Source organism: Pseudoliparis swirei, chromosome 2, assembly GCF_029220125.1.
Source record: "Pseudoliparis swirei isolate HS2019 ecotype Mariana Trench chromosome 2, NWPU_hadal_v1, whole genome shotgun sequence".
Classification (NCBI taxonomy): domain Eukaryota; kingdom Metazoa; phylum Chordata; class Actinopteri; order Perciformes; family Liparidae; genus Pseudoliparis; species Pseudoliparis swirei.
The window spans coordinates 18,030,196-18,318,553 of record NC_079389.1 but is presented as its reverse complement, the minus strand read 5'-3'; the positions used below and the strand labels follow the sequence as shown (position 1 = coordinate 18,318,553).

General features: G+C 45.1%; 10 protein-coding genes and 1 long non-coding RNA gene across 22 annotated transcripts in view; 5 read left to right on the top strand and 6 right to left on the bottom strand.

The window, feature by feature from the left end:
• The window catches only part of idh1 (isocitrate dehydrogenase (NADP(+)) 1), a 10,082-nt gene extending 4,368 nt beyond the window's left edge, over window positions 1–5,714 (top strand). The window contains exons 3-9 of the mRNA XM_056436372.1: window positions 888–1,179; window positions 2,177–2,279; window positions 2,798–2,975; window positions 3,071–3,222; window positions 3,904–4,044; window positions 4,162–4,324; window positions 5,136–5,714. Of these exons, the coding sequence (XP_056292347.1) occupies window positions 888–1,179; window positions 2,177–2,279; window positions 2,798–2,975; window positions 3,071–3,222; window positions 3,904–4,044; window positions 4,162–4,324; window positions 5,136–5,229 (1,123 nt within the window). The 3' untranslated portion in view covers window positions 5,230–5,714. The remainder of the gene's footprint in view (window positions 1–887; window positions 1,180–2,176; window positions 2,280–2,797; window positions 2,976–3,070; window positions 3,223–3,903; window positions 4,045–4,161; window positions 4,325–5,135) is intronic.
• Window positions 5,715–6,319: 605 nt separating this feature from the next.
• epsti1 (epithelial stromal interaction 1) lies at window positions 6,320–22,842 on the top strand. Its single transcript, XM_056431752.1, has 10 exons — window positions 6,320–6,531; window positions 8,864–8,922; window positions 9,021–9,104; window positions 9,223–9,296; window positions 9,709–9,792; window positions 12,897–12,970; window positions 15,155–15,239; window positions 19,357–19,424; window positions 19,604–19,776; window positions 21,832–22,842. Exons 1-10 carry the CDS (start codon window positions 6,374–6,376, stop codon window positions 21,963–21,965), a joined length of 993 nt encoding a protein of 330 aa, XP_056287727.1. The 5' UTR covers window positions 6,320–6,373; the 3' UTR covers window positions 21,966–22,842.
• Window positions 22,843–61,259: 38,417 nt separating this feature from the next.
• Window positions 61,260–74,707, bottom strand: tnfsf11 (TNF superfamily member 11). Its single transcript, XM_056436354.1, has 4 exons — window positions 74,416–74,707; window positions 72,635–72,670; window positions 64,001–64,127; window positions 61,260–62,940 (listed from the first exon to the last, which is right to left on the bottom strand). Exons 1-4 carry the CDS (start codon window positions 74,614–74,616, stop codon window positions 62,507–62,509), a joined length of 798 nt encoding a protein of 265 aa, XP_056292329.1. The 5' UTR covers window positions 74,617–74,707; the 3' UTR covers window positions 61,260–62,506.
• Window positions 74,708–89,100: 14,393 nt separating this feature from the next.
• On the bottom strand, window positions 89,101–110,457 carry akap11 (A kinase (PRKA) anchor protein 11). Of its 3 annotated transcripts, none has more exons than XM_056426649.1 (12): window positions 110,375–110,457; window positions 106,721–106,826; window positions 105,634–105,744; window positions 105,508–105,561; window positions 105,245–105,376; window positions 103,720–103,984; window positions 99,022–103,384; window positions 98,639–98,779; window positions 94,876–94,962; window positions 92,533–92,579; window positions 91,873–92,072; window positions 89,101–91,368 (listed from the first exon to the last, which is right to left on the bottom strand). In XM_056426649.1, the coding sequence occupies exons 2-12, from the start codon at window positions 106,781–106,783 to the stop codon at window positions 91,183–91,185; spliced, it is 5,649 nt and encodes a 1,882-aa protein (XP_056282624.1). In that variant the 5' UTR covers window positions 106,784–106,826; window positions 110,375–110,457; the 3' UTR covers window positions 89,101–91,182. The 3 variants fall into 3 exon arrangements, with proteins under 3 accessions (XP_056282624.1, XP_056282638.1, XP_056282631.1); XM_056426663.1 differs by having other exon boundaries at window positions 94,876–94,959; XM_056426656.1 differs by lacking the exon at window positions 110,375–110,457 and adding an exon at window positions 107,519–108,844.
• Window positions 110,458–112,494: 2,037 nt separating this feature from the next.
• dgkh (diacylglycerol kinase, eta) lies at window positions 112,495–170,877 on the bottom strand. Of its 7 annotated transcripts, XM_056426218.1 has the most exons (30): window positions 170,694–170,877; window positions 169,324–169,488; window positions 156,239–156,349; window positions 152,639–152,719; window positions 145,556–145,660; window positions 143,670–143,802; window positions 138,380–138,486; window positions 137,941–138,066; window positions 136,916–137,018; window positions 134,503–134,665; window positions 134,277–134,385; window positions 133,410–133,631; window positions 133,141–133,232; window positions 132,254–132,353; window positions 131,849–132,137; window positions 131,517–131,648; window positions 128,575–128,709; window positions 128,246–128,363; window positions 127,798–127,908; window positions 127,368–127,464; window positions 126,302–126,409; window positions 124,090–124,203; window positions 123,842–123,976; window positions 123,538–123,698; window positions 123,352–123,457; window positions 122,403–122,495; window positions 122,182–122,301; window positions 121,875–121,980; window positions 119,985–120,115; window positions 112,495–116,415 (listed from the first exon to the last, which is right to left on the bottom strand). In XM_056426218.1, exons 1-30 carry the CDS (start codon window positions 170,739–170,741, stop codon window positions 116,329–116,331), a joined length of 3,708 nt encoding a protein of 1,235 aa, XP_056282193.1. In that variant the 5' UTR covers window positions 170,742–170,877; the 3' UTR covers window positions 112,495–116,328. The 7 variants fall into 7 exon arrangements, with proteins under 7 accessions (XP_056282193.1, XP_056282183.1, XP_056282173.1 ...); XM_056426208.1 differs by lacking the exon at window positions 170,694–170,877 and having other exon boundaries at window positions 121,875–122,002; window positions 169,324–169,720; XM_056426198.1 differs by lacking the exon at window positions 170,694–170,877 and having other exon boundaries at window positions 169,324–169,720.
• On the top strand, window positions 151,857–156,050 carry LOC130201322 (uncharacterized). Its single transcript, XR_008833165.1, has 3 exons — window positions 151,857–152,036; window positions 154,292–154,507; window positions 154,590–156,050. It is a non-coding gene; the product is annotated as an uncharacterized LOC130201322 (long non-coding RNA).
• Window positions 170,878–171,782: 905 nt separating the features above from the next.
• Window positions 171,783–221,937, top strand: vwa8 (von Willebrand factor A domain containing 8). The gene is made up of 45 exons (XM_056425409.1): window positions 171,783–171,997; window positions 174,690–174,767; window positions 174,893–175,023; window positions 175,638–175,748; window positions 181,082–181,249; window positions 181,577–181,741; window positions 182,084–182,133; window positions 182,244–182,352; window positions 182,456–182,560; window positions 182,647–182,775; window positions 183,335–183,469; window positions 183,933–184,010; window positions 185,249–185,409; window positions 185,682–185,795; window positions 187,088–187,268; window positions 188,342–188,419; window positions 188,522–188,637; window positions 188,782–188,882; window positions 189,347–189,453; window positions 190,627–190,698; window positions 192,241–192,317; window positions 193,722–193,797; window positions 194,625–194,760; window positions 195,209–195,328; window positions 196,101–196,306; window positions 197,956–198,107; window positions 199,729–199,837; window positions 200,463–200,601; window positions 201,301–201,488; window positions 204,060–204,179; window positions 204,301–204,365; window positions 205,090–205,215; window positions 205,309–205,418; window positions 205,675–205,826; window positions 206,715–206,919; window positions 207,002–207,083; window positions 207,857–208,061; window positions 212,124–212,232; window positions 212,435–212,591; window positions 215,196–215,304; window positions 218,540–218,665; window positions 219,153–219,311; window positions 220,215–220,313; window positions 220,503–220,741; window positions 221,673–221,937. Exons 1-45 carry the CDS (start codon window positions 171,859–171,861, stop codon window positions 221,779–221,781), a joined length of 5,703 nt encoding a protein of 1,900 aa, XP_056281384.1. The 5' UTR covers window positions 171,783–171,858; the 3' UTR covers window positions 221,782–221,937.
• A 17,740-nt stretch (window positions 221,938–239,677) lies between these two features.
• rgcc (regulator of cell cycle) lies at window positions 239,678–243,959 on the bottom strand. The gene is made up of 5 exons (XM_056430671.1): window positions 243,821–243,959; window positions 243,341–243,514; window positions 241,051–241,143; window positions 240,834–240,896; window positions 239,678–239,967 (listed from the first exon to the last, which is right to left on the bottom strand). The coding sequence occupies exons 1-5, from the start codon at window positions 243,846–243,848 to the stop codon at window positions 239,960–239,962; spliced, it is 366 nt and encodes a 121-aa protein (XP_056286646.1). The 5' UTR covers window positions 243,849–243,959; the 3' UTR covers window positions 239,678–239,959.
• Window positions 243,960–246,416: 2,457 nt separating this feature from the next.
• On the bottom strand, window positions 246,417–266,578 carry f5 (coagulation factor V). Of its 2 annotated transcripts, XM_056439167.1 has the most exons (25): window positions 265,722–266,006; window positions 265,263–265,345; window positions 264,011–264,133; window positions 263,260–263,472; window positions 263,009–263,164; window positions 261,847–262,068; window positions 261,583–261,748; window positions 258,520–258,700; window positions 257,437–257,533; window positions 257,136–257,341; window positions 256,834–256,981; window positions 256,499–256,711; window positions 253,127–256,163; window positions 252,882–253,050; window positions 252,298–252,534; window positions 251,627–251,843; window positions 251,312–251,491; window positions 249,926–250,042; window positions 249,773–249,844; window positions 249,567–249,652; window positions 249,315–249,470; window positions 249,053–249,197; window positions 247,736–247,887; window positions 247,368–247,550; window positions 246,417–246,997 (listed from the first exon to the last, which is right to left on the bottom strand). In XM_056439167.1, the coding sequence occupies exons 1-25, from the start codon at window positions 265,880–265,882 to the stop codon at window positions 246,851–246,853; spliced, it is 6,867 nt and encodes a 2,288-aa protein (XP_056295142.1). In that variant the 5' UTR covers window positions 265,883–266,006; the 3' UTR covers window positions 246,417–246,850. The 2 variants fall into 2 exon arrangements, with proteins under 2 accessions (XP_056295142.1, XP_056295150.1); XM_056439175.1 differs by lacking the exons at window positions 246,417–246,997; window positions 247,368–247,550; window positions 247,736–247,887 and having other exon boundaries at window positions 249,109–249,197; window positions 249,614–249,652; window positions 265,722–266,578.
• Window positions 266,579–267,403: 825 nt separating this feature from the next.
• Window positions 267,404–274,519, top strand: slc35a5 (solute carrier family 35 member A5). The gene is made up of 10 exons (XM_056439213.1): window positions 267,404–267,591; window positions 268,973–269,144; window positions 269,794–269,892; window positions 270,017–270,150; window positions 270,427–270,494; window positions 270,931–271,119; window positions 271,257–271,457; window positions 271,548–271,675; window positions 272,881–273,149; window positions 273,632–274,519. The coding sequence occupies exons 2-10, from the start codon at window positions 269,003–269,005 to the stop codon at window positions 273,698–273,700; spliced, it is 1,299 nt and encodes a 432-aa protein (XP_056295188.1). The 5' UTR covers window positions 267,404–267,591; window positions 268,973–269,002; the 3' UTR covers window positions 273,701–274,519.
• A 192-nt stretch (window positions 274,520–274,711) lies between these two features.
• On the bottom strand, window positions 274,712–288,116 carry ccdc80 (coiled-coil domain containing 80). Of its 3 annotated transcripts, none has more exons than XM_056439191.1 (10): window positions 286,782–288,116; window positions 286,478–286,675; window positions 285,696–286,108; window positions 284,595–284,945; window positions 283,456–283,612; window positions 280,475–280,611; window positions 279,281–279,432; window positions 278,422–278,525; window positions 276,817–276,900; window positions 274,712–275,655 (listed from the first exon to the last, which is right to left on the bottom strand). In XM_056439191.1, the coding sequence occupies exons 1-10, from the start codon at window positions 287,473–287,475 to the stop codon at window positions 275,345–275,347; spliced, it is 2,601 nt and encodes an 866-aa protein (XP_056295166.1). In that variant the 5' UTR covers window positions 287,476–288,116; the 3' UTR covers window positions 274,712–275,344. The 3 variants fall into 3 exon arrangements, with proteins under 3 accessions (XP_056295166.1, XP_056295175.1, XP_056295158.1); XM_056439200.1 differs by having other exon boundaries at window positions 285,696–286,105; XM_056439183.1 differs by having other exon boundaries at window positions 285,696–286,117; window positions 286,782–288,114.
• Window positions 288,117–288,358: the final 242 nt, after the last annotated feature.

Here is a 288,358-nt window from a genome sequence, read left to right as displayed (position 1 = left end):
CACAGACTGAGCACAGTAGTGAGAGAAGCGGGGCAGCAGGCCAGTGGCTATTCCCGATGCTAACACTCTGTCAGGTCTTCCAAGAAATTATAATTCGCCGTGATGTGGAGTGAATAAAGCCGCTGGCGGCGAGTTGTTCCTCACGCTCACACTCTATCGCTACTTATTAATGCCGTTCATGTCCTCTGACACCGTGATTATGTGGCACATTGCAGCCGGTGAACTGGAACATTCCAAGATTAGCTTCTAGCCAAGTAAAACAGTGGCGTGTGTTCAGTTTTATCTTCAGGATAATTGTGCAACTGAAGCGGAGATAGTTACTGTGCTTCTTGAAACGGAGCGCTTTGGTTTATGGCATCTCATGCCTCTGCGGTCGATCATAAATATCTGGTCCATATCTTCTCTTACATCTCTGCATATTCTAATACTTAAAGGCACACATATAAATATTGTTGACAACTGAATTGCATACATGTCTGTAGCATTTACTATTACTAAAGTGTAATAAAGATCTTATTACATTTTAGTAAATAGTAAGTGCTACAGACATATGCCAGTGACTTTTTGGCAGATTGTTAAGCTTTTTGATATTTACAGCTTTTAATAAGGAAACTTTTCTTACTTGACAATTTAAAAATATTTTTTACTAACTGGAGGTTAGAATTTATTTATTAACAATGGTACGTCCTGTAGTTTGGTGCGTTGGTGGGATCGAGAGCATTAAAACATGTTTGTTTGGCTGAAATTAAGTAGTGCAAAAAAGTTATTGTTATGCAATCTAAGGAATATTGGTGGCTCAGCTCTAGAGCCTTTCAGGGCATCGCGGCTGCTTTCTCTCCGGTACTGTTAGTTCAAACTCTTATCCTCTCCGTCTCTTCCTGTAAAAGCTACGACCTCGGCATAGAGAACCGAGACGCGACGGACGACCGGGTGACGGTCGAGGCGGCGGAGGCGGTGCGTCGTTACAACGTGGGCATCAAGTGCGCCACCATCACGCCGGACGAGAACCGCGTGGAGGAGTTCAAGCTGAAGCAGATGTGGCGGTCGCCCAACGGCACAATCCGCAACATCCTGGGAGGCACGGTGTTCAGGGAGGCCATCCTCTGCAAGAACATCCCCCGCCTGGTGCCCGGCTGGATCAAGCCCATCATCATTGGCAGACACGCCCACGGAGATCAGGTATTTCTACGCTTGCACACTTGTTTCTGCGATGCAAAACATTAAAAAAGCTAGAACGGGCACTCGGTAGAGCGCATACCTTCGCATATCACAAGATTGGGCATTGCATTATGAACATGTTGGCATTAGTTGCATGCCAATTGGATAGAAATTGACCACGCTATGGTAAAAAGAAGATTTTGACCTTTTCATGACTTTGACCCGATCGATCCCAAAATCTAATCAAATGGTCCCCGGATAATAACCAATCATCCCACCAAATGTCATGCGATTCGGTTTAATACTTTTTGAGTTATGCGAGTAACACGCATACAAATAAATAAATACACAGCGATCAAAACATAACCTAGAATGCGAAGGTAATTAATGTTGGGGTGAGATCAAACCTCCGAACATAGAGCTGGACTACAGCTGAAAAGAGTAACTCCCTGTGAGAGCCTTTATCTTTGTGCAGAAAGCAACTCCCTTTATTATCTGACATACTGAACGACGACGACTGAAGCATCATTTGCCGCAAAACCTCTGGCTGCTGGGCGACTCTTGTGTGAGCTCGGTGGCTTCAGGTTCTATCAAATATTGTTGGGTTGTCAGGAGAGACTTGGTCAATAATTACATGTCATCACTTTGGACAGTAACGTACACCGTTGAAAGATTGATCGAGGTGAAACGGCGCCACAGATTTCCACTGTGCCAGAGCGTTGAGTCCTCCTCTTTGCAGAGAGTTGTGCAGGTGAAAGGCCAAATGGCTGCTTGTTGCGCAATATCCCACGGATGTCAGAGGTATTCATGTGATGTACTCTGCTGGTGAAGACAGCCCCCTCCTGCCGAGGTGTTTAGAACTTGGGCATTGTCGTTTGAACTTTGATTCTGCACCCTCCTAAAGCTGTCTTTAACGGCTTTGCAGTTAAGTGTGTGTGTGTGAGGAATGAAACGCCAATGCTGCAGTCGTATTAACCGCTTGTGTTTCTCTTTTTCTCATCTTCCCCCCCCCCCACAGTACAAAGCCACAGACTTTGTGGTGCCTGGGCCTGGAAAAGTGGAGATGACCTACACGCCCACAAACGGAGAGCCAGTCAAATATGTCATCCATGAGTTTGAGGGTAAGAACACCGCCGGCCCGCTGCGCCACCTCCACCACACTCCCGACCCCTCGCCACATGAGAACGGTCTGATGATACAAGGCCTGTGGGGGGGTGGAGGGGGAAGTTGCTCAGGCAACAAATGGGACAGTTTACTTTTAGAGTCGCAGAGCGCACGGCTACACACTCATAAGTCTAAAATGGAAAATATCGTCGAGCAAAGAATGTCAGCTATAATGTGGACGTGTAAGTGAGACGAAGCTTTGTGTTCACGTCGTAAACGGGGGGGAAATAAAAGCTACAGTTTATCTATTTGGGTCAATTCTGCTCCTATTCACACAGAAAATAGATTGTAAACGTTGAGGAGTGGAGCCGAGCAGCAGGGAACGTGTTTTCCCTTTTTTATGTTTGTTCAGTCAGTTACTGCACATTAACATAACGAATACACCTGCACAAATACAGGTTTGCATGCACCATGGCGTGCATCCGAAAAAAGTGACTCGGTACGACACTCAATGTTTCCATTTGTGTCCATCCAGGCACAGGTGGCGTTGCCATGGGGATGTACAACACGGACAGCTCCATCAAGGACTTCGCCCACTGCTCCTTCCAGATGGCTTTGACCAAAGAGTGGGTTCTCTACCTCAGCACCAAGAACACCATCCTGAAGAAGTACGACGGTCGCTTCAAAGACATCTTCCAGGAGATCTACGAGAAGTAAGGACTTCGAAATCACACGTTCTCTCACATACACACTTGTATACCAGAGGTCGCAGCTTATGCGCGCCGTCCACCTTCTCGCGTGTGTCCAGGGAATACCGGGCCAAGTTCGAGGCCAAGGGCATCTGGTACGAGCACCGTCTGATCGACGACATGGTGGCCCAGGTCATGAAATCCGAGGGAGGCTTCATTTGGGCCTGCAAGAACTACGACGGGGACGTTCAGTCGGACTCTGTGGCACAAGGTCGGTCCGAGCGACCCGCTCGCAAGAAGTTCTGTGAATAAATAACGTAGAAACTTTCTTAGAACTGTGGCAAAACTGCATCGGAATGAACGACGACAAATAATTGAGAATGCAGATGTTGTCCTTTTTCCATTTCATGTTCTGGTCAGGGTTCGTACGGTCATCGAAAACCTGGAAAAGTCATGGAATTTTAAAATGGTAATTTCCAGGCCTGGAAAAGTCATGGAAAAATACTTAAATCACGAAAGTTTTGGAAAAGTCATGGAAATTTGTTATATTCACATGTTCATTTACGTCGAGTTTAAAACAATTCATATGTTTTTGAAAGGAAGACGCTCAAATTATAAGTCGGCATACGCCAAGTCCAAACAGATGTATTTGCACATAAAGGATAATAGTTTGATTCAAAGAATAAACATTTATATAAGTGTTTCTAAGAATAAACATATATAGTAATGTTTATTCTTTTAATCAAACTATTGTCTCATTCAATTGTTTCATTTAAGGTATATTGTATGCTTTGTAATTCTCATTGTTTGAATACTGCATTTTCAAAAAGTCTTCATGTACACACCGAGATTTCAGTTTGGTCATGGAAATTTGGTTTAAAGTCCTGGAAAAGTCCGGGAATTCCATCGGTCAACATGCGTACGAACCCTGTCCGGTGGTTTTGTGTTTCAGGCTACGGCTCCCTGGGCATGATGAGCAGCGTGCTGATCTGTCCTGACGGACGCACGGTGGAGTCTGAGGCCGCCCACGGCACGGTGACTCGCCACTACAGACAGCACCAGCAAGGGAAGGAGACCTCCACCAATCCCATCGGTAAAAAGAGCGTTTACCCAGACGTCGTCTCCAAAAAAAACAAAAAACGGTTCCCTAAATGTAATCTCTTAATTCTACCGCATGCATTGTATGCAATATGCGTCTTCCCCTTCACAGCCTCCATCTTTGCGTGGACACAGGGCCTGCTCCACCGGGCCAAGCTGGACAACAACACCGAGCTGCGCGTGTTCTCTGAGGCGCTGGAGGCCGTTTGCATCGAGACCATCGAGGCCGGTTCCATGACCAAGGATTTGGCCATCTGCATCAAAGGCCTGCTGCAGTGAGTCGCTCCGTCCTGCGTCAGCTGGAGACGCGTTTGTCTAACCAACAGTTTGTCATCCATCATTCAACATCAGGCTCTTACATGTGGCTTTTGTTGTTTGAAGTAGTTTGATTTGACCCGTTTCCATTAAAACCGTCTTTAGTTTGCTCGTGTACGACTGATGTGCTCCTGGTTTTAATTCCCTCTCCTGAAGGGGGTGCACTTCTCTAAAATCTGAAATTAGAACGTGCCCCTGGCCAAACTATTTCCTCTCAATCCGATCGCTGTCTAAACTCTCTGGAGCGGCTTCGGTCATCTACCGAAATATCCCACGCGATATTATTGCACGTTTTACATCCACTAAGGCGGTGTCGGCTACAAGCGAAGATGCTATTGAACAAATAAAAGACGGAGACTTAACTTTCACAACGAACTCCTCAGGGCCAGACATATATTTGAATATTCACAAATGCATTATTTCTCAAGAACATAGAAGAGTAAATATGCATGGAGCAGCTTTTCAGGTCACGTTAAACAAATGATGAAGTTTATGAGTAATATGGAGTATTTTTACATTTAAAGGGGAGGAGAACATTGACCCAACAAAAAGTGACACTTCCTGTGATGTTAAAGCCAGTCAGGTCGTCTCACTGAAAGTCTGCGTCAGGTGTTGAGTTTGTAATAACTCTGTAATAACCACCTTCTCGTTCCTTGTTCACACTGAGCTTTCAAGTTTTTACAACTTTTTGTTTGAAGGTTCACGGACAAATTAAACTCTGTTCCTCCCAAAGTAAACGTGATCTTTTCTCCCCGTTGTCTCCGCTTGCAGAGTGAAGCGCTCCGACTACCTGAACACCTTCGAGTTCCTGGACAAGCTGGCGGAGAACCTGAAGGTGAAGCTGGCTAACCCGCCCAAACTGTGATCTCACCTCCCAGCCCGTTGAACACACACACACACACACGCACACACACACAGACATCTCCACAGCTGCAGGAGTTGACGCTGGAGCAGGAAGGGAGGGAGGGAGGGAGGAGTGTGTACCCGGGTACTCCAGGAGATCTACAGTAGACATGACATTCCCTCATCCGGGGCTGTGATGGAGCAGGGTGCCTCGTCTAGGAGGAAGGGGGGCGGAGGTCTCTGATCAGTGTCGGCCATCATCATCATCATCCCCCTCATCAGTCGTAGGCAGCCATATTCGTGACGGTGAAAACACACGACATGGACACTCTACTGACCTTGTTTACCCCAATTGCCCCCGGTCCAGTGGAGTGAGTGAGTGTGTGTGTGTGCGCCGCCATCGAGTATGTTCTGCCAAGAAGGTCTTCATCAAGTCTGTTGGTTTGTAATCAATATAATGCCTGTTGAGTCCTAATATAACTCACAATAAATGAGTTTTTTAAGAAACATTTGTCATTCTTTTTCTTTTTGCTGATGTCGTTTAAGGCTGGAAACAACCAAATATGTCCCGTTTCCACGAATCAAATCAAATTAGGCATAACAATGTAAAATGAAACAGGAAGCTGCTATAATTAATACTTTAATTAATAATCATATTCTCTAATTCAAGCTTGTTTAAATCAGCCATATTTGAGGGTGGGATGTGTTCATAGGTGCGTAATCATTCATGTAGATGGATACTTGGTAATGATGCAATGTTGCAGTCATAAACTACAAAACAATTTGATAAAATATGAATTAATTTGACTATTACACTGTACAAGCTCCACAGTAATACACTATGCAAGCAGGTAACACCTCGAGTGTAACAACAACAAAAAGATTTGAATAGATCACAGAATGAACTTCTCTGTGCAGCAATACAGGAATATGAGCAATACAAGAAACACAAGATCAGCTGAAAAACATGTCATGTGCTATTGAGATTTATTTATGTATTATTATTTTAGCGCCACACCTATCTTCACCAGCAGATGGCGCTGTTGCACTAGGTCCTCCCACCTCCAGCTGTCATATATCCGCTGACAGCGACAGGACCGCAGCACAACTTACTATCTGCGTGGGTCTCTCCGGGTGTCTCTGAACCGGGCGGTGACGGTGTGACAATGGAGCACAACCAAAGAGACGCAAACAAACAGCCCAACCGAGTCCCCTCCAGCGGCGGCCCGTCAGGAGAACCCCGATGTGAGCGGACACCTGAGGATCCGAACCGGGACTCACCTGACAGCGGGAACCCACAGCCGACCGGCAGAGAGCCGCAGTAGTGAGTTTAACACGACGTGACACTGACGTGTTGCTGGGTTTTTAATACCGACACACACAATAGACGAGGTCAGTAAACGCTTCAAAGCGAGCGCGAGGCGGAACTCAGTTAGTGTAACATGTCACGAGTTAATGAAGCTTTTATTACGGAATAGTGCATGTTTCATGTTGTATGGACTCTATAATAAAATAAATAATAATGCTCCTGACTTTCACTTTCGTTTCACATGACGAGTGGGAAATGGTGCCTTCACTGTTTACCGGAAATCCCAATTGTCTTAAAGAACCACAAACGTGAGCTCTGACTTAAGGGACATTTTTAGTGTCTTCGTTTTTTAACATTAAATTGAATCGTTGGCTGGAAAAATAAAAGATTATAGAAACATTACTTATAACTTCAACGCAACAGTAATGTTATGTTTATTTGATAAACAACAGCTGCTTGGAGCTTTTTACTTTCAGTTTCCTTATCTCAGTTGAAGGCAGAAAACTATATTAGGATGTTTTAGTTTCTCATGAAAGCAGCTTTTTAATATATCACGTTTTATAAACTGAATGATGGTGTATACTTTTATATATAATACCATCATGTTGTGGAATGTGTAACACACTTTTACTCAAATACTCAAGTAAAGCAATGTTATCGTGATTTTGTTACATCTTAGTGTGTAAAAGACCTTGAGTGCCTTGAAAGGTGCCTTATAAAAAAAAATTTATTAAAAATTAAATGTTGCTGAGTTCATCAGAATACTTTGTATAAAATAGTTTGAAAAACTCGGATTTATCTCTCGGGTCATAATAACCCTCACCTGAGCAGATACAAAAGTAATGTCACCACTAAGGCCACTAGAGGGCGCTGTACGTCAGAGAAAGCCAGCAAGACGTAAAGAGCGAAGCAGGAAGTAAAAGCCTTGTGACGCACTGGCTGCTCGTGGGGGTTGATGTTTAGGTTCAGGTTCAGGCTGTTTCATTTGTACCCGTTGGTCGACTTGGTTCGCAGTGGACAGTGAGGCTTTCATCTCCACAAACATTACAAATCAACACAAAAAAAAGAAGACAGACATGATGAGAGTACACAAAGCCACAAATCAGTGTTATAATTTGTTCACCTGAAAGATAGTGGCTGGAACGAAACTTTTGAAACCGCTGTGTTCTGCACCGTAGTACTAAATACCTCCGTGTAGAGGGAAGAAGCTGAAATCATGTGTATTCTTTAACCTTTTACAGGCCTTCAAACCATGACACCAAATAAAAAGATCAAATTGATTCAATAAAAGTTTGATAAAATAAGTCCATCATGGTTTTGTCAATGTGGAAACAAAAAATATGAAAGTTTCCTCAAACAAAAGAAACATCGGTGCCCCTTTTTTCACATGGCTTCACAGTTTGCATCAAAATTCAGTTTTAGGTCAATAATTGTCTAAGATATTTGTAGGATTCAACACATTCCCCTTCTGACCCTGAATGGATACGACCTCGTGTGTGTGGGCATGTTTCCTCAAATCAATTATCATGTCTTTAGTTTTGGATTTGTTTAATTGAAGATAGGACTCCTCACACACTTCAGAGTCGTGGTTGACCAGACTGGATGGTCTCATCACCCTGGAGCCGACTAACAATAACCAGAATCCAGATGTTTTCTGGATTTCTTCCACAATCACTGAATATATCCCATAATTCTAATTGATACATTTGCATATTACACAGTGTCATTCATTGGATATCATATAATCCATACAGATAACACATAACCCAGCATATGCTGCCAATTGAACAGCAAAGGGTTTGTAATAACAAGGGACATTTATCCCTAAATGAGGATGTTTTCATCTTGTTTTACATCAAGAAAATAGTTTAATGTCTTTGTTTTTCTGTACAAACAACGGCGACAAGTTTATAGCCCACAAATACGGTTTGAAATGAACCAACATATGATTATAGCAAGAAATATCGAATCAGAGAATAGGTAAACAAGACGAAACATATTATTTACCAGGCGTTAGATTAGATATAACTTTATCAGTCCCACAGTGGGGAAATTGCAGGATCACAGCAGCGGGTGCACATTAGAGCATTAATAAAAGATAAAGATAAAACACAAAAAACAATAACAATACTAAACACCAATACTAAAATAATAAATATACAGAGGAAACAAAATACATACGCAAGGCAGTGACCGAAGTGAAATTTCAGCCGGTTAAAGTGTCCAGGATAAAGTGCGGAGTTTGCCAAGATCTCCAGCGACCTACTGCAGTTAAGTCTACATTTTCTTTTTTTTACAGCCTGCTTGACCCCTAACGAGCTGTTTTATGTCTCTGTCCCTGTCTCAGCTCAGCCGGATACACCATGATCCCTCCAAATGAGTCCAAGAGAGACAAGCTCCTCAGAGGTAGGCTGACGCTCTCCTCCGCCTGCCCGTATCACCTTGATCTTCGTACAACATTTGAAGTTCCTTTCCCCAAGTACTGACGCTCTGCGTTGCTCTAGATGTTCAGAAAGAAGAGGAGACTTGCAAGCGATGGAAAGAGGCAAACCGAGTTCACACTGTGCACATGACTCCAGAGACGCTGGGTAAACCAGAAGCACACCCAACGCAAAAACCATCATCAAGCGTTTAGAAAACGTTGTTCTCGGTTATTGCTCATTGCACATTACTGATACCAGGTAATGCGCCGTTTACTTTATCCAGGTGGCAGCGCAACATTGTCTGAAGCCAGAGAGAGGCAGCAGACAGACTTACGCTACTCCAAACAGCAGAAGATGGTATTTCATGACTTTTGCCGTATGACCACACGTCCTGTTGGCCAGGTCAACCGGTTCACAGACACCTCAGCAATATTAGACTTAGCAGGGCCGGGCGATAATTCGATTATGATCATTTTCAATGTAAGAACATCGTGATTAAGTCCATTGAGATGTCGTAATATACAGTGTATAATATTTATTGAATAACCAGAAATAAATGGAATCTCACGATGTGTGTTGTTATCGAGATATGAAATTACTGATATTGTGAACATAATGGAGGATTTTGGCCTTATCGCCCAGTCCTAATTTGAACACAGCATTTTAGGGATGCAGTAAATATGTTTCAGAGGGGATAACGGATCCTTTTTCTTTTCTGTATTGGCAGACTTGCAAATAAATATTGAATATGTTTTGTTGTCGTTTCAAGCTGAAAAAGATAGATTCGGACAGGAAGAAGAGACAAGAGGAGGAGGAGGAGTACCAGAAGATGAAAGATATACAGAGGGAGAAGGTGAGACCCAGATTGAAATAACAAGAATGATGCGTGCTTTGGCCTTTAAACTAAACCATTGTTCAATTTATCGTACTTTAAAAAAAAAAAATTTAAATCAATTGCCACCTCTTCTGTTTAGATTTCAGTTACATCACTTATCATCACGATATGAGGAAACACATTTTATATATTTAACACCCTTTGGGGAGTTATTGGCGATGGAAGCCTCGACCCTTCCGATCTGTCCGTATTTCAGTCGGCGCGGGGGTTTCCTGTAGTTCCCAGAATTCTTTTTGACAAACCCCAGAGTTCCATGTCAGGAATGCGCTGCTCTCAGCCACGGGCTGTGAGAGTCGGTGGGAAGAGCCAGAGCAATAGTGGGAGTTTCTCCAGCGAAGAGTTGCACCACTTACTCAGAATGTGGCATGACTTATGGCTGCATGTATGCATCATGGTCCAGGAGTTCAGCAGAAAACGTCACACCGAGACCTCTTCTGTGAGGGAAATTCCTACTTGTAATTGTTGACTTGTGCAAAAATAAATATACTCTTTTAAAATAATTATTCAATTATTTTTTTTAAAGACAGCTTCAATAAGAAAAGTCTTCAGCCTTTCTGTAAAAGAACTGGCCTGCTAATTAATGTAAGTCAACGTTTTGATTGTCATGCATGAGACTGTACAGGTGTACCGAATAAAGTGGACACTGAGTGTACAACAGGCAGGAAGGCGTGGGGAACCCTCGACAGTGGGCCCCTCGTGCTAAACACACCACAACCGAACAAAATACATACATTTCAGTCATTTTGGTCGTGGTGTTTTTGAGTAGTGGGAGGAAGATGTTTCACCCTCCCACTGCACAGCACCAGTTTGTCTTCCATCAGTGAGAGACAATATCCTTTCTAGCCTCTAGATGTCAGTAGAGTCAGGCATCCGCCTGAGACACCCCACCGGCATCAGGGCCACCCTGACTCTCGACGGCTCCCCACTCGGCTCTCAGACACATTCCACTCCGCCGCCTGGCCCCCGCGTACGGTCTAATCGTGGTTAATTGAGTGATCCAGTACCGTACAGTACCATGACCTCTATGAATGTCCCGGGTAATCCAGCTAATAAGACCGGGGCGCATGTGAAACAGCCACTTCTTTACTAGTCTGACAAGAGGCTGGCAGAAACACGCCTCTGGGTCATGCATCCATCCCGATACACTTTGGTTTGGGGTGGAAATTATGAAGCGTTCAAAACCACAAACATTGAGAATGCTCCAGCTCATCCCTGCTCCCGGCACGCCTCTCTGATTTGATTTGCCGTAAATGCACACGGTAACGGCTCACGGCGCTGAACACAACATGAAAATATAATTCAGAGACGAATGCTTTAGTCTCCATCCAGAAATTCAGTGCAATTAAAGAGGACTGGAAGGGAATCCCATCTCCTTGTATGACAACGGGACTGAGACAATTGGATGCGTCATCTTACAACATATCACATGAGGTATAATTGAGGGATGTTTCCGAAGAAGCTTGATCTTGTAGATTTTGTTTACGTCAATATTTTTTAAATACCACATCTTTAGACATGTGCCTCGTGGACTTTTTATTCATTTTGTGAACATGATTGAACCGTATCTTGGAATTAATTGATTATTTCGTTTATCCACAGGCTTTTTTTTAGGTTAAACATATATTTTTTAAAGTTATTCTTATGCAAATATGATCATCGTGAATTGGAAAGATGCGTTTTTCATGTCAGACAGCCACAATGACTTTTGAAGAAGTATGTCAACGTCATCTGTAAATAGTGTGCAAGAGAACACTTTGTTACTCTAGCAGTAATTGCAGCCCGTATAACATATATAATATAACACACATGTACTATATATATATATTAATGATCTATTAGTGCTGTGAAAGATAACGCGTTATGATTAAATTACAGGATTAATTAGTTAATTTTTTTTCACGCATGCGCAGAATGAGCTTCCAATACGTCTGTTGCTTGTCGTCTCTACAGCAGCATGTCATTTTGTCTCTATTATATATATATATATTAGGGCTGTGAAACGATTACAAATTTTAATCAAATTAATCACAGGTTTCTGTGGATTAATCATGATTAATCACATATTACCGATATTCTCGGTATATTTTTGTGAGAACATAAAGATTTATGACAAAAGACGGATATATACATGTATACATTCTTCTACACAATGGTGCTGCAACTCAGCAGTTCTCTTCCATATGGAACATTAATATATCTTCATCCTAAACAGAACGTTTAAACAAAAAATGTTTCTCTTTTTTGTCAACCATTAACTCCACCATGATACAATCTAAAGGCCTCTAGTCTTCCTTTATCAGCTGCTGAGGCAAACTAACGTGGGTTTTCTTCATGAACTGGGGCCATGATGAAAGGGACAGCGGGGACACCGCTGCAAAGCTGAAACTTAAAGGAATTGACGGAAGGGCACCACCAGGAGTGGAGCCTGCGGCTTCATGTGACTCAACACGGGAAACCTCACCGGCCCGGACAGGTGGACAGATTGACAAGTGACTTTTTTTTTGCTCGGTCCCGATGCGCGCGCACACACAGCTCTGCGGCGTGCGAGACGGAGAGCCGAGAAATGTTAACACGACACGTAGAGACAGAAATGACATGCTGCTGTGGAGATACGATCAACAACAGACGTTTAGTTTAATAAAAGAACAAAGACGTGCTATAGAGAACATGTCAGGGGTCGGGCCAATCTTTTTAATGTCATGCGATCTACCGACACTACGCCGCGATCGACTGGCAGGTCGCGATCGACGTGTTGAGACCCTGATCTACAGGAAGTAAAAGTCGTAACAAGGTTTCCGTAGGTGAACCTGCGGAAGGATCATTACCGATGAACAGACCGTCTGCATGAGAGCGGACAGAGTTCAGATTGAAGTGGTGTATTGGAAGCTCATTCTGCGCATGCGTTAAATGCGTAAACAAAAATTAACTAATTAATCCCGTAATTTAATCGTAACGCGTTAACGCGTTAATTTTCACAGCACTAATATATATACATGCACATCGTTGCATGGTGGCATCCGGGCGTGTGCTGTGGTGTGACTGCTGTCTGTGATGCATCGCAGGCTGAGCGCCTGGAGGAGAGGAAGCAGCAGGATGAGCAGAGGAGGAGGGAGCAGCTCAGCCAGGATCACTCCAGGTCAGCCCCGGATCAGGTTCCCTCGGCTCTCGTCACTGTGCTGTATTCTGTTGTTGTGTGTTGTGTTCTTTCTTGCTCTGCAGCATCGGGTGTCACAATACCCAGATCTCTCCAGAGGAAGCGCCCGATGTCTGACCTATAATTATCTCTGGATTTCTTTTTTGTTGGCAGTGAAAGCCAAATCAGCATATCAGGGGAATCGTGAAGAAAGGCTTCACCTCTGATTACCTTTTCAATCTTGGAAGTAGTCTTAGTAGACTAGTTTTTCTGGTCGTGTAAAATAAGAAATGATTTTCTGGCGAGTCCTCATTGAAGGTGCACCTCCATCAAGTTGTCTACAACCCTGCTAGTGACTCTGAGGCTGCACAGCAGTGCTAACGTGCTGACTAACCTGATAAAGGGCCCGTGTGTCACATTCAAAGGGAATGTATTAGCAGAAATGTAATATAATATTCACAACTACACTACCGTTCAAAAGTTTGGGATCACCCAGACAATTTCGTGTCTTCCATGAAAAATCACACTTTTATTCATCAAATGAATATAAAATATAGTCAAGACATTGACAAGGTTAGAAATAATGATTAATATTTGAAGTATTAATTTTGTTCTTCAAACTTCAAGCTCAAAGGAAGGCCAGTTGTATAGCTTATATCACCAGCATAACTGTTTTCAGCTGTGCTAACATAATTGCACAAGGGTTTTCTAATCAGATATTAGTCTTCTAAGGCGATTAGCAAACACAATGTACCATTAGAACACTGGAGTGATAGTTGATGGAAATGGGCCTCTATACACCAATGGAGATATTTCATTAGAAACCAGACGTTTCCACCTAGAATAGTCATTTACCACATTAACAATGTATAGAGTGTATTTCTGATTAATTTAATGTTATCTTTATTGAAAAAACAGTGCTTTTCTTTGAAAAATAAAGTCATTTCTAAGTGATCCCAAACTTTTGAACGGTAGTGTATATTTTCATTAGTTTATAAACATCGGAGATTAAGAATTGTTGTGTTTTCCTTGGACTGAGTCCTTCATAGCGACATAAGGAGCAGCTTCTCTTCACGGAGTCCCCCGTGTTGCACCGCCATGTTTCTCCACGCTTGTGGCACTGCGGTCACGTGACGACCACGGACTTGGAAAGGGAGGATGAGCCGTGGGAAATTCAGTTGGTTGCAATCTGCCACTACATCCTACTGCTGATGTTATTTGTAACTTTACCCAAACTCAAAGCCACCTTTAAACCTGCTGGTAGCGCTAGAGGAAAGGTCAGTAGGATGTCCATGTCTGGGTCCGAAAGTAATCACTTCTTCATTTCTCATAGGAAGATTGTCTAGAATATTGTGAATGAGTTTTTTCTTTTTTTTTGCAATTAAAAAACAAAAATGTCATGCATTCTGGAAATAAAAGCAATATTTTCAGTTGATTTTGTAATGAATCCAGAATGCATGATTTTTTGTTTTTAATTGCATTACAGAAAATATAGATTAGATTATAATTGACATTATCTTTTTAAATAACATTAATACCGAATACCTGGGTGATCTCGATTAGAGTACTTCAGGTCCTTTGCAGCCACAGAGGACATTACAACTGTTTTCACACTGAGTAGCACTCTCCGTGACGAGTGAACTGACTTTGACATGTAAAAACAGTGTAGTGCCCCTCTGAAATGACGTGGGATTTTGGATAATATATTGAAAGTACACATAATGATGATTTAGAGTTTCCTCCGTCTGCACAAGGTTTCCATGCTGTATTCTCCAACAGTGCAGCAGACCACTCTGAATCCATTACGCCGACAGTCGAGATGTTTTTGGAATATTAAATGGCCTGTCGAGTAGCATCTCTGGCTTCCTTACAAAAGAAACAAAGACAAGAGACAGCAGACCGATGTGTGAACCTGAAGAAACAATGAAGGGATTTAAGGAACGGGGCTGAGGAGCCGGAGCGGGACAGCGCCGCTCTTCACACGGGGAGCGCGGCGTCAACCTTGGTCAACTTTGTGGGAATCCAGTACTGTCAGTATCCGAGGCCTGCGGAGCATCTGTGGAGTAAACAAAGACTCCTCCATACCTTATGTATCTGTGTGTGTGTGTGTGTGTGTGTGTTTCCACGTTTGTCTTTTAGAAATGTGTAACTGCAAGACGGGCAATGTAACGTGTGTATTCGTTGTAGGAAGACCGAGCTCTTTCTGCAGAGGTTTGAGAGGACAGCCTCAGGTCCACCGGCACCCAGCTGTGCAGCGCACACGTCATCCAGGGTAAGCATGCAACCACCACCTACTGTGTGTGTGTGTGTGTGTGAGTGTGTGTGCGCACTTGTATGTGCTTTCACATGTTTTGTTTACACATACGGCATCAACCCGTGTGCATGTAGACCCTAGGAATAAAAACAGGCGTAGGACGGACATTCCCATTTATTTATCAATATATTGCGGTTAGTTTGGAGCAGAAACGATGTCCATTCTGCTCCTGTTCTGTTTCTATGATGTAGGCACGCACACACACACATACACACACACACTCACACACTCAAGTCAGTGCGTTTACATGATGGTATAATTCGAATCTTGCTTTAGTCGGACTCTGCTCTCTTTTGGGGGATCTGCTGTTATCCCAATATACATGGCAGTGAGTAATTCAAATCATTGGCCTTTGAAAGCATGTCATATCCGATACGATAGGCGGCGCTGTTTTCATTACAACTCGTGGTGATACAGCCATTTCCGCTTGACCTCTTCACCACGACCAACAACAACAACATCAACATTTCAAGAAAGATGGCGAACAGAGAGCAAGGCGAAGCTACATCCCTCTACTATTCTTGCATGATGTTAATAGTGACATTATCGTCTCTTTTCAACTTCCGGGTCACGACATGGGAGGGAGGGGGGAGGAGGGCGGCGGGATCTCAAGCATGCGCAAAGACGCAAAGTCCAGTTCCTAATCCAATTCACCGTTACATGCCGCGATAGTCGAATTATCAACCGGATCGGATCGAGTTATCCAGGGGTGTTAATCGGATCGTAGTCGGACCGCACATAGTCGAACAAAGGTGTTTACATGAAACGGATAATTCGATTTCAGTCCGACTAAGACAGATATTCGAATGCATGTAAACACGGTCAGTCACATGCTTGCTCTCCGAGTTCCAGGGTTCAGTGTTGAGTCTCGCATCTGTGGCTTTAGGGGTCAGGGTCTGAAGCCCTGTGGTAGTTCGCACCAATACAATCTGCCTTTGTAAGCCTTTGTTTCCTGAATAAATACTGTCGGGGTGCGGAGGTTTCATCGTGCGGGGGCCGCGCCGGGTATTGAGCGGTATCCCCAGTAGGCCGGGCGGGGTGAGGAGCAAGATCCCCCTGTAATTATCTCCTGGTCAGAGCCGGGGCACACAGCAGCACAGCAGGCTCATGGTCGTGGAAAAAGGAAGTGTAAATACACCGAAGAAGAGGCCACTGGTCTTCCTCTCCCTTGCCTCTGGATGCCGTCGGTCTGTCATCTCCTTTCCCTCTCTTTTTGTTTTCACCGCTTCCTCTTCTCAGCCTCTCTTCCTCTCTGCATGTTTGTTTTCCTGGGAGGGAACGAGTGGACGGCGGAGTTCAAGGGACTTCCCAGAGTTCACGCTGAGCAGAGACGGAGACAAAACACGACAGAGGACAGAACACAGAACAAGAACCTGGGGGAAACCCAAGCTCCCCGACAGCCAATCACACGGCACGTCAGTGCAAAAGAGGGCAACCCTCGTTTCGAATATCTTTCCTCTTAGTGCCAATCTTTTTTTGTGTGTGCGTGGGGGGGGGGGGGGGGTAGCTGCGGCTATAATGAATGTTCGACTCAATAGCTGCTGTAAATCCTAAATACGAAGAGGTCGCAGGTATTTTTAGCTCGGAAAATGGATTCATCGGAGACTGTTGACAGCTTCTGTCTGACGCGGTGCTAATAGTTCATCCACCCGGCTTCGTGTCTGACAGTGATGTTTCACCAGAGGAGAAGAAGAGTGTGCAGGAAACCGCCCCGAGAGCACACACACACACACACACACACACACACTGTCCACTCCACACTATCCGGCTGCGAGCGGATTCTGTGGTGACGGACAGCGCTGTTAAAACTGCACACGCAGCTCCCTCGGTGGACGGAGGAAATGTTTTCTTTCTGGGCTTTTTCTCATCATTGTGCTCTTGGTCTCTCTTCGTTTTCACCAGACATAAGTGTGTGTGTGTGTGTGTATTTGAGAGAGAGAGAGAGACCTTGGGTCAAACTGGTGAAGAAAGAAACAGAAAGCAGTCAGTTACAGGAAGAAAGAAGTCTCTTGTTTTATGGTGTGACCCACACCCCCACACGCACACACACACACACACACTGATGAGTTAAATGGATTACACAGTTCACTGGGTGATTCCAGGGTAACAGACAGCAACAGAGACTTTCGCCTCCACATCTCACTTTGTCTCAACTCGCTTTGTCTCCTCGCCGATGACGTCTTCTCGTCGCCCGTCTTCTCGTCTCCACTCATCTCATCTCCTGCCTCCTCCTCTCCCTTCTTCTTTTCTCGTCTTTCCTTCATTGTTTCCTTTTCCTTTCTCGCCTTATTGTCTTCTTGCCTGAACTTGCCTGTTTTGTCTCCTCTCATCCTGTCCTATCTTCTTTAATCTTCTCTCCTTTCACATCCTTTCCATGCCTCTATTCCTTTTCTTACCCTTTTACCTTAGAATGTATTTCCTTCCGTTATTCATTTCCGGCCATCCACTTCCTGCTGCTTCCGTCTCCTCTTTTCCCATTTACATCCCTCTCCTTTCCTCTAATTGTCTTTCCTTCCCTCTTCTCTCATTTCCTTGCCTCTCCCTCTCCTCTCCTCTCTCAGACTCTCCCAGGCTGCAGCTCTCCCAGAGAGACGTCACCGATTAGAAGTTGAAAGCTTGCGGCTGTCAAACATCTTGATGTGTTTTTTACTGGGACCCTGGGATCTGTTGTTCCTTCTGCAATCACTCCATACGACAGATTGATCTCCCCTTCATATCCTCTATTTGTGGGAGGGTGTGTGTGGGTGTGTGTGTGTGTGTCTGAGCGGGAGATTTTATGCTCAGCTTTGATGGGAGCACAGAGCGCTCACACAGGTGGGCTCTGTGCTCCTTCTTTCTCTTGTGCCATCCTAAATAATCACCTCCTTGACCCCCCCCCCCCCCCCCCCCCGAGACACAACAGCAGAGAGAGAGAGACCGTGGGTCAAACTATGGTGGAGAAAGAAATAGAAAGCAGTCAGTTACAGTAATAAATAGGTGTGAGGGTTACAGGTACTCGTACCCAAAAGCACGACTCGGAAACAGGTATACGGGAGGAAGATCTTTACTTGTCAATTCAGGCAGAGTCAAAACCAGGTGGTCTGTCCAATAGGGCAACAAATCCAAAAAGGGGGCAGGCAAAAATTTTAAGTCGGGTAAACAGGCAAACAGGGTCGGAACAGGCAGATCAGAATTAGTATTTCCAATTTACTGGAGAGCTTGGCAAGGACACACAAGACAATCTGGCAGAGGACAAGTGGAAGTGAGGGGCTAATGAGGGGATGGGCTGCAGGTGAGAAGGGCATGAGGACCAGGTGAAGGGAATGAGAGACAATCAGGTGAGGATGACAGGAGAGTTCATTAAGCAGACAGGATAAATACAACTATTAAGGTGGAGAAGTCGTGACAAGAAGTCTCTTGTTTCCCGGTGGAACACACACAGTAACACATTGAGACAGAAAATAAAGAGATTCATACTTTTAAATAAAATAAACATAATTCAGTTTATATTTGAGTTATTTAAATGTTCTTTGAGAAATTGGCTATTCAACATGTTACCAAGTTCTCGACCCGGACACGCTGCGTTATAACTGATTCAACAGAACTGGTTATTGCACAAGCCAAGAAACAAACTTTTTGAACCTCCACCTCCTGTGTTTCATTTGGCCATCTATCTCTTTATTTAGGGTGTCACCGTTTGTTTTCACATTTCAGTATTATTCTGCATATGCTGCTGATATTATGCTCACACTCTTACTGCAATCCTCCTCTTTGCTCTGCTCAGCATTTTCAGATTGTGCTTTGTTCATACGTATTTCATGCGTTTGCTTTGCCATATATGACTATTTTGCTTTGGGTGTCACTCGTTCCCACGCCCTGATCCTTACAGAGCGATCTTATCTGCTTCGATGTAGCATCTCCAAATACCTGACATTCAGCAGAGCCGCCAAAGGCACCCGTGGAGTTTTTTCATGTTAAATATAGACCTCTGATGGTTACGCTGCTCAATCACAATGCATGTATTTCACAGTTTCCAAAAGGCAAAAAAACCCGAAGCTATCTTTCATATTTTGAATCAACTTTTTTTGGGGGGCAGAGCGAGGCCGTGGAGGGTAACCAGAGAGAGGAGTCGAAAGGTAGAGACGTACAGCAGGATCACAGGAGGTATGTGCAACATGTATAGTATACACACTGGTATATGTTATATTCAATTATGGTTCTGTCTCTAAGCCAGACAGAACCCCCCCCCCCCCCCCCCCCGCTGCCGCTCACTGCCATTTAGAGCCTGCCGGCGTGCAACATTATAAAGTTCATCGTGAGCTTGATTCATTCTATCTTAACAGGGTGAACCAAGCCTTTCTGGACAATCTCGAGGGTCAGCCCGGGGGGAGCGAGAAGGAGACAAAGGAGGGTTTTGGACACCAGCCGTCGAACCCCCCTGGACAACAACGGCCCCCCGCTCAGCTGAACCAACACCCAGATCAGAGCTCCTCCGACTGCTGGACAGATGATGCCGGTGAGCGGAGAGTCCGTCAGCTGTTTCTCGCGCCTTTATATTGATTTGTTCTTCGTCCGGCTCAACGCTGGTTAACTGAACCTAAATCTCACATGTGGCAAGAGTTGCCCACCTCATCCCTTCTCAGAAGGAAGACGGTTGAATCAAAGGATTCACACGCCTCGTGGAGGCAGGAAGTTATGCGCGGTACGCAGTGATACTGTCGCTCCCAGCATTCAAATCCTGCTGATACTTGTAGGTTGTTGGGAAACCTCTGTTTGTGTCTACGAGTGTGTAAGAAAGTATCTCTCCTCCTCCTGGACATAAACCTGTACGTGCTAGGGATCAACCCAAAAGAAGAAAACGCATGTTAACTGTAGTTTGTAGACGGGAAACGGAGAACACGGGCATACAATAAAAGCCTGACACACACACACACACACACACACACAAACACACACAAACACACACGCTCACACACATAACACACTGAATGTAATTTGGCTCCTGTCCATAGAGGACAATTCTCTGGAATCGTGGCCATATTGACAGACTCTCGGCCTGCAGCCAAACGAGAACATTCCCGTCCGTCGACACTTGGCCCGGCTTCACATACCGAGTGTGATAGCTGATTGGCTGCCACAACAGAGGCAAGAACTCAACCTGAACACCATTACCTGCTGCTCTTAACAGTTTACTGCTGCTGCACGTCTGCATGCGTCACTCCTTCTTTCTATAATTTATTCTTCCCCTTGTTTCACTTTTTAATGCTCGTTATAATCAAAATATTGAAAACTGGACTCTTATGGCACTTAAATGGGACACATTGTGCTCCTTTTCAGGTTCATGCTTGGGTTTGGGTTCACCACGAGGACATCTGTACATGCTTTAATGTCAAACAATCTAAAATAACTATTATTTTACTCATACTGTCAATCTGAATATGCCTGTGTTCACCCCTCTGTCTGTAACGCTCCGTTTTAGCGCCCGTCTCTTTAAGTCCCCTTCCCAAAAAGAAGCCCAGTCGTCTCTTGAGTGGAGATACTCAGATGAGGATTGGTATTTTCTTGTGAGCATGTACAGTATGTGACAAAGGAAGTGGAGCCAAATCTGATTGGCTTGTTGAATCACCTGTTTTCTGAGCTAGGCAGCCATGTTCTCAGTTTGCGGCTTTTTTTTATTTTTTAGGCACTCCAGGTGTATAGATGCATGTGCACAAGTACAGCTGTTAATGATACGTGCCCTTAAAGTGACATCTAAGTGACAAGTTAGAGTCCAATTAAATTCATGCCTTTTTCTTGTCTGTCGAAATGAACTTTCAAAAGAGGTCGGTCAAAAAATCACGTATTTTGCAGTGCATGACCCGTCCTGTGTCTGGTAGCACGGCTCTTATCTGTCCATCCGACCAGAAGCCACAGCGGGGCCATTACACAAGTGCGAGCGTCAAGATAAATTACCCAAGAGCATCTCAAACCCTCCATCCTGGCACTGCCGGTGCTGCGGGTACAATCCTGCATGTCGGAATCCCACAATATCTTCGATCCCCGTCGGGCTGCGTCCGCCACCTCCGGTCTGTGTTCCGCCAGCAGGCTGATGGGATCTTTCCGTGCCGTCCGTCACGACTCCCGGAGCCAATCTCCTGCACGATCTCGTCCGTCCCTCGCTGTTGCTTAGGCCTGCATTTGAACCGGAGCAGCCTGCGGCCGGGAGAAGACACCGGGCGTCTGATTCCAGACGATGTGGCTCGCTGAATGGAAGAGATGCCAAAGTGGTCAGAAAGAAGAGCTTCCAAGCCGCCTGAAAGATGTGACTGCAGTATTTTTTTTCCTTCTCATTGAAGTGGATTTTTTTAATGAAACAAAATGCATTTTGGGGATTGCCTCACAGATCATGTGTGTGCAAATATTCAACCAAATAAGATAGCTCAACCCCAACAAGAAAAGATTAAAACATGTGTCCCACTGCTGGGCATGAGCATGACAATCACAGAGACGTCTTTTCAACAAGGGCCTCACGGGAACAATGATTAATAAAGTGGGATCCATGAGGATGATTTCTTTCCTGTGTGCTTTCCAGATCCAGATTATGATTGGGCCTTGGAGGAATTGATGACCAGCTTTCCAGACTACAACAGGGCCTTCCTGGAGGACATCCTGGACCAATGCAACAGCGATTACGAGGAGGCCTTCACACTGCTGAATATACGTTGAATTAAATGTTATGCGTGCTTAAATGGGAGGACCGTCTCTCTCTTAATATTGAGTTTGACACTTGGGGGGGGGTTGAGCCAAGTGAAAATTATAACCAGCGTTCACGAGGATAAAGACTATGGCGGTGGATGTAAACGCTGAAAGCTGCATCAAACATATACCTACAGAGCAGCGAGTGCTGCTTTTAATCTGTGTTTGATTAAGCCATTAATCATTGCGCGCTTGCTGTCTTGTATCTGTCTGCATGCACTCGTGAGTCACGTCGGGCCTTCGCCCTGACGAAGAGTTGAATTGATGTTCGTTTTCGCCAGTTTAGCTGAAGGTCATCGTCGTGACTCACAATCGTCAGATCATATGCGGGACGCTTAATCAAAACCGTGTGCGCAGATGGAAGAGAGCTCTCCCCACATACGTGATGCTTTTTGTTTGTCTTATAATCAAAGTCACATGGGACGTATCTATTGCAGGATTCTTCGGGACAACAAAAGATTTTTTAAATATCCAAATGGGATTTTCTGCACGAAAAAGGTTTTGAGCACGAAAGCTTTGGAGGACTTCAATAAAACAGCTTCTTGTGAACGCTGTCATGACCCGGAGTTTCTGTCTTGTTTTGTGTCTTATTTTGAAGTCCTTGTGTCATCTGTCTCCCTGTGATTGTCTGCCCTGGTCCTGATTGTTTCCACCTGTGTGATTACTGGCCCCGCCCTCATTGTGTCCACCTGTGTCTCGTTCCCCGATGTCCAATCACCTCCGCCTGCCCGTGTATTTAAACCCTGTTCCTCTCATTCCCCAGGGTGGCTTCGTAATGTTTAGTTTGTCATACTGTTGATGTGTGTAACCTCTAAGTGGAGAATTAAATATTTCTTTGGAAGAAGTTGTCGGCTTTTGGGTCCTCTCTCGCTCTCGCTACGACATCCCGTGACAAACGCTCCGGGTTTGTGTGTCCAAGCTTTCTCTTTCATAAGCGGGAGGGGAACAGGGTGGCGTTTCCAGGTGGGCAGTTGGCACAGAGCTTCTGAAGCTGTAGATGTCGGCCTCCTAGCAACACTGATGCCGGGCAGCAGAGGTGCTCATCACCTGACCGAGGCCACAGAGAACAAAGGGGCCTCTCAGCGCAGGGGACCAGAAAGCCCCTCCTACTTCGGTATTAAGTCATGCAGGAGCCGTTTTACTTCTGATGTCATCGAGCAAATGTCTTTGCGCGTGAGCCTCAATTCTTTAAAAACAAATCGGGGCTTAGAAAATGAAGTAATCAGTTGTTTTTTTTAGAATCCGGTCTAATGTGAAGTTTGTTTTCACACGCGAAGAATTTGCCTTTCAGTGTTTTGGTGCACAACAAAAGGCTTAGTAGGAGAGAATACAAAATAAAAGCAAGCAAAAGTCAAGACACAAAAGTATACAGTTGGTACGGAAAGTATTCAGACCTCTTTAAAATGTTCACTCTTTGTTTCATTGCAGCCATTTGCTAAAATCAAAAAAAGTAATTATTTCTCAATAATGTACACTCAGCACCACATCTTCACAGAAAAAAATATATATAGAAATGTTTGCAAGTTTATTAAAAAAGAAAAACAAATAGAATAGAACAATGTACAGTGAAATATTTTGAATATACTAAAAAAATATGTATAATATGACTTTCAACATTGAAGATCAGCGATTTCCGTGTGCAAAAGTTCCCAGTATGAAGTCTCAAAGAACATGTGCTATGTATCCAGAGATGACAGTGGGAAGGGGGTCCTGGGCCTTGTTGATGAGGCCCGCTGCAGAGAAGAAACGCTTCTGTGTCACGGCAATGTCGTATTTAATGGGTTAAAAGAACCGTGACATTGTGGAGAATACCACTGCCATGTCTGCATGGTATGGCGCTGTAACCAGAAGGTAATTAGCATAGCTTAGCGTAGCATTGCGTAGCATGAGGCCTGGATACAAGGGGAGAAAACCACATTGTATATGTACAGAATAGTTGTGTTGAAGAAGATTTGAAACTAGAGATCGAGACCATGAACTCATGTTTACAATGTTTACTGAGGGAATAAATCAAGAGAGAAGTAGAGTAATTTTCTATAGAACCAGAGGAGTCGCCCCCTGGTGGCCTGAAGAAGAAATGCGAGTTCAAGGCACTTCACTGGCTTCACTTCACTTTTCAAACCCGGAGGTTTGTCGACTGGAGAAAACAAACAATTAAAAAATATATCTAAAGTAATAAATCCTAAACAACTAATACATTATATATTGTTAATGAAACACGATAACAGTCGCATTCTTCTGGGGAACCAATGTTACCACTCAATGGTATTTATATTATTAGCTGTTTCATATCATTCCGCAGTTTGTATTATGACATTTTTAGGAGAGCAGATTTATTTGGGTGACTAAAGTAAGAATAATTTAAAAAAACATGTAGTTATTGTAGAGTAGAGTTCAGTGTGGGTGGGGAATCATTCGATTCAGATGTGCACCGCTATCGAGTACAGAGGGAAACCCCTTGAAGTGAACTGGCTGGGTGACGGTGTGTGGGTGGAGGAGGGGAAACACCACTTCTCCGTCGCCTAATCAATACAGTGCAGCTCTGGTCGGTGAGCCGATGAGACACGCGGGCGTGGGAAGGTATCGCATGATGTCTCCTCGGGCCGCGTGGATCTCTTACAGCTCAATCAGCTACAATGGAAACAGCTCTGGCATCCAGGACAGCAGATCCGTGGCTGGCTCCAGGGAGCAGGTTCACCGAGTTATTTTGGAAAGAAATCCCCTTTTTTCGATTTTTTTTACACGGACGCACGTGGAGGAGAAGCGTAGGAAGGCACAAGTGCAACACTTCAACGACACGTCGTGTTTGTTCACACGTATAACAGGATTCACCTCATCAGACCACAGGGTTAATAAGGGGGAACAGTTTTGCTGTGAAAAATAACACGTTAACTCAGTTAATTCAATTACAGGTTTAACTAGTTTTTTTTTAAAACGCATTTAACGCATGCGCAGAATGAGCTTCCAATCCGTCTGTTGTTGGTCGTCGGGACGAAAAAAAAGTCACTTGCAAAATGAGCTTCCAATAGGCTACACCACTTCAATCTGAACTCTGTCCGCTCTCATGCAGGTCTTCATGTTCATCGGTGATCCTTCTTCCGCAGGTTCACCTCGAAACTTTGTTACGACTTCTACTTCTAGATAGGGGTCTCAACAACACGTCGTCGACGACTGCCAGCGTCGCGCGGCGTGTTGGTAGATCGCGCATGACAAAAAAAATGGCCCCGCCCCTGACATGTTCTCTATAGCACGTCTTTGTTCTTTTATTAAATTAAACGTCTGTTGTTGATTGTATCCACAGCAGCATGTCATTTCTGTCTCGCGTTAACACTTATATCGATCCGCCAGAGCTCGGTGCGCGCGCCGCGCGCGGCAGAAAAAAAAAAAAAAAAGTCTTGTCAATCTGTCCCCTTTTTAGATTGTATTGTTCATGGTGGAGTTGTGACAAAACAAAGAAAAATGCTCTGTTTAACCCTCCTGTTACCTTTACATTTACTAACATATTTTACCCTTTGGTCAATTTGACCCAGCAATTAAAACCTCCAGAAAATTATTAGAATTAATCTTGCTTCCCAAGTTTAAGTGTGTACTTTATGTTTGTTTGTTGACTACCTAAATAGCCCTTTAAATCAATAAAAAGTTGATATTTCTGATATGTTTGACAAACAAAAAAAGCCTGGGGGTCAATTGAATTTAAAGAAAACCGACATTAAACATTTGATGGGTCAAATTTTTGAAAGGTAACACAGGAGTTAAACATTCTGTTTAGGATGAAGATGTATTTATGTTCCATATGGAAGAAAACTGCTAAATAACTGCTGAGTTGCAGCACCATTGTATAGAAGAATGTATAAATGTATATATCCGTCTTTTGTCATAAATCTCTATGTTCTCACAAAATATACGAGAATATCGGTAATATGTGATTAATCATGATTAATCCACAAAAACCTGTGATTAATCCGATTAAAAATGTTAATCGTTTCACAGCCCTAATATAGATATATAGATATAGCGCAATTCCACACACTAGTGTTATCGTGGTAGTTTTGTATGTCAGATGGAATCAAGCAGAAGCAAAGAACCACAACAGCCTATTTGTGTCATTGTATGTGTGTGTGTGTGTGTGTGTGTTGCTCTGGTGTTTTCTTTGTACACACTCTGTAATTGTCATCTACCTTGTGCTCATACACAGCAGGTATACGGCCACACTGGTGCATTCACACTCGTGTGTGCACTTCCTATTCGTCCTGCAGGGATTCCTTCCCGGTAATGTTGTTGCTCGGTGTTCGGTTCAGTTCCCCCTGAAGATCATCTGTAGAGGGAAATAAAACACTCAAGTGTCAGACTTCATGTTTATTGTCATAGTAATAAATATGAATCATCAGCTTGATTACTAATTGCCCTCTGGAGAGCTGATCAGCTCAGAAAGCAGCTGACACATTCATAAGCAGGACTGCTAACAGATTTCCAACCCTCAGGCTGGTTGTTTCTGCCTGACCATAAAACCAAAGACATTAAAATCCTACAAGCTGTTGTGCAACATTAGCATGTTAAAGTGAGATGCTTATCTTATCTTATAGTACACTGGGGGGCTTATAGAGAAATATCAATGAGCAGCTCCCCTCAGCGTTACAGAGCTTTATAGTGAGTTTCAGCTCATTGTTTAGCCGTTTTCAGAATAAAAGCTGCAAAGAAAACCGCAAAAAGTGCACCAAAGAACTTCAAAAAGTGCACGATCTGCTTGGCAGATGAATAGACGAACATTTCCCTCAGAAGACGGTGGAGAACAATAAACAGAGTTCAAAGAGAGTGAATATTAAACTTATATTTGCCAGGTGACCAAAGACATGACTCCAAATGAATCATCGTGCTGCCCTCTAATGCTGGATGCGTAAATAAACAAAAGTTATATGCTAACAAGTTCGTCATATTTACTCAAAAGGTGACTGTGTGTCACAACTTGGGGGGAAAAACAAAATAAAAAAGTACTTTGTGTAACTTCGAGCTTTAGTGCAACCAAACCTTAACCACAGCCATGGCAGAAGAGAAAGAGATGCTCATCATAGCCATGAGTCATGTCGGCGGGCGCTGGCAGTTGACCTACTTTGACCCGTCGGTACGAGTCCATGTCTGTGATCCCCACGTGGAATACAATGCAGGTGCAGGAGGAGACGGATTGTTTCCCAGCGCTTCAAAGTGGGGAGACCTCCGCCAACCCAACACAGCTACGACACCGACACGCGTGGAGGCGAAGGCACGGAAACATCCCACAGAGGAATACCGACCCCTTCCTGTCCGCCATGCTGCACAGGAAGAGCCGGCCTCTTCACTCCGTCCGTTTCCCCCCCTGACGGCCACTGGGTGCGTCTCCGGGTGATGAAGAGACTCCGGTGAGATCAAACGGAAGTCACATTTATTTGAATGAACTTAAAAGCTTGGGTTTTTGGGTTTGCATACATTTCTGCCTCACAGCTGCAATAAACATGACAGCTGAGCTTCCACCAGTGGGCTGAGACAAACATTTAGCCTGTTTAAGGAATTTGAGGTTTGATGTTTTACAATGTCGCAGCTGCAGCGCCGAGGCAACTTCAAACTGTGTTTCATCCCACTCGTTCGACCTTTTTCTTCGAGCAGTTGTCGCTGTTTAAACCGCTGGACCACCCAGTGGTTGTCTCTGAGGATGAGCTGTCCATTACCTCAGCATATGGCAGAGCAACACAGAGACACACACACACACACATATGAATGCAGAGGCCGACAAACGGTTGTGAGTTGGGGATTCCCAGAGAGCAGTTCATAGTTAGAATGAGGTCACCTCATACTGTAGTGTCACACACACACACACACACACACACGCACATACACCACAACTTGGGGGTAATAAACATACATTCAAATATATACATTTCAGAAATAGTCGCACAGAGCCATGAATCTGGAGAACATTGAATATTAGTTAGAAAAGCATAAAGCATTTTGATATGTCTGAAAATCATCGCCATTAGTTTTTTTAGCTTCGGGGATCGGTTCCTTGGCATCAAGTCACAATGTGAGCTCATGTGTGACCAGCAATGTGAGACTATTAAGTCACACATCGCTGTGTTCCTCCGCCAGACGGACGGCGTGCTCTGAGGCCGGCCAAAGGAGGAGCTCTGGCCTTTTTGCATATTTCCATCATTGCATTTTTTTGCAAAGCTCTGATGACGATAACGTCGAAGTTGAGTTGATCTGAGATTAGAAGGAGAGAGAGAGAGACAGACGTCACACATTAGTCACAAAACAAACGGCTTAATTACTTTGACAAGCAAATAGAATAACATAAATAAGCTATATGTAGTTTAAGCCTAAAGTTACAACAAAGAACTTTTAACTGGTAGTGAAACACACATCCTAATTTGATACTAATGCTTCTATGTGACCTTCAAAAGTAAATGAGACCAGTGAGATGACGGACACGTCCATATTAACTGTCATCTGTGAGGAAAAGTGAAGTAGGAAAGTCAGAGGATCAGCAAAGTCGGTGTCGGACGTGAACCTCATGTCATGGCAATCCATCCAATAGTTGTTTAGATATGTCACCAAATGCCTAAATCTTTAACCGGCTGGTCAGATGATTGTCAAAGTCAGTGGGATTCATCCTCAGGGGACCATGAACGTCTTTATGAACTTTGGTTTGAGAAATTCTTGTATCGATGGACCAATATTCTTCATCGGAATTGTACAGATGAATATTGGGAATAACACATAATCCGATGTGTTTCTACACTTGTTATGGACAGCTATGTAAAATACACTCGTGTTTTGTTTTTTTACTCGGGTGTAAACTCGAATACGACAAAGGTAAATAAAAAGATATTGGACTATAATAAAAAAATCAAGAAAAGCATTATTGTTTTAATTACCTTCGCATTGAAAATGCGGAAGGTTATGTTTTGATCGCCGTGTATTTATTTATATATTTATTTATTTATTTGTATGTGTGTTATTCGCATAACAAAAAAAGTTTTTAACCGAATCGCATGACATTTGGTGGGATGATTGGTTATTATCCGGGGACCATTTGATTAGATTTTGGGATCGATCGGGTCAAAGGTCAAGGTCATGAAAAGGTCAACATCTTCTTGAAACGCATGACATTTGGTGGGATGATTGGTTATTATCCGGGGACCATTTGATTAGATTTTGGGATCGATCGGGTCAAAGGTCAAGGTCATGGTCATGGATAGGTCAAAAATCTTCTTTTTACCATAGCGCGGTCAATTTATATCCAATTGGCATGCAACTAATGCCAAAATGTTCATAATTCAATGCCCAATCTTGTGATATGCAAAGGTATGCGCTCTACCGAGTGCCCATTCTAGTTTCAAAATGCAAGCAGAGAGTAGATGTCCGCTGAACAGATGAACAGGATGAACAGAGACCGCTACGCCCCGATGAAGGGTCATGTATGTTGACGGCTACATGATGCTTCCCCTCCCTCCACACAGGATGCTCATTGTGCGAAGTCAGCTGCCAGGATCGACTTCCTGTAGCGTTTAGTGATGTCTAGCCATGCAGATCCTTTAGATATCAGCCTCTTGACATCTGCGCACAACCACAATACAACTGTTTCATTTGTGGTGCTCACAGAACTGACCAAATAACTTTGGGGGGGGGGGGGGGGGTCTTGTCCTGGTCTCACTGGGTAATCCACAGCCCTTACTGGACGGCTTGCACTGGGACCATTTCTTCAGGAGAGAGTAGAGTTCCCATAAAAAAAACTCTTCACGATGAGGTCTGTTCATCGTGAAGAGCAACCAGGACATTCTTTCTAGAAATAGATTTTCAATTGTAATTTATTTCGACACGTTGAGCAATGCAAACATAATTCTGGTTACCTCCATTGTATCAGAGGAGGGGGGGGGGTATTTAAAAACGTCAGCACATAAAACCAAAACTATCTGCATGGTTAGCTACCACGAGCGGTAAATGAGTGTGTTGTGTGTGTTTTTCAAAGTATACAGACCCTTCAGATTATTTGCAACCTTCGAGTTGTCGTCGGCTGACTTTGGCCCGTCGTGCTCGCAACGTAGTGCTGCGATGTCTGTGCCGACTGTCATAAAACATTCCCCACTGAGGGGAAGGACTAAGGAGAGGTACATTTTTAGGATACCGGTAAACCTCCATGACCTGTGAAAAGCACGCCGGTCCTGAGACGCAAATCAGTCAGACACCTAAAAATACTTCTATATATACACACACACACGCACAATGAAACGTGGGAGCATGCAATGTTCATACACAAACACTCTTGATCTTACTTTGTATCCCGCTTTCTCAAACACACACACACACACACACACACACACACACACACACACACACACACACTGGATATGCACTCACAAACAATGTCAAACCACGACTGAGTCACTCTGCTTCCTGAGGGAAAAGTGGCTCCACAAGGAGGGCAGTGAAGGCGCTCCTTCGACTGTCGGCCGTGAGCGCTGACCATGGTTGCCAGGTCTGTGTGACAAAACCAGCCCACTGGCCAATCAAAACCAGCCCAAAAACCAGCCCAATATCAGAACTCAAAATATGCCCGTGCCAAACCATATACACTGCTTTTAAAGTCCATGTCCATGTGTGTACGTGCTGATCTGGAGTCAGTTTGGTAGGATTTGGGTAGAAATAAATTATTTCATTTAAAATATGGATTTTTATTTAAAGATATTCATGTAATTTGCATGCAAAATAGGTCTACCCGAAGCAGCGGACAACAAATTCAACCCGCGGCAACACTTCAAAAGTAGCCCAATTCCGCGGGAAAACCGCGGACCTGGCAACACTGGCGCTGACAGCCGTACTTTACGCTCGCGTGTCCTCTGCGCTCCCCACACACACTCTGCTCACACTCATCCGATCGCCAAAGAAGTCGCGTTTGGAGTGGGGAGGAATACGAGGGATCCTGACCCAAATGTATGCAGAGTTGTTGGCTCCTCGTCCTCCGTAGTTTCCTGTGTGGTCCACATTTGGCGTCCTGTGTTGCACATGCCTTGTTTCATCCAGCGTCTATTACACAGACGAACCCGGGCCCAGAGCACCAGATATTACCCTGTAATGAGGATTTATGGCATTGGTGACTTCCTAGAAAATGCAGAGCAGTGAGATTAATACACACTCGTGTGTTTCAGCTTCTCGCGCTCGCTCGATCCAAGTCCGTGACACGGTTTTCCAGCTGGACTGCGTTTTTTTCCTACTGCGCCCCCACAAATCCATAGGAAATATAATGTTACCGAAAAGGGACTAAACCGAGGAAACGTGGCTCTAATTGCAATGCCACAGAGCTATCGGTCGGAGCCACCAGAGGGGGCCGCACACAGTAGATGACGGATGTGCGTGGATCAGGAACAACACCGCCGGTGACCTCCGTGCGTCCATTTCGCTCTAATGGACGTGGCTCACCGTGTTTATAATGGCAGACTCCGGTCTAATCTCCAGCGTTACGGCTGGTTATAAATCCGGCTGCTGAAGAGGATACCGGGGTGACGGTGAGGTGCAAGGCTGCCGGATTCGGAGCGGCATCTACGCAAACCCGCACACGGGTCAAATCTTTTATTGGAGCGACGCGTGTTCTGGTGATGTGCCCCCTTGTGTAAAAAAAGAAGAAGAAAGAAGCCAAAATATAACCGTTCAAGCTTAGCAACCGTCAACAGGGCGGCCAGAGGCGACGTCATCATCGAATTGGTTGTGAGTTTCCTCCACCCACAGACCGGTGTACCCGGTGCCCCGTTTCTATTCTACTGCTTATACTGTGGCACAAACAAACACACACACACACACACATGCTTTGCAGTGGGATGAAAATGACTGAAACCACTAATCATTTCAGGGCCACCGGGTCGATTCCCACTCGTCTTTCGACCCCAGAAAGGCCGAGCGAAGACAGAGAGTTGTCTCGTTCTGCAGGTCTCAGCAGCCACGACCCCAATCACAGAAAAACGGGGGTCGTGCTTGTCTTCTTTTTTTGCGTGTCACTTCCACAGCGACGTCATCAGCTCGTGTGTATATATGCTATTCTGTCTGGAGGTTTGGGAAGAGAGAGAGAGAGAGAGAGAGAGAGATGACAATGCTTACAAACGGCCTTGATGCAGACCTACAGTGCAGTGCGGCCGGTTAGCGCAGCGTACAGTATGTGGTCCAGTGGGAGTCAACTGGGAGTGTAATTAGAGGCTTGTTTCAAGTGGAACAGACCTTACAGTAACAACGCTGTGACGGTGACAGATTGATGGCGCGTAATGGGAGGTTAGGACAACACTGGAGGTCCTCCTCATGAATAGATGGGCATTTTACCTTCGGCGCTGCAGCATGTTATGTACATGAGCCCCCACCCCCACCCACCCTCACACCGAGTCTGGGAAAGAACTCGGGGAAAATCCCACGAGGCTGTGAATGTGCACACGAAGCACACGGCTGGTCGTCGCTCTGACACATCGTATATTTATAGAGATAACACACAACCAAAATGATGTCACAAAGGCAAATGACGAGTAGCCCCCCCCCCCCCCACACACACACACACACACACCGTCGTCGTTGTTAATAAAGGTCCTGTCTGACTGCGGCACGTCGCAAAGTATTCACGGAATACGGATAACCTCCGTGGGAAAACAATTTTCCCAGTCAGTGTGGTCGTACAGGGATGACTCAGAAAGATTTAGCACTGTGCAAATACTCTCGTACAAGAAGCCTGACAATGTTTCCAAAACACCCAAAATTGCTCAGGTTGAAATCGGAATGATTTGCGAGATCGCAGCCGGGCCAGAAACGTCTGGATTCAGGAGCAACGGAAAGAATAACACAAACAACTCACAGTCCAGTGAACCCAAAAACAAAAACCCGGGTCAGCTCCTTTCGCTAAAAACATTCCCTGAAACAAACTCAGTGACTTAATATAGCCGCTCCCCTCGGACCGGGCCCTGACCCGAGCTTGACCGTGTCCCGACCGAACCTGCGGTCGCTCGCTGTCTCGCTCGGGTCCTCGCTGAGGACTCTGAACTCTCAGCAACTCTTTGGCTCTGCGGACCCACACCATGAAGTCAGAACCCAACGCGCGCACACACACACTCACGCACTGTAGTCCTTTGTTAGCACACTGCAGCAGGCTGCATTTGCCCAAGGGCCAGAGCAATTATGGTCTTCCTACCAAAACAGGCCTCCAAAGACTCCGTCTGTCCGACAGCGCTGCACAAAGAGCTTCAATTCACCGGATCCATCTCGTACGATAAATCATGGATGCTTACAGCGTAATTGCGATGTATATTTTCTCGTGGTCACGTCTTAACCAGACTAGCCCGGACACGTTATGCTCAATGCTTTCCGTCAGGAATGTTGATGAGCTTTGAGATGCTCCGTCGGCGCTGCCCTGCTTCTCTTTGGCGTGTTCACGCCGGGACTATTGTCTTTCTCAATCGGATGCTCGTGGTGACAGATGTATTTCTGACGTTTTGGGGTTTTCTAGATAGATATATACTTTATTAATCCCCAAGGGGAAATTTGTCGTCACAGTAGCAGCACCAATAAACTAAACACATGAGAATAAAATATAAATATAAAATATAAAAAACAGGGATGAAAGATATAGAAGTATATAAAGTAAAATATAAAATAAAATATATATGTATGTATATATACAACATATATGCATACACAATACACAATACTAATGACAAATTAAAATAAATATTAAATAGTCGCCTGAACAATCCCAATAGGTTACGAGAATGTTCCTTTGACATGTTCTGACAGTATTTGCGTGAGGAAGTATTGAAGTATTTTAGTGTTCTTTCTCCGGGTTTGAAAAACATTATTGGGGATTATCGGCGAAAACGACGGATACAAATAGGTTCCATGAGGCAGAGCGGGTCGGAAACCCCGAGGGGGTTGCTAGATTATTTGTCGCCTGATGGATTTGAAGAACTAAATAAAGTTTGTTTATGTTACACCACCTTAATTAATTACCAATATTAATCTTATTGAGTGTGTGATGTGTGGAAAAGGTTGCCTGCACATTTCAGGCGGTGAGAAAAAGTCTCGCTTTAATAATCCCCGGTGACGGACACCAACCTGATCGTCCTGAGATCTCTCTCTTTCTATATGCCGCTCTATCTTGTCCATTGTGTGTTTATGTGTGTGTGTGTGCACCAAAAACACACATATATAATATACACCTGTAACAGAAACACAGCGGAAGAAATACGTTACCCTGAAAGGTGATTAGTGCCCGTAATGTTCTGATTGGTGAGATCTGCACCACAACCACACTGCCAAACCCCTTTCACACAAACACACACACACACACACACACATGCATGCACATGACGAGTGCATAAGTGAGTGTTTCCTGGCTTCTCTGTTAAGGAGTCTTATCAAAAACGTGTCCGAGATCCACCAAATCCGTCTGAGGTCAGAGGTCATTTCCGACAGCGAGGGGCTCGTCCTCTCTGCAGCTCCATGACCACAGTGGGTGGACAGGCTTAACTGATGCCGTGTAATTGTTGCAATTATTGGGAAGACTTAGCTTGTTTTCGAAATAAAAAGCCAGATATTTTGGGTACCAGTCTGCTGCCTGTTGACATGTAGAGATGTGACAGCCACTTACGCAACGCTCGTCACGGCCTCAGTTGAGAAATAGCTTTTGAGTCAGCGGACTGATTTGCAATTGGGGTTTTGGGGTCGTTATCCGGTTGCTTGTGCCGAGTTTGCGTGAGCAGAAGAAATTAAGAATTACCCTTGGACCAGGAATCAATGGAAAGGCAGATTTCAAAAGCCCTTTTTATTTGAAAAGCTTCTCCAACACTTTCTCCTCATTGTCACTTTTATCTCGATGGGGAAATCGACCCTTTGTCTGCCCTTTGAAATGTGAACACAATCCACTTGTGATGCTTTTGCAATCCAGGATACATTATGTTGCCGAGTCTCTTTGCTTCTCACTTTCAGTGTGACCATTTTCAACTCCCCACATCTTAAGTTAATGATTCCTCCTGTTTCTGAGAGGGACGTTCAACAAGTTCAAGACAACAGATGGAAACTTGTACCGTGCAGAAAGTGCATTAGCGCAGCTGGCGGTGACGCGAGGGGGTCGGCCTCTTGACTTCAGATGTTTTGTGGGTGCGTTGCATTCTGGCCCGCTGAGGCAACTGTCAGCAAGAGATTAGCCTCTACGCCTTTTTAAAATCTATTGGTGGCAGCGGACAGCAAAGCGCCACATGTGCTATTTTACTATTGTTTCCTGCTTGTTTTCTCCATGAACATGACATCACTCGTGTGTACGTCGAGCCAAGTATCTCAGACGCGGAGATGAAAAAGCCAGTTTTCACTTCATCGCATGGAACGTCTTACGCTAAAGACCGAGCTTGTAGATAAGAGAAGAGGAACGATCAGTTCCTCGAAGATGCGGCATTCATTTATAATGTGCGCCAGGGATGCTAACGACACCTCTTGCCACACGTTTGCTCATCGTGCCCGATTTCCGTGACTCGAATTCACAGTAATTTGAAGTTCTTGAAAAACCTCTGTGACTCGCGTCTCGTTGTCACTCTGCGTGACAGCCACATCTGACACAGGAAGCAGAAGAGGAAACGCAAGGACACTACGCTGGTTGCCTGAGGGCGGTTTCAGCTTCACAACCTTTCTAAATAGAAACCGCAGATGTGCCGCTTCACTTTCAAACAGTGTCGTTCGGTTATGTCTAACGCAGAGATTTAACAGAGTTGTTTAACAAAAGGCTTGCAGCCCCGAGGAGCGCTTCATCTCGTATAGGCAGGGCCTGCTCTGCACCGACACGCTGCCTCCACCGCAAAGACATTTAGGGCAATCAATCTAAAAGGCCCGTAGAGCCGGCCCTGCATGCACCTTTTCTTAGTTCCTGAGCGTGTAGTGAAGTCACGCTGGACAGCAGTGACCTCTGCAGCTGCATTCCAGCTCAAGTGGCGCTCTCGTACGAGCGGGGCGACCGAAGAGCCTCACAGCATTTTTTATTTGTTTGATTGAACGAAGGCTTTTTTTCCCGCTTGACTGTGAATAATAAAAGTAATTTACCCGGCTCTGTGGGAAACCTCAAACCCGCAAACGATGTTCAATACACATCCAGACAATCTGAATCGAAGTCTGGCCAGCGTCAGCGGGCCGACACGACGAGGCTTAGCGATGGCAGCGAAAGCACGGTATGGCATCTGAACTTTTCAGCCCTCTCTCACTTTTAATCTGCACGTTGTTTAAACTCATTTAGATCGTGATAAATCTGTCAGTTCGTCGCCTGCTCAGTGAAGTGGCTGTTAATGTCGCTGGAACACGCCGCCTGAGGATTCCTTGGAATTCACAGTTTACTGTGTGTGTGTGTGTATAGGTGTATAGGTGTGTGTGTGTGTCTGTGTGTGTGTGTGTATGTGTGTGTGTGTGTGTGTGTGTGTCTGCTTGAGGGACTATACAGTGACTCTGAAAACCAAAAAAAGCCCAGCCCACTCCCACAGTGGAAAGAATGAAGTGTTATTCTGCAAATGACACGATGGACCAAAAAGATGCCTGAGGTGAGACACTAAGCAGTGTGTGTGTGTGTGTGTGTGAGAGCGAGTGTGTGTGTGTCTGGAGGGACAAAGCAATCGTATGCAAGTGTTAACACATTTTTGTTGTGTGTGTGCATGTGTATGTGTGTTTATGAATTAGTGCTCCTGCACATAATTCTGGACACCATCAGTGCGGATTGTTTGGTCTGTACATCCTCCATCGTCTTGTGTGTGTGTGTGTGTGTGTGTGTGTGTGTGTGTGTGTGTGTGTGTGTGTGTGTGTGTGTGTGTGTGTGTGTGTGTGTGTGTGTGTGTGTGTGTGTGTGTGTGTGTGTGTGTGTGTGTGTGTGTGTGTGTGTGTGTGTGTGTGCAGCGAGGGGCCCGGGCCTCACCTTGTGGTACTCTCAGTTCTAATCACACCGGCCACAGAGGAAGTTGTTTACGGTGTGTAGGTGTGCGTCCCTGTGAGCCGGTGGGCCCGTGTATCATGAGACTGCAGGTGCGGGTGCATGTTTGGGTTTATGAGTGTGTAAGTGAGTAAGTATAGTGTGCCAGAGTGCCCGAGCGAGTGTTTTGCGTGAGAGCCTATCCCCCTTCATGTGGTCTCTGGATCTTGCCACGGTGAGCATAATTGTGTTTACAGTAAAGCTACTGCCTACCTCTGACTGGCCGTGGAACAAACACTTACTGGATCAGAATCCAACCGGGGGCCAAGTTCTGGAGAGTGGGATTCAAACGTATTGTGTGCACAAAAGACGACCGGCAACTTTGTCTGTTTGTCAAGATGAAATCGTAAAGAGTATCACAACTTTAACCCTGACATGTGTGAACAATGTTTTTTCCACAGTATCGAGGCCCAATCGGCCTCACGACAGGCCAGCTTATGCATGCAGAAAGGACTATTTCTCCATTTGGGCCTCCCGTCTACACACAAGAAACCACGTGGATGTTTTAAAAAACACTCCCCAAAGTTATATTTGAGCATGATTGATATGTGGACACAAGCACTTTTGCAGTCAAGTGGTCACAGCACATTTAAAAGTACCTGTCAAGTGTCCTCGAGTGAGACACTGAACCTCCCAGAACTCTTTACAGCAGCTCTCTGCTCCTCAAATTCGATTCCTTTGTATGTCTTAACATGTGAAGAAATTGACAATAAAGCTACTACTACTACTACGACTACTGAATCTTTGAATGGTTTCAATCCAATGGGTCAGATTTCGTGTTTGTACCTGCAAGGAGAGAAATGCAGCGTAGTTCGTATACAACCCACCTCATCGTGAACCAGCATGTGCCGGGCGGCCTCCGGAGGATCCAGAACTACAAAGTCCATGCGGCGAGGCGGTCGTGATTGATGGACGAGTCAAACAAACAACAGGATGTTCACTCAGGAGACAACTGTTCGTGTCACGCGTGAAAACAAAACAATGACGACTCATTTTAATCTCACTTTGGTTCCGTGACTTATTCCGTCCTTATTTTAACCCAGAGCGAGAGCTTTTTCCTAAACCGTAGTCATTTTGTTGTGTTAGTGTCGCTTGATATTAGTCGGAGCAAAGACAAATGTGTGTGTTGTATGGAAAAACATCCTCACCGATGTTTAAAAAGTCTTGACTTATATCTTATATCCCAAACTCTTAAAATAACATCCAACAGCATTCTGGTTGAAGATCAACTCAGTTCACGACAGTTTATTTCCAAAGCAATCAGGTTCTGCTCTTGGTCAAGGTTCTTGATCAATACCCTTTTTTAAATGATTCAATCATTGCAAATGCCACTTGTTCTGTCCGCTCTTGTTCATGTTAATCCTCCCAATCTAATGTTTCACATGACCATAACTTACTGGCTTGGCCATGAGGCTTCGCTGCCAGATGTGCATGTCTTTCTGAAGTATCCCTGAAGTTGTTCCATCATCCGACCCAAAGAAATGTGACCAATGCTGTCACGCCATCCAAAACGGAGAGCGGCGATCAGCGGGAAGTGTTGACTTTGAGCACCATGTTTACATCCAGCGTCGTGGCCGCTGGTGGTGGATGGAACACTGATTGAGATTGATTGATACCTCAAACCAAGTCCCCCCGCTGAGACTTTATTTTTCCCCCTTGTCAGCTGCGCTTATGTTGTTGATTTTGCAACTTGAAGAACTCCACTGGCAGCGTCGTAGAAACAGATACCCGTTTGTTAGATTATGATCTTAAAATGTGCGCCGGCAGTCGACACTCTGCATGCAGACACCAAAAAGAGATTACAAGTCAATCTAAGATATATAGTGTGAGTTTTCCCACGTCCTCATCTGTCTTTGAATGTTGCATGAGTCGCAGTGCTGTCAGTGAGTTCATCACCCTGGCTATGTAATTCCAAACAGCTGTTTATATGTGTGTGTGTGTGTGTGTGTGTCTATTCGCTTGTCTGCAGTGGCGTGCCGTGGGCCTGGGGCCTGGGCCTTCAGTGAGGTCCTACACAGTCCCACCCGAATTAATCCACCTCTTATTACTATCATTATGATGCCATGGCTCTTGACACTATACAGTTAGACAGAGACGCAGGATAACCAGGCGTTGCGTCACCTTGAAATTGACATTTTTATTCAGATAATTGCAGGGGAAGAGTACAATACAGTACAGTTCAACTAATAGGCAAGAACATAGTGGAGTGCAACAGAGTTATATTAATATTCTTCTTCTATCCATTTCTGGTCCACAAACTTTGAGCTTTAAGTCCAATTTTTTTTACAGTGTGTTCACTAAACAGCGCATTGTCACCAGAGCAGTTTCACCGTGATGATGAAGATGAAAGTTCCTGTTTACCCAAACACATGACACAATTGTGAGTCTTTTCAATATTTCCCTATTTTTCTTCACCTGTTCATTGTGCAGCTCCGTTGCCCTGCGCGCTTGTTCGTTGATCTGTAGATCCGCTCGGGTGTCCACAAAAGTTTTCAAAGCACCATTGCTTGTAGGTGCCGAGCCGTACTTTGGTGTCTCGTTGCTGCCTTGGTTAGACAACTCAAGTTTGCAAAGCCAGTGTGGCTCCAAACACCAAATCGATCACTTGCAAATAATAGGCATTCCCAGCAGTCCAGTGTGCAGAGCTTCTCGGAGCCTGAGCCGTTGGTAGCGCTCGGAGTTGGAACTTTGAATGTGGCGAACGAACCCCTTCCCCGCCTGTGACGGGCTTTGTAGCGTCGGCGTCGGTCTTAAAGTTCGTTTTGAGAATGCCGTTATAATTATATCCTCGACCAAATCGATATCTTCTCCTCCTTCCGCCATTGTGGGTTGAAAAAACAGCTTAGTCGTACGAGAATTAATTCGTTTATCAAATTCAGTTTCCAAGTTCTGAGGTTCTGCATATACCTGCCCATAGGCCCCGCCTCTCAATATTGGTAATCCAATCAAAAGACGTGCAGCACTACGCCTGCTAGCTGGCTCCTGTGCCGGTTCCGGGGCCTTCTCGAAGGCCTACAGGAGCCAACTCTAAAGCTGATTGGTTGACACAACATTGTCATTCCCATTCACTTTAAACTACCAGCGCCCGCAATGTTGATTCTGAAGGCCTAAGGGCAGATTTTAGCCCCCTGGCAACACACGATGGCTGAATATGATTGGATAAAAGATCTAACGTAAAGACCAGCCCTCCAAATCTCAACCTGGGTCTGGAAGCAGTGCAACCAAGAGGAACGCTATGAAATGAAGAGTATAACTCTTATTCTGGGGAATAATTGAATACATATTTGTGGGAACATTTATTTTAAAAAAAAGAAATATTCTGATGTTTAGGCCAGCAGAGAAGGCCTTGCTGGCCCTGACGGCCCACCACTGCTTGTATGTAATCCTGTGTATATGTGTGCGCGCGTGTGATCCTCTCCCAGACTGACGTTAACCCCAACACACCGCACAGACAGACGGTTGTTGATTCCTGGATTCCTCTCTCTAATCTGCTGCCGCTGCTGCGGTTTACAGCAGACAATCTGACGAATGGCTGCAGAGAGACGGCTCTACGTGACATGTTTGTTTCCAATCAGTGCAGGGATTAAGCAAGAATAAATAGGTTCTTCCATCTCAGGTGATACATCTCCTGCAACACACGCACACACACACACAGCCTCAGACTCTGAAGTGCGGTCATGCTGCCGGTTAATCCAGCTATGACTACGGTATTTGAGTTTGATCCCATCCCAAGGTCGACTGGATTCTGGTAAACGGATGTTTGGCAGAGCTGTACGAACCCATGTCCATAACCCTGTGGGTGGAGGTTTTTACTAGCTCTCTGTGTGTGTCCTCTTGTGTGTGTGTGTGTGTGTGTGTGTGTGTGTGTGTGCGCGTCCGTGTGCTCGCGTTGCCCTTCTTTTGAACACCTCGCTCTTTTGAACAAATGTCAAGGCTGCTTCCGCTGGCGAGGCTCGGGCCCATTTGTTTGTCCACGCGGTTTCGCAATCACGTAAATCATGGCATGTGATGAAATGCACTTTGGGAAGAGAAACTCAGGGAGAGGATGAAAGTAATACTTTAAGTGAGAAGAGAAACAGAATCATGAGAGATTGCGTTTGGATTGAGAGAAAATCATGCCGCTGGGATCAAAGCGACGAGCCACAAATGTCTATTTGACCATTTTGGACTCATCTTAACTGCTGCACCTCAACACCTGCAATCAACGACAGACTTGCTGAGAAGTGTTGAAGACATGCCATGTGTGACCGTGAATGTAATCAGATTACCATGATTCAAGGCGAACATACAGCAATTCAAAACAGTCTCCATTTTGTCTTTGAAGACAGTAGTACACAAAAGTGTTTCACAGAGGGCAGAGCGGTCTTTGTGCGGCAACTCTTCGCGACACATTGGAATAATCTGCCACTCAGGGACAAGTGTGGGTTGAAAGGCTGGCTCCCGCGACAGGATGTTTCTTTTGTCACAGGAAGTGAACTCGGTCGTCTGAGCTAATGAGGTTTCACCAACAAAAAACAACATCTGTCGGCCACAGCTTTGTCAGAATCGTCTCAGTAGCTTCTGAAAAGATGAAGAAAATTACAGGAAAAGCATATGAGGACTATTTTAAACACTATATTACCAGATTATTGTTGGTCACTGATTCGTACTTCCAGAGAGCAGGTGATCTTGTCCTGGAAGCCAACAGCGTTGAGGCTGATGCTAGCAGCTCGATGCTGCTCTTTGGACTTCGGCTAAATGTAGTTTCCACTCCAACAAACACAATTAAAGCCCTTTTTCTTGAAAAGTTCAAAGTGGAAGATAGTGTTGTGTTTGCCAAATAGAAAATCTGCTCATGCGTAAACGGGTATTGTTAGCATGTCTGGCTCACTAGCTTTTATACCCGCGGTAGTAACCGACTGTTATTACACCATATCTATTGTCTGATATTGTTGCACCTCCAATAAATACAACCTCAAGGTAATCTTGTTTACACACAGACTCGGAAACTTTCGTCTGTCATTAGAGTTTTCCGAACAGGTTAGATTTTTATTTTTTTCTATTGCGGAAATCAGTGTGCTTTTTTTTAAATGTGTCGTTACAACATTTTGCGCCCAATAGATTTATAAAACGCATCTGACTCGAGGTGTTTAAGGTGACTATACCGAGGGGAAAGGAGATTAAAAAATATGCATCCGTAAAATACCGACTTGACACTTACAATATGGCAAACATTAGTTTGTGCGGTCTTATGTTAACATTAAAGCAACCCTGCTAGTACATTCACCGTGCAGTATTTCCCAACTGTGTGGAAGATGATCCTGGATCGACTTTGAGGCTCAAGGTTAGCGGCTCTGTGCCGCTCTGTTATTGGTTTGGTCACGTTGACGCTTCAGAAACCCAAATTTTACCTGAGATTACGTTACATTTGGAAAACATATTGTTTAATCCTCATCCTAAAAGCCTAATGTTAAATTTCAAAAATATAATTTGTAAAATAACCTAGACAAGTTAGAACGAAAATCCGATCCTCATCATAATTAGGCCTATATACGACTAACATGATTACACCGCCAAACAACGGTGATGCCATTTCTTTGTTTCCTGTCTTTTGAGTGGCTCATGGTGGGGGAGACTTTGCAGCTTCAGCCTCATATTAGATCCTTTGGCCACTCAAAAAACTGCACTACAACATGTATAAGTTGTCCTTTACTCAAATGGCGTCAACATGACATAAAATAATCTCAAATCTAGTGTATGCTCATATTTGATGGAAAAAACAAGCATGTTACCAGACCTCTAAGCATTTGTTTTCAACATAATTTGTATGGCTTTTTAAAAAAATTAGGCAACACGCCCACAACGTTTTATTAACAAGCAGCCCAGAAGTTGACCTTTCAGAGGATCAAAGCATTGAATTGTTTTCCACATATCTGTGGAGACAAAAAAGCTAAGAAAGCAACACACATGGGCTTGTGTGCCAATAAAGATGCAGGATCTGACATTTCCATTGTGATTGTACAGATTTATCGTGGAGCTGTCACAGTTTCAGCTCCACACCCTCCTCACTCCCCATCGTCAGTCTAACTCTCTTCACCTGTTCACACACCTGTAGTCACAGTTCAGCTCCTCACTCTGTGGTTCAGTCACTCCCACCTCGTCAGTCTGACTTCCTTCACCTGTTCACACACCTGTCTTTGATCACTAATCAAATCCCTATATAGTCTCCTGCCTCACACACACACACACACACCTTGCCAGATTGTTCTTCCTTTTCTATGCCAGACTCTCCAGCACTTGTTTCTAGATGGATTTCCTGTTGCGGACCCTGCCTGTCCCTGGTTAACCCGCTAGTCCGACTCCCCGTGAACCTACCAGCTCTTCGTCCTGTTGATACTCTGTCCTGTCGCCGACCCTGCCTGTCCCTGGTTAACCCGCTAGTCCAGTGGTCCCCAAACTACGGCCCGCGGGCCGAATCCGGCCCGCCTCCCCATTTGAACCGGCCCCCTGAACAATACCAGAGACGCGTTCCGATTTATTATTTTTTTCACCTGGCCCGCTGCCGTTGAGATTGCAGTGAGACGCGGAGAAAATGTGGAGTGGTGCTCTTCGCAATAGAACATCTTTGATGGGACGTGTCGCGTCTCGGCCAATCAGCGTTCAGATGTCCACAGCGTTTGGGATGTTAGGTTAGCTTGAATGTTAGTCCGCTACATCTGCTGCTGTCACGCTGCACGGTGTAGCGATACTAACAAAGTACCCGTACGTTAAAAACGATGTGATTTAGCATATTTTTAGTATCGATACTTCATTAATTCAATTCAATTCAGTTTATTTGTATAGCCCAATTTCACAAATTACAAATTTGTCTCGGAGTGCTTTACAATCTGTACACATAGACATCCCTGCCCCAAAACCTCACATCGGACCAGGAAAAACTCCCAAATAACCCTTCAGGGGGAAAAAAAGGGAAGAAACCTGGAGGAGAGCAACAGAGGAGGATCCCTCTCCTAGGATGGACAGATGCAATAGATGTAATGTGTACAGAAGGACAGATTTAGAGTTAAAATACATTCAATGAATATGACAGAGTGTATGAATAGTTCATAGTAGGCATATTCCACGATGGAGACCTCCACGATCCATCAGGCAGATGGCGGTGGGGAGGAGGAGTGGGCGGAGTCTCAACAGGACAGTGGCGTAGTCATGAGCAGGAATTCCACGACCCAGACGATCCATCAGGCAGATAGGATCTATGCCGTCTCATAGGGTCCGATGACCCCATGAGACGTAAAGTCAAAAGGACTTCCGGGGAGAAAGCAGAGTTAGTAGCGTGTGATTGAGAGATGAAAATTCATCCTTAAGGAGAGAAAAAAGAGGAGATAGGTACTCAGTGCATCCTAAACGTCCCTCGGCAGCTATAAGCCTATAGCAGCATATCAAGGGGCTGGACCAGGGCAAACCTGATTCAGCCCTAACTATAAGCTCTGTCAAAGAGGAAGGTCTTAAGTCTACTCTTAAGCGAGGTGACTGTGTCTGCCTCCCGGACAGAAATTGGAAGCTGGTTCCATAAAGAGGAGCTTGATAACTAAAGGCTCTGGCTCCCATTCTACTTTTAAGACTCTAGGAACTACAAGTAGTCCCGCATTTAGTGAGCGTAGCTCTCTAGTGGGGCAATATGGTGCGACAAGCTCCTTAAGATATGATGGAGCATCACCAATCAAGGCTTTGTAGGTTAAGAGAAGAATTTTAAAGTGATTCTTGATTTTACTGGGAGCCAGTGCAGAGCAGCTAGTGCAGGAGTGATGTGATCTCTTTTCTTAGTTTTAGTGAGAACACGAGCTGCAGCATTCTGGATCAACTGGAGGGACCTAAGAGATTTATTAGAGCAGCCTGCTAATAAGGAGTTGCAGTAATCCAGTCTCAAGTAACGAACGCGTGAACCAATTTTTCTGCATCTATTTGAGACAAGATGTGCCTGATTTTTGAAATATTACGTAGATGAAAGAATGCAGTCCTTGAGATTTGCTTTACGTGGGAGTTAAAGGACAAGTCGATCAAAGATAACGCCAAGATTCTTTACAGTGGTGTTGGATGCCAGGGCAATGTCGTCTACAGAATCCACATCACCAGATAATTGATCTCTGAGGTGCTCAGGGCCGATTAAAATTACTTCGGTTTTGTCTGAGTTTAACATCAAGAAGTTGCAGGTCATCCATGTTTTTATGTCTTTAAGACATGCTTGAATTTTACAGAGTTGGTTGCTCTCCTCTGGTTTTATCGATAAATATAGTTGAGTGTCATCTGCATAACAATGAAAGTTTATGGAGTGTTTCCTGATAATATTGCCCAAAGGAAGCATGTATAAGGTAAATAAAATTGGTCCAAGCACAGAACCTTGTGGAACTCCGTGATTAACGTTGGTGGTTATCGAGGCGTCATCGTTTACAAATACAAACTGAGATCGATCTGATAAATAGGATTTAAACCAAAGTAGTGCCGTGCCTGAAATGCCAATCGACTGCTCCAGTCTCTGTAACAGGATGTCATGGTCAATGGTGTCGAATGCAGCACTAAGGTCTAACAAGACCAGGACAGAGAGGAGTCCTTTATCTGCTGCCATTAAGAGGTCATTTGTAATTTTCACCAGTGCCGTCTCGGTGCTGTGGTGTTTTCTAAATCCTGATTGAAATTTCTCAAATAAACTATTATGATGTAGAAAGTCGCACAACTGATTTGCGACCACTTTCTCAAGGATCTTGGAGAGGAAGGGGAGGTTAGAGATCGGTCTGTAGTTAGCCAATACCTCTGGATCCAGAGTGGGCTTCTTCAGGAGAGGTTTAATAACAGCCACCTTGAAGGAGTGTGGTACGTGGCCTGTTAGCAGAGACACATTGATAATATCTAATAGAGAGCCGCCAATTAAAGGCAACACGTCTTTAAGCAGCCTCGTCGGGATGGGGTCCAAGAGACAGGTAGACGTGTTAGAAGTAGAAACCGTTGAAGATAATTGGTCACGGTTGATGGGAGAAAAGCCCTCAAATATACACCAGGGCATACAGCGGTTTCCAAGGCCATTCCACTTGAGGACAGATTGGCACTGGTTATGGGCAAGAGATTATTAATCTTGTCCTAATAGTTAAAATCTTTTCATTAAAGAAGTTCATAAAGTCATTACCACTAAGGTTTATAGGAATGCTCGGCTCCACAGAGCTGTGACTCTCTGTCAGCCTGGCTACAGTGCTGAAGAGAAACCTGGGGTTGGTTTGTTTTTTCTATTATTGATGAGTAATAGGCTGCTCTGGCATTACGGATGGCCTTCTTATATGTTTTAAGACTATCTCGCCGAACTAAGCGGGATTCTTCGAGATTAGTTGAACGCCATATGCGTTCAAGCTTTCGTGACGTTTGCTTCAGTTTGCGGGTCTGAGGGTTATACCAGGGAGCAAACCTCCTCTTCCTCACTGTCTTCTTCTTCAGAGGGGCTATCGAGTCCAGTGTCATTCTCAGAGAGCCTATGGCACTGTCAACAAGATGATCAATCTGGGACGGACTAAAGTTAGACCAGGAGTCCTCTGTTATATTGAGACGTGGTATCGAATCAAATACAGAGCGATCAGAGCGCACGCGCTGCTCCGCTCCGTTAAATGCTGTCTGCACGCGCAGCACTCACAGCGAGTGGCGCGCGCATCGCTCAGCCGTGATGCGCGCACACAGGTGAGCACATTCTCACTAGCACCCCCCCCCCCCCCCCCCCCGGCTGGCCCTCCAGCAGACAAGGCAAACGTTATGTGGCCCTCTTAGGAAAAAGTTTGGGGACCCCTGCGCTAGTCCAACTCCCCGAGAACCTACCAGCTAGTGATGGTGAGATGAAGCCTCATGAGGCATCGAACCACTTCAGCCAATTGGTTCGAGAAAGGGTTCATTTCTCGAAGCTTCATGTGCTCACGAAACCACCTACTGGCCAAGTGCATAATCACAGGCAGCTGTATCTGAACCACATAATGTGATGCATTGAATTTTTTTGTCTGTTATGGCTGTTGGGAATGACTATGAATTACAAAAATGTATGACCAAATCATTTCTGTACATAAATTATCACATATGTGCATAATAAAATATTTATTGAATATATTCTGTGTGTGTAAATGTTCCCAAAATGGTAGTATCATATGATATGGCAGGTTGTGTAATGTTATTATGTCCCTTTAGGAAAATGGCATGGGCTTAAGCAGGCAGAGGACAGTGAATGTGTGTGTGTGTGTGTGTGTGTGTGTAACTAGGAAGAGGGGACTGAATATGCTTATGTAACTTGGACAGTGTTGTACAGGACAGGGGACATTTTATTCATTTGTATTCAGAAATAACAGTTTCTCAACAGTTCCATCTTATCACCTCTCCTTCTCTCCTAACTCTCCAAACTATCTCTCTCTCTAAACTCTCCAAATTCTCAACCAACAACCCACATTTTAAATGGAGCCTGAGGGGTTTATATTGCTGTCAAACCTCCCGGCAAAATCTGAACCACTTCCCGAAGCAGTCACGTGGTACAGCCGGGCAGCGAGACTTCGGACGTCATCATTTTTGGCTCCTCCCCTAAATGAAGCAAGCCTCGATACGCGCTTCGAGGAAACGCCCCCTCCATGACTCGACACACGCTTCGAAGCGTCGGCACATCTCGTAACAACACCACTACCAGCCCTTCGTCCTGTTGATACTCTGCCTCCCGTTTCCAGAGTGTGGAATATAAGTTCGAAGGATCCCTGGAGTCGAGGGTGCATTTTGGGTCTACATTACAATCTGGCCAGTCATGGACCCAGCACAGACTCCTGCACCGGCGAGCCGATTCGAGAGGATCGAGGGGGCTCTACAGCAGCACGAGGCGCAGATGGCCAGCTTCGCCGCTGAGGGGCGTCAGTCGGCAGCAGCCCAGGAGCGGGCTGTCGGCATTGACAGCTCAGGTGCAACAGCTCACTACTGTCCTGACCCAGCAGGTTGCCTCAGCTATGCCTCCTGTCTTTCCGCTGTCTGCTCCAGCACACGAGCCCCGTGTGGGAACCCCAGAGCGCTATGCTGGAGAACCTGAGGGCTGCAATCCGTTCATCACCAACTGCTCCATCTTGTTTTCCCTGCAGCCGTACACGTTTGCCTCGGAGGAGGCTAAGGTAGCCTTTACCATAAATCACCTGTCCGGCAGGGCACGTTTTCGGGGTACCGCTGAATGGGAGAGACGCACGCCAGCCTGTTCTTCGTTCCCGTGGTTTTCAGCGGAGCTACGCAAGGTGTTCGGGGCGGTCTCCAAGGGCCCGGATCCCACCGGGGGACTGGTGGAACTGCGTCAGGGAGACCGGACAGTGGCGGATTATGCTCTTGAGTTTCGCACAAGAGCACGTCTGAGCAACTGGAACTCGGCAGCACAGTGCGAGGTGTTCTAGGCTGGATTAGCTGAATACATTAAGGACAAACTGATTTCTTTCGACTTATCTGCCGACCTGGATGGCTTAGTGGAACTGACTTCTCGAGTGGACAGATGCATCCAGGCAAGGCGACAAGAGCGACGTAAGTGGGAGACAGATCGCCGCCCCTCCACCTGGCTTCAACGCCCGCCAGCAGCTACCAGCACCTCAGGGTCGGAGCTAGGGGAGGTACTGTTGAGCCGAACCACAAGACTCTCTTCCCATCAAAGACCCCTGTGCCATGTTCAGCTTCTGCTCGCAGACGGATCCCATACCCTGTCCATGCTCCTTGACTCCGGCGCTGACGACAACTTCCTTGACGAGAACCTAGCTCGCCAACTGGGTATCGAGCGGGTACTTCTGCCATGCCCTGTTCCTGCCAACGCCCTGGATGGCCACCTACTGGGGACAGTGACTCACCAGACCATGCCAGTCCGGATGCTCCTGTCTGGTAACCACCATGAGACCATCCGGTTTCTTATCCTGCGGTCACCACAGCATCCATTAATTCTGGGGTACCCCTGGCTCCGCCGCCATAACCCCCACATTGACTGGGCCACAGGAGCCATCCTGGGATGGAGTTCATCCTGTCACCTGATTTGCCTGAAACAGGGTGCTGCACCTCAGCAGTCAGCCGGCCCCAGCTCGGCTTTGGACCTGTCGGGGGTGCCTACTGAATACCATGACTATCGGGAGGTATTCAGTAAGGTCAAGGCCTCATCTCTGCCTCCACATCGACCCTACGACTGCGCCATTAACCTGCAACCGGGTACCACTCCACCCATGGGTGGCCTGTATTCCTTATCTGCTCCTGAGAGGGAGGCCATGGAGGCTTACATTAATTCCTCTCTGGCTACTGGGATCATCCGTCCCTCCTCTTCTCCTGCAGGTGCGGGGTTCTTCTTCGTAGGAAAGAAGGACAAGTCACTGAGGCCTTGCATTGACTACAGGGGCCTCAATGACATTACCATTAAAAACCGCTACCCACTTCCACTCATCTCTTCTGCCTTCGAGTTGCTGCGAGGGGCTACCATATTCACCAAGCTAGACCTGCGTAACGCCTATCACCTGGTCTGGATCCGAGAGGGTGATGAGTGGAAGACAGCTTTCAACACCCCCACCGGACATTACGAATAACGGGTTATGCCCTTTGGTCTCACCAATGCCCCGGCCGTTTTCCAGGCCCTAGTGAATGATGTGCTAAGAGACATGTTGAATAAGCAGGTGTTTGTCTACCTAGACGACATTCTTATTTTCTCTCAGTCCCGAGAGGAGCACGTTCACCATGTTCAAGCAGTCCTCCAACGCCTCCTGAAGAATGCCCTGTTCGTTAAGGCAGAGAAGTGCAAATTCCACGTCTCGTCAGTCTCCTTCCTGGGATACATCGTGGGACAGGGGATCGTGGAGATGGATCCTGCCAAGGTGTTAGCTGTTACGTCCTGGCCCATTCCTGACTCACGTAAACAGCTGCAACGATTCCTGGGATTCGCGAACTTCTACAGGAGGTTTATCCATGGCTATAGCACCATAGCAGCCCCACTCACAGCCCTGACCTCATCCAAGGTGCAGTTCCAGTGGTCATCCTTGGCTGAGGAGGCCTTCCAGAACCTTAAGGCCCGGTTTACTTCTGCCCCCATCCTCCAAGTCCCTGACCCAGAGAGACAGTTTGTTGTGGAGGTGGACGCCTCCGATGTGGGGGTGGGGGCCATCCTATCTCAGCGGGCTGCTAGTGACCAGAAGCTCCATCCCTGTGCCTTCTTTTCTAGGCAGCTCGCACCTACTGAAAGAAACTACGATGTGGGTAACCGGGAGCTGCTTGCTGTGAAGCTGGCCCTCGAGGAGTGGCGCCACTGGCTGGAGGGGACCAGTCTGCCCTTTTTGTGTTGGACTGACCACAAGAACCTGGAGTACATTCAGTCCGCCAAAAGACTGAACTCTCGGCAAGCCAGATGGTCTCTGTTTTTCACCCGATTCAACTTTTCTCTCTGTTACAGGCCCGGTACCCGCAACGTCAAGCCTGACGCCCTGTCCCGCCAGTTTGGGGACAAGGGGGATTCCACCCCTTGCATGGATACTATCCTTCCTGCCCCCGTCTTGGTTGCCTCGATCACCTGGGAGATAGAGGAGAGAGTCAAGGCCGCCCTGGAGGACCAGGCCGGTCCTAGCTCCTGTCCTCCTGATCGCCTGTTTGTCCCTCAGACCTTGAGGTCTGATGTCCTCCAGTGGGCCCATAACTCCAAACTCACCTGCCACCCCGGGAGCCAGCGTACGAGGGATGTCTTGCTGCAGAGATTCTGGTGGTCTACTCTGGAGAGAGACACCCGGGAGTTCGTCAACGCCTGCCCTGTCTGCAACCAGCACAAACCATCTCACCAGGCTCCTGCGGGTCTTCTGCAACCTCTGTCTGTGCCCCATCGGCCCTGGTCGCACATCTCCTTGGACTTTGTTACCGGTCTCCCGCTGTCCAATAAACATACCACCATCCTGACAGTGGTAGATCGCTTCAGTAAGATGGCCCACTTTGTGCCCTTGCCCAAGCTCCCCTCGGCCAAGGAGACTGCTGAGCTGGTCCTGCTGCATGTCTTCCGGCTTCATGGTTTGCCCACGGACGTGGTCTCTGACCGGGGACCTCAGTTTACGTCAGTCTTCTGGAGGGAGTTCTGCACGCTTATCGGGGCCACTGCAAGCCTGTCATCGGGATTCCACCCACAGTCTAACGGCCAGACGGAGCGCAAGAACCAGGAGATGGAGACGGCTCTAAAGTGCTTGGTCTCCGAGCATCCGGCGTCTTGGTCCCAGCAACTCTTGTGGGTGGAGTATGCCCACAACTCTCTGACCAGCTCTGCCACTGGGATGTCCCCGTTCCAGTGTGCCTATGGGTTCCAGCCTCCACTGTTTCCTGCCCTGGAGAAGGAGGTTTCCTGCCCCTCGGTCCAGGCTTTTGTCCGCCGCTGCCGCCGTACCTGGGCTGAGGGCAGAGCTGCGCTTCTTCGCTCGGTCAACCGTTATTCCGCGGCAGCCAACCGGCGCCGCTCTGAAGCCCCCAGTTACCAGGCGGGCCAGAGGGTATGGCTTTCGACCCGAGACCTTCCCTTGCGGGTAGAATGTAAGAAGTTGGGACCCAGGTTCATTGGACCGTTCGAGATCCTGAAGGTCATCAATGCTGCAGTGGTGAGGCTCAAACTGACCCGGGCCTTGCGGGTCCATCCATCATTCCACGTCTCCAGGGTGAAGCCGGTTCGGAAGTCCCCACTGGTTCCTGCTGTCCAGCGTCCTCCACCACCACGGTTCATCGATGGAGGTTTGACTTATACTGTTCGCCGCCTACTTCGTTCCCGCCGGCGTGGGAGAGGGCTACAATACCTGGTTGACTGGGAGGGTTATGGTCCAGAGGAGAGATCCTGGGTTCTGGCGCGACACATTCTGGATCCCCCTCTCATCAGGGAGTTTCACCGCAGCCACCCTGACCAGCCCGCCAAGGGTCCTGTGCCCACAGTGGCTACACAGCCAAACCCTGTTCCCTCTCGGTCATCGACGGAGTCAGATGTTGAAGAGGATGAGGAGGAGTCGTCTTCCGATCACGACAACTCACCCGTCGAGGAGAGGATGGGGAGATCGGATGAGTATTAACCCCTGGACTGTTCCTGTCGTGCCACAAATTCCCTCCTCCGGGCCCCCGCCACCCACCCTAGGAGGCTGAAGATTAACCACAAGGCATACTATCATCTGTATATAATGAATTGGTTTCAGGTTACAAAAAGCCTGAGTGTTTTTCCAGGAGCACAAACTTCAGTAACGGAGCAGCGATGTGAGCGTCCTGCCTCAGCCCCCTTTTAATTATAAGCTTTAAATGTATCTGATGAGGAAAGGTACCTCTGAATCTGTGTGAAATGGCCTTTTCTCTCCTGTTCTGTTTTACATTTGCATGGCATGTTTTATCTGCAGCAAGTCACATTTAAATATGCGTTTTATGTCTATCCCATTGTAAATGCATGATGTTTTTCACCCATTTTTGTTTCTGTGTCATCATGTATTCTAATCACCAGATTAGCTTTTGCTTCTTCATTGATTTAATCTTTTATTGTCATATTTCCGATGCTGTCCCTGGCTAATATGTCGTATTTAGTCACTTACACTGTGCTTTGCATTGCTCCTTTATTTCTAACTTGTAGAAATGAATAAAGATAGACAAATACAATAAACTTTTCTTCAGCAGGGCAAAATGCTTAAAAGGGAGTTGAACATGCGCCAAAACAAGCATTGCGTTCGTGAACACGTTGAACCTTAGCCTGCTCAGTTTGTGTAATGTGTAATGTTTCCTGGCGGCTCATCGTTCCTGATCTGTTTCCAGGTCCATTTCCAACCACAGCTTTCCCTTTACGAACCTGATTAACCTGTCCTGTCCTCGTTGCTGTCGAGCAACTCTAACTCCAATGCCAAAGGTGCCGACTCACATCAAAGATTAAAGTGTTGAACATTTACCCTGTATTTCTGGTCATTAAATCAAGATTAAAACTGCATAACATGCATGTTCTGTCAAGCTGCCACCATAAATATTCCTCCAACAACACATCTGTGAGGAGACGGATAGACCGTTGGCCCACTGTGCCTCCTTCACATTAGCCGCAATGTAATCGGAGAATTCATCTCCTGATGGGCCCGAACAGCCGTCAGTCTAAATATTGGCTGACAGGCAAGAATCAGCAGGAGCACTTTCAATAAAATGAGATTCTGGATTTATGAAGCCAAATGGACCTGACAGATAGGCTGAGGAGTTTCTGGGGTAGAGCAGCGTGTTGGCGGTGAGCATGTGCTGTGTGGTCGAATCAAAGCCCGGCCTGCTGGAAAATTGCTGCTTAAATCATATTTTTTGTGTCTGAGATAAAGATGAAGATCAAATCGGCTTTAGTTTGATGAAGAAAAGAGTCAGCGAGATTGCCAATAGAGATATTGATTTCCATGTGAGTGTAGAGGAGAAGTAAAAACCTGTTGGTAAGTTGCCCGTGGCCTGTGGTCACAATTTAATTGAATACGTTGTCATTTAACTACAGCGACTTGTTTTGCTTCTCCATGCAGACCTCCTCCTCTTCACTGTTTGGCCCCAGGCAACTGCTCATTCTTTCCAACACAATCCTAAAGAGAGCATGCAACTACTGCTAAATATTATTTATTTTGACCAACAGTTGCCTTGTCTCCATAATTTGTTACACAATGCAAGGATTGCTGAGATTATAATATTTAGAATCTGCACAAACAGCCAGCCGCCCGTGACCGTTTCGCCACAACCCACCAGCCAATCAAACAATCAGCCCCGCAGTAACACAAACAGGCAACCAAAGGGCCGGCCGGCGACACCACGGGTCAGTCGGTGACCGTGTTTACATGCATTCGAATAACTGGCTTAGTCGGACTGAAATCGAATTATCCGTTTCATGTAAACACCTTTGTTCGACTATGTGCGGTCCGACTTCAATCCGATTAACACCCCTGGATAACTCGATCCGATCCGGTTGATAATTCGACTATCGCGGCATGTAACGGTGAATTGGATTAGGAAATGGACTTTGCGTCTTTGCGCATGCTTGAGATCCCGCCGCCCTCCTCCCCCCTCCCTCCCATGTCGTGACCCGGAAGTCGAAAGAGACGATAATGTCACTATTAACATCATGCAAGAATAGTCGAGGGATGTAGCTTCGCCTTGCTCTCTGTTCGCCATCTTTCTCGAAATGTTGATGTTGTTGTTGTTGGTTGTTGTTGGTAGTGGTGAAGAGGTCAAGCGGAAATGGCTGTATCACCACGAGTTGTAATGAAAACAGCGCCACCTATCGTATCGGATATGACATGCTTTCAAAGGCCAATGATTCGAATTACTCACTGCCATGTATATTGGGATAATAGCAGATCCCCCAAAAGATAGCATAGTCCGACTAAAGCAAGATTCAAATTATACCATCATGTAAACGCACTGAGTGAGAGAACCGGTCCGCTTTCAAGAATCAATTACGAGCCACCCAGTAGAGCTTCAACAATTATTCACTAAGTTCTATTAGTCACAAATATTATTGATTCTCGTTTTTTGTCAGCGCGGAACTAAACAGCAGAAACAAAAATTGGCAATAAACAATATAATGAAACAAAGAAAAGACGACAATTCAAAAATCAAAACGTATAATACAAACCTAATAGGCCAATTTGGGTTTAGTTTGGAGCAGTTAAACACAAAACTGTAAACAATATTCAAAAGAGCATCTTCAGATTGAAGACTTAGTAGTAAATATGTAATTCCTGTGCACTTTTGCACAGTGTTTCTTTTGTACCCGACGTTTTCTCTTTGCTCTGACTGTTCTTTGTTGTTGATCATCACGTGTTACTGGAGGCACTTTCACCTGAGAGAAACGAGTTTACAGGTCTCACGTTATTTCAGTAATAGTACGCGTCGGTGCCGACACAAAGAGTCGACTCAGGAATGTTGCCATTGTGATCGTATATAGCCTATGATTAATAGGCGCTGCAACTCTAACCATGAGCCTCGTGACCATACTTGTCATTTTGCAGCATTCGGCTGCACGTTCCTCCGGGGCTTTCGCTTTTCCATAGTCTCTCTTTTTCTGTCTGTCTCCCATACGTCGGGAAGCATTGCTCAACGTCGACCAATCACGCGTGATGACGTGTAGAGATTAGCCTGTCAGTGTAACAGCAGGCGGCGTGTGTCAACACTGTCTTGGGCTTGAACAATTGTGAATGAATAGTATTATAAAGAAAATGATACTATGTTTTTGTAAGCAGGATATGCAAGAGACATCACAATTACTCTTACTTTAAAATAATATTTAGATAAACTATCACCGTCTTGCCAAAGGGTCAACCAGCATTGACCTTATCACAAGCAAACCCTCCCGACCAGCGACGTCAAACTCCTCGACGAACAAACAATAAAACTCGGAGCGTATGGGAGCGAGGGATGAAATCCGCACCGTATTAATGACATTCCAGCTCGTCTCAATTCTGGGTGTGTTGCTTGTTGTTGCTGGTGGTTTTGGGAAGTCTGGGAGCCTCTTCTGATTTAAATCTCATATTTTGACATTGTCCTGGCTCAACCCCTTTGTCTGAGTCATGCCACTGCGTCGCAGATCAGACCCGCTGACGGACAGACAAAGGACACATTAACACATTAACAAGACACTTAATTCATTTTAAGAATACCTTTAAGTCTCATTTAAACAGTCTGTTCACACGTTGGGGGCTTTGGCTTGATCATATGGAGGACTCTGAGTTGCAGGTGTCCTCGTGAGGACCGTTGTGTGACTCTGTCCAGGTGTCACCACATCCTCTGATCCATCTGAGACATTTTATCCGGGGATTACTCCAGGGAGTTATCGCTGCTGCATCACGCATGGGGATTCCCTCGGTGTGTGTCTCCGTGTGTGTGTGAGTACACATACTTGAGTGCGGTTGCATGGATGCATGCTCGCGTGTGTGTGTCTGCCTTCCTGTTTTTAACGTTATATTAACATTCCCTCTTCCTCTGGGAGTAATTTCAAATCCCTTGATTAAAAGCAGTAATCAAAACTCTAAATACTGAGGGATATTATTCAAGGCAAAAGGAATTTGTAGGCATGCGATCAAAATTGAGCGGAAAATATTGCATTTAATTAAACTGTAACGATCCCCATGTTGTCGTGTTTATAGATTTTGTTCGTATTTGTCATGTTACAGAATGTGCTTTGATGTGTGTTTTGCTGTATTATGTGTTGAGCTCCACTAGCCTGTGTTGCTATGTGTCTATTTATGTTGGTTCCTTAAAGTGTGAGTTAAGCTTCGATTGGGCAGGGGAGTACAAATGTTTCCGACGGCAGATTATAGACTGGATTTCAGTTATTTTCAGCAGAAGGTCAGTTTTTGATACAGCCCATAATTGCACATGGACATGTTTTTGTTTCATTTGTTGTACATGGAATGAAGTGCTTTACTTTCCACGAGCTCCGAGCCTCATCGTCGGGTATAGTTGACTCCGGAAAGTGTGCATGTTGGAGTTGGAACATGGTGGCCTGCATGAGTCTGAACCCTTTGCATCCTGTAAGAAGGGTTTTAATAAGCTGCCACTATGCATAGTAAATATTATGAATATATAGGTATTATATTGCCAGTGTGTACATGCATGACTCAAAATAAAGTGTTGGTATTTGTATAAAATACAACAAGAGTACACTTTATCAGGGATAGAGCAGGAAATCCCATCGTTGTCTTTAAAAGGCAGATTTTTTAAACTTGATTCCTATGAATCCTTGTTGGGAAGTACATTCAGTGTTATGCAGCCTTTTTTCATGAGAATGTTTGAAAATCAGCAGAAAACAACATTGTTTTAATATGTATAAAGTACCAGTAATAGAAAACAGAATCCTGGTTTAGTGTAGCTGGTGTGAGTACACAAGTATATGTTCATTTAATATAAGTAAATATATATGTAATTAAATATAATATTTAATTGATCTTGGGAATAAGTTCTGCGGTCAAAAGGAATGAAGTCATTAAGTTATTAAAATATTAACATTCAGGTTGCATTCTAGTTTTTATAAAGCTAGTAGTGCCATTGTGTAGAAATAGCTTAATGTTCTGACAATACAATCAAAATTAAATTAAATCTTTTGACATTAAAAACATTAATCCTTCCATTTAACATGAAAAAAAAATCACTATAATGCTGAGCTTTTTTGCTCATTGTTTGGGTTTTCCAGTCCATAAATGGGGCACTACAGTCGTCTCTAAATTGAGTCTTTTGGGGGGGAATATGACCGACAATGTTTTAGAACCACCAATTTGGACAATTGTGATGAGTTGTACCTGAAATCAGCAACATCTTATCATGTTGGTGTGTTTTAGTTTAAAGTGTTGTGATCATCCATAAGGGTAAGGTATTGTGAACAAGTATTTCCATTCAAATATTTCCAAATCTCAATGAAATCAGAGCTCAGGTTTCCTTTAGTTTCACCACTGATGCAGTCGTTGCCTCCGAGCTTGTGAGACTCTGCTGGCTTCTCTGATGCGCCACCAGCAGCGCTGACTTCTGGGTATTTCTTAAGATAAGACCCGCCCTCAAATGCAGACTGGCCAATCACAGCATGGCATCGGGGTCCGAAAAAACGTGTTAAGGTGCGTTCACACCAAAAGCGGAATTTTTTTTTCGCGCGACCAAATCCCATGAAAAGTCAACGTACAGACGCGTGTGGCTGCGATAGACGCGATATTTTTCCAGGCGACGCGTTTGGGGCGTTTGAGGCGAACAGCCGCGCATTTTCAGCGGCGCAATTTTCGCCCCGAGGCGGTCATCTCGCAACTCGGGCCAATCAGCTCTTGAGTTCCGCTCTCGTAGCGCTGGAAGCGGAAGTCTTTCAGACGTAACGGTAACTTCATCGGTGAAAGTGACCGAGCTGAGTGAGCCTACGGGTGATGTCATGAACCCAAACACGAGGGCGTTAGTGTGTGGGATGTCCTCAACAAGTATAAAGCAGAACTAGTGGTTAGTTATTCTGGTGGATGAAGGAGATGATTACGGTCTTTACGGAGACGAGACACAGAGATAAGCCCCGCCCCTCGCGGAGCATCTCAACGCTTATGGCGTGAACACGGCGAATGGTCGAGCGAGTAAAATAGTTTTGCTTTTGGTGTGAACGCACCTTAACTCACGGTATACTGAATGTAAACACATGCAGCTTTTACTTTTTAATGATCGGACCAGTGAGTAAAAACCTATTTTATGACTTTCCAGCTTCATGTGGATGCCGTGTGTTGAAAACCCCGTCAGCGCACAGACTCTTATTATAAGCTTTGAAGCTTTAATGTTGACCATACCTTCATTTAAATGTGTTGTTCCTGTTCTAATCACTGATTAGACCCCAGGTTTTGCTTTGTCAGCTGGCAAAGGTTACAACACCCTCAAGAACAGAAACAGACTGCAGTATTGTTCGCTGTGCCAAATTGCAGGCACGACCTTGAATGACCTTCCTCATCCGTACAAGGTTAGAACTTTTATGAAGGCCCGGTCAATCCTGGCTGATCCTAGCCGCTGTCCAAGGAGGTCACGCTGCTGCAGATACGATCTCCCATGATGCAGCACCAACAGGTATAATAACTAATCCATCTCTGCTGCCATTGGCCTTTTAAATAACTCAATGTGTTTATTGTTTGTTTGACTCTTGTTGTTACCTTCGCATTGAAAATGCGGAAGGTTATGTTTTGATCACCGTGTATTTATTTATTTATTTGTATGCGTGTTATTCGCAGAACTCAAAAAGTATTGAACCGAATCGCATGAAATTTGGTGGGATGATTGGTTATTATCCGGGGACCAGTTGATTAGATTTTGGGATCGATCGGGTCAAAGGTCAAGGTCAAGGTCATGGAAAGGTCAAACTCTTTTTTTTTACCATAGCGCGATACATTTTTGTCCAATTGGCATGCAACTAATGCCAACATGTTCATAATTCAATGCCCAATCTTGTGATATGCGAAGGTATGCGCTCTACCGAGTGCCCGTTCTAGTTCTTTAATGTCATTGGCTTCAGGTGTCGTGGTGGTTTACTTTCTACATAGCGATCTGTCGGCTTTAGCTTCCATCTTTGTCTTTGCTGCATCAGTTTGACATCCTGGAAATATCCTTCAAACGGATATTGAAGACCCGCTTTTCCCTTTACATTAATTCAGGGCGTGCAGTTAGTGACAGTTCGGGCTCCATGGTGACGAAGCTCTGACAGTTCGACGGAGTCCCTCGACTTCTCCTGTTCCGAGCCCTTTAAGTCGTGAAAGGTCATATTTTAGATGTGCTCTCCATGGTGCTGAAGCCAGGTCAAAAAAGACAAGTACAAGGTCAGAAGGGTCACAGATATCAAAAGTGGGAAAACCTCATAATCAAGATTTTAGATCGGGAAGATCTTCTTTTTTTTAAAGTAGAAGAGAGAGGGGAGGCGTTTGAACCCGTTGGGGTGACATTGTATGCGCCCGAACCAACTGACCCTTTATATTCGTTATGAAATTGTTCATCATGGGGTTGTCCTTTGATCGAGTAAACGTCTGGACGGCTGACGGCCTACACATTTTCACACAGACGTAGACAGTCTGGCACGCACTCTTTGCTGACAGCTCATGCAGGAGATGACAGGGCCCGGTTGAAGTAATAACTCTCCCGCTATCTCACGCCCATGCGTCTGCAGGATAGCCTGTAAATCTCACTCTGTTATTGTTTTAATAACACTCATGTTAGCATTCGCCAAGTGGTAAAAGCGTCAGACATCTGAAGCCAGAGACATCAGAGCGATATCGGGGTGAAGAGAAAGGGCGAGGGCCCAGCTTGTGAAAATAGCTGGCCGTGGTGACTCAGCAGAAGAGTGTGTGAGTGTGTGAGCAAGGTCGGTTGTATGTGTGATTTATTTTTCTTTTAAATGAATGCGGGCACACATTTCTACGCCGATATTTAGACGTGTGCGAGCGTGCGAAACACTAAGCACCCCGACTGCACATAACAGAGACCTCCAGCTGCTCCGTGAAACTGAGCTCCATTTCCTCCAAACCGCAAAGTCTCGTAAAGCTGAGCACCCATCGTTAGCCCGACTGCTATAGCGATGCCTCTGGTGCTGCTTATTTTGGGGAAAACACCCTGATATATTTCCCGACACACGACTTTGCTTTTCTGAATCAACAGCTCCAACTCTTGAAAAGACTTTGGATTCATGTCTGATGGAGATGCAGCGTTGAGAAACGACAGAAGGCCGGAGCTCGTCACGGACGATGTGAAGAGTGTGCGGGCGGCAGCGAAAATACAAGTCGGCGCTCCGTTTCATTCCCTGTAGTTCAAATCCATACATACTCTCACTGGACCACGGGGCCTTTGCTTTTCATAGCCCCCTGTGTTTTTACATATGCGAGTCATAAAAGAGGCCGGTGAGTTCTGCATGTGAAACTTCTCTGTCCGAGTGTGTGTGTGTGTGTGTGTGTGTGTCCAGTGGGCGCCGAGCTTTCCGTAATGTTTACTGACACAACACATTTTAATGGGTTTTTGTTCAGCGCCAAGAATTGAGAAATCAAGTCACTTCAAAAGGGCGGCGCAGCAGCTCGTCCTCTGTTTACGCTCAACGGCTTCAGCTCTTTAAACCTGAGCATCTCCACGGAGGCCGCAGCTGAATTGTTTGCGTCGTTGCAAAACTGCAAGTGCAAGTTGTATTGTTTGTCGTCGGCTATGCATAAGAACCGTTCTCTAAAACAACATTATTTTAGGGCACATGTGAACCATTTAGTATTCTTTTTTTGCAAAGACATGAAAAGTAATTCGCTCCTTGTGCACCTCAGGCCAAGTGTTTCTCCTGCAGGGTCCCGGGTTGCATTTCAGGCTCTCGGTTACATCAGAACAATGAGCTGAGAGCCGGGTGAGGCACCGACGTGTGAACCCCGGCTTCAGCCTGGCCGGATGCTGGTGAACGCCCAAGTGAGACAATAGAGCTTTGTTTGGCTTTCGAGTCCCGACTTTTTTAAAACAGTTTCTCGGCCTCGCACGCGCGCTCCGCGGGGCTTAACGGGAGGCCCATCGCCACAATGATCATATACCAGCTAACAAGCTGTGTGTGTGTAGGTGTGTGTGTGTGTGTGTGTGCTGCTTGGTTTTGTTGTTGTGACATAGCGGTGTTGGAAGTTTCCAAAGATTGTGGAGATTATCAAATTGCACATCGCATTACTATTGCAGTCAGGGTGGCCTTCATCGGGTTTCAGTGCAAGGTGTCTGTCATGTAATCCTCTTCATCCCAAACAATAGCGCCACAGTCGGATCATGTCAATACAAACGGAACACTGTTACAAAAGTAGGTTTTTTTATTATTATTAAAACATACACAGACATAAATAAAAAATAAAATACTGAATGGAAAAATTAATCTATCAGATGAAGATCTTACAGGTAAAGTACAATCTTGTAGAATAAACAATATATCCATATTGCTTTTGGCTAGGCAAGTGCACACAGAATTGTCAAAATCAAGATACATAAATATGGAATTTAAAATGAAGCCCCTGTGTTTTTATTACAAAAAAAGCGTGTCTACTATATCCTCTCTAAGTGCTGCAAAATGAATGTCACACAGAGATAAAATATGAATGATTGTTTCTACAGCCGAAAGGTCACTTCAACAATGACCCGTCGCTGTACTAATATAGCTAATAAATAAATATTTAGTGCATATTCCCATTTACCTCACTGAAGAGCCAAATGAAAAACAAAACATTTAAGTTAAAGACGAACCAAACTCAATTCGGTTCGTCTGGTTAAAGAAGACAAGAGTCTATTCGTGTCATTTATGATCAGACAGTCCAGCTATCTGCATCGTGTGTCCGTCGTCATCAACATAACAGACAGATGTCATTCCCTCTCGGTTTGAAATGATATTGTCGCGTCGTCGCCTTCTGTGAAGCCGGCCGCTCTGACAGAAAACTGGTATGCTTGTTGAGTGTTTGGAGCGCGCACACACACACACACACAACCACACATTCTTCTCAAGCTGCTTTTGTTGCTTAAAGAAACAACGTCGGAGTCAAAGTGAATCTTTAGGAGACGCTGAGGGTGATATAACTCACCGTCGAACTGCCGGTTTCCAATCATACCGTTGAGTTGCTTACCGGCCTCGTTCACGCCCATCGAACCTTTTCCGGAAAACACGTGTGGCCTTCACTGCCGTGGGTACAAGCGGATGCTGCGTCAGCTACAGCGCACTGTGGACTCCCCCCCCCCCCCTCCAAAAAACTAACTTGCTTCCGAAGTTGCTCCCTTGTGATTTGTTTAATTAGTGCAACACATGTCTGTGCTTAAGTCTAAATGCTGTGATATGAACTGAAATGTATCGACGCTTCTCAACACCAGACATCTCCCCCCCCCTCAAAAAAGACAAGAAGATATTTTTCTCAGATTTGACTCGGCGATTTGGTGAAGAGCGATGTAAAAAAAAAAGTGGTTGTCGACGAGTCAAGGCGGTAAATCGCTAACAGTGGTTCTTTGGCATATCGAATGTTCAGTAGCATGTCCGCTCCCCACGTGTTTTTTTAAATTTTCAGTTACCCAACTTTATGGCACCAAAATAAGTCCCTTCTCCCTCCGGGTCCAGCATCCAAGCATTGGACACGTTGACGTACAAGGCGTCCCCCTCGTCCAGCCGGACCCCTCGGCCCTGCTGGGCGCAGTACATGTTATAGGTCGTGATGTTCCAGCGCATGGTGCTGCCCGTCTTCATCAGCACCACGGACTTGCTGTTCTGTTTGATGCTCTCGTGGTAGATATACTGGATGAGCTGGGTGTTGCTCACATCCACCGGTGGCAGCCCGGCCGAACTGCTTTCCTCCGGTCTGTAGTAGCGGAAGCAGGTCTTGGCGTAAATATAGTAGAAACCCGACTCCATCACCAGCAGCTTGCCCCTCTGGTAGCCCATTCTGTTGCGGTATCCGTGCTCCTCGTCCCAGTCGATGGTGACGGCCTTCGTGAGACCCTCTACATGGCAACGAGAGCAGGATAAAAACAATTAAAAAACATAGTTTGGGTTGATCTCTCCATTATTTGTTGTGTGGCTTATCATACACGAAACAAAAGAACAAGCTCGAAGCAGCGAGCAGGTTATAACCAGTGTGATAAACGTTTGGAGCGCTGTCCGGTCGAGAGGCAAACAGGAAGTAGCTGTTGCGTCACACGCTGGAGAATAACCTCCTTAACCCTCCTGTTACCTTCGGGTCAATTTGACCCCATTCAATGTTTAACCCTCCTGTTACCTTTATATTTACTGACATATTTTACCCTCGGGGTCAATTTGACCCCAGCAATTAAAACCTCCAGAAAATTATTAGAATTAATATTGTTTCCCAAGTTTAAGTGTGAGGTACTTTATGTTTGTTTGTTGACTACCTAAATAGCCCTTTAAATATATAAAAAAGTTGATATTTCTTATATGTTTGACACAGTGAAAAACAGCCTGGGGTCAAATTGACCCGAAAGAACACCGACATTAAACATTGAATGGGGTCAAATTGACCCTAAGGTAACAGGAGGGTTAAGTATCAGTTAGAGGTGGTCCAATGTTGCATTCAACTTTATAAATATAAGTAATTTGCTTAAAAGTGAATTTATGGCTAGTTATCATTCATGCAGAATGTCATGTGAACCTGGCTGACATGAAATGTTCATTTAGTTACACTTCCTTGGCTCGTGTTTGTCACTTAAAATGATGTATTTGTTGTTCAATGTTTACACATTAAATAAACAGCATGTGATCACGTCCAGTCGTGTACGTCGACCGTAGTTTATATTAATACTTTGACTCTTAATGGTTCATTTGTTGACGAGGTAACATTTGCTCAGTTCAGCTTTTAAATGTTTGGAAATGAAGAAATAATCTGTGCAGAACAACGAGTAACAACTGCGTGATGCAACCGCTTTTATTTAGTGAATCTCAACTTCTGTCACAACGAAGTTCACGCTGAACTTAGGAGAGAAGTTACATCCCATACGACTTTGATTGTTTCTAGTGCATTATGGATGCTAATTCAACCGGACTCACTCTTTGAGTACTCCTTGGTCTCTCCGATTGGGAGATGAGCCGATGGCAGTCTCTCTTTGGAGGTTTTGCACCGCCCCTTTCTCCTTGTGTCTCTCAGTGCGTTCAGCACCGGCTCCGTCTGTACTTCCTGAAGAGAAACACCAAAAGAAAAAAAACACTTGAACAAACACTGAAGAACACCATTTAAAAAAAATTAAAAATCACAAGAATATAAATAAAACCCCTTTCTTTGTTGTATGTGTGTGCGGTATCCTCCTCTGAGAAGTTGCCCAAACTCAAACTTACACCCCACAATTGCGGTACCCACAAACAACCTTTTTTTTAAAGCAACAATACGGTTTTGACATGTTTTACCGCATCTTTCTTTCCCCCCCCAGCTGTCTCTTTGAATATCCGTCGGCCTGTGTGGAATGGTGTGCGTGTGAACGCGGTGACGGGATGGTCACACGCTGACCGCCTGTCTGTGTGTATCATCCATACTGCTGACTTCTCATTACAGCCGTGGTTGTGCTCAGGGACAAAGGCTGCGGCGGGGAGGCCTCCTGGTGAGTGTAACCTTTCGGATAGACTGCGCTTCTCTCGGTTTTGGCACAAATAGTATCCGAACTGCACTCAGCCACCCCGAGTGCCGATTCTATTCGAGGCCGATGACAGAGCGTATACACTCACGGAAAACATGGTTTTGTTAGGTTGTAGTGGATTTTATGTACACATGTAAATAAGGAAGTCTTATGTTATAAATAATGCATATAGAAAGATAATTTACAAAGTGAATATTAGGGAGGAATATTCCGATTAATGTATTAAGAAGCATAGACAGGTATGATCACTGTCTTATATGTGTAACTGTAATGTTGATTTTATGAGGTTTATTGTTATCACAACTGTAGGATGTGGACAGTATGAATGAGATTGGTTTTATTATGGTAGAGGTGCGTTTCCCTTGAGATCCTAGCTGGTTTCCTGTTTAGGTTCTTATTCTGAAGTCTAAACCCGGGGGTAGGGCTCTAAACCGGAAGCGGAAAGCAGCTGTTATCTCCCTTGGCGTGAAGCTCAGTCTCTTTTGAAATGCTGAGCAGGAGAGAGCACGCCATCGGGGTGGTGATTAAGTACAACACACAAACTGGGAGCTTTAAGCCCACTAAATGGAGACTGTAAATTCTAATCTTATTTGCGAGACATTAGATTGGCTGTCTGATTATTGGAGGTCGACAGAAACTTTAAAGCAACCAGAAATGACTGTCAAATAAATACTCTTAAATGCATCCCTGGTGTTGAGACTTCTTCCACAAAACACATCGCTCCATCCAGACTCTTTTGAACCCCTTTTACTCTTTTAGTTTCCAAGCAAGTAAACAGTTACTGCAGCGGGGGCTGCCAACTCGCATGAAATTCAAATATCAGGTCGTTTTGTTTCCTGCCTCCACCTATATAATCTTTCACTCACGTACGTTGTACAGCTATGTTAGTTACGTGGGGGCGAAAAGGACCTTGCAATGTTTCAAGTACCACACAATTTTGGATACAACTGGTACATCGTTAAATGAAGTGTGCATGCACACGTCCAGCAGATAGAAATACATAAGTGATGTAGATGTGTTTTATGGTTTTCATTCATTTCCTGTGATTCGATAATCTCAGGTATCCGGGCGATTTCCTCTCACCCCGACTCTCAAAAAGTCAGGAGAAATGGAAGGAGTTGGTTTGAACAGAATCATGACCAACTTCAACACACACCGTGCCCTTGAGCGCTATAACTGGGTTTTGCAACGCTGCACCTGCGCTGCGCTTCTAATATTACGGTGAAGTGTGTATTCACGAGCCAAATCCAGACAAATCCGCACGCCTCTCAGACTAAGATTAGCCCCGTCTATCCTCCAAAAACAATTTGTTGCACAAACGTGTTTATAGTGCTGCGTCTTGGAACGAGACGGGGATAAACATCGTCCTGCCAAGGCTGCAAAGTAATTGTGAACGCGCTCCCAAGCGGCCCCGGCACTGTGGGACATATCTTGATTTGTGGCGAGACCGCGCCGTACCTCCTTCGCCAGAGAGACGAGATTATTTAGACAAAGTCGCTGCCGCTTGGCAGCTTGATGATCGACAGCGTGATCTAGAATTAAATTGCGACGACCGCTCTGCGCCCGACGGAGTTGCTTTCGCGAAGGAGAACTGTGTATACTCGTATGACTCGACTCCACATGCCGGCTCCGTGAACACCGCGGTGCCCGGCGGCCTCGGTGCGGCCCTCGAACTTCCGTAGGCGCCGCATGCATCCTTCAACATCTCCGTGACGTCAACGAGTGGATTCTCAGACGAGAACAACAACAACAACAACAAAACGTCCTCTCACCGCTCGAGGCTTGGCCACCAGAGCAGATCGTCCCTTTGTGCTCCGCGCCGCATCGGTCGGACCTCCTTCGGAGAGGGGCCGGCAGAGCGGGCGGCCGCCCGCTGAGGCCCGAGGCCCTGCTATGGAGCAAAAGCCCCTGAAAAGCCGGCGGTCTCCGGGGCTGACCCTAACACAACACAGCGACGGGCCAAGTGGGCCTATCACCCGACACCTCATAAAAGATCTCAGCAAGTCTCCCTGCGCTTCATGGGAAATAGCCGGGGGGGGGGGGGGGAACAACAACACAATGAGCTCCTCAGTCCAAGACCGGCTGGGTGGTTTGTGGAAGTCCTCCACTAGGAATACCCAGGGCAAACACAAATACATAATATGAGAAGGAAATTAAAGCATTATGGGAAACCAACCCCCAGTGAAACACAGCAGTCCCTTTATTCTGTGTTGTTTTACTTCCTGGTTCCATGGTTTCCTTTTTTCTTTTCTTTGCTCGGCAAAACCTGTGCCAAAAAGAGGGCGGCAACTTCCGGAAAAAGTGGGTGAGAAAAAAATATATGACTCCAACGATAAGGCATTCGTATTTTATAACTCCCTCGCGCCACCGCTGATCATCGAAGGAATACTCGGCAACCGCGGTCGCCAACGGGTGCCTGACAGACAGCGGACGCAGGGAACCTCTCCCTGTGCACGGCGCCGGGAAGCGATGAGGCTCGTTTTGGGGGAAAGACGCCAATTGCCTCCATAACAAAAAGGCAGAAAGGTGTTTTTCCTGCTGTGATCGGACCTCTTCCCCAGCCTGTGTGCCCACCACCTGTGTGTCCACCACCTGTGTGCCCACCACCTGTGTGCCCACCACCTCTGTGTCCACCACCTGTGTGCCCACCAGGAGCTGAAACGCACTGAAAAATCAAGACTTCCGTCAGTGCAAACTTGCAGATTATTTTTCTTATGTCATGATGCTTTGACGTTTTGACTATTCTCTGAAAAAAACCAAAGTTGTTTCCCGTGCTGTACCTTCTCCTTGACAGCAGCAATACCTGGTACGCTTCAAAACATTCTTGAAGCAGGTTACTGTTGGCCTCTGAGCCGTTTTGTTTAGCTCTGCCACTCTGTTTCGTTTCATTGTTACGACGACTCGATCAATCAAAAGTCCGCTGGCATTGAGTTTATCCAAGTAGAACATGATAATTTATGGCGACAACGAGATGATTTACACAGCAGGAGTCCTGTTATTAATGTCAAAGACCTCAGGTGTGTGTGTGTGTGTGTGTGTGTGTGGTGTCATAGCAGGAAGAAAAACCTGTCTGAGTGGACTGTGCTCCAGTCAGAGGGCGCGTTGTGCAGCGCACGTGTTGCACGTGACGGAGCTGTTCTCCTGTGTTTGCCTGCATCACTGATTTCCCCAGCTGCTCCTGAACGCATCATCTCACTCTTCCGGTAAACTCCGGTTGCCAGCTCAGCAGCGAGCATGACTCTTGCTCAGTGTGTCTCATGTATAGTTATCCCTCTGCCTCCCTTAATGATAACGATACATGCAACAAGTGTAGTTTATTTGCTAGGTTGGAGGCAGGTCTAAGTGGGTTAGATGCACAGCTCCGCGCCATCGAAGCTCAGACAGCTATGCTAGTTAGCCCGCCCTCTCCCGTAGTCGGCGCGGAGCTACAGTCAGCTGATAGCTGTTCCCCGGCGGTAACCGTGCAGCCGGGTGGTTGGGTAACTGTTCGCAGGAGTAGTAAGTCTATACAGAAGCTCGCTGTGCACCAACCACTTCACGTTTCGAACCAGTTTCCCCTGCTCAGCGACACACCCGCTGAGGAACACACCCTGGTTATCGGGAGCTCTATAGTCAGGAACGTGAAAATAGCGAAGCCGCGGACCAGAGTCGTGTGCCTCCCGGGGGCCAGAGCGGGCGACGTGGAGTCTTGTTTGAAACTGCTGGCTAAGGATAAGCGGAGATACAGTCAGATTGTAATGACGCCCGAGCCCGCCGGTCGGCTGTCACTAAAATTAATGTGGAATCGGTGTGTGCTTATGCCAAGACGTTGTCGGACACCGTCGTTTTCTCTGGCCCTCTCCCAAATTTGCTAACTGACGAATTGTTTAGCCGAATGTCGTCTTTCAACCGCTGGCTGTCGAGGCGGTGCCCAGCGAATAATGTGGGCTACGTAGACAACTGGAAGACTTTCTGGGGAAAACCTGATCTGATGAGGAGAGACGGCATCCATCCCACGTTGGACGGAGCGCGTCGCATTTCTGCGAATATGACCAAGTTGATCACCGGACTTAATCCATGACAACCCAGGGTTCAGATCAGGAACCGGGAGCAGAGTTGTAGTTTAACACCCTTCTCTGCTCTTCCATTCGAGCAGTTACCCACCCATGACTCTAGAGTAGAGACTGTGTCTGTCCCACGGCCACTTCAATTAAATAAATTAAAAGTAAGCAGAAGAGGAGTCGTACACAATAACCTTATACAAGTTAACACCATTATTTCAGCAGTGCAACAAAACAGGACTATTAAATGTGGTCTCCTAAATATTAGATCTCTGTCATCTAAAGCTGTGTTACTAAATGATTTAATATCAGATAATCACATTGATTTATGTTGTCTAACTGAAACCTGGCTGAGCCATGAAGAATATGTCTGCCTGAATGAATCGACTCCTCCAAGTCATATTAATACTCACATTCCTCGAGGCACCGGTCGAGGAGGTGGAGTAGCAGCCATCTTTGACTCGAGCCTATTAATAAATCCTAAACCTAAATTACACTACACCTCATTTGAAAGCCTTGTTCTTTGTCTTTCACATCCAACCTGGAAAACACTACAGCCAATTCTATTTGTGATTCTGTACCGGCCACCAGGTCCATATTCAGAGTTTATATCTGAATTTTCAGAATTTATATCAAGTTTGGTTCTTAAAACTGATAAAGTTATTATTGTAGGAGATTTTAATATCCATGTGGATGTTAATAATGATTGCCTAGGTGCTGCATTCATCTCATTGTTGGACTCGATTGGCTTCTGTCAGAGAGTACAGAAACCCACTCACAGCTTTGGCCACACGCTTGATCTTGTTCTTACTTATGTTGTTGACATTGAGCATTTGAAGATCTTCCCACAGAATCCTCTTCTGTCAGACCACAACCTCATAACTTTTGAGTTTATACTATACTCCGTTAGTCAAAAGTTTCTACACCAGATGTCTAACTGACAGTGCTGTAGCTAAATTTAAAGAAGCGATTCCTTCTGCATTTGATTCAATACCAAGTCTCAATATAACAGAGGATTCCTGGTCTAACTTTAGTCCGTCCCAGATTGATCATCTTGTTGATAGTGCCACAGGCTCACTGAGAATGACACTGGACTCGATAGCCCCTCTGAAGAAGAAGACAGTGAGGAAGAGGAGATTTGCTCCCTGGTATAACCCTCAGACCCGCAAACTGAAGCAAACGTCACGAAAGCTTGAAAGCATATGGCGTTCAACTACTCTGGAAGAATCCCGCTTAGTTTGGCGAGATAGTCTTAAAACTTATAAGAAGGCCCTCCGTAATGCCAGAGCAGCCTATTACTCATCAGTAATAGAGAAAAATAAGAACAACCCCAGGTTTCTCTTGAGCACTGTAGCCAGGCTGACAGAGAGTCACAGCTCTGTGGAGCCGAGTATTCCTATAGACCTCAGTGGTAATGACTTCATGAACTTCTTTTATGAAAAGATTTTAACTATTAGGGACAAGATTAATAATCTCTTGCCCTTAACCAGTGCCAATCTGTCCTCAAGTGGAATGGCCTTGGAAACCGCTGTATGCCCTGGTGTATATTTGGAGGGCTTTTCTCCCATCAACCGTGACCAATTATCTTCAACGGTTTCTACTTCGAACACCTCTACCTGTCTCTTGGACCCCATCCCGACGAGGCTGCTTAAAGACGTTTTGCCTTTAATTGGCGGCTCTCTATTAGATATTATCAATGTGTCTCTGCTAACAGGCCACGTACCACACTCCTTCAAAGTGGCTGTTATTAAACCTCTCCTGAAGAAGCCCACTCTGGATCCAGAGGTGTTGGCTAACTACAGACCGATCTCTAACCTCCCCTTCCTCTCCAAGATCCTTGAGAAAGTGGTCGTAAATCAGTTGTGTGACTTTCTACATCATAATTGTTTATTTGAGGAGTTTCAATCAGGATATAGAAAACACCACAGCACCGAGACAGCACTGGTGAAAATTACAAATGACCTCTTAATGGCAGCAGATAAAGGACTCCTCTCTGTCCTGGTCTTGTTAGACCTTAGTGCTGCATTCGACACCATTGACCATGACATCCTGTTACAGAGACTGGAGCAGTCGATTGGCATTTCAGGCACGGCACTAATTTGGTTTAAATCCTATTTATCAGATCGATCTCAGTTTGTATTTGTAAACAATGACGCCTCGATAACCACCAACGTTAGTCACAGAGTTCCACAAGGTTCTGTGCTTGGACCAATTTTATTTACCTTATACATGCTTCCTTTGGGCAATATTATCAGGAAACACTCCATAAACTTTCATTGCTATGCAGATGATACTCAACTATATCTATCGATAAAACCAGAGGAAACCAACCAACTAAGTAAAATTCAAGCATGTCTTAAAGACATAAAAACATGGATGACCTGCAACTTCTTGATGTTAAACTCAGACAAAACCGAGGTAATTTTACTCGGCCCTGAGCACCTCAGAGATCAATTATCTGGTGATGTGGATTCTGTAGACGGCATTGCCCTAGCATCCAACACCACTGTAAAGAATCTTGGCGTTATCTTTGATCGGGACTTGTCCTTTAACTCCCACGTAAAGCAAATCTCAAGGACTGCATTCTTTCATCTACGTAATATTTAAAAAATCAGGCACATCTTGTCTCAAAAAGATGCAGAAAAATTGGTTCACGCGTTCGTTACTTCGAGACTGGATTACTGCAACTCCTTATTATCAGGCTGCTCTAATAAGTCTCTTAGGTCCCTCCAGTTGATCCAGAATGCTGCAGCTCGTGTTCTCACTAAAACTAAGAAAAGAGATCACATCACTCCTGCACTAGCTGCTCTGCACTGGCTCCCCGTAAAATCAAGAATCACTTTTAAAATTCTTCTCTTAACATACAAAGCCTTGATTGGTGATGCACCATCATATCTTAAGGAGCTTGTAGTACCATATTGCCCCACTAGAGAGCTACGCTCAATAAATGCGGGACTACTTGTAGTTCCTAGAGTCTTAAAAAGTAGAATGGGAGCCAGAGCCTTCAGTTATCAAGCTCCTCTTTTATAATAATAATAATAATGCATTTCATTTTTATCGCACTCTTCCTTCAAAGAATCTCAGAGTGCCACACATATAGTAAAAACAAATAAAACCGATTAAAACATAGTTAAAGCAACCCATAAAAAGAAAAAAATCAGAATGTAATAGCTGACAATAAATTAACTCAAGGTAAAAGAAATGCCTTCCTGAATAAAAAGGTTTTTAGGCCAGTTTTAAAAGAACCAGCTTCCAATTTCAGTCCGGGAGGCAGACACAGTCACCTCGTTTAAGAGTCGACTTAAGACTTTTCTCTTTGACAGAGCTTATAGTTAGGGCTGAATCAGGTTCACCTGGTCCAGCCCCTTGATATGCTGCTATAGGCTTATAGCTGCCGGGGGACGTTTAGGATGCACTGAGCACCTATCTCCTCTTTTTTCTCTCCTTAGGGATGAATTTTCATCTCTCAATCACACGTTACTAACTCTGCTTTCTCCCCGGAGTCCTTTTGACTTAACGTCTCATCGGACTCTATGAGACGGCATAGATCTTATCTGCCTGATCGAGGTCTGGGTCGTGGAATTCCTGCTACCGACCACGCCACTGCCCTGTTGAGACTCCGCCCACTCCTCCTCTCTACCGCCATCTGCCTGATGGATCGTGGAGGTCTCCATCGTGGAATATGCCTACTATGAACTATTCATCCACTCTGTCATATTCATTGAATGTATTTTAACTCTAAATCTGTCCTTCTGTACACATTACATCTATTGCATCTGTCCATCCTGGAGAGGGATCCTCCTCTGTTGCTCTCCTGAAGGTTTCTTCCCTTTTTTCCCCCTGAAGGGTTATTTGGGAGTTTTTCCTGATCCGATGTGAGGTTTTGGGGCAGGGATGTCGATGTGTACAGAGTGTAAAGCACTCCGAGACAAATTTGTAATTTGTGAAATTGGGCTATACAAATAAACTGAATTGAATTGAATTGTTTAAGGTTAACCAGAGGTCACACTCACCTCGATTGGCCGATGTGGGGCTGAGGACAAATCTACCTGGAGACAGAAACACAGGAGTGGAGGTTAGAGAGGTCCATGTGGAAAATAACACCAGACTCGAGTTAAGCCACCTCAAACCAGCACAGTGTGTGTGTGTGTTTGTGTGTGTGTGTGTGTATGTGAGAGGTTAAGTTATTTTCCACATGCATTCCACCACAGTGGATTTATAAACCCAGCACTGGGCTGTTGTCTCTGAATAATTTAAAAGCTGATACATTCGAAACAAAAGAAAAATGGCCATGGTGGCTTTTGGCCTGATGCACAAATCAGAGCGGCGCTATTTTTTAAACGCGTGAGGACGCGGCGCTGGGCAGATTCAAGCTCTCTTCTCCACCATGTCCAGGAAGTTATACAGGTGTTGAAAGGGCGAAGGGGAGGGATGGGGGGGGGGGGTCAGATGAGGGATCTGGTGCCAAACTCCAGTCCACACACACACACCGAAAGTGCTGCCAAATGCAGCTGACAAAAAAAAGAGGCTAATCTGCTGCACAGCTCAAACACCAGCCAATCAGGAGGCATCTCATGCATTACAGCAGCACTTTGATCACTACCTTTAAAAAAAGGGAGTCTGGCATCCCTCTCCTCACACGATCAGATAAAACCTGCATGTTATTACGCACATACAAACAGAGCCGTGAAGTGTCTCTCTTCATGCTTATGCTCTGGCTCACATCCAGAGCATAACTCGCCACTACACTGCAGCGTGTTTATGCCAGAGAGATTGAACACACACACACACACACACACACACACAGAAGCAACCAGACCGAGTGAGAGAGGAGCAGATTCTCATCAGGTGACCCTCCAGCATCCTGAAAGCAGGGATGCGATCTGCTTGTCGAAACACGACAATGATTCAACTCCCGGGCCGCCATTAAAGTAACAGAAACAGTGGTGACAGGATATATGTTGTATGTGTGCAACATCACAGGCCCCGCGACGAGGAGGAGGCGTCGGGCCAAGAGGAGGAAGGTTTGTATTCCTCCAGCCTCGCTTGAGCTTTGCCAGACCGCCTGTGGAACAGCGCTGCTTACGCTCGAACGTGTACAATTTATGATGACACGTATAAATTACAAATATACGACCCCGGTGGCATGTAAACAAAACAAAAAGTACAGCCCGGAAAACAGCTCAAGTGAAAACATCTGCATTTTTGCAAACATGACACCAGATGTTTATCGCTTTGCTTTTGAGAAGAAGAAACAAATATCTTGCCGAGATAACTAATCTTTGGAAAATGTCACGCGGGCTTTTAGAGATGTTATCTGTCGGTGTTTGTACAGCGAGGGAAGAAGTGTTTCAAGTGCCTGCAGCAGCGCGTCTTCAAAGAGACGCCCACGAGTGCGCGGAATGTTGGCGCACAAGAAGCGTCTCCATGGGTTCAAGAAAAGTCAAATATATTCGAGCTTTTTCCCCACTTTCCTTTTTCTTCTCCTTCACTTGTGCAGATTACACCGTAGGCCTATGCACTTCTAAGGGCGCACGCCGACAACTTTATAAAGAGATAGGAAACTAACTTATCTGCCACTTTATGGTGTTATAAAAAAAAATTGCGCAAAATTCGTTTCCCTGTCTTATAACTCGTTCGCAGCCCAGCAGAGAGCTGTTGACAGTGTTTCCTAGATCATTATTTACGCGCAGAACCAAAGCTTGGCTATAAACCCGGGGCCAAGTGTCTCAAAGCGCACGGGGGGAGAGAGCAGCACGCGAACCGGACCGCGCAGCGTCACATGGAAGCCTACCTCTTGCAGGTAACCCGTCAGGTGCAATAAGATGGCCACGCTGGAAGCCACCTGAAGCAATCCCATAACAGCGAGGGTCCCGATTAGGAGCGGCCGGTACGTGTGCTCCGAGCTCTGCACCGGGTGGAAGCGGTGCTGCCCTGCCTCGATGTCGACGCTGTTCCGCAGGTAGCCTCTGTACTCGCTGTGGGTAGCTGCCATGATGCACGCTCTCTGTGTGCGTGTGTGCGTGTGTGTGTGCCGTTCAGCCCCGGGGCCAGGTCCCAGAATCAATGCAAGGCAGGAAAGAGAGAAGTCTGCAAGAGTCCCTATAATCAGCGATGGGTGGGCTGAAGAGAGCTGGTTCTCTCCGCCGCAGCCAATCAGAAGGAAGAGAGAGAGAGAGAGAGAGACCAGGAAGACCAAACTGGCAACCCGGGCTGAGCTGAGCGGAGCGCACAACAGGTAAAGCCCTTTATGGCTCCTCGGGGCCCTTGACAGGCTCGCACTGACACGTGATCCACCCCCCCCCCCTCCCTGCAACACACTGAGAGTCGAGCAGCATAACTGGGATGCATTGTCTATTTAATACCTCTCATCAGTATTTAATGTGCAGCCAATTATAACGAGGTCCAACTTATTATGAAAAAAAAGAAAAATGACAAAAATGGTAGAAATGTTACAAACTGGATACACACACAGACACACACACACACACACACACACACACACACACAAGCCAACTAACTTCAACAAAAATGTATGATTATGCAGATATTGTTTACTACAACAGTAAAATAAGCTCCTGGTGTCAAACTATGAAGTGAGATGAAACAAAACACATTTTAGAGCTGAGGGAGACATTCAGAATAAGTTAGAAACATAAAGCTGTGAGATGTACACTACCGTTCAAAAGTTTGGGGTCACTTAGAAATGTCTTTATTTGTCAAAGAAAAGCACTGTTTCTTTAATAAAGATAACATTAATCAAAAATACACTCTCTACATTGTTAATGTGGTAAATGACTATTCTAGGTGGAAACGTCTGGTTTCTAATGAAATATCTCCAGAGGTGTATAGAGGCCCATTTCCATCAACTATCACTCCAGTGTTCTAATGGTACATTGTGTTTGCTAATCGCCTTAGAAGACTAATATCTGATTAGAAAACCCTTGTGCAATTATGTTAGCACAGCTGAAAACAGTTATGCTGGTGATATAAGCTATACAACTGGCCTTCCTTTGAGCTTGAAGTTTGAAGAACAAAATTAATACTTCAAATATTAATCATTATTTCTAACCTTGTCAATGTCTTGACTATATTTTCTATTCAATTTTCAATTCATTTGATAAATAAAAGTGAGTTTTCATGGAAGACACGAAATTGTCTGGATGAGCCCAAACTTTTGAACGGTAGTGTAAATGCATCTCAATAATCTATAATATGCCATCCTTCACACTGGCAGTTGGTTACATAATTATCCTTGTTTGCTCCTCCTTGCTATCGTTGTTTTTGGATCACTAACTCATTCCACGTGCTGGTGTGGCCGAGCTGCCGAGTCAATGCTCTCAGCTGTGAGTCATATCACACAAAACTGGAATTCTACTGAATATAAGTGCAAATTTCACAAATTATAAGTGTATTTCGTCCATTATCCTCTATTTGCTGCCATGTAATTGCATGGTGTTTTTTAATGGCTGCCTCAGTCCAGACCAGCATCAAAACACTACTATCTGCTAAGTAGGTGAAAAGAGGTAATCATGCACTTTTCACATCCTCTTGTAAAGTTTTATAAACTGGACTTGGCAGAAGAAAAGTCCCTGCAGGAAGCTTATCATTCCACTGCTCACACTCCTCCTATCACTTCTTGTAAATGCGGTGGATGGACTAAATTTTTTGGATAACATCTTTGTTAGAAAGGGGATTTTTTTTTTTACAGAATATTCATAGCCATGTTTTTATTTGTGCGTAATCACCTGAGACTAAGAATCGTTATGCTCTTGAGAGCTTCGGTCGCACCGTCTATCGCTCTTCGGGAGCGGGTCCTCTTGGCGGAGTCCGCCATGTTGCACTACCGTGTTTCTTCTGTCGCCCAGAATGGACAAAATAAAACACTCCAACATGCTTGTAAAGGGAGAGATGAGCTGTGGAGCATTCAGTTGTTGGAATCTGTAATCTCACAACTAGATGCCACTACATCTTACGCACTGTCCCTTTAAGGCTTATCTGGGTCTTGCTCCTGGAGAAGCATAAAAAGACCCTTTAAGTCCTGACAAGAACGTTCCCTATGCTATGCTAAGCTAACCGGGCGTCATACTAACATGATCTGTGTGATATTAATCGTCTCCTCTTACTCTCAGCAACGAAATGTCGTAACGAAACAATGTAACGAAACAATGTAACGAAACGTCGTAACGAAACGTCGTAACGAAACTTTGTGACGAAACGTCGTAACGAAACGTAACGAAACGTTGTAATGAAACGTTGTAATGAAACACCGTAACGAAACGTTGTAACGAAACAATGTAACGAAACGTCGTAACGAAACTTTGTGACAAAACTTTGTGACAAAACGTCATAACGAAACGTCATAACGAAACGTTGTAATGAAATATGTCATGAAATAATGTAATGAAACGTCGTAACGAAACGTCGTAACGAAACGTCGTAATGAAACACCGTAACGAAACGTTGTAATGAAACACCGTAACGAAACGTCGTAACGAAACGTTGTAATGAAACGTTGTAATGAAATAATGTAACGAAACGTTGTAATGAAACAACGTAATGAAACATCGTAACGAAACATCGTAACGAAACATTGTAATGAAATAATGTAACGAAACGTAATGAAACAATGTAACATAATAACGTAACAACGTAAAGAAACAATCTAACGAAAAAACGTAACATACCGACGTAATAAAAGAATGTAAGATAATGACATAAGATAATGACATAACATAACGACGTAACATACCGACGTAATGAAAGCATGTAAGATAATGACATAACATAACGACGTAACATACCGACGTAACATACCGACGTAATGAAAGCATGTAAGATAATGACGTAACATAACGACGTAACATAACGATGTAATGAACATTGTAATGAAATGACGTAATGAAATGACGTAACGAAATGACGTAACGAAACCACGTAACGAAACCACGTAACGAAACCACGTGACGTAACGATGTAACGTAACGGCGTAACGAAACGACTAGCGTGGTGTGTTCAGTCTGTCCAAGTCTCTGTGGCCCAGCCTGGGTGTGTACAGCCCTTTTGTCATTTCACTAGAGCCGCAGCCTTCTGCAGCCGGAAACACGACTGGTGAGAGCGACCCAGCACAGTGAAGCTGTTAAACCAAAACATTGAGTTGAAAGATGATACAGTGCTCCGTTGAGCTGAGCGAAAAAGAGCGATGCACGGTTTCATGTGATCAATTGGTAATATTGAAATACTTATATCTATATATTTGAATAAACTGTGCAAGAATTCCTGTGTGCGAGTAAAGTCAAACAAAGTCACATAAACGTGCGCTCTGTGTCACAGCTTCAGCTACGTGCATAAAAATAGTAAAAACAACAACATGATGTTGTTAATTCCTCCACATAGCCTGTTATAATCTGCTTACACTTGTGTTTTCCATAAACAAACGTGCACAATATGATATTGTCGCATGGAGTGTCCACAGACGGTCCAGCGGTCACACATCACGGCCGTTGCAGCATCTAAACATGGCAGTGGCTCCTGTGAGCCCAGAGAGTGACCTCCAACAGTGGAGTATTTTAAAACTCCAGCAGAAAAGCAGCCTTCTTTGGGAACGGGAGCTATTTTAGGCAGAAGCCGTGACAATGGAATGGAGCGGTGGCTGTAGTAGGCTAAGTGAGTTTGCGAAATGCAATCGAAATTGCTGGGTGCCAGAGGAGTTCATGGGAGAAAGCTGGCCCCTTATATATGTGCCCCTCCCCCCTCCCTAAAACCATCAAACCTCATGGCGCTACAATCATTTAATACTCCGTCATTATGGGCATTCTAGTTTCATAAAACCACACATATGATGTTGGTTACGTTGTACAACCACATTCCCCCTAACCCCTCTTACTATTAATCGTGTTTTTACCACGCTGGTATAGAACAACCTCTGTTGATGTTTTGCTTCTGAAACGTAGCCCCAAGAACTGGCGTCTGTGCTCGGCCTGAAGTTTCTCCCGACGAGGTTTCGGAGCGAATCTTTCCCCAGGAGACCTTCAGCATTCGTGTCCAGCGACCTCCTGCACTTCACTACGCTCAGTAGTGCTCTTCTCTCAGTCAGGGGTCCTTAATACACCATGAGAAACTGTGTTTGCCTGTGGGTTTTCTTTGCCCTTCAGGTATTTCCTCAAGGAGCGGAGATGGGAGGTCTGGTTTGGGCTGATATTCAGGTTAACGCGTGTTTATTTGAGTTGTATCACACACACACGGTGTGAGTGTGTGAGAGAGAAAAGGGTGCTTCGGACGGCCTCCATGTCCCTTTTGTTTTGCTTTGTTCGGCCTGCCAGGGAGTGGAACCCGATGCTGCCTCAGACAGCCAAAAGCCCCCCAGCTGTAGTGAGATGAAGAAGAGAAAAGAAATTGAGAAGAAGCGTGAATGAGAGAGAAAGGGTGAAGAGAGGTAAAGTGAGAGGGGGAGAGAAAGACAAAAGTGCCCGTATAGCGGCATTGCAAACACTTGAGACAACTCCTGCACTGTGAGGAGCATTATCTCTGGTTTTTCAGAGCATTCCTAGCTCACCATGCTCTCGCACTCACCCCGACGCTATAAACACAGCGACCTCGCGCTCATCCGGTGGACTCCGACATCGGCGGATTACGCCGCCTGAGGCATCGGGGGTTCCGGGGTGAAGGATCAGGGTTCAGAGACAGACTGAGGAGTCACGGTGAACAACGGGATCCGGTGAGTCTGGCTCTGCCCAGTGGCTATTTGGGCTTCAAAGCAACCAGAATGATTCCACTGGTTTTCCGCCCGTTATAAAAACAAGAAAGGGTCGAGATGCGTGAAGGTCGAGAAGCCAGATACGAGGCAACGGTCGAGCTGCACGCCGGCATGAATACTCGATGGCACGGATCCTGGGCACGGCTGTTGTATCTGCGATTTGATGTAACTGAGTGCTTTGAAGCGATAACGTGCCTCCTCGAGAGTCCTCGCACGTGAGGAGGACATCATACACCGAAGGTATAACAGGCCCGGATTTCTCCATTGTTTATTATTGCTTTCTTTTATCTGATTGAAAGGCTGCTTTTCAGACTGGTGGCGTGAGGAGCAGAGGATTGTCTCTCTCTCCTCACTCCCACATCCTCTGCGGTTAGAAGGTCACTCAAAGTCTGAAGAACACACACACACACAAACACACACACACAAACACACTGCCTTCTCTTGCCCCTTGCTCGAAACTTCTTTCATTGCCGCCTCCATAGCAACTCCAATGTTTACATCCGACCCCCTTCCTCCTACTCTCCTGTCACATCACACCGGCCCCGCGGTTTTATCAAGACTACACATCAGAAAAGAAAATTGGAAGCGTCGGGGGGGAACACTGAGCAGGCTGTCTGTCGCGGGGTGGAGGGGAAAGGCAGGAGGACGACGAGGGGCACCACTCGAGCGGAGCCGCTTTCATTGCACTTCTTGTTTCGTAATTAGCCGCCTGTTGGGGTGTCAATGACCACGCCTGTGCGGAGAGGAAGAGGAGACACTCAGAGACCACCTAACCAGAGTGTGTTGAGACCGAGACAAGACTTGGAGGGGGTTGAGGCGGAGTCAAGGCCAGACCAGGGTGAGTCCCACACTGCATGATACACCGAGGAGATGTGGAACATGCAAACTATGGTCACTCCTTAAAGTGATCTGAAAGATCCTCACTCCCACAAAAAAACAACACAGAGTGAAGGAAATAATTCTCTCCTCATTCACCTCTTTTATTTCTGCCTTTTGTACTATACGTGTGCATATGGCGGTGTACGAAGAGGAAAAGCCATCGCAAAGGGGACATTTGACGTCGGGGAATTGTTCTTTACTTGAGCGATCAAATTCATGATGTTCACACACGTGAGACGAGGCTCAGGCACTTAACCCTCCTGTCACCTTTACATTTACTAACATATTTTACCCTCGGGGTCAATTTGACCCCAGCAATTAAAACCTCCAGAAAATTATTAGAATTAATATTGTTTCCCAAGTTTAAGTGTGAGGTACTTTATGTGTGTTTGTTGACTACCTAAATAGCCCTTTAAATATATAAAAAAGTTGATATTTCTTATATGTTTGACACAGTGAAAAACAGCCTGGGGTCAAATTGACCCGAAAGAACATCGACATTAAACATTGAATGGGGTCAAATTGACCCTAAGGTAACAGGAGGGTTAAGTGATATCCCCGCTTCAGTTGTGATAAAATCCACAATCGTGGTCTGAGGCCGAGGGCTGAGTAAGAAAGCGGTGGATTACGAGACCGAGACCGTCAAAAAGTGCTCTCGAGACCAAAACCCATTACGACTATGACAACACTGGTGGAAAGAAAGTAAGTAATTAATGGAAAAGGGTGAATATAATAAGGCAGCATCAAGGAAATTATGTGAAGGGGACTAAAACAAATGCAAATAGATTCAAACCTTCAGTTTAAAATCAGTTTACACAGGAAAACAAAAGGTCTTGGACTAGTAGTCAATATTTTTAGATGAGGCTCAAGCTATTACAATTCATTCTGAATCGGGAACGTGAACATCTGGTTCACGTTGCATTCAAATGCTGTCGAGAAATTTCACTCAAAGTCCTGTGGCGGCGCCAGCAGGTGGAAAAAGTCAAAAGGGGGAAACACCAAAGTCTTTCGGCTTGGGAACCACGATGCGTTTACCAAGATGCGTTTACCCCAGAGCGGGACCGACCATGACATCAGCAGAGATATCTTTTACCCAGTTAGCCATGTCAGGATCTCCCAGGCTTGACCTCTGCTTCCTCTCTGCGGTCACATCAAAGCGAGCCCCGAAGACACGGGCCTGCGCCGTCATCGTCCGAGGTGGGCGTGAGCGCGGAGGAAGCGCCCCGAGGTCACCGAGAAACACGATTCGTCAAGATGTTTCCTCGTCCGCGGGCCGCCAACACGTACCCGCCGCACCTGAGTCAACAGAGCCGTGGGTGGGAGCTGACGACCGGCGGGCGGAGACACAACAGTGGATGAAGCGGAGCCTCTTGGATGAAGCGGTGAAAGTCCCTCCAGGGGTGCGAGGTGTGCGCCGGCTTGTTGTCTTTCGCGAGTCAGACGGGCTCGTGACTCATTTTCCGAGATAACACCTCGCGATGTTCGCCCGCGTCACGGAGCTCCATCTGCTGTGTTTAATCACCAAAGAGTCAAAACAGAGTCGTCACCAGCAGCCCCTCTTGACGGGGATGTTTCCCCTCCGCCCACGGCCTTCTCTCTCTTTCTGCTCCCTTAACCCTTGTGTTGCCTTCGGGTCAATATGACCCGATTCAATGTTTAACCCTCCTGTTAACCTTTATATTTACTAACATATTTTACCCTTGAGGTCAATATGACCCCAGCTATTAAAATCTCCAGAAATTTATTTGAATTAATATTGTTTTCCAAGTTTAAGTGTGAGGTACTTTATGTTTGTTTGTTGACTCCCGAAAGAACACCGACATTAAACATTGAATCGGGTCAAATTGACCCGAAGGCGACAGGAGGGTTAAATATTGAATCGGGTCAAAATGACCCGAAGGCAACACAAGGGTTAAAGCCTTTTCAGACAAACCCCCCTATAAACAAAAATAGAACAAAAGGTGAAACCAAATCGAGATTGATGTAAGTCTGCCGAGTGTCGATGGAGAAGAGTGAACTGCAGGGATGATGACCGATGCCGAGGAGTTAAATGTTCTTTAATATTTAGTGCTAATAGACTCAGTTCTTCTAGGCTTTAAAATAGATCATTTTTTTTTGTGTTGTTTCTTTCGTTGTCTACGCCACTGTCAGTGGGCTTGAACCGAGATCCACGCAGATCATCCGCCTCTCGCTGGGTCACATCGTGTTTTTAGGATTTTATTTTGACATACGCTCTTATCTCCATCTACTCTCACACACACACACACAAAGTTCACAGCGTCACGATGTGTTCACTCCTGGCAACAAGCAGACAATAGCAGGGAAATGTCACGGGTCACCTCACGTTCTGAAAGTGTTTCCAGCTCCCCGGCGCTGACTGCGTGGGATCTTTCATTAGTCGCGCCCTGACTCGTAAAATAAACAGGATTAGGGAAGTCCACCACAGTTTCTGTTATCATGACATTAGCCAAATCATCACAGCAGGCCATGTTTGGTTTGCATTGTGCAGGACCTTGTCATCTGCATTATTTATAATGTTAATTGTACAAATGTACATACACTGGGACCTGCTGCAGGAGTTAGAAATCTTCATTTAAAATGAACATTAACATTTGTCAGCCTGAAAACTCAACAGTGCTCATGTGGATCGCTTCATCGGCAATAACAACACATCGAAGCAGACCCCAGTGTTTTTGTTAAACGTGGGCAGCTAGCAGACAGCTGAGATGTTGCTTCATGTACAAAGTAAAATACAAACTGTATTTAAGCTTTATTTAGTATATAATGTGTTTATTCTAGATATTTATATATTTATGTGGCTTTGAAAACATCTCTGAAATGGTGAAAAATCTTACTGATCTGATATTTTTTAATTTATACATATACACTACCGTTCAAAAGTTTGGGGTCATCCAGACAATTTCGTGTCTTCCATGAAAACTCACTTTTATTTATCAAATGAATTGAAAATTGAATAGAAAATATAGTCAAGACATTGACAAGGTTAGAAATAATGATTAATATTTGAAGTATTAATTTTGTTCTTCAAACTTCAAGCTCAAAGGAAGGCCAGTTGTATAGCTTATATCACCAGCATAACTGTTTTCAACTGTGCTAACATAATTGCACAAGGGTTTTCTAATCAGACATTAGTCTTCTAAGGCGATTAGCAAACACAATGTACCATTAGAACACTGGAGTGATAGTTGATGGAAATGGGCCTCTATACACCTCTGGAGATATTTCATTAGAAACCAGACGTTTCCACCTAGAATAGTCATTTACCACATTAACAATGAATAGAGTGTATTTTTGATTAATGTTATCTTTATTGAAAAAACAGTGCTTTTCTTTGAAAAATAAAGACATTTCTAAGTGACCCCAAACTTTTGAACGGTAGTGTATATATATATATATATATATATGTAGCTCTTTATATACTGTATATCTCTAAGATTAGCTCATCAGATGAAGAAGTTTCCAATAAGTCACAAAACATTTTAAATCCCTTTCAAGAATGCCGGTGGTGGAATTGTAAAATGATTTAAACACTCCCGTCTTTACGAATTGACTCCATAAACATTTTCACAATTACAGTTTTTTGACTGCAACCGCCGCCTAAAAAAATGTTATCGCCACGAGTTCCAGGAGAAAATTAATTTCCGAATGAGCCTCTGGCAACAAAACCTCTGGAAGCGCCTCATTGCTCTGCATGCTGCAGCACAGTAGGTCAAACACGGTGACCTCAGACCCACCTCCGTGATTCAGTCCCTCGGCTCACACCTTTAACTTCATGGCGATGAAACAAAGAGCAGAAGAAGAAAAAAAAACCATAGAAAACAAAGGATATGTTCTTCAGGCCGAAGTAAACAAAAGCCTTTGCAGAGATGATGTAGCTGGTTTTCCCCTTTCCAACACAAAGCCCAGTACAGTAGATCATGGATTCCATGGGCTTGACTCAAGCACCCCCCACACCCTCACCCCCACCCCTCATCCAGTGGACTCTCCCAACAACCCGACCGTTTGTTACTGTTGGGAGGGAAGTGATGTCAGTGACTCACACATCGGCGGGGGATACACCAACAGAGCCAGGACCCAGCCTATCTGATGTCAGAGTGTGTGTCTGTGTGTGTGTGTGTGTGTGTGTGTGTATGACTGATGGTGGTATGCCATTGGGCTCCTGTCTGTCTCTCCATATCGCTGGATGATAATCTTTCCGCACAATAGCAGCTTCACATGGCTCGCCGTGCTCTCGGTCATCCGTCTGTGGGAGCGGATGACCGAGAGCACCCGACGCCCCTGCAGACTCGCTGGCGTTCCCGCGGCTTCGCTTCTGCGACGCCGTTTGCAATCTTCCAACCGGGCTTCCTGTGGTCATGTTTCTGTGTCTGTGTTACTCGAAACCGCCTCGTCCGAGGTGATGCTCTCTCGCAGCATCCAGGACTAACATTCCTTGTGCTGCCGCTGGCCAGAAGGGAAAGAAAGGCTTTTACATGTCATTGTAATCATAATAATCATAAATTAGCAATATGAAGACATTGTGAGTCGATTTAAAACCGGTGTTCAATAGCGAGGCCTGCATGACCTTCATAATGGAGTCAAAATCCATTATTACCATTACCATATTTCTATTTGAAATATAACGTCTAGCCCTAATTTATGTTTGAGTGACTCACTGGGCATCAACCTGCTTTCAGACTTGACGCTATATGGATCAGTACAATCGAGTAGTTTATTGTTCTGATCATTGTGATTTGGCTAAAAGCTCTGGAGAAAAACTTGTTTTGTTTTGTCAAAAATACTCCCACGGTCCAGAAGAAAACATTTAAGCCAATCCTAAAAATGGATGAAATCCTAATCGTATGTGAACAAATCCATCTCTTTGAAAACTGGGCAAACTGAATCGGTTCATGAAGAGAAGAAGAAGGAAAGCGAGGAAGTGGACCGTGAGTTAGGACTGTTTGTTCCTCTTCACAGCTTCTAAAACCTCTAAATCTGTCGAGCATGATGACTTCTGTAAAACGGCCTTATTATACTCCCACTCTGTAGACATATATCAAAACGAAAAAACAATCACACCCATCATTGTTTAATCTAATCATCATGTTTATTTTGTTCACTAAACTGGGAAATAGTATACACGCTGAGATGGTCAGCTAGTAACGGGACTTTCCCCAATTTATTTAATTTTTTTTTTGCTGGGCTCACTTTACCAGATAGAACCGATCCCGCCAATAAAACGATGCCTGATGCGCGTTGTGAACAATATGCTCACATTATTAACTAGAACGGGCACTCGGTAGAGCGCATACCTTCGCATATCACAAGATTGGGCATTGAATTATGAACATTTTGGCATTAGTTGCATGCCAATTGGATAAAAATTGACTGTGCTATGGTAAAAAGAAGATTGTGACCTTTTCATGACCTTGACCTTTGACCCGATTGATCCCAAAATCTAATCAAATGGTCCCCGGATAATAACCAATCATCCCACCAAATTTCATGCGATTCAATAAGATGTTGACCTGTTCATGACCTTGACCTTTGACCCGATCGATCCCAAAATCTAATTAAATGGTCCCCGGATAATAACCAATCATCCCACCAAATTTCATGCGATTCGGTTAAATACTTTTTGTGTTATGCGAGTAACACGCTTACAAATAAATAAATAAATAAATAAATACACGGCGATCAAAACATAACCTTCCGCATTTTCAATGCGAAGGTAAATATCACTAGAACTCATCACGCTATACCGATGTTTAAAAAAGAAAAAAAGGTGATATTATTCAGAGCTACCAACTCTCACGGTTTCGCCGTGTGACACACGCTTTTGCATGTTTTCACGCTCTCACGCCACACAACCAATATCTCACGGCAAAAGAAATTCTGATTTTGGGCCGAGGCGCGTTGGTTTCTTTTCAAACTCCGCGACGATAGATGGCGCTAAGGAGCGCATCTATAAACCTATTCGCTGCATAGACATCCTATTTACCCCAAAGAGTCCCGGAGTTAGCAACAGAAGAAGATTTTCAAACAGACACAACGAGCAGAGACTACGGTGTGTTAATGCAGGGCTCTCAAGTGTCACGCATTGAGCGTGACAGTCACGTATCGGTCTTACGTCACGCACTCCCGCCACACATCGTATTTCTCACGCTGAAAAACTCTCGGCTATTTAATGTTTTAATGTGCCGCAGCGCGCAAACATGAGCTGGCCGCGCTGCCCTCACCGTGGAGGAATCAAGCGCTCCCCTGGAGTTCTGCTGTGAGGTGCCACTTATCAGCCAATCAAAAAAAGAAATGGGCTACACAATAGCCAATCAGAAAAAAACGTATCTGTTGTATCTGTAAGATTTAATCCAGCAACCAATGAAAATAAAGCATCCTGGATAGATATGTCACTCTTGCCTGTCTTCAAAACTTAAGAGCCCTGTTAATGACATGTGGTTCAATTAAGTACTCACTCTCTTAAACTTTAAATCTTGAAATAATTCGTTGTGTTTGTGCGTGTGATTTTGTGTGTTGATGTAAACTCAGCTGTCATAACAAGCAGCAGGAGAGCACCTTGTTAACCTCTTGGTATACTGCATGCTCAACACATCAGAGCATTGTTTGTTAAGGCTGCCCACATAGCATTTATCACTTTATTTACAGGCCTAGGAAAAGGACCCTCAAAAAATTTCCAAACAGCACTTTGAACAAGTAAGATGTTTTATAAAGAAATTAACATAAAGACAGGACATTTGTGCAATAGAATTAGGCATGTTTTTGTAAATGAGAGTAGAGTTATTAAAAAACATTTTAATTCTTTAAGGTAGCAAAGATGTCTCGTAAAAGACCTTTGCCAGGCCAGAATGCAGGGTACAACATGGGGACAACATGGGTACAACATGGGGATAACATGGGTACAACATGGGTACAACATGGGGACAACATGGGTACAATGCCAAATTAAATCAAATGTCCTGATATTTGAGCCACCAACGTGTGTGGCTACGTGCGCGGCAACATTTTGGTCACCCCCGACAAAATCTCACTCCAAGGTTTTTTGAAAAGTTGGCAGCTCTGTATTATTATGTATTCCTGGGCTCTTCTGGCTGTGTGATCAAAAAAAGTGCGGCTGCTTTGAACTTTGCCACAAGAACAAATGTCAAGAATCTCATTGGAACAATTTGAACCTGTTGCTAAGGAATGCCCGCTCTTGTCTTGTCCGTTTTCTCAGTCGGTCCACTCTTTTCTTTTCTTTCCCTCACCGAGAGGGGACAGCAATTTTGCAGAGATTTACCCCCCCCCGCCTTAATTTGAAGCCTGCTGTCGGTGACCTCACTCGGCCAGGTCGCTCACACGCTGAGCCAAACCGTATCCTTGTATGACCTCTTGCTTCCCGCCACGCAAAAGATCAGAGGAGTGCTCCTCATGACACATTCCTCAACTCCCGTATCACTGCACAGCCTGCAATTAGGTACTCCCACCTCCCCTCCCCCTTTTCTCCCTTTCTTCCCCTCCCACAGACACCTCCATTCATCCTCTGCACCATCACTGACACTGACAGGTACTGTCCATTGTAGCGAACGTGACCTAATTATACATGCTGTGCGTGTGTGGCACAGTCTAATCACAGAGCAACAATGGCTGGTGTTGTGCAGCTGCATCCAGGCACACACACACACACACACACACACACACACACTGTTCTGTTTTTCTTGGCACCTGCAGCACGAGTTAACCGTAAGGAGGCGGAGCGGCCTCGGGCCCGTGTAATAAATAAAGGTGTGTGGAGGTTCTCCGTCAGCGGGTCACAGATGGTGTAAGTACCGGCTGTGTTGCTGAAACGCCACTTTACTGCTGCAGGGATGTATGTCACATGAATTATTACGAGTAGAAGTAGCTAAATGTACTTTGATTAGTATGATTATTATTGATGCATTACTGCAGCGTGAAAGCAGCATTTTGATGTTATATATAATACATATATATATATACATATATATGTATGTATATTTATATACATATGTATATATACATATATATATATACATATGTATGTATATATACATACATATATATAATATGTATATACATACATGTATATACATATATATGTATATATACACATATATATATAATATGTATGTATATACATACATATATGTATATATACATACATATACATATATGTATATATACATATATATATATACATATATGTATGTATATATATACACATATATATATATATATGTATATATACATATATAATATGTATATATATATGTATGTATATACATATATATTATATACATATGTATATATATATATATATATATATATATATACATACATATATATATATACATACATATGTATATATACATATATATATATATATACATATATGTATGTATATACATACATATATATATATACATATATATATATATATACATATATATAATATGTATATATATATATGTATATACATACATATATGTATATATACATACATATATATGTATATATATATGTATTGGAGCAAAATATTGTGACTTATTGGAAGGCTTGAGTATCATAAATGAGACTCCGGTCCAGTCTGGTACATTATACGACGGTATATTCCCTTTTGACAGGCAGTGGAGTTGAAGTATAGATTCAAGTTATTTATTAGTTAATTGATGTTTAAGTTTCTGTAAATCTAAACTAATTGTTAATGAACCAGTTCCCCCTTTAACACCAATTATTGGATTTTTTTTCATTGAGCAAAAGGCTTAAAAAATACATTTGTTTGGAACATGATAGACTTTAAACAACAATACCACAAACACACAAGATAATAAATAAGAGCACATGAAAAAAAGCTTTATTGTCACACCAAGCTTCAAACAAACACATTTAGAGTTGTTGACTTCATGTGTAAACTACTCAGCAATGCCAGGAGGAAGAACAATAAGTGAACTCTGATATATAACTTAGATAATTTATTAAATATCTTCATTTGGCAGGGTTTTACAAGGAAGCAGGAAAAATACAGAGGTGAGTGGAGGCGAGGTACATCTCTCTTTTTATGTGTTAGTTTTTTTTCTTCTTTTTTTCTGCCGGTGGTCAGAAAGTAACACTGGGAACGACGGCAGCTTCTCAATGGAGTCTTTTACACATCCAGCGTTCACAAACACAACAAGATAGAGCTACAGGTTACCGGGGGGATGCACAGGAATGTGAAATATATTTATTTTTTAAAGCAAAAAAAGAAGAAGAGGGGGCTGAACAACAAAAAGAAAAATCAAAAGAAGAAACATGGGAAAGTTCGACTTCAACAACGAAACATTCCCACTGGGGGAGAAGTTGTACACTGGGATGTGCTCTCTGTGTGTCAAGTGATGACACCTAATACATTCCTTTCACGTAAACCAAGATATATACGCACGCTCACTTCTCGGGATAATACTGGACCGTTCCACTATCAGTATTAGCAATAGTCGGCATCACTTTGGGTTTGAATCTTTTCAAAAGAGTGGGTTTTGTGATGTATAATAATTTCTTGCATGTAAACAAAAAGAGACGGGATATTACAGTGTTTCAAACTCCAGAGGGAAAGCCCCCCGATGAGCAACGTGAGGACGTCGTCATCGGGTCCTTCGTTAAAGAAAATATGAAATAAATAAACACCGTGAAGCTGTATCCCAACCATCTCTCCTTGGAGGAGGGAGTTCAGTGCATGTACGTTTTGGTACCCGACGTCCTCGCTCCTCGCTTCGCTCATACGCACACGCTGCTAGTTTGTGGTTTTCGGAGGTGCGGACCAGAAGAGCGTCTTTAATTACCAAGAGATCCATTGTGGATCCACCCTGGAGCCGGACCACAGATGACCGGGGGATCGTTCTCCTTCTCCTGCCCGGAGGGGAGGAGAGTCACTGCGTCCGCTGCGTTTGGCCAACAGCACGGCTTCGTCTTTCTCTCAGAGCTCTGAGCAGCATTTCGTGTTTGACTGGACAGACTCTTACCTTCATAAAAATACATACTTTTTGATTCCCACCGTCACACTAAACTTCATCCACTCCAAGTCTTGTTTGCTGAGTTTGACCAGCGAGGAGATTGAGGCTCGGCAAGCAGCGTTACAGTTATCAGATACGACGGGAACACCAATATTGGCAAGAGGCAACTTCATCAAGCGCTAATCATCGTTCAACCGCCAAATGTATGGCTGGTTTGATCATCAACGCATGATCACAGAGTACAATTTACTAAAGATGTGGGTTTTGCACATTGTCAACCTGTGTGTGTGGCAGCTTTATCTGTGTTTCCTTCATTGAAATCTAATTTCCCAAAGCAAACTGAATGACCGTCACGGAGTGGATCAACACAACAATGGAATACTACTTGGGCATGAGTGTTGTTGTATCAGAGGGAACCCGAGATACACCACGGGTGTGGTGTGTGTGTGTCTGTGTGTGTGTGTGTGTGAGCGCTCCGTGTTGCTCTCTTAACATGTGGAAACACCACAGAGGTGAGCTGTGGCTGTGATGATGACATCATCCGACCAGCAGCTATGGGGATTCCCTAACAAAAGAAAACCTCCCCGCACTTCTGTCTGGAACAGATGGGAAGTGTCTCGCTCTCTTTTGTGTCTCCTTTAAAAAATTAAAAAATATGGCAGCGAGGTGTGAGGGCTTCAATTGAGACGTGAAGGTGGGGCAGTAGAGGCGGCTCATCAAATCAACACGAGGGAACAAATTAATCTGCGGCGACGAAACCAGAGGGTGGCCAGGGGAGGGAAACACGACATGCAAATGCAAAACACACGCCGCCCACATCCACCAGAATACGATAGAGCGGTTGATTTGTATGGCGCCCTCTAGTGGAGTCTGCAAAGCCCCGTTTGGAACCGAGGAGCGAGGACGGAGGGGGAAAGGAGACGAGGACCTAGGCGTGCTCCAGGAGCCACTGGAAGAGGGGGACGCGGTGCGGCTCCCTGCCCGCCTGCGGAGCCTCGTCCCGGGCCGGCGCCTGGCCGTGCGCCTGGCCCTCCTCCCAGTAGCGCAGCAGCGTGTGCAGCAGCTCTCCCGCACGCCACCTCTTCTCCCGAAGCCTTTGGACCACCGCCGGCAGCTGAAAGGGCAAAAAGGCCGGTCACGGGGCACTTCAATGGGCAAAAGAGCCGCGTCGGCCTTATCAACAGTGATTTAGAATTATGAGCGTACGCCGTCAAAGGAAGGAGATCTGGCTGTGGAGTCGTAAAAGTCTCATAAAGCAGAGATGTGAAATACGAGTGGAGCCAACTGGTTATATATTTTCAGTCAAATATAAATGTGGTCAACCAAAGACATCTAAAGATTCATACGGATTGATGCGAGGAGGTCTGGAACAAGCCGGAAACAGAACTGTATGTGAGATGTAATGTCCAGAGAGGGCGGAGGCCCTGTGGGCTCAGCCAGGAACTGGCAGACTGGGATATAAAAGGTATTGCTAAAGAGCAGCTTTGATGTTTATTTACTGTTCTCAATCTGAAGAACACCGTCAGGGAAATTAAATGTTTTATCATTTCCTCTCTTTGCATTTGTGAAACTGTATATTATGATTGATGTCAGTAATCAGGGGGGGGGGGGCAATCACCTGCTGGAGCTCTCTGTCGGCACACAGCTGGATCTGGGGGATGTCGGCCATGGAGGCCGCCACCCACTGCAGCATGCTCCTGAGCTGGGGGTCAAGGGTCACGTGTGGGGGGCCGCGCCCGAACTCCCTGACATCAGAGTTCACCAGGACGAGCGCGGCCCTGGGAGCCGACGCCCGAGTCTTGTCCACGCAGAGAGTTCCTGCAGCGCGGGACACAGGCGGGGAATTCAAGACAAACCACCGCGGCATTTCTTTCTAGAGATTTATCTTTTTTAAATGGCTCAATGAGGCACTGATCAGTCACATTAGTCTACTGTACATTGTGCTCAACACACACACACACACACACACGACTGACTGGAGGGAGAGGAGTGGTTGAATGAGCATTAGTGTGTCTGAATACGGGGGCGGTAAAATCCCCGTCTACAACACACTCAGACAGGCTCACACACACACACACACACACACACACGGCCGGAACCAACGGCGACCGTTGAGAATCTCAAAGAGTGGAAAGAGCGAGACCTCAAATTAGGAAGGATGTTGGGGGGGGAGACACAACGATCCATATCCATCTACATTAAACAGTTAGATCTGCTTTTTCCAGGAGCGTCTTTCTCGCATGTTATTGAATTAGAAAAGCTGAGGTTGCATCCTTACCGCTGGATTCCTCTCTGACCTCAGCCTCCTTGTCCTCTGTATGGTCACTGTCGGATGGGGAAATGTCACACAGGTTAGCGAGGAGAAAGAAGAGTCCGGGGGCGTGAGGGCTGCATGCAGGGAGGAGCAAATGACGACGAGCATGCGTGAGCTCTCAGTCTTTGAAACAAGCGCAGCAGCAGCAGGGTGGGGGGCTGTCACAGCGGGCGCTGCAGTCAAAGGCAATCCCAACGAGAACGGGCACTCGGTAGAGCGCCTACCTTCGCATATCACAAGATCGGGCATTGAATTATGAACATGTTGGCATTAGTTGCATGCCAATTGGATAGAAATTGACCGCGCGATGGTAAAAAGAAGATTTTGACCTTTTCATGACCTTGACCTTTGACCCGATCGATCCCAAAGTCTAATCAAATGGTCCCCGGATAACAACCAATCATCCCACCAAATTTCATGCGATTCGGTTTAATACTTTTTAAGTTATGCGAGGAAGACGCATACAAATAAATAAATAAATACACGCCGATCAAAACATTACCTTCCGCATTTTCAATGCAAAGGTAATAAAGCCACGTCTTTCACACGCCGCTTATTTCCCAGCGCTATAGAAGTCTGAATTATTATTATCAATGTTTTTTTTTTCTCTCTTCTGCATTCCAGTAAATGTACTTCTTGCTTCAATGTATTTTGCCAGTTAAGACACAGTGACTAAGAGCACCTGATCCGTGTGAAAGATGAATTATGTTTTCCTATTCTGTCGGCTCAATGTCAATTGAGCAAATGTTTGCAGGTAAACAGTAATTTCTCTACTTTTACAAGATGGTTATTCACGGTGTCGTTGACACAGCCAGCGGCTATAGACATGTTTACTCTCTTTCCAGGAAGGCGTTTCTCTGTATTTATGAATTGGATCCTGAAGGAGGGGGACTGGAAACTAAGAGAGACATGGCAGCAACTACAAAGTCATTCAGCATCATGCAAAAAGAGGACACAGACAGAGTCATTTGAACTATATCTATCATCTCTGGTCATTACTGGCAGGGCCTGAGGAGTACAGACCCACCAGTGTTTTTGCTGCAACTGGAAACTCATAGCAAATGTGTTGATGTTTTAATCAAAGTTAAATAAAAACCAGTTCACGGTGACTAGCACAACCGCTTTAATACGGAACATTATTTTGTCTCGTTCTCAATATTTTCCTGTTATGTTTTTAATTTCCATGTTTAGAGATAAATAATGGGAGAAACCTGCCACCTAATGGCAGGCTCTGCACTGACCAACGGGTCCGATACGCTGTTCTCTTGTGATGGAGGAGTGGGCGGTACAGGACTCTGTGGATTAAATACTGACTGACTTGTTGGTGCGTTCAGGGGTCGGTGGGAAGCTCCGACGTCTGAGAACTGAATTACCGAATTAATTCACTGTTAATAAAAAATAAAGCCCCAAAAACATTCTTACTTAATAATGTGTGTAATAACATGTAATGCCAAGCCAACCGCTCCAAAAAGGAACAGGGGGCAGCATTTCAACTCTACTGATGGGTACTAACGGACATTTACAGTCATCAGCTATTTAAAAAAGACTATAATCTAATGTTTTTATGCTATTTTCATGTTAGCCAAAAAGATTGCCGCTCAGTGGCGTCCTCTCAAACTATGAAAATATGAAACTGGGGTTTCCTGCGAACACACACTGATGAACACGTCGATTAAAGTGCTGCGCTGCTACGAGCCGACACAAGCGGCCGCACAGGATGGAAGCAAAAACAATGGGAATTTAATCAATGTATAAAAGGCTGGCAGTGCGGATTCATGCGTCAACGTTGCAGTGGCTCTCCAAGAATGTTTTTTTTATTATAATTCAATTGAACCTGAGTGGGTTTGGAACAGTTGAATAGCCTTCATGGGAAGATAAAGATATATTTCGTCGCCCGGAAAATCTAATAACGCTACGAATTATTCTGTTAAGCAACAACAATGACATGAAAGCAAAAGCGGAGCCGGCAAAGCTCAAGCAACACACAACGCATGCAGACATTCCCATCAACGAGCACATGTCATGTGACATGTCAAGCCTTCGTTATGTTTACAGCTCTGCGGGGTCATGCGAGTGGCCGGCGGCTCCTAGAATGAGACAAAGTACGAGTCCCGATGCCGTCGTACAATCCTCGAAACCGTTTCCACGCGATGAAGCGGTTCCCCGGCTCCGATTTTGCGGGCGACATTTTTCCCCGACTTACATTTGGCTTCACAGTAAACGCAATGACTCGGCATGTTCTTTGTCCCGTTCCGGGTGAACCCCCGGCTCGTTTTTTTTATTTGGTTAAAAAGGTTGCTGACCAACCTGTCAGAGGGAGAGAACGACATGCGCTCCTCACACGCCTCCGCCTCCAGGCCCAGACTGCTCCAGCTGCTGCTGTTCCCATTGCTGCTGGAGAGAGAAGGCAGGTAACGCACCACTGTAACACTGACGGGGGTCAACAGACATTACACTCCGTTCAATTATCCTTTCAAATGTCGGGTGAGGTTATATTCTCGTAATGGTGCAAATTCTCCCCACCCCCCAAACATCCCACTGAATCATCTGTAATGTTGATCGTCACATTCCTGTATTACGGTTAATCCCGTTGAATTGAATAAATCAAATTTGCATTACTTTTCCAAATATTTTGGGATTTAATTTTTTTCAATTACTTTTCTAGGCCTGCTGATAGCCATTTAAAAATTCCATGACTTTTCCAGGTTTTCCATGACCGTACGAACCCTGTTTTGAATAAAGGGTTGAAAATTAAAGTTTTTTTGTTTTTTTAAATCCGATTAATCGGAAAAATAATCAACCGATTAATCGATTATCAAAATAATCGTTAGTTGCAGCGCTAAAAAATACCTTCGGTTACTCTGCATCGCCTCAGCAACGGCTTTCTCTCTGCGGTTAGAGTGACACGCGGTGTCTGCTCATTAAGTCAGTCATCGCGCTCAGTGTCTCGATAAGACCTTCAAGGTGGTTTTTTCCACCGTTGAAGTTGAAGTAGGCCGTTGAAGAGTCGAATAAATTGCACCTGGGGGACTATGTTCCAGTGGAAACACTGCCTGGAGTGATGAGAGCACTCAAAGAGAGCGCTTAAAGACACACCTTGAGAACATATACAACGTTCTGGAGGCACAAACTCGATTGATCACACGTTGTGTTCTTTGGGAAAGGATCTTAAATGTTGTCAGTTTTGCTTCCGTAGAGATATCGACCTTTCGCATAAATGGCAACAGCCCGACAGGCCTGGAGGCCGGTATGATATCGTGTGTCTCACTCAGTCCCACTCACAACTCCTCCTCGGTTGCTTATCCCTGCGGTGTATTTCGCAAACATTCTGAGGACAACTTGGCGGCAGAGACCGCACCATGAAATCTCGAACAACATATCCGTTTAGAGCTCGCATAAAATGCAACAATTGCACAAATTAGAGAGAATCGTGTTTTTGGCAGCGCAGTCTAAATGAGGTTCGCTAACAATCCGCAGTGCCCTCTGCTGACCTTGGCAGGCCTCCCATCTGGACGCAACCACAGGAGACTCCTGCCGTCCAACTCCAGCAATAATACAGCGTTTCTGTCTCTGACTTCGGGTCCGAGGAGCAGGCACGTGCACAGACATTTTGGGGGGCAGGTGCTCAAACCAAAAAAAGGGCACCCAATGCCAAAAATAAATTCTGCCAGAGTTGAAGCATAAGCATCAATACACTGATGATGCTGTCCTCAACCTGCGTCTCCTCTGGCAGCATCAGACAGCTAGCTTACATTTTCTTTATGAATAAAGATGAATTATTATATAGCAACAACAGTTCAAGCATTCTGATTGGCTAATGGGTCGTCATGCCAGCCACGTATCGCCCTCCTCCTGGTCTGACACGGATCCGTATTGCCCTCTTACGTCATTTTCAAAATGAGCGATATTGATAGACATCAACAGCCAAGAGCAGTGGTCCTCAAACTAAGGCCCGTGGGCCGGATACGGCCCGCCTCCACATTTGGCCCGGCCCTCTGAACAAGAGAGGCCTTATGATTTTTTTTCAGTCTGGCCACGCAAATCCTAGACTAACCCCTGTTGAATAGAACGAAATAAGAATTCTCTTTCTCTCTTTTCTCTCTCTCCCTCTCTCTCTTTTCTCTCTCCTCTCTCTCTCTCTTCTCTCTCTCTCTATTTTCTAAACATAACTAACATCAGTAAACAGCTGGACGAGGCTTTGAAATCACGGAGTTGTTTGTTTATTTTTTTAGGAACCGTCGGACCAGTTGTGACGTCATGTTTTCAGCAGCGCTAATGTTGTGGTTGATTTATCACAAAACAACGCCAGGGGACAAACACCGTCAGGACCTGTGTGTCTGATGCTACGGGTCAGAGGAGAAGGAGGTGCAGCCGTTCGGTGGCGCGAGGAGCACTGCGGAGGAGGAAGTGGAGGAGGAGGAGGAGGAGGGGGGGGGGGCTCGTGAGCGCCGCGGAGCGGGTCTAGGCGAAATTCTCACAAGAACTCAAATAAATGCCCCGTCGGAGATTAAAACACATTTGGGGGGGACTTGATGACAGAGAGAGTAACGTTTATTCTTAAATACGGATGAATAAAAAAAATGTGTCTCCAGCAAAAAGGGCATTTTACTCATCCAGGGCAAAGGGGCTGGTGCTTGAGCACCACTAGGGCTCTATCTGTGCACGTGCCTGCCGAGGAGATGACCGGCACAGCGCAACTAAAGCGATAACTATTCACTTTTGACGAAACACTGTCATGGTCCACTCAGATTAATAATACACAAGACGAGCTCTTCACTGCTCTGTGAGGAGGAGTGTGGATGCTCTGCATGCCAGGCTGTCATGGATGAGGGTGGATGAAAGACTGGCATGTCGCCTTATTCTGTTTTTAAATAAAGTGTGTTCCTCACAGAAACCTGTCAGTTTGTCTTTACAGCTATCACCTGCAAATGAGAGACATGGTTATAATACTAGACCGGCACTAAGTGGTCACTTTACTTGTCCTCTACCCAGAACCAATGCACTTAAGAAATCAGTAATGTACAGAGCCGTTGCATACTGGCATGTGCTCCCCTCGTATGCGACTCTACCAAGAAATAAATGTGATTTCAAAAGGACACTTAAGGCAGCAATAATCAGAAAGGAAATTATAGTAGATTAGGTTATTATTTTAGGTATTTAGGTATTTTTTATTATTTTACTTTAATGTAAGTCTAAGTGTTTTTGTGATAATTGATCATGCTGTACTGCATTGTTTGTATTTGTTTTGTATTGTAATGTTTTTTGCCTGGACCCCAGGAAGAATAGTCTCCACTACAGTGTAGACTAATGGGGATCCTTAATAAACAATAAACAATAACCTCATTCTTTAAGTCCCGAGTCCATGGCCGCACAGGAACACATTCTACTGCCTCTAACTGAAATATTAAGCACACATCAGCATGTTATATGGCCATAACCACCGCTTGTGACCAAAGTCTTCATATCCAAATGGTATATTTTACCATATATCCTACGTTTTCTTATCTTACGGTATCTTATTGAAATCCTATTTTATAGAGCCTGTATTTCGATTGTTCACATTTAAATATGAAAACCAAATTATGAGAAACAGCAGTGGCTGAGACATTGGTATTTGCCACCATGTTGAAAAAAAGCTCATTTATCGGTACTCTCGTGTCAGATCACATTGTGGATGATCTTATTGTCACCAATAAAAGTGCAAGAGGGAATTCTCCTGTCATCTAATTAAAAATTACTAGTGGATAGCCATTTCATAAATAAAAAACGACATGCTTTTAACATTATGGTATTCAAATAAGTTACTGTTACTGCAATAGTAAAACCAGAAGTGTAATAACAGACATATTACAGCATTTGCCAGACTCACACACACACACACACACATATAAATATATATAAATAGTTAAAAACACATCTCTATCAGATACATGGTTTAGTGTCTGGTAATCTGCAAAGTGTATTCATTATCTATTACTCCAGTGGATTATTGACAGAAGATAACAGCAGCGTGCTCTACAGTTAACGGATGTCTGGTATGCTCTGCATGAGAAGGCCAGTGCTTGCTTACCTGTCACTGAGGTGCAGGAAGCTGCTGTTGTCGTCTGGGTGCTCGTCCTCAAAGCTCAGGTTGGACCAGCTGCCCAGACTGTCATCTCCGACACTCAGCTGCTGGGACACAGAAGACTCTGTGGCTTCCCTCCCATGGAGGCTAAATGCAGAGGGCGTCAACAAATGATGTTAATATTTACAAATTCTCTCATTCAAAGTAAAACAACAGGTTAAAAGTAAATCCGAAGTAGCTTTAAAGTACCATCTTATTAAAATGTGTTTGATTCACCAATCATTAGAAAGGCATTTAAACCAAGTTGCATGAATGCAACAATAAAGTGTTCTTGAAACAGACAAAAGAAAACTACAAATGTGAATCTTTACAAAGCGTGACGTGGTCACCTGATGTTGCCGGTCTGGCAGACGTTGGTCAGGGCCGACGTCACGATTTCAGCAGTGAGGCTCTCGGCGTAGCTGGTTCCATCGTGGCCGATGCCGCTGTCGGCGTTAAGGCTGGTGTTGCTCAGCTCCCTCGCCGTGGACACCATCTCCTGTGCGAGCGCCGCCTTGTGCTCCAGGTCAATGTGGATCTTGGGAATCTCCAGGCTAGACAGCCGCTCAGGCCTCGCCTGACCTTCTGACCCCCTTTTGCTCCTCTGAAATACGGGCTGGTGGTGGTGCCTGCTGTGTTTGCTGCAGTACGGGCACTCCTGCACCTGACAATAACGGCACGTCCTCTCCATCATTGCGCGGCCCGGTGTCGGCCCCTCGGACAACCTCTGGGCGTGAGAGAGTTGGTCCTGGCCTTGGGTCCCCTGCTGCTCCCGGGATGAAGCAAGACTCATCTTTAGAGTGTCGTCAACTATTCTCCTGGCATAATGCTCGATGACCTGCGTCACCCGACTCCTGTAGCCTCCGTCATACAGGCTCCCTGTGCTGTGGTAATGCCTGCACTTACCCTCCTTGGACAGCAGGGGGCAAGAGAAGGAGTTCCTGATGAGATTCTCCGCCATGTCTTCCAGTTTGGATTTCTTGTACAGCGAGGAGTCGGTGAGAGACTTGGGCAGTCGAGCAGAGGAAAGTTGCAGCTTGTGCGTCACGTCACAGGTGATGTCGTGGGCTAAAGACTCTGCAAAGTGGACCAGGTCGACATACTCCCTCGGACTCTGCTCTCCAGAGTCCGTGCAACTACACCGAGCGTCCTTGCCAGAGGGACGCGCCGCTGGCTCTGCTCTTTCCTTGGACGCTTCACAGCCAGAGGCTTTCCATTCATCTGGCAGCGACTTGGACGAGTGAAGGCGGGCGCTGGAGGATCTCTGCTTGATCTTGCGACTGGCATGAGCCAAGCCCAGTTTTATGGAGCGGTAGGCCAACCGGCTCGCATACTGGTCCAGGACCAGCTCCCGACTGCCTCCCTCCTTTTTCAGCACCCTGATGAGGTAGCCGGCGTACTCATCCGTCACACTCTCACAGCTGGGGTACTCAGAGGACATGCCGGAGCCGGAGCCGGAGAAGGTGCTTGAGGTGGAGGTGGGAGACCGGAAGACGGAGGCTATCGGGTCGTGAGACCACTGCTCTGCCGGCCTCCCTACCCCCCAGTCTCTGTTCTGGTCTGTACTGGGGTGATACTGGTGCTGATGCAAACATTCAGAACTAGATCTCTCAAAGCTTCTTCTTCTGAGATCTCTGTGATGTGGACACTGCTGAGCAGAGCTCACCATCCTCTTCACGTCGTCGACGACCTCTCCCGCCACCTCCCCGGCATAGACCCACAAGGTGTTCAGGGTCTGCTCCGAGAAGTGAGCCACGCTGTCTCTCCTCCTCTCACCGCCGTTGCTCGCCTCTCCCTCCTCTTCTGCCCCTCCCAGGGTGTCCATCTCTGTTGCCATGGAGACAATGTGGCAAGCCAGCCGCTCGGCATAGTGGAGAGCTTCCTTGTTGGACATTCTGCGAGCGGACATCTGGTTCAGCTCATGCCGGCCACCCGCCGACTCAAAACACCCGCTAGTGCCACCGACACGCCCCTCGTCTGCCAACTCTTCCTCCTCTTCCTCCTCATTGCCATCGGCCTCCTCAGAGAGAGACCTCATCAGTTTGAGCATGAACTCAGCCTTGTCAGCCTCGGGGGTTGCGTCTTTTGGCTCAGGCTGATCGTGAGGAGTGGGTGGGGGGGTAGCAGGGGAGAACTCCTTCGACAGCTTGCTTTTCAGCTTCTTGGAGAACCGCTTCATCTGCTTCTCCTCGGACACCTCACTGGGCTGCTGAGGCGTAGACGGGGGCGTGCCCGGCGTCCCACCAGATTTTTGCCCAGAGCTCGGAGCCGAGTCATCCCCGGGAACGGCTATCCTCCTTTGTCCGGCCGCCTCGGTACCCGGCACGTCAAGAGTATCCATCATCACAGGGTGCATTTCGGCCACGCCTCTGGTCCTGGGGTCTACCTCGCAACTGGGTCTCCCCTGGCTTTGAGAGCCTGCCTGAAAAGAGATGTGAGGAATGCTCTGGTCCGTTGCTGCGTCAACAGGCCCGCCCGTCCTCACAAAGTTAGACTCGCTATGGTCACATGTGAAGCCAGCTGCCTGCTTTGAAGGGGAATCTGGAGCCTCGTAATTACCCGTCTCTTGCTCAGAAGAGGAGTCCCTTCTGCTTCCGATTGTCTTTGTAAAGAAATCAGCACAGTCGCCGAAACTCTTCTTCATATTAGATGCAGTCATCAGCTCACAGGCCTCCGTTACTATCATGTCCACCATGTTGCCAGAGAAGTTTTGGAACGGAGACTTTCCTTGGGTGGGGTCTCCACCGGGGGTGGCTGTCTGCGTTCCGTGACTGTCAAGGGACGTTTGGGTCGAGGTGGTGGTGTCGGAGGAAGATGCAGTTACTTTATGGGGGCTGGCCTGTGGGATGTCTGACAAGCTAGACACAGACGGACAGGTCTCCTCAGAATCCTGGAGGTGGGAGAGGACTTGGCCTGCTTGGGGCACAGGAATACAGCTGGCCATGCCCGAGACTGTAAACAGGGCTTTCTCTACCGTGCAGGCAGCATCCTCTCCTGAAGGCCCAGGAACTGCTGCCACTGAGCAGGCACTTAAAACCTGCTGGTTGGCAAAGGTACTGCAGGTGTCGGCACCACTGTTCTCTGCACTGACGTAACAGATGTTGTCCAGAGACACACTAATAGCCGCTTGGCTCGTGAAGGCAACATCCGCCTGAGACAGCTCTATGAAGGCCTCTTGGATAACAGACTCGGACAAGTCTGAAGCATAGGAGGAAACCACCTCCTCCTCTTCCTCTTCCTCCGCTCGCCCGCGGCCAAAGGACCAATCACTCGCGGTGAGAGGGGTTGACAGGTAGGAGAACTGACACACTTCCATAACGCCTTCAAACACGAGCTCTTCGGCCAGATCGGCAGCAAAACGTGTCACGGTGTTGTGGAGAATCTGCTTTTTCACGATCAGGAACTCCTTCAGCGCCCCAGACACAGCCTCTCCGGCCAGGAAGCCCGCCAGTCCATTGATTGCTCGTTTTTTTAACACGTAGGCGTGGCGCATGCCGATCTCATGGAAGGCCATTTGAAACACTGAGGAGGTGAGCCTGGCAGCGAGGTGACACAAGGTGGTGGTACAGGAGGAAACACCTTTTTGGAGGTCTCGCAAGGCGCTGCCCAGGCTCATCTCCACCAGGTCAGTGGCAAACCTCTGGATGCCATCCTTCAGAGACTGGGACTTCTTCTGCAGCGTGGCCACTGTTACAGTCTCTTGTATTTCTGAGAGCTTCATCAGGTAGCCCGATGGGTTCTGGAACTCCTTGTGGCAGACGCAGCTGAGATTCTTGTTGTCGCTGATGTCAACGGCAGACTGGTAGCCACACACAGATCCCAGGATTTCTTTGGAGAGGCTGCTCGCAAAGTCCGAGTAGGTCTTGTACAGAGAGCAGAGATCCTGGGGTTTACGTATCTCGGAGCTATCCGGTCCATCCTCATCTGCCTTCCAGAAGTATTCCAGCGGGCCACTCGAGTCCACCAGGGGGCTGAAGGCCGAGGAGCTGACGGGACTAAAGAGTGGGCCGCCGTTCTCATCAGAGGAGCTTTGCACGGGTCGAGGGGAGTCAGGCACCTCAGAGTGAAGTGCGTAGGGAGAGCCCGGCTTCAGAGGCGTGGGTTTTTTCACATTGGCTGGGAGCGTGGGATTGTCAAAGCGTTGAGGATTCATTCCCTTGGTCGAGCAGCCCCGAGAAACATATTTGGATGCTGACCAGCTGGTGTGCTTCTGCGTGGTCGGGGCACTGATGGCGTCCAGAGGCAGCGCCAGAGTGCAGTTGTCTGAGCTCAGCTCCTCCAGGTCGTCAAACTGGTCAAAGCTGTCGAAGAATTCACTGACTTCGGAGTCAGAGTCTTCAACTCGTTCTCTGGGGCCCCCTGGAACTTGGGGGATGTCCAGCTTGGCCAGCAGGCTCTTCTGGTAGCCCACCTCATCCAGGAAAATAATGGGGCTCGGGCTGGAGCCGTCCGAATCCTCCGATTCACTGACATTAACCAAAGGCGAGGCGGGGAGACGAGCTCCGGGACTGCAGTAAGTCCATTGAGATTCCATGGCCGATGACTTCTGCACTGTGACAGACACTTCCGGACCAGATGCGGGTTGGCCGATATTCTTCTTTGAAGATGAGCTTATGATAATGCGTGCGCCTGCAAATTCCTTTTTTCTCTTGTGGGCTGGGACGGTCTGTGATGCCACATCGCGCTTCTTAAAAGGGCGATAGGAAACTGCAGCTGTGGAGTATATAAACAAATCAAAACCAGAGAAAAAGTTAACCACAAAAGAAAGCTAACTGAAAACATGCTCATCCATTGTACCCTTATATATGATATAAAAAAGGTATAAAGTGCATCCCAACTAGATGAAACTAACAATCTAGCACTGAGCTGACACAATTAAAATGATTGCCACTTTTTAAAAACAATATCATGCATGTATTATGGTGGAATAAAAAACAGCTGGTTTAAAATCGACACCTCCATTTTGCAGAAGTATTTACATTCAGTTGATGGCTAACAAGATATTCTACAAAGGAGAGCCGACACCAAGCATTAGAGGTGTAACCTACAGGGATTGTCTCCCGTGTCATCCTCCTCCAGATGCTCCAGGGCTGTGACAAAGTCATCCTCGATTGACGAGACCGACTGGTTGGTGTCGTCCTCCTCTGGCTGACTGGTCTCAGCTGCGCCCCTCTGCAGAGCCTGGAGCTCCAAAGCGTAGCGTACGCCTGCCATGTAACACCCCAGCAAGCCCACCAGAGACGCTATACTGGCTTGGGGGTAGACACTCGTGCTGGGATTATGCCTCAGCACACACACGGCCTTTAACCAACACTAAAGGTGGAGGGGAACAGCACAGAAAGAGATAAAGAGGGAGAGAAAAAAGAAAGAAGGACAAGGGAGAGAGAAATACAGAAAGTTTATAAGCCTGGTGATTAAAATCTACTTTTATTGTCACACATGTAGACAGCACAGCACACACACATGGGAATTAAGCCACTGCATTCAACCCATCCTAGTATGAGGAGCAGTGGGCAGCTACTACTATAGAACGTCCGTGGAGCAGTTGGGGCGTTAGTGCCTTGCTCGAGGGCACATCAGCAGTGCCCAGGAGGCAAAAACAAAACCTTTAAAATCAGATGATTTTTTAAAAAATTACATAATTTGTAACCAACTGTCAATAAACTGTCAAAGTGAGCACGTCCTGCAATCGGCAGCAGCAGCTGCTAATGTGAAGGTAAATGGGCACATTAAACTGAATTCACATGGGAATGTCCTTATCCTAATCTTACAGGAGGGTGGAGACGGACTGGTGGTGGATTGTTATGTCTGTACTCTGATTGTGACTTGATCTGTTGCATGTGCACAATGAGTTTGTGCAAGTCCACTGTTTGCTGCAGATAGGTGGGAGGTCTGAGTGTCTCAAACGGACGAGTGCAACACCACAGAGTGAGCTGCAGGGCCGTGTGGACCCAAACACACAGGGCCAGGAGGAACGAGGCTGCAGTCTTGGGCTGGAGAAAAAACAAAACATCTTTGTCCGTCCATCCCACCTGCACTTCTTCAAAAGCCTGAGAACAACTTGGTGTGTTTGTTTACACGAAGAGACAGACAAGGCCATAAATACGGGGAAACCGTTTCATCAACAAATGCGTGAATTTCAGGCAGATACAACAGAAATGACACAACTAAAAAGTGATTCAGTTTTACCGCTGAGCATTAAAAGTCAAATGTGTATGGAAAAAATATGATCCGTCATTTCTGTGTTCAAATGTGCATGTTTTCCAGTGTAAACAAACATTTTATTCCCGAAATAAACTGCCGTTATCTTGCTATAGGGTAAGGCTAATTTTTTAAGATAAATGACTAAAACACACAGATTCTAGTATTCTCTCAAGAATTGATCTCGAGGCACTGGTGCTTTAAAAGAATTTGAAAAGAAAAGAACCTTTTGTTCGGATAGACCAGTGCAGTAGCTCATTCTTACTTCCTCTTGGTCTCTCCTCTCACTTCCACGCCTTCCCGCTCACTTCCCCTTTACTTTACATGCCGACTGGCACATTCCATTGCCGACACAAAAGATCTGCCACCTACCTGCGGCCCAGCGTCCTTGTGCTCTGCCAGCCTGCGGGAGTCTTTGAGCAGCAGAACCTCGTCATTCTTTAAGCTGTGCACGTGGAGGGACCTCAGAAGCTCACACAGCCCCGCTGGCATAGAAAACAGAGCCTGGGGAGGAAGAAGAAGACCACCCAAAATACCCAAATGGCCATCAGTACAGTACCGCATCAGAATTGCATTTCAAGCAGGACTTTCCTTCAGTGTTTTCTCACCACTCGTAATTAATAATAGAAACGTACCCGTTGGGTGACATCGTCCCCTTCACATTGGCCAGGCAGACACACAAAATGGATCTGAAAGAACACAGGTGATGGTCAGTGTTCCTGTGCGCTGCGTATGTCTGCGCCGCCGTTTGGGTGACAAACCTCCGTCAGCCTCGTGACGTCTCTGGATGGCTGCTCGAGGCCAACGCTGCAGAGCTCCTTCTTATTCCTGAAGAGGCTCTTCAAACACTGCGGCCCACCGTCACGCACAGTCTGCAAAAAACATGCAGCGTTAATAAGCCCAAGTATATGGTGACCTGACAGAAACAATAACAAATCAATGTGTAGTGTGTCCATAACTGCAGGATGCACGAGGAGGGCTGTACTTCTTCTTGTATGCCTTCTTTTGTGCTTTTACACGACTTAAATATAAGATCCTGGCTAATCAGATTATACCCACATTGGCATTCAATTCACTTTAAGATCCTGTCGGCCTTTCATTTACATAGCGAACACATCTCGCAACTAGAACGGGCACTCGGTAGAGCGCATGCCTTCGCATATCACAAGATTGGGCATTGAATTATGAACATGTTGGCATTAGTTGCATGCCAATTGGATAAAAATTGACCGTGCTATGGTAAAAAGAAGATTTTGACCTTTTCATGACCTTGACCTTTGACCCGATTGATCCCAAAATCGAATCAAATGGTCCCCGGATAATAACCAATTATCCCACCAAATTTCATGTGATTCAAGAAAAGTTTGACCTTTTCATAACCTTGACCTTTGACCCGATCGATCCCAAAATCGAATCAAATGGTCCCCGGATAACAACCAATCATCCCACCAAATTTCATGCGATTCGGTTTAAAACTTTTTTTGTTATGCGAATAACACGCATACAAATAAATAAATAAATACACAGCGATCAAAACATAACCTTCCGCATTTTCAATGCGAAGGTAACTACAGAGCGCAAGCAAACAAAGACAGGACTGTATTGCATTAGCGCATTTAAATTAAACTGGACTACAAATACGACAAGATCTTTTGCATTTTCACATAACATCATTACAAGTCGGTGTGCTTCATTTTTTACCGGTTTCTTAATATCAGGTGCAAAATATATAAAAAGCCTATGTCAGATGGCAGCCATGAAGAGATGGGCTTGATATCCCACTTTCAACACATACAGTGCACAACAGAGAGTTTCAGAAAATAAAACGCAGCGCCCGAGAAGACTGACCTCTTTCCGGACCGAGGCCCTGGACCTGATGGGGACTCCTCTAATACGTGCACAGGCGTCCATGGCAACAGAGAGCTGCGCGCGGCTGGCTGGACGGGTCGCTCACCTGTACGGAGAGAGGCGCAAGGGGATACGGGGAATTAGAATCAGCAAATCCTCAGCGAACAAGAGAAAACACGAATGTTGAACGTGAGATCTCGACCGCTGTTGCGCGATCCTCAGCCGTTGCACCCTCGACCGCGGCGATGAATCACATGACAGAGCGATGGCAAGTTCTGGGCTGTGAGTGGACAAAGATACATCGCACTGTGTCTCCATCGACTGTTGCGCACCGACATGCCAAAACCGGAAGCACGGTGCAACAAAGTCACTGGTTTACATCCAACACGGAGCTACGGCGTCACCGCATCTGTGCCAGTCACTAATTCACTGAACCAATGGGATCAAGCTTGTGGGAGAGATTACGAAACATTTCACCGCAGGAGGCAATGCAGTTGACCTCGTGGTTTTGTCCTCAAGCTGTTTGGTAGATTATACAGCGTAGATCGCATCGTCTTGAAACCTGTGCGAAAATAACCCGACTAAAGCTCTTCAAAGTCGGCCTCGACATCTCCTGCTGGTGAGGATAAGCCATAGTAGGCCTTGCTTCTTTGATTTGCTTTAAAACAGTCAGGCCTGCGTCAAAGATCAAACAGAAAGGCAAGAGAACGGTGGGGGGGGGGGGGGGGGTGCTCCGACTGAGCGGGGGAAACACTGCAAGCAGCATGAGAGAGCGGGTAAAGGAGGCAAAATATTTACAGTGTACGAGAAGCAAAAGTTTCCCAAGAAATCCAAGCCTCTCCTTTGAGGTACGGTCCAAAGCAGCCAGAGGAGTCTAGACACAGGCAGGCGGTCCCATTGATCGGCCCATCCTGCTTCCTGAGAACCAGAGGGGTAGAACACGTGCCACCGGCTTCCTCGAGTCATCCAGGACCTCCTAGCTTCTCATGGGTGCTTTAGCAGGCTGTGCAAAAACAACACGACCAGCTGCTGCTGCCGAACCTCAACTATGCAGTGCATCCCGATTCAATCACAAGACAAGCAGGCACAATGGCCTTCACTATGACTGTGGATATCTGGAACCGAGATGAACAACATAAAGTAGTGTGCGAATCTGCTTATTTTGTCGTTGTTGTTGTCTGGGACGTTTCATGTTTTCGTATTTAGTGGTACGCAATTTGAGAATCAATGCAGCTGGCCTCCATCTCCACCTTGTGCGACTGATGTGGTCACATAATGCCACATGTATTTAGGTATAAGTCACATCGTGGAGAAACTGCAATTAAATGTAACTCAGTTTCGGCTTGAACTAATCCTCGAGGGCTGATTCATAAAACTAATTATGATCGTTTGCACAAAAGATGCAATGAAGCTGAGCAGATCCTGCCAAAGGAGTCAAACGGGTGTTTGTGATCGTCTTAGAAAGTCGACGGCAAAACAACCTGTCAAGGCCAGAAACTGCGTAGTCTAAAATCTTGTGTGGTTTTCGGAGCTGAAGTGGTCCAACTTTTGTGTGTGGGTGGCCGGAAAGATAGATAAACAAAAACTAAGAGAGAAGAGCAAAGCCTGTAGGACATGAGAAAGACTCACTCTGAAACTGAATTCATAACTTATTTTTCCGATACTCAAACTAGTCCTTTGTTTGGTTGACGAGCAGAGAGACAGGAATGTGGCGGAGGTTGCGTTGAGACAAATGTTGGAGCTGGAGATGCTCCAGAGTAGGGTTGCAACTATTTTGAATGATGATTCATTACAATCTTTAAAAGAAAATGCAAGATACAAGACTGGAGAGAAAGAGGCTTTGTCCTCTGCTCATGTCAACATTACTCCACCATATGTATTTACAGAGCATGTAGTTGTTTACTTTTATATTAATGCTCTGCATGTAAAAAAAAAACTAAAACGCTACACATTCCCTTGTTCCAGGTTCTAATTGGTCCGTCTAATTACATTAATTGCATTCCATCTAAATCATGTCTTGGCTTGTCATTGGAGCAACAGCACAGCAGGTGTTACTAATAACATTAACGCTGGCTCTGTTTGATTCAGACGTCCCGGTAAGAAGACAGTGGACCAGTGCGGACAACACCAGGACCCTAAAACTGAGACATTGAAATGGAATTAAAATATATATTTTTAAAAATGTATATTTTAAAATATATATATATACACGTATATATTAAAATATATATATTATATATACGTATATATATATTATATATATATATACGTATATATTAAAATATATATATTATATATATATATACGTATATATTAAAATATATATATATATTTACACCAGTGCTTTTCATGTAATTTTGTTTGTCTTATATCATAGGACGTCACTTTCACTTTAGGCTTTGGGCTGTCTTGTGTTATAGTTTTTATTACTTCTCCATAAAGAACTCTAGAACAACTTCTAAGACACAATTTTCAACAGCAAAATGCTCATTCTTTTTCCGGGTGGTCTTCCCTTTTTTTAGTGTCAACTCTTTGTCACCGCTGCTGCAAACTGCCTTCCTTCCCTTTAAAAAGGAGGGCTGGACAACACCAGCCATTTAACATGCAACGCATCCCCTGAACTGAACATTGCGTGTAACTTAACTCAGCTAGCTCGCTACTTTGAGATCGGGAACGTATCCGTTGTTCGTGTTGTCACACAGCGCGACTTGTTGACGTCGACGTCCTGCTTTATTCGGCAGCTCTAACGTAAAGCGTAAACACGCCCTTTACGTCACCCAACCCCAATACGTTTTTGTTAAAAGGCATCTTAAAAACAGGGCACCGGGGTGTTTGTTACAGCTTCGCGGGGCCGGTTATCCTCCTCCTCCTCCGCAGCAGCAGCAGCAGCGGGCCACAGAGGAGCCCGCACACCGTGGATGCTGATGTTGACTCACGACCACTCGGGCTCTGTGCTACCAAAAACACACACACACACACACACGAGCGCGCGCACAAGGGTTATTAACTCGCCGAAACAGCAGTTATGTCACAGTTATTTATTTATTTTTATCGATTAACCGCCGTCAAATCACCCAGCTTGCCCAGTTGACGGGCTGTCAATCACGTGGGGCGAGCAGCAGCTGAACCAGGCCGCGGTGGGCTTGGGCTGTGACGTCACGCTATTTTTTTGTATCATCGCGAGCTAACGCTCTCGCCCCCAACGCCAACGATAACGTTAAAGTAGACACAAATACCTAAGCGGAGGGGAAATGTGTCGTCTTTTTTCCTGTATGTTCCAAACATGGCTGTGTGTCGTTATGAAGTCATGTTCTCCTCACGGCTCGGCGTCGGACTCCGGTGACGGTAGCCGCCGTGTCTTGATGCGCGAACGATTCGTCCGTTTCGAACTCCTCGCCCACCTTGGTTCCCCCGACTAATATTACCATCTTGGTTATTCCGGTGTTACAACAAAAGGGGATGGATCCATGATTGTTCGGAATAATTAATGCTATATCAATCGAGTTGACCAGAAATTCGCTTCGTGCTTATGCAGCTGCAATTGGAAACATGACAGCGGTATAACCGATTTTCAGAGTTTGACCGGGTAAAATAACTATTTAAATCCTTCACAAGGGCCACACCTTCCCTCAAAAGTAGATATACAGACTTTACCTTGTTGCGATTCAATTTCACCAGTTCTCAGAAATTATTCGGATTCCTCATTTCCTGTGCAACACTACTCTTCCCATGAAAACAAGAGTGACGAGGCATCATCAATCGCACCCCGAGAACAGGATGCGTGTCGCACTCTGTCACTGTCGAACACAGAACCATCAAACTGCGGGGTGTTTGGAATGACTTATGGCAATTATGTTTACCTTTGTGTTTCAAATAATGTAATTGTATACACAAAATATAAACAAACAAGCTACTAGAGCAGTAATGCAAACACAATATGCTATATCATTTAATGTATCCAAATATTGTGCTTGAAATATATGTTAATGCCACAACTGTATGAAGGTAGTTACGCGAAAGGAGCAAAGTTCTGCTCTCAAAATAAAAAAAACCTCTCAAAATAAAAAACATTTGCTCACCAAAAAAACTGTGCTCTCTGTTTTGTTTACGTAATAAAGACACAACCCTACCTTAATACACCTGATGCATTCACAGTATAGTGTACATATATGTGTATACATTCCATAGCACCCTATGGAGCTACTTGGAACTATTCAATAGCAGTCACCACAGACACAAATTGCTGCTTTTAATACATTTAAATTATTTATCACTTACAATGTTGACACTATGCAGCTCTCGTGACATGTATTTGTGATGCAGTTAGTTTTACACTTTCCATGTATCTATACTGTCCTGTGAATCAGTTACGTGGTCCACTGTTCAGTCCCTAATATAACATATTTCTTGAAATTGACAAAAATCAAACATTCAACTAGTATCTCAAATGTGCATGAGGAAATTAAAGCTCTTTGAGTGTCTGATTGGAAAATAAACAACGCTAATTGCCCATTTTAAAGAAGAGGGAAGTTTCCAACAATATTGCCAAGCAGCATTTCAAAGATTGTCCGTTTAATGGGTTGTTCCATCATTTGATTCACCACATTTTTAAATCATGTTAATGGGACTGCAGATATATATAAAAATAAAGCCTTCTCAGGTGCTTCCATGAAGTTATTGACATCTCAACCATTTGGTAAAGGCTAATCATCACAACAGTGTGGGGTGATAAAAAAATGGATATTATATTAAACTTAACTTAAGCCTGATGTCTGAATGCTAAAATTCCCATATACTTTAATTTCCTTACCATCACATATGTTTTCAGTTCTTTTGGTTTTATAAAGTTTGTCTGTCATCTCAGAATAAAGTATATGAGCAAAACGTGCTCGTCCTGCAATTGTTATTATTAAGGGCCAATCAACAGTGACAACATATGGAAAAAAGAGATGAGTCTATGTGTTTCACAATTGTTTCTTTTGCTTCTAGTTGGAACATCTTTTAGGTTTTAACCATTTGTGAAACAGTCGTGGAAGGGATCGGACAGTGAAATAAGAAAATGTTACCAGAGATGAAGTGAGATGACAAGAGAAAAAAAACATTGACTGAAAGAAACATTGGCTACTGAAAACATTAGTTTAAAAAAGAAGAAAGATATTGCAAGACTGTGAGAGAATAATACAAGCAGAGGAGAGGATGTGGAGAGATGCTCAAGGGGTGATCCAAAAGGAATTCAAATGTCACAGATGGCCTCCAGTCTTAAGTCACAATCAAGCTATTCAACAGTCTGTTTGCAGAACTGATTCAGCTTATGACACAGCAAATACTTTTGTCTCCTTTCATTTGAAAGGGAGAAAGCGCTATTAGATATCTATATATAACTGTCAACTAGAACCGATTTTATCCCCTGAAGATATTTCAAATTTTTTAGAACAGTTTTTTTCTTCCTGGAAGTGAAATCGAAATAGAACGAGGCGGAAACACACTGCATATGTATTTGGTTTTATTGAAGAAGAGAGATATGAATAGGTAGCCTGTTTTAAGGCACCTACAAAATGTACAACAAAAGCGGAACCATTTATTTATTCAGAATACAAAAATACACATCTCAGTGACTCCAAATTGTAATAAATAGTTAACCATGCATTCTAACCATAAAAAGGCACAGAAAACAGTCACTTAGTAGTCATGAAAATGATCAACTACTTTACCAAAATTATCCATAGTAATACAGGTGACAACTGTAACATTATATTCCAAATGTGGAAACACAACACACATCATGTCATTTAACCTTAGGCAATAAATATGCAAATATTGTTTATACCTACATATATAGTCTTAAAAATGAAAACTGTGCCATTGTAAACATAATGTAAACAAATGAAACTCACTTTTCTCCCATCACTTCAGGAACCCGCACGTCAGAGCTATCATGTCATCCCATCTTTTGGGGTTCCTTGCATGGGTTTCGTTTGTTTGTTAGTTGGGAAACCAGGCAGTGTGCAGCATTATTTACAGACCACTGGAAAACACAGCGAGGGAGAAAGGTGGCTACTTCCACTCTGTGTGGAGAGGTCGAGCATTCTCTCGCCTGGAGTCTGGGGCCAGAGACCCCGGCAGACACTTTGGACGCATGGAGAACGGAAACAGGGACAGACACACAGCTCAGGACCTGCAACGGTATTAGTGGATGCCGACTGCATGGTGGAGGTCTCATAAAACAAACAGCGACTGAACAAGGCAGCGTGCAGCAGTTGTAGTACAGCGCCCCATTTAAAGCACATGTTAACAGAAAGGCTTCAACTTGGACTAAACCGAAATCCAGAGATTCTGGCTATTAGAAGGCCAATGGTCATTAAATAGACAACAATTAATCTGATCTACTCCAAGAAAAAAAAAGGCAGGGTCACACTCAATAACAACCATCATCAATAAATAAACATTTCGTTGACAAACAATGAAATGGTGATTCATAATGTTGACTAGTAAATAATAGTAAAACTGTTTATTGTTGCATAACATCTTCTATATTATATGATCACCATCTTTTAACTTTATTTCGATAGTCAATGATTATAATACTGCGTTAAAGGGTAAATATTTAAAAAATGCTAAAATCGAGAAAATGACCCTCGACTCCAGAGGGTTAAATGGCTAATAAATAACTTGGAAATCATCTAGAAATATTATTTAGACAGTTTGTATACTTTGTCAATTAATTGATTTCGGGTCGGTCTATCTAAGGTTTATAGATGTTTTACAAATAATGTGGTAATCATTAATAATAATAATAATAATAATAATTCAGACTTGTATAGAGCTTTTCTAAATACACAGACGCTTAATTAACAAATTCATAATACAGTATCTAAAATTTGACATGTACAACAATGTATATTAATAGTGTAATTATAATGTAATTATTTTCATCTCTTATCAGCTATGATGAAATACATAAGTAGCTAAACTAATTAGTCAACATTATTAATAGATCATTTCATTGTTCGACTATTAGCTACAGTTCAATTAACTACACATTGACCGTTTATCAATGATGGTTATTATTAAGTATGAGCAACAACAAAAAAAGAAGATGTCTTGAATTTGATTGATAGGCTTATTGATTTCTGCAACGCGGCGGCCCACTGAACACAGGAGCCTGAACGCAACTGATTGTCGGCATGAGCAACAGCCAGACTGGGGGGGGGACATCGCCCTCTGGTGGAATACGAGAGACAGCTCATGCAGATTCAGCCCCTGACTCGCTCACATGCCATTACCATTTAGGATGCGTTGGATGATGACAGATGAAAATGTGTGCACGTGTTAAAACGTAGCACTCGATATTCACGAAATGAAGAAAATAAAAGTTTTAAACTATTTTAGACTTATTCCGCTTAAAAAGGTGAAAAGGCAGAATTAAACCTGACACACAAAGCAACACATTGCTCTCCGAAAGGGGGGAAGATATCAGAGTTGAAATGGCGTGATACAATTAGTTGGCAATCGTAAGTATACGATTGCTGATGAAAGGGTTCAATGTGGACAAATACATTGTGATACATATTAGGTGTAAACACAACAGTCGTGTCTGCCCGTTCTCCTCACCCGCTGACACAGTCCTACTCTAGTGTATCATCCTGGAAGCACAGAGGAGCAAAACTACAAACTACTGAACCGCTGGAAGAAATTTGGAGTCCATAAGAAAGAAAGCACTCTTTCTACGGGCCTTAACTATAAACTTAAAATCTAATCCACTAAACCTCAGGGGAAGAGTACATGTACAAAAAAACCTCTTTCAACGCTTTTTTGTTTGTTTGCCCCCCCCCCCGCCCCCACTGATAAACATCATGCCAGAAAGCTGCAGAGACAGTATCAAAACAAGAGATCAAATATTGCACCATCATTAGACGACAACAGCCTTATCGTGTACAAGAGATTAGAACACACATCAACAACACACAAATGTTATGGTGTAATATACACAATCAAATGTGTCAGCTGTTGACAATGCATGCCATGTCAGCAATCTACAAATGCGTTAGACTACAACACTTACAAACATGGTTTGCATACATATATATATATGTATATATATATATATACAGTGCATATATGTTTATACAAACTTAGCATCACATATAGAAATATACCCTGTAATGCCACCAGTCTTAGTAGAAACTAACAAGGTAAAAGTAGTGTTCTATCAATCAACGTCTCACTTTGGAATTTAAAGAAGAAAAAAATAAAGAAAAATAATAAAGCTGCACTTGAACGATGCCATGCAGGCCGCAGATCAACTGCTCTGTTACACATTAAAAAACGATATCTTACTGCTATTCTCATGAGTGTTAAATACTGCGTTAAATTGCCAAAAGTTCAAAAGTTGAGGTGAACCGTTACTTCTATGTAATGATATGAGTATTTGCACTTGCATGAAGCAAGAAGTAGAAAGTGCCTTTTAAGTGTTTCCTTAAAAAATAAAAAATAAACTCCGCCACCCTATGGGTGATGCGGTTGGCTTCGTGCCAACGCCAATCTCCTCCTTAAATGGAATTAAGAACTAAGACCTACTGGCCTATTTAATTTAAGATGCGCGAACTGAACAAAGTCATCAATGTTTTCGTAGACATTCACTTTGGTACTGATTTCACACCCACAGAGAACGTGTCCACTCACAAATACTAATTCCAAATATTCACACCTCATCAACAGCTTTAAAATAAGAAGAAGAAGAAGAAAATAAAATAAAACTTCTTATGACTTCTACCAATAAAGCACGTTCTACACTAGATGACTAAAAATATGGCACTCAACACAAATCTTTGACACATCGTTAGCATGCAAACAAAATAAATTAAAGCTCGGAAAAAAAGAAGGAAAAGTTGGATTTAGACCATAAAAGATGCTTTCAGTAGTAACAAATGGCATCCTAATACTTAAGTCATGTAAAACTTGTTCAAGTGTTATTTTGCACAGAAAAAAGAAAAGAAAAAAAAGATAACAAAATAAAGGGAAAAAGAATCAAGACACTTATCATGCAATTCAACAAATGTAAAGACGAGCAAGCACAGCATGCGACAGTATCCCACTGTTCGTCCCACCTTCCAGACCACCGGCTGCACTGTGATGTCACACCTTCATCTTCAGATGCGACGCTGAACCCCCGAAGGCCGCGTCGATGCCTCGGCAGCTCCGGGATGCCAAGCGGAGCTCGATCCCTCGCTCGTGAAAGTCCTGGTTTTTGCTACTATTGTCGTCACAACTCAAACAACAAGTCGACTGCCAACCGTACGGTTGGTTGCATACCTGATTGTGCGCAATGAATGGTTAATAACTTAAAAAAGGGGCTTTTGTTCCCTTTTTTTCTTTTTTCTTTCTCGTGTGTGTGAAGATCCATGAAGTCCTTTTGCATTTCAATTCGCTTTCTCGACGGTCATTTTGGCACCGAAGCACAAACGAACACGCCGACGTCGTCTCGTCAACAACATCACGACTGCTTTCTCAGCAGAGGGATACAAAAACAAAACAAAAAAGAATCCGGCTCTCCTCTCGTCACCTTCGCTGCTGCACACTCTTCCACCGATGGGGGAGGGCTTCCAGGGTTAGAGGTCAACCATAGAGGCCTTGGCCAGGTCTTTAGTTCCCTGGAGAATTCTCTTCATATGACCCACTTTCGATATCCCCAGATCCTGTCAGGGGGGGGGGGGGAACAAACAAGCCCAGCACATTAAAAACACACATACGCATTTATGTTCTAGGTCAAGTATGAAAACCACGAAATGATCTCAACAACAGATGGATAACAAGTCCTTTAGTCCAGGAGTCCACGACGCCCGGAGAATTGACTTTCTCCTCTTTGGTTATGAGTGAAATGTCCGGCAGGACATCAAGATGAACTGTAATAACTTCAATTGTCACATCATATTTTTCATCCAGCACCATCATCCGGCCAAAGATTTAAATAAATGCTGTAAATATTGTTTGGACCGGTGTAAATGATAAAAGGATGTATGTGTACGGTCTTTGTCTCGACATGCTGCGACACTCGAATAGAACATGTTGTAAATAATCCTCTGAACGGGTCTGTAACAGTTTAGCTCCACGCCTTCCTTTTTGTAATAGTTGTTTTCATCCTGTCACACCATCTCATCAGTCCAACTCCCCTCACCTGCCTCTGATCACCTCGTTAGTCCCTCATTCCCTTCACCTGGTCCTCACGCCCTTCTCACCTGCAGCCCATCCCCTCATTAGTCCCTCACTATTTAGCTCCCTCACTTCCACTTGTCCTCTGCCAGATTGTCTTGTGTTTTCGTGCCAAGTTCTCCAGCGTTATTAGAGTATATTCCTGACCTGCCTGTTCTGACCCTGCCTGCCTGCCCTGACCTCTGATTCTCTGCCCCGCCCCTTTTTGGACTTGTTTGCTTCTTCGACTGATCTCCCGGTTTTGACCCAGCCTGTTTCCAACCAAAGACAGTATTCTATGTGACTCCTGTCTGAGTCGTGCTTTTGGGTCCACTCTAATAGCGCCATGACAGGGTCGATGCTGATTTTCACGAGAGGATCTGATCACACAACTCAATGAGCCTGTATATTGTTCTGTGATCGGCTGTGAAACAAGCACATTTAAAACATGTTTTTTCTTTTAAAAAAGAGGCTTTAGTGGGTGTGACTCCAACAATTAAATCTCACAGGACAGTTGTGCACACGGCACCACTAACCTGCACCTGTCATACCAAAGTCTGGATTACTAGTGCTGAATTAAAAATACATCATTTACATTTATTCTTTTGGTTATAGTAAGTCAACAGAGGTGTTAGTTACAACTTTGTTTAATTGTTTATCCAGAGCTGTAACTAAAGGTTATTTTCATTATTGACTATTGAGAATCTGTCCATTATTCTCTTGACTAATCAATTAATCATCAGGTTTAACCATCATTAAACCATGGGCATATTACATCTAACTATTTAATGATGGTTAGATGTAATATGCCCATATGTAATAGCCCAAATCAGCTTATTCAAATTCCTTCTTTAGTTTGACCTAAAAAAATCTAAATATATAACATTTTACAATCGTAGAATACGAAGACAAACTGCAAATATTCACATCTGAAGACCAGTGAACGTTTGCTTAAAAATTAAAATGAATGTCACATGAAATGTGAAAATGTGTTGGCTTTTGACAGGAAACAGTACCTCCATTTGACCACCGGAGAGCGCTGACCAGCTTAATGGCAAAGGGCCCAGTGTTGGTCAGTTCTTTAAAGACCAAGTTTAAAAAGTCCTACTTTGTATACTTATTACTTTGTGATCCATACCAGGTGATTTAAAGCTGGAAATCTAGACGTGGATGTATTTCCTCACAGATGGAAGAGGAGCTTGTACTATTTATTTTCTTCTGTACATGTTTCCACGTCAACGGTGGCGCACACAAGGGCATCGAGAGCAGGACCGCATCGAGAGCAGGACCGCATCGAGAGCAGGACCGCATCGAGAACAGGACCGCATCGAGAACAGGACCGCATCGAGAATAGGACCGCATCGAGAGCAGGACCGCATCGAGAACAGGACCGCATCGAGAGCAGGACCGCATCGAGAATAGGACCGCATCGAGAGCAGGACCGCATCGAGAACAGGACCGCATCGAGAGCAGGACCGCATCGAGAGCAGGACCGCATCGAGAACAGGACCGCATCGAGAGCAGGACCGCATCGAGAGCAGGACCGCATCGAGAATAGGACCGCATAGAGAGCAGGACCGCATCGAGAACAGGACCGCATCGAGAGCAGGACCGCATCGAGAGCAGGATCGCATCGAGAGCAGGACCGCATCGAGAGCAGGACCGCATCGAGAGCAGGACCGCATCGAGAATAGGACCGCATCGAGAGCAGGACCGCATCGAGAGCAGGACCGCATCGAGAGCAGGACCGCATCGAGAATAGGACCGCATCGAGAGCAGGACCGCATCGAGAGCAGGACCGCATCGAGAGCAGGACCGCATCGAGAACAGGACCGCATCGAGAGCAGGACCGCATCGAGAGCAGGACCGCATCGAGAACAGGACCGCATCGAGAGCAGGATCGCATCGAGAGCAGGACCGCATCGAGAGCAGGACCGCATCGAGAGCAGGACCGCATCGAGAATAGGACCGCATCGAGAGCAGGACCGCATCGAGAGCAGGACCGCATCGAGAGCAGGACCGCATCGAGAATAGGACCGCATCGAGAATAGGACCGCATCGAGAACAGGACCGCATCGAGAATAGGACCGCATCGAGAACAGGACCGCATCGAGAATAGGACCGCATCGAGAGTAGGACCGCATCGAGAGCAGGACCGCATCGAGAATAGGACCGCATCGAGAGCAGGACCGCATCGAGAATAGGACCGCATCGAGAACAGGACCGCATCGAGAATAGGACCGCATCGAGAGCAGGACCGCATCGAGAATAGGACCGCATCGAGAACAGGACCGCATCGAGAATAGGACCGCATCGAGAGTAGGACCGCATCGAGAACAGGACCGCATCGAGAATAGGACCGCATCGAGAATAGGACCGCATCGAGAACAGGACCGCATCGAGAATAGGACCGCATCGAGAACAGGACCGCATCGAGAATAGGACCGCATCGAGAACAGGACCGCATCGAGAATAGGACCGCATCGAGAACAGGACCGCATCGAGAACAGGACCGCATCGAGAATAGGACCGCATCGAGAGTAGGACCGCATCGAGAATAGGACCGCATCGAGAACAGGACCGCATCGAGAATAGGACCGCACCGCGCGGCCGTCCGACATTAAAACAAACTTGAGTGAACACGTGGGTATTCAGTGAGCCGTGCATGTTTGTATATTCATGTTAAACCGAATGACACCGACTCATCTCATTCTCCTCTCGGGACTCTTTACAGATTCATACGTATAATATCACAACTAAACTGGCTGACGTTGCACTTTTTTTGTTGCCCCTCAACAACCAGCCCAGTTTGACCCTTCCCCCCCCAGCCCTGGAGCCCCCCCTTCAGGAGACACACAGTGTTAGCGGGTTACAGCGAAGAGGCTTTCACAAAGCAACGGTCAGACAGTAAAGAAGCCAAGCAGAGCGATGCAGAGCGGGGAGACATCCAACAGGATAAAGAGCACAGGAAGGCCAGGAGACAAGAGAGAGAGAGAGTTGATTGTGGGTTGGACGGGACGGTTCACACAGATTCACTGAGGGATTGAGGTGTGTGCGTGTGCATGTGTGTGTGTACCTTCAGGTCCCTTCTCTCCAGGTGCAGCAGCTCCGAGCCTCTGATGTCGTGTCGGATGAAGGTGTCTCTGTACTCCCCCAGACTCAGCTGTTCCAGCCAGACTCCCACCTCCTCTGGGCCCCATCTCTCCACTACACACACACACACACACACACCGACACACACACACACACACGGGGCAGAGCAGAGAGGGGCTCAGGGCACCTCACAGGTATGCACACACACAAACACACACACACACACACACCAGAAGCTCTCACTCCTCCACTTCACTCAACCGCTTGTCCCAGTCGTGCACTCTCAGGAATATGATATTTGCAAACACAACCCTCACAAATGGGCACGACTTTGTGATGAATCAATCACTGATGGGGGGGGGGGGGGGGTGATGGAATAAAGATGGAGGGAGAGCACCAGAGAGGAAGGGAAGAGGGAGAGCAGTGGCGGCAGGAGTTTGACAAAGGCCAGAGGTTGGTCAGAACAAGGCCGTTCCAGCAAGACTGGGGAAGAGGGGGGGGGGGGTGGGTGGGGGGGCATGCATTTCATCGACCAATACCAGAACACACGGAGAAAGTAGGAAGTAAAGGGAGGCGGAAACACAGCCCAACTAATCAAGAACCAGAGGAAGGGCCGACACTCTTTAACCCCGTCTGTCTGTCGACCTGCTCTTATTGGTTCTGTTGTGCATCAGAACATCGACCCGGCTCGATTTGATCATCTGTGAATCAGATATTGACTTTAATGCGCAAGAAAAGAAAAGAAAAAAAGATTAGATTTCCCGTGATCTATTTGACCCCTGCAGGCTACCCCCCCCCCCCCCCCCCCCTCCATGTTTGCAGCCTTGTTCTTCTCCTGACTCTGCGCCTTCTGAAACCACGTCGACGGCTAAGATGAGAGCATGAATGGAGGGGGTGGCGGTGGGGGGTGGGGGGGGGGGGGGTGCGAGTTGATGGTTTGGAGGTGAGACCGTGGGATGCAACACCTCAGACACACACCCACTCTGCGTGTTTCTGCCAGCGGTTTATAACGAAGCGAGACCTTCACGGACGTGGACTGGTGGGGTTGCTGGAAGAACCAAGTTTGTTCAGTGTGTGTGTGTGTGTGTGTGTGCGCGCATCTTTAACGTGAAGCGATCATATCACACCGATGACACAGGACGGCCGCACCTCCAGCTCATCGTCCTGCTCTCCGCTAAAGAGGACGTCGTTACGAATCCGTGAGTGTTTCGTGAAAGCGTGAAACCGTTTCTGCAGCCTTCGAAGCCGAGGGACGCAGAAACACACACAGGGCTCTCAAGTTTTGAAGACAGGCAAGAGTGACATTTCCATCAGCAGCACGACATTTTCGGATATCAGTCAGTCGCGCGCAACTCCAGGATGCTTTATTTTCATTGGATGCTGGATTAAATCTTACCCAGATACAACAGATGCGGGGTTTTTTCTGATTGGCTATTGTGGAGCCCATTTCTTTTTTTTGATTGGCTGATAAGTGGCACCTCGCAGCAGAACTCCAGGGGAGCGCTTGATTCCTCCACGGTGAGGGCGGCGCGGCCAGCTCACGTTGGCGCGCTGCGGCACATTAAAACATTAAATAGCCGAGAGTTGTTTTTCAGCGTGAGAAATACGATGTGTGGCGAGAGTGCGTGACGTAAGACTGAAATGCGTGAGTCTCACGCTCAATGCGTGACACTTGAGAGCCCTGCAAACACATTCTTCCCTCTAAACCTCACACATCGATCGACACGTTTAAAATAACGCTCGTGTGACCCTGTCCTTTGCAGTGGCGTAACGAGGCCTCGCAGAGAGCTCCTCTGACTGACTCCCCGTCCTTTAAGCGGCCCGTCTGTCCGGCCTGTTCGCTAGTGAGGGAAAAGGGGGGGCACGGCCCTACCTGACTGAGGGCTCGTCTTCTTGGCGGCCTTCTCCTTCTTGAACTTGGGCACTATGCGAAACATGCTGCTGCGACTGTTCCTCTTGCCGTAACCCAGAGAGTGGTCCTGGTACATAAGCACAGTCAACCTATAGCCTTTCAGTTAGCGACTCAGCTCTCCCGTCACGTGGAGACTCACACAGTGCATGCGTGTAGAGGGCTTTCAGTGATATGGTGCGCAGGAGTAAAACACAATGCTGGCATTGTTACACACGTCTTTTTGTGTGTGTGTGTGTGTGTGTGTGTGTGTTTAGCTGAGGCTGCTCACCTCTTCGTCGTTGGGCTGCAGTATGTGGTAGAGCCAGGGGATCTCTCCCAGTTTGCCCAGTTCCAGATCCACACTCTGCAGAGCACTGGACAGCTGATCCTCCTCTGGGGGGTCCAGTTGCTGCAAGGCGTGGCACACGAGAAGAGATTACAAATATAGAAGCAAGACAATTTGTATTATGAGGGAATTATCCTTCGGCGTGGTGTAAAAGGGGAACTCACCAGAGAGACTCGGCCCAGCAGCAGAGACTCGGTCTCGTTGTACAGAGCCTTGACGGTGCTGGCCACTTCTATCGCCGTGTTTCTGGTCAGACTCTGGAGACGGGGACACGACCGTTATTTAGTGTAACGTCACACTTTGGACACGTCTGGTAGCCGTTTCTTATTTTGGGCATTTGAAAAAGCTTCAGTACAAAACTAGAGCAGTCGTCCTCTTGGAGGGCACGGTGTCACCATGACGTCACCCGTTGGTTTGTGGCCTCCGAGTTCGAAGGCTTGAGTTCGGCATCTTGCCCATCGTCATCTTGTTTTTTCGGGTTTTTTTAACAGTGCAACCGTTTTTTGGGGGTGAATAAAATGCTACAATTCACTTTCATGAAGAGAAAACAAACTGCGAAAGGCTTAAAGTTGCAAGAAGAAAACACAGAAAACTCCCAGAACGCCGTGGTCGTGACCTGTCAGTAAAAAGGTCGCCCTGACCTTATCATCCCCTGCTTTATGGTCTGTTTGACTATCAATGGACCATAATTCACGAAATGAACATCATGCTGTCTTGAAGAAGACTTGAAAATAGTACTTTTTTCTCTCATAGACTTCTATACAACCGGAGTAAAACATGGCCATTAGAGTGAACGTGGCTTCAAGGCACTTCAGCATTGGCTTCCCTTTTCAGAACTGGAGCCTGGTGATAAAAGGTGCTCGCGATGAATTTTCTTTCCTTGATTTTGTTAGGTTACCAAGAACTGTCCTTAAAAAGTGAGGGAAGTGAGACACGTTCTAAACGGATCAACCCCCAACATCAAACACAGAGAAATACGTTCATGTTTTGAAATATCTAAACTGTGTCGAAACAAACACTGCAGCCTCCGTGGACACGGCACTCACAGGTTCATTTAAACTTGACTTCAAGCCTAAAAGGGCAGCCAACACACAGCGGCCTCCCAACGCTCACCTCCGGGAACTTGGGGTGTGTTTTGTTGATGGCGTGAGACGAGGCATTGACAGCATGAGCCAGCTCCTGCTCCAAAAGCCCGTTGGTCTTCGCAGCCTCGCATATCCTGTGATGGGACAGAGCATTTAGAATAAAACAGACGAATAAATGATGATTCAACACATAGTCACGGGAGGGCACGGTTACCTCGTGATGAGCTCCTCTGCCGCTCGGGCGCACATCTGCACCATGGCGGCTTCCTCCTCCGTAGCCAGATCCACGGACTGCTGCGGGTAGAGGTGTGGCCGCAAAGGATGCTTGTCGTACTTCAACTTGTCCTCCCACGACTTCAACGTGTTCTCAAACGCCTGCAGGAGGGAAACGCATAACGGATGAGATCATAGAGGAAGCAATCCTCCGCAAAAGCTCTGTCCATCTACTCAGATCCCAAACACCTCACTCCCATTATTTAAAACCCTTCCGGAGCTTTCCTCCCTCCCCTCCGTCTCACCCGGTCTCTGGTGAGCATCTGGGCTCTGTTCTTGTGCTGGATCTTGATGACTCCGGGCGGCTGGATCCAGGCCTCGCCGTCCACCTGAATGGGAACTCCCTCATCCCCCAGGATGGTAATCTTCACGGTCCGGCACTGATTTCGGGCAGAGGCAAACACACACACACACACACACACATATCACATACCCATGTCCCAATATGTGTGTGTTTTCCTTTCACGCAGTTTGTTTTAATGTGCCTTCTCACCTGTGCAATGCGGTGGTGCTGCAGCTTGATGACCCTGGACACAGCCATCTGCATGCTCCCAAACACAGCCACCACTTCCAGGATCTTGTCGTCAAACGACGGGGCACAGAAGATCTGCACGGCACAGCGAGGACATCAGGCAACCAAAGAAAAACGTTCATTCGTCACTCAAAACCTTTCTTCTCACTGACGATGTACGTTTAAAAAAAAGCACTTATGTAAAATATGGTGACACTTTCTCGGACGCCCATATCTATTATTCCATTATCCATACCGCTTATCCTCATTAGGGTCGCGGGGCGCTGGAGCTGATCCCAGCTGACATATCTATTATATGCTATATACACTAGTGCTGTGAAAAATAACGCGTTAACTCAGTTAATCCAATTACAGGTTTAACTAGTTTTTTTTTAATTAACGCATTTAACGCATGCGCAGAATGAGCTTCCAATCCGTCTGTTGTTGGTCGTCGGGACGAAAAAAAAGTAACTTGCAAAATGAGCTTCCAATACACCACTTCAATCTGAACTCTGTCCGCTCTCATGCAGACGGTCTGTTCATCGGTAATGATCCTTCCGCAGGTTCACCTACGGAAACCTTGTGACGACTTCTACTTCCTGTAGATCAGGGGTCTCAACACGTCAATCGCGACCTGCCAGTCGATCGCGGCGTAGTGTCGGTAGATCGCATGACATTAAAGAGATTGGCCCGCCCCCTGACATGTTCTCTAGAGCACGTCTTTGTTCTTTTATTAAACTAAACGTCTGTTGTTGATCGTATCTCCACAGCAGCATGTCATTTCTGTCTCTTCGCGTTGCGTTAACACTTATCGATCTCCGTCTCCGCGCATCGGGACCGAGCAAAAAAAAGTCACTTGTCAATCTGTCCACCTTTAGATTGTATCATGGTGGAGTTAATGGTTGACAAACAAGAGAAAAATGCTCTGTTTAACCCTCCTGTTACCTTTACATTTACGAACATATTTTACCCTTGGGGTCAATTTGACCCCAGCAATTAAAACCTCCAGAAAATTATTAGAATTAATATTGCTTCCCAAGTTTAAGTGTGAGGTACTTTATGTTTGTTTGTAGCCCTTTAAATAAATAAAAAAGTTGATATTTCTTATGTTTGACAGTGAAAAACAGCCTGGGGTCAAATTGACCCCAAAGAACACCGACATTAAACATTGAATGGGGTCAAATTGACCCGAAAGGTAACAGGAGGGTTAAACATTCTGTTTAGGATGAAGATGTATTAATGTTCCATATGGAAGAAAACTGCTAAATAACTGCTGAGTTGCAGCACCATTGTATAGAAGAATGTATAAATGTATATATCCGTCTTTTGTCATAAATCTCTATGTTCTCACAAAATATACCGAGAATATCGGTAATATGTGATTAATCATGATTAATCCACAAAAACCTGTGATTAATCCGATTAAAAATTGTAATCGTTTCACAGCCCTAATATACACATAATTATAATGCATTATAATTTTCTCATTTTATAATTATAGTTATAAGCACTTATAGATATTTATAATGCTTTATGACAATATCTCATAGTTGAAATATAGGATTTTAATTTGTTTTATAATGCATTATAATGTGATTTTAAGTTACTTTAATTGGTAATGGTTTCAGTAAAGCATAAATAAATTTGATAACCTTTTTGTGATTATCTTGCATTGACATTTTTACACTTTACTGTAAGCTTAATATGGTCACTTGGAGTAACTTATAATAACATTATAAAAGTGATTGTAATTCCTAAAAAATATATATATTTATAATTTATTAAAATGATAGGATTTATGAAGAACAATGATAGCTCTATTCATTATAAAATATTTGTAATGTGTATTGATTATTGTTATAATGCTTTATTACTTATTTATCAGTGTTTATAAATATAATTATACAGTGCTATAATAAAATTATAACGCATTATCGAAAGTGTTACCGCATATATATGACTAAATATAAACTGAAGTTGTGTTTTTTTCAGAATCTTGATGAGGTCACTTAGAAATTGACTTTTCTCTGACAGTCTGGCCCAATATTAATGTAGAATTAATGTCCAATGAAAACCACAAATACAGGGCTGAAGAAAAAAAATATGTGAAAATTGCTGCCACAATATTGTTTAGATTTAATGCACTTAAAAGTGGTCCCGACTCGCCTGGCGAGGGATCCTCTCGTGTACTCACATCGTCCTCCTTGGTGCCGCCCCAGAAGTTTGTCCCGCCCGCGTAGCTTGGAATGTTTAACACTGCGATCCCCTGAAGGCTGGGCAGGGGGATGTACTGGCCGTCGCACTGGGAGAGACAGATCACAACCGAGCGGACCAGTAAGTGAAGGGTAGCGTGGAAGCTGTGTGTGTCCACAGGAGAGAGTCGTGGGAGTCATGAACATCGGATCTAATGCATTGGAAAGCATCTGGCAATACCCTATGTGTCATGACACAGGGGTCTCCATTCAATGCACGTATTGCAATACTCGAAGCAAAGAGATATATTGTGTGTGGGTTTTTTTTAAATCTAGATTTTAAAAGCAAACAAAACACAATACCATTCACATAAAATCAGAGTAAAAGTAATGTCCGTGTCTCACAGTCCAGCATCACAACACAAAGTGAACCACTGTCTGACATAAATATGTGCATGTCAACTAGCCATGAATACTGTTTTTAAGAATCCACACAGTATCACAAAACATAATATCGCGATACTACCTGTTTTAACTTTAAGTCCCATTTCACAGTAAAAGCATCGAGCCATAAAGAAACAATTTCTCATTCAACGTAATCACATTTCTGTCGTATAAATGACCATTTAAGAAAACCTGATACTAATCCTGAATATCCAAATGTCAGAGCGGGATGCCGTATTCAATACAATTGAATTATTTTGTCTCGGCAGACGATTTCGATTTGATTTTTTCCCCCGAAACCATATATTGGGAGGACATCACTTCATGACTCTCCTGCACCCGACCAGATAAGCTCACAATTCTCTGGACCGCGAGTGTTTTTTCTCTCTCTTCTTTTTCCTTTTGTTCTGGAAACGTTGCTCTGAATCAGTCGCAGGCTAAATAAGCCGTGCAGGTGCGCCATCATTTTTCCCCTTACATCCGCAAAACTGCAGCAACACACGGAGGAGATTACGTAGCGGCTCAGGAGAGACTCTTGAGAAGAGGCGAGGAACACCTTCATCTAAATCCCTCCCCACTGGGTGCCGACTGGTGTCTCCGGGCCACCGTTCCTCCCTTTCTCACCTCGAGCTGCACCTTCTGCTCCAGGTTCTTGTAGGTTCTCTGCAGAAGCTCCTTTGTGCCCAGAACGCCGTACCACATCATGTTCTTGGTGCGACTCCTGCGTGGGAGGCAGCAGAGGGTGAGACTGACAGTGTGTTGAAAGACAAAAGGCTTTTTACACCGGACGGATGGAAGAAGCCGAGACACGAGAAATGGTTTCTCACAATTATTTATGCATTATAAACATGAGCGGTGGGGATGAACATGGGATTACGGGGATGGCAATACAAGAAAACCAGCAATATCATAATCAAAAGGAGTAAACGAGGCAGAATGCACTTTATTCACAAGTCGAGCTGTGTGAACACACATGTAGGCGATGAAGAACCTTCGTGATTAATTGGTGGGATGGATGTTGCCTGATTGGCTGAGAGGTGCCCGGGCGTCTCACCTGCACTTCTCCGGGTGCTCCTCTCGCTTGTTGTTGAACTCCAGGGAGATCTTGGCGTCCAGCCCGATGCCGAAGTAGTTGTTCATCACGCACTTCTCCATGTAGCCCACTCTGGGCGGAGAAAAACAACACAGACACAACACAGTCAGTAAGGTGTCAGCTCACTCACAAATAGACCACGGTCAAAATGACGGATGTGGATTTACACACCAGTGGTCGGAGAGAGAGAGAGAGAGAGAGACAAGGAGAGGGAGAGAGAGAGAGAGACAAAGAGAGAGAGAGAGACAAGGAGAGAGTGAGAGAGACAAGGAGAGACAAGGAGAGAGAGAGAGACAAGGAGAGAGAGAGAGACAAGGATAGACAAGGAGAGGGAGAGAGAGAGACAAGGACGGACGTTGTAAACAGTGATGAAGGTGGGAGGAGTCACGCAACGAGAAACGCTGCTTACAGGGAGTCGAGGTCGGGGTCGTAGAACGGCGTGGCACCGAAGGGGTCGATGTTAGCCAGCAGCATCTTGCTGATGATGGAGCTGCCAGCGATGGAGGCAGCCAGACCTGCCCGCAAGCCTGCACACACACACACACACACACACACACACACACACACACACACACACACACACACACACACACACACACACACACACACACACACACACACACACACACACACACACACACACACACACACACACACACACATCTGAAGTGACCCCCTGTCCTTGTGGGTTTCGCGAAGGTCAGGGGAGGAGACACAAGCAGGGATCCGCGCGCTCACCGGGGCAGATGATGCGTGTGTTGAGCACGGGCAGGTTCTCCTTGCTGGTGGTGAAGGGGGTGATGGAGAAGGCGCTGTAGGACTGGGTGCAGCGGCTCACCCTCCTCTCCGGGGGGGAACAGGGACTCTTGGCAGCTGCAGGCAGGAAGAAAGTTTCCGATCGCTCGGGTCCGCGTGTTTCTCAAGTCGTTTCACATTCTGGGTTCATATTTTGTGGTTCGCACAATAGAGTGTTACACAATGTCTCTTTTTGTGTGTGTGTGTGTGTGTGTGTGTGATGCCACCCCTCTCATCCCACCAGGGGGCACAACAGAACCCACCCCCAGCTGCTGGTTGGGAAGAAAACAAACACATTTTGAGAAAAGTAAAATAATAAAAATAAATAAATATACACTTTTATTTATCCCCAAGGGGAAATTAGTTCTCTGCATTTAACCCATCCTTAGTTATTAAGGAGCAGTGGGCTGCGGTGAAGCGCCCGGGAAGCAACTGGGGGTTCAGTGCCTTGCTCAAGGACACTTCGACTTGCAGCTAATGGGGAGAGCGGGGATCGAACCCACGACCTTGCGGTTGAGGGACGGCCCTCTTACCCCACTGAGCTACAGCCGCCCAAAAGCTGTCTCTTACAATAATGGACAACAGTCCATATCAATAGGTTGATACTCAATGAGGAGTCAATATTGAAACATTGAATTTCTATTCATTACAGTACACATACTGTATATTCGTGCTTTTATTCTAACGTTCAGAATAAAAGCCGGGAATGTATAAAAGCCCCGTATTAAGTAACGTCCTTGTGGGTTCTTGATGTGAGGAAACACACTGCCATTCTTTAGGTAACAGGATTATTAGGAGTCATTATTAAGTGCGATTGTTTTTCGTAAGTTTGTGAAGATGATTCTTTAACTCTGATGGATTTGGAAGATACATTTTTATCGCCGTAAGTAAAAAAGCAACCAAAAACATTTGATTTTATATTTAATAGGTATCATTTTTGTCTCGTTTATAAATGTGTGTGCTTAATTAGGAAGTGCCTTTGTTCTTTGTAGCTGTCAGCAGTTTTTCCGTGTGAGTGCACGCCGACAGCCTCCGAGCATCGCGTGTTTGCCACAGAGCATCCTCGCTGCCCCACACACACACACACACACACACACACACACACACACACTAAATCCTCCACGGGCAACAAACACATGCACGTTTGGGTCGATTTGTACTGAAACATGGATTCAACAATCCCTCCTGGTTGTTTTTTTGGACTTGTACCCAGGTCAGCAAGGAGTAAGGAAGTGAGAGGAGGAAACTTAGAGAGGATACAAAGCAGAGGGCCTTTGACTGATACCTCCTCGTCTTCCAACGGCTGGAAAATGAGTGGAAGGAAGGAAGGAAGGAAGGAAGCGGCCGCATGATAAACAGGAAGAACTTCTGCCCCGAAGACAATAACACATCCTGTGGCCGTCGCGCGGGCACACACACACACACACACACACACACACACAGACACACGCACACGGCTGCCTGAATTACACAGGTTCAGAAACATTTAAACAGGCTTTATGGTCGTCCCGCCGCCGCAGTTTCGACATGTTAAATCGCTCATTATTATGATTAAAGAAGTCTTATCTCGCTGCCATTGAAGATGGAGAGACAGACAGCGTGGCCTGGTGCAAGAGATGGAATATGAAAGGAGAGCAGGGTTTTCTCGGTGCGCTTTTAGCCCTAATCCTCGAGTTTATTTATGACAGGAAACGTGATCTGCGTCAGCGGCAGTTTTTTCCTCCCCCTTTTTTCCCCATTAGCTGCACGTCTGGTTCTCTGTAGTGCAACAGACACAAGGGGGCGACGTTTAAATCCTGTGTGATCTCCTATGCACCGGTTCACTTCAAGAAGAAGAATCTTAGAAGCCTTCCGTTTACATTTAGAAGGAGGGCAATGCTGTGTTATATAACGTTTCACCGAAATGATGTGAACAGCGATGTTTCCCTCTCTCAGGAGAGCTTTCAGTTATCTCCTTAAAATAGGCCTTGAATTAAATTAAATATATTTTCGGCGACTGAGAACAATGCCTCTCTCGGCCTGCTCAAGCGCCGGACCTCGGGTGACAGGGCCTTCTCTGCACCCCCCCTCTGGAACGCTCTCCCCATCCTCACCCGCCAGGCTCTCACCCTCACATCATGTAACCTATGGAGGACTTAAAATGACTTAAGTATAAATAAATAAATAATTAAATGCATGAATAAATACAAGAATAAATAAATAAATGCATTAATAAATGTATAAATAAATAAATACAGCTCATTTGAATATACGGACACGTAAATGTCACACATAAATAAATGAAGAAATACGTGTGGACACATAAATAGAAAAATAAATAAATGAAGAAATACAGAAATGTAGAAATATATTTATTTAATGATGTCCTGTTGATTTATAACTTATATTTATTCATTCCTGTATTTATTTATACATTTATTTAAGCATTTATTTATTTAAGCATTTGTTTATTTATTCCTATATTTATTCATGCATTTATTTATTTATACTTAAGTCATTTTGAGTCCTCCATAGTAATCAAGCCCTCAAAACACAGCTCTTCCAAATCGCTTTCACGCTTTAACCCTGCCTCCGATATTCATCATGACCCATACAGCTTCTCCAGTTTGCTTTCCGTTACCAATATGTCCTGTTTGTTTGTTTCGTTTGCCTTTCCATTTGTTTTGTTCTGTTCTGTTTGTCACTGTCTCTTGTCCCCATGTAAAAGCGTCTTTGTGCATTCAGAAAAGCGCGAAATAAGTTTGAATGATTATTATGATTATTAATGCCAGCTGGCAAAGCGGGACACTTGGAAATCAAAGAGGCGAGGCTGGACAGGTGAAGTGTTTTTTGGAAATGGCCCAGGATGAAAATGCATCGGAAGGGGGGGGGGATTCGAGACTCACACGTCACTGCTTCCAGTTCCTTGGTGTCCTCGTCCTTCTCGCTGTCTCTGTTCTCCTCCTCGCCGTCCTTCCTGAACTCCAGCGGAGACGGCAGCTCGGTGGCCTCCGTGTGGGCGTTCTGCTCGTCCACCACTAACAACACAACAGGCGGGAGGGATAAACAGACATCCTTCAACAGGTGGTGTCTGCCCGATAAGCATTCACTTATTCATTTCTGCCCTCTTTCCCCTCCCAAATAACCTGAACAATACAGTTTAAAAGACGTTTGACCACATGCGATGGCCCTTAATCATAGGAGGTGTGTATAAAGTATATGAGTTGTTCCTCCATACCTCTCTCGGCCTGCTCTATGATCTGTCGCAGGGCTTTCTTCAGACTGTTGGCCCGGAGCATCATCTGCTCCCTGCTTTTGAACAGCTGGTGCGGGGCCCCTCCGCCACCTTTCTCCGTCTCCTCCTCCTCCATCTTCTCCTTCAGCTCCGTCAGGCTCTCCTCGCTGGCCTCCTCGTCCTCTTCCTCCTCCACGATGGGAGGGGTGGAGTGGGAGAGCGACGGTGGCGCCCGGCTCTCGGAGTTGAGCGCCTGGAGGAGGGAGTCCAGTTTCTCGTTGAGGACGCCACACTGGAGGGAACACACGGGGGGGGGGCGGATGTAGTGCTGCGGCAGCATTCAGAGGGTATGTGACAAAGGGGGCGTGGCCAGTGACGGACGCCGAACGCGTCGCTTTTGAGGCTTACTTTGAGAGACATGGTGTTGCACTCCTCCGTGTTGTCTGCACTTTTTTCGTAGGCTTTCCCCACTTTGGAAACAAAATCCTTCACCGTTTCACACAGGACCCTAAACAAGAGGAGGAACACATCTGTGTTTGGTGTTATGACGTATGACGAGATCTTCTCGTTGCCACTTCTGCAATCTGATTGTATTTGATCATGTATCTGATCGTTGTCTTTCCTTCTAAATCGTTATTTATTGTTAAAATCACTTTTAATACAAATACAAATTGCCGTATACACGGTATATGGGCCATATGTATATAAAGCAACCTATTATATTAACTAGAATGGGCACTCGGTAGAGCGCATACCTTCGCATATCACAAGATTGGGCATTGAATTATGAACATTTTGGCATTAGTTGCATGCCAATTAGATAAAAATTGACCGTGCTGTGGTAAAAAGAAGATGTTGACCTTTTCATGACCTTGACCTTTGACCCGATCGATCCCAAAATCTAATCAAATGGTCCCCGGATAATAACCAATCATCCCACCAAATTTCATGATTCGGTTTAATACTTTTTTAGTTATGCGAGGAACACGCATACAAATAAATAAATAAATACACGGCGATCAAAACATAACCTTCCGCATTTTCAATGCGAAGGTAATTATACCACACAGCTGACCTGCAAGTTGCACCACTGGACTATTGTCTTACTGTTAGATAGATGGATACTGTGATACTCTGCTTTGAACAATATGCAATAAAGTAAAGTTGAGCACAGTAACACCTATTCTATCGTATTCTTCATCATTTTACGCACCTGCGTGTCTCGTCAAGTGTCTATTGTATTTGTTTTAAACACAAACTGTTTGGGGCTGTGCTGGTGTGTTAAAAACACGTACTTGGCAGAGGAGATGACCACGGAGTTCTGCTCAGAGTTGAGGATCTTCGTGAGGTGAGCAGCTACGGAGTCTTCATAGGCTGAAATGTGAAACTGGAGAGGAAACAAACGGTGAGGACAAACATCGGAGCCTCTTTTTCCCCACTTTTGAGCCAAAGCTCATTTCCAGCATGAGCTCGGCTCCTTGTGACTGCCGTCCGTCTGGAAGCCCTGCTGGGTCCGGGCGTGTCAAGTGATGCGCGTGAACGTTCTGTCGGCTCCCGTGAGTACCTGGCAGTCGTTGGCTCCCTCGGGCGTGGTGGGGCAGCTGTGTTTGGGTGGGATCTTAATCTCGTAGGTCATGATGCTCCAGCGGTCCAGCATCTTGGTGCTGGCCCTCTCCAACTTCTCCAGGATCTGGGGCAACTGGGTGTCGTCGTCGCACGAAGGGCCCCAGCCCAGCACCCGCGCCAGATCGTTGCCCGTGCCCAAGGGCAGCACCCCCAGCTGGCACTGAAACGTGCAGAGAGGAATTCATCCAATCAAAAAAAAGTCCTGTGTGTGTGTGTGTGTGTTTGTGTCTGTGTGTCTTGATGTAAGCTGGCCAGGGGCAAAGGCAAAACAACTGGCACATTGGCCAAAGACACATTGCATCTACTTGTAGTTACCTTCGCATTGAAAATGCGGAAGTTTACGTTTTGATCGCCGTGTATTTATTTATTTATTTATTTGTATGCGTGTTATTTGCATAACTCAAAAAGTATTAAACCGAATCGCATGAAATTTGGTGGGATGATTGGTTATTATCCGGGGACCATTTGATTAGATTTTGGGATCAATCGGGTCAAAGGTCAAGGTCATGAAAAGGTCAAAATCTTCTTTTTACCATAGCACAGTCAATTTTTATCCAATTGGCATGCAACTAATGCCAACATGTTCATAACTCAATGCCCAATCTTGTGATATGCAAAGGTATGCGCTCTACCGAGTGCCCGTTCTAGTTTATTCTGTTCTGGCAAGTTCTCCATTGGAGGGAGGATTATCTTGCTTGTACGGTGTCGATAGCCGGCACCCGTAATTAATTTATAATGACATCTAAAGTTCTGCTCAGCGCTGTTTTTGCTGACATGACAATACTTCCTCGGCTTACTACGTTACCTGTTTGTGGAGATTGAGTTTGTCGATCTCGGAGAGGACCCAGCCCACGCTGCCATCGCCTCCACACACCAGGATCCGGAAGTTGTCAAACTTCTGGAACAGGCGCAGACTGACACACACACACACACACACACACACACACACACTTATTCACGTAACTTATAGGATCGTCTCTGACCGATGGCAAACGGCGCTCTGGCCTGCGGTCCGCGTTTGTTTTGCTCACCCGAGGTGCGGCCCGCCGTTGACCAGGTCGAAGACTTGAGCCGGGTTGAGGAGCTGCTTGAAGCGTCGGAGGAATTTCACCCCCTGGTTGTCACCACTTTTGGAGTTGACAAAGACCAGGAGGGGACTGGCGCAGGACGGGGGGCAGGTGGCCTTCCAGAAGCCTGAGGGGAAATAAGTCAAATAAACTCAATGTCATAGGACTCAAACGACCTGCGCAGCTGGATACTAATAATATATACTAGTCAGGTCTGTTTGGAGGCACCTGGAAGTTGCTCGACGTCCTCCCAGATAATATTCTCCATCATTTTTACCATTCGATCTGTACTTTTGTCATCCCGATTGTCCATAGTGTCATGCTAATATATAGAGTGTACAGAGGGGGAGGGAGAGGGATCCCTCCTCCAATGCTCTTCTTGAGGTTTCCTCCATTGGTGTTTCCAAATATATATATTTTTGTTTTCGAGCATGTACGGCTGATGGAACAAACTGCAGTTTGCAGTGAATGTTTAATGTTAAAAAATCAGCTAGTAGATGTCTTAAACATATTCCTGATGAATCTCTAATAAATGTATGTTGTACATCTTTGTTTAAACAGTAGATGTCAACTAACTTGTGTGACATTACATATATATAGAGGCGCATTTGTGATGAGTCGGCTATATAAATAAAATCAGGGCGCAGCTCGAGCAGCAGAAGCTGGCCCTGTCATCTCAGACCGAGTGTAATAATGCATGGGAGCGCAGCACATGCCAAAAACACGTGTCTTGCTCCCTGGCAGAGCGCACACTCATGAGCTCACACACACACACACACACACACACAAATCTGTGGGAGGTAATGCAACCACAGGTTTCTGTGCTCGCAGCATAATCTGTGAACCCCCACTGTGTTGACAGCTCCGTGGATATGGGGGCTTCCATCGTGTGTGTGTGTGTGTGTGTGTGGCACTGCTATCTACTCCTACCACTCCCTCCTTTCCTCCTCCCCCTCGCATCCTCCTTCACGTCTTTCTTCTGCTCGCTAATCTCTCTGTCTACCCTCTTCGATTTTTTTTCTTCTCCTTTCTGAATATCTCTGTTTCTCTGGAATGTTGTTGTCAGTAACGGATGGATTGAGAGAGGGTGGGTGGAAGAGAGAGAGGGGAGTCACTAGCTCGTGCGAGACTCTACCCATCAGCCAATTACAAACAAACACACCATCTCTTCCTGCATTTGGACAGAGGGGGTACTGGAACGTGTGAAGGACAGGGAGAGAGAGAGAGATATGAAGGATATGTCTCTTTTTTTCTTTGCCTTCCTTCCTTCTTCTGTTTTTTCCTTGTCCTCGACTTGTTATCTGGATTCCACGTCCTCCATTTCTTTTATCCATCTCCCAATTAGCCGATGCCAGCTTTTCATAGGCTGTGTGTGTGTACTGCATATGTGTGTGTGTGTGTGTGTGTGTGTGTGTGTGTGTTCGTGTGAGACCCAGCCATTGACTTTCGCAACAGTAATTCAATCACACACGCTTATCTGAGTCTGTTTTGCAGGTGCTGATCTCCATCTAAAATGGGTTTAATGCAGGCTCTGGTCGGCGCACGCACACAAACACATGCACACACACACACACACACACACACACACACACAAACACACACACACAGAAAGACAAAGTCATCATGCATGAATAAAGAAACAGAGACGACACACGCATACAGGGAACCTGGAGGGAGCCTCGAGGGGCTTTGCAGCCATCTGCAAAGCCCCTCCTCTTCCGGGATGTCTTGCATGCTTTTATGAAATATTACATGGTGACGAATATGCGTGTCCATTTTGCCAGCGAGTTAGGATTCATCTTATTATGATTCCTCTCTCACACACATCTTGCCTCGAGATGATTTATTTTAAGCCTTCAGAGAGGAGTGTGCCGTCCTGTCACATCGGGCTATTTTTAACCTCCCCGTCACGACACAAGAAATTGGCAATTTCCTGGAACAAATACCAGAGGCCGGTCCTTGTCTGTAATATAACTAACAGGAAGTTGGTAAGAAAGTATGGATTTGATGGTAAGACCCATAACACGATAATAAAATGTTCTCGTTTTCTTCTACGCTTTCCAGCACACCTTCCAGCGGGTCACGGTAGAAGTGAGTGATGGGAAAAAGAGACGTTGTGTGCCCTAACAGATGGATGTGAATCATCACACCGTCCCTCTCCTCCCTCCTGCCTCCGCCTTGCCATGTGACAGGGCAGAAGGTCAAAGTTCAGAAGGGAAGACATCGGTCGACTAAATGGGGTGAAATCTCATTTGTTCACGTCTGAAATGTAACGATTGCTCAACCTTTGACCCTTTGAGTGAGTCAGCACGATTGTGTTGTGTGTGTCTTGCGTAGGGTGTATGTGATGGGGGGGTGGGGAAGGGGGGCAGCCTACCATCGGAGTCGATGCTGTTGAGTGCCGTCGGGGGGATGATGGAGACTTTGCACTGACCGAGAGGACACTTGCGAGGGTACAGGTCCATACAGGCGGTGTGCACCTAGAAGAACAACAGCAAATACTCCAGATCAAAATAAGAACGACTGAATTCTCTTTTCTCTCGAGGTACTGCAATAAAAAAATGAAAAAACATACCGATAAATAAATAATTGTTCATGTTGTTTGCCCTTTAGATGTTCGCTTTGTTGCTATTTTAATGGTTAATTAACCCTCCTGTTTCCTTTAGGGTCAATTTGACCCCATTCAATGTTTAACGTCGGTGTTCTTTCGGGTCAATCTGACCCCAGGCTGTTTTTCACTGTGTCAAACATATAAGAAATATCAAATTTTTTATATATTTAAAGGGCTATTTAGGTAGTCAACAAACAAACATAAAGTACCTCACACTTAAACTTGGGAAACAATATTAATTCTAATAATTTTCTGGAGGTTTTAATTGCTGGGGTCAAATTGACCCCGAGGGTAAAATATGTCAGTACATATAAAGGTAACAGGAGGGTTAAACATTGAATGGGGTCAAATTGACCCTAAGGTAACAGGAGGGTTAAGCAATAATTGTTTTTATTTATTGCTCCGTCCATTTGTTTCTGCTTATCTGGGAGCAGCTCATCGTGGCTGTACGTAAGAAAAGTGGGCCGGACGACCTCCTATCGAAAGCAGAGCGGGATGAAGTTACTCGCTGACTGAAAAACAATGATGCAGCGTTCCAGTTGGTTTGTGAAATGTTATGTCCTGATTTGGGTTGCTCGCGTGCTAAACAGCGAGCTGCAGTTCCAGGCTAACATGCCGCAAACAATTGACAGAAAACAGTCGATTCATTTTGAAGCACGGGGCTATCGACAAGCCGCGATGGCGCTCTTTGTTGTCCTGAATGTTTCGATCGCGATCCGAGCGATCGAGCTTCTCGTCGCATTCTGAATTAATCCCGTGTCAGCGTAATCTAGCTGCAACAGACGTCTCACCATCGCTTTGCACCAGAGGCAGCGCCAGTCCTGCAGCCTCAGGACGCTGCCGCACGTCTTATCGCACACAGCGCACTTGGCACTGACGGGCAGGTTGCCCTCCATCCACTGGTGAGGCATGGCAATCTGTGGGTTGAACACAACACATAGATAAATCCACTTTTATATTTTGCGTCTCCTAGGGAGCACTGTTCTCCAAAGTCGAGTCAAAGCGCACTCCTCATAACACACTTTGAATTATTATGCAACAGAAAATATGAATGCCTTTCTTCTCGTGGTTATACAATACAAGTCAGTGTTTCAGTATTTCCCCAAAAGCCTCCGGAACATCATTTTAAACCATCATAGGTGACAAAACAAGGCAAAGTCTGAACACAGTCTTTCCACAGTGAGCAGCTCCTGAAGGAATGTCAAGCTCATTCTTCACACACACACTTACCCCATCCTCATCCTCAATGATATCCTTCCCTATGGAAGCCAGGGTTGTCCATTTGCAGTTGTTAGTGGCTCTGACAGCACAGCGCTTGTGGGCCTTGAATTTGCACACTGAAAAACACAAAATGCAAGACACACACTGTATCAGTCTGTTGACATTTCACACCTCACAGTGACTCAGCAGCTTCATATTGTAGCACTTGATTAGACGGCGCTGTAAAAAAAAAAACACATTGATGCACTTGCGATGTCTTTGTATTGTCATACTTGATTGATTTTGAGTTAATGGCTTACATGCCGTAAAGATGTGTGGCAGTGGTGCTATGATGTGGATGTTACTGGTATGAGTGCAAATGCTGATCAGATTGCTAAAAAAGTAAACTTTTGCGTTCATATTTTACGCATATGCAGTTTGAAATCTTTTTTTTACAGAAAATGATTTCCCCCAGATTCATCCCAATACACAGCCCTGACATGAGATGGATGCACTGTCTATATTTGGTGTTTTTATATTTAGTTTAATTGTCATTAGTATTGTGTATTGTGTATGCATATATGTTGTATATATACATATATATTTTATTTTATATTTTGCTTTGTATGCTTCTATATCTTTCATCCCTGTTTTTATATTTTATTTTTTATTCATGTGTGTTTGGTTTATTGGTGCTGCTACTGCTACGACAAATTTCCCCTTGGGGATTAATAAAGTATATATCTATCTATCTATAAAGAGTACAACATCATTACAGTAAATACCAAATGTTCTCAGGTTCATTGAACCTAAAATACAAAAATGTCACCGGTTTCAATTTTTTTCTCCCTCACACGCAGTTAAACACTGGACACTGATGCATTATTCAGAAACGGACACACCCCACAAAGTTCTAATGAATCAAGTCTTAATGAGGTGTCAGAGGGTGTAATTACTAACCTCCCTGAGCCCGTACATATCTGACAGGAAGAAGAAAAACTGCACTTCACGTCATGGTTCTCAACCCATTTATCTGCAACCGCCATGAAGAAGCCTACAGGCCGGGCTAAGACCTAAACCCTGGACCACACAGCACAGAGAGGCTCACTCAACGCACGTACATGCATGTGTTTCTGGAGTATTTGTTGTTTTGCTGTGTGCACCGTTGAACAGGTGAAACTAAACGCCTGCTACATGTAATCAGTTCCACCGTTGCCCTCAGTAGTGACACATGAGCTGATGAATAAGGACAGAGCATGGCCAATGTTGTGTTTTTCCTTTCTGAAAGCTTTGAGTGGAAGGACGTTTGAGCAGATTTGGAATGAATAGAAAATTATTGCTAACATTTTCTATTGAAGAATCCCTAAATTCATGTTTTAAGTTGAAATGGCTAATATAATCTCAGAATTGTTGCCTGCCTAGTGAGCCATCCACATTCCAATCGGAGTTACCAACCCATTAATATATATGTTTTCCCCTAAGAGACCCACATAGACCCATGTTTGTCTTTGTCTTGATCTTTAGGGGGAGATAGCTGGTCGCAAACAGTCAGAAATCTAGAATTAACATTGTGTTTTGGTTTGGCGCCGATTCAAATATTGAATTTTCGGAGTGCTTAGAACATGAAGATGGAAGTATATGATTGTCATTAACGCAATACAAGATTTTACCCTTTTAAATCCTTGAAAATCAATAGAAATTGTTAAAACCACTTAAGGAAATACAGTGGTCTTATTAGTTTTCGTGCCCAAAGTCAGATGAAAAGATAGAAACCACTCTCATCTGCGTTCATTAAGCATGATAAGCCGCTGGTTTAGCTTAGCACAAAGACTAGAAGCAGGGCGGACCAGCTAGCTTGGCTCTGTTCAGAGGTAAACAGCAATGCTTCCAGCACCTTTGAAGCTCTCGTGTTCTTTTGTCATCTAACATGTATTTTTTTTAACATTACAAAGTCACAAAAAGTTGCAAAAAGCCCTGCTTCATGCTAAGCTAAGCTAACTGTCTCCTTCCTCCAGCTTAACACGAGACGGTCTGGTTTCAATCTTCTCATACAACGTTCAGCAGGAAAGCAGGTAGAAGCATATTTCCCAAAACATTTAGGCTACAAATATCCCTTTAAAAAGGTTGAAGTGACAGAATAAGAACAAAGACAAGCGGAGATCCTGCTGCACCCCAGTGAGAAACAACGAGACGTATAACACCGTGAACATCTATCAGGTGTGTGTACGAGGAGCGACAGCCACGGCACGAACAGCAATTAAAAACATTTCCCACATTTGACTTTAATGGAGTCAACGGGTCGTTCTGAATGAGAAACACCGGAGTGAAATACAAAAAGGGGCTGGAACAGCTCCGATGAAGATGTATGGGCAGATGGAGATTGCTCTCCCCCTATTTTTCTCCATTAAGGATGAGGCACTTAGGAGACTCATGAATAATGTCTGTGCTCTGGGAAACTTTGCTTCCACTCACCCCATCCATACTCTCACACACACAGACACACAGAGGTAGACACCCACACAAATGCAATATGGTCATTAGAAGTCCAGGCAGATATACAAACTAAATCAGAGTCATATCCGGGAGCAACAATTGATGTTTCAATTTAGTCCACCGCTAAATGCTGTTAGGGAGCATTTGCAGAGCATTAAGATAATTCAGAGGACATTATCCCACTGCCTGTTAATGGCCAGGCCCTACACTGGGCGTTTACACAGCCAGTGTTTGTGCGAGGGCGAAATAGAGACATATGATTGTCTATCTGTGTGTGTGTGTGTCTAGGTAGCACAAATCAATCCCGGCGGGCCGCCATGCGCAGGAAATCGAAGGGAAATTTAAGCCGCGTAATTGCTGTGAAACTGGCTTCTCTCCACGTTTAATAGAGAACCTCCCCCCCCCCCCACCCTGCTCCATTCCACTCTCTTTTCTTCTCTCATCCTCACATCCCGCCTCTCCTTCTTACGGGCGATCACCTCCTCCACGCTGTCTGTCGATGCGGGGCGGAGTCAGACGCCTGGCGCTCCAACTGGGCTGGGCCGAACGACCTCGGTTTCTCTTCTTAACCCGCCTGTTACCTTTACATTTACTAACATATTTTACCCTCGGGGTCAAAAAGAAGATGTATTTCTGTTGTAGGAGTCCAATTATGGAATAATGTTGAAATGGATGTTAGACTGGTGAACTCCTTTTTGGTTTTCAAGGGAATTATTTATAAAACAATTCTTGAGAGTTATAAATGTAATTAAAAACGTATTAATATGGAAGATGTATGTGGTAGTATATATAAATATATTTTGTTTTTTATTTTGTTTATTGTTTTTTCGTTGTTTTATTTTCTTCTTTATTTTATATTAATTTTCTGATTTATTTTTATTTCAATTTAGGATAGGAATTTATAAGCATTTTTTTGCTTCTACCTATACCTTTTCAGTCTTTCTCTTTTGTATATTATATAGGATATTATTGTATTGTATTTGATTTGATTGACTGAATAAAAAAATACAAACAAAACAAATTTGACCCCAGCAATTAAAACCTCCAGAAAATGATTAGAATTAATATTGTTTCCCAAGTTTAAGTGTGAGGTACTCTATGTTTGTTTGTTGACTACCTAAATAGCCCTTTAAATATATGAAAAAAGTTGATATTTCTTATATGTTTGACAGTGAAAAACAGCCTGGGGTCAAATTGACCGGAAAGAACACCGACATTAAACATTGAATGGGGTCAAATTGACCCTAAAGGTAACAGGAGGGTTAATCACTGGTACGTAGGAAGGTTGGTCCACGGCTCCAAATCAACAGCTGCCCTCACAAACTGCGTGCTGTTGCACACAGTGTGCATTCAGTTGGGTCAAGCTACTTCATCACAACGTTCTACCTCGAGCCTCTTTGACCCGCTTGCTCTTATATCTGCTGTGCAGAGGCGTTCGGGATTAGACACAAAAGCAAGCTGCAAAATGCGAGCAGATGCAGTTCGACGTCCTGGTATATTTGGCATACTGCTTTTGACACACAACGTATCGGGACATGCTAAATCTATGGTGGTTTGGGCGCCCTCCGCTTCCTGTCGCCTTTGACCCAACATACACAACCCTGTGCGTCGAATATCCCGCCACCACACCACAGCTGTCCAAAATAATACAGCATTTAATCAAAATATCTTATGCCTACAAAATTGCTCCTGCAGTGGATCTTTCGCTGGTGCTAAAGGGAACCTTTTCCGAGGCCAATAGAGAGCGTGCGTCCGCTGTAAACCGCTGTTTTGCCGAAAAAGGCCCTCTCGGTTGCATCTTATTTGTCGAAAGTGCGTCGTAGAGCGGGAGGAGCCGGCTTAGATCTCTCGGGTTTGATGGCGCTCTAATGACTCACCATGGTTCTACGTCTTCTTTCTTTCGCTCTCTGTTCTGGACGTGAGAGGGCCACATTGGAGAGGATAATGAGTAGAGAGGCTCTTACTGCCTTCACACACACACACACACACGCACAAACACACACACACACGCAGGCATGGACTCTCTGAGGCGCGTGCACTCGCTCACGGGGGAACATTAGCTAAATTAGACTGAGAGGATATGCAGATGGTGCTCATTAAGGTCTGCTGCCTGTCACTGACACTTTACACCAGCTAAAAAGAAAGAAATAAAAAATAAAATGAAGTAGTGTCAGCCCCCCCCCCCCACCCGCCCCCTTCGCACTCCACTTCGGCGTTCTTTCACAGACGAGGTGAGGAGATGTGGCGCCGTTCACAGAAGCCATTATCAGTCTTTCTTTCTTTCTTTCTTTTTTCTCTCCTCCCCCTCCGGTTAAGGTTGGATTGGAGATATGCGAGAAAATAAATTAAAATGGCGTGAGTCAACGCCTTATCTAACACACAGGATGACACAAAAGCATGCGGCTGGAGACCGTGCCAGCGTCAATGGCACTTCACTCCCTCGACTTCAAGCCAACAGTTTGACGGGGCATCCGGAAACCGAGAGCCTTTTCAAAGACTGCGAGCCGGCTCCGGTACATCCGCTCTGCTCCAATTAGACGGGCATTCGAACAAAGACTTTTCTCACGTCACCGACTCATAAGTCCTTACGCAACATAGTCATGCACTTAACCTATAGACCTCCCACGGCTCGCAGTGCCAAATTATTCCGTTGCAGAGCTTGTTCATCAAACAGCGAGTTGAGCCAGTGATGAGATGTAGAGATGAAAAAAACGAACTCAGGTGTTTTGAAGGCTAGCGCGCGTGTGTGTGTGTGTGTGTGTGTGTGTGTGTGTGTGTGTGTGTGTGTGTGTGTGTGTGTGTGCGTGTGTGTGCGCTGCCCACCTACCTTCGCAGGAGAGGCCGTGAGACGTGACCCCGGACAGGCTGTCTTTGCAGACGTTGCAGAAGGTAGGCCGGGCGTGCGAGCAGGCGTACCAGTTGTGCATCCCCGAGAAATGTTCCACATTAAACTGTGCCGTCTGGCAAAGGAGAGGTTAAAACAGGTTGGCAGCGCTGGGATGACAGTCACAGAAAAGGCAAGCACAGTGCACCACGTCATCAAGAAAGCAGAACACGTCGACTGTGCAGCGGGGCTCAACCGCGGGGCTCGCCCGAGTCAGGCCAGTGAATCCTGCGACGTGGGGGTCAAACACACCGTCCACGATGAGGAGTGTTCCGATGGGCGAATTTGAAAAGAAGATTGAACATGACAATTAACTTAAGTCTTTGTTGTTGTTGTTGTTGTTTTTTTATTGGCCTGACCGGGCAAAACCATTCGCATTGATCCCCGCTGTTGGCCTCATTGCAAACAACTGCATATTACAGTTACTGAAAAGAAAAGAATAGAATATATGAACGAGCGGACGCAGACACATTCAGCCCGTTGGTTTCCCCGCGGATTAGCTTTTCCCTCGAGATAATAATCCCCCCCCCCGGGCCTGGTCTTGATGCTATGAAGGAGCCCCGTGACGACACTACCTGTCTGGCATTAAGAGGGACGTGCGCCAGGACTCCACGGGATAAAAAAACCCTCCGCTCGCCGACAGTCATTAGTGTGACTCTGCCGCTCCATGATTTTTACAAAAGCAGCACCTGCTCGGGGGAAATTGGATGCTTCTATACATTAGAGCGTAGGGAGAGCCCCGCCGCCGCGGTAGTTTGGCCAGCGTTCAGGTGGCGTTTCGTAAGTAGGGACGCTAACAGGAAGCTAAATTCTCTCCCCTCACTCCCCCCAGCCATATCCTCCAGTCTGACAGGTAGCTGAAAATCCCCCCACCCCCCTAAAAAATCACTCAAAACTCTGCACTTTAATCACTTGTATTCACTTGTTTAAAATTGTATTACGTATTTATATATATATAGTATTTATAGTATTTATATATATAGTATTTATAACAACTGTACGTGAATCTTTATGTTTACTTAGTATTAGGAAATGTCTTGTCTTATCTGTTGTGCCTGTGCACTTTTATATGTTTCACCGTGGGAGAGTGGGAAACGTCCTATCGATTCCTTTGTATGTCTTAACATGTGAAGAAATTGACAATAAACCTACTACTACTACTACTAACAGGTGCTTATGGCAGTGCTGCACGGGAGGACCCGGTTATTAAACGTGAAGACTCCTCGGCTCGGGTGAGCTTTGAGAGGGTCGGGGGCGTGCTGCTGCTGCTGCTGCTGCAGTGCAGTGAAGGGGCTTGAGGGATGGGGTCTTATATAAGATTTCCCCCCCAAATCAAAGCCATTAAAATGCAGCAACTGCTGTTTTCCTCGATGAGGAGCGTTAAACAGCGCTGCTGCTCCCCGTCCTGGGATGCTGATGATACCGTGTGTGTGTGTTCTTCACTTTATCTCTCTGACTGTCCGCTGGTGCTTTGAGGGCTTCTGAATCTCAACGTCAGAGTGTGTTGCTTCTGCAAAAACAACTTCCTGTTAATGCCCGGTTGCCTTCTGCAACTCCTGTCCGCGCCACTCTTCACGCACAGATCTGGGGCCCCTCCCCTTTCTTTCTTTTGTACGAGCCAGACAACACTAACAAGGATGCGGTCACTCATCGGAGCATCCTCAGGTGGGAATATTTGTTTGGAAAAATAAAGAAAGCAAAATCTCCAAATGAGAATATGCCCGAAAACAGATTTATTTTTGTTTGTGTCTCACCGTCTTTCGCACCCTCCCCCACCACACACACTCTCTCTCTCTCTCTGATCTGTTGATTTGGAAAAGGCTTCTTACCTCGTAATGCTCTCTGGACTGGACGGACTTCAGCGAACTGATCCAGTCCTCCATCTCTTTCCTGTTCTCGGCGCAGAGGATGAGCCTACGGAACGGCGTGATCACCTGGATGGAGAGGGAGAGATGCGTGCACGGGTGAGAGTGAGACGGTTAACTGTCGCTAAAAAATAGAGAGAGAGAGACAGAGAGAGAGATGAATTTCACCAGTGGCTTCCTCCTCAGCCAACGGTGCCACTGAGAGGAGAGCGCGATCAGCTCTGTCTTTGAGAGAGAGAGAGAGAAGATGAGAAGCCCCCTCCCTTCCTCTTTCTTCCTCCCTCCCGCTCTCTCATTAACTCTTGCTCACTCATCTCCTAACACCTTCTTGAGTTATTTTTTTCCTTCGCTCGAGCATTTACCCCCCCCCCCCCCTCTCGCTCTTTGTGTTGCTTTGAGCCAGATATGTGCCGACAGGCCTCAGAATCAGGCTAAGATGCCCCCTCACCCCCACCCCCTTCTGACTCCCCGCTCCTATCCTCCCACTCTGTCCGAGTGTGGCGCATGTGTGTTTAAGCGCAGTCTCCCTGTAGATAACCCCAGCGACATGCAGCGCCCTTTCAACACCCCATCACCTATTTATGCGCCCTCGTCTCTTCTTTCTCACCCTCTCTTTGGAACTCAAAGTGTCCCTTATGTTATCTCGATTCACCTCAGAGAGAGAGAGGGGTGAGGCTCAACACACACACACACACAGAGGACAATATCACGCTACTTAATATGTATCTCCCAGCAGTGACGCTGATGCTTCCTCTCCCCTCCACGATGAATGCTATTTCGACACAGATTTCCTCTCTGAATTTTTAAAAAGTTCAAAACTGGTCTGGTGTGCAGGATGAATTTAGCGGTGAGATTCCAACCAATTTAGCATCCGTGTGCCAAGTGCGAAGGAGAACCGCGGGGGCCGACGAGAAAAACGCAAATGGCCCCTATAGAGCGAGTGTTTGGTTTGTCCCCTCTGGGCCACTGTAGAAGCGTGGCGGCCAGTTCCGTGGAGAGGAACCGCTCCATATGTAGACATAAACGGCTCATTCTCGGATAACTTTATTCATACACAAAAGAAAACATACTTCTTCATATCATGTTCTATTTAAAGTCAACTAATATATGCTACACACACACACTGTACCTTTAATTGTATTTGTTTATTTTCCACCTCAATCTAAATTAATCTTTCCATATTTCGTCTGTCGTCCTCTCAGCAAAAGGGAAAATTGGTTTAATTAGCATTCCCTTTTGTGAACGACAATGTGAAATTGTGGGAGAGGAACGGTCTGTTTATTGTCCGTATCACTGTGTGCTGCACACTATTTGTTGTGTTTCTTCTTCTTCTCCGACAAATTGCATATTGATTTTTTTTCGCCACGCTGTTCCGGGCCTTTTATCCACCGTCATTTGAAGCCATATATTGGTGCTTTGTTCTATTCTTCAATTACACCCATTTTGGCGATAATTGGATAAATGTCAGACTGTGCGATCCACACATCCTGTGGACCGAACGCAGCGCCATTAGTCCACGACAAACGGAGTGAACGAGGGCAAAGGAAATCAGATTCTCCTCCCTGTGAAGGATTCGGTGACAAAGTAAATCTTCAGAGGGAGATTCTCCCCCGCGTCCCTCTCTCTCTCTCTCTCTATTCTGTTCTGCCTGTTGAGAGCAGCAGCACCTGAGGCTCCGACAAGGTGTGGAAAACAGCAGGTGCACAACAAACACCATGTGTGTGTGTCTGTGTGTATGTGTGTATGTGTGTGTGTGTGTGTGTGTGTGTGTGTGCAAGAGTGTATCGTGCACGTTGGGGCATTAGGATATCTGCTGAAAGAAATCTCTGCATGAAGGTCACTGTTACCGGGACAACCGTCCGGTTTACAGCCACATGATGCCACCAGGCAAAGTTTCCCAAACAGCATTTTAAAGATTTTAAAAAATTGTTTTGTCTTCACATTGATTGTGACGATTCCTCTGATATTAATTAGATTTTTGCTGTTTATAAGTGTGGGTGTAACCTCTGTATATTGAATGGCCCGTCAATCATTTTTGGGGGAGGTAAACGGCCTCTGATCACACGTTACGGATTTAAATGGCCCGGGTTTCCGTTTTCTTTACACCTCGGATTTTACATCGACGCGAGTCACACGCCTCCCTCGTCGGCCGTTTGTGTGAAAAAAGGGCATTTTGTAACGATCAAATACATTTTCTGCATAAACGATCAAATGTGCGACGACCAGCTGCCGCCGTCACAGATTAATCTCCCGTTTGGAGAGCGAGAAGACGAGATGGAAAATGTGCATTTCCCCACGAGAAGGTCAGAATCTGGTTACAGCTGGTGAGGCTGAGCGAGGCGTCTCTGTGGGAATCTCATCGGGAGGAACGCTGACCAGCAGTTTTGTTGACTGCAGCATTCGTTCCCCGCACAATGAAAAGAGCATCCGTTGATCGTAGTTTGGGGAAATGCAACACGTTCTGTGTTTGTAGCACCGAGTATAACAAACTGTCAATGACAGAAAGTAGACAATGTGGTGTGACTGTTATTCTCTTTTTTTACTCGTGTATTTTCTGTATGGAGTATCTTGAGCACCCACCTGACAACCCAGTCCCAGATGAATCACCTTAATCAATCCATTCCAAAGACCTCTAATCAATATCTGGTTCCGCCTCAGAACTGAATCTCTCCATAAAGTCGAGATGAACGCTGTGTTTTTGTGGGTGTGATTATCACCCTCTCCTCGCCCTCCTCTCGATATTAAAGCTAATCACGTTAGCATCTTTCCTCCATATTCTTTAGAAAGCAGACACAACAACTCCCAAATTACTGAAAGTGTGTGGCAAGAAAATATATGTGTGTGTGTGTGTGTGTGTATTCTTTCCGAATATAGGCCTACGAGAAGAGGATATATGCTGTTCTCCCCCTCTTTCTCTCTCTTCAGAGAATTGTATGTTTTTTCTCAGCCGTTAATCACAATACAGATTTCCACCAGGAACAGCATGGATTACTGTGTGTGTGTGTGTGTGTGTGTGTGTACACACATTGGCAAATTGATCCCTTTGGACATAGATCACCATGCCTCTCTGCTGGCCATGCGCGTGTGATTTTCTATGTGTGTGTGTGTGTGTGTCTTGTGTCTGGAACAGGTTAGTGATAAGATTGGTTGCTAGGGGAAACAGGAACGGCTGTTTCCAAAAATGGCTCTAGGCATCCCTCAAGCGTGGAAAACCTCCCATGATGACTGACCTTCAGAGCTGAATATATCAGATGTGTGTGTGTGTGTGTGTGTGTGTGTAATGACAAGTGGCCTCTTTGATCAACATCCTCTTCTCTCAATGACGAGAACATGTAATTATAAGCCTCATGAGCGCTTATTTTTGGTGGAGGCAAACCGCCAAAAGATTAACTGATAATGAGGGACACCCATCACTGTTTACACACACAAACAGAAACACACATGCACTCGCACAAACACACACACACACACAGGGTTGGTGACGGCGGTGCCCAGATCCAGCATCCCAATGGGACTTGGTGGAGGTGGAGGCCGCGGTGACGGAGAGCCGTCACAGCTGCTCTCCTCCTGACAGACGCTCCTCTCGTCAAGCACACGACGGCAAGTCGGAGCGCCGGTTGTCCACGATTTGAGTTTCCTCGAGTTTTCCTACTCGTGGATTTCAAGTGGACAGTTATCAGCGAGCCAATCCAAGCGAGTCGGCGTCCCTGCAGAGAGTCTGTAACAAGTTCCTGGTTTGGCCTGAGCTCTCCCTCCCTCACGTGGACCTCAAGGTGCTCCCTGGCGCCACCGACTCATCATATAATCTCGCAGCCTCCTTTTCAACATGCACGATGAGACAGTAGCTCTAGATGTGAACGCCGAACGCTGCAGTTTATCTCACACACACACATATATACTTTCCCATCGATGTGCCAACGCAGTCATGAATAATACATGCACGCCTCTACACACGCACGGCCACATGCACAGTTGTTTTCATCCATGTTTGTTCAGCAGCTTTATGCTGGAAATTAAAAAGATCCTTTCAACATTACACTCCGGTTGCATTTATTAATCTTATACAACAATGTATATCTTTATTCCTCCTGTTAAATTAATAAATACATTTAAAAAAATAAAAAACAGTAGTTTGCATGTGTACACGCTGGAGAAAAGGAGTGAAATTATTACCTTCTCTAATCGAGAGGGTCACAATTTATTTTCAGCCAAAAAATTTGAGAATATACCGGGGACCCCATACGGTTTGAATAATTTAATGTAGCCTGTTAAATAACATATTTGGAATCGTAATAATGTAGACGCATCAGAAATACATGAAAACAAAACCGGTTTGTAGATTATTTCTTTCAGGGATTTTTACATAGTCTATGAACTATTATACTCTAGATATTAATAATATAAATATTTGTCGAACTATTAAAAAATAATATATATATATATGTAAATATAAATAAAGATAATTCCAATGAACAAAGATGAAAACTTTCCCCTACACTTTAAGAATAACTGCTCTAATCAGTACAAGTGACATTTAAGTATTTCCTATGTTGCTGATTGCCTGCCTGCCCCCCCCCCCCCTCCTTAGCAACACACTCTGTAACTAGAACGGGCACTCGGTAGAGCGCATACCTTCGCATATCACATGATTGGGCATTGAATTATGAACATTTTAGCATTAGTTGCATGCCAATTGGATAAAAATTGACCACGCTATGGTAAAAAGAAGATGTTGAACCTTTTCATGACCTTGACCTTTGACCCGATCGATCCCAAAATCTAATCAAATGGTCCCCGGATAATAACCAATCATCCCACCAAATTTCATGTGATTCGGTTGTATACTTTTTGAGTTATGAGAGTAACACGCATACAAATAAATAAATAAATACACGGCGATCAAAACATAACCTTCCGCATTTTCAATGCGAAGGTAATAAACACCTGCATGCACACTACACACACCGAGCTGCAGAGCTGCAACACGGACAAGCACAAACAACAATCTCAGCTCCGGCACGACTCCAACCCGCCGACCGAGTAGCACCGACCTGCATCGAAGAGGCCGGCAGCATCACTCATCCTCAGCGGGCCGACCGACACGCAGACAGACGGGCAGACAGACACGCAGACAGACGGGCAGACAGACACGCAGACAGACGGGCAGACAGACGGGCAGACAGACGGGCAGACAGACGGGCAGACAGATGCGCAGACAGACGGGCAGACAGACGGGCAGACACAGCGAGAGGCAGAGAGACCGGTGATGGCTGCACAGCCACAGCCAAGCCCTACAACGCGACCTCTGCAGTGGTCTCTCTCTCTCCCTCTCTGTTGTGATCACAAAGCCCGGTCTCCCCCTGCCGGTGTACGTGACTGTCTGGGTCGATGCATCACACAGATTTTGAATGTGTGTGTGTGTGTGTGTCGGCGTTGCCGGTGATCCGTCGCTCAGCGCGTCGCGTTACCTTCAGGTTTCAACCGTTCCCCCTCGCTCAGTGCCGCCGTCCTGTCTTCATTTCCTGTCCATCTCTCCCTCGTTCCCTATGCATCTGACTTCCCTCTCCCTCGCTTCTTGCTGCTCTCTCTCTCTATCTCCTCCTCTTTTGCCCCCCGGGGGGAGCATGTATAACGCAGTCAACGACGGTGTGACGTCACTCCAGGATTTCCTCCACTGCTCTACCTTGCCCCCTTCGCCATCTTAAACTGCTCTGCAGTCATTCCCCCATCAACCATTCATTCAACGTGCTCTACTTTTGTCGTGCCCTTCATACTTCATACCTCACGTCGTCCGTATACAGCATTCTCTCCACCGCATTTTGTCTTTACTTCCCTTTTTGTGCCGTTGTCTTTCCCTCCTTACTCACCCCCTCGTCTCCCTCCTAGCCCACTTTCTCTCACCATCTTAGTGGGATGCTGATGCTCACGAAGGGACACGGAGATCCCCTCTAAACCTTTATCTCGGCATGTTTAATAAACCTGGCAAAACACACACACACACACCACAGTCACGGCTGCACGAACATGCTGCAGACACATGCAGCAGGCCCACTGTAATCTTATTGATGAATATGGCAGACGCTAAGCCATCCCAGGGACTCAGTGAAGCGTTTCAAGGCGCTGCTAAAAATAGCGGCGTGCTCTCCTCCGGGCTCCGTTCTGCTGCCTACCTCCTCCCCCTCCTTGTTTCTTTTTATAGCAACACCCGGGGAGAGACATTTATAGAGAGGACAGGGCACCACTCTCTCTCTCTCTCTCTCTCACTGTCTGTTTTTGTCCTCGTTGCTTATTATACCCACGCTCATTTTCCTCCCCCTCCCCCACACACAGGCTCACGCAGCTCATTCTTTTCCCGGGATCGAGCATTTGCCGCAACGCCGCTTTGTTGTTCTGCTGGCAAACGTGTGAGTAAATCATCGGAGGGTAACAGTCAGACATCCGGCCGGTAAGGATCATCGAACCGTCTCCGCCCCCAGAAAGAAAACAAGCTTATTTTCCTAAAATGGTGAAATCATTTCTTTAACCCGCCTGTTACCTTCACATTTACTAACATATTTTACCCTCGGGGTCAATTTGACCCCAGCAATTAAAACCTCCAGAAAATTATTAGAATTAATATTGTTTTCCAAGTTTAAGTGTGAGGTACTTTATGTTTGTTTGTTGACTACCTAAATAGCCCTTTAAATATATTAAAAAGTTTATATTTCTTTTATGTTTGACAGTGAAAAACAGCCTGGTGTCAAATTGACCCCAAAGAACACCGACATTAAACATTGAATGGGGTCAAATTGACCCGAGAGGTAACAGGAGGGTCAAGGTACCACCAGAAAAAAATGTAATTGTTGCCTCACACATAGGCATGTAAACAATTGTTTCTGTAAAGCCCTTCAACCAACTGCAACATACAACAATGAAGTGAAAATAAAAAAGAATCCTCTGAATATATCCATCGTGGCTCTGCACTACGGGGATGGAGACCACGGCCCCCTCTCCCCGCTCGGCACGTCGCGTCAGTGTTTGGATGGGAAGACTGCGAGATGCACTCACGGTGAAGCTGTTGTTGACATTCTTTGTGCTGGACTCTGCAACGCTGGCATCCGACAGGTCCACCTCGTCGAAGATAAGGGACTGCAGAGGAGAGGAGATGAGGGGGAGGGAACAAAAGAGAGCAGGAGAATTAGCCTTTCGGACAATGTTTTTTTGGGAACAGAGGTTTGAACTTAGCTTATTGTCACGCACACTAGGCCATGAGGTGAACTGTGATTGGCTGTGACCGCCGTGACCGCAGCGAAGCAGGCCTTAGATGAAGAGGTGGAGCCTCTCAGGACTGAATGGAAGCGGCTGAGTGATCATGAGAAATATGATTCTGATATCAAATATGTAACCAACTATATTCAAATAATACACAACTTCCCAAATACCTCTAATACATACCCTAAAATGGAGTAAAAAATAAAGGAAACGGCAGTTATTTACGTTATATTTAAACCAATTAACCAATTTAAACTTGGTAGACCATAGGTTATGTTTTATGACGGGGATCTGAACTTGAAAAAGTGGTTTCATCGGCTGGAATCAATTCATATTTGATTTGATTGAAGTGGATGATGTTAAGGGCTTAATCAAGAGTGGAGGGAAAGCCGATGGCGCTGGTCAAGAACAATGAGTCCAGCTTCTACTGTCCCCCGTAGGGATAACACCATTTGTTCCATCACAACGGCGCTCCACTGTAAACCGACGCCGTTGTGAGAATTTCCCTCCGCCGTTCCCTTTGTTTTGACGCTGTACCTCGATGAGAGTCGTGCGACTCACAGGACGGTGAAGGCCGATGTGCTTTCATGGCGTTTCTATGTGGAGCGGACTCGAAGCAGACAAGACGGGGAGGAGAGGAGACGACAAACAGGAACACGATATCCTAACAGGGCCGGGATGCGTAAGGCACACAGCTGGGCTCTTAAAGGACCACGGGCCAAAAGAGAAACGATGCTGTCAAAGGAATGCCCTCTGACTCTGTGTGTGTGTGTGTGTGTGTGAGAGGAGTGAGCTACTGCAGCTGTCAGAGGAAATGCCCAGTTAACAAAACTCTCCCCATGACTGGCGGGAGAGGGACACCAGCCAACGCTTACTGTGTGTGTGTATGTGTGTGTGTGTGTGTGTGTGTGTGTGTGTGTGTGCGTGGAGGGAGCATGTGTCTCAGCACTTCCACATATGCCTTCAAGTGCGTGCGAATGTGAGCATGGAGTGTCAGTCAAGAGGGCCTAAGTATGAACGACATGCCAACACACACACACCCCCACACACACACACCATCTCCTTTGTCATGGCGCTCTTGGCAGCTCTACCATTGCATCACATGTGCATATGTATGTGGGCGATAACTTTTCTTCGGTTCCTTTTACACACTTCTTCTCCCTCTAACTCACTCACCACACCACTGGCCCTGACACAGACACACTGTGTGTGTGTGTGTGTGTGTGTGTGGTACACAACATGCTCCACTGTCTTGAGGGAAGCGATAATGAAAGCTGACAGGGAACAAAGACGAGCGCCTAGACCCTGGGTTACCCATAGATCCAGAGCTCCGCTCAGAGGCTACATCTCAACAGGTCTCCTGTCTCCTCAGAGTTCTCTCTCCTTTCGCTTCACCCCCCCCCCCCCCCTCGACAAGGCCTGAACGTGTTGTTTACCGTTGATTTCTAGGTGAGAGAGGCGAGAGGAGCCGATAGGACGAGCTGCAGTGCTGAGATGTAGCCTCCCTGATGGATCGACGAGGAGGTCAGGCTTCCTCAGCACAGAGCGGCGCGGCCAGCCAGGCCACCTCGGAGACACCAGAGTGGGCGGACGTGTAGGGAATGGGCACTTATCTATCGAGGCAAACGTCTCCGTCTGGCCAAGACCGAGAGAACACGCTCACTTGTAAGGCTCCAGTCACAAATGACTCATCCTCACAACGTGTATATATATACATATATATATATACTTTTTTTCCTTCTTCCAGCATGGCCATCAAGAGACTTTAAGCTGCACGGGCAGGACAAGCAACACACAGTGTGTTCTATCGGTTGTTTCCAGACTATATACAGTGCATCGATGTCATATGGTGACGCTGGACAATCCGTCCAAAACGTTTGGATGAGTGAACATTGTTGGAAGGGTTTCCTTTCCTTTAATTCACCTTCAAAATGTCTTCCCCGCCCCTAAAAGTTATATTTTTGACTTGACCCAGTTGCTCCATATGACATGAATGCAGCACCACCATGTACAGGTGAATGGTTAAGCTGCTGCTGCTGGTCTGGACCCTGGCTGTGCTGTGCTGACCCGAATTCTCACTAGGCCTTCCTCAGATCCGCTGGCACCCAGAGGTGGAGGGGAGTGTCGCGCGCCCGTCCAGCACACGGACAGAACTCTCCAGCACACGCGACTCCGGGACACTCTGCGCAGCGCCCGCTCCTGCCAGTGTGCCAGGGCACTGCCAGACTGGCGCGCGTGCACATACACATACACATACACACATGTTCAAGACCAGGAAGATGAGAAGATTAGAAGCAAAAGGGGAAAGAGATTAAGAGTAAAAAGTCCAAAACAAAAATGTCCTTAAAATACTTTAGATATTTCATAAAACTCATGCGAACTGCGAACAGCTACTCTGGTCAAAGGTGACAAAATACCAGCAACTCTAAAGCCCACTAATTAAAACATCATATCACCAGATCAGTTGCTAGGAAACAAGCAGATGCTGCAGGAAGTTACTGGTGAAAAAACTGACCGTATGAAACAAATAAGATGTGGCGTGTTACTAAGTGAGCTTCACCGGGGCTTTAAAATATTTGCACAGAGCCAGCAGCTTCCCCCTGTTCCTTTGTGCTAAGCTAAGCTAAGCTAACTGGCGGCTGGCTATATAAAAACTATGGGTGCACGTGTTGGCAACGGAAGAACCATCCAGGCGCGTCAGCAAGCTTTAAACATTGAATTAACGCGGTTACAGCCATCACAGCGTCTGGTTTCTGCACGTTCGGTTCTCTGGATCGACATTCCAACCGGCAAATTCTACAGAATTTCAATTGTTCATGTATTGGACCTGGAGAGTCAATTTGTTTCGCTTGTATTTGCAAGTTCTTGCATAGTTTATAACGCCCTGTTCTGTGTCTTCTCTGTGTCTCCTTGATTGGTTAATTACCTTCACCTGCCCTCAGCCACCCTTGTCTCGTTAGTGTCTCATGCCGTACACCTGTGTTTTTCCCCCCTATATATTGTGCAAGTCTTTCCCTTGTCTTCTGGTGGTTTGTTGTCTTTATCTGTCTCATAGTGTCTCTGTTTTGATCTCTCATTCCCAGTCTTTGTTCGATGGTGATTCCTAGTTTTTTTGTAGCCGCTTTCGAGCCAGAGTTCTTATGTTATACCTTTTCTTGGAGTAAAGTCTTTTGTTTCGCTTTAAACCTGGAGTCCAGCCTGTTCTTCTGCACCTGAGCCTCACCCCGTGACAAATCTGTGACATAGCGTGGCATGCTAACGTACTCGGTACCGACGTGGCCAAACTGCGGCGTCATTGTGAACAAACTTCAAAAGAGCCTTTTACTGTACGTACATGAGGGGCGTCAACCTCATCTGACGCTAATAAGCACGTATTTCCAAAATAAGGAAGCTTACCTTGGCGTCTTTGGCGTAGTAGAGCGTTCGGCCTCTCAGTTTGAAGTAGCGCTTTTTCCACCTCTGGAACGAGCTGGTCTGTTTCAGCAACAGTCCCTCCTTTATACTCGTCTGGAGGGAGAAGAGACACAAGGAACAGATTGTCAAACTTTTATGGTATCGGTGAAAAAGTTCCATCACAAAAGAACACAAAGCGTCCGACTGGGGCGCTGCATCAGATGCAGACCACCCTCTTGGTTTTATCGACAGGAAACTGTTAAGATAAAACAAAAAAAAGGGTGTACTGTTTATACGCACGTGTGTGTATGTGTATCTGAGCAGTAAATTCATGCATGGGAGAAAAGGAACAGGCCAAAGAGTGGAGAAGAAAGGAGAACACACACACACACACCTCTGAAGAGCTATAAACACACATCACTCTTACTCAACCCCCGTTGCATGGGCCAGAGAGAGAGAGAGAAAATTTAAAAAAAGAACGATGGATGTAGAAGTAGAGAGAGAGAAAGAAAAAAGAAAAAGAAAAGCGAAAAAGAGGTATGGGGGGAGGGCGAGGACGACGTCCCATTGACTGCTTCTGCTGCCTCGGCCATCTGTTGAACTCGGAGGAACTCGACTAAGATAGATAGATAGATAGATATATACTTTATTAATCCCCAAGGGGAAATTTGTCGAGTCAGTAGCAGCAACACACAAGAATAAAAAACCAAAACACAAAATATAAGAAGGGTTAGGGTGATCTGGCAAGAGGTGAACTGTTGTAGAGCCTCATAGCCGTCGGCAGGAATGTTCTCCTGTATCTCTCCTTGTGGCAGCGGAGCGTGAGGAGACGTCTGGAGAAAGTACTCCTCTGTCTCCTCTGTCTTCTACCAATGCAAGTTTGACAGTCTAAAAACAGACTCGGGTCATCACGTAATTACTTCATGAACGTCCAACGTCCGTGGTCGTTTTGAAAGCAAGGGAGAGGAGGAGGGCGAGGAGGAGGGAGCGGAGGAGGGAGCGGAGGAGGAGAAAAACGCTGTATAGTTGCCACAGGGGGAGAGACAGTCATGACTTAGACTTTATACTTGAGTGAAAAGAATGTAGTTGTGCTTCGGGTTCTAGTTTCACTCTGTCCAAACCCTGAGTATGGAACAAAAAATGCCCACTATTTCTGGTGAAATATTACAGTGTGCAAACACTGCGTCAGCGTGAATATCCCACAAAGCAATGCACTGGTGGCAGAAAGCTCTCCGACGACAATAACGCTTGTATGTAAGTGTAAGTGTAAGATTCCACCTTTCTCGATTCAAAGGAATAGTCCATACCTTCTGTTCACTCAAACAAAAGTATGTGGAATCTTAGTACGCGTCTGCAGCAATTTGTTTCCGTGGGAACCGCTGGGGAATTTACCGACATTTATTTAAATGAAAATATTAGAGATTGACGCTTTAAAAGAATGACGGAAAAACAGAAAGACGTCACAAAGAAATAGATATTCCTCTCTCCTATAGAGCCAGTGTGTGTGTGTGCGTGTGTGTGTGTGTGTGCGTGTGTGAGAGTCCCATCAAATCAAACCATGCATCTTTCCATGGGCGACACAGTACACACACTCATCATCATTACGACCACCATCATCTTGCACGCATTAACACACACAAAGCACACAATGGGCATACAGAGCAAATACTGTGAGACATGGAACAGTGGACATGGAAAAGATAAAACATACAGGCACACACACACACACACACACACACACACGGATGGAAATGCGATGTGGAGGAACATAATTCTCTCTGGGCACACAGAGGAGAGCTGGGGCACACACACACACACACACACGCACACATGTAGAGTCTATTTATAGCGAAGGAAGGCTGCTCTCTGAGGGGAGAATTACAAACAGAGACAGGGGCCCGAAGCTGACATCCTGCCCACCAGCTGTGTCAACTTAAACACAGAAAACACTGCTAGCACAGGCTACGCGCTGTATACACACTCACTGGCATGCCACAGCGGATGAAGCAGGCGCACATGCAGAGCCTTCACTTCAGGAGTTCTTACAGGCTCGGTCCACCCAAACATATCTTCTCAATTACCCCAGTAGAATTACTCGCTACGGTCTTGTCATATCTTTGTCGGAGGTTTCTGCCTCCACAGATGAACAAGAGAGGGGGAACACAAATGGAAAAAAAAGTGATTCACGATTAAAAGCAGAATGGTCTTTTGCATGAAATAAAGTGTGCTGAGGAAACTACAAATTGCCCAGGAAGGAGCTGCAGGAGTAGTCTTACACCGCCCTATAGGAACAAACGAAGGCCACATGCAGAGTAACTCACTTTAAGCTCAGATGCATTCTTCGACAATAGAATTAAGTCCACTAATCCCAAGTGTTTACGCAGTCAAATGACTTCCCGAGAGCAGCAGATGAACACCAAACCATGTTCCCTCTCCCAAAAACAGTTGTTCATCACACCATCAATCATTGGAACAGCTCCCCTCTTTACGCGCACGTCCATCCAACAGCAAGTCCTCATTCAAATACCATTTACGAATGAATTATTCAAGCAGGTGATCGATAGTCTGGTGTTGGTAGTGTGTAAATGGTTTGCTCTCGTTCCCCAGCGATGGCCCTCAAGGCTAATTCATAAGCCTACTTAATTAAAGATGATGTAAGTTACTGTGCGAGGAATGAATGGGAACTGCCGTTTTCTGCATAAAACACAATTAGAGGTGAACATATCGGAAGCTCAACAAAGCGTAAAGCAAGTGTGATGGCGTTCAAAGTGTAAAATGATTACGGTGTATGGCTGTCGATCCCTTGGAAGATTAGCTGGTGCCATTAACAGTAACACCAGCTAATGGGGATCCTTTTTGCTGAATGAATACACGATTCATTGAGAAAACAAGTAATAGATCTATTGCTAAAAAAAAGGTTTTAGCCTTAGTTTCTATTTTACTATTAGTCCCAATGTGATTCCTGGGAAATTATGACCGTGTTTCTGGAAAGACATACTGATGAAAAGTGTCATTAAATCTAATTATTGCAACATAAATTAAATTACTGTCAAATTAGTTGCAGGAGCATAAACCGCAGAGCAGATACAGAAACAGTATCTCAAAACCCGACTGAATCGAAATGATCTGCCTTGATAAATACCACGAGACGCAAGAGAGAAAATGTGTGTTCTTTGTTTTGTTTTTACGGTGTAGTTATGTTTAGGAGTGTGTTGTATCACTGGGTGAGATATCCCTACATGTCAAGCTCCAAAAAAAGCCTACACTTCCCATAATGCAACTTGATAGCATCTCTCATGACACCCTTTCACCCCAGTTATGTCAAATGGGGATTATTTAAGAGATGTCCCTTTGTTCATTGTCTTACATTTTTAAAAGCTCTCTATGAAGCCACATCAAATGTTATTCTGTAACTGTTTTCTCAATCTGAGCAGTACTCAAGTGGAGTGGCCCTTCAATAAAAGGCGACTTACAGAAGATCCCTGATGGAATTCAAGTGGATCCATCGAAAAGAAAGTAAAGACTACTTTAAGTTCAGTATAATGAAGCACTTGCGATTCAAATTAGGCCCGTGTCAAACCAAATGTTCCCGTAAAGGTCATTAGTGTTTGCCTGTTTGGACATAATTGATCACTATTGGAAAAAACACAACAGGAAGAAGGCACACTGCACATTCTGACACAGCTGTCTACCTACACTAATTCCCTGCTTCTCTTTCCTCAAGTACGGCCTGAAGATGAAATTCCTGTGGTGGATTAAGGTGAAATACCTAAATACTCACTTCCCTATAAGGGCTTTTTGCTGCTTCCCCGCGACTATAATCAAAGTGGGACTGAAAAACAGCAGCATGGCGGATGAAGTCATCCCCTCATTTCAACACGCCGGCTACAGAAGAAAAGCGGAAGCTTAAGAGTCGTGGATGGATTGCTGAACGGGCCTACCGGGCACAAGCCCGGGGGTCCAAAGTGCCCAAAGACACTCAAAATGACAACAAAGAAACATAAAACAACTAAAAGGATACACGAAAAGACAACAAAGAGACCAAAACAGCTACAGATAGATGCAAAACAGCTGCAAAGAGACTCACAAGGTTTGAGAAAAGGTGCCAAACAACCTTAAAGAGATGCGAAATGACTACAAAGAGACACAAAACAACCTCAAATACATTCAGAATTACTATAAAAAGATCAAAGCAACAACAAAGAAATGCGAAATGACTATAAAGAGACACAAAACAACCTCAAATAGATGCAAAACGACTCCAAAGAGACACAAGAAAAACTCAAATAGATGCAATACAACTACAGAGACACAAAATAACCTCAAAAAGATGCAAAATGACTACAAAGAGACACAAAACGACCTCAAATAGATGCAAAAGGACTACAAAGAGACACAAAACAACCTCAAAAGATGCACAATGACTACAAAGAGACACAAAACAACCTCAAATAGATGCAAACCAACTACACAGAGACACAAAACAACCTCAAATAGATGCAAAATGACTATAAAAAGACCAAAGCAACCATAAAGAGATGCAAAATTACTATAAAGTCAAATCAACCACAGAGTGATGCTCGATGACTTCAAAGAGACCAGAAAGAGCGCGCTCAGTTTCTCTTGAGACCACAACACACACCGTTTAAGAACATGAACGTATACACACATTTCAGGCCGAATCCAAACGTGATACGAGGGACGCAGTGATGAAGTTTAACGAACACCTCGTGGCTGATTGAGACAGACACACACGGAGTCGGTGACCGTGCGAGTCCCTGCACAGCAGAGCATGAGCTCCATTGGTATTCAGGGGTCAATGAAAGCGCTTCTCAAGCACTTCTCAAGCTCCCTCAAACTCCTTCAAGCTCCTGAAAAGCAAAAGTTCCAAGAGTCTCAAAAACGTAATTCTTACCACAAGAATGTTTCGAGAATGATTCACTTTGTCCCCACAGGAATCAAAATACACTAGCGTTCAAAAGTTTGGGGTCACTTAGAAATGTCTGTATTTTTCAAAGAAAAGCACTGTTTTTTCAATAAAGATAACATTAATCAAAAATACACTCTCTACATTGTTAATGTGGTAAATGACTATTCTAGGTGGAAACGTCTGGTTTCTAATGAAATATCTCCATAGGTGTATAGAGGCCCATTTCCATCAACGATCACTCCAGTGTTCTAATGGTACATTGTGTTTGCTAATCGCCTTAGAAGACTAATGTCTGATTAGAAAACCCTTGTGCAATTATGTTAGCACAGCTGAAAACAGTTATGCTGGTGATATAAGCTATACAACTGGCCTTCCTTTGAGCTTGAAGTTTGAAGAACAAAATTAATACTTCAAATATTAATCATTATTTCTAACCTTGTCAATGTCTTGACTATATTTTCTATTCAATTTTCAATTCATTTGATAAATAAAAGTGAGTTTTCATGGAAGACACAAAATTGTCTGGATGACCCCAAACTTTTGAACGGTAGTGTATATTGTCTCTTATTTTATGTTTTGATCATGATATGATACAATACAATGACACAATATGACGATCGTTTACAGATTTAAAGGAATTTTAGTTTATGTGACTTGTTGGTTGTTTCTTTGTCCTCCGAACCACAAAGGTCGCGATCCAGTCTTGGGACCCATGTCGATGAAACACCCGATCGTGGTGAAAATCTCGCTTTAAAAGGAGTGTATTAAAATTACATTCCTAACCTTTAAAAACATGACCGTTGAAACTTTGTGCGAACCCTTTAGTATTATTTGTGTTTTAATCTTCAGGGGAAACAACCCACAGTGGTAACGCTGCTGTACAGTGGTTGCTTTGTGCTTCACGTCATCTTCAGCAAACAGACAGAAATTCCTCGCGGCCTTGTTTGGAATGACGACGTCTGAGATTACGTCCTCGTGCAAAAAGTGTCCCAATAGAAAGTTTCAGCCTCCGAGGTCCCAGAAGTGAAACTCACATCCTCTCCGCCCGGCCCGAGCAGCCCGGAGTGGTTTTGCTCCAATTTGAGCGTTCTATTTTCTATTTTGTCCCTCCTTGGCCTCCATAGTTCCTTTCCTTGTCTTCATCTCCTTCCTGTTGCCAAGTAGGCCAGAAGTGATCTATAAATAGTCCGCCTGCTTGCCTCCGTTGCGCCGCTCTTCTCTTCTGCTAAATTGTGAGACACGGAGCGAGTCCTGTGGCCGAGAGAAATGAGTAACCTGAGCCCCATGTACTTTACACACACACACACACACACACACACACACTTATACAATGAACAAAGGTACAGGCGGTTCAAATGAGTGCAGCAGCTGTGGTTGGTGGATAAGAGCGGAGCAGGAGTTCCCTGGGAGGCTAAATGAAGTGAGCAGAGCAGGCGACGTCCTGTCTTTGACAAACAGGCCGGCTAACAGTTAATCCCCGTCGCGAGTCCATATCGTACGGACCTCGTCATCCATGAACTAAAGCTCGGGCTAACTACACTCACCAACAGACTCCCTTAAAACTAACGGTCCAGCCTCTCTCTCTGAGGTTAGAGCTCCAGAGCGCCGTGTCCTAAACCAATTACCCGTCCCTTCTGGGCCTCGCTGAGGTTTCTTTCTCATTATTCTGATGAAAAAATAAATCCCCCTTCATCGGTTAGCTTAATTGTTTTCTAAGTGTTTTAACGCAAAGAGCACGGGTTGAAGATTCTTGAGACGAAAAGCCTTTGGAGAGTGACGGGGCTGCTAAGGTCGTCCTTCATATTGGGGATTGCAAGTCGTAGTGATCCACCAATGTTAAAAGCCCCGAGTCATTCTGTGATGATATGATCACGCCGCAACTTATCATTATTGTTGTTGTTCATGAATCTGTTGTTTATCAATCAATCAATCGATTAATCATCCAATCTAAGACATGAGGAGATAGAGCAAGGAGTGTCGATCCGAGTGTCACGAAATCCAAGGTGCCATCTTCACATGTCGTATTTTGTCAAAAAGCCAAAGATGTTGTATACTAAATATCAAAATAGTTGCGGCAGATGAAGAGTATTTCATTAATTGAGTCACCAGACATAAATATTAGTTTGACGCTCTTCCCAATTCCTCTGTATGATTGTTTAAGCTCAAATAGGGAGATTATTTCTCTCTGGGTATTACATATGTACTCCGTTTACAGATGTTTATGATCAACTGGATTCAATCCAAAACAAAAACTGAAGCGTGTGGTTTTTACAGGGGAGTTGCGTTTTCTATTTCTTGGCCAGACGCAGTGACTTGCTGGAGTCTCGTGGTCATCGTGAGGTTGCCAGGCAACCGGCAGACACTCCCAACACTTTACGGATTAAATAAACAAGACGGGCTGAGAGGCGGGATTACTTCACTGGCTGCAGGGTGCAATAGGGCGGGGCCATATGGCCCAAATCTCCTCTCCCGTTTAAAGTAATTTTGTATCTTGATGACAATATATATCAAAACATAGAATGTTTTCTGTTAATTAATTAAATAAATGGTCTATATGAAATTACCACATGGTAATAACCTATTTAGTATACAAATTAAATACATGACAATTGAAAAGTACTAAATCTTCATTCATTTAAAAGGTACATGGGGGAGCATTTAAGGGGATCTAATAAGAAGAATGCAATATAATATTAACATATATATTTATATATATATATATATATATATATGTGTGTGTTCTTTGGTGTATATTCACCTGAAAATAACATGTATGTGCTCGTTACCTGAGAATAAGCTTTGTATCCCCACATACAGAGCCATGTTTCTACAGTTGTAACAGCATGTTCTGTTTCTCCTGTGTTCTGTGTCTCCTCTGTGTCTTCTCTGTCTTAATTGTTTAATTCCCTGCACCTGGCCTCAGCCACTCTTGTCTCGTTAGTCTGATGTCGTACACCTGTGTTTCCCCCCTATATATTGTGTCAGTCTTTCCCTTGTCTGTTGTCGGATTGTCGTCTCTGGTTCCGAGTCCTTTTCCCGTCGTCCTGTCCTGGTTCTGCCTGTTGACCCTGCCTGCCCCAAACCTGGATTCTCTGCCTGCCCCTTTTGGGCCTTGTTTTTTTGAAAACTGTTTTGCCTCATTAAAGAGTGCTTTTTTGTTATTTATATTGCGTCCAGCCTGTCACTCTGCGGCTGAGCCTAACCCCGTCACAAGAACCTGACACAGTAGGTCAGAACGGATAAAACAAACACCGACTCCAGATAGGGACACTCAGTATTTTGGTGTGTTTTCCCATAAATCTGCAACCTCACCTCAAGATCTAGCTTAATAATGCTCCCTAGACCTTTGATTAAGAACATGTGTCACAAATAGTAAAGAATATAAAAAACCTTATCAGGTAGACGCTGTTTACATGTTGCCAATAGTTTGAGTTAACGACACTGGGTTGTTCCCATTAGCACAACATGATTTCATTGACGATGAAACATCCGATTGAATTATCGCCCGGCCCTAGCCTTATAGTGAACAGACAGCAACAAAGCAAAAAAAGATAATTCCCAAAATGTCAATTTCTGTAATGAACAGGGGCAACTGGACTAAACTAATCCCTCTGGAATGCCAACCAGCTTGAGGCAGACGTGTGAGAGTCTTGGCCACCGCAAGCTCTGTATCCCAAATATGAGGCCTCCGCTAGTGCTGCTGCTGAGGGAGCTAACGTCGGGGCTTCTTCCCCACCAACATAACAACGTCTCACTAACACAGAACCAGGGTCTCGCGGGACACTTTGATATTTATCCGCATCAGCTCGCCTGAGGAAAAAAACAAAACGAACCCCTATCCCCCGTCTGGCAATTCCAACCCATTACTGATAAGACTATACTGCCGTGACTGGAATCGGTCAGTCCATAAAGAAGATTGCTTATCTGTCCGCGGTTTTAGCGGACGCCGGCTGGCTGCTGAGAAGCCTCGCTGTCTTCGGAATCATCCCACGCAGTTATTATCCGTTATACCTCCATTACCGACTCATTTGTCATCTCGGAGTAAGACTGGAGTGCTTGTGGAGCCAGAACAATCAAGTCTTTTATAGACCAGCGCTGAATCTCTCTCTCCATTTCCTCCTCTGCCATGTCTATGCATATTTGTGCTCTCTGTCGGGTGTAATTGTAACTCTGTATCCTTCCTCCTCCGACTCCCACCGCATGCTAAAACTTCACGACGGTGATGGGAAAATTACAATCCAGTTGTTGGGGAAAGGGGCAATTCCCTTGTCTGCGATCTCCTTTGTGCAAGTGGACCACGTACACAGCGAGCCGCACACGTGTCAAGTGTTGTTGTTGAGGCCAGCAATTTACACTCGATTACCTCAATTAGATTCAGCTCCTGCTTTGGACAGAATAAGGACTCAAACTTTACATCTCGCCACGATGGATCACGCGCCATAATTGTGTACAGTTAAGATCTCTGCAACGCGAGAGAGCGAAAAGGCCGACTGACAAAGAAGGAGGCGGGGCCGCAGAAGCAGAGGTACCCTTTATAGCGCTGTCCCATTTCTTCAAGCCATCCTCATGCAACAAATCTCCTGTTTAAGTATAGTCTCTTCATGGTGCAAGTGTATGGCAATCTTTCGGAAAAAAAGGAGGAACAAGTGTTTTTCCACCATTTTCTCAATAGGTAGTAGTGGTCACCAGCGTGGGCAGAGGCCACTGCTCTTGGAGGAAGGCTTCGGGTACGTGTTCCCCCTCCTTAGGCTTACCTATTTGAGATATATGAAATTAAATGGGCAGCGATCAGCATGTGGATGTTGTGTCATCGACCCAACGCTGCCACTTGAAACAGGTCTCTCTTCCAAACAAGGATTTCCAAAAGACTTCCTGGTTATATAAAGTTTACATAAACTAGACAATATCCACCAATTGACTCGATCCAAAGCTAGTCATACAAAATGTCCGCCTCGCTTCCCATAGATGTAAATCACAGCGTGTGTCACTTCTTCCAATGGACCGAAGATGAGAATCCTCAACGGTGCCTCCTTCAAACCCTCGCCGAAAGGTGCGTTCACACCAAAAGCGGAACTATTTTTTCGCGCGACCGAATCCCATGAAAAGTCAACGTACAGACGCGTGTGGCTGCGATAGACGCGATATTTTCCCGGGCGGCGCGTTTGGGGCGACGCGATGTGGGCGTCGCGTTTTCAGCGGCGCAATTTTAGCCCCGAGTTGAAATATTTCAACTTTGAGGCGGTCATCTCGCAACTCGGGCCAATCGGCTCTCGAGTTCCGCTCTCGTAGCGCTGGAAGCGGAAGTCTTTCAGACGTAACGGTAACTTCATCGGTGAAAGTGACCGAGCTGAGTGAGCCTACGAGTGATGTCATGTGGGATGTCCACGACAAATATAAAGCAGAACTAGTGGTTAGTTATTCTGGTGGATGAAGGAGATGATAACGGTCTTTACGGAGACGAGACACTGAGATAAGCCCCGCCCCTCGCGGAGCGTCTCGACGCTTATGGCGTGAACACGGCGAACGGTCGAGCGAGTAAACTCACGCATTTTGGGCGACGAGAAAAATAGTTTTGCTTTTGGTGTGAACGCACCTTTACTCAGCCTCAGCGACCTGATCTGGGTTATTTCATGGCGCCCCTGAGGAGCGTTGCCAGTGTCGTGGACAGCGGCGCGCTCCGGTACGCCATCAGCTCTGCTTTTAATCACACAGCTACAGAATTAGTCACAAGTTTATAAGCTCTCCTCAGCACACCCTGAGGAGGGGAGAGAAGAACCTGTGAAAAGACGATTCCACCTCAAATATCTGAGCACCGCGTAGTCTGATTCGACCAGATGTTTTGTGTGTGTGTTCCTCTATGCCTGAAATGCATCGACAATAAAAAAGTGTAGTGCGGTCATGACACGATGGAGGAAGAGAGAATTGACGGTGTTTGGTGCCCATATGATAAGAGCATCAAGTTCCCTTCATGTGCGGTTAAATCCCATTACTTTCTGTCTGAAAGGAAGAGAACATCAGGCAGTGATGAGCGATACCCGATATCTCATCTCTGCTTCCGCCAACAGTTCAACAACAACAAAAAACAACTATTCTCAGCTGCCAACATATTGATTTTCCATTATGGGTTTATAAGTGGCTATTAACGATGAAATGTGAGCCACAAATAGATTTCAGTTGCATCATTTCCGGTACCGACTAGAGACAGAGACACAAGGACAGCGCCCAAGTTACAGTTCTCTTCTGTCAGGGAAGAAAACTTTCACTGGTAAAATATCCAGCGAGAAAAAACGAAAGAAAAAAAAAACATTTTAAGAATTTCACTAAAATTGTTGTAAAATAAACTTGTTTTCTCATTTATTTTTTCAGATGTTTTCGAATTTATTCTCGGCAAAAAAATGTTTCAATAAATGCGTCGTTAAATTGTAGGGTTCAGCAAACTTGCTGGCTCTTGCTTCCCACTCCTTGTCTGCTTGTTTTATACTGGCATCTTCTCCCAAAACTGACACTAAATGGAAGCCCAGCAAGGACAAAGCTGAGAAGACAGTCGACCCCCCCCCCCCCCCCACACACACACACACACACAACCAGCTGTCTCACCTTGCCATGGAGTCGGCCAATAAGGGACGGAAGATGTGGTTGTCTGTGGCAACCAAAGGACCAGAGAGATAGCGGACGGAGAGGGATGGACACGGACAATGTGATGGCCAAGCGTACACATGCATGTCCACACACACACACACACGCACACACGCACACACACGCACACACACACACTGAGTAAACAACCCAGTGGAACAACACTCAGTGAGTCAGTGCCTGCATGATCCATTAGCAACTCTCCGCACACATAAAAAACCTGCTGACCCACGTGACAACTCTGAGACCTTTAGTAGCACGACGTGTTCACACTATTGTGCTACCAGCCTGAACTGTTTATCATGTGACATGTAGCCTGCTGGATATGGTTTGCGAGGACAAATTCATCCTAATAATGATCCCTTTCACTATACGTACACTCGTACTGCAGTCAGCGTGCTCCCCATGACTCACATCAACACTGACTTTCATGCACTTTTAGAACTCCTGCCGCATCTTGAAAAGGGGGCAACAGGTGAGCAGAGAGTCACAGCGCGCACGGAAAAACCAGCTAGAATCGGTCAACAAACATCAGCTGTTTGGGCGACAGTGATCAGCTGTGTTTACACTTCTTTATTACATCACCCCTTTAGGCGGGCTCTTGATTGAGTGCAACATGATATCGCTGTAACTGTCAACTGATGGATAGCAATCAATCACAGCTTTGGTGATCTATTATGTATCATGCATCAGGTGAAAGAAACACACGTTGGTGTGAGGAAAGAACTTTCCAAATACGCTTCATCAACATTGGGTGTATATTTGATGACATCTTTTTCTCCAATTTGTAAATAAAACAATGCAAATAAATGCATTGCAAAAAATTATGATTTCTATCCAACCGTGCAGCATATCCTTCAGGAAGCACTACATACTCACTCACTGGTGGGGGAGTGGGGGGTGGGGGGGATTTGCATATGAATGGTATGGCCAGACACGTATCTAAATATACCCGCATTCTGAATAATGTAGACGGGGCAGTCAATAATTAAGTGGATCTATTGGTGTGGGAGGACGGCACTCATTTGCTGTGTAAAAGACAAGTGGGCCAAGAAAGCTTAGGTGTCAAGAGGTAACAATTAGCGCAGCATCTTTTTACTCCGTCCTGCACGTCAAACACAGAGACACACAGAGCCGACTAAACAAAACAACTCCCCTTTTCATACACACACTTGTACATGTCATCAACGATGTCAAACTGACATTGTGCATGAAGAGAGGAGGAAATATGTGTTTGTGGGTTTTCTTAAAATCCATCAAATAAGTTGTATCCTTATTGAAGTATGTTCTTCATATAGGTACGCGCTTAAACATAAGAAACAAAAAGAAGACTAAAGTGCAACAGGTTAAAACTTTTTCTGTGCATTTTTTAATTCCAAGCTACATCTTAAAAAAGTCGTGGAAGAGGGACAATAGGAGCCTTGATAAGACCACCAACACTGAGGGGCTTCACTGGTACCTGGGACACCGACAACCCCCCCCCCCCCCCATTCAGCAGGACAAAGAGACCGCCGTGTCTTACCTTGCTCCTAATCTGGCCCGAGGTGGACACTTTCCGGATGAGTTTCTGGGGGCCTTCCTGCTCCGCTTCGCTGTCAGACGACTCGTCCGCGGCACCGGAGCCGGCGACCGCCCCCACCACATGGGCATGGATCCCCGCCGCGGACACCGGCCCTTTCTCCGGTTCCTGCCGAGGGGAGAGATCAAACCAGTCGGGGTTAGCCTGCGCCCGCTCCGCCGCTCCCTTCCTCTCCCGGAGGCGAGAGCTGCTCAGCGGCCGCGACGCGTCTCTCTTCGCTGTCATCTCGCGCTGTCGAGCTGTGTTTTTTTTTTCCTCCTTTTTTTCTGGAGCGTGTGTGCGCGCGCGTGCGCGTGCGTGCGTTTGTGTGGGCTGGTAGGAGATGCATAGGGGATGTAGCACGTCGCGGCACATAGGGGATGGGCTCCACAACACATAACCCCCTCCCTCCCTCTCTCTCTCTCTCTCTCTCTCTCCAGTCCCCGCTCGGTTGATGGCGGTGGCTCCAGCCAGCCGTTCACGCTGAGGCTAAAGACCGCCTGATCAAGCCCGTTACCCCGCGGACATGGCGTGGCACGGCTGACCCTAGCGGCGGTCGAGCAGCAGCAGCGCAGACAAAACGAGGAGAACCACAAACTACTAGGATCAACTTGTTGTGAATTAAACACAAAATATAAACGTCACAATAAATCAATAGCAATCTGCACACTTGGGAGAATAACATGATGTCGCCTATACCAATTATAGGCACTCTTTCATGATTTGCCTATTTTATTCTGTTATTTTATACTGACACGTGAGACAGTCATGTCGTTTATTGTTTCACTCAACACATTAAATAAATACAAATCCCAAGATTTGTTATTGACAGTATTTACTCTTGTTCTAAATGCAACTAGTGTTCATGTGGACGCGAAAGACTATACATACATTGTACATGCAGCTGGTAAGATCAGGTGCAGCTTATAGACTACATTATTTGATATACGTGGAAAAAATATAGAAATATCTCCGCTGAACTATTTCATCTGATAATAAACGTCACTACGAATTGTTTAAAAAAAGCCAAGGAATTGGGCATTTCTAACCAGGCTACCTTAAAAAATAAATGAAAAACCAACACTGCCTACAACATGGAGACACCCAACAATAAAACGTGAACAGGTTTCGAGTCGCTACAAATCACAGCAGCACGAAGGAAAACACGCCACACGAACGCGCAGCACATTACGGAGGATGAAACACCCCCAAAGTGTAAAACGAGGTCAGGAACTCGCTATGAGAGCTCTTCTTTGCTCCGGGAGGGGAAGCTGTGCAGACTCGAAGTGAATTGAAAGAAAGAAAAAAAGTATCCAGTGTTGAATGTTACTAACCAGTTCCTCCCAGGCTGGGCTGCGGGTGTAATGGCAGACGTCCTCCATAGTCTCGGACCTCTCTGTCCGCTCCCGGGAGGAAAACGAAGAATCAGTGAAAGGTGGAGAGACTCTCGACCTGCCTCTCTGCCGTCACGCCGCTCACAAGCGCCGAAGAGTCGGGTTTAATTCGCCTTGTCCTCCCTTTACTGCCGCCGCTCTCGCCCTTCTCTCTCTCTCTCTCTCTCTCTCTCTCTCTCTCTCTCTCTCTCTCTCTCTCTCTCTCTCTCTCTCTCTCTCTCTCTCTCTCTCTCTCTCTCTCTCTCTCTCCTCACGGTTTTATTCACAGCCATATACGTGGGGCGTGCACGTGAGTAGGTCTCTCTGAGTGTGTGCGTGTGTATGTGTGTGTGTACGTTTAAATTACGTCATCGATTTCGGTATTGCCTTTGCTAATCCATTGGACGAGTTCATAGATTCACTTTCATTGAAGTCAACAAATACATCTATTTTTAAATAGTATCAACGGCATCAACATATGTCATATATTTTTTGTAAAGCAACACTTATAACACAACTACTATTAATAATGAGTATATGCTATATAATACATAGTCTGTGGCTTAATTTTATGATGGAATGTGAGTTAGAGGGGACCCAAAAGTGCATTACATCATTACGGATACACTGAGAGAAGGGGGCTGTGATCCATCACAACATGAATACGTTTAATTCATATAAAATATGAAAATGAAGATCCAGTATTCCTGCAGAGAGAACATGTGTGTTGGGCACACTTTAACCTCTGAGATTGTTCTGTTAGTCAAACATGCAAACACACAGTCTACAGACACATTCAAACACAATAAAACAACTGTACCCCAAGGAATTAGTATTACACACATCATATATATATTTTAGTATATTTTATTCACGATGTGAAAGTACTCCAACATCAGTTAAAGTCTTATTCCGATGTTATTAATGTTATAAATACTACGACGGAACGCTCGAAACCCGAAGGAAACAAACCCACTCCGGAAGACTTTAGCTCCGGACCCACGTGTCCCTCTATTATTAGCTTCCGGCTCTGACAAGATGAGCCGACATATGTTATGAAACGGCTCCAGGGCCCGGTCAGCACATCGCTTGACACCAAGCCTGCGGGTTTTCTTTCATTTTAAGGATGCACACACAGATGTTGTGTCACGGCTCGGCAGCGGCCGTCGCTGCCCGGAGAATGCGGCATATTTTCGGGGCCGTTCTGGGAAGAGACGCCTGGATGTGGAGAACTCATGAGGTCAAACTCCTCAACACATCCGCAGGTGAGCTGCCCGTTCGTAACAGGTCGTCCCACCACATGGCACGAAAACAGCGGGCAGCTTTTTACATGTTTTATGTCTGAAACGGCAAGTGTGCGATTAGCGCGGCTAGCTAGTAGGTCAAAGGTGAAAACCACGTTATTGATTCGTGTCAAGTCAGGTTGTACCCACGGACCCCACAATACGCCTCTAATGAACTAAGTCATTATGGTATTTGAGTGTGAACCGTATCTAGTGGTCATTAACAACACTGAGACACGTATGTAAGGAGTATTGTCTTCTCAAATTGACACTAAACCAAAACCTAAAGAAACTGCTCAGCGGCTTAAAGTCCAAAACCTGAATGAACCAATCAAATCATTCCAGGCTGAACTTCACCGAGAAGTCAATTCAAGTTCATGCGTCAGACTAATTCAAGTCGGGTTTAAGGAGTCAAGACAAATGACTGTTTGTGTTCCTTACAAACTGTCTGTATGTATTGTGCACATGATCTAAATAGTATCAACATGTGTTACATTACATTTTAATCCTTTCAAGTATCACGCCGTTCCAAATGGACATAACTTTGTCTAGACCCCGTCCCGTCACACTGGGGGTACGAAGCAGGCGCAGGCGTGGGTTGGGGGTGAGGGTGGTGAATGCATATCAGTGTGTTGAAAGTTCGTGTGTGAGTGGCCTGGTATATCGTCCTCCCCCAGGCCACAACAGACAGAGTTCTCAGTCCGCAAGATGGTCGTTGCCATGGAGATAGCCTTGAAAGGTCCCGGGGAGACAACAACCACAGGTGTCTGTGGATAGGGGGAAGGGAATGAGAGAGATTCTCACTTCAGCGATCTTCGGGGGAGTTGTTGATCCAGTAACGGCCTCGGCCAAGGCCCGTTCTGGTTGGGGGAGCCGAAAGCAGATAAGATCGGGATTGTTTGGTCTTCCAGAAGCTGCATTCAATTTGCGCAACTACTATCCCTCCATTTTCCTCCCTTTTTCCAATAGGTTTTCAAATCGATCCAATTCATTTTCAGAGCCGTCGGCTTCTCCACGATGTAATCATTCTGGCGGTTTAATGCCACAGTCTGAGTGCCAACAACTCTGCCCAGCGCATTCGGGCAGCCTTAGGGGGCTTTTAACAGCTGTCGCCGTTTCCCTAATTTTCCGATAAGCCAGGGCAGCGGCAAATCCAAACGGCAGAAATCCTGTAATCATAGTTCCGAATAGGTAGACGTCTTCTACGTCCTCCACGGAAAGGGCCGCTAGGAACAGGACAAGCCGACGCTCCCACGCGCCCGTCGTGTAACCAGCTGCCAACGTCCCGGCAGGACGGGCAGGTTCCCCGAACCCGAGCTTCTCGTCGAGAAGACGGTGTCAATTGCGTTGAGAGTCCAGTTGATCAAATCCATGGTTTTTAGTTCGAAGAGCGATGCGGAGAGAGTCTCTCAAGTATAAAACAAGACAAGACATGACGATAGGAGCCAAGCAGGGAAGGTCATGGGGAGGAGAGGGAGAGAAAAATGCGACCGCCTTCGGAGAGAGCCAAACGAGATAATTGTCATCTGACTCCACCCAGATGCACACATGTATTTTGCTTGTATTACTTACACATCACAGTGTCCCACATCATAAAGAACAGCATTCACACTCGAGTATCTCGGCTACTTAAACCTGACTCCAATTAGTCTGCAGATTGTAGCTGTACTTAAATTGACTTTTTTTTAATGCCATGCCTGATTTCTTAGGCTCATTCAAATCAAGTTTTGGACTGTAAGGCGCTTTTTTCTTAGCTCAAATATAACCAGAATGATGTTTGGCAACGAGCCATCGTGCACAACAGGTTTCTTTTTTTTTCACGATTTGTCACAGTTGTAAAAGTGCCGGTGTAAAAACACAAGAACGCAGATGAATGATGGCTGAATTGTGTCTAGCTATTTTGATTTGGGTCCTGTATTTGTACATGCTGGCTCACTGGCACACTTCCTGGAACACTTGAACAGAACCGAGCCATAGCTTCTGCCACTCGTGACACCTGTGACAAGTGCGTCTGCTGGACTTGGCCCGGGAACTTGGGAGAGAAGCAGCTAAATGGAATTCATCAACATACTCGTTGAATTATTTACACCGACTCGTGTGCCACTGTGACAAAATGTCTTCCGAGAAATGTTCCATGCGAGGCGCAAACCGGGGATATTTATGAGTGAGCAATATATTTAACACATTGTTTTTCTTTTATTGTTACTGAGTCAACGATGTCATCCATGGCTAACACTAACTACAAGTTAAATATCAATAGAAGCTGATATTGCACCATCCTGATTACCTTCGCATTGAAAATGCGGAAGGTAATGTTTTGATCGGCGTGTATATATTTATTTCTTTGTATGCGTGTTATTCGCATAAGTAAAAAAGTATTAAACCGAATCGCAAGAAATTTGGTGGGATGATTGGTTATTATCCGGGGACCATTTGATTAGGTTTTTGGGATCGATCGGGTCAAAGGTCAAGGTCATGAAAAGGTCAACATCTTCTTTTTACCAAAGCGCGGTCAATTTATATCCAATTGGCATGCAACTAATGCCAAAATGTTCATAATTCAATGCCCAATCTTGTGATATGCGAAGGTATGCGCTCTACCGAGTGCCCGTTATAGTTATGCCTGTAAAAGTCTTCCTCAAGTCTTCTTTGCCCCCCCCCCCAACGTTTGCAGGCGACACGGTGACGATCGGAGACATCTCCTACAAACTCAAAACGCCCAAGAATCCTGAGCTTGTTCCGGTCAAACACAGTATGTCATCTCCTCGTTTAGAGACCTCTGTGAAAACACACGTTCACATTAAAAACGAGGAAGACGTTGGAAACAGGGAAAACAAAAAGTGACTAAAACGTTATTGTTTGTTTGGGGTTCGCTAGTTTCAGACTCCTTACCCCAGACTGTGGTTCAGCACCTACGATGGATCATGCAGAAAGACCTTTTGGGCCAGGACGTGTTTCTCATTGGTCCCCCCGGGCCGCTGAGACGATCCATAGCTATGCAGTACCTCGTGAGTAAACACATAGAGATTTGTGGTGTAAAAGTACTTGAAATGTTTATTTTAAAGACATGACAAATGTGGAATTGAAGCAAAATGTTATCGTACTCTATATCTCATCTTCCTTCTGGAGATATAGATTATATATTGATTGTTTGCCTAACCCATATTTTAGAATGAACCTTTCTCACAACTGGAATCTTGAAAAATGTTGTGTTTTTAAAAGCCTGCAAAATTCTCCTCTCATTCTTATTGTGTAACAAAAGCCTTAAACCTCCTGTTGCCTTCGGGTCAATTTGACCCGATTCAATGTTTAACCCTCCTGTTACCTTTATATTTACTGACATATTTTACCCTTGGGGTCAATATGACCCCAGCTATTAAAATCTCCAGAAAATTATTAGAATTAATATTGTTTTCCAAGTTTAAGTGTGAGGTACTTTATGTTTGTTTGTTGACAACCGAAAGAACACCAACATTAAACATTGAATCGGGTCAAATTGACCCGAAGGCGACAGGAGGGTTAAATATTGAATCGGGTCAAATTGACCCGAAGGCAACAGGAGGGTTAAACCTCCGCGAGCGGTTCTGGAGTTCTGAAGTGTTCCCCCCTCGTTGTTGAACAGGAGTTGACCAAACGGGAAGTAGAGTACGTGGCTCTGTCCAGGGACACCACAGAGACCGACCTGAAACAGCGGCGGGAGATCCGCTCGGGGACGGCCTTCTACATCGACCAGGTAGATCCACTCGGTGCATTTTAGTATTTCTTTCAACTCTTACACTGTCAAGCAAGCCGGGTTCGAAATGAAGCCACGTTGAGGTCAAATCCGCTTTTCCAGTCATTTGCCACCCTAGCAGAATGGCTTTTGGCACAATAACATTTGCATGTGAATGTGATGTGCACTTGAGTGGAAATGTGGACGTCTGTCTGTATGTGTTACCCCCGTGTAACGGACTTGTGACCTCTCCAGCATGTATCAAGAATAATGGAATATACTTATCAACATGTCAATGCCACACGGTTATGTTTTGTCACACCCGTGCGTGACTGTGAGAGAGAACAGGGGAGAAAACAAGAACAAATCCCCTTTTAAATCTACAACAATATGAGGTCCGTGGCTCATTTCCTGCTCATTAAATCAAACTGAGATGGTTTAACTCAAATATTTTTCACATTTTGCCCTGACATTGGGTTTACAAGTGCTCATTTTAACATTTGTTTTCATTTTTTATGATGTTTAAAAAAAATTTGAATTACAAAAACACATTTGGAACAATACACAGGTTCTGGCTAACACTGAAGAAATAATATGACAAAAGGCAAGTTGTCTTTAATCGGTCCGATGTTTCTTCCACAAGTGAGACATTGTGTGTGTGTAATCTTCTCTGTGAAGAACACACACTGTCGGCATTCGGTCACAGCGACACACAAACAGCGGGGCCCTCCTTTGCCGCTCCACTCTGTTCTTTTCCATGCCACCTTCTGATTGATCGAGCTTCATGCAAACAGCCATGCCCGCGCTTTGTAAGTCCAAGTAACCATGGGAACCAGCGGTTCCTCATTATCCCGACCGGTTCCTCTAAGGAGAACTTTCTTGTTTCCATTTGTCGGCGTTCATTTCTCACGGGTGCAGAAACGACATTTAAGAGCCTCGATCACGAAACCTCCCTCACCGCGCGCTTCGAGGAGACCATGACTAGCTGAGATAATTAACATTTACTCAGTCACGTCGTTACCCACAGCTAATTAGCACATGGCTTCATTTGTGTGAAAATGTATCGGTCGCACATCAGTTCAAACATAAACTCCAAACAGGGTGACTTCTCTCACAATTAGTTCTCTGCACATTTGTCCTCTGAGCTTTACTCACGAACCTGGGGGCCACTTTGAGAGCCGTGTGGAGGCAATTCCTGAATCACAGAGCTTTTCCATCATCCTCTGCCTGCCATCCAACTCCTGTTTCCAGGACTGTTGAAATGTTGCCCGTGCGTCAGCTCACAAAGTTTCTCTTTCTCTCTCGGGTGCCTGAAGGGTACTGTGCATGTGCAACTATCAACAGAGAGGAGGAAGGAAGCGATATGGCTCTTCACCTCAGGGAACAAATGATGTCAATTGCCACATAAGTTGCTCAATATATTTTCCTGAACTGACCCCGGACAAGAGAGCTGTCCTTCTTGCTGAGCTGTGTCTGTGTGTATGGGTATGTAGAGATTCCTCTGTGGATGTAAGCATACTCTCCTGACCGAAAAAGACATATCTGTGCTGCGCATAGTTGCGTATAACCTGCACCCCAGCCGTTACTACTGTGAGTATTTTTTGTGATCTAATAGAAAGTAAAAGGGGGCTATTTATGTGCAAACAAGATTAAGCATCACGGCCTTCACCCTGCTGATGTGGCAGTTTTGTTTGGCTTTTGCTGATTTCTCTAATTTGATGGTTGTGTGAGTCATAGTGATATTCCATTTACTAAAATGAATGTCAGGGTTCCATCAGGGGAAAGCACTAACTCTGCACATTTATTAAAACCGTTGCTTGTGTTTTTCAAGAAAAACTCAGAGGCCTTTTTTTGTTCAGTATAATTCCCTGAATTACGTGTGTGTGTGTGTGTATATACAGGACTGTCTCAGAAAATTAGAATATTGTGATAAAGTTCTTTATTTTCTGTAATGCAATTAAAAAAACAAAAATGTCATGCATTCTGGATTCATTACAAATCAACTGAAATATTGCAAGCCTTTTATTCTTTTAATATTGCTGATTATGGCTTACAGCTTAAGAAAACTCTAAAATCCTATCTCATAAAATTTTAATATTTCCTCAGACCAAGTAAAAAAAAAGATTGATAACAGCTGAGTGTTTGTCAAGGCTCAGGAAACCCTTGCAGGTGTTTCGAGTTAATTAGACAATTCAAGTGATTTGTTTAATACCCTACTAGTATACTTTTTCATGATATTCTAATATTTAGAGATAGGATATTTGAGTTTTCTTAAACTGTAAGCCATAATCAGCAATAAATCAGAATAAAAGGCTTGCAATATTTCAGTTGATTTGTAATGAATCCAGAATGCATGACATTTTTGTTTTTTTAATTGCATTACAGAAAATAAAGAACTTCATCATAATATTCTAATTTTCTGAGACAGTCCTGTATATACATATATATTTTAAGTTAAATACTTTCATCTTTTCTCTGTGATCCAAACCGTTATTTCTTATAAGCGTCTTTGTGTACTAGAAAAGCGCTATACGAGTCTAAATTATTATTATTATTATCCTCATTGGACGAGGACACGGTAATGTACTGTACATCGACCACGGCTGGTCAAAATAATTTGTTTCAGTTTTCTCCGCTAAGGGAATACCAAGCAACCCCTTTAACTCCCCGAGGAATCATCTGCCTCCCACCTTCTCATCAAAATGAAAGCAGGTCTCCATTGATTCCATAGGAACAGCTCACGAATAGAAACGGCATTATTGCCGGCAGCGATAAGTGTGAAAGGTTTGCTTATTTCTGGTCTTCCTCGAATCAAATGAAATTCTGTGCCATCTACGTTGGCACGTGCTTTAAAAAAAAATTATAATTAAAAAAATTGTCGTATTGGAGATGACGTTTATTATAATTTTGTGTGTGTATTACAGTATTTGACGCACATTTTTGTGCGAGGGATTAAAGACGCGTGTGGGTGCAAATTAGCAAGCGGTTCTCTCTTGAGAGGTTTCGGGTATCGTAGGAGGTGTTTGTGTGCGAACTAGAACATCACAGTCCTCCTCAGGGCCCTGTGCTGATTCGGAGGCCTAAATTCAGACTTAACGTGTCAGTCCCTGTGCTTAGCCCCGCCTCCCACCCCCGTCGCTTTAGTTCATACTGTTTCTTTTTTCCCCCGTGCCGCCCCCACAAGTTAGAATGAAGGATGGACTAACATGGATGTAATCATATGTGTTGTTGTATTTCCGACATCGCCAGTCACCGCTGTCCAGTTAGCGGGCGCTTATGTAAGGCCGCTTACCTCAAACCCACACTGCAAATGAGACGCTGTTGCAGTTATAAACACCTATATATTGCCACCTCCACTCCAGCGAACCAATGTTTAGCCTCTGCAGCAGCAAAAACCATTGGTTGCACTTTCTAGGAAATACGTCAGTCACGTGTAGCGAGTAAACAACCAAGCGATCCTATTTAAGGGGACAAGCCCTCAGTGCTGAAGCCCAAGAGGGTTGAGCTTGGACAACTTTAGAAGCCTGTGGTGGGGGCGTCTTATTTTATACAGTCAATGGGCTGCACCTCAGGGAAAGCCAAGAAAGAAAATGACATCTAAGACAAAACTTGTACAAAGTTCTTTGATAATAGTTATTACCTTCGCATTGAAAATGCGGACGGTTATGTTTTGATCACCATGTATTTATTTGTATGCGTGTTATTCGCATTACTCAAAAAGTTTTAAACCGAATCGCATGAAATTTGGTGGCATGATTGGTTATTATCCGGGGACCATTTGATTAGATTTTGGGATTGATCGGGTCAAAGGTCAAGGTCATGAAAAGGTCTTTTTACCATAGCGCGGTCAATTTATATCCAATTGGCATGCAACTAATGCCAAAATGTTCATAATTCAATGCCCAATCTAGTGATATGCGAAGGTATGCGCTCTACCGAGTGCCCGTTCTAGTTACTTCAAGGATTTGGCCAAGAGAATAAGAGTAAAATTAGATATTTGGGCCACGCAAAGGGAACAAAGACGTAGGACTCCAGCGGACCCAAAACTACTGTTGACCTTGTGCTTTCTGAAGTGTGACTATCAGGGATGAATGAGGAAGTCATTTTATATAATTTGGGTTCTTTTTTTCCCTTATATTCTCGCCCATTTAGTTTTGAATAAATAATGGGCTCTATTTGAATGTCTTTGTAATTCTTCAATGCCAGTCGGGTTAAGTGATCTGTTTTCTGGCCCAGAGCTCTACTTAAAGCACACGGTAGTGAGGATTAGTTTGTGTGTATCAGTTTACAAGCGTCCTCATGCAATTTGGGTCTCACCTGCACTGAGTTTGGAGGACATTTTTTTTACAGTTCCACATAAGTTGATTAGAGCATGCATCACTGCATAACTGAGGTGCATTAGGTGCAGAAGAACTAATACACAAGGGCCATTATGACCAAATGACCAAACAGATGTAAAAAGCCTCTATATCACTCTTCATCTTCATGCTCCTAATCCTTTCATTATTCCATTGATGCAACCATCTATAATCTAATCTCCAACATTCTGGTGGGATGTTTTTGCACAGTTAGTGTCAGGCAGAGTACGAGGCCTGTCTGCCCCCCCCCCCCCCCCCCTTTCACCATCCTGCGTCACTTACATTTTAAACAATTATCTGATTATAGCGTTGGTGCCGAAAATGGATCCTGAGTTAAATATAGAGCATCTGGTCCTCGCTATAGTTTTATGGCTCTGCTTCCCACACAACCTGCCACTATTTACATGCAAACCTAATTATATGGCAACTTGCACTGCGGCGAACCCAGACGGCTAAAGTTTCCTGCCTCTTGACGTCAGACGCACTTTTTGACTTCGGCAGAAATGTGCATCTGCACAAAACACACAAACACACACACACACACTGTTGAAAGGAAACCACGTATAACTATGTTTTTTAAACCCACAGTTGGTGGTAGAAAATAGGCCCTTCCGAAGAAAAAAAAGAGTGTCTGAGACTGTTTGAAGTTTGGTTTGGAGAAGTTTGGAGGATGTTCTAAACACAATAAGCTGAGGACATCCGCAGGAAGGGCCTTATGGCTTATTTCATCATTAGAGCAGTACAGTGCACAGTCGGATTGCTCTTTGTATTAATGCCTTTAGCATTGTTAACATTCAGGAAGGGTCAGAGATCCCGCTGGACAATGGAGCAGCAGGTTTGGCCTGCGGCGAAGCCCATTGCGATGATTAGGGTTGGGCCCGACAAAGCCGCCATTTCCCGATGGCAGCATCTTCCCCCGCATCTCTTATTATATTTCTTGGCTATTGGATGAGTCTAATGACGAGTCTTATGTGTGTGTGTCCCCCTCACCCCCAGTGTGCTGTGAGGGCAGCCACGCAGGGTCGGGTCCTGGTCCTGGAGGGGCTGGAGAAGGCGGAGAGAAATGTTCTGCCTGTCCTCAACAACCTGCTGGAGAACCGGGAGATGCAGCTGGAGGACGGCCGCTTCCTCATGTCACCCGAGCGCTACGACAAGCTGCTGCAGGTCAGCCCTCGGAGCCACAGAGGTCCAACACCGTTGGTCTGTTCTGTTCCCAATCGAAGCTTTCTGCTTCGCACTCTGGCTGCAGTTTATTGAGCCTCATCTATCTGTATCTTCACACTTGAGCGGTTTGCATTTTCACACTCCTCCTACAGTGGTCGCCTTGTGTTTTTAAAGGGGGGAAAAAATAGCCGTTGCCATAAATACCGTGTGTGTAATTGTTACTTGAAGGCTGTATACCTGCAGCATACAAATTGCATTCAAGATGACGTGTGTAAAATGGCAGCAGGTGGAGCGGATGAGAGTGTGTTGTGCCTCGATGCGTTGCAGGAGCACACCAAAGAGGAGCTGGACATCTGGAAGATCGTCCGTGTCAGCGAGGACTTTCGGGTCATCGCTCTCGGCCTTCCGGTCCCCAAGTACAAGGGCAACCCTTTGGATCCTCCTCTTCGCTCTCGCTTCCAGGCCAGAGATGTCTATTACCTTCCATTTAAGGTCTGTCTAAGAATTACAAGCCTATCTAACACAAACCATTTACCCCGTCAACAAAATGTCCCAATGATGAGAGAACAGCGCCTGGATCATCCAACAACGGTTTTCATTACCCTGCATAATAATAAATGATACACACTGTGAGCAAAATGTATTGGAACTACCAAAGGAAACGCACTGTACCTGTTTTTAATTTGGACTCTTTATTTTGAGTTTGTGAGAAATTAAGAGTTAAATAATCCATCTGTTGAGACCATGGGTCAAATACATTTAATTAACGTTTCAAATCTTTCGCTGCTTGTCTCCTTTTTTATATAATCTTGATATATGTAGTTTTCTTTTCAGGACCAGCTGGAGCTGTTGTACACAGCTGGACCAAATGTTGCTGCAGAAAGGTGAACTAAAAGTTAACACTTACTGAAGCTTTTCTCAATATTGTTTTATTTGTGAAGTCTTCAAAGTCTCGTACTTCACGTGCAACATTCTGCTGTCTACGTCGTGTCAGGGTGTCCCAGCTGCTGTCGCTCGCCACCACGCTGTGCTCCCAGGAATCGTCCAACCTCGGCCTTCCTGACTTCCCTGTGGACAACCTGCTTCCTGCCCTCCGTGTGTTGGTGAGAATCCAGGCCCACCAAATGTGCCTTACTGTTGGATTGAAGAGAACAATAGAGCTCTGTTTGGTCCATGGATGTGAGGGTCTTTTCTGTGTTGTTGCAGGACGCCTTCCCCATGCTGTCCTCCCAGCAGCTCGTCCAGAGACTTTACCCCTACAACAGCATCCTGGGCAAGGACGGGCGCGCGGCCGTGGAGGACGTACTCAGTGTAAGTCAAAGCTGTGAACCACCAGTGGAAGTGCACCTCACTGTCGCCTCTATGTGTTGTCACCTACCTCCTTTTTTTTTCCGTAGAAATTTGAGCTTTTGGATGGTCTTCGTCAGCCAGCTCCCAGCGCCATTCTGAGTGTGTCCAGGACAAAGGATCTCGAGGGCCATGCAGATGTCTCATTATGTGTCGCGGACAAAGAGATCACCTTTCAGGTACCAGCAGACTGGCTGCATGCCGTGTCAAACCAAAGCCCCCCGTCTGTTAGGCAGATGAAGTATACTTGGCATTGGGGTGAGCAGCCCCTTTTAACCCTCCTGTTACCTTAGGGTCAATTTGACCCCATTCAATGTTTAATGTCGGTGTTCCTTGGGGTCAATTTGACCCCAGGCTGTTTTTCACTGTGTCAAACATATAAGAAATATCAAGTTTTTTATATATTTAAAGGGCTATTTAGGTAGTCAACAAACAAACATAAAGTACCTCACACTTAAACTTGGGAAACAATATTAATTCTAATAATTTTCTGGAGGTTTTAATTGCTGGGGTCAAATGGACCCCAAGGGTAAAATATGTTCGTAAAGGTAACAGGAGGTTTAAGGACATACATCACTTTAGGGCCCCTAAAATACTGAGTCAGACATTTCACAGAGATGTCCATTGTCTTACGGCAGGCCACACACATACGCACACAGGAGACATGGACACACACATACACACACCCACGTGACGCTGTTTTGCTGCTCTTTCATGGCAATTTGTTGTCCCTTTCAGGTTCCAATGGGCATCAAGGAGACCCGCCCACCCAACAGCAGCCCTACGTTCATCAGCACACCCAGCCACGCCCAGCTGATGGCGGAGATGATGCAGTCCCACATGGTGAAGGACATATGTCTGATAGGAGCCAAGGTAGCCGACACAGAAACCAGTACAGAATGGGTTTATATTACAAAATCAATACACTCGAGTATCGCGATGTTTTGTTTGTGATCCGGTTGTTTTTCTAAAATCACTATCGACAATAGTTGTATTGAAATATATTTGTCCATACAGTTGTTTCACTGCCTGTTTTTATGTTTTTTTATTTATTGAATTTGTACTTTTTGTTTATATATTTTTGAGCTATCAGAAAATTTAAATTGCTCATATTGCACACAAAGTATGTTGAATGTTACAGGAAGTTTGGAACAATGTGTAAATGCAGATCTCACTGTTCTGATTGCATACAAAAACACGTCTTATTTAGATATTATTCATATGGTGGTGGTATTCAAATATTGTTTTGCTTACGGATATTGCATCATAAGCCATCTGTACAGTACACATGGTGAATATGATCTCTGGTCTTTTTTTTTTTTGGTGTGTTTTCTAGGGTTGTGGCAAGTCGGTGATTGCAAGAGAGTTCGCCCAGATGCTGGGTTACAGCATCGAGCCGATCATGCTCTACCAGGTAAATACAGACCGGTCTGTTTCCTCCAGTCTGGAGCTTCATGCTTTCTAGTGTCTGTCAAAGCACTGCAGAGTGTGTGTGACGACTTTATTATGAGAGGGATCCCATATCAGTGGCAGAAACTTGCACAGTTTATGACCTGTGATGTCATGAAGGAGGTCAACCAATAGGAAGGAAGGTCAAACAAATGGCCTCCAGTCAGGAAGGGGTGCTTTTAAAAAAAGAAGTCCTGCTAAGATAGAAAAGGGCTTATCGGCTCTGACCAGGATGTTCCACTCTTGTCTCGCACAGCAAAAGCAATGCAACGTAATCCACTTGCTAATTATAATAAGTAATCAGTGGATGAGTTAATGGCTGAGCAATACTGGAAGTCATGGTTCAAGATTCGTACACTATCAAAAAATATCTAACTCACAAATGTAAAGCTGAGGAAAGGTACATTACGAGGGCATGGAGTAGGTTTATGTGGGATTAAGACAGCAGTTTGACCAAAAGAAAAAAGCCAAACATCTGGCTTTCATCACCTGAGCCTCAGGCCACCCGTCAGGCCAGAAACTGACTGATTGGAAGATGGCGAAACAAGGAGGGCTGCTACCCTGTGTCTGTATGGCAAAACGTGCGCGCTGAAGACTTCTGTTTCAATGCGTCGTGCTGCAGCTATTTGAATCCTTCGTCAGGCGAAACAAAGTGACATTTAAGGATTTAGTGGAATATATATATATATATTATTTGTTGGTGTGTGTCCTTCAATTAAGAAATACTCAAAAGCCCTTTTCCGGTTTCGCATGCTGCTGCAATAATAGTCTGAAAAGCTTCATCCACATGTTTAGACAATGAATGACGGCATCGCGAGCAGACACAGGAATACAAAAGAAAGAGGGCTGTCCATTTGATCTCCTACCTGTTGGTATCATTTCACGCTTCCTTCATTCTACCTCATCGTAAATGCCAAATGTCTTCTCGCTGGGGAGCAGCTACCGGGTCAGTCATCGCTGCATGGAACAAATCGTGCGCCCTGCTCCCCTCCTCCGCCACGCCACGGCAGCGTGGTCGTGGATGTGACGGCCTCCTCGCTCTGCAGGCGTTTCCCCCCCCCGCCGAACACAACTGTGCTATCGGCTGTTATCCGTGAAACGTGGATATGCGATTCGGCAGCAGGGCCGGGATCTGGAAAGAAAATCTCGGATTCCACCGTCTTCCCCTAACTTCTCATTTCCTTCCCTCCCCCTCACTTCCAGGACATGACGGCCAGGGACCTCCTCCAGCAGAGGTACACGCTCCCTAATGGAGACACGGCGTGGAGGCCGTCGCCGCTGGTCACCGCTGCCATCGAGGGCAAGCTGCTGCTTCTGGACGGCATACACAGGGTCAACCTGGGCACCCTGGCTGTTTTGTCCAGGTACTTTTAGTTAGCTTGAAATATACAGTTTCCTCTATTGACTCACTGTTTTATTTTTCTTTAAGAATGCTTTGATATTATTCCTTGTATTTATCCTCTGTATTCTGTGACGTCTTTTTGTAGTTCTCCGCTGCTGCGCTGCTTGAATCTATTCTCCTTTTTACATTTTTTTAATCTGAAGGAATTTGGTGCTGTAAATAACAAATACACGCAAACACACACACACACACACACACACCTCTCAGCTTAACCCACTGTGTTTTTTGTCGTAGGTTGCTCCACGACAGAGAATTGGATCTGTACGATGGGACCAGGCTGCTGAGGTGGGACAGATACCAGACGCTAAAGGAACAACTGCAGTTGAGTGACCAGCAACTGCAAGAGAGGTAAACACACACACACACACATACACACACACACACACAGGTCAGCACACAGCGGTCGATGTGTTGCAAAGGTCGGGAGCATTTCTGGATCTGCGTCAGACTTGGAAACAAAAAATCTGTGGTCCCTGACTTTTCAAAGACAACAGTTACTACATTCAGCATTAGCGCCACAGGATGAAAGACTTAAAGGGAGGGGGGGAGAGAGGGAGGCAGAAATGGAGAGGGGGGGCAGAGACTAGAAACCAAAATAGTCTAAGTAATAAGTAAACCTTCAGATTGAGGACGCTGGCGTCTCTCTTTGTGGGACTTGTACAGGCGTCCGAGTCCTGAATGGATTCACCGCTCCCAGTAAATAGAGTGGAGAGCTGCTCACTGTGTGTTTGTGTTGACTCACACGCCTCCTCTCCCAGATTATGAGTATTGATATCGGCCAACTTATTCTGAGCCTCCTGTCAGGGCGGGCGTCTCCCCAGGTGGTCCGACCGAAAGGAGCCCGACGTTAAAAGAATCCGTGGGCCTGCAGTGGTGGGGGAATGTTGAAATGATGGTCTCTAAAGGCCAGGTTTTTACGATGGATTCATGAGTTTGGATGCTTATTAGATACCAGAGCACGGCCACTGGTCTCTGAATCGATGACGCAGTATTTTACATTGTTGTGCTGCTTTGCATTGAATTTGCAATATATCACATGTAAATGAATGACCGTTGCGTGGTCTCGACGTGTGTGTGTGTGTGTGCACATGTCCGTGTGTGTGTGTGTGCACGCCTCCATGCACACTTATAAAGCCACCGAAGCTGGCAGGAAGGATGTTTGTGGTGAAACGTCTGGGCTGAAATAAACCCACTTCCTCTTCCTCCACTCTGGTGGCTCCGAAACAATGTGTGTGTTTGTGGGCGCGTGTTTATGTTTATGTGTCCACCAGGATATGATTGTGCTTTACAATACAAGTCCCAGTTTTTATCAAGTTCAAGGTTCTCGCTGTTGCAAAGATGACAAAGTGAGAGAAGGATGAGAATGAACCAAGTAGTTGCTAGGCAACAGACTGTGTGTGTGTGTACATAACATGCATGTATGAAAATATGGATTTCTGAACAGCCGCTCGCTCCGATGCATCGTCCCGCCCCTTCTGAGAGTCTGATCTCCAGCCTGCCACAGTGTTTCCTGTTTGCACAAACAAAACCCAAACTTCTCTTTTTAGAAGTGCCTCGTGGTTGGGCCCAATAATTACTTTCACGTGTGAACTTGTCTTGCCACGCTCTCCTACAGCGACGATCAATGTGTGTTTTCGCAGGTCAATCTTCCCCATCCACCCGTCGTTCAGGGTGCTGGCTCTGGCGGAGCCCCCCGTGGTGGGCGCCAGCAGCAGCAGAGGTCAGCAGCAGTGGCTCGGACCGGAGCTGCTCACCATGTTCCTCTACCACACGGTCAGCCCGATGGCCAGAGCAGAGGAGATGGACCTCATACAGGGACTGGTGAGACACGCCCACTAACTCACACCTACTTGAAGAAAGGAACTTGAACCCGTGTGTAAACTTGATCTAACGGGTTAACAAGCTGTTACTTGACTGGTATTTACAAAATGTTCACGTGGTTTCATAATTCAACTGGATGTTAATCACACTGATTAACAAGAACAATGAAATCATTTTTAAAGATTTCACTGGCCACTGAGCAAAACAAATGGAGTTTAGTAAAAAGAAGTGTCTTTCATTTACTTCATTTAGCTGCTGTTGCTTCTGTAATTATGTCATCTTCTATTTCTTGACTGAAAGCTTTTGAGCGGCGGACATGAAAGCTTCCAAATATGAAACACTGCTCTTTACTGGATGCTGCCTTTTGATGTGTGACAAACTAGTCGAGGGTGACAGGGTCTCGCCAACTTCTGTCTAACAGGGCGGGGCCTATTGCAGGAAAGCTGGCGCTTATTTTCAGCCGGGACTCGATACGAAACAAACTGAGTCGGTAAACAAGGTTTAATGCAAGATGGGACATTTTATTGAGACTAACAACCTGGTTGGGTCTCCGCGGGGATGTCGCATGGCTCGGTTCACCTTGATTCCATTCAGTCAGTTGTCGGGTAATAGTATTCTTGGGTTGAAAAGGATTCGGTCTCAAACGTGAAGTTTATTTATCTGGTGTTATTCTGTCGTCTTCAGGCTGTGATGTTGATTTTTCGTGGCATTTTTTGCCTCTTATTGATCTGTATGACACGGAGAAAGAAGCGATGAATGTTGCCATTACAACTCAACACCCCGCTAAAACAGCAACCTTCATGTCGGTACAATTAGTTTTAGCCGGCTGTACCTAATAAACTGGCAAAGGAGTGTACGTTTCACCAGGGGAAAAGCAAGTGGCCACGAGTCACTGTGGATTCTTGATAGAAAACGTTGTTTTTCTCGCATGGTGGACGGGAATGTATTTAGTGGGGTTTTAAATGGACATTTTGTGGCTCAAGTATTTCTCAAAATCCATTTGTCTCTTCTTATAAACAGCATCCTCTTCATCAGTCCTCCTCATCTCTTTTTTAATCCCCCTCACTCTTTAGACTCGCGGCGTTCCAAAGGAAGCAGCCGAGCAGCTCCTGCACCTCACGCACAGCCTCCGCGAGACGAACGACCCCACAGTGAGCGCACGCACACTCCCTGGTTTGTTTACATGTGTGCGACCCGAGTAATTTATTTATTTATGCGTGCGCGTGTGTGCGCGTGTGTGTGTGTGTCTCCAGGCCCAGTCTCTGGCCTCTTCTCTCTCCACGAGACAGCTGCTGAGGATCTGCCGCCGTCTCTCCCGGTACCCCGAGGAGAGCGTCGCTCACGCTGTCAACAAGGCCTGTCTCTCCAGGTGGAACGCAAATACACACACACTCAAAATCCTGTTTCTGTTTTGTTGTTTTTAATTCCAACTTTTGATTTACTTTAAAAAAAAGAAAGAAGAAGCTATGTGATTGTGTGCACCGGTGATATAGTGTGTGTGTGTGTGTTTTAGGTTCCTGCCCAGCTTGGCCCGTGCCTCTCTCGATAAGAGCCTCGCCGACTGCTCCCTACAGGACACACCCGATCCTGCTGAGCTCTCTCGTGACGTCAGCTGTAAGTCAACGGTCCGCTGTCTAGACTCTCGACTGCGTTTCTCGTATGTGTCGTGGGGTAAAGAGTCTTTGCGGTGTAATGAGCAGATGGTAGACGGCGTCAGATGCTTCTTCCTGTGATAACGAATGTGTCAGTGACAGTAAAATCGAGGGGGGCCCACCAGCGACTTATGTCATTTCGGAGCGGAATATGAAGACGAAGATGCGTCGGGGGCCGAGATTTTGAATTGTGTTTAAAAATGCGTGTGTGTGGGGGGGGGGGGGGGGGCTCACTTGTTCAGAAGACAAAGCAGCACGCCAAAGCCTCCAGACTGCACGTCACAATGTGGGTCAGTGCTTTGAGAAACAATACCCTGCATCAACAAATGTGAAGGAAGAAGCTACTGAGTTCTCGTGAAGTCGCACACACACACACACGCACACACACACTCATGCACACAGTGACTGCATCCTGTATTCCCCCAGGTTCGATAAAGGACGGCATGTTGACAATTGGCAATGTGTCGGCTCCCGTCTACATTGCCACTGAGAAAATGAAGGTTCCAGATGTGCTCTTCTACGATAATCCCCAGGTAACCACGCACCAACCCACACGGACAAATATAAAACCGGATTAGAAACAATAGAATGTGGTTGTTGATGTTTCTCTCAAACCGAGAAAGATCACTCCTCTCCCCCGCAACATTCAGAGCGTCCTTCCGTCGCGGTTCAGTGAGGTCGTCCACCACCTCCGATTGTTTCTTCTCCCCCTTCAGTCTCATTCCTCTTTTTGTTCTTGTTGTTTTTAATATAACTCTGTCCTCGTTGCGGTGTGTGACGTCATTTCATTATGAAGGATTTAACTTTTAATTCTGCTATTAGCTGATATTTTTTCCAGGGCCGTGACCTTTTAGTTGTTGCCTCTCGGCTCCTTTCAGATACACAGGAGTCTGAGTCCTAGTCCTGTCCTCCTCCGATTGCTGTTATTGATGGATTTCATTGGATATGAAAGCAATCTGACATCGGCAGGAAAACTTGTTGCCGTTGTTTTTTTAAATTTCAGACACCAAATGTATTTTTTTATGGATGGCAGCCTTCTTATGTAGTCTTATATGATTACAATGAGCTTATTATGGCAAATGAGAGATCTTTATTTTTTTTTAAATGTAGGTCATTGTCTCTATGGATGGAATAGAATAACTTACAGATTAGTTGGAGATGTAAACTTTGCTGCGACGTCTTAATTAAACTAGATGTACTCTGATAAACGACAACATTTAAAAAATGGCTCTTCATATCAAAAACTTTGCTGACCCCTGATCTAAAGAGACGACACTCCGTTGGCAATGACGGCATGTGACCCAGAATTATCTCGTTCCCTCTCTCTTTCTATCTTTCGCTCAGTCCTGATTCTACCCTTTTCTTCCCTCTGCCTGCTCGTGTTGGAGACTGAAATAAAAGTGGAAGAGGCTGAGATAAGATGAGTGCAACGAGGATGCCCTACTTTTTTTCCTTTTTTTTTTTTACATGACCTGTTTTCTGTCTAAAATCACAGGCAGCCGAGGGGGAGGGAGAGCAAACTTCGACATTTACACCTCAAACTCATGTGGTTTTAATATTAATAGTTTCTTCTTCTTCAAACAGGGACAAACGGAACTCTTTTCATAATATGTGAACTGCAATTCATCACATCTGCCCTTCTGGGTTCAACCAAGTCCCCCAAACAAATTTCTGATCCGCTTTTGTCTGTTTAAATCTCCCTGCAGCACTTGATGGTGATGGAAGACATGTTGAAGGACTTCCTTTTAGGAGAGCACCTCCTCTTGGTGGGCAACCAGGTGAGTGGCGCACCGCTGTGCTTGTTGAGTGGAAAAATGCTGCTGTTTAAAAATCCCGATGCCCTCCTTGGGAAGAGCTGGGCCTCCGATTTATGATCACGCTCTTGATCCCGCTTTGGTGACACCCTGCGCCCCCAGGCAGGTCCCTAATGTGCCGGGTTAAATGGGGAAGAGAAGAGGAGGAGCAGTGAGTGAATTCGGTCTGTGTGTTTAATTCAGTTTATTATGTGTAGCCCAATATCACAAATTACAAATTTGCCTCCGAGGGCTTTACAATCTGTACACATACGACATCCGTATCCCAGGACCTCAGGAACAACTCCCAAAAAATAGAAAAAACTCTTTCACATTGAAAAAAGGGAAGAAACCTTCAGGAGAGCAACAGAGGAGGATCCCTCTCCAGGATGGACAGAAGCAATAGATGCCATGTGACCAGAATGAAGCATTACAGAGTTACAACACATTCAATGAATTTGACAGAGTGTATGCACAGTTCACTCGGCAGGAGGCATCAGACCCAGCCGGGTCCGATGGACCCTACGAGACGTGAAGTCACAAAGACTCCAGGGAGAAAGCAGAGTTTATAATGTGTGATGGAGAGATGTAAATTCATCCATAAGGAGAGAGAGGAGAGGACAGTGTATCCTTTACAGTGGTGTTGGATGACAGGGCAATGCAATCTACAGATCACATCACAAATCTCTTGAGGTGCTCAGGTGCTCAGAAATAACTTTTGTCTTTGTTTAAGTTCAAAGTTGAAGGTCATGGTCATCCATTTTTTTGTCTTTTAAGGTTTTGCTTTTCAGCGAGTTGCTTGGTGCTGGTTGGTCTCCTCTTTATATATAATGAGTATATCCATCTGCCAACAAATAACAACATTGGAGTGTTTCCTGATATATATATAAGGTAAAAAAAAAAAAAAGCACAGAACCTTGTGGAATCGTGATTATTAAAGTTAGTGGTCATTGAGTTCATGAAGTGAAGAACAACTGAGAGATCGATGATGAATAGGATTTAAACCAACTTAGTGCGGTACCCAAAATGCCAATCGACTGATCCAGTCCCTGTAATAGGATGTCATGGTCAATGGTGTCGAATGCAGCACGAAGGTCTAACAAGACCAGTACAGAGAGGAGTCCTTTATCTGCTGCCATTAGGAGGTCGTTTGTAATTTCCACCAGTGTTTTATGCAGTGTTGTTTACGCGAGAGCGAGCGGGAGAATCTATTTGCGTGGCCGGAGTCGAGGCATTAGGAGCCGTCGGAGCGGCTCACTGGACGTGTGACAGAGCGGCGGCGGCGGCGGGCGGCTCTGTGGGACGCCGGTGGGAGTCCCAGACAAAAACAGCCCTGTCGGAACACGGCACCGTCAAAACCGGGACAGAACTGGACTCTCCCTCTCAGCGCTGCCTCTCTACACGGGGAACGGACACCTCTTTCCCTCTCTTCACCTCCCATGTTACTGACACACAGCTGGTGTGAGAGGATTTCACGCAATGTTGCCGGTTGCTAAATGTGTTCTTTGTCCCCGTGTCGTTCCGTAGGGCGTCGGCAAGAATAAAATAGTGGACCGATTCCTGCACCTTCTGAACAGGCCCAGAGAATACCTGCAGCTCCACAGGTGAGGAGAAAGCTCAAAAAGTGGAGGAACTAGAGGATGTCGCATGTTGTTCTTTTCTTAACATGAACTATTGACCTTCCTCTCTTTACCCAGTCTTATGGAGAATTAGGAAGACGAAATGTCAGTCGCCGCGGTGTCTTTGTTCTCTTTTATAATCCTGTCGCAATTCCTTCGGCTTCTCCTGGCAGCTTCTCTTCTGTCCTACTTTCTTCCATTCTGAGTCACCGTCTCAAGCTGTCTCTGAATAGCTTCCTCCAAAATAAATAAATAATAGAAAGCACAATAGGTTATTTTTCCATTCGATTGCTTGTGAATCTAGTTCACATGTCCCCGCATCACGTCTGGGTCACCAGCTGGCAGCTGCCAGATAGCTCAATTGAGGGGTGACTTAATAATTGTGTGCATTAAAAGTTCTTCAATCTCCAAAACAGGATGTCAGTTTCTAAAACAGCATAATTGAATCTTGGTAAATTAGGATGCTTTTAAGAGCAAATAATCACATGTTTCTTGACAGTACCCCAATAGGAGGAACAAAGAAACCCTATTTAAGGGAGATGTGAGCAGCCAGCAATGTCGCTTACTCCCCTGCCAGCCTTCCCATCAAAGGGTGTCAAAACTATTTTGGTCCTCAGTAAATTAGGCCATCATTCACCAGAACAAGGACTTCACATGCCCATAATCCAGAGGAACCATTCGAAGAAGTCCTTGTCAACTCTGGTCCATCTGATTCTTTATACAACCCCACATTTACACCTGCGATGAATTAGGTCATCCATAGATCAATGTGAAGGTGGCCCGAGGTCAGAGGGGGGCCTTGTATGGATCATAGCACTAAGATGACAGTGACCTGGTCACGGGGGGAAAGGCACCAAACCGAGGGGCCAAGAAACCTGAAGAACCGAAGTCTCGGTTCAATCTCCTCAACGAGATCACGGTCAACGCGGTTTAGTTTGTGAAAGTCGAAGTGGAGCCGAGCGCGGACGTGGCCCGGTTAGCGACTGTAGCAGCAGCTAATATTAGACCCGGGCGGAAGCAGGAGGATCTGTGCATGCGGCTTTTGGGAACCCGGGACCGAAAGCCTACAGAGATGTGGTTCAGAAAAGGCAAGATAGACCGGGAAGGAAACTAGGACAGCTCCTGGGTCACGCTGTGATATATCTGGAGGGAGGGGGGGGGCGGTAGGAAGAGAGATGTTCAGAGAAAGAGGGAGAGGTCATTTTCGGAGCGCCGCAGGGGAATCCATGCAGTTTGGGAGACGCTTCGGCGTTACGTTTGAGTTGCTAGCGTATCGGTCTTCAATTCATTGTTGTTCAATTCTCCACGTAGAAGCATCCCCCCCCCCCCTCCCAAATGAAACAATAAAGGAAATGTCAAGCCTGTTTGTTTTTTGTGTTGCTCCTTCAGAGATACGACCGTCCAGACTCTGACCCTGCAGCCCTCGGTCCGAGACGGCATCATCGTGTACGAGGACTCGCCTCTGGTCAGTCAGTCACACTTTGACTTTGACAGGATCGTTCCTCCTGTGTATGTTGTTCATATTTTAAGCGTTGACACCAGGTCAGTAAAGAAAAATATATGTAAATGTATATATTTTCACTCCTGGTCCTGAGAGAACGGGGGTGGCGTAAAAGAAGCGCCCCCGAAGCCCTCCACTGATTTACTTTGCACGTTCCCTTGGTTGCAACCCGCCATCTGTTTCTGTCTCTGCCACCCACCCATGTTCTCCTCTCTCCTCCCTCCTCTATCCTCCATCCTCACTCCTCCCTTTACCGACTCTCCTTCAAGTCTCACTTCAATTTAGCTTTTTTTCGCAGCCGACATTTTGACCCGTCGCGTCAGGAAAAGCACTAACTAGTGATGTTAATTAATGACTGCTATGATCCATCGACATGTCCCAGTTCGTCATGCCGATGAGGCAATCTGCTAAATAAGACAAACTGTCACACCTGCATGAAATGAGGTTATTACTAATGCTGCTGTGAGTTATGCTGACATTTACATGAGGTTAAAGTCTCCATATTCCTCTAAATAATGATTACGGCACCAGGGGAGAAAGGGACAGTCTAGGAATACCTGGGCATGTAGGCATGACATTCCTGTTTGATTGAACTGGGATTTATTTAAATGTTTGTCTCCATCCTCACCATTGGTTGTCGTAACATTTTACTCGCCAAGTGAATTGGGATTTAGGGAGGTGGCTTCATTATAAAGACTGCTGACATCAGAGAGGAGGTTCAGAAACACTGTTGTGATACATTATGACACGTGTGTGTGTGTGTATGTGTGTGCATGTGTGTGCGTGTGTAGGTGAAGGCAGTGAAACACGGTCACATATTGGTGATTGACGAGGCGGACAAAGCTCCCACCAACGTCACCTGCATCCTCAAAACCCTGGTGGAGAGCGGAGAGATGATCCTGGCCGACGGACGCAAAATCCTCTCAGGTACACACACACACACACACACACACACACACACACACACACAGGGTTTAACACCTTGACAGAAGAGATGTCCCAGATACAGCGTGCGGACAGACGCGGCACCATTAGATGGACGAGTTGAGGATTGGATGTCCCAGAAGACAAACGGGAGTAAAACATCAGATGCAGGCCACGAAAGGAGGCTTAGGATAAAAGCCTTTATGGACAGGTACCAGTCGGTTCTGGAGCAAGATGAACTATAAAAGTGTATATTTTCCCAGTCGTCCACGTAATCACAGTGGTCGCTGACGGCTTAACCATTCCTGAGAGGCTCTTCCTCCCAGAGGAATGTAAACACATCCTTGAGACTTCATAAACACAAACTTGAGGGGTGTGTGTGTCGAGAATAACTTGTTTTGGTGTGTTTGCTTGTCATGTCCCACTAACTCTGACCTCGTCTCCTGCAAAGATCCCCAGGAAGCCGAGGGGAGGCCCAACACCATCGTCATGCACCCCGACTTCAGGATGCTCGTCCTCGCTAACCGGCCCGGTTTTCCGTTCCTGGGCAACGACTTTTTTGGAGCTCTAGGTACGCCGCACACATGCACAACACCGCACCGTCCTGGAGCAGAGGATGAGGACTCTGCTCCAGGACTTTTCTTTTCTTTATCAACAAACTCGTATAAAAGTTCAAGCACATTGGGACTGATGCAGCTCCTGGAAGCCCTTTTGTATCAAAGGAAAACCTTGCCTGTAGATGTATGAGGACTCAAAATGACTTAAGTATAAATAAATAAATGCATGAATAAATATGGGAATAAATGCTTAAATACATGTATAAATAAATGCTTAAATAAATGTATAAATAAATAAATACAGGAATGAATAAATATAAGTTATAAATCAACAGGACATCATTAAATAAATATATTTCTGTATTTCTTCATTTATTTATTTCTCTATTTATGTGTCCACACGTATTTCTTCATTTATTTATGTGTGACATTTACGTGTCCGTATATTCAAATGAGCTGGGCGGTCCATTTATTTATTCATTTATACATTTATTTAAGCATTTATTTATTTATACATTTATTTAAGCATTTATTTATTTATTTATACATTTATTTAAGCATTTATTTATTTATTCCTATATTTATTCATGCATTTATTTATTTATTTATTTATACTTACGTCATTTTGAGTCCTCCATATAAATGCTGCATAGCTCCATGAGTAGGTTTAGGGTCAGGTTCTAGTTTCAAGTGTTTTTGCATCGGTACCACTGCAACAAAGTGCTCGGCTCCAGGTAAATGTGGATGTTTCTGACACTCTCACTCTGGTTGCTGTCCTCTGAACAGGTGACATTTTCAGCTGCCATTCTGTGGACAATCCAAAGCCCCAGTCGGAGCTGGCTATGCTCAAACAGTACGGCCCCGACGTTCCCGAGCCGACGCTGCAGAAGCTGGTGGCCGCCTTTGGAGACCTGAGGTCCATGGCCGACCGGGGCACCATCACCTACCCCTACTCCACCCGAGAGGTGGTCAACATAGTCAAACACCTCCAGGTCAGACGGCGCATACGATGCATTTTTTAAATTTTATTATCAGGTTTGGTCTCAAATTATTATTTTTTATTTCATAAAGATTATGTGACTTTCATCCTGCGCTGCTCGATGCTTTAATAATGCAAGAGCGTGTCAGAGAGAGGGGGAGACTCTGTTCCTGCCTCAGTCCAGACCGACGGGAATTTGCGAGATCTTTGCAACATCTCACAAAAGTACATCATAGTTTGTTTTTGTCATTGTTGAACACAGAGTAGGAAGAACGGATAACCGGAAGAGCAGAGCCTCGAGAAGAGAGTGAATTCTGCAGATCAATAATTCACTGCACAGGGACGAGACCTTATGTTTTTCCCCACTGGCCATAATATTCTGTCATCAATCACCACCACTATTGACATCTGCGGAGTGGTACAGATACAGGGGGATTTAGTCCGAGTCTTAATTTGCTTCTTTGGAGGCAATAGCCAATGTAGGCTCTAATTACCGCTTCACGTCTGGTCAGGTCAATACCGCCCGATGCTCTTTACGTCCAATCGGTGTTTTTAGTTGTGACTAGTTGATTGCGCAACAATTTATCGGCCCGAACAGTTTAACCCTCCTGTTGCCTTAGGGTCAATTTGACCCCATTCAATGTTTAACCCTCCTGTTACCTTTATATTTACTGACATATTTTACCCTCGGGGTCAATTTGACCCCAGCAATTAAAACCTCCAGAAAATTATAAGAATTAATATTGTTTTCCAAGTTTAAGTGTGAGGTACTTTATGTTTGTTTGTTGACTACCTAAATAGCCCTTTAAATATATTTAAAAACTTGATATTTCTTATATGTTTGACACAGTGAAAAACAGCCTGGGGTCAAATTGACCCGAAGGAACACCGACATTAAACATTGAATGGGGTCAAATTGACCCTAAGGTAACAGGAGGGTTAATTACATTGCACATCTCAAAGTGACACGATAGTCCTCACAATGCTCTGCGATTCAGAGCTGTTCCTTGTGAGGATAAAAGCATTGCGTCCTTTAAAAAAAAAAAAAAGTGAACAAACATTCGATTACAGCTTCAAGATTACTCGCGTCCAGAGGGTTGACCCGGTGCTGCTCGAGCGAAGGGTCCGGTCACGTGGACGGCGGCAACGGTTTCCGTTTCAACATTCGAGAGTCGTGTATCTTTTACGCACGAACAATACCCAGCCTCTATCGGGCTTCAGTCTTCAAAATAAATAAATAGAAATGCCTTTTTATAAAGTTACCAGCAGGATAATATGTCTCCAGATTGTTGGAAGCTTGGTTCAGGTTTCTTGGCAGGTTAAAAGTGGAGTCTCTGCTTCTGCTCCCTCTCCCAACCTATCGCCATAGTTACCGTGCAATACGGAAAATGTATTGAGGCAATACGACGTGTGTGTCTCTCCAATCGTATCACAAACGCAATAACTAAGGGTGCCTCGCCTGTCGGCTCTGAGAGAGTCCAGAGAGGAGTTACCGCCCGTGTCCCCGCACTGACCCCTGTTGAAGACCTGTAAATTATATTGACTTCATTTCCTTCTTTGACCCTCTTCATTCCATCTTCTCTGCTTTCCCCCCCTATTTGTCATCCTAATCGCCCTCCTCCCCGTCTACTTCCTCTCCTCCCACCTTCTTCTGAACCACAGAAATTCCCCGGCGAGGGTTTGGCCAACGTGGTGCGAAACGTCTTCGACTTCGACTCGTACAACAAAGACACGCGAGAGGTTCTTATCGAAGCGCTGCACAAGCACGGGATTCCCATCGGAGCCAAGCCCAGCTCTGTCAAGCTAGCTAAGGAGTAAGCAAGGCATCGGGAGCACAAGGATGACACACACACACGCACACACACACATTAAAGGCACATCAGACTCATATGTTCCAGAGGCCAGTCAGAAAGCGGTTTGAGTAATATCGCTGACACTGATCAATACTGTCGTCCAATCAGCAGTCGCCATCGGAGAACCTATTTGTTGTAGAACCCACGATTGGAAACCCATCAGAGGGTTCTAGTCGATTCAACCCGCAAGTCACCACAAGCTGCTCTGTGATCATCTCGTCAGATATTTTAAATGTAATGACGACTAGTCGGAGCTCGGGGTGTTCAGCACCATCTTAACAGACGACATTAAAGATACAAAAAAAGCTTTATTTTATCTTTATAAGAACACATTTGAAACCCTTCTTGCTGAGAGTGAAACCGTTGGGACGTTATTTTCAGATTTGAGAGTATTTGTAACTTTTAGAAATGAAATCCTGAAATGGTTGAAATTGGTTTTTGGCCCTCTGACTGAATTAAAGGGACGCCCCCCCCCCCCCCCCCCACAATATAAGATGTAGTACCGTTTATCAATCAATATTGTTTTGGCGTGAGTTACCGAGTATTGGCGATATCGACCGTAGGTATTTATAAGAAAGCACTTACCGTTAGGAGTTAAACATATTTTTTCTAATTTCTGTCTTCTTTAAACTTTGAGGCTTCCATGATGTCTTTGCGCCGCTTCCTGAAGTGTTAAATGAAGAGCGGACTAGATCATTCACATGACCTCACCTTCCCCTTGAGGGAAAGATATGATTCTAATATCCACTACGTTGTCTCGTTAATGCACAGTTTGTCTTTTTAAAATAAAAGGAAAATATTTGTTTCTTCTGTCTCCTGTGGTTTTATTCGACACATAAAAAAAATGTAAAAAAATTCACAAGTCGCTCAAGTAACATCTTGAGAACAGAGCAGAGCAGAAACAAGTATTTTCCTTTGAGCAATTACGCAGCTGATTGAAGGCATCTGTTCCGTTCGCTCCGTCCACGCTCGGAGGGCCTTTTGGGATGTGTGTGTGTCTTTAACTTGAACAGTTTATACCCCACAACTGTTTGTGTCTTGGTTTCCAATTTTGGACATGGAAAACAAGAAACGTTTTCTCTGAATGTTTCTCATTACTTTCGCATTCATAGACATATTTATGGTTGAGGATTGGCCGTCCGCCATCCCGTTCATCCACGAGTTGCGTCTTTCGCCCCACCTGCGGCTAATAAGACTGTGTCCGCAATCCAGCTATGATTCAATGGAAGACCAGTAAACATCTGGCCAGACGCAACCAGCTGAGCAGGGGAGGGAGCCGGGATCCGATCCCACTCGGAGCAGAATAAGGCTTCCATCTGAGGCTCCTCATTTTGTGGCGGCCATGTTGATGCACTTATGCGATGAGTTAATTTCATTTGAAGTGAGGCTGCAAAAATTGTGACAGTGAAACCCCTAATTTTTTTTTATTCGACATCATAAAGCCACAAGAATTCTACTGCGATGCACAGACAAAAGAAACAAAAAGAAAACATGCTCGCCACTTGATATATTTTCATCTCAGGAATTCAAAATTGTGCAGTTCTTTCCAGGCAGTTGTCACCATGTGACCTTCAATCTTTAGGTTGCCTCTGCCAGAGGTCAAGATGACCGGGTACTGGACAATAAACCAAGTTGGCAACGCTCGCCGCAAGCTGCTCTGTCCCGCTGAGTCGCGCCCCATCGACGTCAAGGTAAACACACAAAGTTCACGAGCAGCGGACATTCCTCCGCATCTCCACAGCAGGGTCGGCCTTCAATCAGAGGATCGGCGGTTCGATCCCCGGCCTTAACCCCAAAATGTCTCCCGTCACTGTGCCTACTGTGTGAATATGTGTGAATGTTAGTCACTGCTCATGTGCAGGTGGAACCTTGGCTCCTCCCATCAGTGGGTGAATGGGTGAATGATGTCATGTTGTGTTAAAGTGCTTTGAGTGGAACAGCACTCTACTCTACAGCTCCATTTACCATCTTCCGTCTGTGGCGATAGAGGCCAGTGACTAGTGCAGGCATCACAGCAGATACAATGATATGGAAACAATATTGTTGTGCATAATAACAACAACAAAATGATTGGCATATACACAGTTAAGACAGTTAGCACAGAAAATGTATATGATGCATTCTTGCAAAGTACTGCTTTGAATATACTGATCGTATGGAGGCTCCTGCCGCCTCTGCCCCTTCAGTAGCTAAACAAGCCGCTCGATTCCAGCTGATTGAAACAGTTTTACAACATTTTGACCATAAACATGAAACACCAGTCTATTTTCACAATATTTCATGTGTGTGTGTGTTGTGTGTCTTGTGTCTTCCCAGGGCCCCGTGTTTCTGCGTGTACAGGGTTACCCCTGCAGCAGACAGGAAAGCAGGGCTTTGAGTTTCAGCGAGGAGAAAGCCCACTGGCAGATTCCCATGAACGAAGTCAACATCATCTGCGACGTCGCCACCAAAGATGGTACACACACACACACACACACAGCATCAACACTGTCGTGAAACACATTCTCGGGTCTCGATGCTCATTTAGGGACATAGTGGAGGATCCAGTGGAGGAGGCATGTCTTAAAAGAGTGTAGGTGCCCAGCTATGCAGAGGGCTAAGCATACGGGAGGCGTTTTAAAGTTTGTACTGGAAACTATCATTGAACTGCCATCAATTCGAACAACTTCAACCATCAGAAAAGTTTCCATTAACATCTGGATTCACAAATGTATGGGCTTTACACTGTTGATCTGCACTTCACACATTTCATTTATTTACACTACACACATACACACACTTTGCATTTTGCACACTGTCTATATTTAAATTTTTATATTTAATTTAATTTGGCATTAGTATTGTGTATTGTGAATGCATATATGTTGTATATATACATATATATATTATTTTATATTTTACTTTGTATACTTGTATACATCTATATCTTTCACTTGTATACATCTATATCTTTCATCCCTGTTTTTTATATTTTGTTTTATATTTTATTTTTTATTCTTGTGTGTTTAGTTTATTGGTGCTGCTACTGTTACGACAGATTTCCCCTTGGGGATTAATAAAGTATATATCTATCTATCTTACCAGTCTGCGATGGAGGTGTCTGGCTGTCGACACATCCCAGTATCAATAATAGTCCCGCACTCTGTTACTGCAGATGTGCTGTACGTGGCCACGTGCAACCCCGTGTCACTGTACTCCATGAAGGAGCGGGGGGAGACGATCCAGTGCATGGAGCTCTACGACATCTTCCCCAGGACCATCAGCGGCGTGTGGCAGCCCTTCGTCACCGTCGCGCCCCTCGGGAGTCCTCTGGATGGACAGGTGGTGCTGCACGAGGAGCAGGTCGGCACTCGAATCACACGTGACGATCATGTAACGTTCAATGACTTGCCGGCTAAAATCCTGATGGAAAACGTGGCCACGGGGTCGATCCTATTAAAGGTACCCCGTGGAGTTTTCATTTTAAATAAAGACCACATATTTTCACCAAGACACTTTAAAGAAAAAAAGAAAATCAACCGAGCAGGGGGAGTGGGAGGTGTCACAGGAGCCCACGCTGTCACTCACTGGGAAAAAATACAAATACATTTCAGAGAGCAGACAGAAGGATCTCCAAAATGTGTTTCAAAGATATATCCAGGATGTCAAACTGACTCAGCAGTAACATAATTAGTATTTACGGGATGCGTTATTCACATTTGCTTTAGATCTTTTTCTCCTTCCTCTTCCTCTTCGCCTTCGTCTTCTGTGACCGCCCCTATGCAGTTGACATGAATACACATCACCTCATCACAGGGTACCTTCTTTTTTTTTTAAACCGCAGCGATACCTGAAGATAAAAAGAATCGGGTTGACACACTGGTTGTCGTGGGCGTGCCGGTAGACATCGTGACCTACACACACTGCAGACGTCAGATGCACTCAAAGAAATGACTCATTGGATGAACTCAATTAAAGTGTGAGCAGGTTTTCCATCCAATAATTATATGCAACTCCAACTCAAATTAAGCACATCAGTGCAATAAAATGTAATTAAGTTAGTCCAACTCATTGGTATCAAATACATCTAAAATAATATTTAAATGTGTCCCCTCTATGAAGGCCTTGAATCGTTTTTTAGAGTGTGGCACGCCACACGAGAACGATGCGTTTCGATGTGGCCGTCTTTGTGCTCACGAAGGAAACCAGATCTTTTTTTTGCCGATCTCCCTGTTTACTGACAAGCGTAACATGTAAATGTTCCGCAACGCTGCTATTTCAACTTTTTGTTTGCCCCCGGAGCAGCAACAACCGAGTTAAAATATCGCCGCGCAAGTTTGTTTGAGTTTCTCTCAACGGTCCCGGTGGTTCGCGGCCACTTCCCCACGAGACCGCGGCCGGTGACAGCACAGCGTAAGAGGAGAACAATGAACGCTGGCTGTTTCTCCAGAACCAGAACCCTTTTTACAGCTGGTGCATATTAGGCATGAGGAGGACTTCTAAAAATACCGCCGCGATGGGTGATGTCACGACTCTAAAAATGAAGAGGTCCACATAACGAACGGCAAGTTCACTCGCAGGTCATCGGCCGTCCCGGGAAAATCAAGCGTGCATAAACACACAAATGCAGGTTCTACCAGGCATTGACGCATACACACACACACTAGTGAAAGCATACAAAACCATAACAATACCACATTCAAGGACATGCAGAAACCAACTCTTAGGCAAGATGACATAACGCCCTGGCCTGTCAGGAGACACGTTCACATGTAGGACATACACGTGTGTGTGTGTGTGTGTGTGTGTGTGTGTGTGTGTGTGTGTGTGTGTGTGTGTGTGTGTGTGTGTGTGTGTGTGTGTGTGTGTGTGTGTGTGTGTGTGTGTGTGTGTGTGTGTGTGTGTGTGTGTGTGTGTGTGTGTGTGTGTGTGTGTGTGTGTGTGTGTGTCAGGAGCGTGAGGCCGTGAGGAAACCATTAGTGTGAAGCCGGGGCCGAGGGCAGCTCTCCTGTGGCTCTCGCTCAGAAAAGTCAATTAAAGATGCAATCGAGTGCGTCAGAAACCAAAACCTTTTGAAAAGTTCACCCAATACACGTCATGTAAATATCTATATAATGTATACACACACACTCACTGAGATATGCGATTGCTCAACTAATCTGAATGCAGGACTCAAACAAATGCATAACAATATACGGAGATTGAATTGAAGTGACACATTAGTCGGAGTTCACTCGGATCCAGGTGGTTCCACCTGGAGAGGAGCAACTTCTGTTGGCTGTGGTAGAAGAAAAAGTGATGAAATAAAGTATTCACTGCGTCCAGCATTAAAGGTTTTGACATGTGACGCACTTTACCTGGAGAACCAATCGAATGCGGCGGTGTTCCTGGTACCGACTGGACACCAGGAGGAATGTGCAGCGACAAACTGAAACAAATGAGCAATTCTAAACAGAGAAGATGAAATTAAAATTATTCTGCTTTCTTCTTGCGCATCTTTTTCTTCTTGCCACGACTCTACTTCTAAAAACACGTCCATCCCAACCGTTTACAGAGGCTGTCTCTGAGTTTTTTAGTGCATTTGAAAAGAGACTCTGTATTTATCACACATGTTGTAAATATCTTTCTTCCAAGACTCACGGTAGTCTTAACTTTTGGTCATGCTGTTATAAATCATGAGCCATATTTGTTAAAAGATCAACCATAAGTTAAAAGAAATGCGGAGGACGCAAGTGTCATATTTGCAAAAGCAATCAAAGGAGAGTTGATAATAAACATGGTGGTGGATGAGTAAATTACATCAAGGAATGATTCATTTCCCCTCTCTCTGGTTCAATGTATGCCAGTTGGGATTTTGCTTCCACGCATGTGAAGTGCATGGGCTTGCTCCTGTTTCATGATAAATGTTCTGACCTGTACATTCCACCCTCTCAGAGTAACACGGTGCTCCACTTGGACATGGTGACGGGCGCCGTGCGGAGGCTGCTGCTGTCAGCGGAGACGGATCCGCCCGCCACCAAAGCCTCCAGCTGGTGGAGCAGCAAGGAACAACAGGTCGGTGGCTTCCGCCGCTCATACGGGACACGCACTCCACAGAAATACACGATTCACAATCACTGAAGGAATCACTCCGAAGCCGTGTTTGGACTTCAAGTGTGTTCCGATTTGTTTGCAGCGAGGACATCGAATGTGTCGCGACTTCGCCCACAAAAACTGGCTCCTCTTCTACAAGGAGGACGGGTAAGCTACTCCGGTTCCAACACTGACTCGTCCGCTATGACATTACATCACATGCCATTTAGCAGACGCTTTTATCCAAAGCGACTTACAATAAGTGCATCAACCTAGAGTACAAACTAAGAACAACAAGAATACAGAAAGTAACATTTCCTCAACATAGTCGAACTACAAAAGTACCATAATAAGAGCCATTTAACCCTCATGTCGCCTTCGGGTCAATTTGACCCCATTCAATGTTTAACCCTCCTGTTACCTTTATATTCACTGACATATTTTACCCTTGGGGTCAATTTGACCCCAGCAATTAAAACCTCCAGAAAATTATTAGAATTAATATTGTTTTCCAAGTTTAAGTGTGAGGTACTTTATGTTTGTTTGTTGACTACCGAAAGAACACCGACATTTTCAAATTGACCCGAAGGCATCAGGAGGGTTAAACATTGAATCGGGTCAAATTGACCCGAAGGCATCAGGAGGGTTAAGTGCCACTGAAGTGCTAATCTGTGTTTTAATCCAGATATAGTCGGAAAAGATGTGTTTTTAGTTTCAGGCGGAAGTTGTAGAGACTTCCTGATGTCAGCGGGGAGCTCGCTCCACCAATGAGGAGCCAGGACAGCAAACAGTCTGGATTTCGAGTGATTAGCTCGAAGTGCAGGAGTCACAAGTCGCTATCTCCGTCTCTGCGCCGCCGTTTGGTCGCTCATCTGCGTGATCTTGTGTGCAGCAACGAGCTGGAGGTGCTGGACGTGCTGGAGGGCCGTGTTCACACCATCTCGCTGCCCGTCAACCTGAAGTCCGTCCACCTGGTGGCGGAGGACCGCTGGCTGCTGCTGGAGAGCAGCACCAACAAGTGAGTGAGGGCCGGGTCCCCCCCCCCCCCCCCGAAGGCCTTCAAGTTGTGGATGCCCCTGTAACGCGACGTCCTGTGTGTGTCACTGAACAGGAAGTTCCTGCTGACCAAGCCCATGCACATGACGGCGGGGGACTCGGGCGTGTGTCAGCTCCACGCCATCAGCGAGGACGCCGTCAGCTCAGGCCACGGAGTCAGCTCAGGTAAATATAACCATATAACATCTGCTCTAAACTAATTAACAGGGCCTCCATCTTCCATCCAGCACATTAAAGACGTTATGTCAACTCTATTAACAAAACCAACCAGGCGGACATCAGACAAACCAAATATACGACACCATGTTACCATTAACATGCGCATCTCTGCAATGAGCTCCTTGACGTGGTCACGTGACTATCACCGTGCTGTTTTAATCCCATCCTGCCCTGCCCCCCCCCCCCCCTCTTTCTCTCCCAGTTGAGGTGATCGCCCCCCAGATGATGTCCTGTGAGCAGCTGCCCAACGAGAACCTCAGCGCCGCTCTGGACCAGAAGATTGTTTCACCCAACCGCATACTGGCCGACTCCAGCTCCTACGCCCGGGTCGTCGTGGGCTTCCCGGACCTCGTGGTGAGATTTTTTTTTTTTTAAAGGACACTGTTGAAAAACATTTAAAGCTTTTTACAGATTTTAATTAATCGATAATGCTCCTCGGGACTGTGACCTGGTTTGATAAAAAAATAATATATATATATATATATATACAGTATATATATATATATTTAGATATATATGTAGATATATATATATACTGTATATATAGATATATATACATCTATATATATAGATAGATGACAGATGTACAGTATAAATACAGAGAGCCAGCACAGTGTAACTGGAGTGCCGTTACACTCTGCTGACTATATATACACTTATATACCAAACCGTGGGAAAGATTAAACTAAATAGAGGCAACTACACTTGTGCGCATACAAAATATATATTATTAGGCCTCAAAAAAAAATATATATATATATATTTCCCTCTATGTAGTATCATCTCTGTTAAAAGGATAAGGTACCTCACCATGTACAGAGGCTAAACATTCTGTTTATAGTTCAGTATTATCGTATTACACATCTTCAAACTTCCCAAAAGGTTATTTTCCACCACGGGAGGAGCACTTAAAGGGTAGACGGGAGACTTAGTGTTAAGCCCTGTTGGCCCGCCCTAAAACAACTTTATTTGACCCAAAGCACTTTTTGGGGTTTATTTGCTCTCACCGTTTACATTCTCATTTTATTCTTCCAACCAAACACATGCTGGATGGACAGGTGGCTCAAAGACCCCTCGGGGGGGCGTGGATGTCGGCTACACGTCGGCCTCATGCACGGCGTGTAGAAGGAAGTGGGTTGAGAACATTATTAATGTGTTCACAACTAGGCCGCGCAGCTGTGTGCTTCATTTATTCCGTCAGCGGCGACATTTTCCTCTCGTGTTTCTTTTGTTCTCGTCCAGTCCCCGAATGAGGTGTACAGCTTTAAGAGGCCCGTCGACCTATCGGCGATGAAGGGTGCCGAGGGCGGCGCTCACACGCTCCTGAGAGGCGGGCTCCGGTCCAGCGCGGCCAAACGTGACAACTGTGTCAGCCTGCTGTCGGCCAATCAGGTGGTCCGAGCGCTCCCACCCAGCAAGGTGCCCCTGAGGGAGGTCTACCCCAAAGGTCAGCGTTCAGACGACATGCACTCAGCAGGTCAGTGCAGTCGGAGAACGCATTCCCACTCGTTTCCTTGCGTGTCCCTCAGACGTCACTCCTCCGATGGCGGCGGCGTACCTGGAGGTGACGGATCTGAACTCCAAAAAAGTCAAATACATTCCTGTCCCGAGGTAAAATATCATCTTGCATCCCGCAGCATCAGCTAGTGGTCAAATACAGCATTGCTTTGAGATAGAAATTGTGTTTTGGAAATATGATTTTTGATGTCACCAAAAGAATATAATGTGTACAATTTACTTTTTTACTCTTTAAGACATAGAATAGTACAAAAATCCATGCAAATATGCTCCTTTTTAAGAGTGTGTCTTGCTGTCGCATCTAAATTTGGTCCTCATACCTTAAAGTGAGGAACCTCGTGTATTATCTGACCACTTAACCCTTGTGTTGCCTTCGGGTCATTTTGACCCAAATCAATATTACACCCTCCCCCCGCCTATGGGTCATTTTGACCCGATTCAATGTTTCACCCTCCTGTTACCTTTATATTTACTAACATATTTTACCCTTTGGGTTCAATATGACCCCAGCAATTAAAACCTCCAGAAAATTATTAGAATTAATATTGTTTTCCAAGTTTAAGTGTGAGGCACTTTATGTTTGTTTGTTGACTACCGAAAGAACACCGACATTAAACATTGAATGGGGTCAAATTAATCCGAAGGCGGGGGGAGGGTGTAATATTGATTCGGGTCAAAATGACCCGAAGGCAACACAAGGGTTAAAGGGTAACAGTTTTCCCCGCCATTTCTCTTCCAAAGGTGATCATATTGAGCCAGTCAACCACCTGGCAGAACCCTTTTTCATTCATTTATACATTCAAAGTGTCCATGTCGCGAGTTTCGGTGACGCGTGTTGACTTTGCCTCCATCGTTGTGATCGGCAGGTCAGCGACCGTGTCGCCTTACACCGGCTGGTTGTCCAAGGTGTCCGAGTCTGACGTGCTCATGGCCGCGCTCGGTTCCGGAGGCGTGGTCACGGTGGACATGGGCGGCTACGTCCGGCTCTGGGAGACGGGATCAGACACCCTGCAGCGGTCGCTGCTGGAATGGAGGAACATGATTGGCTCGGAGGATGGCAGACCTCTCCAGGTAAATAAATACCGTAGTGTTGATTTTGTGAAGATGCAGCCTGCAGTTTCTCTCAACACCACCGGGGGGCGGTGCTACTTTAAAAATGATTTTCATCTGGACGTCACTCTGCATACTTGCCCCTGTTTGACAGACTTTTGCAGAAACATTCCTGACTTTATGCTCACCAGAATGTTTCCAGCCCTTACATTTACAGCCCGGCAGGGCGGGTGGGTATGAATGCACGGGCATTGTGCCGATGATGCAATAGCTTTGACCCTCGATGCGGGTCGGAACATTTCGGACCAGCAGGACTGAGAACGCATTGTGACGGAGCCCACGTACACAACAGAGGCAGATTCATTTTGAGATAACAAGCCTCGCAGACGGAGGTAGAGAGCGGTATCTGCAGATGGCTTCACGTGGCCTGAAAACCAAGATACCGGTCAAACATTTGGATGATAATGGATTCCATTCATCACACAATGCATAAAGTAAAAATATATAATATACCACCTTGTATGCAATAAGTATAACCAGTCTCAACAGTACAAACAGAGAAATTGAGAGTGAGTCAATTAATGACAAAACATAATGCCTTTCCTTACAGTCTTATCAATTTAAGTAACCCTCACAAAATATTAATTATAATAAAGCAAAAAATATTTGACACCTTTCTTGTTCTTTTCAATAATATGAATATATATAGATATTTTTTTAATATGATTATTGAATTCGTGAGTGTTAGATTTTTTATAGGAATCAATGAAGGGGGAAGTAAAGATTATTAGTGACACCAAGTTCTACATTTACTTCTGCAAAAATAGGTATTGAATATTAGATAGTATAATATGGCTGATTTGAAACCCGCATGTCAGTGTGTGTGCGTGTCTGGTTGGCCACCTGCTCCCCCCCCCCTCTCCTCCTTTGCCCCTTGCGCCACTGAAGTCGGCTTATCAGTCACACTCACACGCACGTCTACACTCCTTTAAACTTTGAATCTGCAGCGGGGCGGTGACACAATCTTACAGTTAACAGTAACCTTCTTGAAATGTGCAAGTAACACGTTCACACAACTAAGGACAGCATTTTCTGTTCTTCACACCTTGGATCCATGAACTCACATAAGACGATCTCACGTGTTCCAACACTCCGGTAGAGGCACGCAGACACACACACACTGGCATGCACCCAAGTTCACCCAGGGGCACACATTTACTCCTCGAAAAGTCCTCGGCTGTGGGCAAGTTCACACACACACACACACACACACACACACACACACACACACACACACACACACATGCCATCGATCCTAAATCACTCTCTGTCTTTAGGCGTCTAAAGGAAGAATCTGACATTTATGAGGCTATAAATCTCACAAGACAAGAAGTGGGCCGCAGATGAGAGACATATAGAGACACTGAAAATAAATGAGAGGGGAGGGGGGGGGATTGAGACAGGTGGGAGGGTAATTGATTCACACAGTCATTGGCCCCTCACTCGTCTTACCTCAGTTTTTGATTTTCTGTTTCTCTGTAAAATGAGATTAGCGTGTTGTTGACTTTATTTCAAGAGAAAGGTGGTTTCCCATGAGGATGAACATCGAGAAGCCTCCTGAAAACTTGTATGATTTTTAAAAACGTGTGCCCTGAGAGGGGCATCTGGTTCCTGAAGTTATTTTCTTCCGTTTTAATTTTGTCGTTCAACAGTATCCTCAATGTTGCTGGTTATAGAAACGAGGTGTAACGTAACGGCCCTATAGGTTCAGTCTTATGTCATTTCGGCGCGGCAGCCGTAAGCGGATACGTAGGATGACAGATGCTCGCTGATCACTTTCAGAACCGCGTTCGGCGATCTCGTGTCCCGACGCTGCATTGCCCAAATGACTCGTGTCTCTTTCACGACCCGAGTGGGAAACACGACCGAGCGCGGGCCCCTTTCGAAAAGCCCAAACCGGACACACGTCGTAAAGCGTCACTCATCATTTACTTTCCCTGACACAAAAAGGAGAGCTTTTTTTTTAACCAGCTGTGACCGAGGCCAGAGTTCACATTCGCGGCACGAAGGGGCATTCAGGGGATGTGTCGCCACCCGCCGGAGAGTTTCACCTCTGCAAGCGGTGTGACGACAAAGGTGGACTGAAACAAACCTGCGCTTCAGTCGGGCCCCTTCAGAAGGTCTGGTGGGGGTGGAGCTGTGTTGTCAGGGAGAAATAGAATCTGTGTGTGTGTGTGTGTGTCAAGCGATCATAATCACATTCATCCCCGCTCAGAGAGGATGCTATGTCTAGCCAGTACAGCTCAGCCTTTGAAGGCACATTCCCTTCAGGTGCACACCCTCGTTACCCGGCATGGCACCGGCCATGTGTGCAGCAAAGCTGCATGTTGTGCTGCTGTTTTTTTTCTCTTTTTCGTTTCTTTGCCGTATGACTTCACCTGTGCGTCACGAGGCGCAGTTGAGCTCCTGGAGGCTCTGACCTCTGACCCTTTACCTCACCGCAGAGCTATGGCATCGAACTCTCTCTGGTTACGGAGGCTTTTGCGGCTGGTTCATGCACCAGTACAAACACACACACACACTTCCTGTGGATCTTGTCTAACTCCATGAGTAAAGGCTCTTTGGACACGCAGATGCTCTGTTGGTTTGCAGCTGCATGGGACACCAGGGACAGTGGTGATGTTTGAGACCCTGCTGGTTAATAAAACAGCCCCTCCCCCCTCTCTCCTCACTGGTGTTGTCATGCAGGGAACTGACCGTTTTTTTTCTCATGTAGATCTGTAACGTCAACAGCCGACACAGATGGTGTGTCTGCATATCACTCTGGGACTGTGTGTGTGTGTGTGTGTGTGTCTTGGGTCTTCCCAGGGCCCCGTGTTTCTGCGTGTACAGGGTTACCCCTGCAGCAGAAAGGAAAGCATGGCTTATTTGGGCCCTTTTTTTTGTGGCTCAAACTGCTTTATAAAAGTTTGTTCTCATTTTTATCTGCAGACCCGATAAGTAATAATCTAATAAAAGTCTGCCGCGATAAAAGATGAACACATTGTTGTTTTTGTTATCTTTGCCGCCATCTTGACTGTAAGGGAGCCTTCTGCCGTTTCTAAATGTTGATTTTCCACAAAAATATTGTTTCCCACACTGTGAGCTCGTTCCCACGATGAGTGTTATCACGTCCTTGTAATCCGACACTTTATTTGTATCACACTGACCCGTCTAATCCGCGCTAAATATAGAGCGCTGTGCTGATGCAGCAGCTTCATGTAGGTGTGAGGACGGAGCCTGAGCTGCACCGCAGTCTGTCGGAGGTGTGGACAGTGGGGTTAGCAGAGAGGCAAGGCACGTTTATTTGTAGAGCGCATTTCAACAACGAGGCCATCCTCAGGGCTTCGCATGAAACCGTGAAGAGCGTCGGAGCATAATGCAAAAGAAAACAAGATATTAAAACGGGAGAGGAGGAGTCCTCCTCAGCTGGACTTCTGCTCCGACTAGATAAGTGTCCGTTCAACCGCTCAGTCTGTGGCGAACCCAGACCAAAAAACAACCAAAATACAGTCAAGATACAACACACACACACACACACACACACACATAGTCGTCAACAACAAAGCCTCATCCCCCACAGATACCATTCAGATTCCTGCAGTATGTAAGAATGCAGCCGAGCTACAGGGGATGCACTTACTCTCCCACCGAAAGACCCATTCCTCTCTCACTCCCTGATGCGAGCCAGACTCCGGCCGCCCGCCCGTCTCTTTTTTCCCCAGCGAGTGTTTTTAACAATGTCGAAAACACTGCGTCGGCGTCTCCGTTTGGAGTGTCGTCCTTTCGGTGGTTATCTTATCAGGTGATCTGCATCTTGTTGTGTGAGAGTGCAGCGGCCCGTTAGAGTTCCTGGGACATTGTTCCTGCCAAAACAGAGTCCTTAAGGGGCAGGACACCAGTAGCGATGGTAAAAGTATGTCGTTTTTTTTATTTTGTGTGTGAGGTGGGGCTGAACCGACCCTTTAAGTCGTATAAGCTCGGTCGCAGCTCATTTCAGTCAAACATTAACTGACCCACATGGCATCTCTCTATCGTCATTAGATTACCATCCAGAGGGACAGCAACCTGGACGTCACTGCCCCGAAACACGGCAAGACCGACCCCAACAACGATCCTCACGTCGGGGGAAACCAGTGGGCGGGAGGCACAGGTAAAGTCCATCCGTCCGCCCGAATGCTGATTGAAATCCGTGATGACGTTTACACACGCATCGGTATGATTAAGGAGCCCGTACGGGGCTTTGCTGCCCTTGGGCAAGGCACCTAGCCTCAGCTCTGCACTTCTAGCACAGAGCTGTCAGAATCCGACATACTGTGGCGAAAGGATGCGTGTGATTGGTTCTTCCGTGGCAGGCGGCAGGGACACGGCGGGTCTGGGGGGCAAAGGGGGCCCCTACCGGCTGGATGCAGGACACAAGGTCCACCAGGTCTCCCAGGCTGAGAAAGACGCCGTTCCGGAGGACGTCCGCAGGGCCGCCCGCGAAATGGGCGAAAAAGCCTTCAAAGAAAGGTAGGGGGCTTCAAAGAGAACACAGGGAAGGAAAATCACGGCCCAAAGCCGACCGATGAGGCGTCGCCGAGCCCAGTCGGCTCCACAGGTGGGAAGCCATGTGGAGGTGAACAGATGTTTTGGTTTTCTTTTTCCACTTTGTAAAACTAGTGTGTGTGTGTGTGTGTGTGTGTGTGTGTGTGTGTGTGTGTGTGTGTGTGTGTGTGTGTGTGTGTGTGTGTGTGTGTGTGTGTGTGTGTGTGTGTGTGTGTGTGTGTGTGTGTGTGTGTGTGTGTGTGTGTGTGTGTGTGTGTGTGTGTGTGTGGGGGCCTGGTCATCCCAGGTATGGTGTTCCATCCTGGGCAAACAACCAAAGGCTGCAGTGCCCTGATTGGATGGATGAGTGTGTGTGTGCGCACACATTTGCTTCAGAGCGGAGGGTTAAGAGGGCACCCCTTTCACCAGCTCCACCATGAAGGCTGTCTCTGTTCTCTTTTGCTTCAAACAGTTTCGTTCTCTTTACTTTCTTTTCTCTCCCTCCCCCTCTCCTGCATAACCCTGCTCATACACTGGCTGCTTTCATGCCAAGAGGACAACCTCTCTCCCTCTCCTTTTTGTGTCTCTTCTCTTCTTCCCTTGGTCTTTACTCATTTCACTTGCTTTTCTACATTTCTTCTGTGACTCCCTGTCTGTCTGTCTGTCTATCAGTGTCCCACTCAGCCCAGAAACAAATCTTGTAGCTACACGCTGATACCCTGCTTCCAAGTCGATGTCACCGTACGTGACCGTTGAACACAACAGGTGAGCACACACCCCGGAAGTGAACCTCCAGAGGGGGCGGCTGGATTTGTGGGTTGTTATCCTTTTTCTCATATCGCAGGTAAACTCCGTCAGGCTTTTTCCATAAGCTCCCATTCACAGATGTGTGTGCTCCCTCCTTTGTTTGCTTAGCTTGAGGTTGAACATCAATCAAACTATGATCCCTCTGTAAACTCTAGAGCACCTGAAACACTCACACACACAAGCAAAAACAGGCTTCGGTATGCCTAAAACATGAAACACCCACCAGAGCATGTACACGCATATCAGAAGGGAATTTTTAAAAGTTTAACATTTTGAAATGACATCTTAGCTATACAAATATATATTTATTTATATAGATATATTAATTATCAATATTTATATATTTATAAATATACTTTATATTTATATGTTTTAGATATTGCTGTATATATTTTAATAATAAAAAATACATATATTTATATATATTTATTTAAATATATATATTTATATATATTTATTTAAATATATATATATATTTATATATATTATAGCTTTGAAGGTGCTCCAGGAACTCGAGTTAAGATTAATACAATACAAAACAATTAAATGAGAATAATTCAAGTGTCCTTCAGCCTCCTAAATGTAAAAGAGACAGACCCGCAAAAAATATTGAAAGCATTGCTCATGAATTGATTGCGTTGGATAAATTCTTATTATTTGAACTGTGAACTATATTTATGAGACAGAAAACATGTAGCAAGGCGGCCACAATAGGCAGTACGTTTTACACTTGTGGGAGGTTGTGATGGACGGATCGGAACCAGCAACCGTTCTTCAGGTATTCTGCTTTTTCTTTTGACACTGAATGCATCGTTATTCGCAGATTTAAATCGGATCAACAGAATATTTGAAGAGGGAAATCATGCCGGGAGAGGCATCTCTCGTGTGTGGAAGGCTATGTGCCGTCGGTGTGGTTTGGGAAGTCGGCACAAGTCCACGATTCTGTGTCTGCTGTGTGGGAAATGTCCGCGTCTCCACCTCCAGAACTCTTTCTCTCTATTCGTCGTTCAGCCTCGATCTCCCGTTGAAGTAGAGCTTCAGGAATTTGAAGGAAATAGTCGCGGCCACCGGCCACAGTGTCTGCTCACCACATACGCACTCACACACACACACACACACACACACGTGCACACCTAGGAATGTGTGGAGGAAGTCCCTCTGCTGTGCTGTGGGCTGACACGATGTGGTGTGAGTGCAAAGGAACAGACTGTGTGTGCCGGTCAGAAATAACTATAAGTGTGAGTGTGATGCAGGAGGTGGTGCGGGAGAGGGGAGAGCAGCGCGGGAGTGGGAGTGGGGATCGAGGAGGGAATGACAAATAATCACAGATCAATCAACTCGCACATCTATAATCTAAAATACAAAAGGAAAAAAAGTTTTAAAATGAATGAATACAAAAGATGACTCAAGGGGATTACTTTGGTTTTTTTCGCCCTTCATGTGAAGGATTTAAGGACATTCCAGGTGTTGATGATGATGATGATGATGATGTTTTGTTCCAGACATTTTGTCGGCGGATGTCCACTGAGGGAGTTTTGATGTGTTTGTGATTGCACGGCTGATGCCAGCTCTACACAATGCATGTTGCTCTCTGTGCCATCCTGCAACCAGTCTCTCTATCTCTCTCTCTCTCTTTCTCGCCTCTGTTGAAGACTTTTGAAGCAATACGTATGAATCCGGCGTTCCGTGTGCCGGAAGATATCGGGGGGGGTTTGTCTTGAAACCTCTCTCATCGAGTCGCCCGTCTCTCCCTCCGTGTGTCTCCCCCTCTCCTCATCTCAGGCTGAAGGAGATCGATATGAGCGAGTACGACGCTGCCATGTACGAGCGCTTCTCCGGCGCCGTCAGGAGGCAGGTTCAGTCTCTGCGCATCATCCTGGACAGTTTACAGGTGAGCTGCACTGTAGCTGTGAAGATTATTAGTGGATTATAAGTATTCCTCAAAATAATCCAATTAAAGTCTTATCAGAGGTGATTTATTGTCGTTGGATGGACAGGCTGACTGTCAGTTAGTCACCATATTGATATTTCCCTTAGCAGGTGGTCTGTTGGTCCAAAAAGAAAATCAATACACAAATATTTTTAACTTTGGGTTGAACACAAGTAGAATTTATGATCCACATGTTTTCAGTTGTGGACACGTCTGAGTAAATTCAGCCTGACGTTTGGTATTTTTGGAAACCTAAACACCTTTATAGTATTTCCAGTAAACGTTGTTTGGTTTAAAACATCTCTTTGACGTGACGGGAGAGTTAAGCTGAACGCTGGGTTCAGATGAAATAGCCTTTTGCTTTTCAGTCAGACAGGAATGCTCGCGGGCCAGTTGGCTCTGGTGGAGGTCGTACAAGTTGTTGGATGACAATCGGTTGACCTCATGCAACCCCAGGGCCAGGAAGGAGGGGGCGTTGTCCCACCGGAGACCCCTGATTGGTCGAGCGCCGTGAAAAAGCAAGAGCGTAGGGAGCGGCGGTTAAATATCCAGGATGTGATGTCGTCTCCGTTTCATTATTTCGGGTTTGATTTTCCTCCCTTTGTTTGAGCTTCTTTTCGGGGAAATAATGTGTGTTGATGCATGGCTGAGCGTGTGTGTGTGTGTGTGTGCGTGTGTGACGAGGAAAATCACGCAGCATTCGAGGATGATTACAGAGCAGCTTCACTTAGCCTCGCTCTATTATTCTCCTGTCCAGGTGTAAAGCTCTCTTTGTATATGTTGTGGTGTGTGTGTGTGTATTTGTGTTTTCCATCCAGGTGTTTGCGGCCATGCCAGCAGTGGCTTTGAACGTGAGCGTTGGTTATTGTTTGTGTGGGTCCTCGGAGCCCCCGGCTTCTTTCCCGCTGGGTCCTCTGGACTTTAGATTATACCATTCTGTGTGTTGCTGTTATGTTATTTGTGTCATACCTGAAGAGTGATTCAAGGAGTCACACTCACACACACACACACACACAGAGTTGGCGAGCTTTCAAACAACGTATTGTTTCAAACCTCCGTCAGCCTCCCTAAAGGGAAGCCCCTTCTCTGTTTATCGTAAACACACCGGCACAAATTCATCAAGCGCATCAGAGTGGGAAATAAGTTCTAACTGGCCAAAAAAAACACACACACAAAAATCGCAGAGCGGCACATACTCGCTCTTAATTTCTACGCCCTGGGGAATAATAAAAGCCAGGGAAATGAGTCGGATCTTTAACAGAGGTTGTCGTAACATGTTGGGAGTCATGCGGAGGGAGGTGAGATATTTATGGTGCGAACGTTGACAGCGAGCTTATGACGACACCGTCAAAGATAGAAACCTGTGCGTGACCGACCTTGTGCGTGATGCAACCGCCGCGCGAACAAAGGGGGCCGCGGCAGCCCCTCGCTTTGTGGCAGCCCTCATCACCCTGACGGGGATAATGAACATCCTCGGGATGGAAAACCCAGCTGAACAGCTTCAGACTCCCATGAAGCCCGTGTGGACCGTGTATTGTTTCATGCATGCCGCTCACTTGCCAGTGTCTACAATACAAATGGCATCATGTCATTATCATATACACTACCGTTCAAAAGTTTGGGGTCACTTAGAAATGTCTTTATTTTTCAAAGAAAAGCACTGTTTTTTCAATAAAGATAACATTAATCAAAAATACACACTATACATTGTTAATGTGGTAAATGACTATTCTAGGTGGAAGTGTCTGGTTTCTAATGAAATATCTCCAGAGGTGTATAGAGGCCCATTTCCATCAACTATCACTCCAGTGTTCTAATGGTACATTGTGTTTGCTAATCGCCTTAGAAGACTAATGTCTGATTAGAAAACCCTTGTGCAATTATGCTAGCACAGCTGAAAACAGTTATGCTGGTGATATAAGCTATACAACTGGCCTTCCTTTGAGCTTGAAGTTTGAAGAACACAATTAATACTTCAAATATTAATCATTATTTCTAACCTTGTCAATGTCTTGACTATATGTTCTATGAAATGTTCAATTCATTTGATAAATAAAAGTGTGAGTTTTCATGGAAGACACGAAATTGTCTGGGTGACCCCAAACTTTTGAACGGTAGTGTATAATTTATCAAATTTGCATGTAGCCGTTGAACTTATTTCCTAGTTTAGGTTTTGTGCCTGTAGTGTAGACATTTCATTAATACTTGAAACTATTAGAGAAAGTATATATACTCTCTACTACTGCAAGTGCCTTTAGTCCTCATTTGACAGATTTCTCCTCGGGGAATACTAAACGGCTGAAGGGAAAACAAAAGTTCCAAAAGTTCATACTCTTATCCGACGTGAAGTCATGGGTCCTGTGAGTATGACATGACGGACAATCTATATTCCTTTGTGTGTGTACGTGTGAAAAAAAGCAGCCCTCAGTCCTTACTCGTATCGCCGTGACCCCGTGACCCCGTTCGGGGGGGGGAGCGGGTTGGGTTCCTGCTTTTGTTCACCTCCTGTTCTCGAAAGCAGCGCTCCTTCCTCAGGGAGCGGGCCGAAGACGAGGAAAGTGATGCTGCTTTTCCTCCCTCCTCCCATGTGACCACCGCGAAAAACAGTCGCTTCCCACAGGCCGACTCGCTGATGAACAGTTATGACATCGTATAACTATATAGTTGATATTTTATTCTTTGAATATACAGGTTTTCTTTGTAACATGTAAATATCAGTCATATAAATCTAAGCTTCTGTCAGTCTCGGTGTTAATGAATGTACACAGAAGGAGTCACAAATCAGAGATTTATAGATAGATTACTTAAATTAAAAGTTATTTTTTTACATGTTTTCAAAAACAAGAAATAATTGTGTGTGAATCAAAAATATATATATATAAATTTCTTTAAATATTTTTTTAATAATTAGATTTGTTCCTTTATATAAATATATATATATATATAATTAGATTTGTTCCTTTATATAAATTTATATTTATATATATATAAACACGTGCAACCGGCCGCGACCTCCTTCCCTCCTCTCGGGCTGAGGCTGTAAATATTTCTCGTTGTCTGTAATGCGTCAGCCTGAATTACATTGTTTATTTATTTTTGCGTTTCCCAATCTGCCCCACCAAAATGAAATCATTGTCCCCAGACATATTTTGAAATGCAGTGTGTTTGTGTGTGTGTGTGTGTGTTTTGTTTTCAGGCTAAAGGGAAAGAGCGGGAGTGGTTGAAGAACCAGGCACTGGGAGAACTGGATGACGCTAAAATCATTGATGGGCTGACTGGAGAGAAGGCGATATACAAGCGCAGGACCGAGCTGGACCCAGAGGTGTGTGTGTGTGTGATGCAGATATTTAAAACACACGTTGTTTTTCCAGGGCCGCACCTTTTAAAAAACACACACACACACTCACGCCCAGACCAACACACATCATTATGAACTTTATCTGTCATGCGATACATTCCAGTGGTGCGTGTGAGATTATTATTAAACCTTGTGCTTCACTGACCGTCTCTAGTCATTTCACATGTGTGGTTGAATACAGACAGACACACACACAGCACAGAGATAGTTCCCACACTAATCATACAAACACACACTAACCTAAATATACACGCCATGTTTTTCCACCTTATTCAGCTCTGAGCGTTGCATACTTTTGGTCTGGCGTGAAGGTATTAAATTAAGTAATTTCTACCCGTTTTTAAATGTTCTCCTTGTGTCAAACGTTATTTTAAGTCATTCTCTTTAATCGAGTCGTCAGTCGCGGCCAACGTTTTTTGTTGAAAGTGTTGCCCTGTGTGTGTGTTAACAGCCGGGCAGTCCTCAGCAGAAGCCCAAGCGCCTGCGGGTGTTAGTGGACGTGTCGGGCAGCATGTACCGCTTCAACGGCGTGGACGGCCGGCTGGAGCGCTCCATGGAGGCCGTGTGTATGGTCATGGAGGCGCTGGAGAGCTACGAGCACCGGTTCAAGGTGAGCGGCGCTCTGGGGCTGAGGTGCCGCCGGGTTGGCTGTGCAACCGCAAACTACAACTTTTACAAAGTCATTAAGGTCATCTGGATACTTCTTTTTAATACCCAGTGTAGAGAGAAGTGGGGGGGGGGAGGGGAGGATATGACTGTGTGTAAAAAAGGGAGACAGACTTCCTGGCCCCTAAGTGACACTCAACCCATGCTTATACTGATCACGTATCAGTGTGTCACACACACACACACACGCATTTACAGGTCAAAAATTTAGCACAGATTTGTACATATCAATGTTGTGGAAAAACTCAACACTTTCATTTTATTCACATTTTGTATTTAATTCGAATATTTTGTATTAAAAGAAGTCGTAAATAATAAATTACACTTGACAAATAATAAATACAAATTAATTTAAAAAAAGATTATAGTACAAAATAGATTTGACATTTTGATAGATAAATACGCCCCAGGCTTCTTCCCCAGCAACAGCGTTGTGAACAGACACACAGACCTCTGACCAGCGCAGGCAGAATGGCCCATATTAGAAACGGCTCATACGCATAACACCCGAGTCCTGGAATAGCTGACTGGAGCCCACGGTGCCGGGATGACCTGGGTTTATGTTCGCCCCTCGTGACGTGTGTGGTCCACGGCAGGCCGGGGGGGGGGCAGGCATGCTGTCGCGGGCGCAGCTTGGAGACGACAATCTTCTTCCATAAGATCCGGTGGGACATTTCGGCACCGTCACACCCGGGTCTTTACGCCTCGGCCCACAGTCGGTTCCAGCCCGAGGCGGATTCAACAACAGAACGATGTCACGGTGGACGTTCCTGTTCACGCGGTGCGATACACGCGACCTTCTTTGTATCCATCGTTCCCCTCTATTTGAGTGTTTTGTCCCCCGCAGTACGACATCGTGGGCCACTCGGGCGACGGCTACGACATCGAGCTGGTCCGAGCGGACAAAGTGCCCAAGAATAACAAAGAGAGGCTGAAAGTCATCAAGGTACGCTGTCGTCATCCGTCCGCATCTCGTTTTGTCGACCCAACCCCCCGAAAACAGACTGAAAAAGCCGGGGTCTGTCGTCTATGAAAAGGCACTTTACACAATAAACAAACAACAGAAACAATGACAATACGTGAGGGTTCGGTCTTATTCCGCTGTTTTCTCTCTCGCTCCTCCCTCACCCTGCAGAACATGCACGCCCACTCCCAGTTCTGCATGAGCGGCGATTACACTCTGGAGGCCACCGCCGCCAGCGTCAAGGAGCTGGCGCGGGAGGAGGCCGACGAGCACTTCCTGGTGGTGCTCAGCGACGCCAACCTGGAGCGCTACGGCATCCGGCCCGAGCGCTTCGCCCAAGTCCTGACCTCCGACCCGCAGGTCAACGCCTTCGCCATCTTCATCGGGTCCCTCGGCGATCAGGCCGAAAGGTGAGGAGGCGGGGGCGGGGGGCGGAGGGGGAGGCGGCATCTAGGGTGCAAATAAGGGACGAGCACAGGAGGAAATGGGAAGGAAAGGTGAAGGGGAAGAAAAGGGTACATTAGCCAAAGAAGGCGACGGATGACAGGAAGTGAACAATAAGATGAGGGAGATGGAGATGGAGTCCATGCAGATACCTCAAAATGGCCGCGATTTGAACAGTAGCCATGTTGGCAATTAGTAGGGATCCTGCTAAAGTTTATTTTTATTATGTCATAGAAAACCAATAAAGAATGACAATGACGCTCGTGGAGAGGAGGAACACCAAGAGAGGAAGGAAAGGAAAGAAAGAGATCTCTGACCCTTTGAACCAGCGATAGGAGGAATTACTCTTTAACTCCTGATGCCAAATGAACTCTGAAAGCACTTCAAACTATATTCAGTTTATGGGTTGAAGTCCGAATGTGGGGTCAGGAATGAGGTTAATATATACACCTGAATGAGGTTAATATATACACCTGTCATGGAAGGATGCACGCGGAGGTTTTTAGTTATGGGGAGCCTTTAGAGTTGCGTAATATCTATGGTGTGCGTGTCGGTGTGTGTGTGCGTGTCGGTGTGTGTGTGTGTGTCAACTACTGATTGAACAAGAAGAATGTGTAAGTAAGTGGGGGGGATGAAAGAAGAACAAAAGAAAGAAAGAATGCCATCGGGTGCGGTGAGTTTAAATAGAAGACCTAGAACGAGTTGTCTTGTTCCTACACTGCTCCATGCGAGTGACAGCCCTTCCATTTTCACACACACACACACACACACACACACACACTGCACTCTGTCACTGCAAACAAGTCCGTCTTTCTCTTCTCGGGAAGCGATTGTGTTGCTGAAGCTCAGTCCCTCTGTTTCACTTCTATCTGTGTTTTCTTTCTTTCTCTCATTCAGACTCCAAAAGACCCTTCCAGCAGGGCGCTCCTTCGTTGCCATGGACACCAAGCACATCCCCCAAATACTGCAGCAGATCTTCACATCTACGATGCTGTCCAATGCCTAAGACTGACACGCACACACACGCACACACACACACTTCTTATCTCACACACTCAAAACCTCAAGATCTGCTCTGACGCTTGTCGTCTGGTTGTGACTTCTCACGATGTATCCTCAACCCGCCTTCTGTATCCGATTACACAACTTTATTTCAGCTGTATCGGGACTGAGGATTGTGTGTTTTTTGTATTTTACAGACGCCTTACGTCCGTCAGCGTTGGCGTGATCTCGTGTTTCGCTACTCTGGCGCGTCCCTCTAGGACGAGGTTCTGGAGCATGTGGTCTCTAACGAGCCCGTGATCGTGTGTATGACTCCAGTGTAAAATGAGAACGCACTGTCCTGGTAACAACGGGGACGTGATGAATGCCTGGAGCATGTCTCAGACCCCGCGTGGGGATCAAACGCCCGGGTTGATGTTTTTTTGTTTCCGGCCAACCCGCGCTGACGCACGCATATATCTCCGTCCTGTTTTGGATTTGCGAGCAGCGTTGCTCAGACGAGGGAGGGTCGTGAACTTGAAACAGCCCCCGACTCCTTTTGGACTTCCTCCCCATTTATCGTCCGTCACATAGAAAAAGCACACGGGCACACACACACACACACACGCAAACACATTCAGGAAGGAACCACCTGACCTGACCGCCACTTGGATGTGACGACCGCCAATAACTTTGCTCCAGAGGAATGCTGGGACTGTTAGATGGGAGTTCCCCCCCCCCCCACCTGACTGCGCACGCTCTTTAAAGGCAGCCACTGTTGCGCAACCCCCCTGCTATGTGTGAGCGTGTGTCGCCAGACCTCCCACTCCTCCTTCTCACACAAACATGTTTACCCCTGCGAGAAAATAAATTATCAGGAGGTGTGTGTGTGTGTGTGTGTGTGTGTGTGTGTGTGTGTGTGTGTGTGTGTGTGTGTGTGTGTGTGTGTGTGTGTGTGTGTGTGTGTGTGTGTGTGTGTGTGTGTGTGTGTGTGTGTGTGTGTGTGTGTGTGTGTGTGTGTGTTTAGTTCAGTGCACACAGGCCTGTGTCTGTGCTCTGCGACGACATGCTGTGCAGTCGGATTCATTCGCCCGGCCTAAGGATTCGCCCAACAATGTCGGACTCATCGGATCAATAGTCTAACTATCAGTCTCCATTGATCCCTCTCGGATGGAGGGATGTTATTAACCCACTTCCGTCACTCTCTCTCTCTCTCTCTGTCTCTCTCTCTCTAAAAAGAAACCTCTGTACAAACTAGACATGTAGTTTCTCTGTCGACATTTACGTCACATGTGAGACATCATGACTGTGTATGTAGGCATGTGTGCAAATCAGCATATTAATATCGCATTTATTTTTAATCGTTATATTCTTATTTAATTGTAAATTGTTGTTAGTGTATCAAAGTAATGTACAAAATTCCAATAAATCCTGATAACATTGCCAGGTCGGCTGCCCGTGTCTGTGCTGTCGAGCGCTGCAGCGTTAATCACCACTGTGGCTCGAACCTTTGCGGTGGTGACTTATCCCGATGTGTTATATAATGTATAACTTTACTTCAGCGTTTCGGCACTGAAGATTCTCCTTGAAGGGGAGAGACGCTTATGTTTTTTTTTTATTCCACAGAAGCCTTCAATCGAAACACAAGATCGAAAACGTCAACATTTACGATGTTGCACAATGTCGTGCGATGCCTTCAGTGTTCTGGAAAGGTTCTGAAGGGTTTTATCGTGTTCAGTCACCGACTGTCTCTGGACCACTAACACATGTCCTCTGGTGGGATGGAGGACTTTACTCCAGGGAAGTAACGTCTGACTCGTGGAAGTTAGAATCAATCAAACTTTATTTGCATAGCACCTTTCTTACAGGTCAGTGCTTCACGCTTCTCGATGGCTGACGAGTTGAAATAAGGAAACAACCGAAAAGACGAATTTTCGGCCGACGGATAGAAAACTAGAACGGGCACTCGGTAGAGCGCATACCTTCGCATATCAAAAGATTGGGCATTGAATTATGAACATTTTGGCATTAGTTGCATGCCAAGTGGATAGAAATTGACTGCGCTATGGTAAAAAGAAGATGTTGACCTTTCCATGACCTTGACCTTCGACCCGATTGATCCCAAAATCTAATCAAATGGTCCCCGGATAATAACCAATCATCCCACCAAATTTCATGCGATTCGGTTATAAACTTTTTTTGTTATGCGAATAACACGCAAACAAATAAATAAATAAATACACGGCCATCAAAACATAACCTTCCGCATTTTTAATGCGAAGGTAATTATAACAAAATAAAAATGTAAAACAATTTAATTAAAAGCTATCATAAGTAGTAATAGCGGTAAAACGGTGAAATAAAAACTAGATTAACAAAAAAATAATGCAATTGAAATAAAATAAAATAAGTAATAAATAAAGTTACGATAAAATAGATTTACAAAATTATGTAAAACAAATATATGTAAAAATAAAAAATTTCTATAAACCGTTCTTAATCAAAGTTCTGGATGCATAGATAGGTTTTAAGTTTACTTTGAAAGATTTCCTAAAAAGAATATCAGAAAAGTATTAAGTCTTACTATCAGCTGGTAAAACAACATTTACATGAAGATGAATCTGATTATTACTCGGCTGTATTGTTATGACTACAACCGACTTACTTCCTATGGAAAGAGTGATGTGTCTGTCCCACTTTCCTTCCCTGCTTCCTGTACTTCGCTGTTTTATTGACGCACTATTTTATGGATTCTCAATGACAAAACACACACACACACACAATTCTTCTGCACACCTGGTCTGATTCTGAAAAAGCCCCATATGATTACAGCAGAGAGATAAGATGTCTAGACTACACCTCCATTTGTCAGTGTGACTGTCTGCTTGCTGTTTGTCCTCGTTAGATACCCTGTGAGTCACAGTTTCTGCAACTGTGGGGGAAAAAACTGCAGAAACTCTAATGATTCATAACGTGCAAAACTATTTTTGGGTTACTTTTGGCCGATGTCATCACATTTGAGTCCAGACCTTGTGTTTGACGAATTAAATAACCCAGAGTGTCCGCAGTGTGTGTCTGAGCAGCGTGTGCTCGTGTGACTGGTCGGGTTGAGAGACGCCAGCCCGTATGTTGGAAGTGTGATCAGGGGGCAGGAATGTTACATGTAGGAGCACGATGTTGCATCATGATGTGGTCAGTAGACGTAAACACTTACAGAACACGTGTGTGGTTTGGTGAGTCTGCCTGTGTGAGCAATAGTGAAATGGGAGGTCACACACATACATACACACACACACACACACAAGGGCTTCAAGTCCCCTGTGGTGGTTTCGACAAACAGCTGGCGGCAGTCCCAACGTTTTATGGCAGATTCATGAGGCAGTAATAACAGTCCAGAGTCAATAGTGTCCACTAAACACTGTGTGTGTGTGTGTGTGTGTGTGTGTGTGTGTGTGTGTGTGTGTGTGTGTGTGTGTGTGTGTGTGTGTGTGTGTGTGTGTGTGTGTGTGTGTGTGTGTGTGTGTGTGTGTGTGTGTGTGTGTGTGTGTGTGTGTGTGTGTGTGTGTGTGTGTGTGTGTGTGTGTGAAAAGTAACATTAAAAAAAGAGAAAGTGGGACACTGGTTTTATTGGCCTGAAGGAGAGCCCTCTTGGGTCTGGCACACCTTGAACACACACACACACACACACAAACTCAGCGAACGACCACCTGACACCTGCCTTGTCGAGCTTGAGTCTGACTCCTGAGAGGAGCCTCATGAGCCGAGCTGCTGACAGACGCGAGGTCGGAGTGGCGGAGCTCCGACACGCAGGCGTGCTGATACGCAGCAGAGGCAGCCGGTGATGAAGTGAGTGGTGATGAAAACCAGAGAGAGGATTACAAGAGTTGCACGTCAGCACATCGTCCACCGAGAATTGATGATGAAGTCCCAACATGGGCTGAAGAACAGAACGGTGTATCTTCTGTTACTTTAACACAGTTGGTTAAATGTCCACTTGGAGGATTGCAACACTATTGAAGTGGTGGCTTGCGGGGGATGTGGCTTGCCCCTTCGACCCTTAGAGTTGTGTTGTCAGGGGCAACGGCTCCTGTTATTGTCTCCTAAGGCATTGTGGTCCAAGGTGAGGGGCCAGACTCCTGGGGGCATGTCCTGCTGCCAACTGGGGGGTAGTCCGAGGAAGGGTTCCTGGTGTACTGGCTCTTCTTCTTCTTCTTCTTCTTCTTCTTCTTCTTCTTCTTCTTCTTCTTCTTCTTCTTCTTCTTCTTCTTCTTCTTCTTCTTCTTCTTCTTCTTCTTCTTCTTCTTCTTCTTCTTCTTCTTCTTCTTCTTCTTCTTCTTCTTCTTCTTCTTCTTCTTCTTCTTCTTCTTCTTCTTCTTCTTCTCCGGAGGCCTCCTCCACACACATGTAACATACAGTTTAACTTAAACACACATGTCTCTTGAAACACACACCTAAACACTTTAACGTTATTTCTTTATCTTATCTTAGACTTAAGTTAATACACACTTTGCACTGTTGCTGTTGCGTTGATTGTTGTTTGTCATGTCAAATGTTGCACCTTTCGCCCCCAAAAGTGTCTTTCGCCTTTCGGCAGAGCGGTTACGCCGAAGAATCATTTTGTGGTTGACGCGGTTACATTTCCACCACCAAGTGTTGGCGTTTAGCTTGTGCTGTCCTGCTTGAGCGTCCATCCGTGCTTCCGTCTGTCATTGCCAGACAGTTGACGTTTCAACAGAACACACGGAGCCATGTGCCGGGTTATTGAATAACTCAGCTCAGCCTGGCTGAGGCGGAACATTTGTAATCGTGAGACCCAGATGGCTAACTCAGACCGAGACACAGGGATGGAAAACCTTCCCACTTGGTATTGGCATCGTTGGATTTCTCACCCCTTTCTAAATATACTTTACCGACTCATATTTGAACTTTCTCCACACAGTAATACTCATACAAGCGTTTTCTAGAAAAGACGAAATAACTAGCTTGTCGTTATCCGTACCTCATCATATTCCGTCCTTCATCTATTGCGCTGCGTGTGGATTGAGACAGAGACGGTGAATCTTCCATTACGAATACTTTCCATTCGGATACTTGGAGCCTTCTTCCAGTCTTATGTCATGCAGAGGATGTGGTTCTGGAGCGGCACTGTGCTCAGCAATCAGGATATGACAATGCCGTTGTCCTTTTCTCCTGGTAAACAATGTGTTGTGTACCGTATCTTCCCATGACTTGAGTTTTTCAGTTACTGTTGTGATAAATGTGATAAATATCTTGATCCTATTTGTGAGTTTTGGTTTTATCCCGAAATCTAATTTCTTCCAACATTCAAAAAAACTGAACTACAGAATCATCAATAGCTGACAACAAATGTCTCGTGTAAAGGTTTGATGACGTGTTGATTTATGGGGCGGGCAGGGAGACTTCCCCTCTGACAGCGCCAAGTGTTTGTGGAGCAGAGAGGATACGCCTGGAGCTATGGAGGGGGGGGGGGGGGGGACGACTACGCAGCTCTAACTCATATTATGTTCCTGTCCTCCGCTCGCTGTTGAACCAAAGTCAAGTGAATATTTATACTCCAGGTGCACAAACATCAGCTTCATCCCAAGTGGCACTGGAGCGTCAACCAACCACGGCAGCAGCTGAGTCTTTTTAATGAAATACATTCTGGTTTCATGACTGGCAAATGAATAAAAAAGATTGATAAATGTGTATGATGTGTCGTAGCTGATTCATTATTTTAAAGGGAGCACTTTCCATTCCACATATTGTAAAGTAGTTCTGAAACTGGGCACTTCGCAGATGATGGAAAACAGGCTTCCGGATGCGCGTGAATTAAGTTATCAACATTTAATGGCAGGAAGTGTAAAACAAACATTCAAGGCGCTCCTCCTCGGCTCCCGGCTCCTCCGGGCCCTCAGCCTTGCGGCCTCTGGGATACCTGAAGAAGAGATCCGATTTCTCTAATCCACGGAGTTTCATACTCAATCTCACTGGCCCCGGTCAAAACGTCACTTCCGGTCAAGTCGCTAAACAAGTATTTTCACAATAAGAGTCCCGTCTTGTTGTTGTCCGCATTAAAGTCACTTTCACAATAAAAGTCCCTTGTTATTGTGAGTCACTTGACGGAATTCAACCGGCCTCGTCAATCTATAACACTAACATACAGTCACTCTCATGCAATATACATTAATTCTTGCCATTTACATTTGCACAGATTAAACATTACCCCTATGCTTCATAATACATTAATAACAATATCAATATTCTCCCTAATATTTTCTATTATAATATCTTTCTATATGTATTAATTTAAAACATAAGACCTCTGCAGATGTTATCAAAATAAACTATTACAACCTAAAAATATCCACCCGTCTTCCCTCCTAGCTTGTTAGAGTGTGTTCCTTGACAGTCGGCCAACTGTGTGCTTCGGGTCCAACGAGGTGCACACGTCACTTCTCAAAGTCACAGGAGTTGAGACCAGGCCCAGGCCAGCTCATAGTCACGTGACATTATGGCGCAAACTTGCTGACTCCGCGCATACACATCTGGCACCCTCCGAGGCCCGTTGCCACGACGACGGGCTGTGACCGACAGCGGAAAGCTTGATTTGATTTTTTTCTTCCGTTAGTCACTGCGGTTCCGCTCGCTGGTGGATGGCGAGGCGAGTGTTCTGTTGGTGTGTTCAGACGAGGCGGCGCTGATTTGTTTAGCAGATTTTGGTTCCTCCCTCTCCTCCCTATCTTCCCTCTCCTCCCTCTCACTCTGTCCCTCATTCTTTTTCCTTCCCGCTTCTTTCTCTCTGGCAAGACCTTTAACTTCCCTCTGTCTCTCTCTCTCTCACTCGCTCTCTTTATGTATCTCTCTCGCTCTCTGTCTCCTCCAGAGATGATATGTAATGATGCCGCTCAATCCGACCAATAGAAATTAAGTTCCCCCCCGACCGCAATGACCTGACGAGGAAGAAGGAAATGATGCAAACTGTTTTTTTTTGTAATCGTCTCTATTCAACCCCATGAGCACAGAACCAGGGTGGAGTTGGAGCGGCTGACCTCAGATCTGTAGCGTCCTGCAGACAGTGTCTAAGCTCGGAGCTTATCCCCCCCCCCCCCCGCAACAACAGCCCTGAGGATTGGGAGCGGTAATGACCATAATGAGGAGGAACGACTCAGCGAAACTCTGGCAGGTGGAGAGGGAGCTTCTGGTCGAGACAAAGGCCAAACAGTTCAGTGTTCCTCAAGTAACGATGATCGGTCAGCCTTTGCCCCAATATAACGCTTAAAAAACAACAACAAACAATTAATAGTATACCTCTTTAAGACACCACAGTGGACACACACACATACGTGTGTATGTGTCTGTCCTGACCTTTACTCAACTGAGGCCAGTCGTCAGACCTGTTTTGTGATAAAGGGAACATGTTTTTCTCTCCCTCTCTTATCATCATCACCAAGATGATCGTCTTGTGATTTCTTCTCATCTAATAATAGTCACTAATATTATTTAGCAGCATAATGGGCGGGGAATTGACATAACACAGGATATGGATTTCCTGTTTAATTCCTTTACTGAATAAATGTGTGCGATCTGCACGAAGAGAGAGCAAAAAGAAAGAGCCCTAACGAGGGTTACTTCTCATAGATGCAGTTAGATTGGGTTATTCCTGTGTGTCTGGGGCTCGACGGGCCTAATTACCTCAGCAGTCAGGAAATGCCTCTTTGAATGAGCTTTTCCTTCTGCCAGCTCACACTGCGGGAGAAAGAAATTATATTTCATTGCCACCTCAAAGGGTGCGTTGTTGTTTTCATGTTGCAGTGAGAGGAGCATGCCATGAACCATGAAAGGTTTCGATTCATGACACAAAAAGTCCAAGATTCACATCTTTTATAGCAGTAATACAACAAAAAATTTGATTTAAAAGTGCTTGAAACTTGATGAGACTACTTTTCTTTAAATTCAGCTCAGTTAAAGGAGCATCCCGAGGTTTATTGTTAGCAGCAAACAACTTTTTTCCATGTAGAGATGCAGTTCATCATAAACACGTTCGGCAGAGTTCAGAGAGGACGGGGAGCATGCGGTGTCTTGTAAAGCCCCTTGTAGAAACTCTCTCTGCCGGTTTTATTTGTGCTGAGGGGAGGACGAGATGACAGATAGAGATCTCGGCTTTTACAGCAGAGGTCATTAAACAGTTTGAATTTGACAGGAATTTATTACGCCTCAGCTGGCGATGGGTGCATTTTGCGAAATCTGCTTCATTTAGGGAAACATCCCGGCATGTGGTGTGCGATTTATAACCGACGAGAAGCACGGGGTCACACACGAACTGAACAAACTACGATTTAAAAACAGGCAATTTAACTCTAATTTATGATTTACAAAAAGGACACTAAACACTAAAAGACAATAAATTTGGGCAAGAGTGGACGGAGCATTGGAAGAAAGCACATCCCTGTCCTTTGTTTCGAAGAGGACAGTGTATTGAGCGGTCATCATGCAGGGGGGGGGGGGGTTTCACTGAGGCCCCACGGGCGCTCCTGAAAATGAAACAGACCCCTTTAGGTTCCCTCAGTCTGGGACAGAACAGGAACTTTGCCCCGAGGTGGCCGTTGCAGTCGTAACTCATTAGGTAAAAGCTGAAGTGTTGACACAGGGGCTTTGAAGAAACTGCTCCACCAAAACCTCTGCGTATTAAGAAGTATTAAGTTATATCACCGAATATTCAACATGCAAAGGGAAATGTATCTGTGGAATGATCACATTTACTGTGTGATTCAACCCAGTGTCCAGCACCAAACACACTCACAGTGATTTCCAAGTCCGACCTCATCTCCTCGTTACCTTCGCATTGAAAATGCGGAAGGTTATGTTTTGATCGCCGTGTGTTTATTTATTTATTTTTTACCTTCGCATTGAAAATGCGGAAGGTTATGTTTTGATCGCCGTTTATTTATTTATTTGTATGCGTGTTATTCGCATAACACAAAAAGTATTAAACCGAATCGCATGAAATTCGGTGGGATGATTGGTCATTATCCGGGGACCATTTGATTAGATTTTGGGATCAATCGGGTCAAGGTCATGAAAAGGTCAAAATCTTCTTTTTACCATAGCACGGTCAATTTTTATCCAATTGGCATGCAACTAATGCCAACATGTTCATAATTCAATGCCCAATCTTGTGATATGTGAAGGTATGCGCTCTACCGAGTGCCCGTTCTAGTTCATTTATTTATTTGTATGCGTGTTATTCGCGTAACAAAAAAAGTTTTACACCGAATCGCATGAAATTTGGTGGGATGATTGGTTATTATCCGGGGACCATTTGATTAGATTTTGGGATCGATCGGGTCAAAGGTCAAGGTCATGAAAAGGTCAAAATCTCAGTCAATTTGTATCCAATTGGCATGCAACTAATGCCAACATGTTCATAACTCAATGCCCAATCTTGTGATATGCGAAGGTATGCGCTCTACCGAGTGCCCGTTCTAGTATTCAGTATGTTTCTGTTTCGTTGACTTTTTCTGCATTTGGCGAGCAAGAAAAGTCGTATATTGTGCAACTGTCCTTGTAAACAGCAGATGTTGTTTCTGAACATAAGTTTGACTTCTGTATGCTTTGACCTCTTATAAGAGAAGGATGAGATTTCAGTCATACCTGTACATGATGATCCCACGCACGAGTTAAAAACACAATGGCTGAGGCCATTTCTATTGAGTTTGCGTGTGCATTAAACCATGAGGCAGAGGACTTCTACAATTTAGAAGAAAGTTCAAACCTTCATTCAGGTGAGTTAAGGTGAGGTTTTTCCCCCCTCAGGGTCTAGTTCCCATTGAAAGTCTGGTCACGTGTAAACTCGTCCTTAATGACAGGGCGCCGGAGCTGCCCCCCCCCCCCCCCCCCCAGCTACACCCTGACCCACCTCTCTAACCTGGCCACGGGGCAGGCAGCTCAGAGGGGGGAGGGAGGGGGGTGGAGGTAGACCCACCCTCCTCCTTCAAAATGAGTTTGTTTCAAGAGTGACGGGCAGGAGACGGAGCAGCCAAGTGACGGGGACACGTTTAAGGGACGAGCGTGGAGAAGAAGAGCTCAGCCAGGTGGAGGTGGAGGGGAAGACGATGAAAGAGAGGGAGGGATAAAGAGATAAAACAAGAGGATGGGAGGAGAATTAAAAGTGGGAGGAGGGCATACAGGAGGCAGCATCTGTTGGATCTTAATTATTAACATTGGCCTTTCATAATGTGTCCTCGCCCAAATGTAACCGGAATTGTACGACAGCTGTGGATTGAGTGGTAGTGGATTTAGGACACTGGACACTTAAACCTATTTTATGTCCAGCATATTACTTTTAATAATAAATATTTTAGCGCTGCTTAGGATCAATGATTTTCCAAAGCATGACTTCATGAGACTTGTGAGGGGTTTGAACGTAATGGGACACTATCTGAGGATTATATCCACGTTTAGCTTGTTATTGTCCTCCTTTACCGTGCTTGTTATAACGAAGATTCACTTTACAAACAAAGTGCTAAATAATTCATGGGATAAGTCTGCAAGCTGATTTGAACACAGATTTTCAAACAAGCATGGACATAAACCAGTGGCTGTGTGCGGGGGAATAGAAAATCAATACAAACACTAATTGAATTCTGAGGGAAATGACGAGCAGATTGCAAATAATGATCTCAGTCATAAAAAAAACATGTGTTTGGTCGTTTAAAGCTTCATGTAGGGTTACTCGTATTTCACAAAGCGCACCGCCTTTCTCTTTCTCATTCCTCTCCACAGAATAAAGAAGCTTATTATGTGGAATTCTGCTATAAAAAATTACAGCAATAACTGCATTAAAACAATTTAATTATTTGAATGTGAGGATGAAGAGGACCGCCTGACCGAGGCGAGGCGAGGCACATTTATTTTGTATCGCACATTTCAACAACGAGGCAATTCAAAGTGCTTCCGAGTTGTTCATCAGCACTGTGAGGGGCTCTGTGTGGGTCGGGTGTCATTAAACATAAATCTATGGAGGACGGCCCATGGTGGACTCTATACTGTATATTGATATTGAGAAATGTACTGTTATTCCAGGAGCCCCTCTCACTCTCTCTTTCTCTCTCTCTCTCTCTCTGTTTTATCCGCCTGTTGACGCCACTGGAACAGATACGTGTGCACCACAGAGGTCTAGTGAGTGAAGAGAGAGTTCATTGTGGCTGCACTGGGGGCCATTTAGACACATTGCATCACTGGATAACATTCCTTGTCCTTGAGAGAGACTGTCCCACAGAGTGTAAGACTTTGACCTTCTTCAGTAGGAAATGGTCAGCCATGTTGTCTTTCAATTCAATTCAGTTTATTTGTAAAGCCCAATTTCACAAATTACAGATTTGTCTCGGAGTGCTTTACAATCTGTACACATAGACATCCCTGCCCCAAAACCTCACATCGGATCAGGAAAAACTCCCAAATAACCCTTCAGGGGGGAAAAAAGGGAAGAAACCTGCAGGAGAGCAACAGAGGAGGATCCCTCTCCAGGATGGACAGATGCAATAGATGTAATGTGTACAGAAGGACAGATTTAGAGTTAAAATACATTCAATAAATATGACAGAGTGTATGAATAGTTCATAGTAGGCATATTCCACGATGGAGACCTCCACGATCCATCAGGCAGATGGAGGTAGAGAGGAGGAGTGGGCGGAGTCTCAACAGTGGGCGGAGTCTCAACAGGACAGTGGCGTGGTCGGTAGCAGGAATTCCACGACCCAGACCTCGATGATCCATCAGGCAGATAGGATCTATGTCGTCTCATAGGGTCCGATGACCCCACAGAGGACTCCTGGGTGAAAGTCATGTGTTTGATCTTTTGCTCCTAATATGCATCCTACTTGCCCAGACGTCTTTTTGGGGAGGACGGTCTGGTTGAAAGCGTCTTTTTCTTGACAGTTGGCTTTGCATTAACTTGGTTTGTCTTTTTTTTATTTATGCAAAAGTGCCAACTCACACGGCAGCTCTAAACACACGGCCCTAAAAGAGGCCTCCGGTGATTAAATATGAAAGAAAAAGGGGGATAGCCTGGAGCAGGGGTTTAAAAAGTCTGACACTGTGGCTTAATTTACACGATCCCATAGAGACTCAACAATTGAGCCAAGATAGCTTAGTAATGCTGTTTGACATCAACATCAGACTACAAAAATAAATCTTAAAAAGGTCTGCCCTGAGGCCTTCATCAGTGAACAATCTCACTAACCAGGCTTTGAGATGAGGATGGAGGGATGTGTGAATACTGTACATTAGGAGCAGGTAAGATGCGGAAAGAGAGAAGGATAAATGGAGAGAACAACAGATGGAAGCCAGCCAGTCCAGTCTGACAATAAAAGGAAGGACCATGACGGTAGAGAGCCATCTGGGATTAGCCTGGTGCTACACACATAAACACACAAACACACACACACACACACACACACATTTGCATGCAGAAAACGATGGTTTAGTCTGGAGGAGTTTAGGCTACAGACACATCACACTCTCACAGAGATAAACTGAATCCTTCTCAAGGATTTTCTCTGTCTTTTAGAATCGTGAGCACTTCATGTCTCGAATGCACAAGAAGAGTTTGCGAAGTTAACCGACACATTTAACGTCACCACAGTTCCTTTTTTTGCTGTGACCACGTACAGTGCATCCGGAAAGTATTCACAGCGCTTCACTTTTTCCACATTTTGTTATGTTACAGCCTTATTCCAAAATGGATTAAATTCATTATTTTCCTCAACATTCTACACACAAAAACCCATAATGACAAAGTGAAAACTGTTTTTTGCAAATTCTTGCAAATCTGTTAAAAATAAAGAACGAAAACATAACATGTACATAAGTATTCACAGCCTTTGCCATGACACTCAAAATTTAGCTCAGGTGCATCCTGTTTCCACTGATCATCTTTGAGATGTTTGATTGGAGTCCACCTGTGCTAAATTCAGTTGATTGGACAATTTGCAAAAAACAGTTTTCACTTTGTCATTATGGGTTTTTGTGTGTAGAATGTTGAGGAAAATAATGAATTTAATCCATTTTGGAATAAGGCTGTAACATAACAAAATGTGGAAAAAGTGAAGCGCTGTGAATACTTTCCGGATGCACTGTACATGCGAGCAGTTCTCAGTGACTCATCATCAGTTTGTTGCCGCACACGCTGACTCAGAGTCTGTCTGCGGACCGGCCACTGGGCCACACGTGACTCGTTGGAATTGAGGTGGCCAGGTTTTGGTCCACCGCATAGTGGGTTCATACTGTACACACTTAGGCTGCTCCTAATGCAACATGCATTACATTTGAGTGTTTGTATCTTCATATAAACATTGAACTGTGTCTCCGTCTTTCCGTCCCTTACTCTGCTGCAGGCGTTTCTCACAACTGTTGACTGAAAAATAAAGGAGTAATGCCAACGTTTAACAACAAAATGTTGCATATTTCTCCTCCCATAAAGACGTCCACTGGCTGATGAGCATTGGCTCGAAGCCCAGTGACATCACTGCCCCGCTTCCCAACGCCTTCCGACATCTTCCCGTCAGTCGCAACGGTGCTCCACTCGAGTAATACGACAACGGCACAAATGAATGGCAAAATAAATGTGATGAATATATCTCACGGAGCGTTGCCTTCATCTGTGTTTCGGAAAACTTTAATATGACGCTGGGTTTTTCACCTCAGGCTCACACTGTTGGCTCTGTCAGCCCTGCGAGCTGGCGGCTACCGCCTTAGCTTCCATAATGCTGAGGCAACAAATGCTCTGAATGGCCTATTGAGCATGTATGAGGACATCAACCCTGCATTTAATTGCTGATTCACTCGACCACAACCGCCCACATTTGACCGCCCAGTCATAAATGTACCTAATTATGTTGTCATAACATAGGGTGACCAGATTTGAGTTTGTGAAAAAGAGGACACTTCGTCTCGTGATATACATGCCTAAAAGGTGCCTAATATTTCTAGACTGAAATAATATCGGCATTATAATTATTATAACTGAGGATTTTTGTTGTTGCCTATTTTGTGGAGCCCCGATAACACCCTGTGTTTAAGTTTTTTTTTCTCCAGTTTTAAAATTGTAATCTTTATTTCATTTTTTTTCAGTGTACATATTTTAAATGTTTTCTTAGTTACCAAATACCAGCTAAACAGTCACGTGTCATGTGTTTCACTGTAGGAACGAGTCCAAACCATCTGGCACCTGCTACTGAGCTTTCTGTTCAGCTGCATGGACTTCCTCAGCAGTAAATCCACTGCTCTGTCAGCTCCAACACACCCACACATTGTGTGTCTGTGTGTGTGTGTGTGTGTGTGTGTGTCTGTGTGTGTGTGGCCTCTGCCTACTTTAAACAGTGTGCAGATGAGGCAAAATGTCATCATGCCAGTACCAAATTAATATTAGTCATATGTTGTAAGACATGAACACAGACACACGTGTCTTTAATTAGCAGTAGCATATACAAACCATTTAGTACTTAATCCTCCATTGTTTTTTAAAAACATTTTAAGATAGTGTTAGGGGTGTTATGGGTAATACAGCCGCTCCAGTGCAGAATCAGACACGTAGTCAGTCAGGTCATAGATAAGTCAATCTGATAGTGATGATGGAAACCGTAATGAAGGTGCAATTTCAGGGACTGCATGAGGTCAGGGAGAGGCAATAGAAATCACGTCCATGACGGCTAAACCTGCCTGTCAGCCCTCATTTGAGTGAGTCTTGATCCATGACATGAAGATGAAAGCGTGTCATCGTCAGGGAATGAGTTAAGAAGTCCTTGGTGCAAGCTGCTGTCTGTTCATATGAAGCCTTTACTCAACATTCAGACCTGTCCCCAGTTTAGTTCATTTCAATATGTGGTTTCCAGTGAGGTAGTGCCCACCTCTCTGGAAACAACATATTGAAATGATACCGTTTAAAAATGCCTTTCAAAATGACGTTAAAAATCTTGCTTCTTCTTCTCTTCTAGAGAGAGAGAGAGGCGCTATAGGGAACCGTCACAACTTCACTGAAAAAGCTTTGTAAACATTCTCATAGGATCATATTCACACATTTGTACAAATTAAATCATCTGTTCACTCAACTTTCCTGCCTTTTGACTGATAGAGGAAAATCATAATGCGGAAGGAAGAAGCCTCATGAGCACCAATGGAACATGCAAACACCTCCCGGACAGAGCAGGAGTCACACACACACACACACACACACACACACACACACACACACACACTCAAAGATGGGCAACAGGTGCAGAAATGCTGATACACCGACACAGATACCCACACACACACACACACACACACACTACTCTCCATACCTCAATGAACACTTACACATGTGCACACATACAGTAGATACTGTATATCTACAAATGCAATGACATCACAAGAGACCCACATCCATGCGTGCACGCTCATTAAAGCTCCCTCTCTGTGGGACATCTGGACACCAGGGATGTGAAGACCCGGTTTGAAAGCTGAACCTGACATTTGGCTCTGCGTATTTCTGTCTCTTTGTGATGTGGACGCACATCTGGGTGTCTCCGCCCGGCCTATTCATAGAGCGACCGCTTCAGCAGTTTCGAGGGGCCTCCCGTAGGAATCCGTCGCGATGTAGAGACCGACACGCGGATGCAAGGACTTGGGTGTGTTCGCCTTTCTCCGTCCATTTCTCCACCCATCCCTTCGTTCGCCTTAGCTTTCCTTAGACGTACGATTGCTCCCAATCCCAAGCCCACCCGCTGCCCTCAGGGTGGGGCGTGTGTGTGTGTGTGTGGGGGGGGGTCTTGTTGTGTCAACACGTCTCTCAGATCAGTGCCGGCTGATCCGTGGTGCAGAACAGTGCAGATAGGTGATAGTGCCCACAGCTTCCCCTCTGCCAACAGCACTGAAGAAACAACACGGAGGCGGCTGTCTCCATGCCAGCTTCCTGCCATCGGATTAACCGTCCAGCATGCATGGATAGTGGTTCTGGCTGGAGGCGCTGACTGTGAACAGCAGCCACGCACAGCTGTGAGAAACACTCCCTTCATACGGACTTCAGAGGAAATCAAATCAAAGGCCGCAGCACCAATTGGCTCAGATGCAATCAGTCAGTGTCTGAAAGAAAGGAGGGGCATGATGTCCTTTTACTGGCCACAAGCAGAAACCCCCCAAACTGTTGTGCGTTGTCTTTTGTGGCCGAGGAAATAACCCTGGTGATGTCATGGCGCTGGGTTGTCTCAACCTGCAGACAAAGAATGTATCACCTGAGAAAACCTGTGTTACTAACTTGTAGCGTGAGGTTTGAAGGACTGCATTTACCAAGCTGGAAGTGAGTTGCATTGTGGGAAGTAGGAACGATCATTTCTAGTTTCTCGGCATACGAGGCGCTAAAGGTCAGGATGTCTCGGCCTCATTTGCACACATTTTGACCATTCCTTTTCTCCAATCTGCCTCTCGAACGCAGCCAAACGTTACGCAGCCGTGTTTCTGAATGGCTGCGTGTTCCTTTTAGTACGTGCAACAGAGCGGTCTCCGTGTGATTGTGGACCCGAGTCCGTCTGCACCTGCTGCACTGTTACCATCCGACCAGAAGCATATCTGCACATGGTTAGTGACCTTTGACCGCCGGTGGTCAGCAGACGCAGCGGTGCCTCAGACACAAGATCACTTCAGCCACACCTGCTGCCGGGCCGGGGTAAAAGGGGGTGGCACCCTCCTGTCCCCCTCCACCTCTGGAAATAGACCCTGTTGCTACAGAAGATACGTACGTCCGTGCTTTGTTGAGTGGTTGATTAATGAGCACAGAAGGGAGGAGATGTAATGTCTGTTTCAGTGCGTGTTAGTAATACTGTAATGATAATGTTGGGACGAAGTGAAGGACCCACCTCCTTCTACGCGTTTTCATGTCGTCCATTTCGGTCCGTCTTTCTCTTTGTTGGACGACAGCACACGACTGCACACATTATTCTGGAATGCCTCATTTTTACGACCAGTTTAATGTGTTCACAGCACCGTTTCAGAGGGAAATCAGCAATGAAACGCGGAGAAGCGCACACTGGGCAAGTGGCGTTGGAGGGTTGAGGAAGAGGCGGCGGGGAGCCAGCTGTCATTCAGATTCCCACTGCGTTACCGCTCCAATTCAGCCAGTCAGCAGCTCCACGCGGCCTCCGGAGGAAATCAATACTTTCTTGTGTGATTTGATTTTAGAAGATATATCGGGACTTTATGAAAAAGATGAATGTTGGATGTGAAATATGTTATTGAATTTCACTTTAGATCGTATTTTCTGGAGCAGGATTCATATTAAAAAGGTTGAAAAGTGAGCCTGTGAATAAATATAGAGATTATAAAGCTAGACAGAGCTGCACATTACGTTCAGATCACTGAACCGGACAGAAGCTCAGAGAAAATGACAGTAAAAGAAAAAAGAGAGGAGCCACTTCTACGAAAAGAACAATATTTTATTCTTTAATATCATATCCGGGAAGCATTAGCTGTATTAAATACATGTATATAGCTATCCAGTTGTTGTTTTTTACCTCAGGGATTAAGTTTTCAGTTCACATTTGAGCGTGTAACCAACTTTATTCCAGTCAACGAGTATCAAATCCTAATCCGACTATCCTGTTAATACCCAGGCCAATAAAATTCAAAGCTTTTATTATTTACATAAGATATAAAAATATATTCTCCCCCCCCAAAAAAAAAGACTGATCAATTTACAATAAGAAGCTCTATAAAATGTCTAATATATTTCTATTATAAAAAGCCATGTTTAAATACTCTTCCAGCTCAAGTAGTTTGAGGGAGTGTAACCTGCTCTGTGGGGCGGGGCGATTCTTTTGAATCGGAGAATAAATGTTCCAGTGACTCTTCGCAGCACATATTCCACGTCCTCGCGACATGTTCATTACATGTTTGCTGCTGAAGTATTCTTGTCCTCAGGTTCCCTTGCAAATGCAAATTTGGACCCGGCTCGCGGTCCAGAAGCCAGGAGTCAGTAGCCGGGTTAACTTTAGGAGGGTGCTGGCTAGACCTGATGCCGCGGTGGAGCCACTGGGAAGTCCAGCTGTATCCTGTTGGGTGGTTTTCTGTGTCGGAGCCGGACTCGTGTTAGCTGCTCATGGGGGGGGAGTCCAGACATCCACCCCCTCCCACCTGGCTACGCTCCAAGACGACTGCAGGCCTCTCTGTCACATGCCTGAGAAGAGACGGAGACAGACGGACATGATTAGAACCGGACTCCACGGGCTGCCGGCTCTATTCTCAGAGCGGCGGACGTCCTGTTTTACGGGGCCGGCCATCGTAAAAACACCGGTGGCCCCCCTGGTAAACGCGTCATCCTCCTACGTCCAGCATATTTGCAGGATGACTGGACAGGACCCTGCGGGCTGCGAAAGACGGACATTCAGCGGCCCCGAAATCCAGCAACGCCCCACAAAGAACAGAGCGGGGAGGAAGGAACCCGGCTACAGGACTTCTTGTCTCATTCCACTCCGAGCATGTGTACGGTTGGAAGTTCCATCCAGGGTTTTGCACCGGCGCACATTCCTGATACTCGCGTGGCAAGTTGAAACCCCCAACAGCCTCGTAGTCGAGAAGAGGTTTCGAGATCGGCCGCGTTGGCCCTCCGGCCCGTGACGTTGCGCTCGAGCTTGCTAAGCGCCCTATTGCCATCTCGGGTTACGGCCTCGTGCGTGTGCACGTGCCACAGCTCCGGGTACAAAAAAAAAGGGGCGGGACAAAGTTCAGCCGGCCGTGCCGCGCAGCGTCGGTCGCGGCGCTTTCTTCAAAGTTGACTGACGGGTGAAAAGGGACACGCCCCCCCCCCCACCAGCGTGACCCCAGAGGCCCCACACGGGACGGCCCCGCCTCCTCGGTGGTCCCGACACATCCTTGTTTCTTAGAAACCCGAGGGGAGCGACCCCCAGAGTCACTTTACGAGTGGTCGTCAGCATAGCCGACATAGGGAACGAGCGCTCCGGTTAATCCCGGCTAGCGCGGCGGCCCCGGCGCCCGGCCCGGTTCACCGGGGGTTCTGACCTTCGAGGCCGCATTAGCACTTACTCTCCAATGTCCTGTCGAGGTCGGCGATGAAGTCTTCCAGCTCTTTAGTGTCGCCGAGTTTGGCTGCGAGGGAAAGAAAGAGACACAGCCGTCAATCGCACATCATGAGACGGCGAATAAGAGTCACGTGACGCCTCTCTGCCGTCTCGCATCGCAGTGACAACATTATGTCATTTCAAATGTACTCTGGGGTTTGTGCATGAGGAGTGCAGCTCACGTTTTGGTGACATCAGAGGGGGCGAGTGGGCGGCGGGGGAGTTCAGCCTCTCGTCGCTGAAGCTGAAGCTGTTTCTGTTGAGCGATTCGGCACCTGCCGAAAGAGAGGAAACAAAACAACATGGAGACCGACTCCATTAGCTCGGACGTTCACTCTTTTCCCCGGTGAATAGGTTGCCTCGAGCAGGGAGGTCTCTGAAGTCTTTCAACTCGTCCTCTGCCCTTGAGCAACATTTAGCTCTCATACGGTTACATAAAGGATATAACGGCCCCTTTGAATCTGCCAAATCCATATTAGAAATGGAGGAAGAGAGAGAGGAAAGTAGAGACTTCCTGCACCTACAATTGAGGTATTCCTCATTCACTAAAAGCTTCTTCTTCTTCTTCTTCTTCTTCTTGCTAAAAACTATCAACCTCCCTGTCCGAGCTATGCGAGCAAATTTGAAGTCAGTGTGTTTTACAAGAAGCAGATGAGGCAGCTCTCTCCAGCGGACCTCGACGGCGTCTCCGATGTCGACCACTTAGTGGCTCCCTCTCTTTCTGACCCGTACCACTCAGCGCTGAACACACAGCGGGAGATAGGAGTCGCCACACACACACACAACTCCCTCTCAATTCTCTGTTCATTCATGTGCACATATATTCAGTGGTGTTCATCTTTCTCTCCGTCGCTGCCCCTCACTCACACGTGGATGGAGAGGACCCGGCCCAGTTTGTGTCTTTATCTGCACGTCCATCCATCAGGACGCCACACAATAGGCCGCCGCCCCCCCAGTGCGGGACGGGTCCCCCTTCATTTGACCGCCACGGAGAGGACGGGGCTCACGCGGGAATCTGATCCCTCGAGCAAGTCGACGAGCTCATCCTCGCTGGTTTATGTGGTCGTGCCATTCGCGGGGGCTGGGTCAGTGAGCCCAGCGGTGATGCTTTGGCAGAACCACCGGAACCCAAAGTCATTACGCAAATTGGTGTCTAGCGATCGTGCCTGATCTCTCTGGAATCCTGCATGCTTCCTCTCCAGAAGCCCGAAGACTGTAGAAAGATATTTCCATGTCTTCACAGTGGAGCTCCAACACCAGTCGTGCGTGTCTGGGAAACTACCTCTGCACACGGGGGAACCCTGAAGCACTTCTTTTTGCGTGTTCTCAGTGTGCCAGCGTAGGAGAGCGATGTCACATTGTGGTAAGAGGGCTGCCAGAGGCCAGAGCTCTCCAGCTGGCTGAGGCAGACTTTTGAAACACTGTTCGAGTGAAACAATAATAGTATGACAGTGAAACTTTAGATAAGGAGCCACAATGTGGGCATGGCTGTGCCAAACACGCAGCGGGCGCTTCATCTGATGCCCACATCTCTGGACCGGGATCAAGGATCTCTCTCACTCTCACTCTCACTCTCACTCTCCTTCTCTCTCTCTCTCCCTTACTCTTTTCCTCTCTTGCCTTCTCTCTCTCTCTCTATGCGGCTTCCTCGTAATTGTATGGGGAGCATTGTCCGTCCTCTCCCGGTGGGCTCTTGTTTTCCACCATATATATATAAGCACATACGTGTGTGTGCGTGCGTACGTATTCAGCACGTGTCCACCATATATATAAATATATATATTTGCTTATATATATACACTACTGTTAAAAAGTTTGGGGCCACTTAGAAATGTCTTTATTTTTCAAAGAAAAGCACTGTTTTTTCAATAAAGATAACATTAATCAAAAATACACACTATACATTGTTAATGTGGTAAATGACTATTCAAGGTGGAAACGTCTGGTTTCTAATGAAATATCTCCAGAGGTGTATAGAGGCCCATTTCCATCAACTATCACTCCAGTGTTCTAATGGTACATTGTGTTTGCTAATCGCCTTAGAAGACTAAAGGATGATTAGAAAACCCGTGCAATTATGTTAGCACAGCTGAAAACAGTTATGCTGGTGATATAAGCTATACAACTGGCCTTCCTTTGAGCTTGAAGTTTGAAGAACAAAATTAATACTTCAAATATTAATCATTATTTCTAACCTTGTCAATGTCTTGACTATATTTTCTATTCAATTTTCAATTCATTTGACAAATAAAAGTGAGTTTTCATGGAAGACACGAAATTGTCTGGATGACCCCAAACTTTTGAACGGTAGTGTATGTGCATATCTATATATATAAGCATATCTATATATATATATCTATATATATATATATATATATGTGGAAAACAAGAGCTGAAATCACACAAGTGCTGAATACGTACGCACACACACACGCCTACATACACGCACACGCACAGCAGCCCCGGACTCACTCTCGGAGTCGCTGATGCCGCTGTCGCTGACGCTGGCGCTGCTCCTCCTCTTCATCGCCTTCAGGTGCTCGTCGTACCGGAAGTGTCGCTTCTCCACCGGCGACGTGAAGTCCTCCATCACCGCGTCGAACTCGCACAGCACGTCGTCCAGGTCCTCCTCGTTGACGAACCTCGCTGCGACACGAGAGAGAAGAGCACAGAAACATTCAGCACTTTTTATTTAAGAGGGTTTGAGCTGCGTCGGAGGCTGACAATAAACCCCAGACTGTGGCAATGGAGCATAATATTATAACAATATGACTAGAAAACTACGTGAAAGGTATTATATATAACACATTAATGATTCCCTGTTGGAATATGGTGGGCTACTTAAATACTTCCTATAGAGTGAAAGTAAAAGCAAACAGCAATAAGCAAGTTTGTATTATATTTATAACAAATAAATAAACATACAGAATAGGAAAAACAACTTATATTTACCTTTAGGTTTGAGTTTTGGAGACTTCATTATTCCAGTAATCAGATTTAAGATGATCCAAAATCTGTTATATATATATTTGTATATATTGTTGTCCCTGCGTGTAAAGTCCCGCTCTGTCCTCCTGTGTACAAAAGGTCTTGAACTAACCCTCCAGCCTGAGGACTGCCGCCTTTTAATGAGCCCTGCTCAGAGGGGGCGTGGCGAGGGGAGGGCGGGTGCGCGTGTGAGCGCGTGCGCGCGCGCGAGTGTTCCCAGTGCCCAATAAAAGTGTTCGCGGTTGAAGTTACAGTCCCCTGGCGACTCCATCGTAACAGTATGTTTGTAAACAACTCATGTGTCACTCGCCAGCGAGAGAGAGGCGTAATACAGAGATATTAATAATCATGACCCTTCAGACGGTATCACCAGGCAGACTGACTGGAGGCTTCCAGGACTCGGTTGTTTCCGTGATATTAAATTGATGCTCATTGAATGCATCATATTCACAGCAGTGGTGGAAAGAAACAACTGGGCTGCAACTATTTTTCTTCTACTTCCTCATATGATCACTTATTGATCACAAATTAATATCTAGCATTTATAAAAAGTGATCAGCTTGAATAAACACACTGAGAGGTTTATCTACACGACATGCAGAAAAGCTCCACCATGGCTGAATACAACAATACGATGCTTCTTATATGTTAATACCTCAGTAACAGATACATGTATGACATAACACTATTCTACTTCATAATGAGGACTTTTACTTTCACTTTTACTTGACAAGCTTTCTTTTTCAAGAGTTTTGTATATGAGGTAAATGACCTCTGAATATATCCTCTTGAAGATTTCACACACACACACACACACACACATATATATATATATATATATATATATATATATATATATAGCCGGTATGGTTAACATGGGCCCAGAGCCATAGTTATGAATGCTTTTATTATCTCAAGATGTATAACCCCTTAAATGCCAAATGATAATAAAGTTGGCATATCTTAAAAGCACCATATGTGTGTTTATACTGAGGTTATATGCCACATTTTTAGAACTCATACTCTAAGAACTGCACTGTATTCAGACAGAACCTATAGGTCTGAAGTCATCTCACGGTTTTTTGGGGGGGTTTCCCTGACCTGATGTGAGGTCCCGGGATAGATATGTGTACAGACTGCACAGCCCTCTGTTATGTATAAGTTGTGATTTTGGGCTATACAAAATGAATTGTATCAGGACACACCGACATGAGAAGGTTTCGTCTGGACCTGATCTGCAGCAAAGATTAAGCTTGAGCGACACCTGGCGGTGGGACGGCACAGTGCAGCCAATCGGATGTTTAAAACCTTTTGATTTGGTCGTGACCAATCAGTGGACTCAACACAAACATATTGAGTGTTTAAAGAATGTAATTGGACTCTATTTATAAACTCTGTGAGTGTGATTGCACCTGTCCATCCTGGAGAGGGATCCTCCTCTGTTGCTCTCCTGAAGGTTTCTTCACTTCTTTCCCTATATGAATGTTTTTTTTCTATTTCTTGGGAGTGTTTTCTGATCCGATGTGAGGTCCTCAGGGATGTCTATGTGTACAGATTGTAAAGCCCTCTGGGGTAAATTTGTAATTTGTGATAATGGGTTGTACAAAATATACTGAATTGAATTGAATTGATGTCACTATAGTATAATTCTCAGTTTGGCAAGTCACAGAACAGAGTTCTGTGCGTCACATAACTCTGTTCTGACACTAAATGTCAGCCAACATCCCAGAATGATTCAATGCAAAAAAATTATTAAACACAGATTTCTGATTTGTATTTAAATATTCAACATTTATTCACACACACTGACATAAGGAAATCTTATTCATACAATTCAGTATATTTATATATCATATAATAATATTAAGTATAATATGATGCATAAATACCGTATAATATAAATTAAATATATAAATATTGTATAATATGAATTATATATATATATATATATATATTAATATGTGTATTAAGATGCCCCAAGAAGCTTGTTAGGGGTAAAGTGAGCCTGTTTTTATCCTCATTGTGTTTCTTCACCTCCTCCTGTGTCGTCGTCCAGCTGGTAGTGACGTTCACTTTGCCCAATATGGCTGCTTGAGGAGTTCTCCATCTGTGTCCCGTTGATTTTACCGGGTCGGGTCTTCTTTTAAAAGAAGTGCTTGCGCTCGCGCTGGCATTCAAGTCGTGGAGAAAAAAAAATAAGGCGCCTGACTCGCAGCTTTTGGGCCAGATGACTTGGGCCCAAAGCTGAACCTATTTTAGGATGCTGATAGGCTAAATTGTACATAACTCATTTATATCTTTAATCAGGAATAAGCTAAAATGCTTCCTAGACCCGTCTCTTCTGGGCCAGAACCATCTGGGCCCAGCTCAGCGGAGCGAGGCAGAGACGACGTGCAGCAAGTGCAGCAAAAGCATATATATATAGCAAATATTATGGGTATATTCCATACAATTTGTATGATATATCAATATTATTAATTGTATTATTATCTTTTATACTTTGGGGGGGGGGGCTCAAGGTGTGTGGGGCCACTGATGAGCAGGGCACCGAAGAAATAAGAACGGTAATCATATTTATTACAAAATAAATTACATGATCTCTACTTACATATTTACATTCATTTTCAGTCATTTGTGATGGACAACATGCCAACTATTGACAAAAGTGTTAAGATTACTCATACGGACTTCCCTTACTAATGAGTCGTATGAGTCATTTTAACTGGGCAGATATTGGCTTTAATAAAACACATCGTAGGAGTTTTGAGCAAAAGATGTAATAGATGTAAAACTTGTAATATATGGAATAGATGTAAGTTTGTGTTTACATACATAATATGTGCTTTGTCCTCCGTACATGACCCTGTGTGTGGGAGTGGATGTGCATATGTCTGGGCGTACACTACATGTTTGTGTGTTTACTTACATGCACATGTGCATGGTGTCCATGTATCTGTATATGTGTGTGTGTGTGTGTGTGTGTGTGTGTGTGTGTCACTCAAATTCACAGCCCAGCAGCTCTACTCTCATCGTGATGGAGTTCCACCAGCTACTCGGGACGATCCGGATGAAGCGAGAGAAAATGGGAGGGTAGATGTAGTTCTTCACGTGGTCGTTGTTATTTGTGTTTCCCGGGAAAGTCTAGAGTCGGAGAGAGAGAGAGAGAGAGAGAGAGACATGGTTTAGAATATACACTTTTATTAATCCCCAAGGGGAAATTAGTTCTCTGCATTTAACCCATCCTTGGTTATTAAGGAGCAGTGGGCTGCGGTGAAGCGCCCGGGAAGCAACTGGGGGTTCAGTGCCTTGCTCAAGGACACTTCGACTTGCAACTAATGGGGAGAGCGGGGATCGAACCCACAACCCTGCGGTTGCAGGACGGCCCTATTACCCCACTGAGCTAAAGCCGCCCCTTCAAGACACCGTTCGCCACAACTGTAAAATATAACTCCAGTAATCGGTGAACTTGTTCATTTAATTACAATTTCCACATGAAGCTGCCACCGTTCACCTTGTAAGGGATGTTCTCGTCGTCGGTGTACCGGCTCCAGTGTATCCCGTTGTTGCTGTGCTCCAGAAAGTAAGACATGACATACTGCTCTTTCCCCATGGACTTGGCTCCTTGTGTTATGATGCCTGTGATCTTCTTAACTTGGGGCAGCTCCACCTGGAGCCACTGCCTCATGTCACTATACTGGGGATGGGAGGGGACACATAGAGACGAGAGAGAGAGAGAGAGAGAGAGAGAGATAATAACGTTGACAGCCAACGGAATCTTTATCCTATTTAATTCACGTTGCAGGCCACTTAAAGACATTCTGCCTGAAGCTCACTCATCGCCTTAATTTCCACGTGTCATGCCGGTATTAGGATTTGTACCTTGGCCTGCCATGCGTTGATGGTGCCCTGTTGGTTGAGGCGTGCAAGAGAAGGTTTCCAGGGTCCAAAGTACCAGTTGCTGGCTGAGGAGCTGGCTTGGATGTGATGGTCTTCTATCAGTCTGCTCTCCATCCCAAGAGGCACCGAGCAGCCTGAGGGAGGAGATTAGAAATGTCCCATTTACGGGAAAAACAATTTAAAAAAGGTGAAACGATCTGGAGCACCTGCAGGATGTGCAGAGCAAATACGGCGAGACTACAAACATGTTCATTAAAAAAGGAAACATACACCATTCACACTACATTTTGCACAAAGAAAATATACAGCTCATAGTGGGTGTGCTCACTAAATTCCGAGCCATTGTGAGTATCTATTGTCATATTTGGCTCAAAAACAAATGACAAACTAGAATGGGCACTCGGTAGAGCGCATACCTTCGCATATCACAAGATTGGGCATTGAATTATGAACATGTTGGCATTAGTTGCATGCCAATTGGATATAAATTTGACCCTGCTATGGTAAAAAGAAGATTTTGACCTTTCCATGACCTTGACCTGTGACCCGATTGATCCCAAAATCTAATCAAATGGTCCCCGGATAATAACCAATCATCCCACCAAATGTCATGCGATTCGGTTTAAAACTTTTTTTGTTATGCGAGTAACACGCATACAAATAAATAAATAAACTAGAATGGGCACTCGGTAGAGCGCATACCTTCGCATATCACAAGATTGGGCATTGAATTATGAACATGTTGGTATTAGTTGCATGCCAATTGGACAAAAATGTATCGTGCTATGGTAAAAAAAAGATGTTGACCTTTCCATGACCTTGACCTTTGACCCGATTGATCCCAAAATCTAATCAAATGGTCCCCGGATAAAAACCAATCATCCCACCAAATGTCATGCGATTCAAGAAGATTTTGATCTGTTCATGACCTTTGACCTTGACCTTTGACCCGATCGATCCCAAAATCTAATCAAATGGTCCCCGGATAATAACCAATCATCCCACCAAATTTCATGCGATTCGGTTCAATACTTTTTGAGTTCTGCGAATAACACGCATACAAATAAATTAAAAAATACACGGCGATCAAAACATAACCTTCCGCATTTTCAATGCGAAGGTAAAAATAAGACCAAGAACAGCTAGTTATGTGGCCTGTGAACAACGTTCGAAATCAACAAAGTGCGAAATAAATATTAAACTTCAAAAACCGCAGAGTAGAATCAAAAATCAGATTTTTTATATTCCGTGAGAATTTGAAAAAACCCGATTCCTCGTCGTCGCACGGTGACGTCTTACCGTCAAGCTCACAGCCGTAGAACTCCATGCGGACTGTGGCCCTGCCGTACCAGCTGATTGGGTGTAGCCGAATGAACCGGCCAACCACCGGAGGAAAGAAGGTGTTTCTAATCTCATCGTAGGCGTTCTGGTTGCCAGTGAATTCCTGGTGAAAGAAGAGGGAGAGACGGACAGATTGAAGCCCAAAGGTGATCACACACACACACTTCCCTCTCGGCTTGTGGCTGTTTGCATGAATCAAAAGTGACTAAACTCCTCCCACCTTCCTGAAGTCCCTGCTGTCGCCCTTATAGAAGGTCCACTTCCGGCGGTCGGTGCTGTAGGAGATATAGTACTTGTCCACAAACTGGGAATGTAATAGCTCCTTGGCTCCCTGCGTGGCCACCTGGCTGAGCACAACCGGCCTCTGGAAGTCCACCTGCACGAGGGGAGATACCAAAGCTACTCGACTGTACTCACATAGAAAGAAAGTGCACATCATGCTAATATACTCAAATACACAGACAACGCCTACCTGAATCCAGCTCTCGTACTGCTCGGTGCTCCATGCGTTATATTTACCGTTATTGTTCAATCTGGCGAGATGGGGCTTCCAGTATCCTTCAAAGATGGAGATATTGTCATTCCTCTTGTGACGTGAAGCTTAGGGCAATACTTTCCCACGTCATTGTGATTGCGGTGGGACTACAGTGTGTTTGTTGCAGAGAAGGAAGAGGCTACCTCTCGTGTTGATTGCTGTGATCTGGTTGTCTTTCACACTGCCTGATTCTAAACCCAGCGGGCGGAAGCAGTCTGGGAGGAGGAGTCGGGCAACATTATAACAAAACTAAAGCGATATCTTCAAATGCTGCAGGGCTGTTCGGGCGTTCGTACCGTTATCTAGCACCAGAAAGAGGGTCTGCATGCCCTGCTGTTGGTTGAATCCAACTTCTGTCTCCAGCTGCCACAGGCCAGGTTTGGATGGGTACATCTCCAGAGTAGCAAAGCTCCCTGCAAAGACGGTTTGCTCCAGTAATTGCATTGAAACATACGGCCTCTACTACGTTGTTGACATCAAATGTGGACGATATTACAACTTTGAGGCATCGTTGATCCGGATATTGTGAACTCCGATTGATACCAACTTATTTTGTTCAGGAAAAAAATTGAAGGACCTTTTGTTAGTTATTGAAAAGGAACTAGGAATTATTAAATCTTGGTTTGATGTCAATACATTATCACTTAACATAAAGAAAACAAAATTCATGGTTTTTGGAAATCAAATGGAATTAGAGGGGGATATTCAGTTAAAATTCTGTGGTGATAAAATTGAAAGTTTTTGAGAAAAAATTCCTCGGGGTCATTATTGATCATAAAGTAACATGGAGACAACATATTGAATATATAAATGGTAAAATTTCCAAGTCAATAGCAATACTGTATAAATGTAGAGATGTACTAACTACTAAGGCTTTGTACATAATCTATTTCTCACTCATACTTCCATATCTAACTTATTGTGTGGAAGTGTGGGGTTCGACCTATAAAACCTTTTTAAATTCAACAGTTGTGTTGCAAAAACGTGGGATACGCATCATGAATAATGTCGGCTACTATGAGCACACAACGCCTTTATTTTACAGATCACTTGTTATGAAATTTAATGATTTGGTTTATTATAAAATAATGCAGACAATGTACAGAGCTAAAGCAAAGTCACTGCCAGACTGTGTACAAAGTTTATTTTCAATACATGAGTGTAAATATGATTTGAGAGATGTTTGTAAGTTCACGGTAAAAAAGGCTAAAAAAGGGATTAAAAGAAGATGTATTTCTGTTGTAGGAGTCCAATTATGGAATAATTGTAAAATGGATGTAAGAATGGTGAACTCCTTTTTGGTTTTCAAGGGAATTATTTATAAAACAATTATTGAGTTATAAATGTAATTAAAAACGTATTAATATGGAAGATGTATGTGGTAGTATATATAAATATATTTTGTTTTTTATTTTGTTTATTGTTGTTTTATTTTCTTCTTTATTTTATATAAATTTTCTGATTTATTTTGATTTCAATTTAGGATAGGAATTTATAAGCATTTTTTGCTTCTACCTATACCTTTTCAGTCTTTCTCTTTTGTATATTATATAGGATAATATTGTATTTGATTTGATTGACTGAATAAAATACACAAACAAACAAACAACTCCGATTGAAAGAAAAAGCACAAAAGCGCCGTCAGACGGTGTCACTTAACAAACAGACATTGTGACGCTCACCAGGCAGCAGAGGGTAGACGGCCTGCCTGTAGCTGGTGATCTTCTTGTGGATGAACGTCTGTCCGTGGAAGTGAATGCTCTGAAAGTCTTTGGGAGAGCCCATGTTGATCAGGTACCAGCAGACCAGTTGCTTGGTGTACATCCTCAGGCCCTTTAGGCTGAATATGATGCCATTGACGGCTTGGGGAAACAACAGGTATAAATACACTTTTATCATTTTGGTCAGGGGACGTTTTCTATTCTGGAAATGATCAATCTTGAATGCATGGAAGAAAACGTATTGGAACTCCTAATTGAAGGTACTTAGTGCATTACAGTGGAATTTGAGGTTCTCCTTCAAGTTGTGGTCCATAACTCTTCTTCGGCTTTTCCTTTGCATTAACTCGTGGTTCTTCTGGTAGTACCAGCTCTTCGACTCATCGAAGGTCATGAAAAGCATCGTGAACTCCCTCATGATCGGTTCCTTCCTGTCCAGAGTGCCCTCTCGACACACCAACAAAGGCCCAATTAAGCCAGAGTGGATATCCCTTTCCTAAGAGACAGAGCATATATTAGGATTAATATTGGTTAAACAAACACACACACACACACACACACACACACATGAATGTGCCACATTGGCACTTTTGCACAGATAACTTTTATGTTTTGGATTCTATTTAGTTTCTGTATGAATGTCCTGTATATCTGTAACTCTATGTCTTATTGCTGTGTATATAAAGTTTAAATACATTTTAAAAAATTAGGATTGTGTTTTAATCTTATTGTGTAGAATTTGGATAGGATTGTATGGCATACATTTGTGTTTGTAGAGAAATTTTACTTTTCTGGTGACTTTTGACCCAGTTATGTTTTTATACTGCCACTAGGGGGAGACAGTCAGAGACTCGAATTCTAAACACAGTAGCTTTAATTTGTATTTGTTAATATAATTTCCACATACGAAACTTGTATTTAGTTAAACTACAAAAGTACAGATGACTCACAGGATTGACACCAGAATAGTAGGCCCAAGTCCGACAGTGGGACTCATCTGGCAGGGGCCCGACCATGGAAGGAACCTTCCATAAATATGTGAAGGTGGTATTGGGTTGAACCTCATTGTCATATTTAAACCAGTACTGAGAGCCGTCCTCATAGGACAGACCCTCTGTCTGCTTGGCATAGGAAACCCCTTTTGGGTGTAAGGAGTACGGACGTTTGGCTAGGTTCCTAAACACCACCTACAAGAGAGAAATACACAAAATGCTTTTAAAGGAATCATAAGATCATAAGTAAATATGTAAATTGTCTTGTAGAGAGTCTGACATGTAAACATGAAGCTAAAGCCGGTTAGCTTAGCTTAGCAGGGGGGCAGCTAGCCCCCTGTAGGAAGTTACTATTACATGCCAAAAAAGAAGCCAGTTTTTTTTACACTTTGGGTTTTTGTACGGTTCTAGCGAGTGAGATTTAAGAAGTTAATCAATAAGTCCAAGAGCAAATGAAGCAAATAAGTTAACTATTCTGTTAAAGCATGGTTAGTGAATATCGAGAATATAATACAGTGTGAGATTTAAGAGGACCGTCGTACCATGATGCTTTGTCCAACTTCCGCCTTGATGACAGGTCCCAGGATGCCGAGATGCTCATCCAGCTCCCCGCGGATGTCAGGTGTGCTGAAGCTGCTGTCCATGTAACCTCGGAAAACCGCCTTGGTGAACTTCGTTTCTCTGCTGTGTTGTTGCCACTTGTCTGGCCTCCTGTGACGACAACAGGACCTTATTTCAGCTTTGCATGTGTAATTGCTGGAGTCACATGAGCTCTTCTGACTCTTACCTCTGTCCGTAGCCACTGTAGTCCCACTCAACCTCCTCTGCAGTGATGAAATACGTCTTGACATTCGGGCCTGAGAGTTTTAAGTAGTATTTGGTGGCATCGTCCAGGTTTATATACTTGAGATCGTCATGACTGCTGTAGGGGTCCTTGTAGGTCACATACTCGTATTCATCTGCTTTAATATTTTCTAGATAACTCGGTTCGTCCCCAGGAATGTACAGCTCGTAGTCACTGAATTCGGAGCGCGGTACACCGATGACGACGGGCCTGTTGTTGAGCTCCGCCTCGTCAGAGACAGACCGTGGTGATAAAGGTCGTGACCCACGCGGGGTCATGCCTGGGTTGAATCCACGAGGAGACAACGGCGAGCCACTCCTGGACAGAGGCTTGTATTCCTTCCTCCTCTTTGTTTTCATGCCGTGGCCCTTGTCGGGCCACTGTCGGCGGTTCACCTTCCTGGTCTTCTTTTTCGGAGTTGGCGTTGTTTGAGGGGTTTCTCGCTCCAAATATTTCATCATGTCGTTGGAAATGTCCTCGATTTCCATTTGGTGAGTTCCATCATAAGTCCAGTTGTGCCCCTGTGTTTTGATGACGGTGGTTTTAATAACCTGTGTTTTGTTTTCCGAAAGGTAGATGAGCACTTCTTCACGACCGTCTGAGGCACTTAGCTCCACAGAATCGCTCTTTCCTCCCGCATCACCGGAGAGGGACGGGTTAGTCTCATTTCCTGTGACATTCCCAGAGGGCTCGCTTTCCAGCAGAGCGTGTGTCACATTTTCAAGGCTGGAATTATCTGGAAAAGCCACAATATAAGAATCGCTCTTTCCTCCTGTATCGCTAGAGAGGGACAGATTAGTCTCATTGGAGGAACTCTCTGCAGAGGATGTGCGGTTCAACTCCCCAAGAAGAGCTGTGATATTCTCCCGACTCCCTGTCCTAATCTCCGCCGATGAATTTGATCTGGAAACATTCGCTGTGATATTCCCAGAGGGCTCGCTTTCCAGCAGAGTGTGTGTCACATTTTCAAGGCTGGAATTATCTGGAAAAGCCACAATGTAAGAATTGCTCTTTCCTCCTGCATCACTAGAGAGGGACAGGTTAGTCTCATAGGAGGAACTCTCTGCAGAGGATGTGCGGTTCAACTCCCCAAGAAGAGCTGTGATATTCTCCCGACTCCCTGTCCTAATCTCCGCCGATGAATTTGATCTGGATACATTCGCTGTGATATTCCCAGAGGGCTCGCTTTCCAGCAGAGTGTGTGTCACATTTTCAAGGCTGGAATTATCTGGAAAAGCCACAATGTAAGAATCGCTCTTTCCTCCTGCATCGCCGGAGAGGGACAGATTAGTCTCATTGGAGTAACTCTCTGCAGAGGATGTGCGGTTCAACTCCCCAAGAAGAGCTGTGATATTCTCCCGACTCTCTGTCCTAATCTCCGCCGATGAATTTGATCTGGATACATTCGCTGTGCTATTCCCAGAGGGCTCGCTTTCCAGCAGAGCGTGTGTCACATTTTCAAGGCTGGAATTATCCGGAAAAGCCACAATGTAAGAATCGCTCTTTCCTCCTGCATCGCTAGAGAGGGACGGGTTTGTCTCATTGGAGGAACTTTCTGCAGAGGATGTGCGGTTCAACTCCCCAAGAAGAGCTGTGATATTCTCCCGACTCTCTGATGAATTTGATCTGGATACATTAGCTGTGACGTTCGCCGAGGACCCGCTTTCAAGCAGAGCGCGTGTCACATTTTCAAGGCTGGAATAGTCTGAAGAAGCCACAATATCAGATGAATTCATTTGAACTTCCAATGAACTCAAATACTCCGGCTCTGCTGCGGCGACCAGGGAGTCATTGTCCCGGGTTTCGTTGCCTGTGCTCTCCACTTCCACCTCTGAGATTGTCAGGGAGCTTCTGTCTATGCTGCTGATGTTGACCCGTCCAACGTCAGCCGGCGGAATAGAAGACGAACGGTTTATTTCATTTGCCGACTCGATAACACGGCGAGACGCTGTGCTATTCTCATCCATCTCTTTGGCACTGTGTGAAAGAGATGCGGCGTCGCCCTCTGGTGGACTGTGGAGATTGTTGGTGTTGGTATTGGATGGCGGATAGAAGAACACGTCCCCTCTGGTGAGCCTCTCCTCTGAGGCCTCCGCCAATGTCGTGCCTATAACAGAAGTCTGGTTCTCACCAGTCAGGGTCACATTCATTCCCTCAGCCTCCATGATGGAACTTGAATTTCCTCTTGAAGTTTCCGTACGATTGCCAGTTCCTTGTAATGTTACAGTGCGATCGGTATTCTCCGTTGATACATTCTCAACCATCGATGACACGGTAGCATCGTGAGCTGCTATGTTCTTTGTGTCAGACACTGTGGCATCATCAGGATTTGAGATTACAGACACACTGCTGTTTACAGTTATGCTGTCATTATTCGGTAATTTATTTGGGCTGTAAAAAACTGTTGTGTTCTCTGTTTTATTCACGGTAGAATTGCCAAATGTTGACGGTGTGCTATTGTTCTGCACGTGTGTTGTGTTTTCACTTATGCTTTGGTTCAGCAAATTAACTGCAGTAAGGTTTCGTCCGTCCACCTCTGTCCCATTTGAAAATAATGTCTCATTTAGTGCATTTGGCTTTGGTATATAGGCCTGACTTTTCTTCATTGTCTTATTTAAATTAAGGGTGATATTCGTATCGTCAGCGTCGTAGTCATAGTCGAGAAAAGAGAGGTCCAGATGCTCCACCTCTGATCCACGAGATTGGTTCCTCCGAGACCTGAGACCTAATTCATCCGCAAACATGTCCGTGTACATGTCAATCTCCGTTGGTATCTTTTTTTCAGGTGTTGCCTTCTCTTCCTCCTTCATAACTTCAGCCAAGCTCAGAGGGTTCCACTCAGTGAATTCTTTGAGGGATGATGGATCGTCATAGTCACTGTACTCGTACTGGTGGTCACGATAGCACTCAACATCCTGAAACTTCACACGCACTCCTTTGGTTGTCTCATGGGAATTCAGGGAAGCCATGAGCCAGACACCTGGTTCAAGAGGGACATAAAAAAGAAATCATCAATGACAAAATTAATCAGCTGACGGGTGCAACAGTTTTGGGTAGTGTCATTTACTATCAATATTCTCTGTATATTTACGAACGGTGACTCTGAAAAGGTCAAATTAAAGAAAAACATGCAAATAGACACAACACCAGCAAATTAGGAGAAATCTTGTTTCCAATTTGAGGAAACATGTGCGGCATTGATCTTGTATGTTGGGGTTAGACATTGATCTTGAACGACTGAAGTTAGCGCATTAACCTTGAACGGTTAAGGTTAGGCATTGACCTTGACAAAAGGCATTGTATGCCCTGACTGACCAATGTTGTCCATGTTCATAGTGATGGTCTCTCCAGTCATCGGGTAGAGGCTGAGGAAGTCCTCTGTCCGCCCATTCAGCTCAAATGTATGGCCGTAGAAAGTAACCGTTTGGACGTAGTCCTGCGCTCCGATGCTGGACACGTGCCACGTTACAATCTCACCGTTGCAGAAACCCAAGAGCGGGCCGCTCTCATACACATAACCGTTGATAGCTGTGAGGGAATTTACATGCAGGTCAGTCGTCCGACAGCAAGCTGAAGGCAATGCAGTGAGATGTGTGACAAATAATGGAGTGAATATACTTTGAGGTTGAGCTTTGACTAGATTGACTTACTGTGCATGACATTTGACTTATAAAAGTCTGGGTCCGCCTTGTTGACTTTGGATCTATCGGAAAATTGTTGGATGTTGTCCTCCAGGTACCAGCTCTTGTTCTCATCGAACACGGCGAACATAGCGTGCTGCTCCTTGTCTGCTTTCAGCTGGAGAAACAAACCAAAGATAGATTTTGGAATGTTACATTTTTGCCTTTTAATTCCACCGGTGGTTGCTACTAACACATCTGGTAGGGGCGTGGACATCCCTGATTGGCAGCCTGCCTTACATTGGAGCCAGTGATTGCAGCCGTCTTTGTACCTGCACACCCCTGATGTTGAGGGACTGACTCTTGCAGATGAGGATTTGTCCTATCAGTCCTGAGGCGATGTCGCGCGGTGTGTTCACCGCACTGTGGTACAGTCGGGTCAGGCAGCGAGGGTCCCCTTCGAAAGGCTCGTCCTCGTCGACCACTTTCCATATGTAGGTGTGGGTCTCACCTGGCTGGACGCCATGAGAGTGGTTGCCTGGCAAAACACATGGAGGGATACCTCGTTCATTCTTTTGAAACCCTTTTTTTTGTGTAAAGTGGATAGTTTTACTGATCGGACAGATCTCGTACCTCCTGCTGGGTAGTTGACTCCTTCTTCTGGCTTCTCTAACGTCAGCCCGTGTGGGTAGATACTGTAAGGCCTGGAGGCCAAGTTCTTAAAAACAATCTGTAAACGGACGGGAGGATGAGTGACCTCAGTATTAGTGTGACGCTTGATCTGTGAGCTGGTTCTGTGTAAACACGCACTGATTTGAAATACCACTGACTGTGAGGTTAAAGTGCAGCTACAATTTGATAGTGTTCATATGCAAAGCAGATGTTTTATTTTCTTTATTTTATATTAATTTTCTGATTTATTTTGATTTCAATTTAGGATAGGAATTTATAAGCATTTTTTTGCTTCTACCTATACCTTTTCAGTCTCTCTCTTTTGTATATTATATAGGATATTATTGTATTGTATTTGATTTGATTGACTGAATAAAAAATAAAAAATAAAAAAAAGCATTGGAACCGGTCCCACTTTAATACGTAATAATCATAAGTTAACATGGACATAAACTTAAACCTTAAATCTTTTGCAGTCAAAAGTCCAGAAATCAGCAGACCCGTGGTTCCTTTCTTGATGTCTGTTTTACATTCAGTCCGTTCTATAGCTACTAACACACCTGTTCAGGCTGGTAACTGGCATTGCAATTCCAAAATATTCCACTACTTTGGTCATAAAGAGGCTCTTTGGTTGACTTTCCCATATGTTTAGGAGCACTGTGTGTCACCTGTTCACCCAATAGGCGCGTGTTACTCTCATTTGCTCTGCCAGCTTTCAGGCAGCACTTGAATTGAATGTCAATGTGCTGCGGTCAACACACTTTCTGACCGTACCGCAATGCATTTTGAAGGCAGTTTCTTTATCATGAAAGAGAACACAAACGTCCAGGTTTCTTTATTCGACGCCTGTTTGTTTTGAGAAAATACTTCTTTTTTAATGCAATTTTCTGCTTTTATCGCATTCAATATACACTGTATTAATGCCTACATGTTTGTCTGGCTTTTTGTCTTGCTCTCGTTTTGTGTTTCTGGAGTCTCTGGTTCTTTTGTTTTGTGATGGTTGTGTTATGTGGAGTATTCATGTATTTTTGAATATAGTCTCACCTTGATGACATCTCTGATTTGCGCTCTGATCACTGGGCCCAAGATCCCAAGCTCCCTTTTCTTTTGCTTGGGCTCCAACGTCTCAGTGAACGATGCGTTTGTGTAAAGCGTGTACACCGCCTTCTTGTACTTCCCACCTATGCGCATTGACGACTGCCTCAGATACTGGAACTTGAAGTCCCTGCACATAAGAGGATTTATATATTTTGGAGACATTGATATGACTTCCATTATAGAACAGGAACATTTAAAACACTGCGTTGACACCTGTGTGAAATAGAGATTAAAGAGCTTAGATATTGGAATGGATGCAGCAGAGTGAAAGAAAGGAAAATAACTCCTCATACGTGTGCTGTACATCAGGTCATTTCAATATAGCGATAGCAATAAATGAAGATTCTTCAGCACATTACATAATCACAAACACAAAGGATGTATTTTGCTGCACAGTGATGCCTGATTCATTTTCCATGTGCACTTGATAGCCCAAAAAGTTATGAGATGCATTCAATGCTTTCAAATGCAGGGCTCTCAAGTGTCACGCATTGAGCGTGAGACTCACGCATTTCGGTCTTAAGTCACGCACTCCCGTCACACATCGTATTTCTCACGCTGAAAAAAACTCTCGGCTATTTAATGTTTTAATATGCCGCAGCGCGCAAACATGAGCTGGCCGCGCCGCCCTCACCGTGGAGGAATCAAGCGCTCCCCTGGAGTTCTGCTGTGAGGAGCCACTTATCAGCCAATCAAAAAAAAGAAATGGGCTACACAATAGCCAATCAGAAAAAAACCCGTATCTGTTGTATCTGGGTAAAATTTAATCCAGCAACCAACGTGGATAAATGGCGATGTTCGCGCTGCACTCCGCACGCGTAACACCGCCTTTGACTCCGGGAATATGGCGGAATACAAAAGAGCCCGCTACGACCTCCGTAAGACCATCGGCTCTGCCAAGCGGGAGTTCAGGAACAAGGTGGAGGAGAAGCTCAAGAGCCATGACGTGAGAGGTGTGTGGAAGGGGCTACAGACAATCACGGACTTCAGAGGGAGAACCAGCGGTGAAGAGAACTCCTCTACCTCCCTCCCAGGCGAGCTAAATACATTCTTTGCTCGGTTCGACGTGAACGGCAGCCCGCCAAAGGCAGCGCCGCCCGAGGAGACCAGCCTGCTGACCATCTCAGAGGCTGACGTGCGCAGAGCCTTCAAGCGGGTGGACATCCGAAGGCGGCAGGTCCCGACCACATCCCGGGCGCGCCTCAGAGCATGTGCAGACCAGTTGGCAGGAGTCTTCGCAGACATCTTCAACCTCTCCCTGTCCCAGGCTGTTGTTCCTGAGAGCTTCAAGATGTCCACCATTGTGCCTGTCCCCAAACACCCCAAGGTAACCTGCCTGAATGACTGGAGACCCGTAGCCCTCACCTCGATTGTCAGTAAATGCTTGAGAGGTTGGTCAAGGACTTCATTTGTTCCATGTTGCCTGCCACGCTGGACCCATGGCAATTTGCATATCGTCAAAACAGATCCACCGACGACGCAATTGCCATGGCACTTCACACCGCCCTTTCCCACCTGGAGGGAGGAACTGTTGTGTGCGAATGCTGGTTGTGGACTACAGCTCAGCGTTCAACACTATTGTTCCCGCCAAGCTCGACACCAAGCTCAGAGGTCTAGGCCTGCACTCTACCATGTGCAGCTGGATACTGGACTTCCTGTCGGGCCGCCGCCAGGTGGTGAGGATGGGCAGTACCACCTCAGAGCCGCTGACCCTCAACACGGGAGCCCCTCAGGGATGCGTGTTGAGCCCTCCTCTACTCCCTGTACACCCACGACTGCACGGCCATGCACAGCTCCAACGTCATCATCAAGTTTGCTGACGACACAACAGTGTTGGGGCTGATCACCGACGACGACGAGACAGCCTACAGGGAGGAGGTTGGATCACTGGTACAGTGGTGCCAGGAGAACAGCCTCGTCCTCAACGTCAAGAAGACCAAGGAGCTGATCGTGGACTACAGGAAGCGGAGAGGAGAGCACACCCCATCTCCATAGACGGAGTTGCAGTAGAGGGTCAGCAGCTTCAAGTTCCTCGGCGTGCACATCTCCGAGGACCTCACATGGACCACGCACACCACTCACGTGGTGAAAAGGGCCCAACAACGCCTATATTTCCTTAGGCGACTGAGGAAATTCAACATGGCCCCCCGCATCCTCAGAACATTCTACACCAGTACCATCGAGAGTGTTCTGACAGGTTGCATCACCGTCTGGTACGGGAACTGCACCGCCCTGGGCGTAGGGCACTACAGAGGGTGGTGCGGTCGGCACAGTACATCGTTGGAGGTGAGCTTCCTCCATCCTGGACATATACACCAAGCGGTGCGTGGCCAGGGCCAAACGGATGATGAAAGACAATAACCACCCGCCACAAACTGTTCACCCTTCTACCGTCAGGCAGGCGATACCGCAGTATCAAGTGCCGCACAAACAGACTGAGGGACAGCTTCTTCAGTCAGGCCATCAGGCTGCTGAACAAGGACTGAGACCCTCATTAACACTACACACTAGAACATATTCTGTGAATATCTATGGCCATGGTGTATATTTTATTACATTGTTTATATATATATTGTATGTATATACATATATATATATATAGTCTCAAAAAAGTGTATATTTTATTACATTGTTTTATATATATATATTGTCATGATGTATATTCTATTACATTGTTTTATATATATATTGTTAATACTTTCTTCTTTTTTGTGTGTGGATATTGTATAGTTTATTCTCATTCTTATTCTTTTTTTTAGTCTGCTACTGCTGTCGGGTGTTTTGCACATAAGAATTTCACGAACCGATTATACTTGTATAAAAGGGGATGTGACAATAAAAACTTGAAACTTGAAACTTGAAACAATGAAAATAAAGCATCCTGGAATTGCGCGCGACTGACATCTGAAAATTTCGTTCTGCGGGGGTGGGGGGTGCTGATGGAAATGTCACTCTTGCCTGTCTTCAAAACTTGAGAGCCCTGCAAATGTATCTGTAAATGCTGCTTACCCGTCAATGTGTCCTGGCATTTCAGGTGCGTAGTCCCAGATAATCTCCTCAGCGGCTATGTAGTACGTCCACACCCTGCTGTGTCGTTTTTGTTCCACAGTCATCCTTCGCTGCGGTGCTCTGAAGCCGTCGCACCTTTTCACATCCACGAACCCGTACATGCCAGCTGCAACGGCAGAGACAACTCGGTTTTTTCCCCTGTACATTATTTTGTTACATTGGTAAAAATAAACACTATCTGTGGGGGGGGGGATCTATTCATACCCTCCACGTGTCCGATGGTGTGCGAGGAGAGCAGCCAGCGGCCCGTGTGGAGCGCCACCATGCTGGCGGTGGCGGTGGAGCCGCTGATGAGGCCCACCGACGACACTTTGTGCTGGTTCTGCTGCAGCACTTGGCCGTTCATGTGCACCGAGAATATCTCAGGCTCCGAGCTCATACCCAGCAGATGCAGGCTCACCGAGGCGTAGGCACACACACTGACATCTGGACACAGAAGAGGAAACTGTAGATCCCTTTGTGCACCTTTTTTCTCTCTCAACTGTTTTGTCTGTGCCGGACACCTGGTGAATGTCTCTTCACCGACTGCACATGGCGTGTACCGCTCACTATAAATATGTCCATATATAAACAGCTGTGGGAAGCAGCGTTCAGATCATTTACTTGAGTCACTCGTAAAGCTCTTTTGTTCCAGGATTTAAAAAATAAGGACGTCCTGCCATTCAAATGTGAGTCTCAAGAGCAAAGATCATCATCAATAGTGTACCTGTGAAAGTAAAAGTGATGATTAAGCTCACAATGAGGCGTTCTGGTATAAACAAAGATAATGAGCAAGTTGAAGGCAACGATTGCCTGTATTTTTTAGATCAGTACTCCTCGGAGTGCTTTATTCCTTTTAGTGGGCACTCATCAAGCGCTGAAACATTCATTTGATTAGTCAGCATAAAAGTGATGAACATGAAATCCGTCAATGAGGAAAAATAATTGAGTTCCTGCAGTTTTTCTCAAGCTACCTGAGGACGTCATCTAGGACTCAAGGAAACCTTAATGGCAGTTTCACTTTTGTCTGAAATGTTATTAAGTAAATAATTACACCCAAAAAATAGCAGGCTGTGCTTAAATCATCGGTCCTTTTTGTGTGTTTAGTTTGAGGGTTCCAGCTTTCTTCTTCTTGTCTTTAATGAAAATTAAACTTGGGTTTTGGACAGAAAACAAGACATATGGGTTACGGGAAAATGCTGCCGGGTGAAGCATCAGCATTGTTGTCATGGCTACTTGCAGTTTAAAATACCTTCGGCACTGATTTAGAACGGACGAGTGACTATTAACCAGAACAGTCTGAGGTGTGTCATGTTTTTTATAAAGTCACGAGGACACCTGAGCGACCGGCGGACTCAGCGAGCGATAAGTGACCGGACAGACTGACCAGGTAGCGATCCCATTGCGTAGCCGTTGATGGTGTATTTCACGTGGTCGGCCTCCCTGCGTGGTCTGTACGTGCTCTCCGCCTCATCGAAAACCCCAAAGAGGAACACGTACTCGTGATGGACGCCGACCTGCTGGCCCAACTCATCCAGACTGCCTGAAAGAGAGAATATGAGAGAGATCCAAAATAAGGTCTCACAGTAACTGGATACTTTGTGATCTGAGGCCCAGCAAACGGGTTCACGTGCTTACCGGGCTTGCAGACGAGCAAAGTACCAATGAGGCCCGCGTTGTAGTCCTCGACAACATTTATGTGGGAGACGTAGGTGTAGGTGAGACAGGTGGGGTCGTCTGGCTGTGGAGACACATCCGACGTGACCTCCCAGTGGTAAACGTGCTGGCCGTTCGGCTGCACCACGTCATCCTCTTTCTCTTTCTGCGATGTGTTGTCAAAGTAGTTGGCCCCTGCAAGAAGAGACAGAGCATTCATCTTGAATTAAAAGTCCAAGCTGTGGATAAATAGAGACTCACATTGGAAAGGGCTAGTGAATGAAATCCCATTGCCGAGCAGGGGTCTAAAAAGATTATGGACTCTCCGAAAAAAACAAAAAAGGATTTAATGAAGAATTTCTTCAAGCTGTTCTTACATTTAAAATGACTCTGCACTTTGACTTTTGTATTAAAAGCAAATTAAGACAAGCTTAATGTCAATTTCCAACATCCAAAAATTGCAGTAATTTCCCGTTACTCGACACAGACGGGGATTTCCCAGAAGCCTTCGCAACGCTTCCATGTTGGACTTCTGTACGCTCGAGCCTGATAACCTGCCCGTCCTGGTTAATATTTTAGAAAAAGACAAACAAGGCTGTTTGTTGCGTTGGCTAATCTTGTGTAAATACACAATACACAGTGACCCGCACGGACAAGACTGAACGTTTTGCTGTTTTCTCGTGGTTTGCCACAGCTGTCGCATTCATCTGCAGCTGTGTTAACAAGCACCCACCCTCCGACTGCTTCCCGTAGGCGACCCCGTGCGGGTGGATGCTGTGCGGTCCGGTGGCCATGTTCCTGAAAGTGACGACAATGGTCTCGCCCTCCACCGCCCTCAGTGTGGGTCCCAGTAGACCTGCGGAGGAAGGACACACTGAGGTTTATTGGGAATCCACAACACTGTAAAGTCATAGTGACTCATAGCTGACTGTTGTGCACCAGCAAATACCATTTCACAATTGGTCCATATGTTGTTATGCTATCTTAATTACTTGGTACTTTCCTTGAAGGGAAGTAATATACAACTTTTGTTTTGCTAGGAACATCCCTGGAAAGCAAAATGTTCTTTGGTAATAAGGAACATTTAGAAAATATTCATTTGGGCCATTCTTAAAGAGACAGTGGTTGACTATGAAACAAAACAGTTCTTCATTGAATGTGCTCACAACAAAGTCTGTGGTTTAACTTAACAGTAACCATTATAGAAGGCAGATATCTCCAAGGCGGATATGTCCAAAAATACACAACTCACACTTAAAGTAAGAAAAAAAACTATATTTTGATTTTGGGGTGAACTGTCCCTTTAAGTGCCTGCTGATTTATTACGGTTCATAGGAGTAGAAGAATGTGAAACAGTAGTTACATAGAGTCCGAAGCTATACTGAAACAATTTAACAATTATTTCTGTGATATTCCTCTAAATTTGCATGCTGCTGTAATTCACTAACTGTGCTGTTCTACACATATCAAAGGAGTAAAAAAAAGCCCAACTAAAGGCAGGCTGCTCGTGTCAAAAGAACATTAAAGTCTCGAAAAGATTTCCCCCCATTCAGTGTTTTTATTACAGGGGTGGAGAGCACTGCCTGACAATTACAAAAACAAAATCTCCCTCAGGTGTTCATTTAAATTGAGATCTGGTGACAACGAAGGCCTTCATATGATTCATATCATTTCCATACTCAACACACTATTTAGCGAAACCTCGTGCCCCGCCGGAAGCATCTGCATTGGTTTTGTTTCTAATCAGGTTTACGCTTTAGTTTGACCTTCAGCTGTATAATCTGTCCATAATCACTGTGATATTTCTACTTATATACTCAGATAAAATGTATCAGTTGAACACATTTAAATTGTCATTATAATTAATGCTGAAGGGCGAGTTGGGAACCGTCATGATGAGCATATCAACTTTTTCTGGGAAATACACTAAATTTATGAGTGAGTAGAAACGGGTGTTTCAGGAGAAGAAATTCTTGGGAATTTACCTAACCAGGAGGGATGAGTCTTAGCCTGCCGGAAGTCTTTGTCATACTCCCGAAAGACCACTTTCTTATAGGTGGGACCCAACCTGAGGGAGTCAAAGAAAAACATGAATCAGCACTCAAGGAAAACACATGTTGTTCACACCAGCAGCATATCAACAAGATATGGACTTTAAGAAAGGCACACACTTCCTTACATGTTGCAACTAATGTGTGTGTGTGTGTGTGTGTAGGTGTGTGTGTGTACGTGTGACTGTGTGACGCTATCGTAGGATAAATAACAGGCTGCCAAGGAAATTAAACAAGGACACCCGGCACACACAACTTGAATAACAGAATGCGATAAACTCAGTTTAGATAAGTTTGGGTGGACATAATTCAAATATTTGTAATGATGCAAAAAATTTAATACCAAAAAAATTATGAAATAAAAATGATCAAAAGTGTAATTATTGATGCTACCTGTGAGGGTCATTGCCAGAGTAGTCCCAGTCTATCTCCACAGCAGCGATGTAATAGTGTCTCTCCTTGGGCTGCTGCTGGGCTGCTTTGACATGAGGGACAGTCAGCAGAACCAGAACAGGCAGGAGACACCAAGCTCCAGTCCAGGAATGGAGCCTCATATCGGGGATCAATCCTCCAGGGGAAACCGGTCTGCTTTACAAGTGAAGAAGCTGTGCTCTGACGAGGAGGTCCGCTCTGTGCTTTATGTGTCACTGACACACACACACACACACACACACACTTTAAAACATTATGTCCCAGGGCAATGAACTGTGTCTCTGCATTTATCTCTCTCTCTCTCCCTTTCTCTTTCTAATTGAAACCTCATGTGTCCTGTGAGTCATCCCTAAAGGGGTGTGCTTATTCCCATCATAACCAAAAAACAGCACGACGATGTAAATAACGGTGAAAATATCTTCAAACTAAAAATGGCCCCCGGAAATGATCCTGTAAAGAAACACGCCATCATTTGAGAAACTGTACCTGTGATAGGTGGAGACAAACCAATCCGAACCTTGCATAATTGACAATTTTTTTGACGTAATCAGCGTAATCAGCGTTCATCATTTAATCAAAAGCATCTAACAAACTACTTGCAGATTTTTTTTCATTCAGAATTACTTAGAATTTGAAGAACACCTTTCTTTTAAAAGTCCATATAACACAGATTCATCACCTTCATGAGTGTAATTCTCATTATGGAGTCAGTTGTCAACCTTAACTGACTCGCAGTTAATCCAAACCACAGCACAAAGACTCCTAAATCATACCAAGTGACCGTACAGCTTCCCGGTTTTGGCCTCCTGTCACTGGTTTTCAGTGAAATAAATAACATATTCTATATATAGCTAATTATTACTTACGATGCATCACCTTCACACAGCTGTATTGTCTTCTATGGGTCGGAAATCTAAATTCCCTTGGACCTGTGAGCACACTGAACATCATATAGTGCCTGGTGATAGTATTTGTGATGTAGCATCTCTATAGGGACAGACTTCCTGCACTGGGTGTGGAAAAAGCCGTCTGTCTGGGTGAAGTCACTGTCTCGTTAAAGCTGTGTTGTAATGTCAGACAAAGTGGAGACAATTGTGATTACGACATGATGCAATACATTTAGTGTGTTTAGGAGTTAACAGTACAATATTTATCTCTCAAAACTAGTAAAGAAGTAGAAAGTATAGCAGAACATTTTAGGCAACTTTTTAGTAGTACATTTACTCGAATAATGCACTCAAATAGGTCTATTATTTTCAGATACTTATACTATACATCACTATTTGTATTTTACGCTGATTTATACTTCCAAATAATGTAAGCCTGTGTTGTAGTTTTCACGAGTATATTATACATCAACAATTACATAGTTATCAATGATAATAGATTAAGCTACCCAGCATTACTTTTATTATTGGTAGGCTACTTTAATATCTATGATTGATGCTCATATACTTACTTTAGTACTAGTACTTTTACTTTCGTAAAACTTTGAATGTAGGACATTTACTTGACTTGTAAGCTAAAATTATTATGCTACAAATATCTGAATCCTTCTCCTGTAGTAGTACTTTCTCTCTGGACCACCATGAAGTATTCCTCCACATACACCAGTACATCATCGTGGTACTAGTAGGCTACTACAAGTACAGAGCGACAGGCAAGTCTCGAGACCGTCCCGATCGACAGTCCGCGTTCACGAGAATCACACGGACGCGCGGCACATTACGGGATGACGTCATCACGGAACCTGAGTGTGACAGTACGCATGCGCCGATGAACCAGGAAGAGAAATAGTGCCGTTATGTCGAGGAAGAAGGAGGAATAATAAGTGAGTAGCACCTGTTTTCACATCTTAATGTCGACTGCCTCAGAAAGTACGTGTAGAAATGTGTAGAAGAAAGCGCGGGTCGCTTTTCCTCCGCCGGTTGCTCGCAGAAACACGACGGTGGATGAGCGGAGGGATGCTAGCGCCTCACACTTGCTCTGCTCGCTTGCTATTATTTTATATCCGTCCTTTAATCAGACGTGTTTGTTTTGTCTGACTCACAGTCCAAACATATCTAAATATTATGTCATTGCTACCAGCGCTGGAGCTTTGTGTTCCCGGTATTTTTATTAAATATAATAGAGACCTCTGGTGCGACTTGTGTGCCTGGTCCTGATCCTGCATCGGAAGATGGTTCCGAAAAGCCCAGACGGGCTCAGACCAGAACAGCACCGCAGCACATCAAGTTGAATTAACACAGTTTCAACTAGAATGGGCACTCGGTAGAGCGCATACCTTCGCATTTCACAAGATTGGGCATTGAATTATGAACATTTTTGTATTAGTTGCATGCCAATTGGATAAAAATGGACCGTGCTATGGTAAAAAGAAGATTTTGACCTTTGACCCGATTGATCCCAAAATCTAATCAAATGGTCCCCGGATAATAACCAATCATCCCACCGAATTTCATGCGATTCGGTTTAATACTTTTTGTGTTATGCGAATAACACGCATACAAATAAATAAATAAATACACGGCGATCAAAACATAACCTTCCGCATTTTCAATTTAAGGTAATAAAGACTGCACATCATAACCCTTCACTTTCAGATGTTTTGGTTAATAGTCAAGTGTTACAAACAAGGCTACATGAGGTAATTATTAACCCTCCTGTTATCTTCAAATGTACTAACATCTTTTACCCTTGTGGTCAATTTGACCCAAGCAATTAAAACTTAAACCTCCAGAAAATTATTAGAATTAATATTGTTTTCCAAGTTTAAGTGTCAGGTACTTTATGTTGACTACCTAAATAGCCCTTTAAATAAATACAAAAGTTGATATTTCTTATATGTTTGACACAGTGACAAACAGCCTGGGGTCAAATTGACCCCAAAGAAGAATATGTGTTCCCAGTTGTCCCTAAAAAATTAGGAAAAGTCATGAAATATGAAGCAAAAAAATGATGTCAATTCTTTTCGTGAGACGATAAACATTGAATTGACCCCAAAGGTAATAAGAGGGTTAATAGTCTACGATTAGCTCCTGGCTTTGAAACCGACATCCATCACATTGCTCCTCAAGGACCTTTAGCCTCAGGACTGCATTGATCTTGCTTTTGCAATCACGGATTCTGTAACGGAAACGTTGGGTACCTGAGCTACTGGGCACCAGTTTAATCTGAGTACTGTGTTGTCTCTGTGTCTTGTGTCGAAACAGGTTGGACTGCATCCAGATCCAGTCGTTGCCATGGTTTCCTGCTGCCATCCGTGCTCCAGGCCGTGCACCAGGCTGTGCTCGCGCTCCTCGGCCTACACCGTGGCCCTCGGCCTGGGCTTCGTAACGCTGGGGACCGGTCGCATCCTGCTGCTTAAATTCTCCGCCAATGCTGGTGACTGACCGACGTGACTCTCTGTTTCCCCACAGAGATGTGATACGCTTGGGTTTATTACCTTCGCATTGAAAATGCGGAAGGTTATGTTTTGATCGCCGTGTATTTATTTATTTATTTATTTGTATGCGTGTTATTCGCATAAGTAAAAAAGTATTAAACCGAATCGCATGAAATTTGGTGGGATGATTGGTTATTATCCGGGGACCATTTGATTCGATTTTGGGATCAATCGGGTCAAAGGTCAAGGTCGTGGATAGGTCAGAATCTTCTTTTTACCATAGCACGGTCAATTTCTATCCAATTGGCATGCAACTAATGCCAAAATGTTCATAATTCAATGCCCAATCTTGTGATATGCGAAGGCATGCGCTCTACCGAGTGCCCATTCTAGTTTCTGTGTGTTGTGATGAAGTGCGGGACAGATTAGCACTTCAGTGGCTCTTAAATAGCTCTTATTGTGGTACTTTTGTAGTTCGACTATGTTGAGGAAATGTTACTTCCTGTATTCTTGTTGTTCTTAGTTTGTACTCTCGGTTGAAATGCACTTATTGTCAGTCGCTTTGGATAAAAGCGTCTGATAAATGACATGTAATGTAACAATGTAACATTTGTTCACGGTGTCTCTTTCTTTGTGGAAAATTTGCAGAGAACAAGTACGACTTCCTCCCTGCATCCGTCAACCTACTTGCTGAGTTACTCAAGCTGATCTTCTGTCTGGCGATGTCATTCAGGGTCATAGTCAAAGGTACACATGGAAGCCCCAGCTGTCTCGCCATGTTTATGTGTGTGTGTGTGTGTGTGTGTGTGTGTGTGTGTGTGTGTGTGTGTGTGATAGTGTGTTTATTTGTTCTTCTTGTTTGTCCCTCCAGAGGGACGATCGTGCAGAGAGCTCGGCTTTTCCTCCAGCTCCTCCTTCCTCAATTCCCTGAAGTGGGCTGTCCCTGCTTTCCTCTACTTCCTCGACAACCTCATCATCTTCTACGTGATGACCTACCTGCAGCCTGTGAGTGAAGAATTGAATATTCATTCACATCACCGCTACCCGAGGGACATATTGTGCGCGTTAGCTTTACACCGGGGCTTCTGGAGACCTGTCTGTTGCACTACGTCCAGTTAGTTGCTCACCACGAACAATCTAAATGCAGATTTAACCCTTTCTATGTCACACCAGCGTTTACAAAATGTCCTCGCTCAAAGACTCCGTTTTTAATGCAGTTCTCACGTTTCGCTATCACTGTGCTGTTTATCTGTAACCAGCGGTTCCTCCTCGTGTCCCCAGGCCATGGCGGTGCTGTTCTCCAACTTTGTCATCCTGACCACAGCTGTACTCTTCAGAGTTGTTCTGAAGTAAGCGTCTCAACTGACCCCCCTGTAATGTTTTGTTCTAGTGCGATAGTGTGTGTGTGTTTGACTGATACATGACATGCTATTATGCTTTTTATATTTGTTTTGGGCTTGTTTAGAAGATACATCTTCCACTTAACCAAATATAAAACATTTGAAGAGAAAGCGACTGCAAATGTTCTTTCGGTGTCTTTAAAGTGAGGTTTCTACGCTGTAGAACGATGCATGTGTTGTTATTGTTCCTCTGCGACAGCAACGCGAAACAACCCTGACGTTAACTTTTTATTCTCACGCCATTTCAAACATCTACATTGCGTGCATCATTTTGTCCAAATTACAAAGCTACATATTTTATACTGTTTAAAAAATTTAAAAAAGCTTCACGTCAACCCGTGAATGAAACTCAAGTTGTTTTTTTCCCTCACCTTTTTCTTTCTAGGAGGCGCCTGTCCTGTGTTCAGTGGGCAGCGTTATTTATCCTCTTCCTGTCCATTGTTTCCTTGACGACGGGATCAGAGGGCAGCCAAAACTCCATCGCTCTGCCAGGGCTCCACTCAAACCCCCTCTCCACCCCCACCAACTCCTGCCTTCTCTACACACAGCTGCTGGAGCAGATGAGGAACAGCAGGTCACCGTCTTTCCTGTCAGGGCCTGGCGCCTCCATCCGTATTTTAAATTCATTGACTCTCCAGGCGGCGAGTGAGAGTCATTGTCCAACTCTGTCGTGATGTTCTTTTTGATTTCACATCTTTTCTTCCGCCACAGTGCCACTGAATCGTGGGTGTCCTCCCTGCCCGGGCAGGCCTGGAGGGACCGGGCGGTGGAGAGGCTTCGCTCTCTGGGTGTGGGTCACATCCTGCTGCTCCTCCAGTGCTTCATCTCCGCCATGGCCAACATCTACAATGAGAAGATCCTCAAAGAAGGAGACCAGCTCACCCAGAGCATCTTCATCCAGAACAGTAAACTGTGAGAGGTCGACTTGCGAAGAACATTAAAAAGGCAAAGGACACGCGGCTGAATTCAGCGCTGATCCCAAAGTCCTTTGTGGTTTTGCAGGTACGGCTTTGGTGTGGTGTTTAATGGTCTGACCCTTGGCCTGGGCAGGGAGGCACGAGGCCTCACCGCACACTGTGGCCTCCTCCATGGACACAATGTCTACTCCCTGTGTCTGGTGCTGGTCACCGGTGAGTGATCGACGCTTAAATACTGAACTCTTCCGATGTGTTTTCTGATCCGATGGCCCCCGTGGATCTTTTTTTAACTAAAAAAAAAACAATTTACCGTTGGAAGCTGTTTCTTCATGCTAAGCAAAACAACTTTTTGTCTGTAGCTTCACATCCGTGTATCGATCAACTCATCTAACTCCAAATATGTCAAACTATTGCTTTTTTTTAGGTTAGGATAGAGATAAATATCACGAATAGGAATATGGAAAGATTGTGTTTGATGGCTGGTCGGAGAGAGGACTCAAACCCTCGTCTCCATGCTGCCGATGTTTCCCAGCGGCGTCCGGCTGTTTGCGGTGATGGAACAAAACCACGCTACATCCACTGTAGTCGCACTTTGTGACCTTGAACTACTTACAAGAGGTCACTTGTCGGGTCGTTTTCAGCAAAGGACCAACGCTCGTGTTTATATTGTAAAGACAGTGACGAGAAAACTCCAAATAAGTTCTTAAAACCACTCCACATGGGTATTGTTTGTTTGTTTGTATTTTTGTTTGTATTTTTATTCAGTCAATCAAATCAAATACAAAACAATATTATCCTATAATTTTTTTTAAATACAAAAGAGAAAGACTGAAAAGGTATAGGTAGAAGCAAAAATAATGCTTATAAATACCTATCCTAAATTGAAATCAAAATTAATCAGAAAATTAATATAAAATAAAGAAAAAACAAAAACAAAAAAACCAACAATAAACAAGATAAAAAACAAAATATATTTATATATACTACCACATACATCTTCCATATTAATCCGTTTTTAATTACATTTATAACTCAAGGATTTTTTTATAAATAATTCCCTTAAAAAACAAAAAGGAGTTCGCCATTCTTACTTCTATTTCAACATTATTCCATAATTGGACTCCGACAACAGAAATACATCTTCTTTTAATCCCTTTTTTAGCCTTTTGTACCGTGAACTTGCAAACATCTCTCAAATCATATTTACACTCATGTATTGAAAATAAACTTTGTACACAGTCTGGCAGTGACTTTGCTTTAGCTCTGTACATTGTCTGCATTATTTTATAATAAACCAAATCATTAAATTTTATAAAACCACTCCACATGGGTATGGCGCACTACGTTTTCTAGGTGTGTCCTCATAAGATAAGTTCTTGAAAGAGCACATTCACACTCTTTTTCTGTCTTCTCCTCAGCGGCCCTGGGTTTATCTGTGGCCTTCATCCTGAAATTCAGAGACAACATGTTCCACGTGCTGACGGGCCAGATCACCACCGTTCTGGTCACCGGCTTCTCCCTCTTCCTCTTCGACTTCCACCCCTCGCTCAACTTCTTCCTCCAGGCGCCCACGGTCCTGCTGGCCATCTTCATCTTTAACACCAGCCGGCCCAGGGACTTGGAACACAGCCTGCAGCAGGAGAAACTGCGGGTCATCAACGGAGAGGTGTTCGAGAGGTCCAGAGGGGTAGGGAGCGAACACACGGAACACACGGAACACACACACCTCTTCACTCGTCACGTGGACACACACACTTTCCCCTGAGACGCAGCGTTACTCACCTCCCCCCCTTCCCCTCCTCCCACGCGCATACCAAGCTCTCTGTCGGAAACTTGGCTCTCATTTCCCTATAATGTGATTTCTTCAGCGCTGGAGGAAACCGTATTCCCGGCGATAAAAACAGCATTCAGACTCCTGCTGGCGCATTATTACCTCACGTAATGTCATTCGGTCCGCGCGGTCTGTTTTATTTTGAAAGAGGAAGCGATTAAACGGAACGGATCTCTACGGGGCCCTCGTGAGGACGCTGTCCTGGGGTTAGCAGGACTTTGAGGGAGTTGAAATCACAAAGTTAACGCTTGGTGACACAGTGATGTTTATCGCACAAAATCCCTTTCCGGTCTTTTCCGCGTGCGCTCAACTGTTTTTCTCTGCGTTTTCTGCCGCAGGACGGCGAGGAGCTGGAGCTCCTGACCAAGCCCAACACGGACAGCGAATCCGAGGAAGAGTCTTTGTAGTGCCGGCTCTCCGCCAAGACGGAAGAGATGTCCTTCTTCTTCGCCGCCGCCGCCGGGAAGTCGCGGCGCGGGCTCGTCCTCGCGGCCGCCGATTCCAATCCGCCAAAAGCGCCCCTCTGAACGACCGGCAGCAGGCGGACGCGGACGACGCGATGAAGTCTTCCATAGCGAAGGGTGTTGTGTATGTTTTGAAAATGTGCCCGTCTGCCTCGCAGTGCTGTCATTTACGTTGTCGAGGCAACGCGAGCGACGCCATTTGGGATCGCGGAGGCTTTCCGCTGCGGACAGTCGATGTCTTCTCACGAGTCCTGTCGGCGTGTGCACGCCGTGTGGCGATCCAGGGGTTCGACTTCACACAGTTGTGCGGTTGCATCAGGCTTTATACTTGTTTTTCGTTGCCGTTGGCGACGTCGGCCGACATTTAAACGACGCGGGAAACCGAAGCGCCGCATTCCAGCACAAAAAACGGTAACTTCAGAAATACATTACCCAGACGTGTGTTTCCACGACCGATGTTTCCGTTTCAGTGCGCAGGGCTTTCTATTTTTCCGCAGTGTGTTTGTCTTCGACGTGAACCAGAGCGATGAGCATTTACAGAACGTACAAGATTGTACGCTCTGGGTTTCTGAAAGCACAACAACGTGGCTCTGGGTTCTCCCACTTGGCCTCGGACAGTTCTTTCTTTTGGTCACATGGTGTAACATTGATGTGGTTTGACTGAAATACCGTGAAATATATTTATTTTAAGATTCTTCTTGTGCCACAAAACTTTCAATTTGTCTCAATAATGAAATATTGATGATTAAAATTGCAATGCAGGTGGGCGTACTGTTTTTTCATTCCTACTGTCGTACACCACATATTTTGAATACAGGAAGGGGCTGTCCTTATGCACGACGACAGTCAAACGTTTCCTTTCAGCGCCTCTCGAGGCCACCAGGAGGAGATGTAGTCTTAAAATATTCACACAAATTGACTGGACTGTCCAGCAATCAATTCAAAGACCATTCCTGGAAGTAAACACATGTTTATTTGTCATATAGCACAATAGAGTATAAATAGGAACATTGTATAGCAACAGCAATTTTACAAAAGAGAAATAATGTGACAGCTTCTTTTCATAAAATAATCGATAACTGCACCTCAAATGCAACAAGATGGTCCCAATAAATACATATGTCTTATTTTAGCCCCTTATCTACAAAATAATAAAGGTGTGCGCTGATAAAATCAATATGTAAATTTGACCTAGAAGGTCAAGGGAAGGAGACGGATGATATAATAAATGTGCAAAACACTGTTTAAAATGACAAATCCCCCCCCAAAAAAAGTCCACAACAGATCTCTAAACCTTCCGGCTCATTTATACACGTATTGACTAGTCGGCTCGAATCAAAGCATCTTGCAAAACTACGATGACTTGCAGCATATTTTTGATATCTATCGAAGGTCTGGATAGGTGAAAGCGACCGTTTTGAGGCTTTCACGAAGTGCTACGAAACATTCAAGGACGTCACTGTCTGAGCCGACCGCCCGGTGGAGGGAGGAGGAAAAAAGTCATGGGTGAAAAGGAAGAGGGCCGACAGTGCCCAGCTGCAAGGCAGAGAGTGTGTGTGTGTGTGTGTGTGTGTGTGTGGGGGGGGGTTAGTAACCATAGCCCTGGTGATATCCGTCCTGGTAGCCGTGCTGATGGTAGCCGTAGCCGCCGTACTCGTCCTCGGGGCAGCGCATGCCCAGCGACTGCTGGATGGCCATCTCCTGCCTGCGCAGCTGCATGGAGTCGATGAGGTCATAGATGATGGCCATGGACCACAAGGGGGAGGGGTACCAGGACTTCACGTTGCCGTCCTTCCCCACCAGCAGCATGGAGAAGTATTCTGAGCTGATCTGGAAGTAGTCCCTCACGTCCTTCACCAGGTTGGCCGACAGCCCCTCGCGCTCCACGGTCGCGCTCCCTGGACGGAGCAGAGGAAAAGATGTTGCAGCCGTGTTGCTCCTTTGCAGACTTGTTTGACATTCACTGAATCTCCAATTGCTTGAGCTTGAATGCCAAAAGCAGAAAGCAGAACCCGCTGGCAACAGGTCACGGTTTGCATAAGCTTGACTCACGTTTATTTTTTCCCAGCACAGTATGTTTGTTCAAAGACCAGGTTATCTATTTTGATGCTCCAGCAGGAACACATGTACATGTCGAGTGTTTTTGTAAATAACCGCCTTTGAGGTTCCTCTGGGGACGTGGTGAAATAGTAAGTGGTCTTTTAAACTTAGAGTCCATTTTGTGGAGTTGTGAAACAGACTGTTTATAAGAAGTATAAACCGTGACATCACACATTGGTTTGTGGACGGACTTTTCCAAGCCTCCATTTAGGCATTTTGTCTGTTGTCATCTTGGGTTTTTGTGACAGAAGTACCACCCTGCATATTTTTAAACAGTAACACAAACATTAAACACACTATAAAAGGGAACACAACCTGTCAATAACAGGGTGGCCCCGCCCTAAAGCATGCTTTATGGTCTGTTTGACTCTTAATGGACCATCATTTACGAAATGAACATCATGCAGTAGTGAAGTATACTTGAAACTAAAGATTGAGACCATAAACTCTTGTTTACAATGTTTACTCAGGGAATAATTCAAGAGAGAAGTAGAGTCATTCTCTCAGACTTCTACACAATCTCACTTTTTTTTTTTTTTGCAACAAGAGGAGTCGCCCCCTGTTGGTCAGTAGAGAATGCATATTTAAGACACTTTACTTAACCCTCCTGTTACCTTTAGGGTCAATTTGACCCCATTCAATGTTTAATGTCGGTGTTCTTTCGGGTCAATTTGACCCCAGGCTGTTTTTCACTGTGTCAAACATATAAGAAATATCAACTTTTTTATATATTTAAAGGGCTATTTAGGGAGTCAACAAACAAACATAAAGTACCTCACACTTAAACTTGGGAAACAATATTAATTCTAATAATTTTCTGGAGGTTTTAATTGCGGGGGTCAAATTGACCCCAAGGGTAAAATATGTTAGTAAATATAAAGGTAACAGGAGGGTTAAACATTGAATGGGGTCAAATTGACCCAAAGGTAACAGGAGGGTTAAAATGAGAAAGCTCTTACCATTGATAGGATAGAGTTCCAAGACGCCGCCCATATCCGTAGTCTCTGTGCCGGTCAACTTCAGAATGGCGATGTGCCTCAGACCTATGTCACGAAGCCAACGACAACCACATGGACAACACACATCAGGGAGAGGCGAATATATTTCAGTGAGTAAAGAGTTTAAACAGGAACATTGTGACTGTAATATGCTGACCAACTGTTTTGTAACCCCCAGTCCTGCTTATGAAAGCTGATTCGTCTCATTATTGAAACCATTCTAAGCCCTGGGTTGTAGGCGAAGGGAGGCGAGAGCGGTGGTCCGGAGAGTCCTGCCAGAAAAACTCTGTTTCCTCTGAAGTGAGAAAGCCCACACAGGACAACACGGGCTTTACTCGGTGAGAGCCAAGTGCTGAATACCAGGATCCAACCTCCCGGGCCTCCTCCAGCCCCGTCAGCAGGACGGGCCTTTGTGCCAACCCAGCCAAGAGCAACACGCGATGGGGGGAACGAGTCCTCAAAGACACCGGGTCTGGGTCCGCTGAAAAGCAAGACAAGCTCCACCGGTTTCACTCCAGACACAACGTCACCGATGGCTGCACCGGTTTCTAACTTGCCGTACAACGTGAGCCATCGGGAGCAGAACCGTGGTTACGATGTTCGCCTTTACCAGTTTCACGAGCGTTTTGGAGAACTCCGGGGGCCTTCTGGTCACATAAAAACACAACAAGGCTCTCTCTCTCTCTCGAAGCTCACGAAAAAACACACCGCGCCTTATTTTCAGGTAATTAAACAAAAAACATAGTTATTTTTTTTAATGTTCCATTCCATGGCTGCTAATAATTCCCAGAACCGAGTTAAACTGTATTTATCAGATGGCAGATAGTGCATAAGGCATGAATGTGACAAATGCATTTATTATGAGAAAGTTCGGGGGAAAAGAAGTGAGAACTAGGAAAAAATGAATCCCTATAACCAAGAGGTTCAAGTTGGGGGGGGGGGGGGACTCCAGACAGCTGCAGATATGTGGAGGTCACTGAGGCCCATTACAGGTTTACATTAATCTCGCATAAATCTGTCAAGACACATCAGGCTCTTGAGATTTGCAAAGTTTAGATAAATGTCTTTTATTTTTTTGTAACATTTTAGGAGCCGTGAAAAAGTTGACCGACTGTGGAAGGAAAAGATCTTCATCTCACAGATTGTGCATGTTTTCATCCAGGTAGGAGGTTAAGCTTTCTTTTTTTTGAAATTTCTTTTTGTTGTTTATTTGTTTTCGTGTGGCTGCAGCAACAGGAAGTAGATCGGAGCGCAGGAAGAGCCGTCAGTGTGGGCGGAGCTCCTCTGGCTGAGCACACACAGAAAGGACAGAAAACAACTCCAAAGGAGAAAGTCCTCACAGCCCTTAAAGGCATGAAATAGCACCACAATGTCAAAATGAGAGCGAAACAAAGTAATATTAATCGTGGCTTTAAAGCATGAGTTGGTATAAAAGACACAAAAATAACTACAGATTATCAAGCCATCATTTAAAACATTATTCTCCCATGATTTTGTTGGTGAGACATTTACTTCCCCTCCTCTAAAGAGTTAATTGACCGGTCACAGTCAGGCGGGCTGACTCACCGAGGTTGCAGGCCTGGCTGGCCAGGGCGTAGAGCTGCTGCTGATAGGCCCACTCCTCGTCGTTGGGGGCGGAAATGATAAACAGCCGACGTCTCCAGCGGAACCTGCAATCACAGAAAGTTTCCGCCTGGATTTAAGTGGCACTTCTCGGGGCAGCAGTGAAAGCTCGGCGCTCAGACGAGGAGTCTGTGCTCGTACACCAACGTGTTGCCGTACCATTACCGCCACAGGGTGACAACACCCGAATTATGGGAACAAATTTTTTTTTCTTCTTTTTTTAAAAACTGCCAGATCTCAGCACGATGATCTGAAGCTGAAATGCAGGTCTCCATGGAAACAAAAGTCTGCTTTAGACATCTGAGGAAAATATGCGAGTGCAGAGATTTAGCCTTGAGGTACTTTTAATTTTCGTGGAACACTCGCAGACCGGCTGCTGGAAATTGCACTCCAGCTGATTGTCGAGCAAAACAACAGCTGTTTCATGAAGCCGCCTTTTGGGACCACCCACTAATACTGACAACCAACTCTTTCGCAACACACTCCACGAAGTCAACAACTACAATTTTCATCCGACAGCTTTATTAAAGCCAATTTCAAGAAATAGATATTTATTTGTTGCTTTTATGCACGTTAAAATAAGTGCTATTCGACCATACTTTTGTATACTTAAGAGTTCATTTTGCAATGGTTTGGGCAAGTAATACTGAAGTGAAAGTTTAGTGCTACATTAATGATATTTTAGACAATAGTGTGGTAAACGGCTTCATGAAATCATCAAACAATGCTCCGCAAAAGCCACGTCCATAAAGACATGCTTTTGGCCGTAAAGTGCTTTTAAAACCTCGAGAAACAACTTTACCTGGCGATGAAGTTCTCCAGCGATCTGGGCTTGTCCTCTTTCTTGCAGACGACCCCGTCTCTCTTCTGCTGCTCCATCTCCCGGATGCGGGAGGAGAAGGTGTCGACGTAGTTTAACACAGCCTTCATGGCGATGGGAACCTCGTAGGATTGCTGACAAAAGAACATCGACGGGAACCAGTTACGCTCGTTTCCAAAAATGTGGTGAAACCACGGGATGAATCAGGGAAATAAGAGGAATCTGCAAAAGGCACAAAGCGCATGCAAATAGAATCCCATTGCTTTAAACAATGGTTATTACACTGTTGTACAGCAAAGTGAGGAAGTGGAGTTCATGTTTGTGGGTCTGGTGTGCGGTGTGGTCCACATCACGAACATTCCTCACAACAACTTCTGGGAAGCGGCACAAGGCCAAAAACAAAACAGCCTCCCATTTAATTTATGAAATGCTCGACAACCTGAGCGTGAATATATCTCACACGCTCTCACACCTTCCTCGGGTTGCGCTGAATCTCCTTCTCACTTTTTCACACCTCTCTCTCTCTCTTTCTGCCACTTTCTGTCTCATACACCCACATCCTGGTCCGCTCACAGGCGGCCCAGTCTCTGTCCCTCGGAGGGGAACACTGGCCCCTTTGAGGAACCTGTTCAAAAACAGCCCGGAGATTTACCCTGGCACACACACACACACACACACAGGTGTGGGGGAAATGTAATGTCGGGTGAATTAAAACAGTGTTTTCGTGAGGGCAGTGAGAGGACAGGTCCAACCATCTTCAAAAGGGAAAAAAGATAGGATGAAGGGCCAATCGATGGCCAAAGTAAAGAACCTCCAACCTCCAAAACTTATCCAGGAAACATGGGAGAAAACCTCCTACCTGTACTTTGTGTATTTGTTCACATTTTCGTATTTAGTATTTTTTTGTATTTTGTATTTTTAGTGTATTTTTCAGCCATATAAATGGTAAGGAAGTACTCTCCCCGTATGTTTAAAATCATGCTTATTAAAATATCGTATCATATTCAAAGTACGGATAGATCAGAGGAAGTGGTTCCTGAAGGTCCCGCAGAGGAGAAGAAGGCTGTGGGAGCGAGCTCCAGTTTTTTCCTCCCGAATTCATTCAAAAAGACGGAGGTGTCTTTGGACGGACCTCAACGTATCAACCGGGACGCGTCCAGCGGAGTGACTTCCTACCTTGACTCTCATGTCGCCGTCGGTGAGGACCATGTAGAAGTCATCGTGGATCATGCCGAACTCTTTCCTCAGCTCTGTGATCAGATCCTGGTTCTCCAAGTCCTCCTGGCGAAGACCCTTCATAGGCTTGTCTTTTTCTGGAGAACGAAAGAGACACAGCTTGTGTTTTATTAATTTACGCCACGTGTTGTGAAGGTTTTCACCCCCCTGTGAGTCCGGTTCTGAGTTGTTTATAATTCTGTCTGTGGACAGATTTAGCAAAACGTACAGGTCTGTAGTATGGAGAGCAGTTCAAAGATAGGTGTAGTCCGAGCAAGGAGGTAGGAGGGAGGAGGAAGGGGGTAGGAAGTTGGGAAGGGGACAATGTTGCTCGCGTATCGTGTGATCTCATTACGAAATAGTCTATAGTTGTGAAACCTAAACATAAGAATATGTAAGATATATAAACGTCTGAAGGTTTTGTCACATTTGACTCATAAAATCTCTCAGACAACCGTAAGTAAAGTCACATAACTGTCGGACTTCTCTGTGGAAAACTAAGTATGATTGTGATGATGCGTTTTCCCATGAAATAAACCATAATAAACACAATGTGAGTGTTCAGCTCTGAGACCTGAGCAATGGAAAATATATTTTCCATTGCTCAGGTCCAAACACGTTTCCTTCCCAAAGATGAACCAGGGGGTGAATTAGCACGCGCACACACACGCACACACACACACACACGCACACTGCCGTTTTATGTGTGTGAGCAATCAAGTCAGGAAATTCCCGGCACACGCTGCAGACAGCAGACACACACATACACACAGAAGGACACACAAAAAACCAACGCACATCACACACCGACCGATCTTAAAACCCAAACGCTATGAGGTCACTCTAACGGAGGGAGGGGCGACACTGAAAGAGCCGCTTGTTTGTATACAGTACACACACACACACACACACACACACACACACCGGTATGTACTGTACGTGGAACAAAAGCGTAACCGAGCTGGATCTGCTCGATCTCGGGGGAGGGCGGGGGATGTCAGAGCGGCCCTTTTTCCAGCGATCCATCTGGGTAAAACCTCGTCTGTCACGCGGGAGTGACGGACTCCTAAAATTCTCCCCAAAGAAGCAGACGATTTCGACGATGTCACGGCGCATTTCATAAAACCAGCAGAGGTGTTGTTCTTTTTAAACAAGCGTCTCTGAGCTGTTTAAGAGAAGGGAGGTTTTCTAGAAGCTGTCACGAGGGCACGAGATGAGCGTGTGCGTTGGTATGATGTCATCTCAGTTCACACAGGGAGACCCACGCACTCTCGTCAGTACAAAGACAATGAAAGCAGCGTGTCGTGAAAATGTGACTGAAAAACATGTTCCCTGACTGTTCAAGAAAGAAATAATAACATTTTGGAACGAGGCAGATAACTTCTATTGAACTACTGATGTCACACTGGATCATCTACTGTACATGAAGGAAAGATAGCAGAACAGCTGTTCCGTTATATTTTTCGAGAAGGGAGCAGAGTTGTAGTTAGTGTAACGGGTAAGTAGCCTACGATAGCTGGAGGCGTCGATAGGAATCTACATGTTTTGACCAAATGTTGTCTGGGTATTCATTAAAGTATTATGTTAAAAGATGCAAAATATGCTGCGGATTTCTTATATACAGGACTGTCTCAGAAAATTAGAATATTGTGATGAAGTTCTTTATTTTCTGTAATGCAATTAAAAAAACAAAAAATATCATTCATTCATGTACAAAACAACAAAATAACTGCAAGCCTTTTTTTGATGATTATTTATTGCTGATTAACACTTACAGCTAAGAAAACTCAAATATCTCATCTCTAAATATTAGAAAAAAAAAAATACTAGTAGGGTATTAAAAAAAATCATGAATTGTTGTCTAATTAACTCGAAAAACCTGCAAGGGTTTCCTGAGCCTTGACAAACACTCAGCTGTTATAAATCATTTTTTTCTGAGGAAATTAAATTTTTATGAGATATTTTTTTTAGAGTTTTTAAGCTTTCTCATAAAATCAGCAATTAAAAAAAAAAAAAAGTTGCAATATTTTTCAGTTGATTTGTAATCCAGAATGCATGACATTTTTGTTTTTTTAATTGCATTACAGAAAATAAAGAACTTTATCACAATATTCTAATTTTCTGAGACAGTCCTGTATGTAGGATTAAAAATGATAAAAAAACAGAAGCAAAAGGACGCAATGCGTTCTTCAAAACGTTGGTATTCGGCAGCGTGAAGTGCAGTTGAATGCTCACAACATCAAACAACGGCGCACTCTTACGAAACCCCAGTGGTTAGCTCGCTACCTTGATACAGTGAATATGGAACTATCAATCGCCAGAATACACGGTGCTAAAGAAAGAACCATCTTATCCTGGTCCACGGCTTTAAGCAACATTCAACAATATATATAATTGTAACATAATATAATACATTCCCTTATATAATAGCTGGAGATGTATGAGGGGGGTGGGTGTCGCCAACAGTAGGAGGGGGGTACATTTACATTATGTATGTATGTGTACTAGGGTATGCAAATATGTGCATATATATGTCAATATGTATGCAGGTTTTTGCATGTATACCCGTATTTATTTTTATTTGGATCTGTTATTTTGATGTTTTTGTCTGAGTGCCATTGTGTACATACAATGTATACATCTTTTCCTTTGCATGTGCATATCTCAAAAAACAATAAAAGATTTGATCACAAAAAAAAACAACGTCTGTCGTCGCTTAATCTTTTTAAATGTGGAAAACGAGCACGGAGACTTCGTTATCCATGACTCAGAAGATGGGAGGCCCAATGGCGGCCCGACGGAGGACGCAATTGGCCCCAGCAGACGGAAGGGTCAGATGAGTTCCCGCTCGTGCCTGAGAGAACTGCCAATCATCCATCTCTCAACATTTGTTGCCGTTTTATTTTGATTTCATTTCACCGTCGACAGAAGTCAAAACGTACCCAGCTGGTAGTGGTCAATCTTCATGGTGGAGTTGGTCAGGGAGCCAAAGATGGTGATGATGGAGACTTTCCTGATGGCCATCTCACACACGGACTCCAGGTACTCGTCCCGCTGCTCGACGTACATATTGCTCTCCTCGCCGGGGGACGTAATCAGCTGGAGGAAGAGAGAGAAGGTTACGGCGTCATATTTAGGCAACGAGAGGAAGAAGAAGAAAAAACTCATGCACATACACAGTGGGCTGGAGAAGTGATGTTTACATTGACCTGCAGGCGAAGGAGGGGGGGGGGGGGCATATTTCCTGCAGTGATAAGAATCTACACCGGCTGCAAAACAGAGTCAGACAGTCTGTTAGCACACAGCTGTATCAGAGAGCTGCTGCACACACTTCATGCCTCTTCATATTACCGACCACCTCAGTGTGAGTATTTAAGAAAAGACATTATAGTCCATAAAAAGGGGAAAGAGAGGGAAAGCGCAGAGGTGTTTTGCCGGTTTGTTGACCGGCAACAATTAATTAATCAGCAACTGATTCCTTATCCAGATGCTTGGGCTTTCGAAACTTGCAGAACTTTCCAGTGCTCTTTTTCTTTTTTTGGAAGTTGGAGTTGCAAAATACCTTCGATCACCTCCTCCCTCTCCACAACTCATTTCAATGGTTCGGTCAGACACTTCTGCTGCATTGCTGCTCGAAGAAGTCGCTTTACTGTCGCTTGTTGTGGGAAGACATTGTATGTTAACCACATGTGATGTGGGGGTACAGAAAGAGACTAATTTATTCTACTGATGGAGGCAACTCAATGACAGCTGACAATGAACATTAAAACGAATAGATTAACGATATGTATATTGGCTTCATTGCTAAAAATGAGGTAAATGAGAAGATTGTTATATGAAATATGAAGATACAGCCAGGAGTCATAGCTTTACGTAAAGACTAGCGAGCCTGGCTCCAGACTAGTTGCTTCCCGCGATCTCAAGGTGTTATGCTAAGCTCACCGGTCGCTGGCTGTAGCCTTAAATTAAACAGGATTGACGATGGTGTCGATCTTCACGTCGAACTCTCGGGGGGAAAGAGTCGAACCCGCCTGTACTGGGAGATGGTTGAGAGAGGTAGCGAGTTATGTCATGCTCTCACCAGCAGCCGCCTCCTGTTTTCAAAGTAGTCCAGGAAGGACGCCAGAGTTCCCTTTGCAGGGGGCGTTGGCTTCCTAGTGGGCTTTGGGTAGTCCTCTTTCTCCGGGTACTTAGACGGCTTCTTTCCATTTTTCTTGCCTCCGATCTTTCCCTCCTTCCCTGCCTTTCCTGCTCTCCTCTCCGCCTTCTTGGCGGCCTTGTCGTTCTTCTTCTTCTTCTTCTTGTCGTGCTTTTCGTGCCTGCCCTTGACCTTCTTGGTGGGGCTGACGTCAGTGAAGGTTTCCGCCTCCTCCGGATCACTGGCGGTCGGCTTGCCCGCTTCGTACTTGTCCTCGTACTCGTTCGTCAACACCTGCACGGATAAATATATGTTGGTAATTGAGTAAAAGGAGTAATTGTCCACTTTTCTTGTTGAATAATAATGAATAAGTGATTCATTATTATTTAAAAGGCCCATTCTACAGCCACACAAGCTCTGCATCGAAGCAAATAATACTCTAATAGTGTCTCATAAACTCTTATTTACACAACTTTCTATATATAATGTATATACATATATATAAATTAAATAAAAAATTAAATATACACTTTTATTAATCCCCAAGGGGAAATTAGTTCTCTGCATTTAACCCATCCTTAGTTATTAAGGAGCAGTGGGCTGCAGTGATGCGCCCGGGAAGCAACTGGGGGTTCAGTGCCTTGCTCAAGGACACTTCGACTTGCAACTAATGGGGAGAGCCGGGATCGAACCTACAACCTTGGGGTTGCAGGACGGCCCTCTTACCCCACTGAGCTACAGCCGCCCCAAATATATATATATATATATATATATACATAATACAGTTTATATAGAAAGTTGTGTATATATATATATATATTTTTATATATATTTATATATATATATATATCAAGGCTGAAAATATGAAGAAAATTCTGACAATTAATTTACACAATAATAAAAAAATAAGTTACCTCTAGGAAGTGCACTGCATAAAAAATAAAAAATATCATTGTGCCTTTTTTACACATCCCCAAAATTGTTCTCGGTTATCCACAAGTTTCATATGCCTAAATTATACAACCCCACACACTTGTACCCCACCTTCTGTCCTCCGTTCTTCCTCCGGGTGGGTTTGGTCTTGGAGGGTTTATGCGTGGCGGGTACCAGCTTGCGGCCGTGCGGATCTCGGTTCTCCCCAGCCGGGGTGGTTTTAGCCGGGTGCCTCTCCCTCTCTCTGTGGTTGTAGGAGTGAGGATCAGCGGTGGTTCTGGGGGCTGGGAGCCACAGGGCTGTGGTTTGGGCTCTGGTGGGTCTCTGGGTCGTGGTGGTGGTGGTGGGTCGTTTTGTGGTGGTTCTTCTGGTGGTGGTAGTGGTTGGTTTGGTTGTTGTTGTTGTTGCTTTGGTTGTGGTAGTAGTGGTGGGCCGGGTGGTAGTGGTGGTGGTTGGTCGTGTGGTTGTAGTTGTTGTTGTTGTTGTGGGCTTTCTTGGAATCTTCTTCCCTGGTTTTCTTTCTACTGGTGCCTCTTTGGGTCCACACACACAGAAGACAGACAATAGATTAAATCTTTTCTTCTGTTTTTTTGTGTGACTATTTTCTAAGCATGTACCTTGAGAAAGTTGATTTCTTCAATACATTTGCATTTTTCCAATAAACAGAAAATGATCAATTCTAAAATGAATCTTTCCAATCACTGACTTCCTTTTAAAAAAAAGACACATTTCAAGTATTGCCAGACGACGTTCGATTACTCTGGTCAATCTACAAAACACTGTCCGAGTTTTCATAGAAACTGTTTTCTTCAGAGAAAATAGATAGCATTATAAATGTGAATGTTCTTATATGCATTGTAGGCAGAAGTCTTTCCGATGTATATTCCTCTCACCTGTGAGCGTGGCCTCCTCCACTTGGCCCTCCACACCTGCTGCTTTACACTTCTGGACGAAGCCCTTCTGTCGGCTCCTCTCCAGCTTCCTCATGGGCGACTGGTCCATCACCTCGTACATGGCCTCCAGCCTCACAGGGTAGGGGTACCTCTCCTCCACTTGCAGGGTCTTCCTCAGCAGCACCATCCCAAACTTACCTACAGGACACCACAGCGATCATCACATGTTGGATACAAACACTTGCAGCAATACTCAGGAGCAGAGTGTGACGTGCGTGCTGCTCCACGTGCACCGGTCACTTACCTTTCTCCAATTTGAGGACGCTCATGAGTCTGGGGATGAGCGCTGTGTTCAGCGGCTCCTCCATCACCTTCCCCTCCGCGGTGATCCTCCTCACCTTGCCGCCCATCTCTCCCTCCTGATGGAAGATGACCACCTGGTGGACGTGTCGCTCGGCGAGCTCGCAGTACACGTCTGGTTTCAGGAGAGACATCATCATCCGGTAGTAGCCGTCGGATTCATGCGGCGCCGAGATCACCAGGACGCGGTTCTTGCCCGCGAAGCTGGCCAGCAGGTTCGGCGACCCGGCGCCGTTGGGCATCCGGGTGACCCTGGCTCTCGCTCCCGGAGTGCCCTCGTCTCGCAGGGTGTTCGGCTGGCGCGGCAAGGCAACCTGCCCGGCCGCTCGTCTCCTCGGCCCGAAACTAGGACCTCCTGCTCTCTTGCCCTGCGCAGACCCTGCCCTGGCGGAAACGGCAACACCCTCGTCCGCCTGCACATCTCCCTGCTTCCTGTACCCGTGCACGGAGATTGCCGAACCGAACCCGGGGCGCATACGCCAGACGGGGCGCTCCTTGTCCGACGCGCCCTGCTGGGCACGTACCAGCCTGGAGCGTCTGTGCAATTGCACCCGCTTGAGTTGAGTCTCTTTGTCGGCCTCACTTGTCCAAGTCAGCAGATAAATCAGCGCCAACGTGAGAACGGAAGCCCTCCGCATGCTGCCGAGATGTCAGACTCAGTAGAAGATACAGATCCAGTGGCGGAGCGCGTCTTTTAGTTTGGTAATCAATTAGTTCCAGGTGAAGACATAAAGTGAGCAGTGATGGGCACATAACAGTCTGCCAGCGAGGTGTTTCAGAGCATGTCTTCTGCTAGAGGAAGTCCACTTCACCGTCTGCCCTGAGCGAGACAGAGAAGGCTCAGAAGAGGAGAGTTCGTTGCGCGTAAACAGTTCATGTCAGCAACACTGCCGTGTACCGGTGTAATCCAGGGGATCCGGAGTATTAAGGTCATCTGTTACACAAACACCCAGCAACGTTGTGATAATTCCTCAGCCCTAGGAGGGGAAATTAATGAGTCTTTGGGCGAAACGTTTTTTTGGACCACGTCACACCTCCTAAAAAAATACGCACGTTAAAATACCCTGATAAATGAACGTATCCAATTAATCCTCGGTCATTGTGTCCAGTGCACTGGGAGACGATCACCGGGCACCAGGACGGAGGAACCACCGACACAAGGAAAGGAAAGAGTCCGCACAGGGAGAGAACTGCCTTCGTGCTCCCTCGCAGGTTCTCCTTGGCAATTAACACTGCGCGTTGCAGGCTTTCCCAGAAATGTCCAAACACAAACCTCAGCCTCCGGACGCAACGTCAGGACCTGCCCCTGGACCGTGGGTTGCCAGTTGAGTCCGCAACACCCGTGTGTGCGTGTGCGTGTGCGTGTGCGTCACGCTGGCTGTGATAGTTTCAAAGTGTTTTACAACAACTTAAAGTAACTGAAAAGAAGCATTCTTCTTCTTCTTCTTCTTCTTCTTCTTCTTCTTCTTCTTCTTCTTCTTCTGTGTTCTTTTTTGTCTTCTTCTTCATCATTTTGGGCTG

Excerpts from the sequence above, each read along its gene's own strand:
- slc35a5 (XM_056439213.1), top strand. The coding sequence starts at position 269,003 with ATGGTTTCCTGCTGCCATCCGTGCTCCAGGCCGTGCACCAGGCTGTGC. Across the intron at positions 269,145-269,793 it reads TAAATTCTCCGCCAATGCTG|AGAACAAGTACGACTTCCTC; the intron begins GTGACTGACCGA and ends GAAAATTTGCAG. Across the intron at positions 271,458-271,547 it reads TTCATCCAGAACAGTAAACT|GTACGGCTTTGGTGTGGTGT; the intron begins GTGAGAGGTCGA and ends GTGGTTTTGCAG.
- vwa8 (XM_056425409.1), top strand. The coding sequence starts at position 171,859 with ATGCACACACAGATGTTGTGTCACGGCTCGGCAGCGGCCGTCGCTGCC. Across the intron at positions 175,024-175,637 it reads CCATAGCTATGCAGTACCTC|GAGTTGACCAAACGGGAAGT; the intron begins GTGAGTAAACAC and ends GTTGTTGAACAG. Across the intron at positions 204,180-204,300 it reads GGAGCAGCAAGGAACAACAG|CGAGGACATCGAATGTGTCG; the intron begins GTCGGTGGCTTC and ends ATTTGTTTGCAG.
- f5 (XM_056439167.1), bottom strand. The coding sequence starts at position 265,882 with ATGAGGCTCCATTCCTGGACTGGAGCTTGGTGTCTCCTGCCTGTTCTG. Across the intron at positions 256,982-257,135 it reads TCAACATCAGGGGTGTGCAG|CTGAAAGCAGACAAGGAGCA; the intron begins GTACAAAGACGG and ends TTGTTTCTCCAG. Across the intron at positions 247,888-249,052 it reads CTACGGCTGTGAGCTTGACG|GCTGCTCGGTGCCTCTTGGG; the intron begins GTAAGACGTCAC and ends CTCCTCCCTCAG.
- akap11 (XM_056426649.1), bottom strand. The coding sequence starts at position 106,783 with ATGGACGCCTGTGCACGTATTAGAGGAGTCCCCATCAGGTCCAGGGCC. Across the intron at positions 98,780-99,021 it reads TGCCAGACCGGCAACATCAG|CCTCCATGGGAGGGAAGCCA; the intron begins GTGACCACGTCA and ends CTCTGCATTTAG. Across the intron at positions 92,073-92,532 it reads GGTCAGAGAGGAATCCAGCG|GAACTCTCTGCGTGGACAAG; the intron begins GTAAGGATGCAA and ends CCCGCGCTGCAG.
- ccdc80 (XM_056439183.1), bottom strand. The coding sequence starts at position 287,475 with ATGCGGAGGGCTTCCGTTCTCACGTTGGCGCTGATTTATCTGCTGACT. Across the intron at positions 286,676-286,781 it reads CGTCCTCAAATTGGAGAAAG|GTAAGTTTGGGATGGTGCTG; the intron begins GTAAGTGACCGG and ends GGTGTCCTGTAG. Across the intron at positions 275,656-276,816 it reads GGAACTCTATCCTATCAATG|GGAGCGCGACCGTGGAGCGC; the intron begins GTAAGAGCTTTC and ends TGCTCCGTCCAG.
- tnfsf11 (XM_056436354.1), bottom strand. The coding sequence starts at position 74,616 with ATGGCAGCTACCCACAGCGAGTACAGAGGCTACCTGCGGAACAGCGTC. Across the intron at positions 72,671-74,415 it reads TGACGGGTTACCTGCAAGAG|GTAGATTTGTCCTCAGCCCC; the intron begins GTAGGCTTCCAT and ends TTCTGTCTCCAG. Across the intron at positions 64,128-72,634 it reads CCCCACATCGGCCAATCGAG|GAAGTACAGACGGAGCCGGT; the intron begins GTGAGTGTGACC and ends GTTTCTCTTCAG.
- dgkh (XM_056426198.1), bottom strand. The coding sequence starts at position 169,605 with ATGACAGCGAAGAGAGACGCGTCGCGGCCGCTGAGCAGCTCTCGCCTC. Across the intron at positions 123,458-123,537 it reads GCAGAGGAGCTCATCACGAG|GATATGCGAGGCTGCGAAGA; the intron begins GTAACCGTGCCC and ends GTCCCATCACAG. Across the intron at positions 120,116-121,874 it reads GAAGACGAGCCCTCAGTCAG|TGGAGAGATGGGGCCCAGAG; the intron begins GTAGGGCCGTGC and ends GTGTGTGTGTAG.
- epsti1 (XM_056431752.1), top strand. The coding sequence starts at position 6,374 with ATGGAGCACAACCAAAGAGACGCAAACAAACAGCCCAACCGAGTCCCC. Across the intron at positions 8,923-9,020 it reads GAGAGACAAGCTCCTCAGAG|ATGTTCAGAAAGAAGAGGAG; the intron begins GTAGGCTGACGC and ends GCGTTGCTCTAG. Across the intron at positions 9,297-9,708 it reads ACTCCAAACAGCAGAAGATG|CTGAAAAAGATAGATTCGGA; the intron begins GTATTTCATGAC and ends TGTCGTTTCAAG.
- rgcc (XM_056430671.1), bottom strand. The coding sequence starts at position 243,848 with ATGAAGTCTCCAAAACTCAAACCTAAAG. Across the intron at positions 241,144-243,340 it reads CGGCATCAGCGACTCCGAGA|GTGCCGAATCGCTCAACAGA; the intron begins GTGAGTCCGGGG and ends CTCTTTCGGCAG. Across the intron at positions 240,897-241,050 it reads CCCTCTGATGTCACCAAAAC|CCAAACTCGGCGACACTAAA; the intron begins GTGAGCTGCACT and ends TTTCCCTCGCAG.